We start from the raw sequence: 288,358 nt of genomic DNA on the forward strand, positions 1-288,358 counted from the left end.
CAAGGGTACCCTAGGCAAGCAGAAAAATTACTATTAGGACATGCTACCTTTATTTAATGTCCTCTGTGGAGTCACAAAATAGTTCAGTGAGTCATTGTAATACAGGGTTGCATCCATTGTTCTAATGATGTCTGCATGAGCCCCGACACAATACAAAGGAGCTACTTTTTTACTGCTTATTTACTGTACCATCAGCAATGGCAAGAGAAGAATTGATAACAAGGAATAGTGAGAAATAGGGCAATAAGCCCATAATAGGTTTAGGTAGGTATGGAACAAGGTTTAGGTTTATCCAGCTGTGCTGTCAGAGGAGAGAATGGTTGCTTCTAAGGACAGTTTCTTTTGCAGCCCTCCAATGAAAACACAAGGGCTGAGAAGAGGAATTACACAATCAAGGTAATAAAAGTATTAAGAGACTCCACACAGGAAAATTGGGAGATCTGCGGCCATTTTGTTGGTGCTTATATAAAAGCCTGTTTGTCAAATCTTTCTTTTTAATGATTACTTTCTAGTTCTCAATAAAAAAAATGCTCGGTTATGGTTTACAGACACTGTATCTACACTTGTTACGAGATCCTCCCATTCGTAAACCATTGTAGAAATAATTGCTACAGTGAATAACACATGTATTGTAAATTAGTAAATAACTTTTATTAAAGGATAAGTAAACAGTTTTGTTTGTCACAGTTGTCTCCTTTCACCTCCTGGCAACTTTCCTAATATACCCCAGATGCTGGGAAGAGGCACTTGTACAATGTTCAGGCTGCCCAGGCCAGAATTTTGCAAGAATGACTTCTCTCATCTTGCTTTGGAAATATTCTTTGGACCTGATGTATTAACCTCCTGTGCAGTTCATTTCTGTCCCGATTTATGTCTAAAAGCAATACATTTTCGTCTTTCATGAAAGTTTATTTTACATTTGTAGGCCTGTAATTCTTAGGCATAACTCACCGAAGTATGTCCAATATTTGATAAATTTAATAATAAACTTTAAATAAAAAACACAAAAATCTGTTAAAACAAGAGTACATATACCATATAAATGTAATGATTACTTTGTATTGGATTCAGTACAGCTGTTTTGTATTGAATCCAATACAAAATAATTTGAAATTCCCACCATGCTCCATGCATCGACGTCACTGGGAAAAAGTTTTTTTTTTTTTTTTTTTTTAAACTCTCCAAGACTCCAGAAGGAAGATATACTAGCATTGGTGATCCAACAAAACTGGAGTAGCTCTGGTGCAGGGTTTAAAAATGTTTGGCCAATGATTTAAAGAAATCCATTCCAGGTTTGCTGAATCACCCAGGTTCTCACATGATAATTTATCTTCAGTCTTGGAGAGCTTTAATAAATTGGGCCCATTGTGTAGCAAATGTAAAAAAAAAAAAAAAAAAAAAAGTTGCCCAGTTTTGCAGGTTTTTTTGCTTTTGTACTGTAACACAGGCCTAAAACATTCCAAAAATGTATTCCAATTCTTATTAAACTTTCCTGAACAGTATTGATGAGGCAAACTATACAAGTACATGTGAAGCATTTGATTTACTACAGTGCCAGAACATAAGGGAAGGAATACAGTAATAATTTGAATGGTCTATAAGCATTACATTCTGTCCTGTATCATATGACTGCTAAATCAGAGGGAACACCTGCATGTAGTGTCAATGAGGAAGCTGCTTTTGTGTTTACTGCAGCCCGATGTTGGCCTGTAGCTTGGACAAGGGGACAACGATGCTCTTGCAGCATTTGTAGATGATGGTTTAGGGAAAAATGGCTTTATTATATGGAGTTACAGAACAAGCGTTATTATTAAATAGTATTTATATAGTGCCAACATATTATGCAGCGTTGTACATTAAATAGAGGTTACAAATGACTGACAAATACAGTGACAGGAGGAGAGGGGACCCTGCCCCGAGGAGCTTACAATCTAGGAGGTGGGGGAAGTCGGGCACAATAGGAGTGGAGTAAATGTTCATCTGTCCCTGGCTCCTAGTTGTGCTCTATTGCTCTGCCACCATGGGATGTGTGATGGAGAATAACCTGCTAGCAGTGTAAGCATGGCATACCATTGCTCTGTTCTGCAATCTGGCCATACAAATGCCTCTGGAGCCCATGTATGTGCACACAACATGGCAGCAAACAATCTACAGCTCATCAGAAGCCCGAGGAGAGATCGGTGGTAATGTCTCATAGATGTGTGAGCAGTACTGTACTGATATCCCGACCGGATGAACAGAGCTTCTAATATCATTTCCTGCTGTGCTCCAGTTGTGTAATAAACGGAACAGGATTTCAGGCCTAATAAAAGTTAGATTTGCTGCCAAGTATATGATTAGATAAAAAAAACATAAGGCTTGCGTACTTTTACTAAAAAGGTGACAACCCTGGGGTTATTATAGATTTGTACCTAGATATACATGCTGACTGCTTTATAATTATTTGTACCGGGAAAAGTTTGATTAAAGAGACCGGATATGAGAGGGTTATTGTGTAATGAGGTAAGCGGAAGTACGTATCGGACCACCAGGCTCCGCCCCTAACGCTGAACTAACGCTAAACAGCAGGGGGGCATTAAATAATAACAGACTTTAATACAGAAGCATTCATACTACGTGAAGGAAGTGGCCTATTTTGTTTTTGAGTAAACACCACACTTACAAAGCGGCTCCTGCGTATAGTGCGAAGGAAATACGCAGCTTTGTAAACGAGGCTTTTAGCACGTGATATATCAAAATGAGGCCTAAAGCGCATCACCTGGTCTCAAAGCGAAGCTTGAAACACGTGACATTATTCTGAAAGTGAGAATTGGAACGCATGGCCCGGCAGCAAAGCAAAGGTTGAAACTCGTGACATAAATCCGAAAGCGAGTCTTGGAAACATAGGAATGAAGTACGCAGTTTTTTAGATGAAACTTTTAGCACGTGATATGATCTCACAATGAGGCTTGAAGCGCAAAACCTGGTCTCAAAGTGAGGTTTGAAACGCGTGACATTGATCTAAAAATAAAGTTTGAAACGTGTCACTTTAATTTGATAGTGAGGCTTGGAACACGTGACGTTATCATCTAGCGCGAAAGCGTGACATTGGTTTGAATGTGAGTCTGCAATATATGACACGGGTCTGCCAATGAGTGCGATTGACATGCATCTGAGAGTGAGGCTTGGAACGCATGACTTTGATCTGGAAATGATGCTTGGAACTGGAGCACATGAGGAACTAGGGGAGAGACAGGTAGAAGAGGTGATATGACCTCCCTAGATAAGGTACTACAAGAATGACAATATGTATAACAGGAGACATACTAAATCAGGTTTTCTTTGCTGCCCTGCTGCTGTGGGAGCTGATCATTGCTTGATGACTGCTAACATCTTACTAATTAATGACAGGAAACAATGATGCAAGACAACAGCAAATGTATGGGATGTTGTGAGCATGGATCTGATAAGGGAACAATAATGGGAATGTCTGGACAACATAAATAAAAAAATATATATACTAAAATACTATTTTGTTACATTACACATATTATTAACCACCTGAGCGTTACACTGATGTCTAGATTTCTGTACCAAAAGCGTTACAGGTTTTCATTAAATTTTTTTTTAAATTGTAGACCTGTAACTTACAGAAATATGTCCGAATAGGGGTCTAGTAGATATAATGAATAGAAAAAATGTTTGAAACACACAATCATGTAAAAAAAAAAAATTGCTTTTAATAAAATTAAAGGAAAAACACAAAATTCAGCTTAAACAAGAACACATAAATAAATGAAAAATACTGAAAATGCGATAATTCGGTATAATGTATAGTAATATATTTTTCTAAAACACCTCCCTAGTGTCCGTCACATACCTATAGACAAAACCACATAAATATATTTTCTATTATTTTGTATTGGATTGGATACAGGACTTTGTATTCAATCCAATACAAAATGAGAACAAAATTCAAACTCTCATTATGTATTGGATTGAATACAAATTCCTGTATCCAATCCAATACAAAATACATACTTTGTATTTATTTTTAATTGAAACTCATTCATTCATTTTGTATTGGATTGAATACAAACTCCTGTATCCAATCCAATACAAAATGAATGAATGAGTTTCATTTTCATCGCGCACGCACGCACAAGAACCCGGCCGGCTGTTTTTTTCCTCCGCCGGCCGGCTTCTTGTTTCAGAGATCACCCGGCGCTGGAACGAGAACGACGCGGGACGATCAGTGGGACCAGGTAAGAAGCCGGCCGGCATCTTGTGTTCCGCCGGCCGGCCAGCGGAACACAAGATGCCGGCCGGCTTCTTACCGGTCCCGCTGGTATAGGAGAAGGCACCCGACGCTGGAGAGGGAGATCGACGGACGACGATCGACGGAGGACGACGCTGTAACACGAACACGACGCTGGATGAGCACAGGGGCACCAGGTAAGTGGGTGTTTTAATGTACAGAAAATCTCGGGGTTAACCAAAAGAGCAACTTTTTTTAGCCCGTACCAAGGTCGGGCTTAACGGTCGGGAGGTTAATAAACAGGATTTATATAGTGCCAACATATTACACAGCCCTGTACATTATATAGGGGTAGCTAATGACAGACAGGTACAGACAGTGACACAGGAGGAGAGGACCCTGCCCCGAAGAGCTTACAGCTAATGAGGTGGGAGAAGACATATGGTTTTGAAATGGTAAATCAGATACCAGTGCAGTTTGTAGGTGGATGGAGATCTAGTGCAGTGTGTGAACCTAAAGCAGAACTAACCTGCAACTATCCACCTATCCCCTTTCCATCGCAGGGTGTCACCATCTTCCCTCCTCTCTGCTTTCCGATGAAAATTGGTTATGTTGGGATGGCGAAAATCACTGGAGTGATCACTGAATTCATTCCTGGCATGCTCAATAGAAGCCAAGATTGCTGAGTTTCCTTGAATTCTCTGATAAATTTGACAGCTTGGTGACGGACAGGCAGGTAAGAGCAGTTATTGCAGAAGAGACCCCACCTGTCCTTTTCTGCAATAACCATCTGTTTGATTCACAGAAGTTCAAAGTAGGACCTTAGTTCCATCTTAAATCCTCCATGCACCTTCATAAGGATAGAAATTGATATACAATGTACATCAATATACCATATGAAACAAAATGTAAAATCGTACAATATAAATGTACATCAGACAACATATCCTATTTACTGTCAGTACTAATAATTGCAGTAGTATGCAAAATGCCATGCAAAAATGTCTGGTGTGTAAGTGTTTTCACTCATCAGCTCTGCACCTCTTCTCTGTTCCAGCCCTGCAGCCTCAGAAATCGGCATTGGACCTGGAGCTGCAACGCTGGCTTCCTTTTCTGACCCCTTACATCACTATTGAATCCTGCAGTAATATAGAAAGTCAAATAAGAAATCTGAATTGACATAAAGTGTCATAATCCCATCAGGATTCCTGCTTCTGCCAGAGGGGTGAATATAAGCTGTCTTCTTCTGCTGGGACCACCTGGATAAAACATTTCAAGGGGCTATTGAAACCGAATTTCTGATTGCTGTGAGCATCAGAACATTTTCCTATTAGTGTTGTTTTGTGGGGTATAGGAAACTACACTCCAATACCAGTGGGAAAAAATGTGGCAGGTCTTAGGGCACATCGACCAATGCCCTGATAATACCAATAAAACATTATTATTATTATTATTATTTTTATTATTAATAAATGTATTTATAAAGTGCCCACATGTTACGCAGTGCTGTACATTAAATAGGGGTTCCAAATGACAGACAGACAGATACAGACAGTGACACAGGAGAGGACCCTGACCCAAAGAGTTTACAATCTTAGAGAATGAGGAAATATTACTATTTGGGTATCTAATGGTGCCTGGTAGTAGCTTTGGGTGCTCTTCTTCTTCCCTCCCAAATTCCAGGGTACTGTAATTATTTGGTGCCTGCATTGTAGTATTGTGGCCGTCTAGTAGTTAAAATGGAAATCTAGCAAATACCTTGGTTTTGTACCGAGGGTTAGAACTTTTGGTCTGGATCTCTGTTAAGGAGATTTCTTTTTTTCTGTCCCTCTGTCTGTATTCTTTCTTAGTAACCACAGACCAGAATTTCCCCAATGAGGACACATTCAACACATTCAAAAAAGTCTAAAACTAAAAATAAGTGTTTTGAGTGAAGTTCCAGTTTAAAGTACACTGAGATCATTTTTTTGCAGGGTCTGCTAATTAATGTGGACTTCCATGAATTCCACATAGAATCCAGCAGGCATAGCTTAACCACGCTAGTCAGTGGAAAGCCAACCAATATATATGTGTGAAAGGATCAACTCTAGGATGTCAACTCTGAATGATAATTAGTTTGCTAAAACATTTTTATTTTAAATAAAATTGACCATTTCATCCTTCTTTTCATCTCAGTGCTGCTGTTTCCTGTAGCCTCCTTGCAACCACCTATTGGTCTACATATGTCTCCTCCAGCAATGGTGGCTACAGGGTATGTTTCAGGGTAACTTAGTTAATGGTGACAGCAGCTGACCATACCTGCAAAAATTTTGCTGAAATGGCAAAATGAAGCCTGTGGCAACCCAGCAGTGCAGCTGCAACACAGGTAAAGAATGTTGTCACCATATAAAAGGAGGTGTCTAAACAAAGTTCTTCATAGCAGGGTCCCTAGATAATACTTTATTGAAAGCTGCCTATTTACCATTATTGAAAATTAAAAGAAAAGCCTATGTGGGTTTTTAGCGACTGGGTTTGCAGAATTTTATTGAGAATAAAATCTTAGTAATAAGTATGTAAAATAGGTATGTTTTTTGTTTAGGGTGCACTCTACTATAAATAACTTTGAATTGGTATGTTTTCTTGTTTAGATCAGTGAAGATGTTTTGTCATTTAGTGAAGAATGTGTCTCTCTGGACAAGAAGCAGTGAATTCCATTCCTGTGTGCTCCTGCTGCCTAGAAGATATCTATATGCGAGGACCATTGGGGTGGTTGATGACAAAAGCCATACAAAAGGACGAGCAGCATATTCACAAATTTCCCCCGACTTCCATAGATATAATGGAGTGTATAGTAAAAGGCTTCTGCTTCCATCACATCTACCTTTACTTCCCCTTAACAGGAACATTATCTCTGCAGCCTCACTTGCAGCAGCATCGACTGGACAGGTGACTGGTGACCATGGAGTATATGCCAAAATGGCAGACTCTGCGCCTGTTCACTTGGCTGAAAATGTGCTTATATCATTACAAGAAGTTACAGGAATACCATGGTGGGCCAACATTTTATGCGCAACTGTCATACTCCGAACAGCAGTAACCCTCCCTCTGTCCATCTATCAGATGTATATTTTGGCGAAGGTGCGTAATCTTTGCTTGATTTGCAGCTTATCTCTGCAGTAGTTAAGAAATCTTGCTGGCTAAATATCCTCCAAAATCTGACAGCTCTGCATGTTTCATGATCCTCCACTGAGATCTGTTGTCATCTGATGACTCTTCATCTTCTAAGTCTTGTAGTGACATTGGGAATAGGGGAAGTACCCAGGGGACTTAGACTCCCAGAAATGTTGCCAGCTATTAACTGCTTCAGTAATTGACAGCAGAAGAGTATTCAAAGTTCACTAATTTTCGTTTGAATTTAAGGATTTTTTTTTATATATAGTGTTTCAACCAGGTTTTACCACAGTTACAAGAAAGCTTGTAAAAGAAATGGTCTGCACATAAGATAGCAAACCGTGGTATTTATTCCACCCATAGTTGTGTATCATCAACTTGAATTGTAAAATGTTCTTTTTGTCAGTGGTAGGTGGACAATGAAAGATTGAATATGAATAGGAAAGGTTTTTTACACTAACCTGTAACTCGTCTCATCTTTTACATTAGCTGCCAGGGTATATAAAATAAATGTAGGTGAATTCAGGCAGACAGATGAGGCTGGGTTTGCCCATCCCTCTTAAAAACACCCCTAAAACTTCTGACTTGTCATTATCTTTCTGATCAAGTCCTGATACATAGTATTTTCATGTGAGACAATATATAATGCTAAACAAATGCTTGATTTGTTGTAATGTATGTCTTTCTTCAGCTAGGTGGAAAATTTACAATCGGAGATTGAAAGTTTAGCAAAACGGCTTCGATACGAGGTATCAGTATATGGAAAGCAGCAGGGATGGAGTGACAAAGTTGCAAAGTGAGTTTCTTATGGTTAACCAATTACTGTTAAAGTTCAGGAGAGGAAATGTGCAGGTGAAAGCCATATACACTTGTAGGGTAGTGTAGAAGAGCAACAGGACTCGGGTGTGTAAAGATCCAAACCATGTGCAGTTATTTGGAGGAAGAATCTAGTCATTTATTGAAAGGTAGAGCATGTTACTCTGACACCCCATTAGTACGTCACATAGTAAATGCATTACACAACACACTGACTTTCAATGGAGTGGAGCTGATAAAATAAATATATATATATATATATATATATATATATATAAAAATATAGTGTATGTGTGCGGTGTTCTCCCCAGCCCCTTTTAGCCGGGTGCACCACCCAGCACTTTTTACCAACTGATGTGGTTACTAATGAGTTGGGTCACAACACAGGGGCCACCAACCACCTACAATTTCTTCCCACCCAGCTTAAAAAAAATTCTGGTTTGAGCACTGGTGTGTGTATATATTTATTTTATGAGACAGGATAGGTAGCAGGGTTAGGCTCCCTGATGTGAGCCGCTGTTCTAGGCACAGAAACCAGTCCAGTGACCTCTTCCCAAGCTGAGGTATGTTTATTTGGTGCTCTTCACAATATATACACAGCGCTTTCAAACACAAAGAAAGGAGTAACTTTAAAACAAAACTTTCTATCCAACTTGATAAGTCTAGTGCTTGTCAACCACTTAATTACAGAGTTTCAGTAAAATTTCCAACGCTGACCAGTCTTAGCTTCAGCAGACCTAAGCTTGTCTGCTCCACAGGTTACGGAGCAATGTCTGTGTTCATGCAATTCACCTTTCTGCCTAATTGCAGTCTGAGATAGGCTTATCAGAGGTTCTGTAAGGTATATGATGAAAACCTGGGTAACATATAAACCCCAGACAGGACATTTCTGGTCATTACAGGTTCACTAAGAGACCTACTGTCTTACATATCATAAAAGGGTATATTTCATGAACCCTGAAATCGCAAGAAGACAAATATGTTTTATTATTACATCTATACGTTATTCAGATATTCTTTGCCTATCATCTAGTGCAGGGGTCCTCCTTCGGCCCGCGGGACGAATACGGCCCACAGTTCTGGCTGCCTGCCATCTGCACTCCAGGGAACCCGGTCACGTGACACCACTGTTGCCGAGGTAACGCTGGAGCTGTCGGGCTGAAGCCATCAGGCAGAGAAGGTATGAGCAGAGACTCATTGCTGCCTTCATACATCAGGCTGGTTCTCACTGCAGCACAAATGTACATGATCAATGTACATTCGTAAATAGTATAAACATACTATGCACATTGATCATGTACACATGTGCTGCAGTGTGATCCAGCCGATGTATGAAGGCAGCACTGACTGACAGGTAGCAGACACTGACAAAGTTTTTTTAGGAGCCCTTTTTTAATTAATAAAAAGTGTGGGGTAGTGTTGAGTGTAGGGTAGGGTGTATAAAAAGAAGCAAATTAATGAATTGCTTGAGATTATTCATTTGCATGGAAAATGCAAGATAAACTTGCATTTTCAATACACACAGTGAAAATTCAAATTTATCTGTGCATTTTCCATGCAAAGGAATAATCTCAAGCAATTTTAAAGCCAAAGTAAACGCCACTTTTTTTTTTTAATGATCGGCAAGTGTGCTGTGCATATAGTATTGTTCTTTCGTGTTTTTTATACAATAAATACGTTTTGTGCAGTGTGCATAAGAATCTTCTCCTGTTTTTTTTTCAAACTATAGTACGGCCCCCCGACAGTGTGAGGGACCGTGAACCGGCCCCCTGTTTAAAAAGTTTGAGGACCCCTGATCTAGTGTTTGATTTTTGGGGAAGAACATCTTTTGTTTGTAATAAGCTGGTGTTGATATTGACAGCAAATGACTGCCTGATTTATTCCCTTCGAGTCATAAAATAACCATGCAAACCTTTGGTTAACATGAGTGACAGTCTTAGAACTAATATGTGACTTAGAAATTAATGAAGATTTCAAACTAGGGGAATACAGAAACTCAAAAGTTGCTGAAACCTAATACTTGATTTTCCAATCTCAAGCATTTACAATCTTTACAGAACAATGGCTATAGTGAGAGAGTAAAGCTAGGTACACACGTGCAATAATTGTTGTTAGAAAACGAATGAATATTGATTATGCACGATTATTTTTAAAAGACTGTATTGTGCGCGATTCTGTCAAGGCTGTATTGATACGATCGTTCAAATGTAATCCACCAATAATGTACACATGCTAGATGAGATGGTTTGAACGATGCAGCAATTGACATGTAAAGGAGAAAGTGTACTGCAGAACCATCCACGATCACTGAACAATCGTACACACAATAGATTGCAAACAATCTTCTCCCAATCAGATCCGCCGGGACAGTCGTTCATTTCCAGCGACAATCCTCGTTCGTCGGCGTCATTGTGCACCTTTTTTGTTAATGATTATCGGACGAACAGTCGTTCGTTTTCAACGATAATTATTGCACGTGGGTATGCAGCTTTACTGTTATGGACTAAACTCTGACAAACAGGTATAGAAAGGAGCACCAACCCATTTTGTGAAATCCACAATTTATCATCCAACAGTAAAAATAACAGCTGATTGCAGATTGATTTGGTGCTGTTAGATAATAAATTGTGAACATATCCACCACGGTTTGACATGCCTTTCTATATCTGTTGATGTCCTCTGTGATTGGAGGCTTCCAGCACAGGTATGTAGCATCAAGATAAATTATCTAAAGGATTTCTATCTTTTCTTAGGTATCTGTGCTATGTTGCAGGACCTTTGCAGAAACCTCATATATGTATATTTTCTTTTACTTTAAAAACAGATTTCATTTCAATAAAAACATGAAGAGGATAACAACTGAGCTGTATGTTCGGGATAACTGTCACCCATTTAAAGCCAGTCTGATTATGTGGATCCAGATTCCAATGTGGATATTTATGTCTCTGGCTCTCAGAAATTTCAGCTACTGTATGAATGGGTCCACCACAGGTATTTGTTCCATATTGCATTGTTTTGGACTGTTTATTTTTTTAAGACCTATTGGATATATATAGTGGTGAATGAGATTATTTATGCTTTCTGGATGTTTATATTTATTTTTTAGTCAAATTATTAGGTTTAAAGTATACTTGTAAAAAAAGTGACTGTAGTACAGTAATGCAAGGTAACATATACATGCTTCAATAAATAAAATGTATTTGTTTATTTTAAATTTATCACTGAACTTGAATATCTGTATACTGGTTGAATAAACCCATGGCAAAACCTCTGAGCAAGAAAACTAAGTATCCGATGGACGTTGGGGCATTGTTGCTGGAAAACAATCTTTTGTGATAATTTCCACTGACAGATAATGAAAGAGCGCTGTTGACTTCACTTGCTTAGCATGAGCAATGCAAAGGTTCCTTTTAGTCACAGTCTCATTCAGGAACTTGCTCAAAGTAAGTTGGCAGAGATGTTTTTAAGAGGGGTCTTGAAGATGCTGTTTTTTTTTTTTTTACACTTGTTCTTGTTTCAGAATATTTCCTATTAAGTTCTATTGAAGTTAATAATTGTAAAAGAATCAACATTTATGACTTCAAGCATTATTAACCAGGAATTATCAGTTAAAAATACAAGTAAAACTTGTAGGGGACACTGCACCATACTGATGTTTACTGATCTTTATTTCTAGAATTGTTTTTTCACAAGCAACTGCAGGATGGTGGAGCACTCTGGTTTCCTGATCTTACACTTCCTGATTCTACTTGGATCCTCCCAATATCTTTGGGTGTCATCAACTTGGTGCTTGTAGAGGTACAAATACACACTTATTTTGGAACTTTAGCTTTTATAATGTTTCTGTATATACATGTTAGAAATCCACTCCAATGTTTGTTAACCTTGTTTTTGTGCATAGTGTGTAATTCTCAATGTACAAGATGGTCACTGACTATCTGTATGTCACTGCTGATTAATTTTTTATTCATTTATGGAATCTAGCTTAAATAAGACCGATTTTGGGAGATTCCTAATATTGGCACCTTATTTGGAACTCCTAATTTAATGGTAAAATGGTAGTAAATGTGGGGGTGTACTTGTACGCAAAAAAAAACTTGGAGATCATTGGGGACTGTCTTATGTCTGTCGGTTACTTTACCTGTAAATGGTTTCCCTGTTATCAGCATAAGCATTATAAATCATATACTTTACTCAATAATATTTTTCATATTCTTACAGATGTTTGCCCTTCGTAAGATTGAACTCTCTAGGTTTCAGAGATACTTAACCAACTTTATTCGGGCAGTATCTATCTTGATGATCCCTATCGCAGCCAGTGTTCCTTCAGTAAGTGGCTTACTCAGTGTTATGCCTGTAATTTCAATGTATCCAATAAAGCAGCACACACAGTGCAGGCAAAGGGCACCGCTATTGTCAAGTGACCATGCACCAAGCCTATCAATAAACTTATGGTCCAATGTGTTGCCATGATTTTACTAATCACTGGTGTTATTTAACCAAAGCCACCAGACCTGCCCTACCACTTTGAATCTGATTCGTGGCTACAGAAAGAAAATACAGTTCATAGTAAGAACGCACTGATCCATCAGGACTGTGTTTATGAACTTTGGGCTTGTCTCAGTGACATCAGTTTGTGATCAGTTTGAGATTTTTCAGAATTCTTTGGCTGGTGTAATTGGTCTCAGTTGACCTCCTTCTGATCTGTGTTTGGCCTGTTTCAAGCAGGTTTTGCAATGCTCTAGACTTTAAGAACATACAAACCTACTCAAAGCAAACAAAACACAGACTCTTACCGGTGTAACATAATATGTGCATCAGAAAAATGACACCAATCCATACCATCTGCTGCTTGTGAGACCTTATCTACTGCACATGGGTATATATGTGGTAGCCATTCCAAACACATAATAAACAATATGTATATAACTGGAATGAGTCAGAATTCACAAGGTGAGGTCTTGGGTCTGATCAGGTGAGGCATTTGTTTTCTATATAACCAAGACAGGTTCTGCATAGCAATGGAAAGTGACACCCCTGATCTGCAGGAAGTTGGGACCTCGATCATGATCGTTGCAGACCCTTGGACATATATCCTATGTGCCCAATGCCAGCAGCACCAGTGAAATCTCTGACTAGTGTAAGCCAAGAACATTTTCCCAGAATGTAATAAGCTAATCCTCCTAAGAATAGGCATGTTGTAGCCATGTACTTTAAATACCATTGCCATTACAAAAACCTAAATAAAGGTTCCTTAAATAGGAAGCTTACAGCACCTTTCAGATTTTTGTTTCTCTTGGGAATTTTGATTGCAAAGTCACTTTAAGCCTTCTCTAGCTATCTTTTTTTATTATTTTCATATCATTTACCATTCCTAAAATTCAATGTTTGTTTTTCTGTGATAATCTTTTTTCAGCTTTTGATGACAAAACTCTGCCAGTAATATGCAATATAATTTACAAGCCAGAGAGTTCTGAATGTTCCTAAATATAGCTATTTTAAAGGCACAACTTTAATTAGCCAAATAGGTGGTGAGGAACTAGTGTTCTACCTTTGGCAGGCTTACTTTTCTTTCTATAGCTTGATAAATACATTTTTTGATTGTTTGTTGTTTTGTTTTGCAGAGTATGGCCCTTTACTGGGTGTCCTCCAGCTTTGTAGGCTTAACTCATAATCTGCTGCTAAGATTGCCAACCGTTCGACGCCTCTTCCGGGTTCCACGGAGCAAGGCTGACTCTGACACACCCTACAAAGACATGTTTTCTGCATTTATAACAAAGTACTTTAAAAGAAAATAGTTCATGTATTGTACATAGCCCTTTGTATGTTACAATACAGTTTTAAAATATAGGAAGAAATTATTTATTGTCCTTGTGTTCAATATACGTATATATACATTTTTATATATATATATATATATATATATATATATATATATATATATATATAATCTCCTTTTTATAAGACATAACATTTATCCAGTTTTCATGGCAAAGAATGGAAAATATTTTTAGATGTAATTACCTTTTTTCATGACTGGCACACTCATCCACCATATATACTTTTTTGGGGACTTTTTAGGTACCTAAAAAATATTTTTAAATCCATAAATTTAAAATTTCAAAATGTATTACATTTAAATTAATTTGAAACAAAAACTCATATAATTCATAAAAAAGCAACTTTGACAATTATTACAGAAGATGTATTAGGAGAGAAAGGTGTGTTCCTCTTGGGACATTCAGATAACTAATTCGCCTGTATAAAACCTGAAATGCTGTTATTAAGTCTATAGTCACAGCAGTAAACAAACTGCCTGAAATCACAGAGTACCAGATTTTCATTCGCCATCTGCTTCCCTGCAAAAGGGTGAGAATTATTTATATGTAAGATTTCCTATTTACTGGAGTAAAAAAAAATGGAAATAAATATTTTAGTAGCATATTTACTCCATACTACATGAAAAACGTACAAAAAGAAAAAACATTATTCCCAAAGGAGGCAGTTCACAACCTTCTTATTCATTGGTGCCATACAACTAGAAAAGTTCTCAAAAGTAAATTCTAATATTCTTCCTTTTCTTTCTAAGTAAATTAGTTTTCAGCTGCTAAAAAAAATAGTTGGATGTTTTTGCTGTGCTCCTGTGAATTTTCAGCACAGGAACGTTTTACAAGCATAGCTCTATGTGTCCTTTACCAAAAAAAGCAAAGCCAAAATATTTTGTCACAAAGTCAAGGTAAATACCTGACAGGCAGATTTTTCTACTGATAGAAGAGACTTTTAAGTTTCTTACAGAGTTTTGGTGGTGTGCCCAAAGTATTTTTTTTGTTGGTGGGTGGTGCTTTGTTAAGTGTGCCATAATATTTCCACATCACGGCAAAACCCAGAGCCTGGCAGCAGATTTACTTCACTCCAAAAATTAATAGTTATTTACCCTTAACCAGAGCCTGATAAAAACCATAACACCCCTCATACAGCAAGGGTTAGGTACTAATTTAATCCAAGGGTAGAGGAAATAAATGTGCATTTACCTTTTATTGTGCATTTTAGTGCATTAAAGGCATTTATATTGTAGAAGATGAAGTCCCCAGCACACCATAGTACAAGATTCTTTCTTTATTACTAAAGCACTGTCATCACTTGTTGAAAAGCCAAGGATTTGGGGCCACAGAGGGGTCCCTTACTCAAAGCCATCAGAGAGTATGTTTTTGTAATAAAGCATTTTCTCTTTCCATGAGTTTTATACAGCACCATCCTTGGTTGTCACTTTAAGCTTTCTTCCTCTAATACAAGGTCTGTTCTGCGCACCACCATTTTCTATAACAGACATTGCTTCCTTCTATATTGTAATAGATGTTAATGCACTGTCCAGATATAAATAAACCACAATTTCCAGGTGATAAATTCTGAAAGATTAGTGGGAAAATTAGCTGGACACTTGTGGCCACAAACTCCAGTTGCTGACACAAAGACTTGAGGAATAAATTGCCACAAATCATTCTGTATTGCAATTGTGACATAAAACCTTAAAGTGGTGGGTATGGCCAAATTGTATGAGTGTCCCTAGCTGTGTGGGCTTAACAAAAGTTGACAGTTGGGTGGTGATCAGGCAGGTAAACACCTGCTTGATTGTAGATTTTTCAAGGTGGGACATTCATTTAAAAAAAAAGGGTTATCCACCTTATTTTGCAATACTTACCTGATGCTTAATTTATTCCGATTACCAAATTGTCCATTTGATTAAGAAATTTATTTTTTTTTTTGCTGCAAATGATTTAAAATATTTCTGTCATGCCAATTCCTTATGTAAGTGTAACAACAAAAGATTAAATTTGTCAACACATTACTAGAAAGGGGACAGATTCTTTATCACAGCACTATTTTTTGTAATAATACTCAATAGAAATAAAAACATTCAGACTGTAAAGGTTCCTTTCAGACAGGGTTGTCTAAAGAAAGATTGTCATGGTCCTTATAGTCAACTCTGTCTAAAAGCAGTCATTGTTTGTGATTTATAATGGCAAATGCTCAAATCCTACTTACGTTGTCCCTGTAAAATTACTGTATGTAGATCCCAGAATAATAAGTGTGTGTACTGTTTTGTAAATGATCATTACCCTAATAATTCCACATTTCCACACCATGGACAGACTTCAGTCATTTTCCTAATTACTTCCGTCTAGAATACTTCTAAAAGGTCTAAGAAAAATGTTATACCTTCGGCTAAGTCTCTGTAACTAACAGCACAGCTAATTAAGGGCATCAGACCCTCCACTGTATTGCGGTGAGTGAGTCTCTTTCAGCAGAACATAGCAGATACAATTCAGTCTCTTTGTTGTCCTTCCAGCAACAGGGTCAAGTTTCAGTAAAATGAAAAATCTATTTTCTAACTGGAGACTTTCATCTACCTTAAACTCTAATCATCGCTGCTTTGTAATGAATGTTACATTTCCACATTGTTACTTGATGTCTTTGATGTGACTTTGGCCATTCAAGTTGCTGATCCTTAAAAGACTTGGTCTTCAGATACAGGGCATCCTCTGACGCTTTGACAAGTGTTAAAAGGTAATCCAGTACTAATGTATTAAATACATTACATTTACAACATCAGTTCTACTTTCAGCTATTTCATTGCATTGCACAAAATATAAACCCTTGAATCCACATTACATTTTATTTTATCCCTTATGCAGTTATAAAAACAGTATTGCTGAAATTGTTTTATTCGTATTCAAGTTTTTATCTAGGTCAGCATTTCTCAACCTTTTAACCCCAGAGGAACACTAAAGTCATTTTTACGCTCTCATGGAACCCCTGATAAAATGTATTCATCAGTGGTTGGTAAGATAATGCCCCTTACAGTGGTGAGCAGAATGCCCCTCTTACAGAAAGCTAAAAAGATCATGATGCTGGCAATGGTAAGTGGCATTAGATCCAAAACAATGCCAACATTATTTAATAAGTCACCTACAGCTCAAGGAACCCTTAACAACCTCGGAGGATACCCCATGGCTTCTCCATTCAATGTTGGATCCTCTGCCAATTTGTACTGTTGTTTGTGTTTTGGGAATATTCTTATTTTGTTCTGGAGACCAGTGTGATTGTGAAGGGAAACCTAACATTTTAGAATTGTCTCCAGAATAGGAGATGAGGGGAAATGTAATGGGTACCACTGTGTCACTTGGGGAGATTTCTATTAAATTCCTGTTGTGTTTTTGAGACAGGATGTTATTGGAAATGTCAATATTGTTCCAGAACAACCAATAAAAAAGTTTGTGCCATGCATACTTTTTTAAAGGATACCTAAAGCTCAAACTTTTTTATATATGTGTATGTGTGTATGTCACATTTTAAAAAAGCATGCTTCATACACCTAGTGATATTATCCTTAGTTGGGAGTGATAATCTAGTTGGATATATTTAGGCATTGACAATGTATATACAGTTCTCCATCAGCTGGAAATATAAAAATGAATCACTCAGCTACCAATAGATGGCAGTAGAGAACAAGTTTTACAAATAAAATCCCATTGGCATGCAGTTGTCTGTTATTTTAATAGCAAAGGGATGGAAATACATTTTACATTGTTACTAACCTGTCCAGTGCTATTAAACTTTACAACACTGGAGTACTTTCCAAATACTATTTTATCCAATGCTTTGTTTAAAAAAAGAACTAAGCTGAATTGCCTATTGCCATACTTCTTTAGATAGATAATATTTTGCAGCATGTATATTACTTTTTAATAATGCAGAACAGTGAAAACATTAAAGATGTGTTAAATAAAGTTATAGTAACCTAAACCACCCAGGCAATACAAAGACATTCTCCAAGAGAATGGCTTTTCTTCTTACCAGCTATAACAATTAGCCCTTTTTTAAAGTGTTAGGCACATAAAGAGAAAACATAGAGGCATGTCCAAGTAAATATGTAGTGTGGTCCAATTTAACATGTTTAAACATATAACTGTAAAAATTTTTTATTTAAAGGAGGACATCATGGTGCATTACATTAAAACTCCAATCTTCCATTTTTTTGTCATTGTACATAAAATAGTGATTAGTAAATTAACCTTTACAACCTCCTGGCTTAAAAACAGTTAAAATTGGTACACTGTTTTCAGTGGTCAGCCAACACATACTTACGCAAATATAGCTGCTTCCATATACAATTACCGGTATGTTTAAAGTATATCCTAAAAGAGTCTGTACTGTTTTATTTTTACTTGTTTCCCATTGTTGTGGTTTATATCCAAATGGAAAAATCTGATTAAATCTATTTAGATAAATATTTCTAATAATGCCACTTTAAATACCCCAGTGTTTTTCTGTTATTTCATTTATAAAGTACTAGTGCTATCAGAAGAAAATCTTTTTGTGCTGCATTAAATTTTACACTGTGGATTCCTTTGTTTAATTATGATTTGTTGGAAATTGAATATTGAATGACACATGCTGGCTTGTTTATTTGTATGATTAAAATGAAAATTAGTTAAGAAATGGAAACAGGATTCCTTTGGCCTTTAATATATGATAAGGCTGTGTGAAAGGCTTCTTTGTGGTTGGGTGGAAACAGAAGAACTGGATACTAGGCATTTTTGGGTATTTATCCGAAGCATGAATAACCTATTACTATATAAGATCGTTACTATTTGGTGAGTGACATTCTGTAGCAGAGAGAATAAAGGTAAAGGGTGCTATTTATAAATATCAGCATGGAGCAAAGGAATATACTGTGTGTTTATGTGTGTGTGCGTGTATATATATATATATATAACTTTTGGTATATAACATTTATTGTAAACTGATGCAAATATTTGTGCTTTTCTAATATGTTTTAGAAAAGCACAAATATTTATTTATTGAATACCATAGTAAAAGAACATTAAGATATTTAAAGTGAGCTTTAGGCATTTTTGGAATTTAAGTGTACAAATATGTTTACAAACTATACATAGAAGCAAAGAGCTTTACTTAAAAAAAAAAAAAAAAAAAAGCTGTGGTATGGCTCTGCAACAGTAGTCTAAAGTCAAGAAAAATGCAATAAAAATGAATGGTGAGCATAAAAAAACAGGTTAATCTGACCTACCAAACCTCTTTTATTAAGCAGGGAGAAATCTGGAGGATAACTCTCGGCTTGTTGAAGCAGCAAAAATGTATGAGCTTGCAGTCCTTTATATACCATATAGACGCAAAGTATAACAGAGAGCAGCCTACAATATCTACACTCTATAAAGAGATTTTTTAAAACATTATCACTCATTGATAGCTTACTGTTATCAAATTGATGTTATCATAAATTTCCTTCAAAGCAAATATGTACTATACAAGTCCTGAGATTTATGCCATACAGTACAACTGAGTGGATGACACTACTTTCTCAAGCAGGTAGGAAAATACAGCTCCCATCTCTAAACTGGGCAGTAAGGAAGAACCAAAGAGCTGATGAGTTTTCCAGTTTGCTCTCTCCTATCAGCATCTTCTTTGTAAGCAAATGTGTATGCAGTCCACCCTATTGGTTTCCTATACTATCCATCATCATCAAGTCTATTTGCTGCTCTGCAGGAGACAGACTGAAAGTGTTTAAAATTGAGTCCGAAGTAGGTTTTTCCCCTTTTATAAAGAACATTAAATGGTGTATTAATGATTACAGAGCTGCATCAATTTGTCTTGTTATCTGCCTGCAGTTTAGCTTTGACAAATATGCAGTGCTTTTCCTCTCTTCCTTCCCTTCTTTTTATTACAGTATAGCAGCAGTGTTAACAGACAACAGACTAAAAAACAAAAGTATTTTGGTTCAATAATGTCAAAAGTGCCCGGAACACTGCTAATGCACAATAAAATAGCTCGAGGGAGCAGCTATTAATGTGTGTTTATGTGGCCCCTGTCCTCACCTACATTTCCTAAATTCATGGCATCCATCCCGTCTTTGTTACCATGATGAAATGAAAAGGCTTAAACACCTGCAGAATTTACAAGTCATTCTCAAGTTTTCCAGCACAAACATTTTTTTGTGAGTCATTCTGTTTTAAAGAATAAACTGTCCCAGCAACCGTTTTTTTTGTTACCTTTGTTACTTTTTTTTATTCATCTTTTTGTTCTTTTTGTTACCTTCTTTTATCTTCTATTGATAAACACTTTTTGATAAGTTCAGCAGAGGAGATGGTTCAGGGCTAAGCCTACTGACTATACAGATAAGTGAAACAAAAGTACATTCTTTGTGAATATTAATGACATTGGAGCATTGTGTAACATTAACAAGTGCCTTTTTTTTAAATGTGCTTTTTTTTTTTGTTTTTTGTTTTTTTACTCTTTGTTACCAGTAAGTGTTGATCTCCTGCAGAACTTTGGTGGTGTCGTAATGACATTTCTCCAGAACAACAGTACACCATGCCAACATAATATGTGTTAAATAAACAATTTGCACTGTCCAACAGAGGTCTATGTGACAGGCTTACCATTAGAAAAGTTGGAAAACAGAAACAGAGCTTTGTTCACATGTAACATAAAGTTCTGGAGCAAACAAGTTCATGAACAGTTACCTAGGTATTCTTTTGATAAAAAGCTAGATAGTTAGAAATACTGAAAATTATGTTTGAAATGACAAATACGCTCATCAACCAAAAGTATAAAACCACCAGCCTAATATTGTTTGGACATGCTTGTTCCACCAAAACAACTCTGACCCATCAAGTCATGGACAAGTCATGGTATTTGGAAGTCTGAAGTCAAACTGGCTCTAATGGTCTGCTTTCTTCCCATAGTGTAAGTTGCTTTTATTTTTTCTGCAGGTAAATGATGCACGATCCAAATTGTATGAGAGACGACATGATTCACCAGACAAAGCCACCATTGCTTCATGGTCCACTACTGATGTTCACTTGCCTATTGTATATGTTTTCAGATGTAAACCTAAATTACTGTCTAGAGGCAAGAAGTATGTTATATTACACCAAACACTTTAAAATAAAGAACGGAAATATTGTGTCTCGTTTGTTTTTTAATTAATTTTATTTGACCTAAACACTTACAATATTTCCCTATTTAAACAGACAGACGTTTACTGCTACTTTTGGCTTGGTCCAGCTGTGAATGCTACTGTAGAATGAATCCAGTCCTTCAGTATCACAAGACTGCGGTGCTCTAGAAGCCATTCTTTTGTAGCCACATGGACTCCCTTGGTTGTGTCTCTATTCTAGACAGGCTGCAGCAGTGGTAGGTGAATATCTGTATACCTTTACATGTTAACAGCAAAGTTTTCCTACAATTCCTTTGTTGTAATCTGTTTTTATCCATAACAAGTCAGGTCAGCAGTTCTTGATTCCTTGATGTTCCACATCTTGTTCAACACTTTAACTACCATTTTTATGGCATTTCAAGGCATAAAAATAGTAAGCAAACATCATTAGGATAGAGGTATATACTCTATCTGCTTTAGATAAAAGGGTCAAAATAAAAAAAATTGACCTTTAACAAAAACCGAACTATTGAAAGCTAGCAGAGGAGGTTTAGTGAATTCCAGAGTTGTGGAAATGTCTGCGTCATCTGATGAATACATTAGGTTGTTGCACCTTAGAAAAAAAAGTAGAGGATCAACAGAACAAATGTACATGCCATGCTTTATGTATCATTTTTTCCAGACTTCTAATTTTAAAAAAAGTAATTGTAACTAAGATTTTTAGAAGCATGTCACTTTTAAGCTGGTTCCTTGAAGTTTTGTTAATTTCTTTTCAGTGGAAAGATCAACAAAACTTGTAATTAAACCAATAGTGCCCAAACTTTGCAAATGGGACCCATCATGGGTGGGGCTCAGTTTATATCTGTGAAGAGAAAGTGGTTTGGCATAGAAAGAAATTGGGAGAGACCCTGTTATTGAATCATTACTCTTAACAAAAGAGGGGCATTTAATTAATTTAATGCTATTTATTTACCGGTAATAGAATTCTCTATTGCAGCCTTTCTCAAATGTTTTACCCCTGAGCAACCCTTGAAATTATTTTTCAGGTCTTTTGTAACCTCTGAAAAAAACTATTGATGGTCAGCGGAAAAAATACACTTCTTAAAGATAGCTGGAAAAATGCCGGTGTCTTGCTCCTAACTCTACCAAGTGGCACTAGCCACAACACTATATGGTCACCAACTATTGCATGTGAGGTCAGCCAGCCAAAGATCACTGAACCTCTACCAACCTCCATAGAAACCCTAATACTCCATGGCTGAGAATGACTGTTCTATAGAAATATCATTCATTCCTTTCCCATTTGCTGCATTAAAGGTTACATAGGTAGGTGATGATGTTGTCCCAGTACAGAAAGTATTTAGAACCTCCAATGGTTGAAGAGGACAGTGATCCAGTTGTTCAAATAATTGCTTGCTCCAGGAGCCACACTGCAAGTGAATACAAAATAATTTATAGATAATAAAATAACACTACAAATTTTAACTTGGTGAAAGGGTTTATATATTCTAATTCCACTGTCCAGTTACAGGTTAGAAGGAGGACAATGTCTCAGGTCATGTGGAACCCTAGAAATACTGCAAGGATAATTAAACTGTTCTTTAAACATGTTATCAGACAGTTGTGTTATTCTTTATTAGGTATGGCTGGTGTTGATGTGTTTTACATGATACCTAATTGCCTGTAAAATAGCTAAGGGCTTGCAAAGTGAAAATCTTTCCGTTTTCAAGTTTCTGGTTTAGAAATGTTCACTTTCTCCTGTCCTCTTAGTTGAACATGTGCTGTAGTAAGGAGCCAAGCAGAGGAAATAGTCTGTAGCTAATGTGCATATTCCTCATGCAGCTGTAGAAACAGAACCTTATTTACCTCTAATTGTGCCTTTAGGTCACTCTGCACTCCAGCTAGCCAGATAAAATATTTGGCAGAAGTAAAGTGTCAGCAGAGAAAACATCCATTCTCTTCATCCTAAACTGATCTCTGCAGAGAGAATACAAGGAATAAACCTGACACAAGAGTAGAATCTGGAAAGAAAAAACATTTAGAACTTAGGTGCCTAAAAATGGATGGAGCGCATTTTTATGTGGCAAAGCAAAGTCTGCCAGGACAATTTGGTAGTGTGGTCTTGATTGCCATTGTTTATAGAGACCCAACTTTTCATGTGTCTTTTTTAAAATATTTTAAAAATAGGATTTGAAATTTATGCTTACATAAATATATGGAAAAGAAACACACTTTTTAAATGCATACAGCGTTGCATCACAGTTTGGCTGTGTTTTGGAGACACTTGTAAAGTGCTGTTTAAGGATCTTTAGCACCGGTGTCCTAATTCTTATTGTCCATATTGTTATCCTACCTGCTTTTGTAATGTCATCTGTGCAAAATGCACAATTCCTTTTATTTCACATTATTTTTAGAAGCAGACAGTATGCATGGTTAAGGCATATCCTGTTCAAATAGAAAGCTGTGCATGTCATGGTAAAAACATTGATTTTTCTACTATCCATTCGTCAGGTAGAGCGTTCCTGGTTTGTTTACTTAGCAAATAGAAGCTTACCTTGATACAGCAAAGAAAAAATCTTACAGCTAGGAGCTGAATACAGGCTCCATAAAAAAGTGAAAAAAATTAAAAAAAGACAACAATTTGTTAATAAAGTTATGTTTCCTCCTACACACAATATAAATCATATGTGTAGCTAAACTGTAAGTAAAGCTTCATCTTTTATTTCTTTTTGAGATTGAGTACAAAAGGTTAAACCCTCTTGGATGTCATATTTTGCTGGCCCATTAGGAAAGTTGTCACTAAAACGTGTTCTCTTATCCTATTCCCTGGTAAAACGTTTTTGGGATTTAGCCATATTTTTTTGTGAAAATGACTCCCAGGATCAAAAGAAAAATCAAATACCCCTCGGCAGGCATTACGTGTTTATGTCTGTATTTTGCTAGCGTGCTTTAGGACAATACTACTCTATAATAAACCTGGTCACTCCCCATCAGTGTGGAAGTCAGTACACACAGTGTACACTTTTAATATAAGGTCACTCTCCAATGGAGACCTCTTTTGATCAGTTCAGTACCCAGCAAGGTGAAATCCATCTTTTATCCTCAGTTTCTTATATAACATTGTCTCACATTACATGAAAGATGACATCACAAAAAGCACTGCAAAATTAAGTCCGAGGCCCTACTCTGTTTAACAAGATCTGCATACAACTCTATATAAACCTGCAGGTTATATAGAGTATTCAGGCAGACAATTTGCTAATAACCACAATTCCTATAGTCATATCTCAAATTTCCTACTACATCAGGTGCGTTGGGTGTCTATATATGGGTGCACAGTCCAATATGCTCTAAAGTTAGACCCCGTGCACTTTAAATACTTTGCAATACAAGTGGATGTCACTATGCACACATGTGTCACTGGAGCAGGAGAGCAGGATATTCATAGAATATACTTTTCTGAGTGTGTATAGCCACCATAACAAATTTCTATATCTTTAAAAAGCTTTTCCAATTACAACTCTATATTTTCCTGAAAGATCAGCCACACGACGCCTTAATTATCACATGTGACTATGTATTTGATACTTAAGGAGACCAAGTATGATTTTGTAACTTTTCATTTTGTTGTGGAAAATTAGAACTTCGGGGTTACCTGTATCCTGTATAGGTTGTTAATGTGAAATTGGACACACTTATTAATAAAGTTGAGTTTCACTTGAGTTATTTTAAGTTCAGTAAAAAATAACTTTTCTGAAAATGCCTGCCAAATTGTATATGCATATTGCTGAAATTACATGCACAAGCTTTATTATACAGAATAAAGTATTACCATCATCAGTTTAACAACTCTGGTTTGCTCTGCTAGGCATTGCTAGCAGGAAAAGTGATGGAAAAGTGCCAAACGTGGAATGTCCTTTACATAAACTGTTAATCAGTTGTATGAAATACACTGATTAGTATTATTAAACAGGATTTATATAGCGCCAACATATTACGCAGCGCTGTACATTAAATAGGGGTTGCAAATGACAGACTAATACAGACAGTGACACAGAAGGAGAGGACCCTGCCCCGAAGAGCTTACAATCTATGGTTTTTTACAAATTCTACAAGCTACAAATACCTTCTCCCAGATTTTCCTAAGGTACACTTGTTTGAGTAACCTACTTTAATAACTTATTTTCAGTTAGTTAGTTGAGCTAATGTAAGAAACAGTGCTGGGATGGGATGCTGGGCAATGGATCCCTTTTTTGAACATCCGTAATCTCATCATACCTGCCACCAATCTGAGATACGATTCTTGTCAATGGTTCTTGCCTGATAATCGGCTCGGGGGCGATATCGGACGGTAATCTTGCGTGTGTACAGTGCCTGTCGTCCATCGTCTGAACGACCATCTGGCAAGTCCACGGACAATGAACGACAAGCGATCGTAATGCAAGTGAAGGGGGAGAGAGCGCAGTAGGGTGCCGCTCCGTTGTTCTCCCCCTTCCCTCTGCATAGAGCAGAACGGTGCTGTAAGTAAAAACACTCGTTCATGTATCATGCAGTCCTTAGACGTTGGAAAGGATCCAACAACAATAATTGCACGTGTATATGTAGCTTAAGTGCCAGGATATGAAGATAGACAACCAACTCTCAAAAGTAGAGGGCCTGGCTTTCTTATGATGAGTTTAGAAACAAGGAAAGTATTATGATCACAGTTGAAGACCCCAATAGGAATCTTTGAAGGAGATTTCCCCAAAACATAAAGTAGTTGGAAACAATGAAACAGAGAAACATTTTAGTTTTTAGTAGAATGGGGAGGAGTTACAACTCCTGCAATATTTTTCTTGCTCTGTGTATTTTCCTATCCTGATAAAGACCACATTCTGTTCCTTTATCACCATTACATGGACAGAAAATGAAAAAAAGGCTTCTTAATACAATCACAAGGGGAAATTAAAATGTTACCTCTTCTTCAATGTATTGTAGGATCACCTGTAGCAACGGGTCAAAAGATATCAGAGAGACAGACAGCAGACCTTAAAGTTGCATTTGAAACCAGCCTCCTGCCTGTCTATTTAATAGCCATACACACCAAGCAAAATGGCTCGGCTGAGCAACTAAATACACTCACTGTAGTAGTCCCTCTCTAACTACCCCAAAAGTACAGCAGTTTAAAGCAAAACCACTCCAAGGGAGTCTTTAAATAAAACAAAACATGTTCCACTCACATTACATACTTTCTTGGTGCAAGGCAGAGCTCTGTTCCTCCACAGCTCTGGGAAATTAACTGTGCTGCCCCCTAAACCCCTCCAGCCTGCGTCACAATGGCTGTTCCTCTGCCCTCAGCCTCTCCACTGAGCAGTTCCTCTCTCTCGGACATGGATCCCTCTGTCTCTCTCAACATGGATCCCTCTGGCTCTCTTCTCAGCCTGGATTCCTCTGGCTCTCTTCTCAGCCTGGATCCCTCTTGCTTTCTCCTCAGCCTGGATTGCTATTGCGGATTACTTCCCAGTCAGCCTCTTGCTGAGAACACTTTCTCAGCCCTCTTGCACCTGAGTGCAACTGCATATATTCCCAGTCAGGGTTGGGTTGGGCCAAGCAACCCACCCTTTCACTTCCTTGGCTGGCTCCAGGGCCCTAAAGACCTGGTTTCTTCCTAAAACCTATTAGCAATTACAACTCTCTTTTCCCTGGAACCATTTTACCACTTTCTCTGACACTTTCTACACTTTCTAAGGACACTCTGTCACATATCCCCCTCCTTTGTGCGACCCCATGGGGTTGGACACATTTTCCCCAGACAAATTATTCTGGCTAGGGCGACTGCATTCCTTTTCTAGGCCAACACAAACAAACAACAACAAAAAATGTTCTTTTTAGAGACCCGGTGCTCTGAATCTGTTGTTCCACGGCATGCTTCACTTTTTTGGCAGTCTGTACTTTATTTAAAGGTTTCGTCTCCATTTTGTGAACTTTTCCTTGCGCCCATAGCTTGACAAGCTCCTCAATGGCCTGCAGGACTTCCTTCACTTCTTTTTTGGAGGCGTCTTTCTCGGCTTGCAGACAGTTTAATTGACCTTGCAGGTTATCCTAATCTCGTCCTGTGGAGGCGAGTAGCTCTTCTTGATCCAAAATTTGTTGCTTGAGTTCCTCAACCAGGTGACTCTGCTGATTGATCTCCTCATCCTTATCATCCAGCTGTTTGTACAGTTTAGCAACCTCACGCTGTCTCATATCAGAATCTAATTAATTAGCAGTGGCTTGTCATTGGCCCTCATAGTTTCCACTACAAATGCATCTAGGTTGGCCTTCTCCTTGTCAAACTGCTCTTCAACAAGCACTGTTTCACCTTTGCGCCAGCGAGCACGCTCATTTTCCAAGCAATTGCACTGTAGCTTGCAAAGACGCTGTCTTCTCGTTTTCCTTTTCATATTCTTTCTTTCATTGCTCTGCTATGAGCTCCCTTTTAACACAAACAGTGTTCTTAATGGTCTTCGCTCTTTGACCAAACAGTAGAGTGGACTTTGTTTCTGCCTCCTTGTATGATGATGGTGAGCAGCAAATTACAATAGTGGTCCGACAATTTCCTCCTAAGGAGTCTTGCAAGATTTTGGTCATTTTACTGTCTCGATATGGAATATAGACACTGCCTTCCTTGGTCTTATCAACCACTCCAGTTATACTTTGAATCACCGCATCTTTAACACCAACAACAGCCTCTGATGCCGTAGCTACAATCTTGTCACTTGGCTTTTTCAGTATGCATGCTCTAGGGACACTCAGTCACAGTATCCTAAATTAAAAAAGTTACACTGTAATTTCTATAGAACCCCTTGCAATTTAAAACTGCAGCCCTTAACCGATCCCAGTCTCCCTTCTTCAACTGCCGTGCTGTCAAGCGCTGTCAGAGTTTGATAACTGTTTGTTATACGCATGTGGTGTGGTTCTTCCTCCAGAGAATGAAAAACCAACTATACGGCCAGAAGGGACTTTTCACTCCCAGGAAACAACCAAAATCCACAGCAGCCACATACAAATCCATGCACAAAATGATCCCTATTTATTTGAATAGGAGTGGTTTGAAATGTGCTTGAGCCTGTGGTAAAACGCTGTGGTCAGCTGCAAGTCTGAAATGGCCCTAAGAATGCCAGTATTTATTTTAGAATTCCTATTTTTTTATGGATAATGATGATGTGGATAATGAGTGTGTATTTCTATATGATTTATTGACATGTTTGGCTTGCTGTACCAATAGCTCATGTGAAACTACTGACCCTCAAAGCTTTTCTACATGTCATTCTACAGCCCTGAATGGCTTTGGTTTGTATCTTTTGTAATTCTATCTCTAAATGTGATATATTCATGAGTAAAATGTTAATTTTAGGCCATAAGCTATAAAGAGAAGCTTAATCAAAGATAATAACTTGTCTATTGAAATTGATAGCAAGCACACTGACACCGTGGTGCTTCTTATAAAGCAGGGTGTCTAAATGTTTAAAATGGTTTACAGATTACCTTTAATAAACCATGCGGCAGAATGCTGGAGGGAAATTGTACGGACACTAGAACTGGGAGCTTGTCATAGGTGAAGTGTGTTATGGAATGTTATCTCTTCTAAACCTTTTGAGAATAACAATGTACAGCATTAGTATAGTTCAAAACACCGTACCTTGGCCATTAAAATCCTTTAGCACTAGTTACATTTTTAAATTATTTTACTACACCAGTGTAAGTTTATGGAAATGTATTATCGGAAGTATATGTAGAGAAGTTTGACCCATTGGAAAAGTAGAATTTACCCCTAAAAATGACATGTAGAGAGTCTAACAAGCATGATTACCTTTTTATAATAGAGAAATTATTTTAAAAAGGTGACATTTTGTCCTAAAGCGTGCAAAAATATCACTGTATATAATGTGGTAATGTGCTATTACAGTTAGGTAAATGTTTTCATTCTATTTATTTCTGTGTGTCTTATTTTACTTGTACTATATCAGTAAACTTAGATCAGATAGATAATCGGTGTCCTCACAAATAACATTCAGATGAACAGTACAACATCTGCTCCTTAAATATAGAGGTCTAGAATTTCATACATGGGGCAGACAGACAATTGGTATACCATGGTCAGCAAAATGGGCAAATAAAATACCATTGGACGTTATCCCTTTTCTTTAGATGTAACATTTTACCATCCAGGTTACCCAGTTAAGAGTTAGTTCTCTCTTCTTTCACACCCCTAACTCTCTCTCTCTATGCCTAAGCTATCTGCAGCTATAAGAAGAAGAGAAACTACTCCATCTACTCTATTCCTCCTGCCAATCATTGAGACTTCTGGAGGTGGAGAGAGCTAAATTTGCTCGCTATCCCAATCGAGTGAAAAATGACTTTGCCTCCACTTCTGTCAGTCATCAACAGATAGGCTGAATATTGAACCTGATTGGCCAGTCATGCTGATTAGCCTGTGACTCTTCCCAAGTGAGATTCATGCCATCTATTTGCTGTAGGCAGGAAAAAGTCTTTACTTAGTCTCCCCCAAATAAATGATTACTTACTAGGGGGGGATTGCTACCCTGTAGTAAGTAAGACCTTATGGAACCTAATGTTACTTCACAGTGAATGAGAATTACATAATTACATCATTACATGGTAGATTGTTGCACTTGATGATGCCTGAAAAAAAGATGGGACCAACGCATTGCACCTAAAGTGGATCTTAATAAAAAAAAATGCAAAAATGCCGTTGTTTATTGCAGAAGTAATAATGTCTCTTCTCCAATAAAGCATACCTACCTGCCTGTTCGTACTGATTTCTACATGCACAGCTCAGAGTACAATGCTGGGTGTCTCGGAACACCCCATCTTGCTGGGAATGAATCATGCATGTTGGTTACATCCTTCCACCCTATCCAACAAGATTGCCAAAGATCCCAAACATTGAAGAGGACAGAGTGAAAATGGCAGCACCTGCGACAGATCGAAGACAGGTGAGTATATTTAAAAATTGCAGTAGGGTAGGTAAGTGTATTATATTGCAGAAGGAGTGTTGTCTGTCCCTTCTGCAATCATGTACATGCCTACATGCAAATTCTAAACTTTAGTTCCACTTTAAACTTTATTGTTTTTCAGGAATTTAAAATTCAAAAGTATTTTAAGGGCAAAATCACCGCTGCCTGGAATAAACCAAGTTATTGTTTGCCTGGAAGCATTATTGCAACAGTAAAATGTACCTAGCTGTCACCCTGGTGTGTTTTCTGGGACATCAGCACCCATGGCATGCAGTCACTCTTTTGGAACCAAGTCCTCTATCCCTCTTTTCTTTGTCACACTATACTTATTGTACAACCTGCTAATTAATGCCTTTGCCAATTTTAAAAGACTGTAAAAAAATAGTGTTAGAAAAACACTAATGGCTTAGTCACTTATTTTTGTCATAATCATTTTTTTGGTATACATAACTAGGGGGCATGACTGGGGTGTGCCCTTTGCGTACATATTTTTTGCTCATCCCAGAAAGTTGGAAGGCATGGGCACTAATTGTTCTGGTGCGTGCCAGGAACAAAGTGTGGGTCTGTCTGCCAGTACTAAAGAATTACAGGCCATAATTTGTTTTTGTAATCAATCCCTTCCTGGAAGCACAGTAAAAAGTGCTAAACTATTATTTAACAGTCGTAATTATGCAGGACTCTCAAGTGAAAATCATTTTTATAAGTTATTATTGAACGTAGGAATTTGCTATGGCTAGCCATTTTTTTAAGATCTGCTCGGTTAGCTAAAGTTCAAGAACATTTGAACACGGAATCTCTGCATTTGCCGGTGTATTTATTGTATTCAATGTATTTTTGTTTCTCTGTTATTTTTTTTTCTATTCAGTCACAAATATTTAAGTATAATCAACCCAATCACAAAAATCTCCTATAATCTTTTTAACATTTTGATGTGACCTTATTTTTTTTTGTTTTTATGTACATATTGTGGCATAGCACAGGGTGATATTTCATGGTAACTGGATGCTTACAGGGCAGATTAGAGACAGCAGACTCCAAAAGTCCAAAATAACAGCAGTTTTTAGGTGTTTCAGTGTTTAAGCAAGTGTTACAGCACACTCTCCAGCACTTCACAACAAAACAATAAACAGTAGCCTTGCTGGTCCTCTGGCTACCTCACTTAGGTGCCATCTCTTACTAACACATACACTATATCAGTACTGTTCCACTCACAGTTTTGTAGTGCTGTTTGGCCACTGGCTTTCCTGGAACCCTCTGTCTCTCTCTCAGCCTGGAACCCTCTGGCCCTCTCTCAGCCTGAAATCCACCCTGGCTCTCTCTCAGCCTGGAACACTCTGGCTCTCTCTCAGCCTCTTGCTGATCAAATTCCCCTCGGGGTCTTGCTGATCACTCTCTCCTCTCCCTACACCTAAGTGCAGGTGCATATTTAAACACTCAGGCTCCGATTGGGCCAAGGAACCCACCCTTCCACTCCCTTGGCAGGCTCCAGGGTCCTAAAGAACCAGGTTTCTTCCTAGAAACTTACACAGACCTATCTACTCTCTATTCCCTGGAGCCTTTCTAACACTTTCCCTGACATTCTTAGTGACACTCTGTCACAATATGTACAGTAAATTAACTGACACATACTGTACACTTTCACTTATTATTGACATACAAAACAAACTTGCACACGTTTACAATTACTTAACCTTTCTGACAGTCAATCCTTCATTATAAGCTTGTCTGAAAATGTATATTTTTTATCAATTAGAAAATGCCAGAAACAAGGATGAATTTATTAGAAATGCTTAGCTTTTGTCTTTCCTAGTTTCTCTTTCCCCCGCTCATTAACATGCTAACAAATTGTTGAGTAACACATTTCTGTGTTGTATTACATATCCTAATAAACTTTGTCTGTTGTGTTGTAGGTTCTAATGTACATTGGCCCTGATTCATCAAGAAAGAATGATTTTTTAGGGGAACAGTGACTTTTAATGCAAGCTCGCCAGTGTAAAGCTGCCGGAGATGCGCGGCTCCGGCCGCGAGCTTTTTTAGTTGCTGAATAGCGCAACGGCGTACGATTTCGGATTGAGAATACGAATGCGCGAGCGATCATCCGATTCTGCTTGATAAATTAGAGCCATTGTGAGGAGCTCATGGTGTGCAGTGGAATCAGAGTATACCATTTCAGTACAGAAGTGGAGCCTGGAGAAGACTGGAGGTATGGCTGGAGGTCAGCTTTAAATTAGGAATTTGTTCTGTTCTTGTATTCACCATTTCATACTTCTACAAGGAAAAGGGTTAACTGGGCTCTGGCAATATAAATCAATATTTTCTCTGCATCCTGTGCCCCTTTTATCATTTACATCACTGTCGTTATTTAAAACATCTCAGTGGATTTGGAAGCAATTACCCAGCATTTTCATAGGTTTACTTGTAGTTCAATCTCTGCATGGGTCAAAGACTTCCAGTAACTGTTTTGTATGTTAGATTAGAAAAATCTGTTCAACAAATAATGAAAAAAGGTCAAGTACAAAATCTCAGACGGCACATCTAATGGGTAAAGATATGCCAAATAGTATGCAAACGAGCAGTTGTGGAAAGCAAAAAGTGGCCTTTCATTGCTAAAAAAACTGAGATATTTTTAACGCGTGCATTGATGGAATGATTTGTATGTTGTATGATGGACTACGGAGACACATACCAAAGGGTAAATTTGTCATTGAAATAGCAAGATTGCATGGATATGTTTTACATTACAACTGCTTAAATGCAATTTTAACTCTAAGCAGTCACCAAAGCAGAATTCATTTGGCCATGCTTAGTACAGCTCAAGTTGAATACATAAAAATATTAGTATTTTATATGCAATTACATATTAATAATAATATAATTGAAAAGGATTTATATAGCACCAGCATATTATGCATCGCTGTACATTAAATAGGGGTAGCAAATGACAGACAGACACAGACAGTGACACAGGAGGAGGAGAGGACACCAGTTACATGCCGTTACATATTAGGTACCAACCCCAGGTAATCAGTTTATTCATCACTAGCAAACCTCCTCGGGTGGTGATGTAGACTAGACACCAAGCTGTTTATTATAAACAGGTAATGGTATATGCTCAATTTTAAAGCTACCTGCAATTGACTTTTTTACATTACATGATACCTACAGTATGCATTAACATGTTCACTTAGGTAAGCTTGTGTAAAAGCAATAGATGTATATTACCAAAGGGTGGGAGGGTCTATAATGGTTTTGGATGAATTAGTTTTATGTTTTAAAAAAGTTTTTAAACTATTGTTCCATACATTTTTTTTTTATAGGTGTACAATAAAACATTTAAAGTCAATGTACATGCAAAGTGCTGTTCCTGTGACAACTTTTTGGATTGCCCAAAAATTTCCCTTTCAGAGTCAATGGTATTAAAAATTAAGGTATTGTCCTCCGAGGGGATTCAGACAGCTTAGAAAAACCCTTCTAAATTTTTCTAAACCTTTCTTACTTTATTCAAAACTCAAAACTTTTGGTTTTACATACACTTGCTTTAAAAAGATTTTTAAAGTGAATATCCACATTTCATGGACCATACAGCACTGCTGTATGTATCAAAAATATACTTATATTTGAGCTCCATTTTTATGAGGATACATAAGAGAAATTACTCCAATTAAGATATTAAAAATACTTAGAATGGCAGTAGTTAGGAAACACACAATAAACAAAGTAAAACTGCTTTTTCTTTGCATCTTGATTCTGTGTATTAGTAAAATATATATAGGTTATATTAAAATCTGAATCTGAAGAGAGAGAATGGCTATTTATAATTAACTCAAGAGACTGCAAGTTATCTTAATGACAAAGTCTGTAATAGGCATTGCTGAGCTCTTCGGTGTTGAATAACTTATGGTTTCCTATATTTCACAGCAAACAGGTATGGAATGTATGTCCGGTTTGGCATGTGCACTACATACTAGACGTCTTTCTGTTTCTGAATAGTTAACTTCTCATATGTTTTACTATTTGCTGCATGCCATTGTTATGCACTTTGCAGATGTATATGCTTGGCAAAGGATCCTTCTAGGGATTTTACTAAGTGAGCTGCAAAAAGTCATTTCCTAGCCCAGGACATTGGTTCTCACTATTATTTTGTTGCTAGGAGATATTTGTCTAACACTGTATTGAGGAAGAAATTGCAGCTTTTCCCGGCATTATAAAGTGATAACATTAATGCTCATGAGACAAACCTGATAAAACAAATGACTTGGATAGATGTGAAATTGGAGCATCACAGCCAAGTCAAACATTAAATTACAGTTTTGTGGAATGCCTGCAACAGGTGTCTTAGAAACCTAATACATAAAGAACCTGAAAAACATAAATGTCATTTAAACAAATTCCAACCCAATATAACTTTTTTTTATTTTATTATTGTATTGGAGTCGCGATTCAGATACAATAATGAATATGCCGACTTTTTATCATCTGTTAGCCACCACTTTATAGATATCAGATATACATTACCTCTTTGAAAGTCTTAGGCCACAGTGGGGATCAGTTGAGTTTTTTTTTCAAACACCCCGTTTGCTACTTTTTGAATTCTTTTTTAGATGTATTACAGTACCTCTGTTCTCTACCATTAGATACGTGATCTCCAGGGAACAAATTCTAAGTCTGTCGTAGGGACTACATTCCTTATGGCTGAAGAAATCACAATAACCATGCACACAAAGAAATGTAAAGTCACCGTGGCTCCTCAAGATGGTGTTCTTACCTTTATTGTGAGGGCATTCTCATCAATATTTATCAATATGCACACCAAGATAGATCCTGCACCACACTGCAAATATAATGATTAAATCTCCTTTTTGGCCCATGGCGAAGGAAAACTATTACGAGTCTGACACAAATTTGCATGTGATGTCAAACAAATATTATTTTGCATTTTATGATTTTAAATCATTAAGTATTCTTTGTACTTCAGGTTCTTCTCTGAAGCTGTAGTTGGCAATGGAACATTCACTTTAATGAATATGTAAGTAAGGAGATAGATCTGTGCACTGAAGCAAGACAGCCCTGCTCATCCGTGTGTGAATTTAATAATCCTGTAAAGGTAGTAAAATACATAAAAACAGTAGTGCTAAGATAGTGTAGTATCTGAAAATGGTTTTCTATTTGATTTTCTAAGATGTACAAACTTCTATTCTTGCCATTGGGTGTCACTCTTTGACCTCTACACTGCATTCCTTTCCTAGGACAATGGCGACTGAATTATATGATGCGTTCGGGACAAAGCATTTCGTGTAAGAGAAATAGGAACTTCTTGCCTGCCTTGCACATCTTGGATCAGCAGTTTATTTTGCCAGTAATTATAATACATTAGCCAACTGCAGACTTCATGGATGCGTTTCCTGCATGCTGTTTGCCAGCTAGCCTCATTACCTGTGCTAGGAAAAGCACTTTTGCAAATTTAAGAATATTTTACCATGTGTAATTCAAGCTATAACATTTGCAACTTCAGACAAAAGTCAGTTTTTCTCATTTAGGTGTCTCATGTTGCATTATTTTGTTTAGGATTTGAAGAGCCCGGATATGCCAAAAATGGTGTTTCCGATCTAGAAATAAAAATGTAAAAAAATATGCATACTGAGTAGTGCAAGAAGTGTAGAATATATAGATGGAATCTTTCTGATGTTCGTGCACTGAAGCTTTTCCAACTAAATGATTTGGATCTCTCCAAATGTAACTCATTATAGGATTTTCTATTTTTAGAGAAAGCTGGAACCCTCAATTTAGATGTTCAAAGAGGAGAAACGAGGCAGCAAAAAGACAACTGGAAGGAGATATGAAAAATCAGGAGACTTAATCTAAGATTTAGAGTACAGAGGTCCACACGTGGTTCACACTTCATGTGTGTGTTAGTTATCAGCGGTTTATAGCAGGACAGTTTTATAGTCAGACAAAATTAAAAAATTGACTATACTAACTTTTTGGTATTTATAGCAACATTAGTCTCTTTTCTTTTTTGCGAACTCTTATTAAAGTTCTCCAAGGCTGGAGAGAATACCATTTCTTCAGTGAAGCTGGATGATCCAGCAAACCTGGAATGGATCGAAAAAATTTGCTAACAAATAGCTTGATTTTAGGAAATCCATTCCAGTTTTGCTCAATTACTCAGCTTCACTGATAAAAGTCTATTCTCTCCAGCCTTGGAGAACTTTAATAAATTAGGGTATTTGTATTTAGTTCCTTTTTTTAAATCAACCTCTATCTTTTTTTCATTTGAAAATTTCATTGTTCATAGTTTCTAGTGAAATTCAGGCTTTTCCCCAAGCCTTGAGCTTAAGCACTAGGCATTTTTGAACTCGGTGTAAATTCAAAGATTTCCCTTTAACAGCACCCAGATTTTAGATTTTTTTGCTGCTTTGTTCTGAGAAAAACATCATAACTAATACCTTTTGAGACCCAGTCTGTGTGGACACTATAGCTACTTGCTTACTTGACAAGATCTCCAGGCACTTAAACTCACCAAGAAGGTTAAGAAGTTGAATCCAATGTGGTTCATTCCAACCTGGTGGACAGGTGCAGCTCAACTTTCTAAGAATCAAAGTCAGCTAGGTGTGACTTATTGCAGAAGGTACAGCACCTGTTCCTTCTGCAATAATGAACCTACCTGATAGCATTTTTTAACCAAAACTATAGATCTGCTAAGAAAAGCAGAAGAAGGAACAGTTTGGGGCAATGTAGAGTGTCTGGACAAAATTCCTGCAACTTTGCCATATTTAGACTACATCTATTTTAAACACCTAATGTGATCAACAAAAAGCAGTCAGGAATTACCACAATGTAAACTTACATATACCTATACCTATGATGTGTAACTTACTTACAAAAAAATATCCAGCTGCAGTCAAAACAAATACTTTGCAATGCTAATGTTCATTGAACTTAGTGTCATGGTCGCTGGAAGGCAGGATAGTGGACCCTCTGTGTCACCAGCTTAGTGGGTAGATAGGGGCACAAGGCGCAGAGTCTAAGCAGCTGCCCAGTCTTCACCAGAGCCTCTAGAGGTGAGGGTGTTGTGCAGCGAGCAACTGCCGGGTTGCGGCCCCTGTACACGCAGAGGCAGGTGACTACTAACAAGCAGGAACCAAAATGTAGTGCCAGAGGTAAATCCAAAAGAGTAGTCAAACGAGCCAAAGGTCAGGGCAGGCAGCAAACAAGGGTTATCAGAGGACAGGTAGCAAACAGGAGTTGTCAGGAAACAAGCTGAGGTCGGTACACAAGGGATCTGGAACAGGAGAAACAAACAACAGGAACCTGGAAGCAGAGCCAAAGGAACTCCTTGTATATGCAACTTCCTGTTGCCAGGTCACTTCCTTAAAAAGGGAATGTCAGGTGATGGGCGTGGATCAAGTGAGCCGCAGGCATTAATCCCACCAGCAGAGGGAGTGCTGTTGCTGAGATAATCTCAGATGTTATTCAAATGTTTGCCAGCAGAGGGAGTGCGTCTGCGGAATACCCTGGTTCTCTGAGGCAAGGGAGCAGCTGACGGAAAATCACCTGACTTGGAGCAGGAAGTAAACAGAATGTTGGATCCAGAGGCAGAGATGGTGCCGGCAGCAGGGAGGGTGAGCAAGAAGGAGGCACAGGTGACCTGGTCCTGCGGGGATGTGTGACAAATAATGAGTAAAGTGTATTTGAATGAACTTTAAAAGTCGAACCATGTACAAGAGAATTAGTAAAGAAGTGAACATTATCCTAGCAAAGTGAAAATTCTCCACATAAAAAAAAATTGATCTCAAAGGGCTCTATTTATAAAACAGGGAATCTGACATTCCCTTGAACATTCCCTGGTGGGAATTAATTACTGCCACTAAAACACATGGACCTGGAAGATTCTCAAAAAGGAATGTTTGAGGTAATGTTGGATTCCTTGTTTTATAAGTAGAGCCCAAAGTGTTGCATATAAATCACAGGTCCGCAGCATGGCAACTTTATAAAGCCAACATCTGTACTAAAAGTGATATAGATCTCATTACTAAAAATCATACCATTTGAGTATAGATTTGCTCTTAAAAAACATTTTAAGAACTCTTTACAACAATTAATGTTAAGTGAAACTATCCCTAAGCTTTATCTCCAGGTTGCTAATCGCTAAACTCCCACAGCCCATAACTCTTGAAAACAAAAAAATTATAAAACCTATCTATCATTACTATCACTGTTATATCACCATCAATATTATTAGCCTTAAAAAAGTTTAAGTCAATTCACAAAGATTAACACATGTTATTATTCGTAAAGACTGATAATACCCGGGATATTTAATAGCTGCCTATGGAGGAGCATATGAAAAGGAGCTATTTGAGATGATGATAAAGGACCACGTTACAAGATAAACTATTGATTTATTAGAAAGGCTTTTTACTGCTGAAATGTTAATGTTTATGTCAAAAAATAAAAACTGCTCATCTTGATGACATTTATGTAATGAATTGAACATTTTTAGAAGAAAAAGTATGAGAAAAATAAATCAGCAATGTAATCATTCATCTGTCTTAGTTAATGAAGCTTGAAGTCATGGAATCCTAATTTTTCCACACAACATGATTGTTTAACTGCTAAAAAGCCTCATAAATCTTTATTTTAACTTATAAAGTGTTATTTTATCATTGCTTAGGACAGCTCCCTTTCTTGTCTTCTACTAAAACCTATTGGGTTATCACTACACTAAAGCTAGCTCTATTAAATAATATTAAATAATATTACAGCTATTAGTAGTACAGTAATTTTTGCAAAATGATTTGTTCATATACTGTAAATAATATTAATGTGGTAATAGCACTGGTAAATTATTAAACCCAAACAGAAAAAAAGCTCTTTTATTCAAAGAAATGGCAAAACTTCTATAGTACACATATACATTCTATTCTAAAATAAAAAAGACACCTCTGGATTTACCTCTCTTTGACATCTACAACAAATTTGTATGCTAAACATTGCAAAATAGTTGTGAATTCCATAGCAATGCACAAATTAGTTGGCAATGCCTTTATGTAATTACCAGGTTAATATTCACATCCATATCTGGATAAAAAAAAAACATATATATATACAATATGTAAATACTCACCTGCTAATATCAAACCAAGCATCAGAATGGGGAAGAAGGTGATATAGGTCAGTTGTCCCCAACCTTTTGCAGGTCGCTGACCACTAAATGCACAGACTCCGGATCCCAGAGTGATGCCATAATGCCAGAACCCGCCCACTCCAGAGTGTCCAGAGACACAACCCGCCCACTGCCCTGTGCCTACAATCCCTACAGGGTACACGGTCCGTGGCTCTTGCTGTTGCACCTTCTCTTGACCCCGCCCGGGGGGGCACTGGCCAGAGCCGCAGCCCATTGGTCAGACTAGTGAGCCATGGACTGGGGGTTGGGGACCTCTGATACAGGTGACCATGAATATGGCATAGTTGTAGATGCAAAAATGGCTAGTTTGTGTTTAGAAACTGCTAGGGATAGAGATCTGCTGGGATTTTCATGCAAAACAGAGAATGGTCCAAAGGAAAATATCAATTGAGCAGCTGTTCTTTGGATATAAGTGAATTTTTATTGCAGAGGTCTGAGAAGAATGGACAGACTGGTTTAAACTTTTCTAAAGGTAACAGTAACTCAAATGGCCATTTGTTACAACCAAGATATGCAGAAGAGCCTTTCTGACTGCACATCAAATTGAATTTTAAAGCAGATGGGCAGCAGCAGGAGACCACACAGAGTTCCACTCATGTCAGCTAGGAACAGGCACCTTAGGCTGGGGTTTGCATAGACTTACTTTGGTATCAAAAACATCCTGCCTGGATCATGGATTCAACATGGATCCATCCTGACTTCTATCCTGCCTTGTATGGCTCAGGTTGGTGGTGTAATGGTGTAGCAGATATTTACTTAGTACGCTTCTGGGTCCCTTAGTAACAGATAAATATTTGTTTAAATGCCACAGCCCACATGCTGACCATAACCATATCAAAGTGTACCCATCAGTGTACCATGTTGGAAAGCTCAGATCATCTTAGACTAGTTTTCAAATAGTCTCCACAGTCACCATATCTCAATGCAACAGAGGACCTTTGAGATATGGTGGTAAAAGCCAATTATTAGGGATGTTAAGCAGTTTACTTATGTTGGAGTTCAGCTTTAAACCTTTATGTTTCTCAGTTACATACAATTCCTTACATGGATGCAGTATTTACATTTAAGTAAATTATTTAAGCAATGGTTTCATCCAAATCAAACAATTTTAGATTACAGACTTTAAACATAATACAATGAGTCATTCGTATTAGGAGGTAAATAAATACAGGTTTACTGGGAATCATTTTGTACATAACATTTTTTACATATTTAAACTTAAAATCATTATTTTGTAAACGAAAGCACCTGCAAAGTAAAGCCACATTTCTCTAGCGATAAAGGCTGTTCTATTTATGTATTTTAATTTTCCAATAAGGGTTTCCAAATTGACTATTTGGCATAATACTTTAATTTAAATGCAGTTATTTGTATTTATACAATGTCATATAATATAATAATGATTTTTTTTTAACTTTATTTATTTTCAATCTCCAGCCATAAAACGGTATTAGTAATGGATAGACTAGGAAAAGTTAGAGCCTCAGTTGAGCTGAGTTGAGTTCATGAGTGCTGAGTCCCTGTCAGGGAGATTTTCTTCACTTCCTTTCTTTTTGATGAACGTAAGATAAAGCATGAAGTGAAGATAAATGTCTACTACAAAGATGCAGACATCAAGAAATAAGAATTATACTCTCAAATAATATGTAAACTAGCTAGTATATACCCGGTATTTGAATTTTTTTTTCTTTTTTCCAATCATCTGCCATGCTGAACTAAGTGCTAGACAATGTGCACTGTTCATATAACAGATCCCACATGTGTGTATATATGCAGCATATGTCACCCTACCAAACCAATGAAGGTGACTGAAGGCTTCAAAAGTGAAGATGACTGCTATAATAATGGAGCAATGAGGGACATTGCAGCACATGTGACAAGTTGTGTGGTTGCAGGAGGATAGTTGTGTTTAAAGCTGATTCTGACTGTCAGTTGTTGGAATTTGAGCAATCTGAGTTCCAAACTGACATATACCTGCCAATGACAGGTATAGTAGGGCTCAGACAATTTGGCTGCTGGTCAATGCCTGCTGATATTGTCGAGTGTGCGGATTTATTGAACCAAATCTTGTACATTATGGCAAAAGCCATCAGAGTTAACATCCACTGTAATAGGCATGGTTGGTGACAACGTCTTTTTAAACATTATTATGAGAAAATTAATTAAATAAAATAGGTTGACTGTTATCCTTTTAATGCTACCCACAGTTTAATAATTTAGGGTATTTTTTAGGTATCAGTCAGATTCTTTGCTTCTTTTTCAAATCTAGGCTATAGAAATGAAAGATGTACCATTTGTCTCATACTGCCTATTTCACTATAGCATTTCATCATATAAGGCTTGAACAAGGCTAGGCTTATAGGATGACAATGTCTACCTCCTTCTGAAAATGTTAATTGCCTGACTCGCCTCAATACTTTAGCCACTGACCTGGAACAAGTATGTGGCTACTAAATTTAGCGAAAAGTCCAAACGATTGGCCTGCATATTGTTTCAGATCAGTTACTCAAATTACTGAAGCCCTGTGCTTGGATTTGCATAACTGCCAGGAAACTGGCACTTTTAAAGAAAAGAATACCAGTGACTTACTAAATATTACGGGTTTCCCTAGGAGCTTTTAGTGAACAATAGGGATTCAGCCTTGGAACCGGTAATTGGATAACATATGGATAATGGAGCAAGAAAATTGAATAAATAGTGGATACAGATGGCGATAAAGCAGGACAATAACCAATACAAATTGCAATAAACTTTATGTTGTCCCTGTAGCTTTTAGTACTGATTTCCAAAAATGATGCCACACTATTACTTTCTGCATAACTGGCTGACCCATATAAACATTTTGTTCCTCTATGGCTATATTAAATAGGAACAGATGAGATATGGATAATACTGATTAATTATATGTAAGGGGGAAAAAGAGGATCATAAATCCACCTTGTCTAAGCTTAGAAAGGTGAACTGCTATAGTGAAATAAGCAGTTTGAAACAGATGGTACAGATATCAGACATTCAACAAAACACAAAGGGAAATTTGATGGAAATCATGCAGCCCTTTTTTATGCTATTACTACAATATGGGCTCTGTTTATAAAACAAACAGTTAAAATGTTCAGATTGCTATATTTGCTCTTCTATTTTTGCCTATCTGCTTTATTTAAAAACCTTTTACTGCTGTGCAGATTTCAAATTTCAAAGTCACCGCCAAACAAATTATTAAATGGAAAAGTATCCAGTAAAAGAAGTAGTTTATTATTTACTTGTATGGTAAAACCTCACTGCAGCCACCACTCTGCTAGGTGTTTTAGATAATCCCCATTCATCCCCCTTACCCAGGTGCTTTGGTTTTTCAGTCCAATTCCTTCATCGTTACAGGGCACAGTAGTGACCTAGGGGTCAGCAGATTGAACACCTCTGAAAGTGCCTCACCAAAGTTTCAACCTACTGCACACCATACAGGTAGATTCATTGTAAGTGTTCATGTTGGCAGGCGTGTTTTCACAATTTGTGTTTAGGAATGGATATAGAGAAAACGGGGTGCATATGAAGTGAAGGTGCTCAATGCATTCCAGATCCTTACAACCAATGTTGCAAAATCTTGCATTGCTCTGTGTGGAAGCATTCCATCCCCCTTACCATTCAACAGATTGAATGATAATATACATATTGAAGTTTTTATTGCCTCTCAGGGGTCAGGGTTTGGGGGAATTCCGATCTACTTGGTTTTACTGGAACCCAATGTAGTCTGTCAATGGACTATTTGGTGCTGGTGCAATGGGTTTGTTCTACACCAGTCTCTTCCCTTTAAGGGGTCGGTTTGAACTCTCTTCGAAGTGTCAGATTCTGGATTGTGGGGAAGGGGGCTCTTTTATCTTCCCCCTCCTCTTTGGACTTCTTATTATTGCTCCTCCCTTCCATTTTGATTCTTCATCTGTCTTATCTTATCTTTCCTCATTGTCTTTCCTCAGCCACACTTCCTTATATTTTCTTTGTCCATAATGCCATATAATATAATGATTTTTTTTTACTTTATTTATTTTTAAACTCCAACCATAAAATCTGTATTAGTAATAGATAGACTGGGAAAAGTTAGAGTCTCCGTTGAGTTTGTTGTTCTGTGTCCCTGTTGGGGAGATTTTCTTCACTTCTTCTCTTCTTGATGAAAGTAAGATAAAGCATGAAATGAAGAGAAATGCCTACTATAAAGATGCAGGCAGCAAGAAATAACAATTATACTCCCAATCAATATTTATACTAGCTAGCATATCTGAAATGTTTTTTTCCCAATCATCCCCTGCCATGCTGAACTAAGGTACGTAATGTGCACTGTTCATATAACAGATCCCCCAAGTGTGTACATATGCAGCATATGTCACCCTACCAAGTCAATGAAGGTGGCTGAAGGCTTCAAACATAGAACAAGACCAGGTGAAATGGCAGCAAAAATTATGGGGCGATGAGGGACACTTTAGCACTTGCAGTGCTGGGGCACTTTGGCAGGTAGGGGTGGCAAGATGTGTGGTTGTAGGAGAATTGTTCTGATGGGAGCTGATTCTGATTTGGATCAGACCCATTCCAACCTCTGGTCAGTTGTTGGAATTTGAGCAATCTGAGTTCCAAACTGACATATACTTGCCAATGACAGGTAAAGTAGGGCTCAGCCAATTTGGCTCTGGACAATGCCTGTGTACAGATTTATTGAACCAAATTTTGTACATTGTACATTATGGCAAAAGCCACCAGCTGCACAGTTAACATTAAACATCATTTTAAAAATTTTTATGAGAAAATCATTTGCCTTATCTCATTCTTTTCTCCTTTTCTTCCCATAATTTTCTTTGTCCTCTTAACCCATATTTCTTTTATCCTACTATACAATATATATATTTAAAATGGTATTGCATCCTTTTAATCACACCTACAACTCACACAAATATAGTCTTTGTTGTCTTTTTCATAGGATTGTCTACACGTCAATTGGCTCGGCATGTTTGGTTGACTCTCAGGGAAAAGGTATGTGTGTAGGAGGGGGTGGGGGTCATTTTTCTGTCTAAACTGGTATGAATGGGAAAGTAAAACCCTGTTATGTTATAAAATCTTTAATAGACGGCATTTAAAATAATGCTGTTTAATTGCAATTTAAGTCTTAAAATTATACGATCCCAAAGTAAAAGTTTAAAAAATATGATTCTCTTTGAAGAAGAGATGTTATGTTTACCTATATCCCCAGCTGCACTATAGATATTCAAAAGCTATGATAAATGGAAAGTCCTTTATTCATCCAACACACATCAAGAAGTTTAGGATTTCTGATCCCCCGCCCATTTTTCTAAATCTTTCAACCACCCCCTTTATCAGTACCATTTCCTGGAGTGATGAAGAGAATGGAGGGAGAAACTTGGTGGAAGGCCAGGAATTTACCAATCCTAGAACTTTGTCTAATATAGAACATTTTTCATCACAGCTCTAGAGGACTGGCAATGTGGGTGGCAGGTCAGCTTGACAAAGGTGCAGCAGCTGTAGCCCTCAAATACACCGGAGCAGGTAGCCATTGAGCAATCTCAAAGTCAGGAACAAGCCAAAGGGTCAAGTTGGGAAAGGGGAAACAGGCATAGTCTGGGTCAAGTGAAAATCGGTAACTGGAGAAACAGCAAGCAGTACACAGAAACAGTAAACCTGGAAGGAAGAAAGCTGAAAGGAAAAGGTGTCATAGGAGGTTATGAAGTCATGGGAGACTTTGAGGTCATAAGAGGTGCTGGGATCAATCACCTTGTAGTTGCTAAGGAAGGAGTAATGGGAACTTTTGACATTATATCCAACATGTGGGCACCAAGCAGCATTTTTTTGGATGTCTACACAAGCATAAAGTATGTAAAATGCACAAATAATCTTATGAGGACAATATTGTTACAATTTATATTCTGGCGATAGGCTTTCTTAAAAAGGGAAACATTTATGCAATGATTTGTATTCATTTTTTTGTTTATGTCATGAGGATATACTGTAGTAGTAATAATTGCCAATACCTTAATTAAACTAACTGCAATGGTAAAGGGATAGTCTTTATTATAACCACCTGATCAGTCTTAAGCTGCATACACACATGCAATTATTGTCGTTGGAAAGGATCTTTCACAATCCTTACCAACGACTAAGGACTGCACGATGCATGAATGAGTGCTGTACATACAGCACTGATCTGCTCTATGGAGAGTGGAGGGGGAGAACGATGGAGCGGCACCGTGCTGCGCTCTCTCCCCCTTCCCTTGCATTAAGATCGTTCATCGTCCGTGGTTCTGCCAGGATGGTCATTCGGACGATGGACGACGGGCGCTGTACACACGCCAGATTCTCATTCGATATCGACCCTGAGCCGATTATCGGGCGAGAACCATTGGACGTGTGTACATAGTTATTAGGACAGCTGCGACTAAGCTACCCTATAAATATACAATAGCATTTAAAAATACTGTATTTCACGAGTGGTGAAGCTCCTACTTCAGGAATGCCTGTAGTTGAAAGTATAAGTAGAAGATAAATAAAGTTATCCTGGTATACTAATTTTGAGTCATGGTGTATTTGTAAGTAACTATGTTATTTTTATTCAAATCTACAGCACATTTTACAGTGAATGTAAGAAAAAAAACATCACATTTCATTTATTGTACAGTTTCCATGTCCTTCAAATCACTTTTCCAAATTCTGGACTATAACTTTCCTTGAAATTATGCATTTCTTAAAATATTTTTTTGCTGCTGGTTTAATATTTAAACAGGTGCAGTTCTCTAAACCAGCAACCCCGGACAAACGGAATATATAAATATTAACATGTGCTACTGTGTCACTAATGCATGTATTGGGTGTGATGTTTCAAGCTGTTTAATAGGTTTTACTAGAATTAGTAAAATGACTGCCAGCTCAACCTGCCATGCTAAAGTCATTTACCCCAAGCTGACTGGTGAATCATTACCCAGGCTTTCTTACTTGTGTTTTTGAGTACATCCTCACATTGTATATTTAGTTGCTTAGTAATCACATTCTTCTGCAATTGAAATGATTAACATTTAAATTGTTAGATTTGTATTAAAATTACAGTAAAACACTACCCATAAGCTAAATATAATAACATGCTGGAGTTGGTGTTACTGGTCCACACATTCATTTACAGACTTATTTGAATGGCTTCAGACTGCTTGATGGAGATTGCTCTTTAAATCCTCTTTAATCATATTTTTCAGATGACATTCAAGTTCAGTTACACCATTGGTGTGACTCAAACTTCAGCAGTTTACAGTTTACTGCTAATTGCGGAAATCCAAGCAGACAAACACTGACTTCTGTGTACTTTAACAACTAGCTGATCAATGTTTATGGAGGAAATGTAAACATCAGATTTACCCCTGACAGCCCCAAACCAATGGGAATGCTTGTTACTGTGTACCTTAACAATGGCCTTGCATCAGATGTGGAATAGCAGTTTCTCCGCCAATAAGATTATCTAATGAACAAGTAAAGTTGAAAAATAACACCTGACAAGCTTGCTTCTATTATAAACATATTTTTCACAAAAAAGTAATGATTTACTTGGGAATGTATTGATTATGTTGTTTTATTTATTCATTTATTTTTTAAATATTTTTTATAGAGGTTTAACAATAATTAAGAATGGTACATACAAATTGGAATAACGGTTGCAGTACAGCAAAGCTTTGAATAACAATTAACAGTACATTGGTAATAGTACACAATTAGATTATAAGCAAACAAATGACATCATACACAATAGACTCATAAAACAGAGTTTATTCGACATCTATAGGAGGGTTCCCTACCCAAATACCAGGTGGTGTGACTTCTTGGTTTGTTTTAATAGTTATATGGCAGATAAAAGCTTGCTATTGTTTATTATGTTTATAGTATTCCACCACCATGCCATTTGACTGCCTACGCCATTTTTAAAAAGTTTTAAATAGTCCTACAAAAGTCTGCTAATGTGGAAAAAAAATAACTATAAATGCATGGTCCAGTAATCATTTCTTTCCCTTCCATTCTAGGTTTGTATATTATCTCATGCATTGCAATTATAAGATAGGAAAGCAAAGAAGACGTAAATAGAGGCTGTTGTAATTTAAAATGGATGTGGAAATAATGAAATGTGTCAGGCTTTCCCATTAGCATTAGGACATTTGGCCACACGGGAGTAACAGGAAAATCTAGACAAGGATTCTTTGAGCTGGGATTGTGATCACCTTTTCCAACTTAGTGCTAGGCGTGCCTGGTGTTTTACTTCACTTTTCTTTTTACAATGTCACTATTATAACCAAATTTGACATCCCATGAAAATGGGTTTTAAATGCCTAGGAAGATATTACTGATTGATTGTGTTTTATGTTAACCAACCAAAAAAGTTTTGTAAGGTTGTCTTGTTAAATAAAAGACGCTTTTTATGCTACAGTCTACGGGATACAGGATACCAAAGGGGTCTCCTATCATACAAATGTTTGTTTTTTTTTTTGCCAGCACTATATGGGCAGCATGGTGGCTTTATAGCAATAGAGTCTCAGGTTTGAATCGTTGGCCACAGCACTGTCTGCATGTTGTTTGTATATTTTATATAAGCTTGCATTTAAAGCCTCTTGTTTCCTCCCAAAAACAGATACTGGTAGTTTAATTGACTTCCCCCCAAGTTGGCCTTGCACTATGTTAATAATATTTGACTATGGTAGGGACATAGACTATAAGCTCCTCTGAAAGGAACTTTGGCCCATGGGATGCAAAAATGTTAGGGCTAAAAAAGCTCATTCATGTAGCTATAAATTGGGAGCCCACCTGTTAGTGAAGCTGTGCTGTCAATGAAGTATATACATGTTCATTACAAATGTAATAGAGCTGACACTAACTTCTGTAGCTGCAGGTACTATGGAGCAATTTATCCTAATCTTCACAGCAGAACCACCAAAGCTGTTCCATCAACTGTTCAGCTCCTCCCACCACCACCATTTTGGGCACTTGGGAACAGAGGTAGAAGGATGGTAAGTGGCTGCTTGGAGGGAGAACAGGTGAGTTTGGCTGACTTAGGCAAGGACTTTGCCTATGCCTCTGTTATAAATGGTAAATTGTTTGACAGTGATTGCAGCTACAAAGATCAGGGATGGCTTGTCTTTAATCTAATTTACAGTTTGCTGGGAATCTGTACATATGTTTTTGAATCCCATGGCCTAGCCACAGTCATTTATATTCAGAGACTAAGTCTATAAGTCAGAGATTGAAAAGGTACTGAAGATATTAAATCATAGTGGCAACCACGTAACAGGCTCTTTTTAATGAAGCCAAAAATAACACCCCTAACTTCTTGCAGCACAGGTTTTCCATGAAATATAGCTAGCGAAAAACTTTGGGTCTATATAAACATGTATAGAAAGATCCTACTTACTGTATATTTTGCTTTGGGATAAACAAATCATGCTAATACTGATAACCTCTTAACATCTGCCGATACAAAAGTGATTGAAGGACAACCCAGATAGCTAGCAGAGGGTAAATCTACAAATCTGTAAAATAAATTGAAATATGGTACATACATACGGTAAAAAACATCATTTTATTTTCCTTTTAAAGCCCAGAAATGCCCCAAAAGAATGTTGCTATGCATTGCCCTTAAAGTCATTTACGGTATATTTTCTTTATTTTGTAGGGTCTATTAAACTGTAAAATAAAACAATAAGATACATTGGGTATATTATTACTCCAAATAAATTACTGCTTTGAAAATAATTTAAATGATTTGCATGCGGAACAAAAACCTGAAGTGGACTGGGGAAACATGTGTGAAAGTCATTGTTTTAATGAAATAACCTCTTGCTCTATATGACTGGCGCAGAAGAGGATAAATTAGTGCCATAAAGCGTAGGCCCCAGGCACTGAATGTCCTTCTAAGCTTGTAAAGTTCAAGCTCTATTAACTATTTCACAGCTGGATTTGGCTACTGTCTAATTAGGATCAATACAACAAGGATGAATGCAGCCAATAAAGGGTTACCTAATCCATTGTAATACATTTTGGCTGGCCAATGCTAGAATAAGGCTCCTTACATACAATAAATACCTTTGTAGCATCCATGACAGCACATTAAAAAGTACTTGTACTGGTAAATCATTTGCATTAAGCCCACTTGTTGGAAATCATGCCGAAATGCTTCTTTCAGTCACTTGCTTTTACAAGCTATGTCTTCCACTTTTGTCATGGTGGAAAATATTCCTACGTTAACCTACTGAAACATCAGTGAACTTTGGTGTATAGCACTAATAAACATTTTACCACTAGGTAATGGTGCATAACTTAGGCAAAATGTTCTTAGGTATTTTAGACATAATAGTAAAAATATTTGTAACATTACAGGAAGTCAATGAGTTAATATTAAAGCCCTTTATACATGGTGTTGTTACCAGAATAGTTGAGGCAAGGAAGGGGATGGAATCAGGGGCATTGGTGTTTTTTCTGTAAATCATATCAGCAGGAAAACATTGAGCCTGATTTATTAAAGTTCTCCAAGGCTGGAGAGGATACACTTTCATCAGTGGAGCTGGGTGATCCAGCAAATCTGGAATGGATCTTGTCCAGGATTCAAAACATTTGCTAGTAAATGACTTTGACGAAATCCTTTGCAGGTTTGCTGGATCACTGATGAAAGTGCATCCTCCCCAGCCTTGGAGAGACTTAATAAATCCGGCCCATTGTTTCCTACCTAGCTGGGGAGAGTCTACATTTGAATTTGCATCCTCAGCATCCCACTTTTCGGTCTACAATAGGTGTACAGTATGTCCTGGGTCAAGTGGCACTATATAATATGTAAACTTTCATTATTTCACAAATTCTACTCAGAAAAAAACTATTGTGTATTGTTATTGGGGACAGATAATTGAGACACAATTCAATAAATATGTGTGTGGGGTGTCTCAAAGCTATATGTTATATTGATAAAAAAAAGGAGAAGAAAATGAACTGGGTGGCCAAGAAAGGTATGGAAAGTCAGCAAAGTATAGGTGTATGCCCCCCTTACCATTTCTTGACCATACCAAACTCTGTCCCTTCCTTTAACAATAGGAAATAGTTGAAGGACAGGACCTCATTCCCAAAATTTGTCCCTGAAAAGATTGTGGTGATGTGTTGAAGGGCTTCTTTTGATTGTTAAAACCTGTTTGCAGGGATGTTAGCTTACTGCATGAAAAGTATAGCTAGTGGATAACCTGCAGGGAGCAGGAAATACAATACTCCTGCATTGGCCTTGCATCAGTAAATAATGGAACCCTTGTCTACCCTGTATGACCTGGTCTTAGTAGCATATGGAGATGTGTTGCCACTGGTGAAGTATTGCTGTCTGGGGCATTAAAATGTCCAGAAATACCATGTCTATCAAGAAATATATATGAAAGAAAGTTTTTATGTCTGGAGTTCACCTCAAGTCCAAATATTCTATTTTGTTCAGCATAGGCATCAATTTGAATTTCTGCAAGGTATTTCTTTCTGCTTGTGAACCATTAGGTAGATTTCTTCCTCACTATTCCAAAGCTGTGATACTAAGATAAGGAGTTCAGCTAATAAAAGTTCCCAGCTGATTGTATTGCTCTGAATCAATGAGAAGATTAATCTCCTTAGCAACATTGCCTGCATAATTGTAAACTTGTAAACTTTCTTTCTTTCAAGAAACCAATAACACCAGTGACTGCTGATTTAAGCAGACACTTCACCACTGACCATCAATGTAAACTGTTTCTGATTCACTGTCCTTCAAGGTAATAGGGGACTGTACCACTGACCAGCACTGTCATTTCTCACTCTTGGGAAAGAAGAAACTTTTTTTCTATTTGCTGATTTGTGAAGCCATGATGCAGCTGTATGCACCATGTCATGCACAAAGAGACAGGACCACTAGGGCGCGCTACAGCTTGCAAGGTGGTGGTGTGAGCCCCGAGAAGGGCCAAGGCGGCAGAGTCTAAGCAGTTACCAGGTTTTCTCCAGACCCTCTAGTGGTGAGGATGTTGCGCTGCTGGTTACTGCCAGGTTGCAGTCCTTGGACACACCAAGGTGGTATAAAACACAGTACCAAATCACAAAGCAGAAGGATATTCGTGGAAGGCTGAGGTCAAGACAGGCAGCAAGCAAGAGAGGTCAGGTCACACACCAGGGGTCATTTACCAGGGATCCAGGAGACAGACATCAGAGACATTGTGGACACAGTGAACACAAGAGACACTGGAAGCAACAGGAGGCACAGGTGAGGCAGGGATATCCACAGACAGACTGGAACAACACAGGGAAATTGGCTGGGAACCAACAGACTGGACAACAAGGGGTTAATACTGGAGATGGCCAAAGGAAATGCTGGAATAAGCCACAGGTGAACAGGAACTAGCTCAACAGAACTAGTGGCTCGGTAGTCATGGAGACATGTTGTACGAACACAGAGTGCAGTGTGTGTGCTAGCTAAAAAGCAGGGGATGGTTAAGAGGCTATTTCCTGATTGGCCGGCAAAGCTGATAACGCTTGCTAGCGTAGGCACAGCCAGAGTTAGTACTGCCCGCATGGAGAGACGCTACTGCGCTTTAATGAGGAAGAGGTAAATGTGACACACCCCTTCTGGTAAGGTGCTGGGGTAAGTGGGAAAGGGCAGTATTTTTAAAATGTAGGATTCTTACATATTTATCAAAGTCAGGAGGCATTTAATAACAACATAGGCGTTATAAGAGCTTGAGCAAAATGGTAACATTTTACTACAATAATGTCAGTCACATCCACGTCAATCAGAGAATGACCAATATTGTCCGGCTGAAATTGGCAGGTCTTTATAATGCTCTCTGGAGGGTCTTTGTAGTGTATGACAATCATGACCTTCATGTTCCTGTGCCCCTGACTTACACATATAAAGCAATACAATGTAGTGGTTACAACTTTACATTACATACTGTATATAGTTGTTTTGCAAGACATTGTTTTTTACTGGGCTGTGCTTTTGCTGTTTTAAAAAACCTTCAGCTCAACAAATCATCAGCAATTCAAAGATACAATTTGCATACAAATGCATTCAGTCTTTAATTATACCAGTTTAATTACATCCAAGGCGTTCTTGAAATGTAACTTCATGGAATCAGTGGGCAACCGCCTCAATCCCCCTTGACCTAAATAGTAACCCCGGAACTTATCGCCACATGCAAATACTTGTAGCAACATGACAACATGCTGTGGCTGAATCTCAGCCAGGCCAATCAAGATGGCCAAAGATTGAATCTAGAAAAAAGAGAAATTTGATGATGGTGCCTGCAACAGAATGGGACAGGTGAGTGTAGGAGTATAAAAATTGTGATCAAGCAGGTAGGGTTATTTTTCCAATGTTTTGAGAGGAGAGAGTTTAGTTCCGCTTGTATATATATATATATATATATATATATATATATATATAACTTGTATAAAATATTTTCTCTGAAAAGACAAATGCAAATGTGAAGCACATTTCCTGACTTTCAATAAAAGAAAGAAGGAACAATTATACTTCTACTGTGTCGGTATGGGGAAAAAATAAGACCATTTAGTGCATTGTTGTTTTTTTGTTTTTTTTTAGTAAACATATATTTTTTGATAAATGAAAGCCTCATCTAAAATGACAAGTGTTTAGGTTGCACAAAGTAAGGTATTTTTTTCCTGCAGGGATTCAGATGATTTGAATGGAAAGCACATTTTTCTGTAACTAATTTCAGTAAACCCTGTCGCCAGAGCATTAATTCCAACAACAGAAAAATCATTCTGTAAGATTATTTATATATATATTCAGATTTATACACGTTTTTTAGATGTAAAACATCTGAACACAGCCAAAAACCTCTGCTGGTCTCCCCCCTACCTTTTGTGTAGCTGCTGGGGGAGAAGCAAAGAAAAACACTATACAATGTCACTGGGTCTGCTGACATCAAATCTATAATAAGTCCAAGATGGAACTTGGATGTGATAACAACAAACTAAAATCTTCTGAAACTCTTTAGTATACCTTCTGGATCCTTCACTACATTTCCCAGGTAAGGGAAGGGGTAGGGAAGCTTGGCCAGCATAGAGTGTAATAGAATTATGACACAAAAGGAGAGGGGGTTCTGCTAGGAATTCAACTGCTCTTGAAGTAGTCAACATTGCTAGCATATTTAAAATCAGATTGGAAGTGAAAAAATGAGAAGAATCTTAAAAATGATTTGCTATTATTTGACAAATATTTTCAACTCTGCACCAGATCCATTACAGATTCACCCATGATAGTCTAACTTCTCCAGTCTTGGATGAATGTATTGGAACTCAGAATTTAATGGTCTAGCCTCCAACATATTCACCTTTGATTCATCAGGAGAGCATGTAAAAACAACATCTAAAAATCCAAAAATAAACCAAATATACATTTTCATTTGCTTTTGATACTCCACTCACTAGGAAGGGAGAAAACCTGTCCTAAACGGGATTCCCTGATCAAAATAGGGTCATTTAAGTATAACATACTATTTTATATTAGAATAGCTTTTCTGGAATTTTTTAGGTGGGGGAACTCCATTTGAAATAACTTTCAGGTTTTCAAGGAACCTCTGCTATGATGAATTTATCCACAGCTCACGGTACATGAGCAGGGTATTCAGTGGAAAGAAAGATTCTTACATTGTTGTGCAGTGGGAGGAATGTCATCCTAACATAAAACTAGAAAGAATATGGGTGTCACCTAATCTGAAAGACACAAACTGTTCTTTGCTCAAGGTACCCCTGGCAACCTCTGGAGGAACCCTGGTTGAGAAGCACTGTGTTAGAATATCATATTCCAGTGAGGACCACTTTCTGCCCACTGAAGTGCTGTCATTGGATAGGGTGAGTAATAGTTGAACAAACAAGAAAAGCCCCAGTAAGGTAAAATAATGCGCATTGTTGTAAATTGTTTAAATGGTTTATACTGTATAAAAAATTCCAGTAAAAATAAAATAACATCAGATAACTGCTGTACTGGAGCAAGAATTTTACAAATTTAAATTATGATAGGTTTGTGGTCTGAGTAAAATAAAAACATGTTAATTCTGCCATACAGTGAGCTCCTAACTTTCTGTTCTTGCCCAACAATGCTGGTGTTCCAGCTTATTCTGCTGTCTTGTCTGAGTAGGCTACCTGAGTGGACATGTACCAATGGGCACTTAACCTAAATGACAAACTGGAGCAAATCATTGATTCTGCCTTGATTCTTAACAGCCTTTTCACAATACGGAAGTTTTTGGGAGATGCAGTTCTGGGCATGTCTATATCAATGAAAACTGATTTAGTTGAGCGTCTCCATATCTAAGAACTAAAAACTTGCATGAATGCAGGTCTATTATTGCAGACGACAGGCAATGTCATCTCTGCACTAAAAAAATTCCATACCTGCCTGATATATTTTTAAATACACTCAACTGTCCCTGTTCTGTCATGAGTGCCGCTATGTTCTTCTGCGGCTTTTCTGATTATTGGCCATATTGATTGGCCAGGCAGGGGTGACATACTGGTAAGTACCTCACATATTCAACATATCCTGGCATCATACACTTGTTGAGTTGGGTATGCCTTAAACAAAAAAAAGGCAAACAGGCAGGAAATTATGTTTTATTACAGAATGGACATGGCTCGCAAATTTTCTAAGTGGAACTATGGTTCCACTTTGAAGTAAAATTATACTCATTGGTGGGTGGTAAGTTTCTGCCATAATCAGCAGGTATGCACTTTGATCATGGCAAAGATGAACCTCTGGGCAGTTGCCCTGCAGCAATGGCAGGTTTAGTATCCTATGATCATTGCATCCTCAGAAAGTGTGATATTTGCTCCCAGCTCCTTGATGGACCTCCAAGTGAATGGCAATCCTCTTTGGCCATTAGAAAGGCACTGATGATTTAACTCCTGCCCATGTGCAGACACTTTAATTGTACTGATCCCTCCTTCATGCAGCTGCCCCTGCAAGCATTTTTTTCAAATCAAGTGATGAAATCATAGAGAGTAATAAAAGTTGGAGGAACAAGCCAAAGTAATGCTGAGACATGCTCAAGAGGAGTAGAGAGAGATTTATTGGTAGATTTGGATCATGTCTATACAAATCCTTTACATACATACATAAAATCACAAAAATTTCATATACCCCTTAATATGATAATGTTATTTAATACATTTTTTTCATTCCTAATAAAACCCAAGCTCTTGTGTATCCCTGATGTTTTTTTCACATATGGAGTGACAATTGTGCTCCTGCATTAGATCCCTGTTACACGATGAAGATTACAGTTATGCTGGCACACATTGTACAGGCATGGTTAAATCTACTCTAAGCTTTATACCAAATATGAGGTGAATTTGGTATTTGTCTTTTCCAGAGCTCTGTAGGAGGCGCTTTTTTCCTTAAAAGCAGCTTGTATGGTAAATGTAAGGATTCTTTAAGAAGTTTATATCTGTCATGTATGTGTTTATTTTGCTCCTGTCTGTTTACACCCTGATCCCCACCAAGTCTTTTAACAGCCGCAGAATGTGAATTGGAACTTTTCATCTGTAAGTGTGATGACGGATACACTGAGACTGCAATGCACGCACACACATATCGTGTACACATGCTTTTGCTATCTCAGGAACCTGGTGGTCAAGGCTAGTCCTCACCACAGGTCTAGGTTGTACTTCTAAAGATAAATCCACCACTGTGTATTAATATTTTTAAAAAGGTGAAAAGTTAAGCTATTAGACTTTCTGTACATGCGGTTTCTTGGTTGCAAGGGTGCCAAGGTCAACAGAAACATAGAGTAGAGTTCATGTTTCTGTCTCGTCTGTGGTGAACTGTTGAAATGGTACATGGGTGCAACTTTGCAAGCAAGTAAAGTGCAAAGATGTAAAAATCTTGCCACAGGGATTAGAAAAGCATAAAATATGTACATAGTTTCAATAAATTAAAGTCCACAGTAATATAAAAGACCTATAATAATGCAGTTCTTTGTAAAAAAAAATCGAATTGTTAAACTTTTTTAATAAAGCTGGTTTAACAACCTGAATTTGACCTGCTATCAACTGTTTGACATCCAATCCCCCAAACTCTGGGAGGGGTGGGATTGGGGGCCAATAAAGTATACTGCAAAAAAATGAGCTGAAGGGAGTATGCTGATGGGAGGAAAAAGAAATGGGATTTATTGTCCTTTTGTTATCCGGTCAACAAACTATGGAAATGGACACCACTGGATTTAAAACTGCAAATGGTGTCATCTACCTGACTGGGCTATGTGAACAATATCTATTTCAAGAATAGATGAACAGCCATACTAAACACTAGCAGGGAAAAAAAATTGTAGGTATTTAATCTGTTTTAGCCACCTAATCTTATAGGACAACTTTACTTTTACTAAACTCCCATGAGTGCAGCCTTGGCCATCCCTACACAGTTTTTGCCAGGGGAATTGGCCAGATGGATATAGGTCCTCTACTACTGTACACATGAGCCGTGGCTCCATTCTGGCTGACAATGCTGGTTCTGAAATCCCAAGCATTGTTGTCAGCCCTGTTTGAGAATTTTGCTACAGGACTACAGAATTGAACCTATTCCTGCCATCTCTATCCCTTCACTCTACACACGCAAGCAGCAATAAATTTGGCAAATGGTTATGGGTCCTCTACTATTCTACTTCATGGGTTGTGGCTCCATTCTTTCCTATTAATAAGCCATACTCTTCTGTGCTGCTAAAACAGTCATTCATTATATGTTCAATTTATGGGAACATTCCGCCAAAATATTGAGTTTAGGTGTTTCCAGTAAAGGTTACTGTTAATGCTAAAGCATACAAACTTTTTACACAAATGTGCACTTCTAACCTTAGGGCAAGTTTAGGGACGAACCTGCGGATCACGACGGTTCACCTTTGTAGCTAGGTCCATAGAGAGATTTTTTAAAGGTAGGTGAAGGAAATTGAGTGGCCTGCACAAAGCTCAGACCCTTAACCTTTTTCGATGCTTTTGAGATGATTAGAAGACAAGTCTATTAGTCTAACATCAGTTCCTGACCTTACAAAGACCCTTTAGTTTAGTTGGACACAAATTCCCACAGACATACCTGTTAAATCTTGTGGACAACCTTCCCAAAAGGGTGAAGGCTGTAAACGCAGTAAATGCTATAATAATGCTGAAGAATTAGGTCATTTAGTGTGACTTTCCAAAAAATAACTTTCTGAATGTTGGAAGCCAGTAAGGGGCATGTACCCTTACCCATGCAGAATTAAACAGATTAAGTCCGTAAATAAAATAAATATAAAACCTTACCCTGCAGCAGTGAAATTTACTCCAAAAATTATCATTTGCTGAGATGTCATTTTTTTGTCCGGTGTACTTAATTCTAGCTAGCTGGTTACTACTCCTTGTTTTATTTGAAACATACATGCCAATTGCCAGGCAAGGCAACTGAGAAGAATGCTGGCAGCAGAGTGAGGATATCTTTAGCCATGAGACAATCTGTAAATGCATGACACCATTTGCTGATAACATTCTTTGTGAAAAATCAGATTTAATAATGCTGGCTCCTTTGTTACGCATTTGTATTCATATTTTCTGGAACCCTAAAAGTCTGTATACTATTTTGGGGACTACAAATCATGATCCTTTGATAAATGCTAAATGTTTATAATATGAAACATCCACAAAAACAGATTATGTGGCCCTCATTTGCTGAATTTTTCATAACACCTATTGTCAGTATTATCAAGTGGGTCTTTTAACACTTACAACGTATATACAATTATGTGGTATGAAATGATGTATTTCTGGGTATTAGCTATAGCTACACTTTACTGTCTAGTGTCAGCAGGAACTAGGGCTGGGTTCAACTTTTAGCAATTTGTTCACCTCTTTTTTATTGACAGAAATAGACTTTAGTTTAGCATTAATGCAGCTGAATCACAGCACTTCCAAACAATGACACATTTGTACAGGAAGCATGAGTAATATATGACAATGTGTAACATTACCTGTTTCCAAAAACTCTGTTAATAAGGTAACTTATTAAGATTTTGTGACATTTCCATTCCACTCTAGATGTTTTACAAAACCATATTTCTCAAAAGATCAACATTAGCCCCTCGAAACCCAAGGTATGGTTTAGGATGTTTTATTTTTTACTTTAAAAAATGTAATCAATGTTATCTACGAACAAATCAGTTCTACACTACCTTGAATTAGCAAATTTGGTTACAAATTTGTCCAGAACATCAGTCTAAATGAGCTCATGAGGTTGCAAATTGTTTTAGGGTGATGTGGCCAAGCCTAGCATCCTCTGGCAGCGCAATCAGTATGTTAGCTTACCTTCAATAGATAACTTTAATCTCAGAAGTGGAAACCCAATCAACTAATGCATGTCCAGGATAAAAGGCTGGCTTTCAGACAAGTTCCTTAAGCTACGTACACACTTCCAATTATTATCGTTGGAAAACGAACGACGAACGATCCTGCACGATATCTACGAACGATCGTATAGCACCGATCCTGCACATACAGATAACGACACGATCGTTCGTAGATATTGTACACACAATAGATACGATCGTTTGAGCGATAGAGGAACTATGTGCACGACAGGAAGTGAACGAACGTTCGTTCATTACGCATGCTCAGACCATGGACGATGAACGAACGATCGTACACACGAACGATGGTCAACGATCGTCGTCCAATCCGATCCGCCGGTCCGGTCGTTCGTTTCCAACGACTTTCCTCGTTCGTCGGCGTCGTTGGTTACTTTTTTTACGAACGATTTTTGCCCAATCGATCGTTCGTCGTTCGTTCGTCGTTCATTTTGAACGATAAAAATTGGAAGTGTGTACGCACCTTTACCTGCACTGCTCCAAATGTCTTATCAGAATGAGTGGATGACAAAGAGATACAACTGCCTGTTCACAGCCAATGGTGACCGCTTGACCTTAAATCAAAATTAACTCAGCATAAATCTCATAAATCTCACATTTCTATACTCCCTTGACAGATTACAATCTTTGTCTATGTTGGAGAATACCTTTATTCAAATAAGGCAGAACTAAACCCACGCTACTCCCCTATCCCCATTCCATCACAGGGCGGCACCATCTTCCTTCTTACGATCTTTAGCTATGTTGATTGTCCATGCTTGGATGACACAATTCACATGTGATATAAAAGAAATAAAAACAACCTCAAAAATATGCTGCTGTTTTTATATAAATCTTTTATGTAAAAAATACCTTGTAATCCTACCATTTGCCTATTCAGGAACCAATTTTCTAATCTGTGCTAACAATGCTCTGCAGCCACTGTGGATTTTTTTTCAAATTTGAATGGTGCAACTTTTTTGGGTAAAAAAAAACTGAACTCAGTGTTCATATACTTACAATATGGTATGATATCACTAACAATGGCATATGATTATATATGAACAATAGCATATGATTTACTAAATTATCACATTATATATTATATTGTATACTATTGTAAGTACATATTTTGACTTTATATCATCGTCTTGCAATCCACTGTATATCAATGCATAGACTGGCAGCATTTGCATGCAGTGTGTTGACAATGAGCATGATGATAGCAAAAGGAGCAGCAATTTGATCTGCTTCTGTTCCTTCACTGCTGTATTCCTTTACTGTCACAGTAGTAGCATAGCATTCCTCATATGTAAAGGATTAAATGGCCAAATACAATTGCTATGGCAGGAAAATATACCTCCTATATTTTAGCTGTGTATTTAAATGTATGCCAGGATTTCTGCTTTTAAGCTCTTTTTCTAGTCTCCCACAGGAGTACTGAAGAATCTCAGCATTGTTGGATATGTTCAAGGAAATGAGACCATGAAACCAGTAAAAATTCTTTAAATTGTTGTGAAATATATATGTGTGTTAGGAATCTCAAATTTTTAGGATCTAAACCAGACCAATATTCTTATAAAAAAAAATATATATATATATATAATCTCAAGAGTTTCTTGAAGGTGATTTGGTAAAGATATGTCTAATATAGGTGTCTTATTATTAGGTATTTAAATCAGTTGTCTAGGATAATTCGTGATATTGAAATGTAAAGAGAAAAGTTAGAGCTTAAGTTTTATAATATTTTTTAGGGACATTCTGCTGCTTTGCTGGTTGTTCTAAATGTATATCTTTTACTATTAATTCATACAACTACAATATTTAATATACAGTGCATGCTGTATTATTTCAAGGACATTTTCTTTTATTTATAGCAGTTGCAAATTTAAAGTTCCAACTTCACAAAGAGACAATGTAAGAATTAATTAAAAAATATGTTTTTGAATGAAGTCATTAAAATTTTGGATTGTCTCTGGTAATCAGGGATGGGTTTGAAGACCTTTTAGGAAGTAAAAGCTGCAAAGAGGCAACAGAGACGTAATTCATTCAAGTCAATGCACCTTCAACAGTAGAAAAGCCACTATCCTATTAGCCCAGTAAAGATGTGGGGTTGTATCTTTAGACTAGAATCTATCTATACCCAGCGGGAGGTATTTTGCTACTGGAAATTTAAAACCCCTTTAGTTTTCAGTGACCTCAGGTGACATGGTAGTAGTCTTTGTGAAGAATACATCTGGGCTCCATTAAACCCTTAGGACCTCTTATTACAATGCTGTAAGGCTTTTCCATACATGCGCTATCCTGTGTTTTTAAACAGTACTGATTGCTGTTTTCTCCATAAATTATTTATATCTGTATATAGCCATGTTCTATGTTTTTAAATTAAAAAAAGCAAATTTTTAATAAAAGTTGTCAAAAAAAATACTGTATATGGTACAGCTTTGGGTTAAAGATAATAAAACGTGATTGAACATCAGACATTTTTGAATGTCAATAGTTATTTTTCTTACTGAATACATTTACTCATAATACAAATACAAATCTTTTACTGTAAATTATACGTGCTCTGTTCTAGATTAAATCTATGGAAGAAAATGGCCAGCCTAGATACTGACAAGCAGTAGATTCATAGGTGCCCTATAAAAGCCTGTCATTGATGCTGTCTAATGTCAACCCTCTTAGACTGTTTACTTTCCTCATACACCATGTGGTCTAGATTAGGGAAAGTATTTGGAAACAGTATTTAAACATGGATAACTTCCCCAGGACTTCAGCAAATTTAGTTCTTGTTAAAGATTTATGACACATACATGGAAAACATATCCCATGCTTCCTAATGAGTATTTGTACTGCTCAGAGCTGTAAATGAAGAATTAATGAGAGGAGCAGTCTAAGAAAGCACTAGATGGCGTTAGAAACTTATGTACCATCTTTATATATGCATGCAGAAACCACTATGCTTTGTACAGTTTGTATAAATGTCAAGGTGATCCTAACACAAAGTAGTACAACATGGAAATATATCCTCCAAATTACTTTGTAAGGACAAGCAAATATATTTAGAACGTGAAAAAGTAAATCTTACAACAAAACTAACTTGCTCAAACAACATTCTACCAAATATTATATATATATAAAAAATAATAGATAATAATGGATAAATAGACTTTTCAACTGTATTAGCTAATTGCACGTCTAATTGTCCAATGTGAAAATATTGCATAGTATTTGGCTTCCAGTCATTTATTGCTGTTCTTAGTGGATGTAATATTTCTTTTTGGTGGTACCATATGCAATGTATCACATATATTACATCATTCAATGTATCCTATATATATACCGGATGGGGACACCCTGAAGGTTTGGGTATTTGCACATGTTAAAATAAGTTAGTTTTATGTTTAACTCTTAATTTTAATGAATGTACTTATTTCTGCTTTTTCTGATTGCTCTCATGCACAACTTTGAGCTAAAAAAATAGACTTTTGTAATGGCTGACATGTACATCAGCGGCTAACATTTGCAGAATGGTTAATTGACAACCACAAGATAATAAGCATTTTTTGGGTAGGGCTCGCTACTCTTTCTGTGTCATTATTTGTACTTATGGTTGGACTGGAAAGATAATCACTACGTCCATTTTCTTATTTTTTATACAGGGCTGCATAAGGCTTTATAAAGAAAGGTAATAATATTAAACTATATTACTAACCCCTAGCACCAAGCTAGGCACTTCAGAGCCCCCGTCATTCTTGATGTGTGTTTCCTGCAATGTATATCTTTAGCCCTGGGTTCTTAGTCTTTTTTACTGCTAAGAAAAGCATAGTGAGAGAACTGTTGCAGCATCCTAAATAAAGCATATATCTGATCACTGAGGTGACTGGTGCCAGCACTGTTGAGTAAAAGCTAGTGATAGCTTCCCAGTTGGCTGAGTGACACAAAGAGGACATTCAAGAAACTGCCACAGAGAAACATAAGTTGAATACACAGAGGAAAGGGATTTCCAGAGGCTTGGGAGTGTGGGGCTTTAGACCTGGATGAACTGGTTTCCATAATTTATCTGCTCCTTAATAAAGTGCTTGTTTGTCTGCCACATCTTACACAAAAGTTTTGTGAATTCCCAGCAGGGAGAGGTATCATTTAGGTATGTTATACTATATTGACATAACACTTGTGTTCCTGTTCTTTATTCTGGAATCTTTGGATAACTTATTACTTGATAATATTCAGTGGTTATTAAGCAAAAATAAATAATATATTTAACCCCACATTCAGATCTGCAGCAGGAGCAAACATCTTGCCAGCTGTTAGCTACTTGTACTGCAAAGTTGGCCTGTAAAGAACCGGTGTTAGCAGATTTGACAATATGCAGCTGTGAACAGTACTGAACAGCTTATAGCCACCCTATTCATGACCGGGGTAGAGAAGATGACTTCAGGAACTATGTACTCACCTGTGCTCTATAACTAGTCTCCTTTCACTTCCCCAAAATACCACACAACTTTCCCTTGGATATACAACTGGCCATAGCAGCCTTTTATTCATAAACAGTCTTTATAAAACACAATTTACAACAACTAGAACAGGTTAACCACGTCAGAACAAATTTTCCAAATAACATAATTGTGAGTTAGAGGTCCATGAAAGGGATTACTGCCCAAATCTTGTTCTGAATACATCCAATTTTCTCACTAAGGCACCCAGCCACACTACATGGGCTTAGGGACAAAAATCTCTGTATCCACTATTTACTGCAGCCCCCCATGACAACCTTATGTCAAGTTGGGGCTCTCCTCACCTGGGTAAACTCCATACCTACCATCAACCTCACTTCATGGACCTCCAACCCGCCTTACACTGCTATGACAATACAATATTTCCAACCCAACCACTCCAATATCACCCATGACCCTTTTATAATCCATTTACTTTTCTTTTTTTTTTTTACCCAGAAAGGGTAGGTTGGAAGCTTGCTCCATCTTTCCTCTGAACTGATTCCTGCAGTTCTTTCCCCCTCCCACATCACACCATTAAGACCCCTTCCTTCACCTTCAAATCCCCCTATCCCTGTACACCATTGCTTTCCTCCCCTAACGGCTCTTTTAATCCATTTTATTCCCTGCCATTCCTTCTTACCCTGTCATGCAGCCCTCCCCCCATTACGCTCTCCAGCTAGGGCTCCAGGCTTTACTTTCTCTATGTGACTGCAGCGGATAGACATTACACGTAGTGTCCTCCTGAGCCAGCGGTTCACTGGTGTAAGGATTTGATACCTGCACCACAACCTCACTTCCAGTCTGAACATAGCTTTGGTCTAAATGTAAAATCCCCCTGCTGTAAAAACAACAAATAACTTGCAGCAATTATATGTACTCCTAGATCTCAGACCCTATGTCAAAAAATGACAATGAGGGACTCAAAAAATCTCCAGTTACAACATTAGTTGCCAAGCCTTACATGGTTTCACAAATCATAAGAAAAGAGATGAGGAAAGTTAGGCTTTTAGGCAACAGAACATATGTACTATATAAAACCATAATAACAAACTGGTCTTAACATAGCTCAACTGGACTACTGATAAATACCATGTGTTGAAAAAGTGTTGTTATTGACAGAATAATGATTTCAGGATATTGCTGAGAATTGTAGGAGATTACAGTCATGTGGCTTTCTCAGGGGAGAGTAGAGACTCATACTAGTACTCAACATAGTAGGAAAACAAAAATATTGAAAAAGTATACAAAGACTCTAAATACATAGGAGATTGTTACACATACACAGATTGTAAATATAATAAAGTAGCTAAATCTATAATATTGACTAAATATCTGTAAATATGCATAGTGCTGTGGAACCAAACAATTAAATAACTGTAGGTCCGTGTAATAAGGGTAAATAGTGTGGCATGAGGTGTGTTATAATGATAATTACATAAGATTTTGCACAAATATACAAACGTGTATGTTGAAAAAAGGATGGTGGTTTAAAGTAATCATCAAAAAATAAGGCTTACTTTGATGTCCAATGATGAAATCTGATGCGTGGAGAAGGTAAAAACTAAACTAAAGTAAACTAAATGGCTAATTTAAAGAATAAATAAGTTTTCATATGTGTTAAAACTTTAATGCAATATAAAAATTAGTGTGAATGAACTTTCAGGGTTTTATGTTTAAAGCAGGGATGTAGTACTATCTATGACATGCATATGACATTATGTTTAAAGCAGGGGGCACAGTACTATCTATGACATGCCCGCCCCACTACACCCCTGCCTATGTGTCACTCAAAGGGGAAGAAACTTCCCCCAGAGTGACGTCATGATACCAGACCCCGCCCACTCTCCCAGTGCAGGTCTGAGACTGCGATGGGAGAATGGGCGGGTTGTGTTGAGCGACAACCCGCCCTCCGCGCTGAGCCTGCAATTCCATACGGGAATGGCCGGTGGGCAAACTGGCCAGAGCCGCAGACCGCCAAATAATTATTTGCAAAATAAGAATGGGCACACGTGCCCATTCTCAAAAAAAGTGAGGGTACGGTGTTCCCACCCGTGCCTGCCCTACTACACCTCTGGTTTAAAGGGTTCCCAATAACAGCAAAATGTGTACAGGCTGGATAAAGGCAGAAAAGAAAGGAGAAAAAAGCTCAGTAGGGATAAAAATGATAATCCAATAAAGTTTTTTTTTTTTTTTATTAAGATTGAAAATTGTACACCAACTTAAAGACTTTGGAGGATTCATGGTAATAGCAAAATATCCAAATGTCAAGATTCTTGATCTCTTTGTCAAAGTAGTGTTCTCTTTTCAGTAGAGGTCCAACAAACCACTTGCTGAGTGTACTCCAACCAGCAGGGGGCATATGCTTTGTGAATTGCAGAGAAAAAGCTTTCACTCAGCAGTGGTCAGACCTCCACATGGAGCAGCAGTCCCAACTGGAAATTTTGGTGGTCCACAGGTCTGAGCGGGTTGTGTCTCTGGAGTTTGGGCGGGTTCTTGCATAATGGCGTCACTCTGGTTTCTTCCTCTTGGAGTGACACACGGCTCCCCGCACATGCAAGGTCTGGAGTCTGTAAATTTAGTGGTCCGTGAGCTCCAAAAGGTTGGCAACCACTGACATGGAGAGTAGGTTGGCTGAGGATAAGCTTTCCAACTTACTTCCTTCTAAGAAAAGTGAACTTATTTGGTTCTATTCTTGGATTTTATACATTCTTAAATCTGTAACAGTGGTACCCAGGACCCAAAAACATTAAAAATGTCTTAGCTGTAGCCTATGTAATTATGTTCGTGTGCGACATAGCACATGTTAGTGTAATAATATAGCTGTGCATCCGTGATTGATGTGCTCACATACTAAAGCCTATGCTTTAGCCAAGGACTTTAGCCAAGGTTATTATTATTATTATTATTATTATTATTATTAAACAGGATTTATATAGCGCCAACATATTACGCAGCACTGTACATTAAATAGGGATTGCAAATGACAGACTAATACAGACAGTGATACAGGAGGACAGGACCCTGCCCCGAAGAGCTTACAATCTAGTAGGTGGGGGAATTATTATTAAACCTAATTAAACCTAATTAAGGTTATTTTCAGTTTCTACATTAAGCAAGCTTACAACCTAATTACTGTATATTAAATATAATGGTGGATTTAGAGTGCTGGGAAGTGATATTTGGCAGATAAAGCTGTAAATATATGTAAAACAATCCATATAAATAAATCACTGGAATAAATGGTGGTCTCAACTGCTTACTACTAAACCACTCCCATTCTTTATAAGAGATGCATAAATCCTCTTCTATTGTGTGTTACTTCCACCTCCTAGATTGTAAGCTCTTCGAGGCAGGGTCGTCTCTTCCTCCTGTGTCACTGTCTGTGTCTGTCTGTCATTTGAATCCCCTATTTAATGTATAGTGCTGCTCCAAAGAAATCCTGTTTTATAATAATAATAATAATAATAATAATTGATAAGGGCCCTGGCAAAATGCATTTACATTCACTGTGCTGGACTGCGATGAGCTTTTGAGCTGTTAATTAATGTTAGGGTTAAGTTCAGCAGATGTTAGGGTTAGGGCCAGTATGCTGGAGATGAATCTCTGATTTAAAGCTACTTTACCCCATCCAACACCAACAACACACCATCAGACTGCTGAATAACATAGATGGATCCTTACAAATTTTAACACCTTTGAAGTATTTCTTGTCATGCGGCTGTGTATTTTTTTTATACAAGATGACAAACTGTTTAAAAAAGGAAGAAAATGACTTTCTGAGAAAAAAAAGGGGAGAAATAGTTCAAAATGAAATAAAATATTTACTTTGCCTGCCAAAGTGCTTCTCCTCTGGATTCCAATCTGTTTGCTAAAAGTTACTTTTACTGTTCATTCCCGAACAATAAAAGAATAACAGGTTTTGCAGAAATTTACAAAGTTGGCCATTTTGAGGTCAGCCCTAACATACTGCCAACATCTCTGCCTGCATTTTTAACATCTAATCTTACAATAACACAGCTACTTGATATATTGGTATACTTTAAACCTCAAAGTAAGCTCATGTAAAATCTTAACTCATTTATACTTTTATTTTAAACACTGCTTTCTTATTTAGCTACACTTTGCTAGCATGCTTGGTCACAGGACCATTCCTGGGCACTGGCGTCCCTGTGGAGTAAATTTAGTTAGGGAGCATCTGGGTACAAACAGGTGGCCCCTACGGGGGATTGTGCTATATATGCTTTTCTTTATAAACCCCAATGAAGAATAATTGCCACTGTTCTCTTTCAGGTATCTGGTTTCTCCATTACATCCTTTGGAGAAGAAGCACATGTATGCTGTGGGTTGTAAAATCATTCAGTGCAATGTAGTTCTGCTAGACCTAGTTTTGGCTGGGACTGTTAGAAGTTGCTGATTAATCAGTAGTAGATGAGTTTTTCTATGGGAAGGGAGGAGTGACAATGGAGTGACATTCACTTATTCTTTTTTCCCTCCAACCAAAAGTACCCCACTCTCCCCTGCATTTTATGCATACCTACCTTTATGCTGTAGCCTTCCAAAGTTTTTACTCCCTGGTAGATTTTTTTTTCTCCACCTACCATGCCTGCACATCCCCATCGGCTTCTACAGGCCTATCTTCGGAGGCAAGGATCCATGCGAAAATGGTCCTAGTTCTAAGTAGGGTGTCTTGCAGCAACTCACTCAGGGTTGTTGAACTGTCTTTTTAAAGTTTTATTATAAAAACCAACACCAACACACAGAGGAAGGAGGGTGTGGGTAGAAGAGCATTACAGAATATAGTCCATTTGTTTGCAGTAGTATAAAGTCCCAAACACAGTAGGCATTTTTATACAGATCCAAGGGGAAATAAAATATCCTATGGAGAGTGACATGCACCCTAAAGTCTCAGCTATGCTTTTAAAGCTCCTGCGAGATCTTATCCTTGGGAAACGGCTTCAAGCCTCAACCTAAGCATGTCGTGGCTGCAGAGGGTTCTTCTCTAACTTTCAAATTTCTAATTATTTAATAATCAGAAAGCTACCTGCAGCTTTCTGCCTCACTTAAGAACCAGAAAAGTTGGTGTAGGCCAGGGATGGGGATGAAGGTTGTCATGTGATCTTATTTCAGTAGTGGGACATATAGTTACGTATTTACATAGTAGGTTAGGTTGAAAAAAAGACCATTACGTTCAACCACTAGGGAAATAAATATATCCCAGATATAAAACCCTATAAGACATATGTGATAGGGAAAGATGTGAGAACTACATCTTTTAAAGTTTATTATCCTTTAGACTGGAAGAACTTAAGGCATTTTAGTGCAAAGAAATATGCACTAACTCTAAAGCTCTGCTGAGTTCATGCTTATTACATGTGTTGACTTTGTATCATGTCAGATAGTGTCTGAATGGTAATTACAGTGGTGGATGTACCCATGCTGAACTAACTGGGGCACCCATGAGGGCCCGTGTTCATTGAGGAGGGTCCAGTGCTCTTGTGCAGCAGCACACTTTACACCTTCCTATGTCTGCCCCTGGTAATTAAGATGCTGACACATGTGAAAGGTGCTCCATTGTTTTCAAATTATAGGACAGAAATAAATGCATGAGACATAAGTATTTCAAGCTTAGAAAGAACATGAAGCAATTTGTTATATTTATGATGATGATTTCTGCTCTTTACCACATTTAAACATTTATTGCACTTAACAAAATCAGCTGCAGTTATCTGCACTTTGCTGCCAAAAACAGACCACTAGCTTACTCTTTTTTTTTTGTTTTAAGGACACTCAGCCAGAGAGACTCTGGGGATGAAAAGAAAAGCTAATGCACTGAATTAATGTTACATTATACTGTTCAAGTTACTTCTGGTTGTCAGCACCACAAGAAATGTACCTCTCCTTTTCTGTCTGGCTTCAAGTATCTGATATTCTATTTTTGAGTGCAGCTCAGTGGCTACATTTTCAATTGTTTTTAATGTGATTTATTGACCAGGTAATGCAAATCATAGCAAGGTTCCATCACTACCTCTATCTGTGGATCTATGTAGATCTATTAGATACTAAAGGATATAGAAAAATCTAACCGAATAATTACATTTAATAAAGTGTGGCAGCAAGAAAAGTTATAGGGCTAGTGTTACAGAAGCTAAATATGTACTCCACTTATAGACTGTGTCACATAGCAAAGTCCTGCCTTGCAGGGGGAGGGGGCTGATCCTTCTCTACTAAAATTTCACTTTCACTTACAGGTCCCTCCTAATAACATGTCCTTTGCACTGCTTGCACACTTAGTGGCTATTTCTTCTCCTTCTCCCCACCCCAGCCTGTACAGAAAAAAAAGTAATTGAAGACAAATACATTGCTTGTAAAATCTTAATGTAATGATGTGTTAATGATCACGTAGCTACTCTATGACACCTACCATTGTGTAATCCCAGGATAACAGCTACCAGGGGTAATTCAACTGCTTGGGATATGCTAGGGATGGTGCAAAAAAAAAATCACTGCTGTGAATTTGTCATTGTCAACAACTTTTTTTTTAATAAAGCAGATTATATAAATCTATTGTGCTATAAAAAGGTGCGTAGATTTTTCAAACATGCACTACAAAAAAAAAAACATTATATATAGCACAAACAATACACAGTATTCCATACAGTACATAGATCAACAAGCTAATGTTCTTACAACACTCATAAATGCCTTAGTAGCAAATGGAAACTAAGCCTCAGGCTACCTGTGTGCAGGAGCCATGCAGCCATGACAGGTCCAGGATCTTGTCTTTGCACATCCTAGAAGGTCTCCATCTATGCTTGAGACTCCATTGTTGACTTCTGGGTCCACAGAGATCCTCTTCGGCCATTGCATGGCCACTGATGACAATGTTACATTGTTACGGCAGCTGGCTCTGAATGCAGTGCCACCACATACAGAGCCCAGTTCTACACTACACAGCGCTTGCATTCTGTAGTATGGAGCCAAAACAAGAAGTCATTAGGATCCAGGGCTTTATTTTTGACAAAAGAGACATTGAATGCTTGCTTTGTCAGATAACTCTACCTCCTGGTGTTTTTTTCATTTTGGGTCCACTTTAAGTACCAGAAAAACATACATTAAGTACATACCTAATGTTGCTTCATAACTACCCAAACTGTAACCTGACATCTTTTTATCACTTATAATACATTTATAAAAAAAATCTATATACACGTCGATAACTATGTTACAGCTTTCACATTTACAAGGTAACTGTGAGTTCAACCTAGAGGTCAAGAACTCAAATTCTTTTGTCCTTTAGTTTACTCTGGAATCTTGCTGTAAAGTCTGCAGTCATGGTGTAACGTGCCCCCTGGCAACAGGCCATAATGTGACTATTTTATATGCCCTTGTTAACTCTTTTTAACTGCTTTTTGCTTAGGATATACCTTTGTCATTGAATTAAGTATTTTTAGGGCCTTCCTAAAATCCTTTACCACAAGTGGTCCCCTTTGTTGTAATGTTTATGACTAATTGAAATGTATGGCATTGTAACTTGCCTTCAACACATATCCTGATGAAACATCGGGCTAGGACGCTGTCAATATTGTTGTGCAATATCCAATATTCGCACTTACTACATCACTTTGGTGGTACGTCATTTACATTCATTCCTTTAATAATTTACTGCCCTTATCTAATCAAACATCAAGATGGTTTTCTAGTTTAAACTGCTGTGTAGATCTTGAAGGACTTTAAATGCTAAATGTTTGCTTATATTCTTCAATAATAATAAAACAGTTCAAAGTTCTCATCTGTTAAAGTGCAACCAAAGTGTGCTTGGATAAGGATGGGAAGGGTTAGGGAATCCAGTATTAATCTAATAATTTTTGGTGGAGAATCAACTGGAGGAGTCTCTAGCAAAGAATGTTTGTGGAATGTAGGATTCACTGCTTTATGAAATGAACCCTTGGATCTTTTGTCAAGTTTGTATTAAAGTCTATGACCCCAGTGAGTACGAACTAACTAACTAACTTTCTCTTTGATGTAACCAGGACTCAAATTGAGGGTCAATCCCAAATTTTGAATTTTGAATTCAATTTTGAATTGAATATGAATGAAAAAGGACAACTTATGTACTCTTCTTTTAAATCATTGCTTCCTTGTGAGGATGACTTACCATGTACAACCACTCTAACCCCTTACCATTGTTTTACCACTTACCACACAATAATTTCAATTTAAAAGTTCCCAGATATGCTCACTGTATGATCAGTAAAAGTAAATATCCTTAATGTAACAGAAAAAAAATTACTGGGGTTTATTTCTCTCTGCCCTATTATGTACAGAATGAAAAATAATGTAATTATTTTTATAGGCAACCCCGAAACTTCCAAATTAGTGCACTTGAAACAAGATGATAAAAGAAGAACAAAACAAATGGATTTTATATAACCATTATATGTGCCATTACAGTTCTGCATGTAGTAATAGTTTATGATTTAAATAATGTCACCAATATATGCACCATATCTTTAGGTATTTAGATATTTGATATATCATGTAAAAACAATGTCAAACACAAGGGGGCAGTATGGTAGAAATGATCAGAGCCCTAGCAACCAAATTTATATATATCTTAAAGGAAATAGCTGTAATCACATCATTACTACTTCCTTTTTGGTGAAAGGGCTCTGATTAAGACATAGGGTCAAGGATCTCTTTGTAATTACATTTCTACATGCCAGAAAGTAATAAGATTTCCAGTAAGACATCTGTCTGTAGAAAAATGATTTAAAGATAATGTTGGAGAGACAATGGATATGGACACTTGGTATAATATCACTTTTATTATAGTGTAGTACTAGAATTAAAACATGGCAGACCTTGCACCAGGATTAGCAGTCAGTAAGAGGTTTGCCCATTGTGGTCCAAATCTCATAACTAACAAACACTTACGGCTGTGCTTTATTGCTAGAACAGAAACCCCCACATGGCTTAATGTTTTTGCCAATTCCACCATTTAGCATGATGGATTCCTTATGAAATTCTGCAATACCTTTAACAGTTGATTGCAATAGTTAGAATACCTTTTTCTCACCACCTAAACATAGGCCCATTGGAGGGGGGAAAGGGGTAGGGGGAGTTCAGTGTACTTCCCGTCCTGTTAAGACAATATCCTCTCCTATACTGTGAACATGAACATGTTCCCAACAGAAAAATTTTCCATTTGTTACTGATATGGTAACAACCTAAGCTTTGGATTTTCATTTTGAAAGCAGATAAAAACCCTATGGTAAGCCCAACTTTTTACCACTCAAGATCTTAAAATCACACAAAAAAATGGATAAAATCAGTTAAAGGCCATTCCAGACAGGTAATGCCGTCTACTTTTTCTTATGACTGGACCAGCAACATCTTTCTCTCTTGCAAGTAAAGAGGGATAAACCAAACTGCTGAATTCCTCTTTGCTAAAATTTCAGCAGAAACTCTTGCAGAATGCATAAGGGTTAAAGGGCAGAAAGAATGTTTTTTAGGGGCTGTATGCAAACTACTGTAAAAAAAAAAGCTTGGGGTAACTGGGCACTGCCATGGGAGCAAGTATCAATACAAAATAAATAAAAATACTGTTTTTCAGGCAACTAAAAATACACAGAATCTTTTACCAGCCAGAAAAATAAGGGTAGTGAATTTGTTTCTTATCCCCTTCTTGTACCATACTAGGTTGCATGTCTTTCCTAAATATCAGGGGCTCCAGTAAAGGAACTCAAAAAGCATATGGGGATTTGTTGGGGTTGTGAACCTTTTGTAAAATCTCTCTCTTTAATAAACTTGAAGCAGGAGGTGGGAGGGCCTAGACCAGGGGTGGGCAAACGTTTTAAATTTGACAGAGGGGCGGGGCCGATGGGAGAGTTGGCAGGGCATGATGGTATAACCCTGCCCACTCTCCCATCGCAGATCTGAGCCTGCGATAGGAGAGTGAGTGGGTTGTGTGCAGGGACACAGTTCGCCCACGTTCACGATACAAACGGGGCACCGCCCAGAGCCGCGGAACACACAAAGGGCCAGAGAAACAACCTTATTGGGCCGTATCCAGCCCGCGGGACGTAGTTTCCCATGCCTGGCCTGGACACTGTGAAGTAAAGTCAGCTTTTATAAATTAAAGCACTCCGTGTCTCTCCAGAATGAACAGATGGGTGCAGGCACCAAGGAGTGTATACTACAATAATTGTGTTACCATATTTATTAAATGGAAAGGTTTCTTTATACAGTGTAAATTCATATGTAATACTCTAGGAGCAAACCTGCTTCTTAATAGCAAATACAAAAAGAATGGTGACTAAAAATGTGTCTCCCTAAATTCTTTAGCTCTAGCTGTGTTTCTGAATGTTTTAAAAAAGATATATTTTCAGTTGTAAATGTAAGAGCATCAGTGAACTAAACTAAAGACATAAACTTTATGGAAGGTCAGTAACTATGGAAATCAAAAAGCTGTTTCAATGGAAGCATTATTCCCTCATAAATGAAGTTGAGTACCTATTCACCATAGTTTTTATAAGGTCAAAATCAATTGAGTCAGGTTGAAAGCAATTGAGGATACACAAAGGTGCAAATGAAGTAAAGCTATTAGACTTAATCTAAATACTGTTACACACTAACATATATTTGATAAATCAGCAGAATCATCCATAGGGTACAAACCAAAATCATTTTATGAGTATGTTAGATGAAAGAAATCAATAATATCTTTGGTACATAGAGGAATTGGCCAAGTATCAAGAGCAAAATAACAGAAATTAAGCTTTCAGTGTTTTCTCTGCAGTGGGGATACCAGGCCAAATTTATCATTGCCAGTATTGGTGTGTATAGTGCCAGAATTTATGAATGTATTGGTATAAAAGTTTTATTAACTACATTTTTTATTTTTTTTACTTAGGTTACTTAGTAAATAATAAACTTAATAAAAAGTAAGATTAGTACTGTTAGTCTTGTATTGTACGGGATGACATCAATGAACTGTGGTAGGCAGAAAAGGTAAAATACTTTTTTTGGGGCTGGTGCATGAAAGGAGGAACAGAAATATATTACCTGAGCATTTTTTTCGCAGAGTTAATGTATAATATTTTTGAGTACTATAAATGTATCAGACAAATACAATATTAAGCAAAGGCCACTGCCATCTACAGGTTTCAGTGAACTCTGCAAGCTGAAAATGGTCACAGAGTAGGGATCGATTGTGATTGGTATCTGAATATTAATGAGGACAGAAGATATCACTGACAGCTGGATTTAAAAGCAAACTGTTGAGTGGCAACTGTCAAAAGGATGAGGTTTAATAATGACCTATATCTAATGTGCTTACCTGCTATTTTTGGGAAGTAAGCAAACATTGTAGATATATAGGTTACACAGTTAAACATTCCTGCCCATAACAACTACTAGCCAATGGAAACACTCCCACTGTATTCATTATCAACAGGGCAAAAAGCTGTTAATAGTGCAACTCTGTAAAAAGCTAGACATACAAATTTTTCAGATGGAGAATGGGAAAACATTAACATAAACACTGTCAAAGAATGTGAACATACAAACAAAAAATTTTAAAATACGCACAAGATGGTACAGGATTCCACAAGACTTACATAAAGTACACCCTCAAAACGATTCAAAATATTGGAGATGTAAATCTGAAGTAGATTCATTACTACATATGTGGTGGAGCTGCCCAGATATTCAACCCTTTGGGCTAAAGTTAATAGAATGCCACCAAAAATCACAGGGGAACATATCATTATATCTGCAGCGCAAATTTTGTTACATCACACTTACAGCACACTACAAAACTATAAAAAATCACTTCTATTCCATGTCTTGAACGCGGCAAAGTTGTTAATCTGGAGATTGTGGAAATCAACAACAAGGCCTACCACACGTGATTGGTTCACACAAATTGATTGTATTGCAGAAATGGAGGAAATGATACACTTATCCCGAGACACAATAACAAAATACTATACCACTTGGGCTTCCTGGTGAAACTTTCATGATTCCCAAGAATATCAAATGTTTTCAATGATAATCAATAGATTTTTTTTGTCAATAGATTTCATCAATAAGATTATCAATAGATTTTTTTTTTATGTCAAAGAGTCCAGCTCGTTCTATGATATACGTACCACTTCCTGTTCAATATTTCCCTTCCTTTTCTTATTTTCTTTATCTTCTCCTTTTTCTTTATTCTTCCCCTACCTCGGAAGTTAAACTTCAGTTCCAAGGGTATACAGAGCCTCAAATTTTTAACACACCAACCAACTTTTGGATTTACAATTGTTTACCCTTTATAAGGTTTTTTCATGTTTTTTTGTATGCTTATTTAATCACTTTATATGTGTAGTGCACCTGGGCACACAAACCACAACCAACTCCAGGGTACACTTTTAACAAACTTTATTCCGTAATCCAGGTACAGGCCGAGGTCAAACACAAAAGATCAATCTGATCAGCGAGGTACAAAAGGATGAGGCAGAAGGCACAATCAGGGACAATCAAAGTCAAGGCAGCCAGAGTTCATAATCAGACCGGGTCGCTGCTGGTAATAAGTCCAAGCTGATGACATGACACAAGGGAAGACAACAGAGGTCAAAATGATAATCCAACATAACAACGCACCCATGTGTAAAAAATATGTATGCTCTTGACCTTGGAAGCTGCTATTGTTCCCTTTAGGAGAAAATTTTTCTTGAAGGTTTTCTGAATGGCTGCTCACCAATCATCAGCTCAATAAAATTTGACATCAACTAATACAAATTTTTGACTACACCTTGATGCAAAATAACTTCAATTGCAAGATGTAAGTTTTCTTACAAGTCCAAATCCCCCCTACAACATTTCAGTAGGATTTGTCTTAATAAACTTCCATTTTTTTATTTGAGCTTCAATGCCTGCCAAAAATATCCAAATTTTCCCCTTCTTGGTCTGCAGAAAACGTGCCATTATTAAAAAATCAGCAACAATGTCATTTAACATTTTGGAGGTATGTTTTACAATACCAGAATGTTCAGTGGTAAATAAAGTTTTGTGTCATATCTTTTGTTTTTATCCTCTTAGGGTAGTGATTCCATAATTTAAATGCAGAAATGCAGAATTCATAGTGGACTCGATAACTGCCCACGTATACCAACCAGCTATTTTATTAAGGACATTTGCTTGTTATATCTAATAATGTCTCAGAAACTCACACTTTTTACGCATGTAGACATCCTCAAGATGAGTGGTCCCCATCCTTTCCTACAGCAGGGCCCAGTAACATAGAATAAAATTTTGCCATGGCCTGGTATATGTACATAATACACTTCTCTGCTATTCTCAGCAGCTCTACTTTCTGTCAGTACACTAGCTGAGAATGGCAATGTAAGGAGGGGCACCAGCGCTACTGCTGCAAACATACTGCTGCCGGCGCTCCTGCCTCCTGTCATTTGCAGCCCCCAACTCACCAGTCACAGACAGGCACTGCTCAAGATATACCTGCTGAAGTTCAAACTGAACATCAGAATAGGTTGATTTAGGTTACTTGGCATGTGACATGGCTGTTGGTGCCAGGTGTCAGGTCTAAATATTTAAGAAACTGCTAATCCGCTGGTATTTTCATGCACAAACATCTCTAGGGTTTACAGAGAATGATCTGAAAGCGGAAATAAATCTGATACAACAGCAGAATACTACACAAGGTACGTCAGCTAAGAACAGGCGTCTGAGGGTAAAATACCATGTCACAAAGCTAAGATCATTTAAAACAGTTTTTTTGAACATGACAATAAGTTCACTGTACTCAAATGGCCTCCATAGTCACCAGATCTCCATCCAATACAGCACCTTTGGGATGTGCAGGACTGGGAGATTTGAGTCATGATTGTGCAGCCAACAAAGTTGCAGCAACTGTGTGATGCTATATTGTCAATATGGACACAAAGGATTATGTTCTTAAGGCAATTGGGGTGCAACTAGCAAAGTGTACCTATTAAAATGGCCAGTGAATACATAATAACCTCCCTGGCGATCTGAATAATAGGTATTTTAAATGTCAAAATAGTACATTTAAAAATACTTTTTATCATACAGTAAATTTCCTGCCTGGTCCTGCCTCCCAGCCGCACGGTCCCGTCCTCCAGCCACACGCACGCACTGCCCGGCCAGCATCTGTGTCCCCTGGCCTTGCGCCCCCAAAGTTTACACGGTGGGGTTGCAGATACCAGCCAGCATCTGTTTAGCCAGGCGATGCCAGGCATCACTGGAGGACGCCGCGGGCATGTGGGGACCAGGTAAGACTTGAAATCTCCCTGGCAACTCCACCCCGAGTGTGGCTCGGGGTTACCGCTTTTGGTATGGATAATTCCCCCCGAGCCACACTCGTGATTACTGCTAGGGAGGTTAATATATATACTATATATTGAAAATAAACTATATACTATTTATTGAAAATAAACTATATACTATTTATTGGAAACAAACTATAAATTATAAATTGGAAATCAACTGGAAATAAAGTAAAGGTGAAAACATCTTTCCTTTGTGTAAACACGCTAATACAACCTGCCAGGCTTTGCAAGAAATATATTTTGTTTTTGTGACCATCTTACATTTTGGTTTTATTTTTCCTTTTAAGTGCATTTTCCGTTTTTTGCCTGCTGTCACTGTTGACATTTCATCTACACAGGGAACAACCATAATAAAGGGGATGAAGAGCACTAGAAGCTGAAGAACACAGTACAAATGATAAATTGAAAAGACGGTGGGGGGTAGACAGCCTATCAAATGTAACAAGCAATCAAAGTTAAAGTGAACTTTTACAACTTATCAGCAACTAATGTCAAATCAAGAAGACATTTACTGGCCATAAAGAATTTAGACACAGTAAACGTGAAAATAAAAATTACCAAAAGAGTCCATAAAAGAAAGAATTTAAGAGCAACTCAGTAGAAGTCATACTGAATTACAAACCAATCTATTTCTTGTTAGTTCCTAACAAAATGACTCTTCTCAGCAGGATTTAATCAAAAGGGAGAATAACTTTTACTTTAGTGCTGTGCTCTTGGAAACGCACATATATATACTAGGAATTAACTGCCCTCTTAGTTCAAAATGAGCTGTGAGTCACTTCAGGAGTGTGAGAATCCTGGTAGGTGACATTTTTTCTGAATGTTAGAACAAAGCATTTACATTATTGTACATCCTATCCCTGTATTAAATCATTTTTTACAAATTTGAAAACAAAGTCTTTAGGTTATGTTGTAGCAGCCATTATGTAACCAGTTTAGTACATATTTAAATAATAAAATCTGGACATCTGGACGTATCCCTAAAAATAGAAAACAGCAATTTAAATCCTGTAATTTTTTCAAGTTTGGATGACAACTGAAGAATAAAACCCACTACTATAACCTTGGACACCTTGGGAACATTTGTCTAGATTAAAGTTGTGAGAACCGAGGCAATATTTTAGGGGCCCTAACATAATCATATAGTTTGCTTTTAAGCATGGAGGTAGTGAGCAACATTCTGTTCACACTCTAGAGCTGGAAAAAAAGGTTGTTCAAGGTACTGAACACTTAGATTTCCACTGTGATAAGGGGAAGTAACACAAAAACATTTTCTAACAATGAAAACAGAAAGTGGAGCTTGTAAGTAAGAAAATATTGCTTCCTCAATGTGCTAAAATGACTGCAAATTCTACAAAGAAAATAGTTTTTTCAAATACTTATACATACTGTTAAAACTAATATTTTACTGCTGTACTCTTTTACATGTTCAGTACACACAGTATATTAAACGCCACTAAACAGACTATACATAACAACACTGTACAAAAGCAAACAATGACAAAGAACAAGTGATCAGATGTCATTGCTATTTTTATTTGAGAAACAACTTTTGGTTAGTCACAATAGCTTCATGTTTTTCTCTGTTTATAAATGTTTTCAAAATTCACCAAACTTTTACACAACATTTATAAATACACCCCATCAAGTTTCATTTGTGTTTATGGAGACTTCCATATTTGACTTTTTCTCCTGAAACTGCTAATTACTTGTATCTTACTGAATTAGAGCCTTATAACTGCACCAAATTCATATAACCGTGTTTTTTTTAGGTCACCACTGCTCTAGTCCATTTAGTTGGTACCAAATTTTCTAAATGGGATGTCAGAGCCACACAAAGAACACTGTGATTAGAGTAAAGAGGCAGACATTTTCTGCACTATGCCTTAGTACACATAGATCTGATGACCAAAAAAATAGAGAAAACTAATATCTACTCTTCTAGAAAATTCAATTTCCATCATGCAGATGCAGAGTGGATGACATTAAAGTACATAGAGCATTATCCACTATTTAGACCATGCAAGGGCATCAGTGGGCCTAGTCAAGTTGCACTGGCAGACATGGCACCAGTCTGAAACCTTTTATTAATATGGAAAAATGTGAATAATCATTATTTTCATTGTCTGTGGGTGGCTTTGTGTTGTCCCTAGAATCTCTCATTGTGTTACCTGTGCAAAAATTTGGCCTCGTATTAGTGCTTTCTGGGGAACTGACCAGGAACAGGTACAGTAGTTCTGCCATCAAAATGACTTTTCTGACCTGCATGCTTGTTCAAGGTCAATGACAGTGAAAGTATTAAAGCTAAATATAGCCAGGCGATGAGCGTTTATAGTGGGGGCCAGCCATGATCGTCCCCAGTCCTGGCTTCATTTAAGTCTCCATGAATACCAAGCCTTATATCAATTACATTAGGAAACAAATTTTTTGTTGACTTTACTTTTTAAGCTTATTTACACTAAAATAGGTATGCTGATTCTGAAAGTGCAGTTAGTTTTCTTCTATCACATCAGGTTTTTTCTCTACAGCTTATAATATTGCGATTACTGTAGCGTGGATTTGTATAGGCTATTCTTTTACACTCAAGACAGTGTGGTCAGAGGTTGTACGCTGCTCTTTGTAGTGAATAAACAAAATTTATACTTCTACTTACACACGTATTTCCTTTCTTTCAGATCATCTCTGGCTCTGCTGTTTCTCGTTGTAAGTGCCAATACAACCCTGATTCATTTTGTCATATCTGTGGCAGTTTCACCATTCCCAGTCAAAGAGCGAACATCAACACATTTGTGAAGCAAAGCCTAAACTTAGAGATCAAGATTAGTCTTGGGCCTCTCATAAGGTGTGCAAATAGTGTGTCGGGGGACTACAGATGTGCACAAAGGGAACACGTGATAAGATGCCATTCGGTAAACCTATGATTTGGTGAGAGCCAGGAGTTCTTTTCAGTGACTGTTACTTTTGTATAGTGAAAACTTCAGGATATAACAAGAAAAATAAATGTAACAGAGTATCCTAATCTACCATCAGCTATACGCTCAGTGGCTCATTCAGATGAAATCCCAGTGCCAGTTTTTACTACACTACCCTCCCTTGAAGAACATGATTATGGTGATGAAGTAGGTGACAACAATGATGACCTGGTTTAATGGAGGAATTGAGAATTCCAATGTATAACTCAATTGATTGGCGACTATTCATCGATAGCTCAAAACGGAGCTTAAAGTCAGTCCTCCTTCACAGTGGCCAAATATTTGGGTCAGTCCCAATTGTCCATTCAGTTTCTATTTGTGAAGAATATGCAGACATAAGGAGAGACAATGGCCCTAATTCATCAAGCAGAATCGGACGCTCGCTCGCGCATTCGTATTCGCGATCCGAAATCGTACGCCGTAGCGCAAATCAAGCAACTGAAAAAGCTCGCGGCCGGACCCCCGCATCTCCGGCAGCTTTACACTGGCGAGCTTGCATTAAAAGTCACTGTTCCCCTAAAAAATCATTGTTTCTAATGGCACACATATTACCCTTAGCCCTAAAAAAAAATGTTTGCGCTGTTTAAATGTTTTAAACATTTATGTGCCCTAAGAAAACAGCATATTTTTAAATCACTTATTTTTTTCCTGTTAGGCAAGAGTTCACGGAGTTCAACTCCTCTACATAGGCGCCTATATAAAAGCTTCCGATGCCTGATCGGAGAAGCCGCTCGCGGCGAATGACCGCGCGCGAAGCCATCGGACTAGACCTTAATTGGCAGATTTGCGACCCCTATTGCTTATTATTATGAAGGCAGGAATCCGGCTGGCGGTGAGGAGGTGAGTGGTCGAGCGCACTCGACTCCGGACCGTGGGAAACCTCGCTCGCCGGTCGCGCGTACGTTCGCGCTTCCAGCGAGCGTGGATTTCATTGATGATTCAGGGCCATTGAGTTGTTGCAATATCATCAACACAATTGGGTCATCTGTGTTGACCTTAAAATGGCATTGTTCCTTCTTGGCCAGCAACGCGGATACACCAAGTATCCCTGTTATCTGTGCATGTGGGACAGCAGAGCTCATGAGAGGCATTGGGTGGAAAGGAATTGGCCTACAAGATCTGCCCTAAAACCAGGTGATCCAAACATTCTACATGAGCCACCTAAAATATTATATGAGCCACAAAGAATATTATATTCCTAGCTCCTGCACATGAAACTGGGTCTGATTAAGCAGTTTGTTAAAGTTTTGCCAACTGAAGGAGACTGTTTTAAGTACTTCATTTTGACATTTCCTAGCCTGTCATTTGAAAAAATAAAAACCGGTGTGTTTGATGGTCCACAGATTCGGCAGCTCATCAAAGATGAACATTTCATCAGGACAATGTCAGAAGTTGAAAAGAATGCTTGGTTATCATTCAAAGCCATTGTCAAGGGCTTTCTTGGAAACACAGAAGCAAATATTTACACAGAAATTGTCCAGAAACTCTTGGAGAGCTACAAAATGCTTGGTTGCAATATGAGCATCAAGGTGCATTTTCTGCATAGCCATCTTTCTAACTTCCTGAAAAACCTTGGTGCAGTCAGTGATGAGCAGGGTGAACGATTCCACCAATTGAAGGTCATGGAAGGATGGTATCAGGGTAGATGGGATGTACATATGATGGCTTACTATTGTTGGAGCATCTGGCGGTATTGTCCTAACACTGAACACTCCAGTAAATGTTATAAGCGTAAATTTTTCTTTAACCGCTTACCCGATAATTTTCAAATGTTTTACTGTAAAAAAAATATCATAGAGTAACAATAAATCCTTTGTATGAACAAAAGAAATTTAAATAAACAGTACATTCAAGTTATTATTTCATTCGTTTTTCATTGTTTGTAAAATTTGTATGTTTTTTGACAAAAATGGATGGTACCCTGTATTGTAAAAACTGGATGTGATAGCAAAAAACTGGGGTCATTTCTAGATTCACCACCCAAAAAATAGTAAAAAACAAGTGTAGGATCTAACTCAACAAAAAATGCATTCCCCAGTGATCTATTTTCCATCCAACTCTGGAGCTACAAATAGGCTAAAATTATACTGTTAAATTTTACTCCAGTAAGCTAATAATTCAATATAGTCAGTATATGCTATGGCATTTCATGGCTAAAATTTAGGGTTTAAATATACATTATCAATAAAGCATTTTATATCTACCCACACACTTTGTGCATTCTGTTCATGTACTTTTGAAAAATGGCAACCTTTATAGAAAAGTATTCATTTACGTCATTACGTCTGTGAAACCAGTCTTATCTTTGTGCTTCCACTAACTTCTAAATAAGCTTTGACAGCCTGTCACTTCTTTCATGTACAAAGATTAACATGAGTCCCTGTGGGCTCCAGCCTACTGGAAGACGTTTAAAAGGCTGAGTTAGACTAGTCTGCTTCTGGAAAATCCACTTATGTTGCTTTTATTGCTACTCACATTATAGCAAAATCTTAAACTGATATGTCAGTATAAGTATAAAAATATGACAAAAGCCATTAAAGGTGCATAGTACCTTACATGAAACATGGACTAATTTTTATGTAAACCTTAGGTGAATGTTTTCTAATGGTTTGTGATACAATACAACTATGTAGTGGCTCTGTCTTGTACAGAGCCTTCATATCTGCATCATATAAAAGCCAGGCCATCAACAGGCTTGGAGAGAAAAGAAATTTAAGGATTAGCTGAATTGCTAGCATATGTAAATGGAAACACTTGGAGGAAATGGGGCTCTTCAAGTTCTATTCAAAGCAATGAGTAATCATATCTGGCTTCAGATGAACATTTCTTTACAATTCAACGGGATATTCTATTCACTTATCTTGTAGCACTGTTAATTTACATGTTATGTGCCTATGCATCTAATTTTATTTTACAGATATTTTCCAAACTCTGGCAGTCAAGGTATGTGCCTTTCTGTCTGTACTAGCTGAAAGCAGCTTAGTTTAAGAGTGGACAGCTACACTATACCAAATCTCCAGAGTGGCCCAATCACCATATATATATAGATATATATATAAATATATATTTATTTATATATATATAGATATATATACAGTATATATATATATATATATATATATAAAAGGAATATAAAATAAGAAAAATAACAACTTGGTATAAGTCCTGCTTTGACCAAAAAATTTTGCTTGGTATACAGCCTTTGCTTGGTATACAACTTGTATGGGTCAAAATGAACCATAACACCGCACACTACCCTTATTTACCTCTCTCGAGACAAAGCCACGACTGCCCACGTGCGTCAGTACGCCAGTTGCTACAATTCAGTGAACAACCCGCACTATAACTCTCTGTGAATTACATAACATCTCCTCCTCCTCCCTTCCCAGCACCATCCTAGTAGGCACTCAACTCTTCTCAGCAAGGTAAAGTGAGGTTACATTTTTATTTATTTCATCTAATTGCTTTTGTATTTATGTATTTTAGTATTAGGCAGTGTTTAAATTATTCTATACAACCCCTTCAATGTATAATATGCCAATAACAATAGGATTTTTTTTTTCATGGGAACAGAATAATCATTTTCCTTTTATTTCTTAAGGGAAAAATTGGTTTGGTATAAGTCCAAGGATCTGGAATGAATTAAGGACTTATACCAAGGTACCACTGTATTTGTTAAGGCCATGGTATGAACTATTCTACCCCTTAAAATGAAATCAAACTCAGTATAGTAACTTTCTTCATATAGAAATACGTGTAAATTACCTTTGCTGCTCATGCATGGCATCAAGCTCATCCAAAACCTTTCCCTTGCTTTGATATGCAATGGGCCTGATTTATTAAAGCTCTTAAAAACCGGAGAAGATAGACTATTATGGGAAAACTTGAGTGATCAAGCAAATCTGGACTGGAACTGACTCAGGATTGAAAGCATTTGCTGTCTAATAACACATTTTGTTTTGGAAATCCATTCCGGGTTTGCTAGATCATGAAAGTTTTCCCATGATTGTCTATCTTCTCCAGCCTTGGGGAGCTTTATTAAATCAGACCCAAAGTGTTTGTACCTGGTAATGCACATTGTGCCTTTCAATATCAGCACAACCCTTGTGAGAAGATCTGCAAGCCATTTTTCCAAGGTGACATTCTCCAAAACCTTTTTCATAGATGATTTAGCTTTGTTCTATGTGTATCTTGAAACCCCATGTTACTGGTAATGTTTACCGATGGTGATGTGACTGGGGAGGTATGGTATCTGTGAAGAGTAAAATGATAAAGAAAAGATGTAAATACCCTAAATGGCACCAGCTTCTGTGGCAAGGGGGGTAAGGAAGTCTACAACAGAGAAGTTAAAATGCTACAAAGACAGGAGGGACAGAAAGCACTTGCTGATCAAAGGAAGTAGGTTTAATTTTGCTTTAACCCCAAGTGTAATGTGATGCTCTCTTAATATTAGTGCCCTTTACACTGAGAGATGGCTTCAAGAACAGTGCCAGCATTTTTTCTTCCACTATGTATAGTCAGTATTACCTTACAATATTTAGACTATTATTGTCCTGTTTTAAAATATTCATAGCAGAACAAACATGTTGGTGGTTCAGTCAATGAGCTACAGTAAATATACTTTTGGGCAATACCCAAACAATGTGATATATGTATGGCATCATTTGTCAGTTTTGTACATTTTTGTACTTTTTATTCAAAGTTTGTACTTTATTTGAAAGTGCCCACTTTGTCTTTATGTGGTACTCACAACCTCCAGAATCATTGTTAAGTAGAATATAAATGGGAGCATGTTTACACCTATGCATGTTTTTAAACACACAATATATGTGTACAGGTGTGCAATTTTGTTAAGGGTGCTATTTCACATTGACTGTGGTGACATGCATTGGAGTTTAAAAATTCAGTAAAAGGGGATTAAAGCAAGTCTTCACCCACATTTCTAGCTGCTTGCATAGGTAAATACACTTAGTTTCAAGTAACAGTTTACAACTATGTTTTTCAATGGCAGTAATTGATTCTCCACCAGGAAATTTCTCAGTGAAAGTCAGAGTCAATTCATTTTAAATAGATCCCTTAAAAATGGTTTACACTGTAATGCTCATATTAGTAAATGTCATTGAGATGCATTTTAAGCATTGCAATACATTTTTTAAACAAAAACTTTGCTTACTTTACTATGTTTCAATTATTTGATGCAATGTACTATGATGCAGCAAAACGCAGCCTGCCTATTATTTTTCTGCACACATGAACACATTGGTGTTAGCTGACACAATAAAGAACAAGACTTTCTTCATGCATTGGAACTGCATTGACCAATGAAGCCCAAGGCAAAGTGGTGTGATCAAGTGTCAAAGTGAGTTTTAGGCAAACACCTGCTGTTTGTTTACATAAGAGGTTTGGAAGCTGCCAAGATCTGCTTTCATAAAAAAAGCTGAGATATCAGAGTAATATGAAAATAAATGTCTTCCCAATGCTAATAAATACTGAATAGGGCTTGTTTTAAAGTACTTTTACTGCTTGTTCAGAATATATAAATACTTTAGTGCATGATCTAAGCCCAGGTGCACCTTTAAGTGACTCTAAAATGTAAACTTTATTTTTGGTTTTGGATAGAGTAAGGGATAAGATAAGATGTTTCTGTCAAGTTTAATTTGCTCTGTTTTCTACAGAGAAGAATCATTTTATCTTTTTTTTTCCTGGTGATCATTATCTCTCAGACATAAACAAAATGAGAAATTCAACATTTTAATATAATGTTATTACCAGAACAGGAATATAGGGGAAAGTATTCAATAGAAACACCCACTCTCAACAAAAATTTAAACAATAAAGTTTATCTTAAAAACTTGAGAATAAGAAATTTAGAGGGTTCTAGCTCCACATGCATCACTCTCAACAATCACTGGGAACCCTATGTTTAAACCAGGCATGGACAGTAAGCCTAGCTTTGGTTGGAGGATTGTCCATGATCTCTATAGGCTGTATAATTTTATATTCCAAGTGCATTTAACTACTTTAAAATGGAATACAAGATACCTAGTTCTGAGATTTTCAGATACTTTCAAACTAAACATTTTGTTTCTGCTAACATTCGTCTATTGACTACACCCAATACCCTCACAATTGTTTTGCATATTTGTTTGCGGGAACCACATACTATAGGATTCATTTCTACCCTTCATGATCTTTTACTGATCAAACAGAAACCATCACCCTTGCCATATGTACACCTTTGTGAAATTGATTTGGGCCTAACTTAGGGTCAAGATGATTGGTTTCAAATCTGGGACACAGTGGCCCATTGTAGTGTAAACGCGTCAGCCATTGAAACCAATTATAAATTATTAATGCGCGTACATGGTGCCACACCGCTTGCAAAAAAATATCATCTCCCAGGCAGATGTTTTCAAGGGTGTTCCACAAGCAGAACCCTCATACACATATGGTGTGAATGCCCCAAGATTAGGAGATACTGGATAGGGGTTAACCAACGTGACGTATACAGTGCTTGGACAGTCAATCTCAAACAAAAAGCCCCACTCAGCTTACAACCGGCGCAATGTACTTCTACACAACTTAAACTATTGAACACCAATAGCGGTTGGATAGCTGTTGACTATTTAGTGAACCACGCTAAAAGTTCCTTATTTCAACATGATTCTATTTCACTTAAAGTATGTCACTTGTGTATGGACCATGCAGTGGGTCCCTTTATACCATCGTTTTCCCTACCTTGTGTACCTTGGTTTTTCTTCTTCTGTATTTCTTTTTTCTCTTATCTTTGTTGTGTATAAATTGGTTGATGAATCAGTATGAGTTCACAAACTTCTTTTTAGATTCTCAATACTTTTGTTCACATTGTTGACATTGTCTTGAAATGAACTGTGACACTTTGTTATTTCTATTGTTTTTTTAAAAACGCAGAAGTTGACCTCTTATGTATGTACATGTTCTTTTTCTTTCAAAAGTTAATAAAAATTTTGGAAACAAAAAAAATTGGAAACATGAAAAGAAAGATGAAAAAACTGAGGTAGCCTTGATACAGCTAGCTATTAGTCCAGATCTTTGTAAATGTATACATACATACAATTTCATAATATTTCAGTTTTTCAATTCATGCCATATGGTTGACCTTCTCAATCTATTCCTTAACTGATGGAGCTACTGAGAATGTCCATTGACAATCAACTTCCTTAGATTAAAACAATGTTTTAACAATTGCTAATTATATGAACGTATAGTACTGTGTGACCCTACAAATATCCCAAAAAAACATGATTTCCATTAAACATATTTCCAGCTTAAAAATTATATCCCACTATAATAATTGGATCAATATTGAAACAATTTTGGGTATCTCCATAACAAATTATTTGAGTTGCCATGTTTAGAGCCACACCTGGTACAAATGATCATATCTCTCCATCCTAATGTAAAATGCCTTTGGGTTACCCAATAAAGCTTGTGTATTTATATTGTTAATATATAATAATTATTGTGAGAGAATAAGAAGGGCTAAACATTGTATTTGGGTACATACAGGCAAATATATGACTTCTATTCAACTTCAAATCGGAAAAAAACATTCTAAAGTGAATTGAAAACTTAAATGAACATCTAAACATTTGCTGCCAAGAGATTTTTCATGTTGTATCATGTGCACAAAGAATCTTTCACATACAAGCTCTTTCTGACTTTCTCCAAGAAAGTGATATGTTGAAAAGGGCAGAAGGTTGCATACATGTGTACAATGTTTTACAGCATCTGACTAATCAATTCTTCAATCACAAATCGCCCAGTCAGATTCCCCAAAACATGTGTACAACATTTTGCCCTTCCAATGTGAGAAGGGCAAAAAAGTCATGAAATTGATCAAATCGATTGTCTAAGTGCAGAATTGGCAGCAGATCTGCTATCATCCATATGTTATCAGCCTAACTCACCATTGTGTCTCTGTTAATCTCCCTATGACTTCACACTATTTTTAATTTTTAAATAAAAACTATAAATATTTGATTCAAATCTTTAGATTTTGAGATTAAGCTTTTTCCATGAAGAAGCAAATACTAAGTCTCTAATAACCTGAGTAGGTATAAATTTTAGTACCTATAGTCAGTTGTGTATTAATAGTATAGCTGAGCTGCAGGTACTGATAAAGTACCCTGCTTGGAAGAAAAAAAATCTACCTGCAACTTTTTAAAAGAATATTTAAAGATTAAAAGTTTATAGTATAGTTTTCTAGTTTAGGATCTCTATCTAATTTTATGTTATTTTACTGGGGGGTAAATGTCTGGAAGTTAAATGAGCCACTGGTCCAATGCCTTCACTTTCCAGTGAACCTGTGTAGTTTATCCACAATGGAGTTGATTTACTAAAGATGTTTAAGCTGTTAACTTAGTCATGTGACTTATCACCCTTAAGGTCTTTGTCCCAATTTATAGAAAAAGACATTTTTATTGATTGTTTAGGATATAGTTGGAATATTTGTTATTTCCGGTAAGAGGCCTAGGGAACCCTATCTGCTACTTATTAATACCATATGAGTTATTAAAAAATGTAAAACTGACTTATAGTCAGCAAAATCACTAAGATATATAAATGGCTTATAATGTCAGGGGGCCTGTCACTAAGCAAGAAAGCTAGGGGCTCTCTCATCCACAGGTATACAAATATGGTAAGTAACAACAGGGTTTTCTAACTATAACATCACATATTAGAGCCATAGGTCTTTAAAGGATCTTCACACGGAGGGAGGTGTACAACATGTGTTAACTGGGTGCCCTGCATTAACTTGCTTACATATAGACACCCTACTGTCAATGTGACAGTTATGTCAAATAAAAAATAACTTTAAAATTGTTAAGAAGTGCCGTGTCAAGCATTCCCATGTAACAAGAGTTTAATTTTGTGAATGTGTGGCACATTCAGTGCTAAAGTGATGAATATCCTGCAGCCTTTCCTATTAGTGAGAAATACATTCATGGTAAAAAAATCAGGGCCATCTTTAAAGCAAATATTGGTAGGAACCTACCATTTAAATACATTATAAATTATTTCCTAAATTGTGATCAATTTCTACTTGAGATTGTTTTTATTTTTATCTTTTAGATGTTCTTTAGTTATCAAAATTGACATATCTGACATCATACAAAATGTGTATTGTGGGAATTTTTGGTAAAATGTTGAAATGGTGAAATTCTTTCCCCCTAACTTAGTTACTCTCTTTTTTACTATGTGATGACATGGATGTGGCTGATAGCTTTTAGTGAACAGTAAATCCCAATTCGTGGACATCCCCACATTCCCCATTTCCCTCACTTTTTTCCCTATTTCTTGCTCTTTTTTTTATTTCCTTAAATCTTTCTGACTATAATACGTCCGAAAAACATGCTGAACATAAATGCCAAATCTAACAATTTTGGAAGAATGGATGGTTGCTCTTGTATAAGCTGCCTTATGTATTTTTTCCACCCAGCTCCCACAATGTATGAATTCCAGAAATGTTTTAAAAATACTATTATTAATACTAATTGTAAAGCCATGTAAAAAGTTGGTTAGGTTTAATTGTTTCTGGTAGGCCCCTGATAAGGATTTTCCTGCCTCTACCCTAATTGTCAAGATCCTCTATGTGGCGACGCATCGCAACAAGTTGTGTTGAGTGTTGGCCAGTAATAGTGCGTGGTTCTTGGATATCAGTGTCTCTACTGGCACAAGCTTGTTCCAGATTAGCAGTCTAGCGGCAACAGAGCAGATACAGTTAGGTCCATAAATATTTGGACAGAGACAACTTTTTTCTAATTTTGGTTCTGTACATTACCACAATTATTTTAAATTAAACAACTCAGATGCAGTTGAACTGCAGACTTTCAACTTTAATTCAGTGGGTTGAACAAAAAGATTGCATAAAAATGTTAGGAACTAAAGCCTTTTTTTTTTACACAATCACTTCATTTCAGGGGCTTAAAAGTAATTGGACAATTGACTCAAAGGCTATTTCATGGGCTGGTGTGGGCAATTCCTTCATTATGTCATTATCAATTAAGCAGATAAAAGGCCTGGAGTTGATTTGGGGGGGGGGTGCTTATATGTGGAAGATTTTGCTGTTAAGAGAAAACATGCGGTCAAAGGAGCTTTCCAGAGAAACCCCTTCACAACAGCCAACCAAGTGAACAACACTGTCCAGGAAGTAGGCGTATCGATATCCAAGTCTACCATAAAGAGAAGACTGCATGAAAGTAAATACAGAGGGTGCACTGCAAGGTACAAACCACTCATAAGCCTCAAGAATAGAAAGGCTGGATTGGACTTTGCTAAAAAAAAATCTAAAAAGCCAGCACAGTTCTGGAAAAACATTCTTTGGACAGATGAAATCAAGATCAACCTTTACCAGAATGAGGGCAAGAAAAAAGTATGGAGAAGGCGTGGAACAGCTCATGATCCAAAGCATAGCACATCATCTGTAAAACATGGCGGAGGCAGTGTGATGGCTTGGGCGTGCATGGCTGCCAGTGGCACTGGGACACTAGTGTTTATCCATGATGTGACACAGGACAGAAGCAGCCAAATGAATTGAGGTGTTCAGAGACATACTGTCTGCTCAAATCCTGCTAAATGCAGTCACATTGATTGGGAGGCGTTTCATAATACAGATGGACAATGACCCAAAACATACAGCCAAAGCAACCCAGGAGTTTATTAAAGCAAAGAAGTGGAATATTCTTGAATGGCCAAGTCAGTCACCTGATCTGAACCCAATCGAGCATGCATTTCACTTGTTGAAGACTAAACTTTGGACAGAAAGGCCCACAAACAAACAAACAGCAACTGAAAGCCGCTGCAGTAAAGGCCTGGCAGAGCATTAAAAAGGAGGAAACCCAGCATCTGGTGATGTCCATGAGTTCAAGACTACAGGCTGTCATTGCCAGCAAAGGGTTTTTAACCAAGTATTACAAATGAACATTTTATTTTTAACTTTTTAATTTGACCAATTACTTTTGAGCCCCTGAAATGAAGCGGTTGTGTTAAAAATAAGGCTTTAGTTTGTCACATTTTTATGCAATATTTTTGTTCAACCCACTGAATTAAAGCTGAAAGTCTGCAGTTCAACTGCATCTGAGTTCTTTCATTTAAAATTAATTGAAGTAATGTACAGAACTAAAATTAGAAAAAAGTTGTCTCTGTCCGATATTTATAGACCTAACTGTAGCATCTTTTAAATCAGAGATAGCTGCTGTTAAGGTATTTTTAATATCAGAAGCCAAGGTTTGATGGTCTGTGCTTTGAGGCAGTTGACTCATATATGGTTCAGCAGGCAAGAAGGCAGGTAAGAGCACTTGGGTATCTCCTGTATCACAGTCCTGGGTTGATGGGGACCCCAGACTGTCTTGTGATGAAGATCTGAACATTTCAGGTTATGCCTCGGTTGAGAATTTGGATTTTTTCCACAAGGTTGTTGTCAGCCAATTTTTCTCAAGTTCCCCTGGGGTGTCTATGCCCCTTTTTAGTGTGTCATCATGGCAACCCTTAAGCCGGTATAACAATGCATTAAAATAAGTATGAGAGCTCTACCGTACACTACCAAAATGTAGGAAATTATGTCCAGTAAATTCTTAGCTTTCACAAAATGTCCTTTCCATTTAGGAGTAGATACTATAAATTTGCTGCTTTGTGTAGTAAAAAAAAAAGATTTTTGAGCAGTCTCCTATAATTTCATACAAGAACTGAAAATGTTCCTTGTAAACCCACTCTGTGGGTAAAAGTTGCACAGAAGTTTTAATTGAAGAAAACTGTGTTATATCTACTCAACAGGCTTCACTAACTGGCATATAGTAAATATAGTTGGACTCACCAGCCTCAATCCTAGTATATTGGGTAATATGTTGAGACAGATTATACATAATCTGCGTACTGGTCAGGAAAACCGCAGTTTGTGCAGCCAGCTGCTCATTTTTAGTGGATTGAATCTGTGCTCCGCGGACAGCTTCAAATTTTTTGATTTTCTCTCACTTTTAGCCCTAGTGATAATGGTTATCAGAGCAAACAGAGGATTGGATCTCCTTTGCAAGGACATAGTTAAGAAAACAAACCCTACAGAGTTGATGAACACATTCTAAGCCTGCCTCTAACAAAACCTAAATTAGTATTGGTTTTAAATACATTTTATTTTTTGAACTTGTGTATCTAAGATTTATCATATTGCCTATTTTTTCAGACTATACATTTTTTTTTACGGTCTTTAAAACAAAATTACCAAAGAAGTGCATACCTTCTTTAGAGGAACACAAGGATCACAAACTGAAAAACATACAGTACCAAGATAAAACATGTCATGGCATCCCCTAGTTCACATAAGAACCATGTTTATTAGCAGATAAGGTTTAGGTGTAAAGTAAAAAATAATGAGCACAAAGAGAGTAAACATCTTTTCAAGAGGACGATGTATCTGATTTAGGTGTAGTCTATGATTGAGATGAGATGAGACACATCTGCAGTGAAAAATGTCCCTCAGGGTGATCAAAAAAAATTGTTGTAAATTTTAGCATCAAGATTGGCTAAACAACGTAGGATCAAAGTAAAATCATTAGCTATGATGCTCTCACAATCTGTACGAAAAATAAAACCAAATACGTAACATGTTCTGCTGACAAGAACGGTCAGGGAAAATAAAAAGTCAAAGGTCAGCAAACAAAGCAAAGTCATCAGGGTCAGGGATCAGACTTAGGTTAACCCAAAGCTGGTGTTGTATAACAGGGCATTTAGCAAAAGTGATGGTGGTGCCCTGATCAACATTGTAGGAAATCTAATTTCAAAAAAATGTTTGCAATAGCCCAACTAAGTGGATCAACTCCACTTTTCTACACTATTATGTAATATTTTTTGTTGGCATTTATAAAGAAGCAACAATCTGATTAACACTCTATAAACTCAGCCTTATGGAGATCAGTAGATGCATCATCGGATCTGATTGCCACTATTAAAATATGCCAGCATAAGTATTGTAAGATAATACTATAAATACATGCCAATAAAAAGTATGATCACCAGTTCATGTATAAACTAATGATCATTCATGAAAGTTCGTCTGATTGCCTTGTTTATGGAGATGATAACAATAGTGCTGTTAATTTTTTAAAAGTGGGCACTTTTTAGGCTGTGATAGGGACTAAAATGTGCTGTAATTGCTTCCTAAACTTATCACAGCACCTAGCTTTATGCATACAACGCTAGGTAACACCCAAATGTAACAATTAGCCTTTATGAATAAAAAGACAGAAATCCCATGAATAGGTGTGTGTGTGGGGGGGATGGATGGTCCGGTTGGGGATGAAAGAACTAGATGACACTTGGGATGTCCTTTAGCAAGGAAATAAGGTTGCCTTAAAAAGGATTATTTAAAATAATCCTTTCTGTTATATGATAATTGTATAAAGAACTATGAACTATGTGACCACCTTGTGTTCCAGTAGTTTATACCTAGCAAAATGCCGTCATTGCTTTTTAAGATTTCTTCAATCTTTGCTCTACCAGAGACAACAACTATGTCAGTTTATTGCATGCAAGATCTTTCTTTAGTAACCATTGTATTTTACAGCTCCGTTTTCCTGTTTTTCAGTCATCAAGGTCCTCACAAATTTTGTATCTGAAAGTTAAAGACCCACAAATGATATAGCGAATTACTGTTACAAAACAAAAAAAAAGGTGAATAGTACAAATAAGGTATGGAATCAAGCTAGAAGTACAAAAAAGTCTATTAGTGTGTAAAAAATAAGAGTGCTCAAATCCTTGAGGGACTGTGGAAGCTAAAAGGTGTAAAAAGGCTGAAGAAAAGACAAAAAACAATGGAAACACCTAAAAGGCACAATATATATGAGATGAAAGGGACAGAGTAAAGTACATGCAAGTTATTAACAACAAACACTCTCCTTAGTAAATTAATTCCAATAAACCATTTTTTCAAACATGTATGCAAGCCAGGAATTACAGCTTTACGTATTGCATATTTGCAAGGCACCTATGATCCAGAAAATATTACACAGGTCCACCCCAACAGGTTCCATAATATTTTCACCACAGGTTTCCTTTATGTCTATCTTCAGGCTCCAGGCTCTCTTTTCCCTACCCCTACCCAATTGGCCTCCCGGTGAATCTAGAGACCCTTCCTGGCAGTATTTTGTGTCTTTGTGTGTGGACACAGAAGTCTGGGCTACATGATGGGACTGAGATATTAAAGCTTTTTATGACTGATGAAGATAGACCATTGTGGGAGAACCTGGGTGAATCAGAGATCCTGGACTGGGTTTCTTGAAAATAATTTGCTATTAGTTGGCAAATGTTTTTAAAACATGACTAGATCTATTTCAGGTTTGCTGGATTACCCAAGTTTCCCCATGATAGTCTAACTTCTCCAATCTTGGAGAGCTTTAATAAATCAGGCCCATTGAGTTAGCCCCTCTCCAATCTCTGCCCAGTAGTGGGCAGTTCTGAATTCAGCAAGCAGCACTTATGTAAAAAACTGCTCCAATGCTGAATTCTATAATATTATCAGTGCACAGCAATGTGTTTAGGGGAGGGTCCATAACACTCAAAAACCTACATCCTTTTCTTCATCTTCCATGCAGGTCATTATTCAGCTTGGGCAATTTAGCATGCCTTGTGGAAAAGAAGGGGTAATAAAAGCAACACCTTTGAATCGAAGGTAGGTATCATTGTAAGAGCTGCAAAACAATCCTCCTGGGGCCATTAAAAAATAAACTCAAACAGTTCAGATTTACAATTTAGTAAACTTCTGCTTCCTGAATGCACAGGAGGCATCAAGACAATAGGAAATGCCATTTTGCTCACTAATTGTTTAATTATTAGTTAATTGCTTCTCCTATTTCACATTTTATATTTATCCACTTAACCCAATAATTGCAAACGTGATTTACAGCTTTGTTTTTACAGCTGTCCCTGTTAATTTAAATCTTTAATTAAACAAAAGAAAACACTTTCTGGTCATTTAGCACAAGAAAAATTGAGAAATGAATTATATATTATTGTTTGACATTTAAACCCACTTGCATGATTGCATTAACAGTATTACAAAGTCATTTAATGCTTTCACTCACTCTGTTGATTTATTTTACAATCACTTTGCTGTAATTTCTGTAAATGTTGCATTTTATTTAACTTTATGCTGAAGTACATCTTAGCACATTTATCCACTGATTGTGGCTTTCTGTATTTTATTTAACCTCTTTTCTGTTTCTTTCCTTTAATTGAGTTACAATTATACACATTTATAACGCCTTATGTCTGCTATTTACCTTTGCAAATTGAATGTACTTTGTATTTAAGACAGTACTTTGTATTTAAGTAGCTAACATCCTGTCTATTTTTTCAAGTACAGTTATTTTCTTTATCTTTACCTACGGGATTTTTGTAGTTTATTTCAAACTAAGTTATTGTTTATTTATAACTTTGAACAATGTACTTAGTTAATACATCTGGGTCTGTTTATAAAGCAGTGAATTTGACATTCACCAAATATCCTTTTGTGGACAGTCATGCACTGCCATTGCAAATATATATTCGGAAGAGTCGATAAAACATAGACCAGGAAGATTCTCCACTAAGGAACCATTGTCATTTGCATAAAATATAATATTTCTGTGAAAGGTCTCACTAATTTAGGTCATAGTATATCTAGAAGTAGCTATATATTACTGTGCAGCCACTTCCAGTCTACATGCACACATGAACTCATGCACATTCATAATTTTGCATATTTGGTGTTTTTCAGGACAAGTTTCATGCCTTGTGTGTTAAAATGATCACTTGGAGTCCCCACAAAAAACAATATGAGGGGCTAACAACAGAGGAGCACAGTTATCCACTCATAAAACTTAGCAATTAGTACTCCATTATATAGCAGATGGTACAAAGCAATACTACCAAGTGCACATAACTCAAAAGTTGAAAAGAGCCAGCACTTTTTAATGATCCAAATGTTGCATTTATTTCAAGCACATCAGGATACAAGATCATTATCCACATGGATGGCATCATTTTTTACGCTTTAAATAAATGTAATTTTCATTAAGCTTAGTGAATGTGGTGAAATATAATTTTGCAAAGAATGCCCAATCACCTGCAAACAAATGTAAAAAACAAGAAACAAAAGCATTTTGATAGATGGTAAAATCAGCCGAGCTTATCTCATTCACCAGGTAAGGTAAAATATTTTTTTGCAAAGGTAAAAATCCCTTTGCTAAGAGAACAATCCATTTAATGTAGTAAATCAACAGTTACCTCAACATGTGATAGATATTTAACGTTACCAAAAACATACACAGTGTGATCTGTTTATAAAGAAGTGAATCTGACATTCACTGAAACATGCCATGGTAGAAAGTCTTTCACATCCGTTTGTTTCAATGGCAGTAATTGATTCTCCACCTAGGAATGTTTTAGTGAATGTCAGATTCGTTGTTTTTTACACAGGCCCCAATCTGTATATAAATCTTATTCATAATGTTGCAACAAATGCTGAGTTATGGGCCACAACAATTATTAATAAAGCAAAAAAAAATCACTTGCAGATGATTTATATCTTTAGTGACCTATAAGGCTGTGTTTATAGGTTAGAGCTTTATGTTTGTATGTATTTTATGTAATAAATAAGTCTCCCATATATCTGTAGCCCATTTTTAGACACAGAAGGTATATTTTGCATAGCTGTCTCAAATTCAAATTCTGGATGTACAACCCAGGGCGGTATATGTTATGTCCACTAGATGTCCCTCTATTTGCCAATTGCCGCTTTTCTCTCATGTATTTGTAAATAGCTGTTGCCTGTCAATAATCAGAGAGTTATCTTACAGATAAGCACTTCCTGTCCCTGTTAGCTGCCTCAGAAATCCCATACTGGAGGACTCAGAAAGTTTTTTTTCAAGAAAGTGTTCCAGAAAGTGCAGACAGAAGGGAGACATGGCCTGACCCTGGGTAATGCTTTCTGTGATGGATTTCTATCGGACCAAAAGGAAAGTCTGACAGGCATTTTGCATTTGTTGTTGTGCTGTGAATGTATCTAAGACCATGTGACATAAATATTTTTGTCTCACTGTCACTATCCTATGCACCATACTGAATAGTTACAGGCTGTGTATGTATTGTGCGTCACCTTGTATCTCCTCTCACCATTAGGTGAACCCATTTATTAGAATGTATATACATGTATATTGTTACACTAACAAGAGTCAGTTCAGGGCTAATTAAACAGTGAGTACAGAGTAGAGTCTGGTCAGGCCCTGGCCTAAAGGTAAGTGGAGGCCTAGTTGTGGTGGCTGATTAGAACACCATTGGGAACTGAATGGCAGATATGTTGACACTTTGGCCCTGATTTAGATAAGCTCTCCAAGACTAGAGAGGATACGCTTTTATCAGTAACCTGGAATGGGTTTCTTCTATTAGCAAATGTTTTCAATCCTGGACCAGATCCATTCCAGGTTTGTGGGATCACCCAGCTTCACTGATGAAAGTGTATCCTTGGAGAGCTTTAACCTCCCTAGCGGTCAAATTCTTTCCACATTTCCATGCAAAAAGCGGTACAAATTTTTGCATGGAAATTCATTTTTCATTGTAGTCTGTAATTCCTAGGCATACCTCACTGATATTTAATAAATTTATTAATAAACTTTAAATAACAAAACACAAAAATCTGTTTAAAAAAATATTTAATGTAATGTAACTGTGTAGTAGCATATTTAATATATAAAGATTTCTTTGTATTGGACTCAATACAGCTATTTTGTATTGAATCCAATACAAAATTATTTGAATTTCCCGCCGATCCTCACGCCCGCACCGACGCATGTACCAACGTCACCCCGAAACCCCGTAGATTTCGTCTCTGCACTTCGCGGCTGGAGATTGGAGGAGCAGGACGTGTCACCAGGACCTATGGGGACCAGCAGGATGCTGGGGGACAGCGACGCAAGGTAAGTGGGTTTTTTTTTAGTTAAAAGCGAGGGAGGTTAATATATCAGACCCAAAGTCTCTGTGTCACACTACTGATTTCTTTGGTAACAAACTACTTTTCAAGCTTATGAAGTGCGCATCATAAGATCTCCCTATCACCACTGACTCGGCTTGGACTGAGAACACATCTGTGATCATCCTCAGGGGCCCCTGCAACTGTGTCCTGCTGTGAATATTGCTTTGCTCCCAAATACTATATTAGATAACATTTACATGACTGGTTCATTTCTCATGAAGGCAAATTCTTCTGTTCCCACAAGCCCTATCCTGGGTGGAAGCATTGCCAAAATATTTATCCAACCCACACTTCCACTAAGCCTCTGGTTCCCTGTTACCTTCAGGTTAATCATTGTAGCTTGTTTGGAGTGCACCATTTCCCATATTACCCCCAAAACACAAAACAAGGATACATACAGTATAATTAACCTTTAAGTTCCCAGTTTAAAACTTGCAAACAGTATTATTATTGCGCTGTCCCTTCTTCAATAAAACATTCTTACCTGCCTTTTCTTAATCTTTTTTTTCCAGGTACACTGAGCTACCCATGGATAGCTCAGTATACGATGCTTGAATATGCCGGCTATCCGTGGCGGATTCAATATCCTTCCTGGCCCGATGAAGATGGCAACGCCAATGATGAAATGATGACAGGTAAGATGAAATGATGACAGGTAAATAAAAAATTGCGACCAGGCATGTGTTTTTATTGTATGGCAGAAGGACACCTATTCCTTCTGCAATAAGACTGGCCTATTTGCAATTTTTAAGGTTTAGTTTCATGTGAAAGTGTCAGGAAATCTAAAAAAATTTCCCCCATGAAAGCTCCCCACAAATATAAAAAAATACCTAGTGATTGTGGCACTAACATAGAATGTCTTTTCTGGTGGCAACACACTGCAGGCTAATCTTCCCTCTACAGTTAGCTACCCATATAATTAAAGCAGAATTAAGGTAATATAAAGAAAATACATTTTGAAGCTGAGCCCTGTCCACAGATTGGACCATACAAAAAAGAGGACAGTGTTGACACTGTACAAATCCAAATAACAAAGATGACAGCAATCAGGATTCTTTGAAAATTCCTATATTGTGGTTGGTAAGGAAGCACAGTAAGGAGATTTTCAAAGAACTGTGAGTGTTGATATCTTTGTTTTTTACAATATGTGATCTGACACAACAAAAAAATTGAATTAAAAAGGCTATTGCTGTGATATAAGGATAAAATGCTTAGTGTGATTAATATTTACAACCAGCAGTGTGGCTAGAGGTATGTAGATGGGATTACATACCCTTTAAATAGGAAAGCTGAACAAGGCTTAGTCAAAGCTACCTCTAGTTGCTAACCTACAAATCTCTTTATTTACAATGTCAAAGTCACATCTGAATTACTGTAAAAGAAATCACTGCAGTAATTGCACATAAATATGACCACTAGAAATGCCCAGTATTTTTTCCCCATAAACAAAAAAAGATAAGCTATGGAAAAACAACCAAATGTTCTTTTTTTTCTTCTAGCATGATGCAAAAGCATAATTATTTGGTTGGTTAAATATATATGTCATTGTTTGTTTTCTGTTGCTCAGATTTAAATAACCACTACAGAGAAAGCAGAACAGACTGTCAAGTGATATCAAGACAAAACATTCCTTTTTCAGTATATTTGTATATTTGAACTGGACAAACCAGTAATTATGATAATAAAGAGTACACATTGTAAGTAAAATTAGTTGCTGACATGCAAATTCTAATTATTGTGTCAGGTATAAACTTCATATAATAAAGCAATATAAAAGTGCATTGTTTTAATGCATTTTTGCTATGCATACAGAAAAACTTCATGTAAACACTATTGTATAGCAAAATTTAGACTTCAGACTTTCTGTATAAACAATGAACTAGGCATTATGCTGTAACACATGGGGTTGATTTATGAAAAGCAGAGAATGCTTAGTAATCATATTAAGTAGGGTGAAGGCATATTTGCTTAAAAATTATGTACAGGACAAATTAAAAAAAAAGATTTTTTGTTAGCATGTGATCAGATGATGAAGCAAGTACAGATTCACTTTATTTACTGTGCTAAATGAATTTTCACTTTGCAAAGCAAACATGAAATATTTTTGCAAATCTACCCTAAGAATCTATACTAGGGTTTTACCATAAAGTTTTACTATGAGCGTAAAATAAGTTAAGGAGGTTTAGCCAATTATACTGTAATAATCATCTTCTTCATGTTACCAGCCTAAAGACATCTGAAAAAGTGTTTTTTTAAAACAAGGCACAATATAAATGCTGGAGAGAGTTTCCCCAGGGGTGACGTGCAGGTGAAGTGTCACCATTCTAGACTTATAAATGAAAGTTAAATTTTCTATTTAAAAAATGTAGGTAATATTTTCCCAAATCATCAGTCTTATGTTTAAAAGCCTTATAGAGGGATTTAGGTTCTACAACAAACTAATATTACAATAATCGATGGCTAGTGGAAAAGTTTATATAATTTCCAAGAGTTGGACGCTTTTTTCATGACCGCAACAGTTAATTACAGATCCACATTCAAAACTTGTGAGCAGTCAGGAATTCTTTTTTGCAGAAGTGATGTTCCTTTTGCAATAAAACATTCTTACCTGCCTGTTTACAATCTTTTTCCAGGTACAGCTGCATATTTGTAGCAGTAAAATACACGTGTTTGTAGCAGTAAAATACATATGTGCAAAATTTGTTCTTGGAAGTAGCTTGGATTTTTTTTTTCTGGGGGCAACACTCTGTAGGGTGATCTTCCCTCTGCAGTGTTGCCACTGTATTAAGCTGAATAAAGTGTATGCAAAGATAAAGAATTCTTGAATAATGTTCATACAAAGAAGTCCTTAATAAAGTTTATATAAAGAAAAAAAACACAATTGTGTCTGCGTCTGAATTGGCAACAGTGAAACGTAAGGGAAAGAATTGGTCTAGTGATGGATAACTGCAGTTTCTGAGTTACTTACTATGGGTTTCCGAGTTGTCTACCATGAGGAAATAATGATTAGCAATATGCGGTTTGTAAGTATGCAGAGGCTGCTGTTTTGACTAAGTGGGCAAAATTTAATAAAGCTCTTCAAGGCTTGAGAGAATACACTTTCATCAGTAAAGCTGGGTGATCCAGCAAACCTGGAATGGATCTGGACCAGGATTACAAACATTTGCTAACAAATAGCAAATGACAATTAAGAAATCCATTCTAGGTTTGCAGGATCACCCAGCTTCACTAATTGCCGTTTTTCAATTCCAGCTTTGGAGAGCCTTAATAAATCAGCCTGATTTAGCCTCAGATGCTTACCATCTATAAAGATTGATCTATGAGACTTTGGCCATAGTTAGTACTGGATGTTCCATTTGGGATTTCTTTCAGATTTCCATTAAGAATATTACATTTGTATTGGTATTTCTGAGGTTGACATATTCTGTGATATGTGATATTCTCTCCCATGTCATCATCTTATTCCCTCATATCTTAAAGTTTGTTTGAATATTTGACCTTTTGCATATAAATCATTTCAATACCACCACCTTGACCTGAACATTACATGCACCGATTTTCAGAGGATGTGATATTGATGTTTTCTCTTTGAACTCTTTAGAGAAAGTGAAAGTTTGTCATAACCTAAATAGTTTGGGTAAACATTGTTTAAATTATTTTGGAAGTGCTTCACTGGGTAGATATCCCAATGATTTATAGGATGGCCTAAATAATACAAACCCTTAATGATCACCATTGGAATACCATAGCTGATATTCCTGGAGGAAAATCTAGGTTGTTAAATACTGTGTTTCCTTGAAAATAAAACCTACCTCGAAAATAAACCCTAGCATGATTTTTCAGGATGCTCGTACTATAAGCCCTACTCCAAAAATAGGCCCTACGTACTATGCCATGGAGATGAGAGGTAAACGCCTATTGAAATGTAAACAGATGAACAGGAAATACTTTTTTGACCCATAGACAAGATGAGTGCAAACAGAAAGAGCTATTTTGTTGAGTACAAGAAAGGATTTTTTAAATTGTGGGGAACTCCCAGGGCAAAAATCTTATGGCTTTCTGCAAAGAGAATAAGTTGGATATCCGAATGGTCCAAAGGTGGTGAGCAGAGTATGATAACATTCAACAAATGGGCAAGGAAAATGTTAAGAAGTCCAAATGTGGATCAGGTCGGTAAACCATTATTTCCTGAGTTGGAAGACATGATCTGTGAATGGATTGCTGACAGGAGAGCAAATGCTTTAGTGGTGCGCGGGGCTGATATTCAAGCATTTGCCCTTACAATAGCACCATAGTTAGAAATATCCCCAGAAGAATTCAAAGCATCAGAACACTGGCTGGATGGCTTCCTTCACAGATTTGAACTCTAAGAAGATCAACAACATGTTCAAGCTGGAAGATGCTGACATTATTAAACATGCATTTGCATTCAAGTACTTTGCTGATGGCATCAACTTTTCTAAATGCCAACTTTCCAACATGATTACTATTGATGAAACTGCAGTGTATATGGGCTCAGGAGCCCAAACTACGTTTGATCAGCGAACAAGCTTGGTGCACAAGTGGGTTGATTTTAATGCTGACATTTGGTTTAATGCTGACATTTTTTTGTGACCAGGCGGCTAAACAGGTCTGCCAATCTAGAATTCTGCCAGCACACACCATGCAAAAGACATGAAGAACTTCCTTGCAGAGAGAAGAATTAATCAAATAGTGATTCCTACAAGGATGACTGCCATTTAAGGACAATTTGTGCATGAAAATGAATGACTACATTGAAAATAGAATGGAGAGAAATCAGCGTAGAAACTTTGTGAAACCTAGACTGCAAGAGGTCATGATTTGGGTGAAGAATTCATGGGATAAAATCGCTGCCAGTTGGGTTGCCAATGCATTACGAGCAGGCTACATGGACGAGGTGCTTATTTAGGGAAAGTACTGTTGCTAGATATGAAAGATTGGGGCCACTGATTCTAAAGGAAATTGAGTTGCAAGAAATTCAGGATGGAATTCAAAGCTTGGAGAGTCATGATGATGTTCTAGAAGAAGATGACATGACAACTGTATTTTTTTTTTGTTCATGAATAAATGAACCAGTAAATTGTTGTGTATGAAAAAATATGGTAAGAAGATGACATTATCACTGTATTTGAATAAATAAGGATTTTTGTTCATGAATACTGGTGAATACTGTAGATTGTTGTACAAATAAGACATGCCCCTGAAAAATTAGCCTTACCGCGTCTTTTGGAGCAAAAATGAATATAAAACCCTGTCTTATTTTCGGGGAAACATGGTATCGTGGAGAAGAGGGCGTCACTAGAATGCAACTTAGTTAAATATGAAAGTCATCCCATAATTTAAAAGTAAATTTTGGTATTTACAACATACTAGCTAATCTCTGACCTACTAACAATCACATAAGTAAATAAACTGGTTTAGATTTTACAAATATGGACATCAGAAAGGACTTGTGTGCAATTTAGGCAGTTTGGTCATATTTCAAGTTAGGGACCCCTTGGTCTAAGTGTGCCAATGAATGGACTATTACCAAATCTTCCTAGTGAGAGACCTATCTGAATATTTCCAGTTGAAAATTGAAAGGACTGGCAAAAAGATTTTCACCTCTTCACCTCTGCAGCTTCTTTCTCCCGCCACCCCTCATCCTCAAAAAACGTGTGCAAGAATATATTGGGGGGCGGGGGTGGTAATATAAACATAAATTTTTTTGAGCAAGCCATGAAAACTTATGTAAAGCTTAGAGCACACTAGACCTACTATTACAGTACCATTACCCTATTTGCCAAATTTTTAGGATAATAAACGTCCTTGAATGTCAACGGCAGCATTTTTTTTAAGACAGTGCATGGAAAACTTAGAATCTTAGTCAATTTGATACTACTGTCTGTATCTTCCCTTCCTGGCAATACCTGTACCCCTTATGCTTATCTAAGTGTAACAGGGACAGGAAGTAAAAAAAAATCATAGTGGACTCACAGACAGGAACAGAAACCTTTAAAAAGTTGAAAGCCCTCTTTTAGGTTCTTTAGGACTACAAAACATTTTGGTTGGAGTTATGTTTTAAATAGCACATATAATCATACAAGTTTGTATATTAGAGCAAAATGAGTGTCAAGTAAGGACAAAAAAAGAAAAGGAGCCTGAACAAGATATGATAGAGAATCTGTCTGTCCAAAAAGCCAGTTTTAGTAAGGAAGATACAGCCATTATCTCAGAAATCATAATTACACAGACTGCTCTTTACCAAGATGATGGAGCAATAAAAAGCTCAAGGTAGATTTTAGAATGTACTGAATAATTTTATCCAATCTGACTTTTAATCAATGAAATCAGATGCACAAATATTTCCTGATATATTTAAAATCAGGGCTTAAACTGTATACTTTTATTTCCATAGGGTCATGAAAGTTGTGTTCTAATAGAATGCACTGTATCCCAGCAGTTAGTTGATGATTTGCATCTGTGGATTTTTTTCACACAGGAGGAGGGGGAGGTTGACGTGTTCGTGGGGGAGGTGTCTGCCAGGCCCGTATTAGATCTTTGGGAGGCTGCAGGGGGAAAGCAGACAGCTCTCTGAGCAATAGAGTCACACATTGACTCTCTCCCTCTCCCTCCTCCTCTTCCTCTTGCAGGCTTTGCTTTCTTTTGCTCTTTTACATTTAGATCTTCTTGTAGTTGCTGCTTTAACTGTAAAGTTTACAGTTAGTAAACACCTTTATATACCTTACCTCCCTTTTTTATCCTGAGCAGAGTTTTTTTTTTTACTTTTTATTTGGGCACATATTAGCAGGCTAAAAAGTTCTGACTGCCTGCTTTTCTCTCTGTCTGATCTAAGGAGCTAGAATACCTTAGGCTCTTCTCATCTTTTATAGTAACGTTCAGACTGGAAAGAATTTTGGTTAAATTACTAATAATTAATTTTCCCTCTTCATTAATACCAAATCTTAGTTTGACAAGTCTTGTCTACCTTTCAAGACCTGCTTTAGAAGTACCCTACGACACTCCCATTGAAACGTCCCGACCTAGAGACTGGTCCTCAGGGACCTGAGTGCCTATATTCCAGAAGCAAGCAACAATAAGAGAAGAAAAGTACTTTTTGTTTCATCCAGATGTGCTTCTGAGGAAATCTCTTTAGATCTATTCCTTAAAGCACCTTTCTTTTTTTTTTTTGTGAATACATTTTTGTGGAGGATTAGCTGTAGACATTACCGGACTCGTGATGGTTTTTCTGTCACTTTGGTTTACAGTAGCTGTGGCTCTGATAGACTGCAAGACTTCAGCTGAACAAGTAAGTGAAATTTCATTGTGACATTTTTCTTTATTCAACTTTTTATTAAGTAACAATTTAGTGATTATTTGTCATATGTGACTAATTTATCCAAAAATTGTGAAGAACTTTTTTAAAGATACTACCGTCAAATGCTAAGTTTTTAATGTAGCATAATTGTAAAATTGAATTGGAGCTTGTGTAGATAAGTTTTATTTCTGAACGCAACGATTGCACAAGGAACATTGCGCTTTTTGAATGCATATGTTCAGACAAACATATGCATTTATTAGGACTTCAGCTACTAGTATCAGCACAGGTGGAACGGTGCAGAGACACGTTTGAAGATTGAGAATAGATCCAGCTACATTTATAAAAGTGCCAAGTGGTCATCCACATTATAAAAATTAAGCTAAACCTAAATCCCTACTAACTGTCTGATTAAAATGGATTCAAAATTCAAGTCAGATGCTAAAAATTAAGGCCTATCTACCTAAGCTTGTAAAGTCATTGATATGTTGCACGTAGCATGTAGCTACCAAAGACTTTTTTTTTTGTCTTTTGCTTAAAAGTTTGCAAGTCACCATCAATGAAACTGTATTTTTATATTTATGAATATTGGGCTTATCTCAGAAATAATCATTTCCTAGCAGATGATAGAAATCTCAGCAAAAAGTGCAGGTTGGTCATGTTTAAGTATAACGGAGAGTAGCTGCTACACGTGTCAGAACTAAGATTTAGTCTACTTGACAGATCCTGGCTAAAGGCTCCCCCTACCTGACAAGTTCAGCTTCACATAGTTTGACGTTCTTTGCACTTTATTAGGCTGTATGCAACGCAGAGCAATTTTTTCTTTTAATTGTGCTCCATCTGAAACTGGTAATTTAGTCAAAGCATTGTAGATGCTGGAGAGTTAGATGACCTAACAGTTCCTTAGATCTCTTGGTAACTTCACTGGTGAGAACTCTGCACTTGAGGCTTCCCAGGTCCGCACACCTGCTGTGATCATTATGAGGGATTCCTGCTTTACCAGTTGACCTTTTAATTTTTAAGAAAACAGAATGTGCTGGATAATGCTAAAAAGTGAGGACACTTAAAACTTTTTAGGTGAACAAAAACAGAATTGAACATTAAAGCTGGGAAATTGTTCTGTGTTGCAGCATCTAAGACATATAAGAAGTCAGGGGCTGACTAATAGGCTCTGCCTATAACTTAAATGTCATGTTTGGGTGGACTGACCCTTTAACTAGAAAGAAAAAATGACAGTGCAAGTGGTTTGTACATGGTACTATTTACTGTAAGTTTGGTAAATTGGTGTCTGGCTTTGTTCCCAGCTAGTTACACTGTTAGAAAATGTATTCATGAATTACCAGGATGTGATTGATTTTTCCACCAGAGGTCTGAGGGAACCACCGGAATAGTTAATTAATTTTAGGGCCTTTGGCTACTGAATTTGTTGGCTCAGCCTCAGTGATGTATTGAATGGCGTAGTCATTACTAGAATTTCTTGGGTTGACCTATCTATGTTAAACACATTATGAAAGCCCATGGACTATAGGTGGTAAGACAGATGTTTATTGAGCTAGGAAAAACCCACCAGTAAACTTAAAAGTTGCCTGGAGCAATTTTGGTTTTCTGCGTAGCACAGAGCATGCAGTGTGCTGTTAACCGTGAACTGTCCACACAGTTAAATAAAACTAATGCTCTCTGTCTTTTCTTTTCAGGCTGGCAATGAAGGAAACACCCGAATAGGTAAGAGCATCAGATGACATGGAACATTTGTGATTTTTTTTTTTTACATGGAATGCATGTATACTATCAAACTAAGGGCAGTTACTGACTTTACTCCTGCATTTTCAGGGTAATGAATTATTTTGTGTTTTTGCCAATGTACAGCAAAACAAAAGGTTCACGTTATTTCAAACATCATGTTGATGTCTGAGCTACATGTCACTGGTTGGGCCAGTGCTGTCACATAAATGGAAGTACCTACCTTGAAGTATTGGGTATTTCATACGGCTTCAGGCACTAAAAGGCACAGAAGCAATGGAAAGTTAGTGTATATTCCAAGAGATGGGAAAAGGGAACCCAAATGGGCAAAGCACAGGTCTGTTTAAACTCCGAGGCTGCCAAGAAATTAGTGTTTCAAAATGTGATGATCAATGGCAGCCTCAATACTTCTCTCTTACATCATTACATTGTATATTTGGCAAACACATTTTAATATTGGGAAAGCTGTTACTGGAACAAAAGTCCCTATTGGATGATTTTCCCTTCCCATCCAGTCTGGTGACAACTAGAGATGAGGTCTGAGTTCGTCTGAAACTTCCCGTCCTCTTTTTCAATTACCTTTGCATGAAATTTAGAGCAGAGAAAATTTAAAGGGTTGGCAGGGTAAAATCACAGCTGCAGGCTGTTATGTTTTTAGTGGGTTTATCACTGGGTTCAGCAAACGTTGCAGGACGTTTGCACAACTTAGAACAAACTGAACCAGAGCACATTCACCCATTTCTGTTAACAACTATGAAGTGTAGTATTTCCCATTGCTTTTTGCCACATTGACAAAGGTGATTAAGCAAAAAGAAAGTGGGAACATAGACAGAAACAACAGACCTACAAGGGTTGCCAAATGTGTCCAAAAATGATGTTAGATTATATGACATGGCAAACTAGCGAGAATCAGCTAAAAAGCTCTCCTAATATTTCCTTTATGGATTACTTGACCAATAACTAAACAAATGTGATGCCATCTGACCTTAAGCTTATAACATTATGAATATTCTTTCAATTCTGCCTTGATATTCTTATGGACAAAATACAAGTTGGTTTATCATCTATTAGCTTGAGACAAAGCAGTAGTCAGATCATTGTTTAATGTATCCAACAGTCTTTTAATTTGCATCACCAGCCATATTTCCAGATTGTGTTAGCATTAGATTACTGCAGATTTGACACATCACATAGTTTAAATACTATTTTGAAAGTCTGTTTTGTGGTTACTTTAAATTTAACCAGTCTACCAGAGTGATCTTTTTAGAGGATTGATGGCTCAGGAATGTCTGGTAATGGTTCTTTTTGCTGAATAATGAGTTTAAAATTATTGCTAAAATTGTAAAGCAAGCTCTTTGCAATTTCCCACTACAATATTGCCACTGGGTGGCATTATTTCACTAGGTGTATATAACAAATATTTCTTAGATATTTTTAAATCTAGGCATCTTTGCCTTTTTTTGTAAAACAGAAAAAAATATCTGAGCTAGAATACCGAACATATTTATACATACACAGAGAAGATGTGTAAAATACTTAATAATCTCATTATGATATCCATTCCAGTTTTAGCATTTATTATAAAGCATTTCTTATGAACATTTTAGAAGTAACACTGTGCATGTTGAGTTTTTTTGTTGATTTGTTTTTTAATTTTGTTTATTTATTACTGTATTATATTAGCAGTCTATAAGAAAACAGTCCTTTTTAAGGAGACCCTGTCAGCTTGCACCTTGAACGACAAACTAACTAAACTAACACCCCCAGTGGGTAGTCACTAGGTCTTAACAATGTCTTGTAGGGGAGGGTGACCAGAGCTTTCAAGGTCTTAGCCTCATCCCTTCTGTGTCCCAACCAAAAGGGGAAGCTTAGAAGGCAAATTGAAAACAATATAGATTCAAAGCTGATTGTCCAGTAAGATTGTAATTTCCATGGTTAGCTTTACATAGCTTTAAATAGCATTGCAAAAATGATGGCACAAACAAACACAAACTCATCTGGAGTGACACAATCAGTACCTAGTTACACAACCAGAAACATGTCCACAGGGACACAATCATTACTAGTGATGCAACCAGAAACATGTATGTAGATACACAATCAGTACTATAGTTAAACAACTAGAAACATTTTAATTTACCATCTTCAGTTTGTTTCTCTTTGGAAAAAAAATTCAGGAGGAAGGTGGGGTTAGACTCTGTAAGCCTCTGCAGGCCTATAAATAACAGTACTCAAAAAACACAAAGTGTCACCCTGGACAATGGTCAATGGGGCCTAGTGAGAAATCAGGCCCTGGTGTTAACATTTAAATAACATGTAAGCATCAAACACTGAGTTAGGTCTTTTGATAGTATACTGCATCTCTGCATCACTAGATCTCTTGCAATATACTGATCATCTTATGAAGTCTCTGAAACAGATATATAGTACCTCTGTGCTTCCAGTATTAAGGAAAACATGTAATACAACAAGGCTCTCCCATGTAGTATCTAATAGTATACAAACATATGTATCCCTATTGTAGCATCTAAAGCATAATGCTTTTGTTCTTTGAACGCATGTATGGCAATACATAAAATAACAGTACCAACCTATACAATCCTAACAATACCCTCACTATAACCCTAACATTAACCCACATTGTAATCCTAACACTAACCGTCACTAAAAATTAAATTGAACTTTCCCTAACAATGACAGTAAGCCCACTATTGCCATCCTTATAACTCTAACTATATTCCACATAGCTAAAACATTAGTTTTGGAGTAAATAACAATGCTAATCTTATTACAATGGAACCTGACAAAGGTTGGGATATATTAGGCAGCAAGTGAACAGTTAGTTTGTCAAGGAAGCTTCATATTGGAAGTTTATATTGGAACCAAGAAAATGGGAATGCGTAATGATAAAAGCAAGCAAGCAAGTTTTGGGAATAGCCTTCATAATTCTTCAGAGACACGGGGCCTGATTTTTGAAAGCTCTACAAGACTGGAGAAGATACACTTTCATCAGTGAACCCGGGGGATCCAGCAAACCTGGAATGGATCTTGCCCAGGATTGAAAACATTTGCTAACAAAGAGCAAATCACCTTTAAGACATTCATTCTAGGTTTGCTGGATCACCCAGCTTCACTGGCTATATACTCTGTAGCCTTGGAGAGCTTTAATACATCAGGCCCACTGTAGCATAAAATGTTGACAAAGTGAGTCTGAAATTCAGAAAACCCAGTGCATTGCAGCTTCCTAAATATGGGTCTGCAAAGCCGTGTACCAGCCTGACTGTTTATGCTGACCCCTTTTCACTTCTGATAGCACCTACAAATTATTTTTGAGATTCAGAAATGAACCAAGGGGCAATGGAAGAGGGTAGCCTGGTCTGATGAATCACGTTTTGTTTCATGTGAATGGCTATGTTTGTGCATTGTTTACTTTGGGAAGAGATGGCAGCAGGGTGCACTGCTGGGAGAAGGCAATGTTAATAAAAGGGTCCATTGCTAATGTTGTGCTAGATACCACAACACACCTTAAATGGTCTTGTGATGTCCATACCCCCCAAAAATGGCAGGTGGCTTTAATGTTTTGGCTTACGCTGATCCACTAACCCTGTCTTAATAACCCTTCACACTAACTAACACACTCTCACTATAAAAAAGAACCTTAATTTAAAACAACCTTTACCCAAACCCAAACATTAGCCCTCACTGTAACTCTAATAATATCTTTAACACTATGCTTTCCTGTAACCTTAATGTTATCCCTGCCTGTAACCCTATATCAAACCTTCACAATAACCTTCCCTGTGACCTTAACAGTAAACCTTACACTAACTCTAACTATAACACATACCCTCACTGTAACCCCAACTTGCTCCTCTGTAAACCATGCAATACCCCTCACACTAACTTTTCCTATAACACTAATACCAAAATCTTCCTGTAATCCCAAAACTAATGAAAAATTGCAATTTGGTATGTAGGAATTACTGGTCCTCCTATTGGAGTTGGTGTTGAGCTACCTACATGTACTTGTTTAGTACAAAACTAATGTTACATTCAACCCAACCCTCACACTAACCCCTCTCCCCTATATTATTAACCCTGCTTGTAATCCTAACAATAGCCCTCACATTAACACTTCCTATAACACTAACCTTTTACACTATCCCTCCCTGTAACCCCTAACATGAATCCTCACACTTACATTCTCTGTAGCTCTTATACTAACCAGGGCTTTAATTTTACCTGGTAACCCTAATTCCCGCATAACTCCAACATTAACCCCCTAACTATTTCTCGATGCAACACCTCACACCACCCTTCCCTATGAACCTGACACTCATTTGACCTCATTGAAACTCCAACAGTAGCCCTTCCTGCAACTGTAACATTAATCCTTCAATCAACCCTTCTCTTTAACCCTAACACCGAAACTCAAACTAATCCTTCCTGAAAACCCTAACGCCAACCTTTCATGTAACCTTCCTGTAATGTTAACCCTTTCTATAACATTAAATCTCACAATAACTCTTCCTATAACTCTTATCTTCACACTAACTTTATGCATTCTTTTCATACTCAACTCTTCTTTGTGGAAGGATTCCATATCCACAAAAATTTAGTTTTATTTAATTTTGTAACATTTTTAAGGTTAGTAGGATGCATTGTAGTGTTCCGACATGTATCTGGCACCACCTTGCAGTTTCTGTACATAATGAACTAAAGAACATACACCAGAGCAATTACAGTATAACCTTTTTCCTTATTTAATCAAATCAAATAAAGATGGAATTTACAATTTGAATTCCTTCTGGTCTGGATGTATACATGTGTCCTATTGTTAATAACTAAACAAAAAGGTTCCTTTGAATGTTGTTAGTTACCAAAAAGGACTTGGCAAGTAAATAGCCCTCAAACTGCCTTGCAAATAGAAAAGACTGTGGCATTTTGCCTAGTTGACCATATAGAAAATACATTAAAAAAAATGAGGTTGCACGAGGTAAAAGTTGCATGTTTGGCTGCTAATAGACTTTACATACAAACTGAAGAAATAAAAAGTTTATAGAGACTTCATTTAGATTTCCGCTGTTAAATTTTAAGAAGTATGCGTCTGGTTTAAAATATAGATGTATGTATGCAGTGCAGTTTTCCTAATTAGTCAGTCCATCCAAAACTGATATTTCAGACTTTGGTATGTGCCAGAGACAGAACCCCCCCCCCCATAGTTTAATAGGTGGATGTAAAACTTTTTTTTTGTGTTAGCGTTTTTGTTTTTTATGTTTGTGTTTTTTTTGTGTGTAAAGGATGAAGAATGGCGAACACATTTCTGAAAATTGTAAGACAGACTAATATTTTTTCGTGAAAACTGTGCAAAAAGTTAAATCATTCTGCTTTGGTGGACAGGATTTATTGTGGCCCTTTGGTGATCAAAGTTTCAGTGCTGTGGTCTATCAGCTCTACTATTTATTCCCAGAGGATGTCAGCAACTAACTGACACTTTTGAATATTTCCAAAATGGGTAGGTAGAAATGAGATTGGCTAATAGTTGGCACCACTGTGTTTAGTGTGAGATTGGTAGTGCTTGGTGTTAGTTAACATTAGTTTAATGTTAGGGTAATACATGCTGGTTTAACGTTTATGGGTTACATTTTACAGGGTTAGGTTGAGGGGTGAATGTATTACTGCCAATCAAAATTTGAGGTTAAGGTTAGGGGTCAGAGCATATGAAGCACTTTTTTAGTTATTGGTGCTAAAAGCCCTATGTTGAACATTTCTTATGTCAGACAATGTGCCTAAATAGGAGCATTTGCCTAGCCCAACTTCCCTATAGTGGTGAGTCCTAAAAAAAAAAAAAACCTTTTTTTACTTGTGGAAAAAATGCTATGGATAAAGATTTTTGTTGGACCATTGTCTTTGCTCTTTTGGTTTTTGTGGATCAGATTAACCACCTGGCCGTTACACTGATGTCTAGATTTCTGTACCAAAAGCGGTACACTGTTTTTCATGATTTTTTTTTTTAAATTGTAGACCTGTAAGTTACAAAAATATGTCCGAACAGGGTTCTAGTAGATATCATGAATATAAAAAAAAGTTTGAAACACACAATCATGTAAAAAAAAAAAAAAATGTACTTTTATTTTTATTTCATGTTTTGTGGTGTTTTTGTACTGTAAAAACCATTTAAAAGCAGATTACATTGTGCTGCTGCTGCTGCTGCTTGCAAAGCACAATGCATTGTGCTTCACATCTCACTGCAGATGCCAGCAGCAATAGCAATTTTTTTATTGCTGCTGGAGGAGCTGCGGGGACCGGGTAAGTATTTTCTTTCAGTTGTAATCCGATTGTCATACAATGTATGACAATCGGATTGCAATATAACGTTTGTTTATATTTTTAACCACCTGGTGAGAAAAGTTCGGGTTTAACACTTTTTGCAAGTGTTTTTAGCCCGAACTATGTCGGGTTTAACGGCCAGGTGGTTAACTTAAAGAATAACTGCAATTTAATAAACAGTGCTGGTAGATAATATATTCTGTGTGAACACAAACTAAACTAACCCACCCAGCTCTTCCACAAAATCATAATTACTGAAATTCAAAAGCTCAAGGTTGATTGCAGTCCTGGCTGCATCTGGGCTTGACAGACCCATAGGCCCTGATTTATTAAAGTTCTCCCAGGCTGGAGAGAATACACTTTCAGAAGTGAAGCTGGGTGATCCATAAATCATGGAATGGATTGTTAAAAATCATTTGCTATTTGCTAGCAAATGTTTTGAATCCTGGACCAGATCCATTTCAGGTTTGCTGGATCACCCAGCTTCACTTCTGAAAGTGTATTCTTTCCAGCCTTGGAGAGCTTTCATAAATCAGGGCCATAGACTTTATGGGGCTGGTAGAGAAATCAATCAGTCAGCCATGTAGAAGTTTATGGGATGTAAGGCATGTAAAGCGTTGTAAGGTTGTGCAGGCATGGCCAGTCCAAGTTTTGGTAAGCATAAATTTGTAGGGGACATGGTGGCTTTGTTTAGCTAAGGAGAAGGGGGCAAACAAAATAACTACACTGCATATAAAAGCATGGTTATCCTGTATTAAGCATAGGCAGGGCAAAACCAATGGCTCACTTTAATGCCCTTTTCTCTAACAACACACTCACCATTTTTCTTTCCCATCACCCCATTTAACCACCTGGAACAATAAAAGAAAAGTCTGTCCAAGTTAATTCTCCATGTCACAACTTACAAATAGGAAGCAAATATCTCCGAATCCCCATTTGACAGAGCTAAATCAGTCAGCAAGCACCAGCACTATTACATGCTTTTCAATACCTTTAGGAAGTGAGTATTTCCTTCTCTTCCAGTGGCTGAATGCAAATAAAGAAAATAAAGGACTAAGAGGTGAGTTAAAGCAAACCTCTTGTTTTGCCTTAACAGTGCACTAAAACGGGTACCGACCTTGAAAAATTGCATTTATCGGCACTGCGATTCTTATCCTTCCTTCATTGCTTGGTTAGTTAACAACCTAGCAGGATCATACTAGAGACAGGGTTGATGAGTAAAGGTTCAAGAATATTGATTACTACACTCACAACTCTAAACGTAGACCAATAATGATAGCTACTATATTTCTACCTGAATTTTTTTTAGCATTTAGATTAATACATTTATTGAAAAAATACAGATTTCTTAACTTTGTATGCTAATTAGTAGTATATTTACTGGTTAGTGTGTGTTTGTGTACAGGAAAAGTGAAGGCAGTATTAGCAAACTACGTTTATGTAGAGCCCTGTGTCCAAACATCCTAGAGCGTTAAGTACACATCAAAAGGTAAAAACAAGCTGACCACCATTGGGAAATGCCAATCTAAACAAAGGTCCCTGTGCATAAACTGTGCTCACAAGATATCATTGGAAAGCTGTTCAGTCTAAAAACATGGCTCCAGTGAAGTTTGAGCGTGCCAACAGACTGAAACATTCGAGACCATTTTCTACTTGCAGAGCAGTTAGATTGCATGCAAAAAAGACTTAATATTCTGTCTATCAACATGAGTCAGCAAGAAGAGAATTTACTGTTTTTTTTTTTTAAACAAATTGTACTACCAAAATGAAAAATGAACTTGAGAAAGCTCTAGGATTTGATAGGCTTACCATTATTTTGGAAGAAAGGCATACACATGATATCAAGTGATAGGTTTCCCAGTAGGAAAGGTTTTTTTTATTACAACTGACTTTACTTGGAATCAAACAGTAGCTTGTCTGTTCTTACTTAATCTGGTATTTTAGATCCTCAGGAATAAGGAGTGCATGCTGTTCCAAAAGGCCATTGAGAATATAAGATTTATTATTGACCTTCTAATGATCATATTCGAAAAAACCTTGAAGACTTATGACTGAGAACTAAATGTAGTTAAATTTAGAGCTACCGAGTCAGAACATAAAACCTTTGATTTTATGATATACCAGTTTTTTTAGAATACACTAATTATGTGTTTTCCATATTGATTAAAGAAATGCAACATACATACTGCCGATATAAGTGATCTTTATAAAGCCAGTGTCTGCTTTTTAAATTTCTACAGTGCATGTTTTTGGTGACTACTGAGGTAGTCAGCCAAAGACACCCAGCAAGCCCCCTTACCAAGGCACATTTGACACTGGGTTGTGTTCTATATGCTACTCTCCAAGCCAGGGAGTGAGAGCTCCAATCCTCAAGTACAGCCCAGGCCAATAGCATTTATGAAAAGCATAGGGTACCTGGCCAGTAAACTCGATTTATCCAAGAGCAATGTGCAGAAAATTTGAAAAGAAATTAAATGGATTCCCTTTTATTATGGATTCTTCATGGAGTATCGGGTTTGCAGGAGACAACACCTATGCATTTGATGTGCACAACATTCACAACAGTTCTGCGGGGAATGTACCGTGTTTCCCCGAAAATAAGACACTGTCTTATATTTTTTTTGGCTCCCAAAAACACACTAGGTCTTATTTTCAGGGGATGTCTTATTTTTCCATGAAGAAGACTACAGTACACATTTATTGTTGAAAGTCACTCATGATCACTCATGTTCCATTGATTGTCCCCTTCTGATCACTCATGTGCCGTTCATATTCCCCTTCTGATCACTCATGTGCCGTTCAAATTCCCCTTCTGATCACTCTATGCCATTGACTGTCCCCTTCTGATCACTATGAAATGACTGTCCCCTTCTGATCACTATGAAATGATTGTCCCCTTCTGATCACTCTATGCCAATGACTGTCCCCTTCTGATCACTATGAAATGACTGTCCCCTTCTGATCACTATGAAATGATTGTCCCCTTCTGATCACTTACCCGTAATTAAGTGCAGGGATCTCCGTTAGGGCAGGGATCATGGTATATGTAGAACATAGTAGTACTGTTTGACCTGGATTCATTTATATAAACACTAAACACAAATTTAATATTAGGATGAAATTCACAATCATGAACTAAGTGAGTTTTAGGCTCACATGTAATTAGTACCAGGACTGTCCGACAATAGTTGTGTTTCTACGCACTTGGTTTTAATCCTTTAGCAGAGGAGCATTTTATTATAGGTAGTAGGAGCCTTGTTTAAAAGAAATCAATCAGAGCGCAACAAGTAGATGATTTGTGATTGGTTGCAAGGGGTTTCTGCTTATTCCATATTGTCAGTATTCTTAATGTTTTGCTAGAATTTAAACTGTGACAATTTTTAATGTTTCATATCTATTAGAGAGTGGCCCTCCCAGTTCATATGTGCACCCACAGGGTTTATTCACTTTCAAAGAGAAAAACCAAATTCCTCTCATGCCTTAGCGATACATTTGTCTTCTATGATGGGTGCTGTGCTGACTGCAAGAAGGCCAGTAAGCACCACATGTCCCTATCCATTTATTGAGAAATATATTTTCAACATAGAAAGGTGGAGTGGGGGAAATAGAAATCTTTATTTTATCTGGCTTTATATGGGCATGTTTATAGTGGAATCTTAGGCAAACAGCTAATAACACATTAAAACATGAGCACATTTCATAACATTTTTTCATTACATTTATTTTTGTGATTTTCACACCTCAGTCATATCTGTTGGTGAAGAACTTGGTTTTCAGTGCCTCATTACTCTATTTTATTTATTAATGAAAGAACCTACTTACATTGTAGTTATGTATGCCCTTTAGTTGCCTAAACCCCTGTCTCTTTAGCTTCCAGTGCCTTAAAGCTTTCGACAGCAATGTGCAGAGCAGTATAACATTGTTGCTTACAGTGTGCAATAATTCACAAAGTCTGGTATCCTAGAGTTAAAGACATGCAGGACCTTATTAAGAAATTTAGAAACCCAGGTCCAGATTTCATTTGTTGGGCCCCCATGTCCCTCCACCAGCTACACCTACACCATAATCATAACACATTGGTAGAGGTAGGAGCAGTAAAATCACTGTGCTCCTTCCTTCTGCTCAATGCTATAGAAGCCACAGCCAATTAGGGCCACCGCGGTGCTGTGCTGGAACACACTGCAGTCTGCAAACAGAGATGCAAGTGTTTACACATGTATGCAGGTTTATGGTCCAATTGTACCCCTACAAATTAATCCTTTCAAATTGTGCATTAATTTACACAACTATGGTAAGTGTTCCAGGGGTTCATATGAGTTTAACTCAAAATGAATGTCCATGCGTTGCACTGCAGTGCGTGCATTACCATGCAGTGTAATAGCATATAATGTTCAGTACTGTATGTGCTTTCTACATGTTACTGTGTAGGAATAAAGGCATTGGCTCCTATTTATCCTCTTGTTTGTTTTATTTAGTGAATGTCTGTCTGTCTGTCTGTCTCTCTCTAAAAATGCTGTGCCTTTCATGCTTTGGAACAGTGGTGATCAACCCATTTGATGTAAGGCATACTACAGAAGACATATAAGACCACATATGTGTTACATGTATGGTTTGAGACTGAGGACATGTTACAAGAAACTGAAATGATGACCTATCAGACAGAACCAATATATTTCCAATACTGTTCCTAGTAAGCACCCAGGCAAGGAAAATAATAAATACTGGTTGTTGGGGCAAAGCATTTCACAGTAGTACTAAAGGGCCTCATGCTTCCCTCCTAAAGCAGATTGGATCCAGGAACTCCAGATTGGCATTGTATACTTCTATTAGGTCTAATCACCCAACACACAGACCTTTTTTCATCATTGATTGGCCCAATTTCAGACATTTTCAAATAAATGTCTTTAGTAATTGATTTTAATACATACAGTAAGTAGACTAAATTACATTTTTATATTTGCTTGGAGTGTTGCTTAATGCTACCGAGGGTGTTTCTTACTTCCTGAGAATGGAAAACCACTTGAATTAGCATGGCTATTTTTATATCAACAAGATTAAAAACAGATGGAGTGGACCCTGACCTAAAAAAAATCCTATTCAGTATTAACTAATTAATAGTCTTTCCTAGAACACTCTGTTTTTTTCTGTGCAATTTCATCCAGCTGTATTTATCAAAATAGGTGAATAGATATTTCACATCTTGTATCACAAAATACCACAATATACATAAGCTGCTATTACAGATGGTAAATAGTCATGGGTCATATAGATTGCTGTACACTGTGCTTCTCTTTTAATCAAAGACATCCATGATTCATTATTAGTGGCTCTTCCACAATTTATAATTGGAAACATATTTTTGCTTCTGCTTCTGGGATGAGTGATGCCATCCAATGACTTTCTGAAATTACTTCTATCTCACAGCATGTTAAAAGCTGGTAACTTAACACTAACCTAGTGCTTCCTATTTTGCGATAAAAAATAATTGTTTGCTGAAGCCATTGGTTAGGGATTTGTGAAGGAGTGTCACACAAATTGGACAGGGTAGTGGTCGCTGATAATCTAAAGCTGTTCAGGCATTTTTGAAGAGGACAAAACCTCTCATGTCACCTACATAATAGCAAAATATATTAAAGCAAAAGTAAACAGCCCTAAGTTTTGGTCTCCCCAGGGGCTGTGCAAGTGTGCATAGCAGACTTGCACATTATGGTACACTTAGAATTGTACAAGTCTGCCATAGTTATTAAAGCTCTCCAAGGCTGGAGAGGATACACTTTCATTAGTGAAGCTGGTTGATCCAGCAAACTTGGAATGGATCTGGTCCAGGATTTAAAATATTTGCTAGCCAATGACTTTGAAGAAATCCATTCCAGTTTTGCTTGATCACTCAGCTTTACTGATAAAAGTGTATCCTCTTCAGCCTTGGGAGAGCTTTAATAAATCAGGCCCAATAGCTGACATGTCACCCTATATAGTAATACACTAGACCTAAAAGTGGTTTATAATTAAAGTTATCCTGGAAAATGAAAAAACTTAATTGGGACCGAAGTAAAAACAATACCTTAGTGAACATCTAGAAATGTTATTTATACATAAACAGTACTCTAAAACATCCACCTTTTCTGTGCTTAGTTTTATAGTGGTACATCTTCAGTTTAGGATCCTAGGCACTGCTGCCAATGACTGCTATCCTCACTGGAGTTCAGATTTTACATGTCTTTAAAAAAATGACCCTCCTCACATATAAATAGAGAACAAAGAAAAGTTCAGTACTGGGAAAAGATCAGCTGCAGGAAGACCACAGAGAATACTGCTAACTAGTCCTTCTTCCTCTGCCTGCCCTTTTTGTGGGCAGCGCTTTCACAGTGTGCAGCTTAAAATTACAGTGTATAGGCATCAGAGAAGTATATTGGGGGATGGATGTGACTGGTCTGCTTCAGGTGGACTCTCTCTGCAAGAGGTCACTCATGTAGAATTAACATTGTTATTTTTGGCAACTCACAGGGTGAAAGTCAGTAGCAGGAACTGAGCTGTCTGAGACAACTTGAATAAACACAGAGACAAATGTGCTAGCACCAGGATTTCTTCTGAAATGGACCAACAGTTCCAGAAGTAGATGCTGACCCTAGATGATTCTTGAACAAAGATAGATCTGTCCTTCAGGAAGATAAAAACATTGACAGCTTTGTTGATAGAAATAGGAGTTAAAACATAAATGAAATTGTTTAATTTTATTAAGCATAAATTCAATAATTAATAAAAAAACCCTCTTTTTATTAAGAAGGCCAAGCTACAGAAAAAAAGTTCATGCTCAATTTGAAGCGGCTGGCCAGTTTCCCTTTATATATAAAACTCTAAATGTGCAGTTGCAGAATAAATTATTATAAATTCTAGTTAGTTTGCCACTTACACAATTAAATTTTAAATTGAACACGGCAGAGTCTAATAGTAATCAGGTGTATAAGTGACTATAACAAATGTATGGAAGCAAAGTGGTGCACAGATCTGTTTCATGTATCAATAGTGCTTGTACACAGCACTACAGATATTTCCTTATCCCAGAATTCAGCTATTGACAGGGTCAATAAATGCCACAGTAAGTTTCCTATCAGTCCTGCATTACAGTAGAAACCATGGGCCCAATTTTTTAAAGCTCTCCAAGGCTGGGGAATATACACTTTCATCAGCGAAGCTGATCATTTGCTAGCAAATATTTTAAATCCTGGACCAGATCCATTCCGGGTTTGCTGGATCACCCAGCTTCACTGATGAAAGTGTATATTCCCCAGCCTTGGAGAGCTTTATTAAATCAGGCCCTATGTCTGTACAAGAGGATGCATAATTTGCAGTCACAGGAACTAGGTGGGGAGAAATTGTAGGACCTCCTAACTGTGTGGATAGGTACACAGTTACAGACAAGCCCACCTACACAGAGGGTTTTTTATTTTTGTAAAGTTAATTTTCAAAAAAAATACTTAGAATTTACCCTAATAAATGCAATTTGATTTTGGGTTTAGGTAGGCTTTAAGGTATTAAAGAGATAATGAATTTTATCATTATAATTGCATATTAAAGTAGGGGGAAAGTAAATTGGAATAAGTGGAATGGTTATTTTAAAGCAGGAAACACATTATCAAGCAGTAATGTATAACTAGAGAAAAAGTTCAATTATCAAACAAGATGTATGCAGATTAAAACCTTTGTAATGTTTGAATGTTTTTGTAAAATGTGTCTTTTGTAATGTTTTAACTTTTATGTATAACTATATTTGTAGTGTAAATTTAGGATTGATATGAGCGCCTGAATTGTCTTGAAAATAGATGGTTTTCATATAAATTTCGTAGCGTAATCCGGATACCTAATCCTGCAGAGATTGCAGTATCTGAATAGGTTCATTATAATTCCATATGTCATACTTTCTCACTTTTTTCACATTCATTTTTATGTTTGATGTAACCTGGTATAACCTCTTACAGAGTCAAATGAGGCTTTCTGATATGGGAGGATTTCAAATATTTATCGGGTATACATTTAACAGTGATTAGAATGAAAAAAAAATGTGTTTTACAGCCTATTTACTGTACATTTTTTTTGTATTAATGCAAAGCATGGCAATACGTGTACCATGGTGTAGTATAGAATATATAGTATAAGATAATTGTTTCAAATGGCACCTCAATAAACTAATACAAAAACAGGCAAATGGCATGGGTCTTTGGGAAAAAAATGAGTGAGGTATGATTATGGCTGCATGTTTGATGATCTCTTTACATTCAAAAAGAAAACATTTTGGTTTAATTCTTCCGATAACCAGCCTGTTTAATTACCCTACTACTATTTGATATCTATTTATTTAATATCTGCTAAAATCAGGCCAAGAAAGGCTATGTAGTTGTTTTAAGGTTTTTGGATTTTAGCAACACATACAATCATTTTCAAATATTATAATGATGTAAACCCAAATAGCATAAAAATATTGCAGTGTAGTGTTTGTTTTTTAAGCCAGTCAGTGGGTTCTATAATATAACACTGGAAATAAATGTCAAAACATTTAAGAAGGACAAGGAATGGTAAAAACTTCCAACATTCTCATTGTAGATTAACCTTTTACACTGTATATACTAACAACTATGCACTGCATTGACCAAACTAATTGTATGTACAATCAATTAATTATTAAAGTAGTCTCTTACCCTGCATTGATATTGATGAAAAAAGAACATGTGTTTAAACTCCTTATACTTATTCTTGCTGAAACCTCACACAGGTCCAAAAACTCTCTACCTGACCCCATAAGACATTGTTGGTGTTTGATAGATCATCACTTAGCACCCAAAGCTTATTAGTGGAAGAAAGCAAGAGTTTCAACTTCACTTGCCTTTACAGTTTCCTGCCTTTAAATGCCATTATAATAACTATTCCATACAATAGTGTTTTTTTTGCTTTACGTATAATAACTGTAGCTAATACTTTTCATTTTTGTATGTTTTTACTTTTGTGATATAATTAAATGTTTGAATAAAAAAGAATACTTCTTTTCTCAGATTTAGGCAGAATACTAGGAGAGTATGAACTGGTAACACCAGTAAGCACAGACGCAGAGGGACACCATGTTTCTAATGTTGTGTCTATAAGTCACAAAGGGAGATTAAAGAGAGACACATCACACAGCCGTCAACCTCTCTACTTCAATGTCACAGCATTTGGAAGAGAATTCCATCTCAAATTAAAGCCAAATACTAGACTTATTGCCCCAGGGGCCGTTGTGGAGTGGCATGATGATGACCCTATGAACCCTGAAAATAGAAGCCATGTTGGAAATACAACTTATGCTGCAAATAACACAGAGGAAATCTGGAAGAAAGAGCCACTGTGGACTAATTGTGCTTATGTTGGGGAAATAGCAGATATCCCTGGAGCGTCTGTTGCTTTAAGCAACTGTGATGGTCTGGTAAGATTGACTTTACAATTTATTTTCAACTATTTGCTTTTATTGTGTGATGCTTCATCCAAAAGCCAATGTGTCATGCAACAAAAGTCTAAAAAGATGATAAATAGGCACAGCAAAAGTAAACATTTATGCTGATTTATGTATTACATGGGGAAATGGCTTTCTTTACATATAATCTTTAACCCCCCTGGGGGTAATTCTGAGTGTGTACCATTTTGACATTTAAAAATACTAAAATAATCATACCACCAGGGAGGTTAAAGCAGTAAATATCTGTTAAGAAAATATAAGTCCATTCTTGATAGATAATCTTAACTGGATTAGAATAAATTCTATAAGTCACGTGATATATATGTAATATTTTTATGATTAATCAGGAGGGTGATTTGTGTATGATAAGCTTTTATGGACAATCTACTCCATAAGTTCCAATTGAATGCAGAACCTAAGGCTATGTACACACGTCAGATGATTCTCGTCCAATTATCTTTTCAGGGCTTGTATCGAACGAGAATCTGACGTGTGTACGTTGTTCGTCTGTCGTTCATGAATTGGACAGGGCAGACCCATGAACAGCGAACAGTCGTAATAGAAGTGAAGGGGAGGGAGCGCAGCAGGGGTGCGCTCACCCCTCTTCATAGAGCAGAATGGCGCTGTTTGTACAGCACTCGTTCATGCATCTTTCAGTCTTTTGTCGTGGATTGTGAAAGATCCTTTCCAACAACAAAAATCTAATGTGTGTATGTAGCCAAAGTCCACAACACTTACCTCTTCTTCAGCCAGCATCCTCCTTGCCTCTGACATCTTAGCCTGGTCTTCTTGTTCGTTCAGATCTTTGTACATCTTCATTGGTTTGCCATAGGGGAATGTAACCGATATGCATCAAGGCATGCTAAAATCTTCTTAAAAGTCTTGCACTGGAAATGCCTAGAATGCACCACTTTATTTCTTGACAGTAAGTGCCAACTTGGAGATCATTCCTGCCCATAGTCACCCTTTTAATTGCACATGTTTTGGAATGGTGTTCACTCTATCTAGATGCAGATTTAGCAGATCAGGCCCACTGTGTATTGTGAAATAATTGGCCAAGGGATAGCTCAGAATTTGGTTTCACTAAAGACTGTTTAACACACTGTCTTTTTGGCAGATAGAAAGAAATATGTATAGAACTGGAAATATTTTAATAGTTTGGTAAAGATCCAGAAAACAGAGATACATGCTGAGTGTATGAAGGCAATGATTTAGAGGAGCTGTAAGTAACATGGAGGCCCTGCTATCCTATCCAGCAAGAAATGAATAACTATGGAATGTATGAACTTTACACAACAAATATGCACTGCAGTAGTCTTGGTCTACTGATAAGCAGTTGTCACTGTAAATTTTTATGAAGCAGTCTTATAAACAATGTATTCAGTAGTGTTTTAGTTGGGTATATATATATATATATATATATATATATATATATATATATATATATATATATATATATATATATATATATAAAACAATTAAAACTCCTGCCATGTATTTTTCTCTGGAGATACACAAGGAAGCGAGGCATCCCCTTTAAACATCTTCTCATACTGAAGGTGTAAGATAAATTACTGTGTGGCTGTAAACCTATTAATCACTTTTAGTGTGCAGCAAAATGCCCCAACACTCAACTCCACTTTTTCAATGCACATTACTTGAACTCCTCACCTGCAGGTCCTGGAATACCCGGAAACCGGAATAGCCAAAAAATTGCCCTTGTGTATAGTAAGCACAGAAGCTTTCTAGATTAAACAATCCCAATTTTGAGGTCTGGTTTAAGAGTACATTGTGAGGAAATCGGGCAAAGATTTTTATTCAGGTTTGCTAAGGTAGAAGGCAGAGGGGGATCATGGTTCTAATACTCCCCAGATATTTCATGAAATAGATCTGTCTTCTCTCTCCTGTGTTATTAGTTAGATTGTCAGTCAAGTTTAGTAAAATAAAAATGTTAAAAATAATATATAATAGTAAAAAAATCTAAATCTAAAAGCACAACTTCCCAAGCAAACACATACAAACACAAACAAGCTTGTACATGCATGTTTATATGTGTATATAAAAGAGGGAAGCACAACAAAGTTTGAGTATTGCATTGCATGTCTGATTATTGGGAATACCTCTAGTGCCAATATTTAGGGTAACTCTAACATGATGAAGTGTGAAGGTTTTTCAAGCATCATCTATGGACAGTTTTGAGTATCGTAGTTTATCTATGCTAAAATATTATTTGGTATCTAATTGCCTAATGTAGTCCTGTCTTTTACATTTATCAACATTAATGTGACCTACTGTCATATTTTTTCTCCCAAGTTCTCAGAATTTCATACCTTAAGTATATGTTTTAGTGTGTGCAAACAATGCTGGTAGGGAAGCAGTTAAAGTATAAACCCTAAAAAAAGACCTCCTTATTTGCTCCCTTGTGATCCATTGAATATATACTAATAAAAACATTTTGTTAAATTTCTTTGATATGTTCAAAAAAACACCTGTTGACTTTTTAGGAAGTCTATAGCTGTCCTGTGCACAGTTTTATTGTTATCTCAAGGAGCCTAATCAACCCTTTCAGTACTTACCTTGGACTTCAATTAGTTCCTATGTTTTGGAGATGAAGATAGCCAATTATAAGTAGCAAAAGATAAATGAGTGAGACTAACAACATTGACAAAATATTCACAAAATTACTTATTTTAAACAGGTACATTTCTGTCAGTTCCGCAGGTATTTTTCTGTATTATTTCTCTGCTGTCATTTCCTCTCAAGCTTCCAACCCATGCAGCCTCTTCTCAACAATTGATTCCCTCCTAAACCCCACACCTGCTCCCCCACAACTACCTTCTCTGCCCAGGGTATTGCCACCTATTTTAGAGATAAAATTAACAAAATCAGACATGATGTCTCTGCTTACAGGGGCCACTCCAACCATATCCACCCCTTCCTCCTGTAAATCATCACTGGCCTCCCTCAGCCCTGTTACTGTCTCCTCTCTTCTGTCATCATCTCCATCTAGTACCTGTCTGCTTGACCCAATTCCCTCTGATCTACTCCATACCCATTCCTCAATCCTGGCCCCCGCCCTAACTGAACTATTCAACCTTTCCCTCTTTACTGGTATCTACCCCTCCGCTTTCAAACATGCCATTATTCTCCCTATTCTGACTAGACCCCTCCCTACCTTCTAGCTACTGTCCTATCTCCTATCTCCTTATCTCCTCTAGCTACTGTCCTTCTCCCATTTGTTTCCAAACTTCTTGAGCGCCTTGTCTACAAAAGATTCACCGATTACCTGAGCACCAACTCTCTCCTTGACCCTCTCCAGTCTGGCTTTCGAGCCACCGATTCCACCGAAACAGCCCTTGCTAAATTGGCCAATGACCTCATCAGAGATAAGTCTCAAGGCAATGTTTCCCCCTCTCCTTCTTCTTGATCTTTCCTCTGCTGTTGACACTGTTGATCACCCCCTTCTAATACAAATCATGCGCTCCATTGGTATCAGTGACACTGCTCTCTCTTGATTTGCTTCCTACCTGTCTGACCATTCCTTTCAAGTTTCTTTCAATTGTAATTCCTTCTCTCCTACTCTCCTCCCTGTTCCCCAAGGGTCAGTCCTCATATCCTCCTTTGGCTTACAGTACCATCTGTATGCTGATGACACTCAAATCTATCTGTCCACCCCTGACCTGTCTCCCTCAGTCCTGGATAAGGTCTCATGCTGCCTGTAAGTTTTAACTCATCATCCCCCCCCCTCAAATTTCCCCCTGACATATTCCTAACTGTTAACAACACTGTTATTCGTCCCTCCCCTCAGGCACGTTGTCTTGGCGCCACCTTTGATTCTGCCCTCTCATTTACCCCCCATATTCAGAACATTTCCAGGTCCTGACACATTCACCTGTGCAACATCTCCAAAAATCTACTCCTACCTATCCCCAGAGACCACCAAACTCCTTGTACACGCTCTTATCTCTCGTCTGGACAACATCCTTCTCTATGGTATTCCACTAACCCGACTCTCTCCTCTACAATCTATTATGAATGCTGCAGCCAGACTTATCCATCCTTCCCACCTCCCTTCTGCTGCATCTCTTTACAGTTCTCTTCATTGGCTTCCATTTCACCTTGCTCACTTGTTCTTCCCCCTTACATCTTTATAGAACAGAATGGCTCTGTATGTACCATGCTCATCCATTCATCTTTCAGTTGTTTGTTGCTGGAAACGATCATAAACGATCATTTCCAACTACAGTAATCGAGCATGTGTATGCAGTTCTTTGCCTCCCATTAAATAGTTAAAATTATTTCCTGACTTCTTTTGCAAGCTACATACAAGGGGGTGCTGAGACGTTCCTGGCTTTGCCCAGAAAGAAGAGAGCCAGAGTTATGAAATAACACATTTATTCAACATATTCCCCACTGGGACTGATGCACTTGGTACAGGGTAGTTGCAGCTTTTCTAGACTGTTCAAATAAAAGTCCTTTGGTTGGGCCGCAAACCAGCTCTCAGCAGCATCTTTGACATCAGAAATGTCCTCAAAACGTTGCCCCTTCAGGTGTTTCTTCAAGTTCAGGAACAGATAATCCGAATAATAGTCCGAAGGGGCCAGGTCAGGTGAGTAGGGGGGATGGTGGACCAATTGGAAACCCAGGGTGTTCAATTTGGCAGCCACAAGGTTGGACGTGTGCGTAGGTGCATTGTCCTGCAAAATGAAGGATCCCTTTGGTCAACTTTGGCACAACGTTTCATCTTAATTGCCATCTTCAGCTGGTCCAGGAGGTTAGCATAATAATGTTCAGTGATACTAGAGCTCGGAGGTAGGTAGTCCACCTACAGAATACCGCCTTTGTCTCAGATAACGGACGCTATTAATTTTTTGGCTGATTTCTCGGTTCAGAACTTCTTCGGCCGCGGGGGCGCGCTGTGGCGCCATTCCTTTGACCGTTCCTTGGTTTCAGGATCATAGATGTGGAGCCAGGTTTCATCCTCAGTCACTAACCTAGCCAAAAAGTCCTGTGCAGCGTCAAAATGGACCAAAACGGCTTTGGAGGCTTCAACTTTTTCCTTCTTCTGATCACTGTTTAAACATTTCGGCACCTACTTCGCTGAAAGCTTGCACATGTCTAGGATAGTGGTGATAACAAACCCAACATGCTCCCGTGAGATGTCAAGTATCTGGGCAATCTTTTTTTGTGGATATTCGCCAATCCTCAATAATCAGCTCATGGACCGCATCGCAGGTTGCCAGGTCAGTTGAGGTTGGCGGGCGCCCACTGCGGGGCTTATCTTCAACGGTGAAATGCCCAGTCTTGAAATGAGATATCCAGGTTTTGATAGTGCTGTAGGAAAGGCACTTCTCCCCCAGTGTTTGTGACATCTCAGTGTAAATGTCCTTTGCTGACTTTCCATGGAGAAACAAAAACTTCATGACGGCCCGTAACTCCAACGACGTGAAACTTGCTTGTGCCTCTGCCATCACAGCTTCTCACTAAAAGTTTTAAGAATCGCAAGGGCCTGATATTTGCACAGGTACATACTAAGATATTAGGCTGTCATATGCCCCCAAACTAATTTTTCTATTTCATTTGGAAGCAGGCAAAGCCAGGAACTTCTCAGCACCCCCTTGAATATATCCCTACAATTCTAGACCTGTTTACAAAAAATGTAAAAAACATCTTTTTTTTAACCCATAAACCAACCCAAAGACTGAAATATTATCTACACTTTTACCCTATAAGCAGTATAATGTGCAGTTACATTCTCATATTTCGGTAAAGCACACTGCATCATATTCATCACTGTGCTAGTTTTAGCTTCCTAAGCAATGGTTCCTTAGCAATTTTCCATACTTTTCTTAGTAAAAGTTACTTTTTCCGCTGAAGCTGTCCATTTTTCATAAGTACAGAGTTCTGGCTGGCCCTTAAGATTGCAAAAATATTATACTTGAAAATGTTAAAGTGTGATCAGTGTTTTTTCCACCGGAGTCAAACATGAGTCCTTTAAATCACAAAAATTACACTGTTTGGCTGAAATGTTTCAGGATAAATTCAGATTGAGGTCACTGCCAGGTATACTGAAAAACACTTTGGCCTGCAACTCTGTGCCACACTAAACAGTATTTCTGCAGAACAGCAGGAATGGGCGGGTATTTACAGTGGTAACTCAGTGGTCTACCAGGGTAAACATTTTGAAATCCCAGATACACACTGCTTGCAAGCCACATGCCCTACAAATACTAATTCAATCAGTTGTGCAGAGCAAAAACAACAGCAACTATTTTGTGTTCATGTAGTTACAGTAGAAACTCCCTTTCCCAGGAGACCACATCTAAAAACATATTGGAAGCTGACCTTTGTCAATGGACCGCTTAAAGAAGACTTTAATGGAAAGCTTACTAGCTTTCTGTAGTTAATGAAAGTCATTACTATTTAAATGTCTGACTCATTTTGCTTTGGATTTATACTGGCCTATATAATTATATGTGATGTCTCCAAAAATGCGTTAAAATTAAATTTATACCTCTATGAACAGATTGTTGGAAGAAACTGATATAGATCTGGGTAGCTCAAAATTTTTGGGTAGTCTGTGTTGTGGTATATAAAAACACATTTCTCCTTATGAATTTTAAAATGCTCTGTGAAGGGAAGCTTTTTGAGATGAATACTCTTTTGCCAAAACTGGGTCTCTATTTTTCCAGAGCAGAGTTTCTAAGCTCTAACCAATCCATGGGTCATGGTGCATGTAAAAGTATTTTTTTATAATTTGGGGGAACACAAATGTGTGGGGAACTTAGGAAGGAATCACTTTAAACACTCTTTTAGGAGTAAGTAAATTGAGAGTTTTTACATCCCTAAAAATTACGCGAGAATCAGGAGACTTTGGCAAAGCGTTACTATTTTCGCATTGAAGTCGGCTGGAAAGCTAACTTTATGGGATTTTGGTGGTTTTTAAAGATGCAATGAGCTCCTGAGGGTTACAGAAGGTTTTTTCAACTATTCTAGACCTGTATTTGGGCTGCAATAATCTAATTATTCTACAACTTTTTCCACAGAAAGAAAAGTAAAACATTAAAACAATGTAAAAAATCAAAAGGGGAATGTATACAAAATGCAAAAAATAGGAATATTAAATAAAAGAAACTAAAGTAACTTAAATGTATCCTCTAAATATATACCCTCTAAATAAGGTAAAATAAAATCTTTTTTTTTTCAAAACAAATTTCACCAAAGCAGCTCAGTGAGTGAAATTGAGAGTTTGTTTTTTGAAATGTTAGAGGCAGGCAATTTGTTATCTGCTACTAGGCTATGCAGTCGCTTGACTCTATATAAACCTTGGTTTATTATTATACACGTGCAGCTTTGGTTTCTGGTTAATAGGATCTATATTTTTTATGTTTTGAAAGTTGGTATGTCTTTTATGCCCAATATAAATGGTTCAGAACAATAAAAAATGTGATCCATATATGTTAAAGATATTTTATTTGTATGGACAAATGTAAATTGAAGCTTGAGAAAAAAGTTGGCTTAATACAACCTGGAACCTGTCAAAGTAAACTAGATTCCTCCAGGGAATATGGAACAAGTTCAAACATGCAAAAAGTGCTTGATGATTGACTTTCTTATCTCAGCTACTACAGTTCAAAACCATATCCCCTGTTGTCCAACACAAGATGAAAGACATATCACAGTCATATTGCTGAGTTATAGTTTTGGCAAGGGCTGAGGTGGTTTTCATGTTTTTGCACATCCAAATAATGTAATTGCGCTCTTGTTCTTTTACAGCTTGTAAGCTCTTAAAAGCAGAACTATACTAAAAAAAAACTACTTACCTTTACTACAGCAGAGCCCCTGATCCCTCCACATGTCTCCTCAATTTGGTCCCACTCTGGCTTTTAAATCTTCCTTCGCCCCAGCGCTCTCAGCCATCTTCTTTTTTCTTCTTCCATCTTCTGACCGATTTGACATTGGGCAGGGGCACTTTTCAGTGCCTGCATGCCCGATCTTCAGTGTGCACAAAAGGAGCAGCTCAAGGCTCTGCACTCCTATTCAGTACTTACTACCACAGTGATAAAGACAGAAGAGGTGGGCTTCACCATTTTTTTTTTACATTTTGGAAAAAAAAAGATAATTTTTGCTAATTTTTGGTGATAGGTCCGCTTTAGGTGTTTTTCCCTTTTACAATGTAACTTAGATAAGAAGTGATAACAGCTCTCTGATGTTCATCTTCTATTTTCAAATTCCTTACATCTTTAACTTGTACAATGTAAATACTAATATATTTGGTATTTTACTATCTGTAAAAGTAGGCTTTGCCAAAACTATAACTGAAAATTTCTCTGCTGCTCATAGCAACAATATACTATATGCAATTACCTTTTATATCTTGCTGTTCTGAAAATGTTTTAAAACACTTTTCAGGGTTGGTATGTAAAATTAATTCTTTATCACTTTTTCATTCTCTCACTTTGAAGTTTATTGGTTTCAAACGACCAATCATGTTCAGTTATTTCCCTTCTGTTAATTTCTTTATTTGGCATTCACCTATTTAATCCCTATTAATGATCTTCTATTGTGAAACTGTATATAGAGTATTAAACAATGGTACCTTAGGTTTGATGAAGATTTTTCTGAAGTGTGAAAACTCAGATATATAACAGGTTTGAGTATTATGACAAAACACCTTGATGTTTGCAGACTTGGTAATGAAAAATTTAAAGGAGAAACCTCTTGTGGACTTATTTCAACAAAGTATACTATAGAAGAATACTTTACCCTTTTTACTGTTCCATGAATAAGTGTCAATCTTGATCATAGAAAGAGGAATTTTTTATTGACCTGTCACAGTGCCACAGGGAGGGGTGGTGGACCCTCTGTGTCACCAGCCCAGTTGGCTGAGACGTGCACAGGGCGCACTCCAAGCAACAGCCCGGTCTTTTCCGGAGCCTCTAGAGGTGAGGATGTTACCCTGCAAGCTGTTGCAAGGTTGCGGTCCCATTGTACACAGAGGCTGGTGACTGCTGATAGACAGGGACAAAGCGTGGTGCCGGAACGAGAGACTGGAACAGGGTCAGACAAGCCAGAGGTCAGGGCAGGTGGCAAACAGGTGAAGTCGGGAATAGCCAAAGGTCAGGGCAGGCAGCAATTGAGAGTAGTCAAAAGAGCAGAGTTGTTGCAGGCAACAGTGAAGTGCCAGGTGGGTGACGCTGAAGAGGGCACAGATCCCCTGGTCCTGTGGGGATCTGTGACATGACTAAAGACATATTTTAATATTTGCACTAGCACATCATTTTCTAATTGTTGTTGAACAGTTTTAAGTCAACTTTAGTAGTCCATTTTTTTCTCATAAGTATTTAAAATAAATGTATTACCTTATTGGCCTGAAAATCAACTTTTAAACAGACGTGTGTGAGTCTTTGGTTACTTACTAGTTGCCATTTTGGGAAGTAGATTTTTGGAGAGACAGGGCTCTAGCAGTTAAGAGATCCTTGGACCTTAGATTCCTCAAGCCCAAAACAATTCAATTATAACTATTCAAGTTTTAATATTCTGATTTTTTAAATTACTTGTAATGTACTGCTCTTAAGGTTTCTCTTTCATTTAAGCTATGGTATATCTAGTAGTAATTAGTCCCATTAACCTGGACTTACTCAGTAATACTGAGAACATTCTATAGCAGTGCCTTGAACAAGATTTTAGACATCCTCATCATTGCAAGTCCAATAAATGGCTCCAGTTACTACTGGATATGCTCCTAACCTTACAAAAACAAATTCAACTAAATCCGACTAACTACTACTAGATGTGCAGTGTGCAGAGCTGATGCCCTCCTCTTTTTAAAAAAGCCAACCTTAGTGACCAATGCATGATTGTAATAAAGATAGATCTAGCCATGAATCAAATTTATTCTTTTTGCACAGATGGACTGGAAGTACAACATAGTATTTTATAGTAAGTCTTGTTTTCACCCCTGCATATGTACTTTTATAATGTAAGTGCAGAGGTGACCTTTCCATTGAAGTTTGTTATCCTATGCCAGTGCTATTTATACATGTTAATCTGGCCATACATTGAATCTGACTCTTAGTTCATTGCTTGTCGTCTAAAACACACAGATGCATGATGTTACCTGCGGCATCTATTATTATACTATTATATATTCTTTTGTCTAAAAGGGATTCTGGTCTTTTCTGTCATTTTTAAGCATGTGTTACATACATATTGTAAAAACTCTAAATGTTTCGAGAAAATCATTATATACAATTACTAATCAAGATTTCACCACAATTGGACTGGATACTTTTTTTGAATAATGTATTCCTTACCCTCCTTATTTTCTTCTGAATTTTCCAGTTACCTTGTGTTTTGTGTTGATGAGATATAATGTTGTTTGTTTTTATTTCTAGTACATCATATGGCATCCACCTGGATTGTTTAGGATTATTATTTTTAATTGCATTCGAAAATAATGAAAACTAGGTATGTGAGCCATATTAAATTAATGGCTGATTAACTACCATCAAGATTGAGCCAACTCTTGCAATTCTTGTAGACCGACAGTCTCCAAAATATATGTTTTTTTTTAGTAGTAGTTTCATAGTTTTTGTCACACTGATACATTTTGTTGTTGGCCTTCATTCTCTGTTGAAGCTTTGCCAGCGTTATGGATTTTTGGAAGAAATCTTCTTTAATAATGTTCCCCAAATAATTGAAATTTGTATATTAGGGCTTTGAGTGTGTGTTCAGGATGAATTTGTTCTAGAATCAGTTTGTCTTCTTGGCTGTGCACTGCTGTGCATGTGATATGGGATATCATTACAATTTTGTTTTAGATACTTAGTTGCCTTTGATAATCTCTAAAGGTGCGTACACACTTCCAATTTTTATCGTTCAAAATGAACGACGAACGAACGACGAACGATCGATTGGGCAAAAATCGTTCTTAAAAAAAGTAACCAACGACGCCGACGAACGAGGAAAGTCGTTGGAAACGAACGACCGGACCGGCGGATCGGATTGGACGACGATCGTTGACCATCGTTCGTGTGTACGATCGTTCGTTGATCGTCCATGGTCTGAGCATGCGTAATGAATGAACGTTCGTTCACTTCCTGTCGTGCACATAGTTCCTCTATCGCTCAAACGATCGTATCTATTGTGTGTACAATATCTACGAACGATCGTGTCGTTATCTCTATGTGCAGGATCGGTGCTATACGATCGTTTGTAGATATCGTGCAGGATCGTTCGTCGTTCGTTTTCCAACGATAATAATTAGAAGTGTGTACGTAGCTTAACTCTTTGCAACTCTTTCAAGTGTTAGTCTGTTTTTCTTGGTTCAGAGAGATTTTCCTGTTGATTTTTGCTACTAGGAAGCAGATATTGTCTACAACTCCATAATCTTCATTGTCAATTTTTATGTATGCTTTTCCTAAATGTCCCCATCTTTTGTCATAAAAAAACTTGAATCAAACACAATGGTGTCATTCTACATCAAAGTTTGATGATTTTTCTTTTCCTGATTTAAAAAAAAACAGATATATGATTTTGTAATGCATCTTGTTCATGGGATGTTCAGCATAAAATATTTGTATTAAAAAACATTTGTTTATGATCTTGACACCCAGGAAACCATCACACAATTAAAATTAATTACAATTAATAAAAAGATGTGATGACATATTTCAGTGTTTCTCAACCTTTTGCAAATACTAAAATTGCTATATCCACACAGTACATTAGTGTGGTGGTCAGTAGGAAGATTGCCTCCTACAAAGCTGGCCAATGGAAAGAATGTCACCTTTACAGATAGCCAAAAAGATAATTGATGCCAGTTAAATTGAGGCATGAACTGCTCATTGCTCAGGAAACCCCTAGCAATCTCTGGAGGAACCCTAGAGTTCCACAGAATCCTGGTTGAGAAACACTGGTGTATTATGTCAACCATATATTGAAAGAAAAAAAAAAGAAAAAAAGACAATAATGAGTTTAAATACTCTGTCCTTTATGGGATAATTCCTAAAACAATGAAGCATTTTGATTCCTTAGCGTTAAGTCAACACATTTTTTATATTACAGTGATTATTTCTAGGGAAACCTGTCACTAATTAGTGCATAGGCAGTTCTGAGACTGATGTATAGAGTTGCCAAAGTAATATGGTCTGGCATTCTTGTAGGTTGTAAAAGAAAAAAAAAAAAACTAACAATGTAATTTTCATTTCAATGAGACGTTAATCTCCTAAAATAATCTCTTTTTAAAAAATAAATTACACTTTTCTTGCCAAAAACCATACCAGCTCAGTACTTCATTAAAATGTACTTATGACTCTTATTGCTTGTGTTCTTTTTTTTTTTTTGAAGATTTTGCATAGCATCAAACCCATAAAAAGAACTAAATGCATGCACATTTTGTCCTTTACTCAGATAGCCAAGTAAGCACATTTCATAAACTCCACTTTTAACCCCAATAATATATTGTGAAAGTTCACATCTTAGCAGAACATTATTGTTCTCTTAGCAGCTTGTAACACATTTCTTTACTAGTTAAAATTTAATAGGTTGACAAAACAGCATTTATAATATCTGTTGTGTTTTAGCTGTTCTGAGTTCCATCATTTAAAACATGGAAAGTAAATATTTGTATTTAGAGGTAACTGTGGCAATTCTGAGAGTAAACTTTTTTGAATTTAGTATTTTTAGGTTTATAAGTTTTTAATATAACATTTTTGCTTGTGGTTAGGTAGAAACAGATAAATCCTAACAAGAAGGTATTTAACTTGATAAAAACAATTGCAATGCTCTTTTCTATGAAGATCTGCTGATCTTATGTAGTTTCTTCTTCATTCTATTGGACAAACAATTTGAAGTTAATACTTAAATTAGGTACTAACCTTAATTTAATGACATTTATTTTGTTAATGACTGTGTATCACCAGCTCTGGTATTTTTATGGCAAGTTTGTTGATAGTGACAACAGTGGAACATATCAGCCTAAAGTGGCATAATATGACCATTTTCATCTGATGGCCGCTGTTGTCATTAAAATAAAACCCGCGGGCCACAATGCAAACAAACAATAAAGAAGTATGTTTAAAACTGGAATAGTTTTAATTCAAAATGAAATTAAATTGAAATGTGTCCGTTTACCGACCGTAATGTACATGTACCAAATAAAGGAAATGACAAGAATTTCTGCACTCACTATTTGATGCTCATTTTATTAATGAAAGATACAAAACTAAAGCATTCATACAGTGCTGGCCAGTCACATATTGCTTCTTGTTCACCATTCCTGTACCAAAGAGCAGAAAGTACACCATACAATGCGTCCTGTCACTTATAGGGGCTGCTAACCATCTTTGTACCCCAAAATCTCTGCAATGGATACTTCCAGAGAAATGCAGTTCATGTGACAAATAGCCAAGGGGTACATGTTCTTACTACTACATCTTCAGGGCCCTACATCTCCCAGTTCCTGAGAAATTAGGGTTCACAGAAGGGAAGTGGCCAGCTATGTGTGACAGGGTAGCATGGTATGATAGATATAGTTTTTGTATTTGTGATGGTGCCGTAGTGATGAAATTTAGGGGTTAGCCACAGGAGTCCCCCACTTGCAGTTACATTTTCCTTTTATTACAGAGAAATTGGGGATTGTAGAGAGTAAGGGGATAGAGAGTAAGTGACCAGCTATGTGTGACAAGGTAGCATGATATGATAGGTATAGCATTTTATTTGGGGGAGGGGGGACAAAAGGCATTTCCTACTGGCTCCCACATTTCCAGTGGCCAACATTCCTCTGTTCCAGGGAAATTGAGGGTCACAGAAGGTAAGTAGCCAGCTATGTGTAACAGGAACCCCACCAGCAGCTCAGTCCCTTGCAATGCAGCATCTGCAGATTTGACTCCAGGTGGCAGTGAGCGGTACTGAGCATATCCCCCTAGGCAGGGTTCCATGGCATGAGGAAGGGGGTAACCGCAACGCAACCTCATCGCCAGTCTGAACGCAGTCTTCAAGTTTAATGAACAAGCAAGTATATATTTGAGGCACCACAGGACAGAGCGAATTGACAGTACCCTAATGCTCATTGTCATTGAAGTGGGATCCGGGGGTCCCTAACATGTAAACCCAATTTGGGAACCCAGGTCTTGAAATAGCCCCCCCCATAATGTGAAAATATCCCTGATTGTTTAATTAGGATTTCATGCTTGTGACCCTGTATCTGGCAACTTGTTATGTTTAGGAGGCTAAAATTTGGTTTAGTAACAGCTCATGTTTCTATGACAATCAGTAAAGTAGATATGAAGGATATACAAGGAATTTACAGTACATGAGGATAATGACAGCAGCATGGACACAGACACAGCTCTCATGCTGGGATTATCTCATAGTATAAAGCGGGTTGGGAACAGCCACAGCTGATTGGAAGGTCAGAACGAGCAGAGAGAACAGAGAGGAAATCATCAGAATTTTTTTGACACACAGTGAGGTATACAATGTATTCAAGAGTATTACCACATAATATACAAATACATTTTTATATTACAACAAATATATTTTACAAACTGCTTTTTTACAATCAAAAGGCAGTGTTAATTGTAAACCACATTTATTGTGGTGAAGTCTGCCTACACTATACAATGTTTTCTCCTGTTATTGAACTGTAGCCCAGTTCATGGGCCTGCAAGAGTAGAAATGCATTTGAAAGAAATAACATGCTAACCAATGCGTTTCGTCGTTTTGGCTTCCTCAGGGGAGGATTGAGACATTTGACTGGGACTAAGTTAAAAAAAATAATAATAGAAATACTAATAATAGATTATTTCTTCTCTTGTATTTAGTATTTCAGGTGATGATCAGGCAGGTAAGGATGCTCATTGCAGAAGGGACATCCTTTGTCATCACCTAGGCGATGGAGAATGAATGGGAGCGCAAAGCCTCCTGGGATACCTACGTCAGGCATCCCGAGAGGCTCTTGGGGGCTCCTTCTGCGCATGCCCGAGCATCTCGGGCATTCGCAAAAGGAGCCTATTCGCGCAAAGAGAAAAATTTGCTAATCTCACACATGAGCAGTGAGCAGCAAGTTTTTTTCCATCCCACGTCACCGGATCTCGTGCCTGGGCTGGGTGGCATAGGATGAAGAACCAGGAAGAAAAGGAGAAGATGCGGGACCCGATGCCAGACACCCCCGGATTGATTTGACTGCCTTGTGGGATTGAAGATAAGTGTATTTTTTTAGGCACTTATGTTAATAAAAGATGAAGATTTAAAAACATGGTGATGAGATGAGATTTTAGTAACTGGGTTTACCTTTATTTTACTTCTACGTGAATGTGTAATTGTATCTAAAGCCTTAAAAAGCCCAGCATAAGCATGGTCAGTTCAAAATAACTACTGCTTTCCTGTGAAAATAAACTTGAATGATGAATCCCGTTTGCTGATACCTAACATCCATATGTGCAGACTTTCTGAATTGATTTTATTTCTTTGTTGGAAATACTTGGGGACTGTATCCAGTAGTGTTGAGCATGTGTTGATGTTAAAAGTTTGAGATGCATCTGAGATTATTCAAAGTTCATTAGCAGGGACTTTGATCTACTGACCTGCATCTGACCTGCTTTGAGTCAGTTTTGTATTCCCACAGATTTTTATGGGAATGCAAAACTCATGTGACGCATACAAAAACATATCAGCATGGTTGGATCAGTGGATAGCACTCTCACCTCTGCAGGACTATGTCCCAGATTTTTCTTGGCCAGTACTCTATCTGCAAGGCGTTTGTGTGTCCTACCTGTGTTTGCGTGGGTTTCCTCTGGGTACTCTGGCTTCCTCCCACTTTCCAAAAACAGGCAGTTACATTGATTGGCTTCCCCTGAAAATTAGCATTCTACTGTGTTAATGACACATGACTATGGTAGGGATAATAATAAACTTTTGTGCTGCCTTAAAAACTTGCTTCAGCTAGGTCCATATGCCTACTCCTTTTAGGTAACTGGTCATGTTTCCTGCTCTCAGTGTTGGGACTCTTATTACAGCTCCATAGAGCCCCATAAAAGAAATATCTGCAAAAAGAGGGAGAGAGCAACATAACTAAATGTGTTTGTACATACAAAAAAAGGCACATCTAATTGAAAATTAGATTCTCAGGAAGAGTTTCCTATGAAGTTGTTTAGTGTTCCGCTGTGCTGGATCACTATGATTGACTGCTAATGGGAGCTATTGTAGTCCTTGCAGCACAGTGCCTCTGTCACCATTAACAGTCACTAGTTATTGTACCAAATGACAATTAGTGAGCATCTGTAAAAGGTTTAATATGCTGTGAATGAAATCTGGAGCTGGGATGTTCTGAAATGATCCAATAAGTAAGATATACAGCACGGTACACTGCATCTGCTTTGTTTACATATGAAATGTAATTCCCTCTTCTTTGCATTGGATAATAACAGTAATTGTAAGGCATCTGTGTTTCTGTGCTGAGGGAAACCTGGGCTGCAGACAAAAACTCCTCCAGCCTCTTCATTCATATACAGCTTGTCAAGCTTCTGAGAAAAGTGAGCAGAGGAATTTCTGTCTGCCCCACAAATTAACCCCTCACACACGATGGTTATCCTCTACAAAGAAGAAGACTGTGCAGGTTTTATTATGTATAAACAAGCAGGAGCAATTGCAGCACACACAGTTATACAGCACACAGGTTCAGACTGCAAACTCCAAATACCATCTCAAATGTGCTATGTATGCTTCCCACAGTGACACCTCTCCCACAGTGACTGCAGGACACTCTTTTTGGAACCCTGTGATGAGTTCTCAGAAGAGAAATATTTCTGAAGAACAAAGCTAAAAATTTCTACTGGGATGTGCTTTCTAAAGGATAAAGGAGCTATGGGCAGTATTTTGGATGTGGCTGGAAAGACTATTTTTTTTCCATTTAAAGCAGAAGTAAACCCAAAACTAACTCAAAAGAAAAAAATCACACTTAATCCCATTCAATCCCGCAGATCAGTCTATCCGTCGGGAAGTTTCTTCCATCGGGTCCCGCGTCGTCCCGGTATCTGCCTTTGGCCTGGCACAGAGGGAGCACCAGGCGCCCCTATCTTCTCTCTTCTTCGTAACTCGATCTCACATTGCACAGGAGCAAGATCAGGTGACGTAGATGCGCAATGAGATCAGCAATATTTTCCCCTTTTGATGAAAGGGCTCCTTCTACGCATGCCCGAGAAGGAGCAGCCAAGAGTCTCCCAGGATGAGTGAGGTAGGTATCCCGGGAGGCTCTGCGCTCCCATCCATTCTTGATCGCCTAGGCCAGGGGTCTGCAACCTGCGGCTCAGGAGCCGCATGCGGCTCTTCAGCCTCCTTGTTGTGGCTCCCTTCGGCTGCCGCGGGGAGATCTCCGATGGGGGATCCCCTTCCTCCCAAGACACTGCGGAGGAGGGGGAGTAACTGCGGAGTAACTTAGGTTACTTAAGAAGGAGGCCTAGGAGCCCGAGTCCTAGGCAATAGTAGGTTTGGGCTGTACATATGTGCAAATCCAAAGCAGACAATGAAATTACTATTGTGAGAACATACTGACTGAGCTGAACGAAGAGGTAGGGGGAATAGTCCTTACTATTTGTGCATTATACAAAAGCTCCATCCAATGCTTTGTGCGATTACTTCCACTATTGCAATGATTTATTATAATTTGATTATAACTACTTTTATGAAAACCTTTTTTAATACAGACATGGAAGAAGTCTGATCTCAGAGCTTGTTTCTAGTTAGTGACTCACAAGGCAATGAAGCTAGAATGTTAATAAGACAAGCAAGGCAACTAGTCATGGCAATCCTTATATTTCCCTCATGACAGGTTTCTTTAAAGGACAACATATCTCGTTTTTTAAAACTCAGAACAATTTATGCGTAAACAGGAAGACAGTGTTGAAGTACATCTTGATCTATTGGCACAATAATAATTTACATTCTCTGTTTTTCCGCTCATCTCCCTCCAGCACCACACTATGGAATGTATTCGGAATCTATGATTAATAATTATGTAGAGCCAGGAAAATGCATTCATTTTCAGTGTCAGGACACTGTTACATATACGCTAAAGCATTGCTGATCTGATATTCATAAGTATGCATCAATTAATAATTATTATGTCTGATATTCCGTCTATTTCAGACAGTATAAATATTAACTAATTAAATATTTTCATTAAAAAAATCTGTAGTATACCAGGGAAACAGAAAGGTTTTTTGGTATGAAAGAAATGGAGTCACAGAGGGCCTCTTGTGTGAAAAATGTTCCAAGGGAAAAGTATTCTTGTCATATGTAGAACCAATCATATACTTTATCACGCTAATGGCATCCCCCTAGCAGCTTGCACAGCTCTCATTTACCAGCTCCTGACCTTCATTCAGTCATCTCAGGCTCTTGTCTGCTCTACTGGTGGCTCCTCTGCACTTCCCCTGTGTCCCCCCCGTCCTCTCAAATAGAATGGCAAAGACACAACCTTTTATTTGAAGATTAATAGGAGATCTCAGTTATACGCCGTTCTGTCTGAAGCATACACCTGAGACTTGCCATTTCCTTTATTCATGCAGAGAAGTAAGCAATAGTGGAGCAGACATATCATGAAAAGCTCCATAGCCGAAAAGAAGATAAGACTTGATTTATGAAATCTCTGAAAGACTGGAGAAGATAGACTATCATTGGGGGACCTGGGTGATCCAGCACACCTGGAATGAATATCCTAAAATTCACTTGCTATTGGTCAATCTCCTGGACCAGAATCATTTTAGGTTCGCTGGATCATCCATGCTCTCCCATGATAGTCTATAAGCTATGCACCTTCATGTGTGGACACATGGTTTCAACTGTATTAGTTGAAACTTTTTTTGTGTCACATCTCAATGATCTCACTGAACTAACTGGGTAAATTCAGAACTGAGAGTAATCAGCTGTAATGCATTATGCAGTTACATTTGACCCATGAAACAGATATTTTGTTAGCTACTTTGCCACTGTATAATACTTGTATTTACTGATTATCATTAATGGTGATTGCAATTGCTGTGTTCGGTTTTAAGTTTCATTGGATGGTAAAGTCGTTACAAACCCAGATATTACATTGTAAAAACACTATTGGCATCATCACTGGTCTGCACCAAAAAAAGAGCTATGGTGGGGGGAGGGGAGAGGGAACTAGCAGAACCTCACTCTATGGCGTGTCTCCAAAAAAACTACAGAGCTGGAGATACAAGATTTATCACTATAAGAGAGAGGGTTGCAGTGACTGTTTTTACTGGAAGGAACTCCTGCACAAATTGCAAAGTACAGGAATTGTTCAATTAGCTAAATCACTGTACATATGGTAAGGAAATACAAAAAGGACACCACATTGCAACTAACGATATGCTTCCCTCTTGTATTTAGATGAAATTTGCTTTGCCTGATGTACTTTAATAATCTCTTCCATACTGTCAAAATATATTATACAAGCGAGGATGTAGATGACCTGCTAACTACAGATGGAAGGTCAATAAGTGACCTCAGATGTTTTTGAAGCATGTAAAAGAATACTCTCATTTAGACTCTAGATGTCTATTATACTGGTCAGCAAAGCTGTAAGGCCAGAAATATATCTGCTTCAGGACAGATTGATATACAGATTTTGTGCAAATCCCTAAAAGATATGAGTTTTAATCATCCCAGTTTTAATCATCCCTATTCATGTAGTAGATTCAGGTTAGGGGTGAGGTTTAGGTCAGAAAGTGCCTGCTGCTTTTTAAATGCTGACAATAAGTTTTAGGTACCAACGGATTACACATTTAGTAAACATTTTTGTACTTATTTTTTACTTTTAAACAATTATAACCATGCCAAGTTTCAAACAATGAAAACTAACATCCTGTATGTATATGACAATATTTTGTTTCCCCCCTCCTATTGTGGGCTACTTCCAACCCCCCTTAGATTGTAAGCTCTTCTGGGCAGGGTCCTCTCCTCCTCCTGTGTCATTGTCTGTAACTGTTATTTGCAACCCCTATTTATTGTACAGCGCTGCGTAATATGTTGGCACTATAAAAATACTGTTTAATAATGTTATTAATAATAATTATATCGAAGATAAGAAAGGAATTCCTTACCATTAACAAGGTTAATTTTTAAATTAGAAACAGGGAGAAATAAAGATAAAGTAGTGGTGATGGTGTTTGGGCTGTTACTGGTTATTTTACATTGGGCAGATTTTTTGAAGACACCGGCTCCTTAAAGTATATTTCAGATGTTTGCTGTCTCTTAACACTTTATTCTACTTTATGTTTTAGTTAAATAATTCATTTAGTAATTGACACTTGATAGACTGCCATTCTCAAACATTTCTAGATAAAAATCTATGTCTCAGCATAGCATATCTGAAGAACCTTACATTAAACAATATTCTTGTCCACCAAATTTTAGGTGAAAATTTGGAACAGATACTGCACATGAACTTGGACATTGTATTGTTAGTTTCCTTGACCACCGCAATAGTTTACAGCAAAAGTGTATAAAGTGATGGAGCCATTACTCACATTACTCATTATTCATGTTAACTCAAGAGGACTCCAGCAATATATTTTTAGATTTACTTGTAGATTATAGCTCTACAGCTATGAATCCAAATATTACTGGTACAATAAACAATAGGATATCTGCCCATGATTACTGATCAATTTGATAAATGCATCCAGAAATTTGTGCACAATAACTAAATAGGACATGTATGAGGTGATATACAGGATTTTTATATAGCTTGGGTAGACTAACCTTTATCCTACATTTTAGGCAAGGTAATGACTTATTTACAGTAAAGTTTCAAACTTAGACATTTGGCTTTAGAGTGTCTTACACCAAAATGTTATTTGTCAATGAATACATGCAGTGGAATTTATTGGCTATGCTTTTAATTTGTCTAATTGTTTCACAGACCTTTCCAGCAAGCTATTCTCATTCTACATGGGTGTATAAGAATAGGAGTCAAAGTCTTTGTATAGCATCATTGTGTCCCAAACATTGTATGTACAATGTGGGTGTTCTGTGATTTGTTTTCCCATCATGCAGAATCATGCCAATTGTAACTTTGCTTTATGTGTCCTCCCCCCATTACAAGACCAGGTCACAGCATCATGTCACTTGTAAAACAAGAAAAATGCACATTCTATAATACCCTTAGTAGTAACTGCTCTTTACTACAAAGTTTATACTGGACTGAAATTGTCTCAATAACTTTTTTTAAAGTAACTAGATATGTAAATCGTTATCGTTTGTACATGGTGTTTTGTTTAGGAATAGCTCAGTAGTGAACCATTCACAACCCATCATTTTTTATTATTTTTAAATATTAGGTTTTTGAAACACATAAATGCTTTACGAAATATAAACATACGGAGTAAATAGTACAATCTTTTATCATCCGCCTCACTCCAGCGATACCTAAAATAACTTACTTGGGCTTTGCTTTCTTCAAAGACCCTCCAGGTTATTTGGCGTTGACTTAAATATTTTCAGTATACTGGTAATTATTCAAAGACGTGAACTCAAAAATGTGGGGAAAGATAGAATTGTTCCCAGCAAAATTGGGCGACAGCTCCACTTGTGTCCCTACATCTACAAGCTCCTAAACCCACATAAGGAACTTGTGCTCATGTGTATCATAGCCTGTGCCTCTAACAACCTGCCAGGGTCTTTAAGTACGTTTTTGTACTATACATGGTTAAAAACTCCAGCCTCACCCCCTTCCCCCCAAGTCTTTCAATGCAAAGGCAGCTGCTAGTGCTCATAGGAGACACTTCATCTGTGGAAGTTAGTGTTTAGGAGCCTTATTAAGTGGTTTTGATTTTTTTTTATCCCCCACCCTGGGTTATGTGATCGTGCATCATCAATCAGCGTCATCAGCATTTTCACAGAAGAAGGCTGAGCAGAAGGCAACATTTCAGGAAGCAACAAACTTCTTTATAGTCAGCTGCAGTGGAAGAGCCTCTATCTCTACACACAGTTTCCTCTTCCTAAAAACTATGACATCAGGGCTGTCCATTAACATTGGCTTTTTTACTGGGTAGAGAACTTGGATAGAAGCATGTACATGAAGTTTGGGTAGTTAGTAAGGACTAGGGTTGGAGAAGAAAGACAGGAACGGATGGCAAGATCTATTATGCCACATAAAACATGGCTGCTTTTTCACATATAGCGGCCATTCTAGATTTAATGAATTCATGCTGACACAGCTAACGGCACTTGGTAGATTGACAATCCAGTACAAGTTACAAAATATTTATATTTCACGTTAAAAGCAATTTTAGGGCTATTTTTTTTTATAAAAACACCTTTAGCGTGTTTAACATGACAAGACACTGGGCCTGTTCCTTCATGTTGATTGTTAGAACTGCTGGGTGTCAGTGTTGACAAGGATCCAGATGTAAGTCCAGGGCCTGCATTGACCAGCTTTAGGGTTTTTTCTTCTGCTTTTCTTGGGCTTACCGAAACCCAAACTCCTGCTGGGCGAGGCCCTGATCATTAGGCAGACAGGCCCCACTAGATCTCAGTTACTTTCCCATGGCAGGCTCTCCTCTCTACATTCCTGAGTTCCCAGATATTTATCCCCTTTCCCAGGACACTCCTTAATGAGCACCAGTCCCCATGACTGGTTTCGGAATAAATATCTCCCATTCAGAAATGGTTCTCTCCTCTACCATAAAGCCTTCCAGGCAACAGATGGGGCCATCCAATTACTAAGCAAGTCATAATTTGTATTGTCATCATAATACACACCAATAAAATTATAACTTTTTTATTATTCTCGAAAGGGACACCCCATCTTTTAGGGTCAATACATATAAATACATAATGATAACACAATCTAGCCTTGCAACATCTCTGACTAAATACAAAAAAGTCAATCCTACATTCCCATTGATCTCTAACAGTTTTTATCTGCATCTAGTCTTTTTTTAATCACATTACCTATTAAAACCAGACTTTTGGGCATGGTTGTGTGAGCTAGCTCAGTGTCTAGAAAGGGAAAACAGTTTATATTTTGAGTTACACGGTTCAATGTTCGAACAATATCAACTCAATAATTTTATTGAGTTGATTGAGCAATGATGCTTTTGGCAGTAAAGCCTCTGTAACATCTGACAGGTGTCAGGTAAATGAGAAGAAAGGTTATACATAGTGCAGGTCCCTCCCACAGGCTGAGCTTTTCCAGATGTATACAGCTAAGTTGACTACATTTTCAAGAGTTTATTTTAGTGTTTTGTTGACCAAGCCAGTGAAGAAAATTAAGTGTTCCATGATACCAAACGAAATTGGCTTCTTCTGATGATTAGATATTGTTTCCAGCTGTCATTGTCTTGTACAATCTGCAGTCCAACATGGTCCCCATATTTCCTGCATTCCCAAACAAGAGTTGATGTGGAAGACAGAATGCAATTATGTTTTAGGAATGGTGAAAATGTAAAAGTGTTTGTACTTAGTAGTATACATTTTGCAAACAGCTGTTGTTTCATCGGCTATCTATCTTACAGTGTTGTCAAATAAAACATCTGTTGGATGTAATCATAATTGTTTCCTTTAACTGTGTAAATCTTTTAATCATGGTTTGGTGCTGTATCCTATCTTTTGCACTGGGATGTCATAAAATAGCTTTTGTAACTTTGACATCCAAGTCCAAAACAGACTGGTATGGAAGAAGTGGAAAAAACACATTTTCCTTCACTCATTTTATTGTAGTGCGGATTAGCAGATACCCCGATTGTTTGTTACAAGTGGTAAACATTCCCAACTTTTGTAGGTTGTTGAGTATTTGAAGAACTGGGGAGAGGTTAAGGCATAAGTCGATCCAAAAAATGCTACAAAATAATCACTGCCTTATAAATGCTGATAAATATGTTTAGAAACACTTTTTTTAGATTTCCATAGAAAGCCTTTAGAAAAATGCATTCACTGTATTTTATCACTATGAGTTGTATTGTGCAACATTTAAAAGAAATAAAGGCATACCTAAATCACCTCACATACCTGCACCCCTGCTTTGCCATAGGTAAAATAAGTTAGGCGTATAGCAGTTAGTTTTACACTTCTGTATGAACTATTTGAATTTCTGTTGATAGGTACCAGCCTGTACCCTTGATCTCCTGTAAATATGGGCCTGACCTTGCTATTCAGAATTGCCCTACTGCCACCCTACTGCCCTACCGTTTTACATTGCTATATATTTTTGGTCTCTTAAATCATGTGGTAAAACCCCTGCCTGTACTGCTTTATTATAGTACATTTTGGTACATTAGTAAACAGCCAGTTGCTAAACAATCAGATTCTGCTTTAACATCTGCGGTCAATTAATTCTTAATGGGAGTTGCAAGTGGATCATTTTAGACCTGCTAGAACAGGGACTGTTTTTGCAAACTACTAACCAATGTCTATTTGCAGATTAAACTGAAATAAATTAGATTGGTATACTGTGCCTTTATGTAGACCAAGCTAATTGTAAAAGACAACAAATCAAAACAGTTCAACAGGTATATGCTGCAAGTGTTGCTAAGTCTGTACACTGCTTCTTAACACTTTGTACAGCTTTAAAGCAACCCAGGCATGCTATCCTAATTATAATTTGCTAATCTTCATTCTTATGGCCATAATCAGCAACAAACATAAAAAAAAACTGTTCCCAAATAAAAGAACAAATATATATGTGGCAACTTGTATTTGTAATATACAATGTGAATTACACTGTCTGTGTTGTGCTATCATCCATACTCCATAAAGTCTGTTGGTTATTTTAACTATACATGCATGTATCTTTATTCCTCTAATCGGAGAGGATAAAATTCCACACACCTACATGACATCCCTGCAATTTCTAGCAAATAAATAACTCCATGCTATTTAAACATTTGCACTTTTGAATCATTGCACTCCTGTTCCCTTTGCTCCCTTCATGCACCTCCAGACCATGGAGCTCCAATTTCAGATACATTTGACTACTTCACTGAATGAACACGCTACATCAAAAAGTCATTACTGAATATGTCCTCTGTACATAGCTTGTTCAGAATGCACTTTCAAATTCAGCATAAGCTTAGCAGTCAATAAGAACTTTGATTCAAATTACAAGGATTAACCTGTGAAGAGATTGACTATTTCAGTACCTGTTTATGTCGGAAAAATCGACAGTATTTCCCTGTGCACTAACGTGGGAAGAAAGGGATTTACTGTTCAGTGTATGAGTGAGTGAGTACAAGTACCAATTTTATAGAAGTTTAAATACAGTTATTGCATTCGTGATAGTATGAGGCAGAATTTTTCTGAACTTTGACATGAGTTAAGGAACATCCATGTAGTACAATCTTAAGTGTGTCAACATAATCTACTATTTATTGTAGGTCGACTGGTAAAATTTACAGTTGCAAACATACAGGGAGCATGTTGCAACCAGGGAATATGTTAATCCTTTTTACCATTGTTTGGAAACACCCCAAATGTTTTAGCATCCACGTGTATCATCTAATATGACTATAGACCAGCCTTTCTCAACCTTTTTAATATGGGCGAACCCTTGAAATAACTTTCATGTCTTTTGGAGCCTCAGCTATAATTACTATTTTCACAGCTCACAGTACATTAGCCTGGTGGTCATTAGAAAGAATGCCTCTTACATTGCTGGTTAGTTGGAAGAATGTCACCATTACCCTTATCACCTTTTAGGCAACCGAAAAAATCATTGGTGTCAGGTGAACTGACTTAAGAGGCACAGACTGCTCATTGCTCAAGGAACCCCTAGCAACCTCTGAAGAAACCCTGGGGTATCACGGAATCCTGGTTGAGAAACTCTGCTATAGCCTGTCAACGACAGATGATAAATGAGTAATCAGATGTTTTTCTTACCAGCTATTTGTGATCCCAGTGTGGCAAACATACAGAGGTATTATGGTACAGTTGTATTAAATTGTGACAAATATTTGCACTATTAGACAGGGCTACAGTCATTGCACTCCTGACTGCTCAAATCCCAATCACCATCTATATCAATGCAAAACTGAAGAAATACAAATTGTGTGAAGACAAATTGATTGCAAGATTCAGTTATCAACACTGCATAATATTTCACTAAACATAAAAAACTTTCATAAGTTATAGCTACTAAAGGGTCTGTGTTGACGTGCTTTTGATTGCGGCAGAATTGTTTCTTTAAAATTACATAAAAATGCAAATGCCATTTAAAGTAGGTCAAATGCAGGTCAGAATGAGGCCAGCTGCAGGTCAAATGAACCGGTCACTTTAATCTGAATAGTCTAAAACGCTTTTCAAACTGACGTCAAATACAATATACATTTGTAGATCGAAACAAACCCAAAATCATCTACAGAGGACAAAAAAAGAATGTAAAAACTGGTCTCAAGGTCAATCGACCCATATTTTACAAGTTTAATTATTATTTCCACATACTATTTTTGTCAATAGGTAATCCCATTTTATTTTGCAATTTACATAACATTAATACATAAAAGGTACAAATCTACTAATAAAATCTTGCCCATGAACAGACATGTCCTTATCACATTATTAGTTTTTTATGTTATGCCGTGCTATATGGTGTGCCAATAGCTCATTTTTAGCCCCCGGTATGAAGCCTATGCAATTATCACAAAGGATGTGGGAATGATGTTTAAATATCAGGATAGATTTACTAAAGAAGGAGTTTAGGCTGTTTAGTTTGCAAAGTGAATTATCACCTTACTGTGACTGTGGGACTGTGCTAAGAATACCCCATTATGTACCAGGAAATGTGTAAATTATTTTTTTTGCGCATGATTGGATGGTTGAAGTCAACACTCAACTTCACATCATTAACTAAGGTAAGTGGAAATGTCCCTAAATAATGATAATTCACTTTGCTAAGTGAACAGACAATATATCTTTAGTACAATTAACCTCATTCATAAATAACTTTTATTTAAAAAGCGCCATCATAAAACGGGCTGCAGAAGGCAAGCCTGCTTGTCATCCATCCAAATGACCCTGTCCAATTGAGCTTATTGTCTAAGGGGTGGGTGTAATATACATTATATCTTATAAAACATCCTGTATAATCTTTGCATCAGATGTAGAGAAAATGGTCCTTTCATAATATTGTAACATAATATGTAAATACATTACACCATTTCAGTAGTTGAAGCCATTATACAAAAAAGATTATCGATCATTATTATCCATCCATCTTTTCTTGTAAAAGGTTTTTTTTTAAAAAATAAATCTTTGAACAGTATTGTGTTTGCTTTTCACTATACATACATTAGGTTCTTGTTCAGCCTTTGCATCCTGTGTATGTGAGCAGTCTATATCATGTGATTGATAATAGTTTTTGTATTTGAGAGCAGATTGAACATGATTGTATTATTTCCAAAACATAGTTTCTGGACATTTCAATTTCAGTAAAAAATAATCCAGGAATGTTAGACTATATGCATTTGTAATAAAGAGAAACTATAATGACTTTATTCAAAGCTTGTTTTACAAGCAAATATAAAATTTTCTTCGGGTCCACAATTTATTCTAACTCCCATTCTCTTAACCAATCAGAATCTGACTGAGATAGGATTAATGAGAGTTAATAGGAGTTACATAGAAGAAGAAACTTGGGTAAGCTGCAAATTGTTTCTTCATTACAGATCAAATCAAGTTGAATGTTATTAACTACTACTAGCTACTTCTCCAAAGGGAGGAAAATTCCCAGTTGCCACCAGTACACAAGGTGACACTTGGTCATCTGGACAAATAAAGAGAATCTCAACAATAAAAACATGATGCAGGTCCTAACCATTCACCCCTTTAAAACCAGGTTGGTTTATACATCCAATAAATTGTTACTCCCAAAAAGTAGGCTTTTTATTTTTACAATGTGGCTTTTTTTAGTCTGATGTTAAACTGATCTTCTTACCAGTTTACTTTATGGAGGAGGTTTTGATTTTTTTGTAAAGTACAAACCAGCAGAATGCTATACCTTGAAACATGCACAGACTTGTTCCTAAGCACTGTTAAATGATACAAATGAATTCAGTTGTTTTGTGAATTATTACATGGATGCTGTCTTTTAAACTAAACAAACAACCAATATACAACCTTTGCAAACAATCATTAACCCCCTAACCGCTAAGCCCGTAATTTCTCGCACTAAATATTTTTGCTCTTTTGGATAACCCCGTATTTTTTCGCCTACACTAAAATCCCCACTTACCTGGTCCCGCTGTGCTAATCCAGCGTCGGTTCCGTGTTCCAGCGTCGGGTCCATGTTCCAGCGTCGTCCTCCAGCGTCGGGTGTCCCTCTCCTTAAAAGAAAAAGCCGGCCGGCTTAGAGGAGAAAGCCAGCTGGCTTTCTTTTCTAAGCCAGCCGGCTTCCTCTCCCTCCTCTCCCTGTCCCTATCCCTGTGCCTGTCACTGTCCAGCGTCGATCGCTGGACAAAAAAAAAAAAAAAAATACTCACCTTCTCCCTCCGCTCCTCCGGACACGTCTGTCTTCTTCGGTGTCCAGCCGGCGAGTGCAGAGACGATCACCGGGGTTTCCCGGTGACGTCGCTGCGTGCGTCGGCGCGGGAGGGAGGCGGGGCGGCAAATTCAAAATTTTGCATTGAGTTACTTTGTATTGAACTCAATACAAAAAAGCTGTATTGAGTTCAATACAAAGAAATCCTTATATAATATATATATAATTGTATTATATATATATTATATAAGCTACTGTACATTACATTTTACACTTTTTTTTTTTTTAACTTTTTTTTAGTTTTTTTTAAAGATTTTTTTTTTTATGTTTTTTTTATGTTTTATAAAAAAAAAATTTAATTATTAAATTTATAAAATTTTGGACATATTTTGGTGAGTTATGCGGTAATTCGGTGAATTAGAGCCTACAATCCAAAATAAATTTCCATGCAAAAAATGTAACACTTTTTGCATGGAAGTTTGGAAAGAATTAGAATACCCGGCATTTGCGTACGCGTCCCTCGGCGATTCCTGGTGATGTGCGTGCGTGCGCCCGTCGATGAGGGTCGTAGCGGAAAATTCAAATTTTTTGTATTGGATTTAATACAAAGTCCTGTATCCAATCCAATACAAAATAATAGAAAATATATTTATGTGGTTTTGTCTATAGGTATGTGACGGACACTAGGGAGGTGTTTTAGAAAAATATATTACTATACATTATACCGAATTATCGCATTTTCAGTATTTTTCATTTATTTATGTGTTCTTGTTTAAGCTGATTTTTGTGTTTTTCCTTTAATTTTATTAAAGGTTTTTTTTTTTTTTTTACATGATTGTGTGTTTCAAACATTTTTTATATTCATGATATCTACTAGAACCCTATTCGGACATATTTCTGTAAGTTACAGGTCTACAATTTAAAAAAAAAAATTTCATGAAAACCTGTGACGCTTTTGGAACAGAAATCTAGAAATCAGTGTAACGCTCAGGTGGTTAAGGAACAATCAAAAATTGCATGGAAGCACTATTTTAAGCCATTATAACCACGATTGAGGTCAGTGGTGTTTGTTGCAAACACCCTGACTACCAATTTTAAAGTGATTATCACTTTTGAAGTGTAGAATATGCCACATATGCCACTTAAAATATGGTAATCGGCTGCTGTATCCAAGTAAATGGAGTTACTAATTGCCCCTTTAGTGTAACAGTACAGTGATCAAAGCATTGATCACCATACAAAAGCTGAACGCTCTTATACAAAGACCACAGGTTATGAATAGATTTGGGAAGAATTACTTTTTCTGTCAAGCTTTTATAGCGGTCCATTACCTGTTTAAAGTGCCTCACGTTCGGTCCCTGTGGCAACCCATGATGATGGAACAAAAATACTATTGGAGCAGTTCCCATCTGATCATAAAGATACAAGCAATAGTAATAACCCGACCAAACTATTAACACATTTTGTATCTGTGGGGGGAAGAGAAGAAGAGGAGGGAGGGAAAGCCAGGCTTTACCAGGGCAACTAGAGGTACATTTAAAAACATAATTTAAAAGATTAAGAACTGTGTCTCTATAAATGAATCCTAGGCCAACATATAACCACTAGTTTCGCAGAAAATAGCAATATTGTTTAGTATCATACTAGGTTAGCGATGGTGGTAAGGTGTCCCACCTGATGCGTTTTGTCCGAACCGGGCTTCCTCAGGGGTAAGGGGAGACTCTAGAATTTATAATAATATACAGTATTAACAGTCCATATATATGCATTGACTGAAGGTTAGACTGATGTTTACAATGAATCAATAAAGAAAAAAGGAAAAAAGAAACTAAACATGACTTACCTAGTAATATTGCTGGGGCTTTTTACTGCATTAAGAGCCTTGTGATACTGAATTGCTACTTGTAAGTGATTTGATAGTGAGACGGATATAAATTTGGACGTACTGCTGGTGTTTCCAGATGTCCGAGTGGAATGAACAGTGTGATAGAAGCTTGAAATGTTTATTCCAGGACTTTCAAATGCACAATGGTTATGACATCTCTGTCTGTCTTAGTAGAAGTAAATGACAGCAGGGGAAGATAAATTGTTGTCTTCTCGTATGGAGTATTTTCGTTGTGGTATGTGGGTGAGTTGCGGGCAGCCGTCCCTTTTAAAATGTGTCAGGTGGGACACCTTACCGCCATGCCTAACCTAGTTTGATACTAAACTATATTGCTATTTTCTGCGAAACTGGTGGTTATATGTTAGCCCAGGATTCTTTTATAGAGACACAACTCTTAATCTTTTAAACTATGTTGTTGGAACAATACCATTTTGTGTTTTTAAATTTAACTCTGGTTACCCTTCAAAAGCCTGGCTTTCCTTCCCTCCTCTTCTTTTCTTCCTCCCGAAGATACACGATATGTCACAGGTCGGGCAAATAGGAGTCCACTCCTATTTGATTATCCATTGGGGCTTTCCTTTGGGGTGGAACAAACTAACTAAAAAACTATTAACACTTTAACATGTTATTGAAAATAGGTGTTTTTTGCAGTCTATGTTCCCTGTGGACAGATTTCTCATAATGTCTTACCATGCCAGGAAGTAAGAAGCAAAGTTCACAGTGATGTCTCGGACCAAAAGATTGACACAAAACTGGCCCAAAGCTGAAAAAATATAGATTCCTAAAAGTCAGATGCACTTTTTTTATACTGTATATGTTACCTGATTGTGATTTCAGATGTGGTTGTTAGAGAAAAATATAGAATCATGGTTAATATCTGATCTAGATCTCCCAAATATTCTCAAACCAAGCTGCTTAGGCTTCTAGTTTGTATTTTTTTTGGCTGTACCTTTTGTATCTGGTGCATTTATATTGTCTGTTCTCTGCTATACTGTGTGTTTCTGGTATGCAGCACTAGTTTTGATTAGTAGGGTTTAATGTTGTTCAGGTAGACATTTCTAAACTTACCCTTATTTGTAAGGATGGTTCCTCCTTGTCTGTCTTATCTCATTGTTTCTCCCTTTGGTCTAATTATAGACCTTTATAAGAATGATTACATTAGTTAATAAGATAAAAAAGGCCACTCTCCCATATCTGCTCCACTACCTACCAGTGTGGCCATGCACCACTTGCATTTTAGTGCTCGGAATATCCTGGACACGTGGCAAGGGGCAGACCAATTATGGAAGCAACCAATGTGGACCTGGTGAGCAGACAAAATGAACATCAGGGGAAGCTACTTCATGATGAATTTAGGTTCTCATCATTGGTGCAGAAGGGTTGTAGCCCTTTTCTTGGATTCCTGGACTTTGTCAAAAGGGGTAAAAAGAGCACCTGGGAATATTGCATACCACCAATCTTGTGAGAAGGTGCCCTGGCATTGGGAGGTTTGAATCGGAGAGGGTAGAAACTTGGAGGAAAGTGTGTATAGTGACTTTTTTTCCTTTTACTTCAGAGTTTTAGAAAGGAGGGGCATATATACATGATAGTCTTTGCTTTTTTGGTACAAGGTCTGATTTATAGCCAATCTGTGCTTGTATGCCAAAGAGTTGTGGCAAAGATTTGTGCTACTGTCCATGTATGGGTAAGTAACAGGTTTACTTTTATTCCCCTCTTTTCCCAACAACAAATACTTGCCCTTCCTATATCCTCCTGCCAATCTATTAAGCCTCCAGGAATGCAGCAACTAATTTCATGTATATCATTGAATGTGATATTGTTGGTTCTTGGCTGTTGGCCTAGTCACATGTGAAGACCCCTGCACTTTCAGCAACACAGGCCTTTGCTTTGCTCAATATGATGTAGGAGCAATGTGGTCAAAGTGCAAATTTACTAAAACTTTTAGGGGGTTATTTGTCAAGTGGTACAAAACTCCTCACCAGACAAATAACAACAATTCTACACTAATAAATGTTAAGATGGACCTGATTTAATAAATCTTTTCAAGACTGGAGAAGATAGACTATCATATGAGAACCTGGGTGATCCAGTAAACTTGGTATGGATTTCTTAAAAATAATTTGCTTTTAGTTAGCAAATGCTTTAAATCCTGGACTCGAAGAATATTTTCAGTCCTGTGCAAGATCCATTTCAGGCTTGCAGGTACTTCCACGATTGTCTATCTTCTTCAGTCTTAAAGAGCTTTAATAAATCTGGCTCATTCTGTTCCCCACTTTTTGATAAACAGGCCCCATTGTCTTTCATTGATTACTAAACACTTACCAAGCTGTATCTCTGTAACTAATTTCACTGGCCAAGGAAATAATTGATATCCCCACTCTAACAGATATTTAAAAGAATTCTGTCTGGTATGTAGCAGTTGTACTTATAGATTTATGCAGTTATAGAGGTCATCAAGTGCATGAAAGAGGAACATACTTGTGTAGTCTAGACTTTACATATGGAGACTCATTTTATTTAATCAAAGACATCACATAACAAATGCGGATGTCCACACTGACTTCAGGATCAACAACTTCTGACTGGGGCTGTCCGGTGAATAATGCCAACCCTTTCTTTAAAAAAAAAAAAACATTGCATACAAAAACCCGGGAAATATTCACCTTACTAGGCTGGGAAGAATGCACATATTTTCAGGAATTTTCCTCCCATCTGCTACTGTTCTCTTACTTTTCATAACTCCCTCCTTTTTTTTTTTCTTAAATTTGGACAATTGCAGGTGGTTGATAAAGTCCAAGCCTGCCATTACCTAAATAGAAGTCCCACTGAAAGGATCAAGAGCTCTGTGTTTCATCAATTTAATATCCCTGCATTAACGCCAGCCAAGCAGACACAGAGCACATGCCAAGAGAAACATATGGGACTCAGCTGAAGGGGGGCCAGTTTTTAGAGACAGCTCTGTAGTCTAAACTTCTTAAGGAGTTGGTATAAGCGTGCTTTCATTCAAAAGGTGTTGCTTCGTCTAAAAACACAAATTCAGCTCAAACACTACTACCTTTCACCCTCCCTGTTAGCTTAAGGTGTATTTAGTTCAATGGTTGTGTGATGCCTGCGTCACAGATACCTGTAGCTCAGTTTTTTTTGCTTGCTCAAACTTATATATTTACAGTATGTTAAAAAATGTGAGGACTGCCTGTGCTGACCTTTCTATGAAAATGCCGCAAAAAATATAGGAAAACCTTAACAATGAACTTCTTTTTTTTTTTTTATGTTTCCTCTTTGGTTAGTTAAATTCTTATTAAAGAGCATTTTGTTATATCTGTTCTATATGTGCAAAAAAAACCTAATTATCCTACTAAACATACAGTGAGCTGTACTGTGTGGAGCAGGTCAGAAAATTGGGGCAGCATTGCAGCACAGGATAGCAAAGCGCTAACTCTTTCTGGTGCTGTTAAGTAAACCCATAGCCAGTGAAGGTGAAGCACAGGTTTAGTTAGGTTAGGTTCACACGCTCAGTAATTGTTGCTGGAAACGATAATTAAAGATAATTTCCAGCAACAATTATTGAACATGTACAGACAGGGCTGTTCTGTTCTACAGGGATTGAAGGAGGGAGGATGAGTGGGAGGCACTCAACTGCATCCGCCCCATTAGGAAACAATAGCAGTCGTTCAACCTTGGTTGTTTTGTGATCGCCATTAAACATCTGTACAGATGTTAAAGGATTTTAAATGTCAGAGTCAATGCCAAAATGAAGGATATACCAAACTGAAATGAAACTAGTTCTGAAAAGTAATAGACAATAAACTCTGAGGACACCAAAAGTTAACTGAAAATAAGAAAATAGATGCATAAACTTCATTGTCCATATATATATATATATATATATATATATATATATATATATATTTATATATAAATAAATATATATATATATATATATACATACATAAAAGCCATGTATTATTATTTGGTAACAAATGTTAGTTTCCTGTAAATGCAAATAAAAAAGTGACATTGTTCTAACAAGGAACAAAAATACAGAACTGAAATATATGCACCTAACACTGCAGCCTGATAATTAATGTAAATTCAATTTCACCCCAAGTTACTTTACTGTCTCTGTATAATTTTTTAATACTTATAAGAAGATCACTGAATGCCAAGCCTGAATGGCTGCTAATACTGCCTAAGATAGTGCTGGTGCTGCTGTATTTGGATTTGCAAAATAGCTCAAACTACTTACCCAAATCAACTTTAAGTAATTGTAATATTAACACTGCATCACAAAAAACAAATATTGTCTGTTCTTTGTCTAATCCATGTGTTCTATACTAAATCAAGTGTGCTGAATCTAAATCTACAGTTCAATCCTAAATTAATTACGGGTATAGACACGATTAGCTACATTCTCTCGTTCCGCAGTTACTATGTAATCTCTATGCATACTAACTTTTGCCTCATAGTTCCATGACATTACAAAAGCGTAGTTTTATGTTGCAACAACATATACAAATACACAATATTCACCTGAGTCCTTGTTCAACACACATGTACACTTCAGAAGTGTTTCAGGCACTTGCTTTTGCGTTTGTGGCTCTCCGATTTCTCCCGTTGCAGAAATCAGCAGTAGTCGCCCATCATGTTGGGGTTACACCGGCCTTGATATCTTGTTTCCATAACAGAAATGTCCTGGTGGAACCTCTCCCATTGTACATCACTCACATCACCCAAATGTTGTGAGAAGAAGTCCAGATGGGAATGTAAGAAATTAATTTTAGGTGACATTGGGCAGCCAAGTTGATGGTATGCTGTTAGCATGTTGTTCATGAGTTCAGCATGGATTTCAGCTCACTGGTTGCACAGAAAGTTTTGTGCACCTAGCACAAATGAATCCCAAGCAGCAAGTTCAAGTGGGTTGAGTTTGTTTCTGAATGTGGCATCACGCATCAAATTGTGGACTTGGGGACCAACAAAAATGTCTGCTTTCAGTTTAGCATCTGTTATAACTTTTCCAAGCTTGTCCTTCAGATATTGAAAAGCCATACTATCACGATTAGTGAGCACGGACAAAGTTTTTTATTAATCCAAGTTTAAAATGAAGTGGCGGAAGGTAAACTTTCTGTGGATCAATGAGTGATTTATGCTTCACGTTGTACTGGCCAACAGTGTGTTCAGGTCTGGGTGGCCATTCTTTCACTTTGTAATGGTTGCTGTCATCACAACTGTTCCACAGGCACAGAAAGCACATATATTTTGTATATCCCAATTGCAGGCCAAAAAGGAGTGCCACCACCTTCAGGTTACCACAAGCGTTTCACTTGTGATCTGAATAGTTAATCAATTTCAAAATTACCTCCATGGATTCGTATGTCTCTTTCATTCCTTCGGCATGAGCAAGAGTAAGAAGTTTTTTCGTTACCTTTATGCAGCAATACAGCTTTCAAACTTGCTTTCCTCGAGTTTCCACTGCTCTGGTATGTATTCGCAACCTAACTCCATCGACAGACCACTTATGTTGGTACAGAAGCAAATGTCGTTTTCCAGCTTTAATAACCTGCAAACTTTGTGTGACGATCACAAAACTGTGAAGTTGTTTCTTTTTGTAGCAAATTCCACTTCTTTAATCTGGAGGCAAACCGTTCAGACTTCTTTTTTGACAAAGACAGGTCCCCTACTAGATCATCTAAATCTGATTGGCTTATAAAATGTGGCTTACCCTCTTCAAATTGGGGTTCTTACCATTCATTAACATCGACATCATCCTCCTGTTTCTCATCCAACATGTCACTGTCAGTAACAACAGATGTAGGAGTGACTGGCATTGGATTCTCTGCATCGTGGCAGATTCACAATCAGGATAGACAATTTTTGACTTAGTCTTCTTCAAAAACCCAGCAATTTTACTCATACAGAATTACCAGTCCAAGTGATGGGTATTTGGCTCAAGGCAAACCATAGGCACAGCAAAAGGCATTTTATTCCTTTTCCCATTCAAAAATTGTGTGTCAGGCCAATGCAACACACTTGACAGCAGATATGAGGTGCCCAGCTTTTATCCTGATCTCCAATTTAACATCCAAAGTAATACTTGTCAGCAAATCTCACCCTCTTGGTTAGGTTCTTGCGTTGATCACACGGGATATATTTGCCACAAATATAGCAAAAATTGTACGGTTTATAACATAGCTATGTCTATTAATCTTTAGCTCAAAACAGACTCACTATGGCCTAGCTGTACTATTCAATAAGATGGTTTTGTACCTTATATATACCTGTTATATACCTATTTCTGACATCAGCTCACTGATTTGCTCAGACATGCCCAGCCGCTGCTGGAACATGCATGCCACCAGGGGACGTGATTCAGCTGAGGCAGCAGCAGGCATAGTGGTAGCTGCAACTGTTATAATGCTCCCATGTAAAAATACATTACCCTATTACCGACCATTTGAACAGCTATAGCACGCCTATAACTTAAAATCTACGTACGTGATAGACAAATTATTTCAGATTTGGAATCAGCACACTCGATATCATGTAAATCACATGTGTTTTTCCCAGTAGCAAAATCGTTGTTGTGCAGTGTAATTAATGAATGTTTTTCTTTTTTGTAAATACATAGTTACATTAATTGCTATTTACTTTTGTTTGAAGTACAGTAATAAATACAGATAAATACTGCAGAAGTAGAAGGGATGTTGTGAAGTAGAAACTGAAGTTTCATTTGCTTATATTATGCTTAACCCGCCCCCTGATTCAATCAGCATTGCTAATGAAATTAATAAATAAAACATTTCTGTTTTCATTACTGACCTTATTTTAGACACAAGTAGATCATCTCTATGATTTTGTGCTTCTCTATGCAATGAGGGCAGATCATGACTGGTAGGAGAAGCCATCAGGATACTGTACATAGCTTTCTAAATACTGTACAGGAAGCTGTGGTAATGCCAACATGTGATTCCAAGCTTAAATCATTGAAGGAGCTGAAATCCAAAAAATGAAGTGTGTGGACCAGGGTTAGAAAGCCTTTATTCTTGTTTTGGTGTGGTTTCCAGCAGACCCATTAGAATTAATGATACTTCAATTAAAGCACATTAAAAACATATTGCAACAAGCAAAAGATAAATAAAATGAATGATTCTCTAGTGCACGTGTTACAAATATATATACAGGTTTTCAGACACTTCATGTGCACTAATAATATTCAATATCTGCACACCAAGTAAGTAACATATGTTATATTATTAACTGATGATAATATCTTATTAGTTTTATAAGGCAGTCTATTAAAAAACAATCCATAGGCTTCTCCAAATTACTGGTGCCTTTCACACAATGGTTTGGCTACATTCATTTTTAAAAATAGACAGACCTTAAAGCGTACCTAAACTCAGAAATTACACAATCCTTTTATGTAAGGTAAAAATTCTGCTTTTATGTAAGGTAAAAATTCTGTTTTTTTTTTTAAATCTAACAAACTTTTTTTTTTAAAAAAAAAAAGGGTGCAGCACTGCCCCCTAATTCTCGATGGCCTAGGCGATCGAGAATGAATGGAAGCGCAAAGCCTCCCAGGATACCTGCGTAACGCATCCCGGGAGGCTCTTGGGTGTTCCTGGCACCTCGGGCATGCGCAGGAGTCTTTTTGCGAAAAGACAAAAATTTGCATGCTTTTTTTATCCTACGTCACCAGATCTCGCACCTGGGTCTGGTGATGTGGGATGAAGAACCAGGAAGAAGAGTAAAAGACAGCGACGCCCGGAGCGCCAGCTCGGGGACGGGTGCCGGGACGACACGGGACCGGATACAAGACACCGGTTGGATCAGACTGCCCTGTAAGATTGATGGTAAGTGTATTTTTTTTAAGCACTTCTTCAGTTAAGTTCCTCTTTAAGAAACTAGCATCTTGCATAATGCATGTGAAACTCTTAGCATATAAATATTTGGCACATTCTGGTTCAATAGACATTTCAAAAATTGACTTTTTTTTCCTTTGCTGCATAGCATTTTGTCCACGTGTTATCCTAATAAGTCAAAAATAAATGGAAAATGGGTTTTGCAGACAATGGTTTTAGTGAGCCAAAGTAAGACATCAGTTTGTTAGCATAGCAACTCAAAGGAATGGTTTATTTAGTATATTAGAAGAAACTCTTTGGCATACCATGCCATGACTCTTGCCAGCCTGATATTAGCGCACAGGAGTGGGAAGATGACCATGATACAGCGGCTTCTTCCAGACTAAAGCCTCTAAGGTTCACTTGGTTCAGCCTCTGGAACTTCTAAAGAAAAATGACATACTGTAGTAGCCACAGATAGACAAGTTACATAACATCTAAGAAATGTGTTACCAATAAAATAAAGAAAATGATAGAAACAGATGACTTTATTATTTCAATGAAGCCTTAGTCATACATCTGGGCTACTTTACCTGAAAGAAACTTTCAGAGAGCGAAACATGTGGATTGGCAATGAAGTACAGTAAAATGGAATAAACAGCCTTTAAAAGTAACTTGTAGAAATATGGTGCCTTCTATTCTTGACTTTTTTTTTCTTGCTTCTCTACTTAGTGAGCCAATAGTCCAGTCTTCAGGTCAAGGGTTATGACACCGCTGTCTATACACTTATTTTGGTATAAATATCATAGTACATTAGGGATACAGATCACATCTTCAGAACCTGTTATTTAAATATAAGTTGGCTTATCATTATCTTATATTTTTATTAAAAAAATATATGTAGTTTTGGGGCCAACACCACTTGATCAAGCCAGATGCATGACTAATGATCCTGTTCTAGAATATTTATATTACATGCAGAATTTTATTTTACATTCCTATTTATTCTTTTACATTGTTTTCTCTATTTTAAGGCTGGAATGATTCGCACAAATGAAGATGAATTTTTCATTGAACCTCTAGAAAAGGGTAAACATAAAGATGAAGAAGATGGCAGAATACATGTAATATACAAAAGATCAACTGCAAAGAAAGTTTTGCCTGAAGACATCCCAAACAGATCTGGTCAGTCCCAATTTATACTGTTGGTGAAACTTTGAAACCATTTTTGTATGGTGTGTTAGTGCATATGGTTTACATTTTAATACTGAAGATTGTATAATGCATATTGTTCTTTTATGGAACAGGTGTGAATGGTACCACAGCCTATATACAGCAATGTGAACTGAATTTTGATTTACTTGCCATTCTATTTCCAAACTTAACTCTTGGATAACAGCTAAATATATAAAGTTGCAATGCACATCTGAACTGTTTTGTACGCCAGTAGATTTGTGATTTTGTTTAGCTTTTTTTGTGGTTTATACAATTCTGCCGGACACAACAGCAAGAAAGATGTCATCAACAAAAATTATATTACTATTATAACACAACTTGTACAAATTCTCCTATAAGTAATTTGTGAGTGGTCATGTGATTGTATCTACGTATCTACACGTATCTACTGCAGGGGGTTTGGTTCAATTCATAGCATTTCTGACCAGTGGCAGTGATTATCTTCATTAAGTCAACCAGTCTTTTAATGGGAATTGCAACTATTTATCAGACCTGAAAAGTAAATGGAATTTGGAATTCCATTTTTCCAGAACTGGTTAGGCATCCATGCAACTACCTGGATTGCTTCTCTTCACTGTGCAGAGGCCAAAATGCAGAATGAGTTTGCAGGTGAAATTAAAATTGGCACTTTTCTGGCAGTAAAGTCAAAGCACCTGGAGCACCCCAGGTGTTGTTGTTGGACTGCATTTATATAATATAAATAAAGGAATGAAAATGAAAAAAATGTATGGTGAATACTTTTTTACATTTCAAAAACAGTTATTAGAATACACTCTATTTCATGATAGTGCCTTTTTAAGCCAGCGTGGTACTTTGAATTAGTTTTTCTATGTGAATCCATCTAGTGTTACTTTTACTATGTACTATGAGTTGTGGATATAGTAAAAATAGTAGGGGTTCCTCAAGACCTGAAGGTTATTTCAAGGGTTTAAAGAAACATGCACCTATATACCGGTACATTTCTTTATCTTAAACAGGCCACATTCCTAACATTCATAGGAAAAGATATGCAATGAAAGACATCAATTTTAAGCGGGACTTTTAAAGCCAGTACCATCAATATATTACAAAAATAACAAAATTTTAATAATAATAAACATTAAAAACAAACATCATTTAAAATACATAAAACACAATAAAATTGTGGGTGTATATAATGACCTCCCCTTACAGAATACCCCCAAAGGGTTTAAATTCTGTATTAGTTCTTGACACGTTTTGTGGAAAAAAAACACTTCTTCAGGAAAAAGGAGAGGAGAAGTCTGATGTTTGTACTTCCAGCAGCCCTCTTATTTAAAATTGTTGGAGGTGGTTATGGCGGCAATGGTATATTCAAATCCCGTTTAGCTAATTAGTGAGTAATCTCTAATTTTCAGTATAAATCACAATGATCCTAAGTTTCATGTCCTTCAGTCTTCAAACAGATATACGAACATGCAGCCCAATAACACAACCATGTTCCTATTCCATCGGCTTCCCTTGCAAGTATGTCAGCCAAGGGTTTCAAGGGTTCCCCAATTTTAAAATGGTAGAAAAAGTCTGCTATTTTAGTGATATTTTAGTGAAGCAGTAAAAAATTACCTTCCACTTTCCTTTAATAAATCAGTGCAGAATTTGTTCAGGTTCTCATGAATTACTTCTCATTGCACAAGCCTTTTGACCTTTCAACAGCTTTACCAAATAACATGTGATAGGGCTTATGTATAAAAACATTAACAATATATAAAGATATTGCTACAAATTTCTGTGCTTTCTGCTGTCCTCTTGCTTAATGACACCAACCCAGTATGATGTATAACTGATTGCTAGGACAAACTTTGTGCTGGCTTTTTTTATCAGCAATGACAAACTGTATAAGATGTTTTTTTTTTAAGTGTACTAAGAACTAAGTTGTATTTTTTAGGCCTGTGAGATGTAACGTCTGAGTAAAGTACCTTATGTCTGAATAGAGATTTAATCATTACCTCTTAACAACGTAAAGGCCAGTAAGTGAGTCTTTATCGGGTTGCATGAAGGAAGCATGCTTGTCTATATGATGTGGTTGTCATGACGCTGGGTGGCAGTGTCTTTGTCACAGGTGGGAAAATGCAGAAGTGAAGGATGATTGGAGTGTTGCTCCTGGTTGCTTGGGAATGCATATCTAAGAGCTGGACCTGACACAATAGAACATCTAATGAGCCACTTCTGTCTAGGATCACACAGCGATTTAAACGAATGGCCCTCTGGTGATCTGAAAAGAATATTGAAGGCTTTATATATTCATGGAGTGGTTTGGTCATTTAGGGAAAAACTGAATGAATAACACTACACAACAGTCAAAGTGTTACTGACTAATATGTATGTTCAGTTATATTCTTTCTACAATATGTATATATATGTTCATGTACATATGTTATAACACTAATTGTTTACATACATATTTCGTATATCCATAATATTTACATCTTTTAGATCAGTTTTCCATGCTTCATGAGAACCACACTTTATGTACTTTTTATACACCATCAATAGAACAGAAATGGCTGGTCCCAACTTCACCCTTTGTAGACTAATGTTTAAGGTAATCGGAGAAATACCAAAATAGCATTGTTGCTCACCTTCTTAAAAATGTAAGTTCATTGGTGTTACCCAAAACTAATGACTCGAAAACCTTCTTACTTCCCCCTGGGGGTGCGTCATGGAGCCACCCTGGACTCGAGTGAGTTAGGCAGGCTTGCAGTTTTTCAGGTCATCTATCACTGGAAGAAGATGATTTATAAAGACACATACACACATAAAGACCTCAGATTACAAAGTGATCAGGAAAGTGTTGGGGAGCCTGCCTATTACAAATGACAGCTTTCGTAATATCTACCCAAATGATAAAGCAGACCAACGTTCAGGTTCACTTTAAGGTAAAAGAAATGAGAATTTTATTGTAGATTACCATTACTAAAATCAGCAAATACAGTTTCCTAATGCAAAAAATAGACTCTGCTTAGCTTTGCTGCTTGTGGAACTTTGAGTTTTCTTCCCATACCTTGAGAACAGATATTACATGTGCCATGTGTAACACTATTACTGTCACAAACAACTAAATAGATACAATGCTCATCCAGTCAGAAAAGCAGAATAACGTAACAATTGGAAAATGGTCAAATATCAAACAATAACTGAAATGAAGGCTTTGTCCTTCTGTATTAAAACATCACATCTAAATGTGTAGACAAGTAGCCCATTTCCCCTTCCTACACAACAGGGACAAATGGAAAGACAAGTGATCACTCTTTTGCTCTGAGAGCGCGGCTAGACAATAGTTTTTATTGAATGCCTTGTAAGTGGCTGTGTTGGTCATTTGAAGTTTTCAAAAGAAACCCCTGTGTGGTGGCTGGTCCTGTTCCTTTTCTTCTTCACAGCCTTTTGCTGCAAATCTTGTTTAAGTGTCATTCATGTATAGGTCAGTCTGAATATCTTTTTATTATGATGAGACCTGCCTGTGTGCTTCTCTTTCCTGTGGGAAATCAGCTTGATGAAAAATGTTCCGAACAGTCAATTTGCCCTAAATGTTAGGCTTATTTAGTAAGCAGTGTTGATATAAAAAGTGCAGTGCCTGTTCCACTCTGACCTTAGTAAGCTGAAATCTGAATGCCTAACATGGGTTACTGTTTTTATATTTTGTCACTGCTGTTTCCACTGTTGTAAAGCCTGGATGATTAGGTCAAATTCAAATATATGTTTATTTGTTTTAGGCAGGTAAATAGTAATGATTACATGAATAGTTCATATTGACATGTCCAGACAGCAGGAGTTAAGGGATCTTTTTAACATGTTTTCACTGCTTTTATGAAAAAGGCCTCCTATTTTCATTGCTCAACACAATAAAATGTGGAAGTTGTCTCCAAAACAGTTTTTTGATAACCTTTGTTTTCAGTTCTCCCCCACCACTGGTGATAACACAATAACTCACAAACTTCAGGTATTTTGTGTCTGTGCTTCTGAAATGATTGCTTTACGCTTTATGTTTAGACGCAGTCTGTGTGAGAAAAATACCATGACAGCAGAATAGTAAACTTTAGCAAGGGCAGGGATTTTTCAGCTCTTAGCACTGCCTCTCACACACAGTATCAGGGCATAGGTATACTGATCTTGCCTGCAGACCACCCTTAAAGGATGCCACATATGACTAAATGATTGAACAGAAATCAAATATCCAAAAGTGGACCAGGATAATACCGATGGGGAATGACTCTTTCCTTCCATTTCTCTGCACCCAAAAATGACCAGTTATCTCTTTATTAGGACTTTACAAAATTGTTGGCATAATTTCACACCTAAGAAACTATCTTTCATCCTCTAACAACAACAGAAATTACATTAAATTAGATGTGGATGTCCAATTTATTTATTTTCATTCAGTTTATTATATTTTGCTGCATTATGTATCATACACTCTAGTTATATTCTATTGAAAAAAATACATGTGCCAGTAGGAATATAGCTTGCCAATGCTTCTATTAGAATAATAGAATATTATTGGCATGATCTTCAGAGCACACTCCTCCGTAAAGCATGTGCTGGACTGAGTAGTAGCATACTTGTGATTGCCATAACACCATACACGTAAATTTGTGTCAAGCAGCCAGTTTTAGAATATTTTTTTGCTCTTGAGATTTGCAAACCTTTTGCTTTTTTATTAACTTTCTTTCAGGCCAATTTTCCTGTTATCCTAATACCTTTTGCTGATTCTGTATTATAATTCATACCTTTATTTGTGTTCATAGTGGAATTTTATTTTTGCATGGAAGGATCATGATCACAATGTGTACTGCGATTTTTAGTTTTACTAAACTGAAACCCTCAGCGTAGCTCTGGGTAGCAGCAAGGGAGTGACCTCTTCCCACTTCTCACCCTCATGTATTGTCCCAGTGACATTTTTACCAGACAGGAAGTTTTATTGCGGTCTGTGTCCCTGTTGGATACTTTTTCCCACTCCCTGTCTGGTGAAACTATTGTCACTGTGACAAAAAATGAGGACATATCTACTATGGGCTTGCAGTAAAAAGTCCTATGAAAATATTGTCTGTACCTCATTCTATCTTCTGTCTAGAACTGAAGTGCTTAGATTTCACCAGAAAACTATCTGCCATGGCTGCTAGTCAGTGCTAATGATAAGTATATTTTTTGCAAACTAACACAATTTAGGAGACCATTCAGTATCTCTATTTATCACTTTGTTCAGTACATGTCTATTACTGTACTGAAGATCACCCTAAATAAGTAGAAGTGTTAAGCTGCCTATAAAGCTACATAGACTTATTTATGTTTCAAATACATTGTGTAATATCTTTTAATTTAAATTGTAACTGCTGTTATAAAGTAAATGGGTTGTTATACTGTTTTTATGTATATCCGAAGATTCTACAATCTGTTTATATGAACAGAGAACGCAGAGGATGCATAAGACAAGTTCTTCTTCTTCCAACACTACAGTCCTCAGACTTTAGCTTGCTTTACAATATTGCAAGAGCTTGCATGTTTTAATATCATGGCAGCAACATAGTGGCCAAAAAAGTCCTTAATACCTAAAGCCCAGCTCCTCTAAAAGGTACATGTTAATGGTATATAGTTGTGTGAAAAGTACACCCAGTAAAATACGTGCATTGTGTATTGATAAAAGTGATATACCTGTATCACTGTATAAATAGCACATACAATTGGCATGGTGTATTTATTGTCATTAATTAAATCAATGCAGACTGGAAAAAGTAAATACACCCCTACATTCATCACCACTTTAAATTTGTTAAAATATAATGAGAATCTGACGATAAGAATCAGTTTATACAGGTTTAAACCTCAGATGTCCTGGTTGTACTATTTTCTTTACTTCGCTTGTGGCCCTCAGAAAACAGTTTGTGATGGCCTTTGAGTCTGGCAAGAGATTTAAAAAGATCATTAAAATAAAATATAGTAACTAAAATAAAATTTTCAAATGACAGCTAATTTGTTCAGGACTGATCAGCTGAGCAAACCATTTACTGTTAAAAAAAAAGTCTGTAATTATGGATCCTGCTGGAAATTCTTTTGAAGAGACAATTTAACCCGCGTTAGAAGAAAAAGGCATTTGCTGTCAAAAAGGAGGAAAAATGAGATAAAATCAGCAAGACTATGGTTTGCCACAGACCATGGTCTGATTAAAGAAAAAAATAGTTTGGCTATATTAGCATTAAACATTTTTGGCACAAACAGAAAACAGAATTTCAGGAGAAGAACCTTATACCAACTGTTTTGGTTTGTTGTGCCCTGCTGCTTCGGGACCTGAGCAGATTGCATTAATCAAGTCCACTAGAAAATGTGCATCATACCAGTGTGCTTAATAAAAATTTGAAGCAGCCCCACTGGCTCGGATTTATTAAAGCTTTCCAAGGCTGGAAATGATACACTTTCATCAGTGATGCTTAGTGATCCAGCAAACCTGGAATGGATTTCCTAAAAGTAATTTGCTACTCGTTAGCAAATGTTTTCAATTCTGGACTAGATCCATTCCAGGTTTGTTGGATCACCCAGTTTCACTGATGGAAGTGTATTTTCTCCAGCCTTGGAAAGCTTTAATAAATCAGGGCCACTGTCTGTAAGTCAATGTTGAATCCTATTGAAATGTTACATGTTCTGGGATTGAAAAAGGAAGGTCATGCAAGGAAACCAACAAACTTGTAGGCAAGGTCAAAAGCAATGTAACCGTAAGTAATACAAAAAGTCTACAATAATTGATTTCATCTAAAATGGGAAATATCAGCCAAAGGTAAACTTACTTTTTTATATTACACCATTACAACTGTTGATTACATGGCTGAAAAGAAAACGTTTCCTTGTACAAGTAAACCACATTTATTTGTACGAGCTATTTAAATGAACATTTTATATTTTCCGTGGTTAAACATGTTATGCTTTATGCCACCATTGTCTGTAGATTGATACTTTAGATATGGAGCCTGTGCTGTGGTGCGATTTACTGGGTAGATTTCTGTTAGTGCTGCTAGGGTTTCACAACGGAAAGAATTAAAAAGACTGTTTTATTCAGTCTTCATTTATCATCTGTATATGTTCTTCACATCTGCTTTGCAGGTTCACGTGGAATTGCTTATAGCTATTACAATGGCATGCTACATGGACATGTGGGTGAATCCTGTTGGTCACAGGCAGAATAGTTGTGCCCCTAATGTTGCATCATGATTGTAAATCAGTTGTACATTTTGTTATAATACAATCAATACTTTATTCGTCAAATATGTTAAATATATATTCAGAAAGAAACAAATTTTCATTTGGTTATTGTAAAGTATATTTTAATATGTATTCTTCTGCTAAGCACCTAGTTAGGACTGCTAGCTGTAAAAGTTCTAATAGTATTAGGTTGTTTATCATATTCCTAATGGGTGTCCTTATTGGTACAAATAATACACACCTATAAATAACATCTATTTGTGGACTTAAATCTGTGTTCCTGCCCTTAACATGTTCTGCAGAAGTGTGCCTGGACTGGATTGTTAATATCCTTGCTGCTGGCTTTGAGTGGAATAAAGTCTTCAGTTGTAGGTCCAGGTTGTACCTAGTTGCCAGCCCTCACTAACTTTTTGACTATCTACAGGACTTTTTATCTGAGCTGGCTTATGCTAAAGGAAATCTATTTCAATGTATCTGCTACAGTCATGTGAATACATAAGTACAGGTAATTTGAAACAATTTTTAAGAAACCTGCAGATAGACTATCATGGGAGAACCTGGGAGATCAAGCAAATCTGGAATGGATTTTTTCATACTCATTTGGTATTAGTTGCTAAATGTTTTTAATCCTGGATGCAATCGGTTTCAAGTTTGCTGGATCACCCAGGTTCTCCCATGACAGTCTTATCTTGGTGAGCTTTAATAAATCGGACCCTGAATAGCAGTAGAGCAAATATGCATATCTTCTTCATAAAAGTGGTAATAGAGGCCAAAGGAAGATATTTATTTGCTAAGAGTGGTATTACTAGATATTGAAAGTCCTGAGAACTAAACCTTAAGATATTCAAACAGAGATGAGTGTTGGCAAAGAGAAGGTAAGATTGATAAATTCATAAAGCACCTTATCTTTAGAAAGAACAAGAGATCCGTGTGTCTCGAATAGTATGAGAACAAAAGATTTGCAGCTGCAGAATGGATGATAGCATATGATTGAGTGGTTGTGGGGAGCTAGTTCTTAGGCAGTAATACCATTTTCTTTGGGGAGTTATAGAAGCTCAGATGCAGCATAAATTAAATATTTGTAAAGATGTGAGATTAATGTTGAAATACTATATTAATTGCATAATAGAAGAACTCTGAAACAGTTATAAGTACTGTTCCTGAGCATCCTTCTTCTTTTCTGTGCTTTTTTACATTGCAACATTTGCTGTTTTCTCTTTAGATGAATTCATTAGATTGATATCAAGTAAACATTTTACCCTTGGTTAGGTCCACTCTTAAATATATCCCATTTTATCCACGTAGATTTCCAGTAACCAGCTTTTATGTGAATATCTAGATACATATTCTTAGCAAACTGTTTCACAACAGTATGAGAAAGGTCAAAAATAGTGACGTTTTAATTTTTAAAAATGGAATCATTATTGCAACTTTAACAATGCAGATTTTTTTTTCTTTGGGGGAGGGGGGGGCTATACTGAAAAAAGAATGTCTTAAAGTGCTTTCACCTTGTGACCTGTGAATCATGGATTAGTCAGAAAGAGAGTTCTGAATGTTTAGACTATCTTCTAAGATAATAGTTTAAGAAGCATGAAGCAAGTTTAAGAAGTGATGTTACTGTTACAATGGGTTCAGGTGTTTTAGCTGAACCACAGAACCACATATTTGCCTTTGTGGCCAGAATGACATACTAGCCCACTGGATGAAGATGCTACATATTTCAATTCACTTAACCGATGCAAATGTTCCTGTAGGGCAGGGTGTAGGGGCTTTGAAAAGTGATACACATTAAACAAATATTATAGGGATGTAAAGGGAAGCTTTTATGTCAGTTCTTGGTGACCATCACAGATTCATCTAATGTGGCTCAAGTAGAACTTTAACAGTGTTAACCAATAATTATAAAGTAACATTACCAGTGAAGCTCCAACTCTGACACTGCATAGACTGTACTGGTGTAACAGGACTGAGCCTAGAATAAATGTAAGGCAGCCACTAATTTGTAATAAATTAAACCATGTATAACTCAATTTATATTATCCAATAATGAGGGCTGATATTGGCTATAGTATTGCAAAGACTACAGGTTTCACACCTGTTGTGTATTTGCATTGACAACACTCCTAATGACATCCTATATGTCAAACTGTGAACAATGAGTTTGTTCTACTAAGATAAAACCTGCTGAGGCCCTTCACCATTGGTGGTATGTGCCAACCTAAAGCTACGTACACACTTCCAATGCTTCTCGCCCGATAATCGTCTCAGGGCCGATATTGGACGAGAATCTGAAGTGTGTACAGCGCGCATCGTTGTCTGAATGACCGTCCTGGCGGATCCACGGAATGAACGAGGAACCAACGTAATGCAAGGGAAAGGGGAGAGCACACAGCGAGGTGCCGCTCCATCGCTCTTCCCCTCCCCTCTGCATAGAACAGAACAGTGCTTTATGTACAGCATCGTTCATGCATCATGGAGTGCTTAGTCATTGGAAAGGATCGTGAAAGATCCTTTCCAACAACTATAATTGCAAGTGTGTATGCGGCTTAAGAGTGTGGGCAATTTACTGAAAATTTAAACTTCATTAGTTCTTAGGTTGTCTAAGTTTTCTTGTATCTTGAAATCACTGTTGGAACCATTAAAAAGAGAACGACGAGACACTAAAACATATTTGTGCACTGTTGTGATACTGCTGCTATAGAGATGAAGCTATTTGATACAGACTTAGCCTGAGATTTGTGGTTTTGTTATGTGTGTCTTTTATGCCAAAACATACACAGTTGCACTGTTCTGATTTTAACTTGATCATAAGTGTTCATCTTCTAATCCATACTAGGTTTGATTGGTTTCCAACAGCTTGCAATTCAAGCATGCTGGGGAAAGAATAGCAATAGTACTGTTTCCAAATAAAACTTGTATTTAAGCTATGCAAATAATTTTAAGTGGAGTTGCCCAGACATTTTGTTTTAGATTCAGTTGGGTGTAGCAAGTGTATAACCGCTTTATTTCTTTTAAATTCTTACTGGCAAGAGAAAAAAAGAATGTGCGGCAGGGATTGGCAGCCAATGTGTCAGTATGCTTTTATTGGTTACAGTAATGAACATCCCTAAAATATAGGTGTGGCTTAAGGTATGTCCAGAAACAGAGAGTTGAAAATAACCCTAAAGCATTATTATCTCTTTTTTTTATTTTCTGTTTCCTCTTCATGCTTCACATTTGTGATATGGTTTGGGTGTGTATATTTTTTTTCCATACTATTCTATATTTAGTAAGTAAGGGGATTACCTTTGATAATAGTTCCATAGTATACAACATCAACTGACCAACAGTAAGGGCATATTCAGATCTGCTTCCCCTGGAAGCCTACTCTGCACAGCTTCAAGGATCCTTTTTAAGCCGAAAAACAATTGCGTTTGCAAAGTTATGTGAGGTTATAGTGAGTGGGAACCACCATAACCCCCGCTGTTACTGTGCTGTCACCAGCACTTCTCCTGCATGTTAAAAAATGCAAGGCTCTGTTAGCATAAAATGCGCACCTTCTGCTCATTGCAATTCCAACCCTTGCTGTGCCAATGCTTTTTTCACTAGGGTTAACATCACTCACCAATAAAATGTTGCTCTTGTTGTTACTACTGTGCCTCCAACTCGATTTTGGGGAAGGAGAGGGGGTATTCATGATAACTGTCTCATGCTTGAGCAACAGGGGTGCCACTCCTGTGTTACCCATTCATGCTGCCTGCAGACCCCAACTACCCTATGGCATCTGCCTGTATGCGGATATCATCCAGCATCTTCTCCAATGTGGCCAACAACTTTGGCAGCAAAAAAAGTACTTTAGTTTTAACAAATTATACACTGCCTCAACTCTGCACTTCTCCACTATATACCTATTTTTTTATTTATCATGTAATTACTTTTTAAACACAATTTAAACACAATTTTTAATTGTAACTTTTCCTGAAAAAGAAATTATTTCGTAGACATAAATCTTTGTTAGACGGTATAACAGCCAATTTAGTGACCCAGAATATTTTTGCTGGGATTTTGAGGTTTACATTTACTAAATAGAATTGATTGTGAATTCTTCTTTGTTACCCCAAAATAAATATATATATATATCTGTTATAATATATGAATTTTTGTATGTAAACTCCTACTTTCTTTGCTGTATTCTTTGTAAGTTCATTAGTCATTTCCAAAACAACCTTTAGCTGTCATTGCCATAATACAGTAGCAGTCAATTTATCTCGGTAAGCTTTCTAGGATTATAGTGGATGTCCTGCACACTTCCAGGATAGATTGGCTGGCTGGGCTTATTCCAGCTAGAAGCTTTTTCTCTGCTAAAACAAGGTCAATTGATATTTACAACTAAATATATATATACACGTGATGTTCTTAGAGTGTGCAAAAGTCTTTTCCCAGTTTAGGTTTCATGTGCATAACTTTGACTTGTTTGTTGATCAGCTAAAGTTTAATTACTATACAGCAATATTAGTAAAAGCCTATATATCATGTATAGAATATATCAAGATTCAAGTATCAATACACATGCCTCTTATGTTTATACAATATTTTATAATCTTATATCTATTTCATTTTTTTTTAACTCATCCCAGAACTCAGTTTTTAATTTAAAGATAAGTCAGCATCTAACATATCATTGGTTTCTGATACCTAGATCCTAGTGATATGTTTTGGCACCAATATTTCAGATTGAGACAAGCAGTGACCCCAGTGTCTAAGTTTATTTGAGGCAGTGCTGCATGTAAAGTCAGGTCCTATACTGCAAGATGTATGTGCTATGGAGTGTAGGCAAGAAAAAAAAGCCCCCATAAGCCAGGGAAAAGTTTATTTTGGTTAAAGAGAACTTGCTACCTCCTGCTACAATTCATGGCTACTCTAAAAAATCTCTAAATTCAATGCAGCAACAAAATAAGAAGAATACATATGTTGGACATACAGTAAATAAAATACCCATGCAAGTGATAACAATATGTACTCAGTGAAAATACACTACACTTTCTATTAACTGCTGTGTGAAGATTTTTCAGTGAATAATTATGTGGTAGCTTGTTGCATACTTGACCCGTTAGCATAGTTAACATAGTACAAGAACCATGGACATGCATTAGGTCAAAGATCAAGTAAACAGAAGACTGCCATTATGGTGTTTTAGTGACCTTGGCTTTGAAACTGTGTATTTGTAGTGCCAAAAGTATCATAATCACATAATCATAAAAAATCTAAAAGCTCTTGTATATCATTGCTTTAGGTTGCAAGAAACTGCTGCTGACGTACTTATGGAAGATTGACGTGCATATCACTTAAAATATTCAGCATAGATGTGTGCATTCATGTTAAAGCATTCTTTTTTTTTCAAACAAATTCATTTTCTATATTATGGCAGAATTATGTTTATGGATAAAATGCTAAAACTCTGTAGCTATTCAATGCAAAATATACCTATATTTTAGTCATAGGCAATACTTCTTTAAAATAATCCAATAAACCACAAAATGCTGTGCAAGGTTTAAAGAACATAAAATTATTGGTGTTGAAATAATTATACTTGTTTGGAAGTGGTTATAGGTGCACGGTGCAGGGGCCCAAAGCATCCATTCAAAAGCCACCCTTTGCTCTTTTCAACTGATTTCTATGGGAAATACTCAAAAATATTCTCATTAAGCAATGGTGATGAACACATGACTCTTTGGGTGACCTGTAGTTCTGTAATAGAAAAGAACATTCTTATAAATGTGCCTTTTATGCCATATCTTCCTTTAAGCATTACATTTTTCTGTTTAAATAGAGTGGGGAAGGATTAAAACATTTGTCAGGTTCTTGATAGGTTGTAAAGATTGCTATTTATGTCCCCACATGGTAGTTGTACCATCAATTTATGTCATGGTGACCATTGAACCCTTTAGCTCTAGAAAGACTCCTAGATTTTGCATGAACTGGAATACAGGTAGTCCCCGAGTTAAGGACATCCGACATACAGACGCCTCCTAGATACGAATGGGGCTTCCCTGCTTGCTCCTGTGCAGGGCGAAGGCTTGAAAGGGGGTAGGGGGGTGGTTTGCATGACTTGCAAAAGAAATCTTTTGCTAAACACAGCTGAGGTTGTGGGTGATCTTAAGGACTGAGCTCTTTCTGCAGCCTCTTGTAACTCTGTTATGACCAAGTCAAACTCTGTTTATTTTTTAACACAGCTTGCTCCAGAAGTTAATGGATGTCTAGGCTCCATAAAGATTTTGTTTTTGCTTTGTTTGTTAACTCACAGTGAGAATTTATACAGTGACATACAGTGACTGACACTACACTACCTAATATGTTGAGACAAACATCTGTCCTAATTGCATTTATTAAAATAATGTACCTGTTCTGACTTACATAAAAATTCAAATTAAAAACAGACCTACAGTCCCTATCTTGTATGTAACCCGGGGACTACCTGTGTTCATGAAATCTAACTGGGGCATCAATGTGACTAAATTATACTATCCCAATCGAACTTTACTTTTTAAGCTTGCTGATGTGAATTTACTAAGTTTATTCAATTGCCATATATTGCTTCAAATATTTTTAGTGATATCATGGAATATAAAATGAGATATATATAAAAGCTGAATTAGTCTCTGTTTTGATGCGCTGTTTAAGAAAGTCTCCCGTACAGCTCCTGCCAAATGCATTTTTACTAGAATGATTCTTCTATTTAAAGGGATGTTCATGACATTTTTACACTCTATTCCCAGGGCATGCTGTGTTGTGTCACCAACTTCACCCCTTGTAAAACAGTTTTTAGAACATGAGCTAGTGTGTGAAATTGCCACCTATGTGCTATTATACTGTTCTTCTAAAACATAACTTAAGTCTGTGGTATTTGGTTACATTTTGTGAATCAGTCACCACTTTAATTTTGAATACAACATAAAGAAAGTTCAGTTGATTTTAATATGAGAACGTTAAGGCCACTTTCCTATTTGAAGTATGAACTTTAGAGAATGCATACTTGTTCATGATCATGCCATACTGCAGTTGTGTAAGACAATAAGTAATTGTGATTATGTGGCTGAAAATGCAATAGTATTGCTAAAGCTGTAATGTGTTGACAAATTTGTAAATAAAAAGCCCTACTCCAGTGGTCAACCAAGCCCTGTACACCTAAAGCTGAACTCTAGCCTAACTGATTGCTTTGACCATCCATAAAGGAATTCCTTTTGTCCTGTACACTGGTAGTCTTTCTTTCTTCAGTGCTGTGTAACAAGCAGAACAGTGCTTAAAAGTCTTCTTTTAGTCCTTTGCCTCATTTTTGGCCAAGTGGACTTAAAGCATCATCTAGTTCTTTATCTACATCCATGCTGCACTTTGCTTCTCTGCTCTTTAAAGCGTACTCAAACTCAGAAATTTCACTTTACTTAAAAAGCTTGAAAACCCTTTTATGTAAAGTAAAAATTCTGTTGTTTTTTTTTTTTTAATGGAACACACTTTTTTTTAAAAAAAAGGGTGCAGCACCGCCCCCTAATAATGAATTAGCGTGCAAAGCCTCTTGGGATACCTACGTCACTAATACCCGGGAGGCTGTTGGCCTTTTCGTGCAAAGAGAAAAATTTGCCGATTTTCCCATCCTACGTCACCCGATCTTGCGCCTGGGTTGGGTGACATAGAATGAAGAACTGGAAGAAGAGACGAAGATGGCCAGGACAACCTGGAACCTAATGCAAGACACCCCGGATAGATCAGACTGCCCTGCAAGATTGAAGGTAAGTTTTTTTTTTTGGCAGTTTTTAGTTTAGTTCCTCTTTAAGCTATTATTAGATTGCATAATAATAATAAATATAGTTAATCTATTATTATAAACCTTATATGCCATTTAATATGCATCAGCATTGCCTTGTTTGTTCAGTTTAAAATTATATCATTTGAAAAATGACTAGGGTACACAAAAATGGGTGTCAGTTGCGCCTAAAAAGAGTCTGATAGGTTGCTAGTAGTTGCTCAAGTTCTTTGATATTTTTTGCTCGCTATGCCTGGATTTCACTTCTGCACCACTGAAATTTTTAAAAATCAAAGTGTAGCTGTTCTGGTAAGTTATAATTCTTCCATGGCATAGACTATGGCAATAAATGTAGCAAGTATCAATAATATATCTATAAATTCCAAATATCTATACCCATGACAGCATTCTATTATGCTTGTCATTTTGTTTAAAATATCTATTTATATTTACATTACAGATTTGTCCAGCCTTGATAATTTGGACAGTGTGTACAGCAGTGTGGAGCGACAAGTGAACGAGACTCTTAGAAGACGCAGGCACACAACTGACAATGATTACAACATAGAGGTGCTGCTTGGGGTAGATGACTCCGTTGTCAGGTTCCATGGCAAAGAGCATGTTCAGAACTACCTCCTTACTCTCATGAACATTGTGAGTACAACTATGACAAGTACTGCTCTGTGGTGTCTGTAATAATGTTATTTTATCCTGGATAATGCAGGATATCACAATATAACTGATTTATACTTTGTTGAATTTTCATGCAAAACATTCATATATATTTTTTTTCACATCTACCTAAACAACCTACTGCACAACATAAATGCAGATGATACTATTGTTTGTGCAGTTTATGGCCCCAAAAACTGTTCTATGGGGCATATTGATTAAAGCTCTAGATCAGGGGTGCCCACGCTTTTTTGGCTTGTGAGCTACTTTTAAAATGACCAAGTCAAAATGATCTACCAACAATAAAAACTTGAACTTAAAAACTCCTGTGCGCGGTAGAGTTTATTTTGAAAGGCAGGGCCCGCGATCTTCTCGCGTTGCCTTTGCAATCTACCGGTAGATCATGATCCACCTGTTAGGCACCCCTGTTCTAGATCAGGGTTCGGCAAAGTTTTATGGCCACTAGGCCGTTTATGGGGTGGGCAGAGCACACTAGGCCGGACCTGCCATGATGGCTCCGCCCACCACCAGGGAACGCCCCTGAAGTGAAATCCCTCCCCTCCCTATGCATTGCGGAGGAGAGGGATTTACCTTCAGGGAGCTTTTCCTATTTGCTGCGCCAGCGGAAGTATCAACGCTGGCCGCGGTAAATAGGGGAGCAACTGCAAGGGGTCAGCACCGGGACACAAAGTGATAAATAAAGATGGTAAAAAGATAGGGAGAAATTGTTATTTGTCAGAATAACTAGCAATGTCAGCCTTTATAAAAACTAAATTTTTTAAAAATATTATGTCTGCAACCTTGCTTCACTATCTTTAGGGGAAGCCAGCCTCAGCTGAGTCCTTCATGCAGTCCAGGTTTTAAATGGCTACAACCAGAAAACCATTCCAGGTGTGCTGGATCACCCAGCTTCACTGATGAAAGAGATTTAATAAATCAGGCCCAGGTTAAGCACAAGATGTCCTGGTTCCTAATATCTAAAAAAAATGAGGAGCATACGCAATGATTCATTGATCATTACTTCATTGATCATAAAAATCCCAAAGCCTAATATACCGTGTTTAGATCTACAAAGCTTGTTTAGAACTTATTAAAGTTCATGTATCTGGGTAGCAGGGCAGGATCTTAGTTCCAGCTCCACAAAACTATAGGACGTACTTACAAGGATTCCATAACACAGGCTCCCCCTGTAGACCATAGGCATTTGATTTCCATAAAGGTTGAGAAAGAATTTGTAAACAACTTGCTGCAACTACAAAGTAAAAACACATCTTAAGAATACTTAGGCCTAATTATATATGTTTTAGGACACTTACTAATGAAAATTTGCCCGTTAACCACCAGAAAGACTTTCCCCTGCTACGCTGTTTAAAAATGCATGCTTTTTCTGTGCCATTAAATACATAATTCTTGTTTATTCCTTAAATGTTTTCATGGATTGGTTTACTGTGGTTACTATATAAAAGCTCATTGCCATTTAGATGCTCATTGTTCTATTGGCCTGGCCCAAGCACTGGAGGAAGTGTTTTGTTCAAATAAGGTGGATAAGTGCAGCACTATAATAAGCATGAGCTCCTGGACTATTGAAATGAACCTAAATAGATGGCCGTTCCATTCATTTCAATGACCAGAAGTTCTGTGTGTGTACATTGCAGCCAAGGTTTTCCATTTACATTTCTAACCAAACACTACCAAGTGCTGCACAGGCCAAGGCAGTGAAAAATGTAAGCACCTAAAGTCTGTATGGAAAATATTCGGATGGGGAGGCTATTCCTGAGACTTAACCCAAAGTTAATACTCGAATTAATATGTATAATAAATGATATGTAGAAAAGTACTGTTAATTCTCCCATATCCTGTATGTGTAAGAAAACAATTTAGGACAAAACGATGAACCCCTTTTGATGTGGTTAAACTGTCTTAGTCATAGTTGTTAATAATGGATTGCTCTGTAACATTGTTTTTCTTCCATTAACCCGCAGCTTATATCCACTTTGGGAAATCCTGAAGTGTATCCCATTACTTTTGTTCCAGCTTCGGTTTCTATATTTCCAGTTACTTTTTCAGGCAGACTGTTATTTTGCCAGTGGAAATGTTTCTATTGAAATTATTTTTATGATTTCTGAGTTCTAGAGGAATAAAAAGGGATGTCTTCAACTGCTTTTACATATTCAGAAATGGAAAAGTTGCATAGACTGAGCTGCCATCCTGCCAAAAGGATGCCCTAGTTTCCTATTTCAGAAAAAAAAATAATTTTTCATCATGGGTATGGATACTCTTTTTTAAATTCACACCCTAGACGATTTTTTTGGGGGGGATTTAACTCTGACAGTTATTCATTTGTATATGTGCTCTTTTTGGGATTATTTAATTTGTTTTGTGCTGTGGTTGGATTTTCACTTTAAAGTGACTTGTAAAACATTATACATCATCTGATCTATTTCACTACAGCTTGCTACCGCATGTCAACATTTGCTTTATGTGCCATATATGAAAACAGGTATTTGTGCCTGAATAGGAAAAGTCCTAATGCCTTCTGATACCCCACTATGCCCCCTGCATGGTGTACTCATCAATCCACACTCCCTTGCCCCTCCCTACACCATCTAATGTTATAATAAAGTTTGGCTTCCTGGGCATGGTATGGGGCATGTGACCATCTATAGGTCACAACAGTAAGTCCTGATTGGTCAATTTTAGGGCCCAAATTCTATTACATATATTAGGGCAATGACATTACCTACATAAGCTCTGTCAAAAGAGGTTAATGGGTGTATTCCGGAAGTGTGGACTTAACAAGGATTTATTAAGTTTACCATACAGGTGGGTTGGCTATTAAAAGGCACTTTTCCCTAAAAAGGGTGCAAGTGAGAGAGTTTTTTACCTCAATACAGGCACTGACTGTGTACATAAACAGCAGTGTTACAAAACCAAAGTTTGTTTTGTCTTAAATATTACATTAGAGTCTTTTCAAGCATTGTTTTGATTATGGGCTTGATTTACTTAAGTGTAAAGTGAGGATTCATGCACTATTGTGAATCTGTGTTTTGAGCACACATATAATTAGTAATTAATAATAAAAAATAACAAGTAAAAAAAAAGCAAGTAACTTTTTCTTGTAAATTCCTTTGAAAATATTGGATTTATCTATTTTCCAAATTTCTCCAAACAAGTTCTTAAGAGAAACCCTAGCATTTATGAACAGGGAAATTAGTGAATTAATCTCTTATCTACATTTACCATCAATGCATGGGGTCAATTGTTCACTATATATTAGGGGTCACTTCTATAATGAGCACTAGAAGGCAACATGGTTTTTACTCTCTGCAGAAATTTCTGTTATTATTTGTTTAATTAAAAAAAAATGTTACTAAAAATAGTAACATTTGTTTTTAGTAGAACATTTCTGCCCTGCATGTCAATTGCAATAGGATCTCTAAATTCATTCTATTGACATTTTTTTGTAGACCTATTCATTGTGTTAATGTACCGTGAGCTGTGAAAATATTCATTTTTAGTAAGGGGTTTCCTAAGATCAAAAAAAAAAAAGGTTTTGGGATAGTCTGGTTTTAAATTTACGAACAAATTTTACATTTAGCTAATATTTGCTAAACTATATGTGATGTTTACATACTCCTTTCAATTTAGCTTTACCTCCATAATTTTGTAATTATATCTTCTGTAGGTTAATGAAATTTATCATGATGACTCCATTGGTGCTCACATTAATGTAGTCCTGGTCCGGATGATTATGTTGGGTTACGCAAAGGTAAGAAAGATAAATAAATCCAGTATGAGCCATTTAGACTGTACCTAAACACATAGGTCTTTATAAAGATGGTGGTACAATAGCTCACTAAAATTTAGGGCTACCTTCAAACATCAGGTGGAGTTCAAATGTGTAGCCATAATCTAACTGCATGAAGTGTCCCACTTATGGGTGTCCATGGAGAATAAATAAGATTTAGTACTTACAATAAAATGTTGGCTCAATAACTACCACCACAACAACTAGAACAGCTTTGTGCCTGGAAACATGCCAACTGACAGGAGCCACCTAGAAACCACTGTTCCCACTGCTTTCCTGAATAGGCTCTTAACTAAAAATATAAATATTCTTACATAGTTATTATACTTACATTACATTTAGGGAGCTTAGGCAAGTTACCATACATCTACCAAGCTTTCAGGGAATACTTGTTACTGGAATATTTGCTAAAGTCTGGGTCTGCATGTACACTAAAGGCATGGAAAATATCAACAAATGTATGAAAATGCAAAAGATCTTTGTTAATATGCTGAATATGACTACCATATTGTTCTTTAAATCATAGTGCAACATTGCTTAATACACAGTTTTTAGTGTACCAACTTGCTTCTTTTATTTTTTTTTTTAGTCAATCAGTTTGATCGAAAGAGGAAACCCAGCAAGAAGTCTTGACAATGTCTGTCGATGGGCATACCAGCAGCAAAAATCTGATCCCAACCATTCTGAACACCACGATCACGCCATTTTTTTGACAAGACAAGATTTTGGCCCTGCTGGAATGCAAGGTAATGCCACGGATTCTTGCAACAATTGCCAATATGTGTGAATTGTCCTGTAGGAGGATGTTTCCTTAGTCCAAATGTAACAAAGAAGGCCATAAATGCTTTCAGGCTTAGGAAGGAGGAGGACTGGGCCCTTCTCAAGTTCTATACTTTGTTGAAGGTCACCACAGGGCATGGAATCATCTGCATGGGCAAAGAGTAACTCAATAGACCCCCCCTTTGGTTTAAATAGCTGGTTGCAGTTGTGAATAGTGTCGTCATATGTCGTATTATTGTATTATAAATGATTTGTAAAGGAATAAAGACTTTTACTACTATTATGTTTTTGTTATACAAGGCTATGCTCCAGTGACTGGAATGTGTCATCCTGTAAGAAGCTGCACACTGAACCATGAGGATGGTTTCTCTTCTGCCTTTGTGGTTGCCCATGAAACTGGCCATGTGTAAGTAAAACTTTAAATGTAAAAAAACTTAAATCTAAATATTTTCTCCCTTCTTAAAATTATAGTATCTGAGTAGATTTAAGATACGAATACCCTAGTTTGAATTAATAATTTGATAATTTAGTCATAAAAGCTACCTTATATTTTTTTAATTGCCAGTGTACAATGTCAAAATCACGTTTCCCAAAGATATAGTATAATCATTACCTTCAGAGATAGATATGCTCTTATCCTTTAGAAAATATGTTATATATCTAAGATGGAATTCATAGGAATTGGTGACTGTAGATGAGCAAATGACCTGACATCTTTAGAGGTCACAAATACATTCAAAGATTACAAATAGCAGATATCTATGTGAAATGAGTATCCCATACAACACTGATATGACTTAAGAGTTTATTGCAATGATATAGACTAGAAAAACTTTGGCTTGGATGATTGTGCTTATGCAAAATATATTAGGGAGCAAATCCATTCCGTTATATTACCTTTCCTGCATGTGTAAAATAAAAATTACTTACAAGGTTGACATAGTCATCTTGTATTTAAAATTTAGTTGTGAATGTCCTCCCGAGATTCTGTGTTCTAATGATTGTTTAGGCATAATATCATAATATTAAAAAAATTAGTATTATTAGAATAGTAATAATAAAAGAAAGTTGTAGTCATATTTCTCCTATGAACTACATAGCTTTTTTTTGGTAAGATACTCCAGCTGAACAAATTCATTTTCAACAGTATGACTTTAGTAATCTGATTTATCTGTCATTTCAATGGGTTTACAGATTATCATTGCAGTTAGCATTTTTATTAAAGGAAAATTTAGGCAAGATAAAATGCCAGGAGGTAAATTATCTTTTTGGTAGAAGTGACCCTGTTTGAAGCTTCTGCCAAAAACTAGCCAAGGGAGAAGATTTCAGCAGAAGCAACATCAGTGCTGATGGAGTGCAAACCTAGAGGTAATACTCCTAATAGGCAGGTATGCACATTTTTACAAAGCAATAGCCTACTACAATTTTAATAAATCTAAACGTGATATAGTGTTACACCTCTGCATTTGCTTTTAGTGGTGAATGCTACTACAATATCAATGAGCTACCTCCAACAATGTTTGTTTATACATCCAGTTTAGGTATGGAGCATGATGGGCAAGGTAATCGATGTGGAGATGAAACAAGCATGGGCAGTGTCATGGCTCCTTTGGTGCAAGCAGCATTTCATCGCTACCACTGGTCAAGATGCAGTGGTCAAGAGCTAAAGAGACATATACAGTAAGTTGTTTATTTAGTAGTTATGGCAGGGGCTCTTTTGTGTGAACCCGTTTTGTCTTCTTAGTACACAAATATACAATTTATAGTTCATGACCCGTTCAGAATATTCCTCATTCTTTCTCATTTTTCCATCTCAATGATCCTATTTTGTTTCCATCAACTCCGATCCCCCTCCCCTGCCTTTTTCTCACTCCTTCTTCATGTACACTTTGCAAAATATCACAAGACCTTTAAGACTTTAATCTCCATATCTCACCTTGCCAATGTTTACAGATGAATTCTGGTTCTACAGAGCCTCCATAAAATCTAGCAAGCCTGAGGTGTAGAGGAAACCAATGCAGCCGCAAAGCTGAACAGGAAAATAGGGGTTTACCTTCTTTGTTTTACAGGGTTTTTCAGGCAGAGCTGAATCCCTAGAGTGACCAAACAAAATAATACATTTTACATATAATAATACCTAAAATGAGTAAATACAATTTGTAATCAAAATGTTTTGCTTGTAGTAATAAATTGATTACCAATTATATTTGTATGTTTTTCAGTTTGTATGATTGTCTTCTGGATGACCCATTTGAGCACGACTGGCCGAAACTTCCAGACCTCCCGGGAATTAACTATTCCATGGATGAACAGTGCCGCTTTGACTTTGGTGTGGGCTACAAAATGTGCACAGCTGTACGCTATACATATGTTACATGTGTGGTTTATATATTTATTTTTTGAAAGCTGTTTCTGTTAAAAGCACTTTTGGTTATTTAGAGTTAATGATATGTGTTTTTTTATTTTTTCAGTTCCGTACATTTGACCCCTGCAAACAATTGTGGTGTAGCCACCCAGATAACCCATACTTTTGTAAGACCAAGAAAGGTCCTCCTCTTGATGGGACAGAATGTGCTCCTGGAAAAGTAAGTTACTATTGGTATGATGAATATGTGGGTAAATTAAATTCAACCTTTTTAATGTCATTATTTATATTATTTATGCTTTTGCATTGATTGTTTTTTTAATGATAAACATGAAGTGCAATTGAATCCATTACTTGAAAATGACAGTCTATGTTTACAACTATACTTACACTTGCAGTTCTCATGCGAGCATTTAGCTCCATTGCATAGGTCTTTAAAGTTAACAGTGGTTTCTAATGACTATACTGCAGGAACATCACAAAACATCAGTGTTACAAAGATAACCATCATTTTACTCAAATACTTCTCCTATTCCCTTCATTCCAAACAAAGGCCGCCACAGCTATGCTCAAGGCAACACTTGAAACTAGAAAATGATTTTGGTCAGAATTGTCTTCCTATTTCTTCAAGTAAATATGAATTGATAGAAGAAGATCTTTGTATGCTAACCTTCTAGCCAAAAATATTCAGTTTCTTTCGGACCTGCATTGTAAAACTGCACGACTGACAGCTCCTTGGAGCCTAGCAAATTGCTGGTCTTCCGAATGCTATGGCTCACCCGGATCTAAAATCTCCCTCTGTGTGTTAAACATAATTATTTGTACACATTTTAGAATTGTAATTAGAATTTTTGTACTCTAATAATATCCTGAATTTAAATGAAAGAAACTGAAAATGTTACTTTTACTGTAATGTCAGAGAGACAATGGAAAGCTCTTTAAAGTTTTTATTACACATTTGAGCCAATAAGTAAGGTAAAATTAGGGTGGTTAAAGGTGGTTTTCAAGGATGCAGGGCTAGAGAAAACTATTTCCAATATATAGTGGGATGGATTTATCTGCATGGGATGGAGGGGAAATCATATGAAAGGCAGAGTAAAAAAAACTTTCCCCTCCCCTGGCCCTGTGTTACCATGCTGTAGGGTCTGGTGCAGGAGCTGCTTTTTCATTAGGTACACCTGCGACTTTGGTTTGCTGCAATTTGAACTTACTTCTGGAAATGTTAGCTGTTTGGTTGTTATTGTTATGTTTTCCTACTAGCTTTATTGTAATTGACTTTATGTCGATAACCTAGAAAAATTATACAGATCAGGCTGTTTGCAGAAAAGCCAAAAGTTCATATCTTTATATTTTTTATGGGTCATTCATTCAAAAGGAGTGATTGCACTGATGCAAGGAGATGAGCATTACAGTCTAGCAACTAGCACTTTCAGGAGAGGTCAACAATGCCTCTGTGCTTTGGTGGATTGACCCTGAAAGCTCAAGGCAATGATGCAGGCTACTGACTAAGCTCTGCTCTCTTGCATTATTCTGCGAGTCCAGTCGGAGAACAGAGTCTTGAAGCACTGCGCTCACAGGAACTGGGTTGAATGATGCTGAGTGTTAGTGTTGGTGTTCGAATTCGGGTTGCCCTTATATTCAACCCAAAAATGGCTGTTCAAATTCGGGTAGACCTGACCCGAAAAAAAAAGAGCTTTGACAGTAAAAATTCGGATAAAAAAATGTGAAAAAATAAAAATAGTTATAGTAATTGTTACTTTATTGAGTGTTTGTGTTTATTTACCTAATTTTTTCTGTTTTACAGGTTATCCTACAATGACATATCTCTTAAGCTGCGTACACACGTGCAATTTTTGTCGTTGTAAAGGATCTTTCACGATTGTCGATCTTGCCGATTATCGGCCGAGAAAAATCTGACGTGTGTACGCAGCTTTACTCTGTAACACACTTTCCAGCACAGTAATAATATGATACATTTGTTACATTTTTCTTTTATCCACTGCCAGAAAAATGTATGAAATGTATCATACTACTGTGCGTGTTACAGAGTAAGAGATACTTGCCAAGCATCTTCTCAATGATTGCAGCAGAGTCTGCAATTATTGAAAAGAGTGTGCGATCCCCAGGGCACTACAGGTTAATTAACCTGTAGTGCCCTGGGGATCGTGGTGGAACTGCAGAGTTCATCTGCAGTTCAGTTCCCACGGTCACATGACCGTGGGAACTTTGCGGTCACAGCTGTGACTTCAGGCGTTCCCCGGGGCACTATAGGTTAATTAACCTGTAGTCTCCGGGAGATCGTAGTGGAATTGCAGGTGATCCCCGGGCACTAGGGGTTGAATGGGGACAATTTTCCCCATTCATCACATCTAGTGTCCTGTGTCCTTGGATAGAGAAACTCTATCCAAGACCACATACTACTAGCAACAGCAATCAGGATCGCTGTTGCAGTCCTGTAGTATGTGTTCCTGGATAGAATTTCTCTATCCAAGAACTCAGGAATAGCTGTTGAATGGAATGGTGAGATATTTGACCAACACTACTGAGTGTCATTTACCTGGAAGAGAAGCAGGGCAGCTTTGTTTAATTAGGAAGTCTGTGAAAAACAGATTCAGAGAGGAGGTGGGTATATCAGCTGCTTTTCTCCCTCAAGCTAAATTCATTACCCTATTTTAAATGAAACACTGTAATTATCATTATTGTTCAAACAAATCATTTTATTTGTATCAGTAACATGTGGAATGAAAAATACTTGATACAAAATTGTGTCCTTTGCCCAGTCACTAAATCTCACTCACAGTGGCTGGCCTCCAGACCAGTATAGGTTGGCCACTTTATATATAGTTCTTTGCATTCCAGTAACAATGTTAAAATATATTCCTTTTTGGCTCAGCTGCTGTTAGTGTCATTCCACATAAGCAACCACTTTTCAGATACCATCCTAAAATAACAAACTTTTAACTAAAATGACATAGTGATGGTGGCTTTAGCAGCACATTTCACCTGCCAAATACAGACTCCTGCTGCTTTATTGGAGTTTTTTCCTGCCAATATTAGATGGTATTTTTATTGCTATTAATTATGTGGATATTCATATTTTTACAAGGATTAATTATATGACATCTTACAATTTTATTAGAATTTTTACATGGATTTCCATATTGGCTAAAACGAAGCTGGTAACTGTTTGGTTTATTGATTTTGCAGGCTTTCATTTTACAGTTTACAAGTAAATGGTATAGCACACCCATGCTTTTAAATCATTTAAGGGTACCTGGCAGCACAATTTGGACTATGCTCTGCTTTCTAGAATAGTAAAATACTTTCAGTGGGGTATACCAGCACCTAGTAAGGACTACAAATCTGAACATAAGACCACACAAATTTGAAAAACAAAAAAGCGTTTTTTTTAAAAAGTGTTGCAGACATTTAGGAGTCTTAAGCAAACACAAACCTCCACAAGTGTCTGATTGTAAAACTTGCAGGCCCTCTTGACCGCTATACTTATCTGTTTATGTATTAAAACTTTCTATTAATAATATTTTTGACACACGCATAGAAAGTGTTTTTGTATATTGATAACTGTTGACATATGCATATATTGCATCATATTTATGTGTTATGTTCTTTATTTAGTGGTGCTACAAGGGTCACTGTATGTGGAGAACCACTAACCAAGTCAAACAAGATGGCAACTGGGGAGCATGGTCAAAATTTGGATCCTGTTCAAGAACGTGTGGTATCGGAGTCCGATTTAGAACACGTCAGTGCAATAATCCAATGTAAGGATATTTGTGTAATGTATGTGTTTAAAACTTGACATTAACATGTTTTTTAAGGATGCTTCCATAGTTTATTGTTTATCCCTTTTGCAACATTTCCATTGGTTACACTTCAGATACTATATAATATTTCATATATTGAGTTTTGGGTCTCCAACTGTGCATAATTTGACAGCTTGCTAGTTTTAATTACATTAGATGGTATTCAAAATGCAATTGCATTTTTAGTATTTCAAGTACTTTACTAGTATTTCAAGTACTTTTTTTGCTAATTTGATTATAACTGAACTAATCAGTTTCACCTTTTCCTTTTATGCCACTTTATAAATGCAGCTTGTGCACAAGCAATGTTATTTTCAACATAAAATCAACCAATAAATTAATTCACATATTCTTTTGTACATATTTAAATTTGCACAGATTAATTAGGTATGAAATAAATTAGCCTGCAAGTACACACAGTAAATATGGTAATTCATTCAGAGCTATTAATTAATATAAAGCTAACGCCTCATGCCTAGATTTTTACATCCTCATACAGGCATTGAAGGTAAGATTATATAATTGAGTTTTGTAATTGCATTTTTGAAACTAGGATCTTGAACTTTTCAATGTGGGAATTTTTCTGCAGCAGAGATAAAAGTAAATGTGGCTGCCACATTTCTCAAATGTTTCAGTATGCACAATTCTCATTATTGCATAAATGATTAAACAATTTAATTAAAAATCCTTATGATCATTTTGGAAGTGATTTACTAAATCATATTGCAACTAATAAGCTAAAACAAAAGAAAAGGAGAAGAAATATACTAATATGGTACTACTGGTAATGGTACAGATACTACATTTCACCTATCCACCTGATTGTACAGTGATAATCAGTGTGCATAGTTGGTTTATTTTGTGCATTGAACTAAATAATATTGTTTTGTACCCCTGTTTCTGTTAGGTAGGCCCCAGAATGTGGCATGTGTATGTGCCAGTCTAAATGGCATGTCCAAAATTCGTGTACACTCGCCATAGAAAAAAGAAAACATAAGTACAGGATATTTATCACTGGAATATCTTTTCCAAGTGCCACTGACTGCCTCCCTTGAAAATGGCACCTGAATGTCTTCAGTACCTTTAAATTCAGATTACCATGAGCAAACATGCAACCGGTACAGTTAGAGTAAAATCAGAAATCCTGATCTGCATACCTTTTCCAGTTCTGTAACTCAAAAAGCAATAGAAAAAAACAAGATCAGAACAGAAATTTAGCAGCTAGTATGTACAGTGTTTACATATTCATAACAATCAGTGAAAGAAGTTTAAAACATTCCTTCCTTGACATCTGTAGCTGCCTTTAATGTGAATGTAAAGTCCAGCCAAATGTTTGTGTATTGTTTTGTATTGTGATAAAACTAAGCCTTTTGAGGCTTTTCTTTGCCCTCTTTATCCTATGTGATGTCACTTCCTGTCCTTAACATGCCACAGGAAATCAGAGGAAATCACTACAAAGTGAATTACATTTGTATCCCAGAGGTTTGTCCTCAGAACAGGTGTCCCTATTAGAGAATTGTCCAGCATCTGTTGTTCAGATGGCAACTAAAATATTTAAAAAACAAGGAATCTAAAATTGTTTGAGGGAATGTTTGATTCTTTGTTTTATAAAAACAGTCCTAAATGTCAAGTTTTCCCTTTCTATTTCAGTGACAATGGTTGCCTGGACAAATAAAGGGGGTAGTTCTCCCCAGCGGGTACACAGAGACCAATAAAATTGGGCATAATCCTAACTTCCATTATCTAAAAATGTTTTAATTTACATACACTTGACGTTATTCCTGCTCAAAGATCCTGAAATATCACAACAGACTAGATAAGGGTTATAATTGGCTTCTTACAGAATAGGAACACCAACTGTGTTCCAACATTAGGAAAACAGCTAAAATTTCAGTGGACTTTGAAAACAAATTTCTCTCCATGCTAACAGATACAAGAATGAATTGGGGCTTGTAATAAGGTGTTTTCTGGTTTGTCAGAATATGTAAATACTTTAGTATGTGTAGTCTTGACACAGGTTCACTGTAAATCGAGACTCCTCTGACTTCTACAATTCTTCAAGCAAATGTTAACAACACTTAGAAATTAATAAACTATGGTTAGGGTAAAAATGTGGTTGTAGTTTATTTCAAGAAAAGCATGTTTTTTTTTACAAAATGTTGCTGCATTCCTATGTTTTGTAATTGTTAATATTACTCAATATATTTTGGATAATGTTCTTTGTTTTTTTTTAGGCCAGTGAATGGTGGCCAAGACTGCATTGGATTGAACTATGAGTATCAGTTGTGTAACACTGATGAATGTCCTAAGCACTTTGAAGACTTTAGAGCACAGCAATGTCAGCAGAAGAACTCCCACTTTGAATTTCAGAATCTAAAACATAATTGGCTTCCATATGAACATCCTGATAGTAAGCTAATATGTTTTGTTTTTTAAACATTTATCTCTATTACTGGATGTTTGTATAAGTTTAAAAAAATATATATTTGCAAAACATTACTGGTGTGGGTTATAATAGTAATATAGGATTTGTAGCAAAATGGATTAACACAGGATATATCACTTAGCTTAGTGATTGAGGCAAAGCTCTTGCTTCAACCATCCAATCATGGTGTAAGGCCCTGGTCTGGCACCAGTGCTCACCAGACATCAGTTCCCCGAACTATTTCACACTCTTAACCTTTAGTAAGTCCCCGCTCAGCCTTGTTACACTAGTTATGCTGTCCCAGCACATAGTTGCCATCAGGACTTGTACGCAAAGGATGGTGTCTGGGCAAGAACTTACAGAGGATCAGGAGCCCACAAAAAATACAGTACAGGAGATTCCAACAGAGACAAGTCCAGAATACAGAGTCAGAAGTCATACACAGGTAATCCCCTTGTTGCTGTGAATGACATGGCCAGAGACAATAAACAGGTTGTGATACAGCGGTGGGGTTCGGATCAGTCAGATAAGCATCACTTAATACCTGGGCAATTTATTTTGGATTTCATTGCATGTGATTGAGTATTTTTTACTACCTATTTTACTTAAAGGATATGAACAGAATTACACTATAACAATCGATTGCAAACCAAAAATGTTTAAGCCATTGTGTAATATGTGTGTGTGTTTTAGGTGTTCCTTCTCTTTTATGAGCTGCTCTCTGCATTAAAAATCTACTCAAATAGTTAAACAAATCTTCTAAACATTAAGCTAGTAAGCTCATTTGGACAAAGTTGGTCTGAAAATTCAAAGTATGATAATATTTGTTTAGTTATACCATAGACTTATAAAACAAAGCTAAGTTAGTATTACAAATAGATTTTAATGGGAGAATGGAGGGAGTTAACCTTTTACATAGCTGAGTTTATCTAATTATCTGTTTTTGGGGAGTATAACTGAAGTATTACTTATTAACTACAAAGTATAACTACATATTATTTGTCCTATTTAGTGAATTAATGATTTGCAGAACTTGGAAAGAATCCAACTATGCCATTTTTCCCATGCTGTTGAAACTGAGCTTTTAATTTAAGTTTATATGATGACTATGTTATAAAATCTGTACTTCCAAGAATCTCTCTTGGGGATTTTCACTTCAAGATCCCTACACTTTTTTATCTGTTCAGTAAGCAATAGTAGGTGACCTTATTATTATGGTATGATAGACTGATACCCTTATTATTGTTATGTTAGATGTTATATTTATCATTTCCAATGCACACACACAAGAAGAAACGAAACTTCTAGAAGGGGACAAAATTTAAAATTTAAAATAGACTATTGGAAAGAAGAATTGTCAAAAAACAAGAGAAGAATCAATCTGGACTAATATCAACATAAGTGCAAATAGCTGCACTGGGAATAATAGTAAGAATAGTTAGCCATAGATGATTCAAAAAGAAGAATCGATTAAGTGTCAAAATTCTCTAAAGACCCTAACAGCACAGTACACATCAGTGGAATCTTTGTTAGTATAGCCTAATGGCAAAAGCTTATTGACTCTGAATAGTGTTTGTAATAACATGTCTTAACAGGTAAAGTACCTTTGTATTTTCCATAAACATTTTTAGAGTAGAGATTCAGATTATTAATTAAATTGGTTCACATTAGGTGCATTACCTAATTGTCATCAATCAGAATTTACTGGGCTGAAGTCAGACCAGTGCATATTGGATAATTGTTAGTATTGCACTTGGAAAGAACTATTAAGAACTACTACTGTCTGATGTGTTTGTGGTTTTAAAATCAAATTTTGGCAATTCATTTTTTTATCAACCTTTTGTTTAAAAAGACATATATCTATGTCTATGTATTTGAAAATCCTCTATGCTATTTTTTTAAATAATCTGTTCATATCTTGCAGCCAATAAAAGATGCCAACTCTATTGCCAGTCCAAACAAACGGGAGATATTGCATCAATGAAGCAGCTTGCACATGATGGGACCCGCTGCTCCTACAAGGACCCATATAGCATATGTGTGAGAGGAGAATGTGTAGTAAGTTTTCCTACATTTCTTTATTTAGATTGGACTTGTATTAAAATATTCAGAAAGCTGTTTCAGATATTACCTTCATATGTGGTTAATGATACCAGTTCTTTTACTATTGTGTGATGTTAGTTTCCATTCCTTCTCCCTGGTGAATTGAATTGAATCTTTGGCGATGTTACTTGCCATACATCTCAGGAAAGAAAATGTCCGGCGTTGGTATTAATAATGAATGTGTTTGTTTACAGTTCACAAGACATTAGGACAATTATGTCATAAAGACCAGAACAGGAATGTGTGTCTTGTCTTCTTTATACATTAGAAAATTGACCTTTTGTCAGAGTGAATGAAACATGAAAGTGACACAGTCTCCAGGTTTTATGTTGGTGGTTGGGTGAATATTCAGTTATGGAATTTGTTTTGAACTTGCTCATCACTATTTACAACAATTCATAACCAAGAGGTTTGTTTGAGGTGTATACTGGGAATCAGCAAACATTCTCTGCAGGTAATTCTCTATATGACCGATTCTCTTTTTACTGAATGTCAGATTCACAGTTTTATTAAAATTGTTGTTAATTGTTGTTTTCCTTACTTTCCCCTATTCTGTTTCTAAAAAACCATTTGCTTACCTTTTTATTTAAATATTATTAAAAAAAATTCAGATCACTGGGAGAATATTCTTTCTTGATGACAGCTAACAAATGTTAAACAGTGAATATGCATGAACATCAGTTGATAATAGATATAAATTAAGCCAGTTCCATAACACAATCTACTTCATAGGTGATAAACCAATCTCCAAAATGTTGGATTTGTAAATTAGTAATGGTACCTCTATCCCTTTCAGTGTATCATGATATATTAGCAATTCTGTTTGGCTTACACTTTTCTGTATTTCAGAAAGTTGGCTGTGACAAGGAAATTGGATCTAATAAAGTGGAAGATAAGTGTGGGGTGTGTGGAGGAGATAATTCTCATTGCAGAACTGTGAAGGGAACATTTACAAGAACACCAAAGAAGACAGGTACAGTCCAGACTTGTATAACGTTTACTATATTGCTAAGATGTTGTCTGACTGATATGATAAAACAAGTCATTGGTCAACAAAAAAAGGAAACTCGGTTGGCTGTAAAAGAAAATCAAAGTTACTTTTCATCAACGTCTGCATTGACAGCAAAGAAAATAGCTTTCTTGTACTTTAACATTCAGCATAACTCCAAAAGAGACTGCATTTGCATCCTATTTTGGTAAATATAATACTTGAAAGAATACAAATTGCCTTTGCTGCTTTTCGTCAGCATGCACTTTACATGACTTCTACCATGATCAGAGCAATGTTTGGTTATGTCAAATGTCAATACATATTTGCAATACATGCACTTTTGGCCATGTTTAGTCTGTTTAAAACACGGCAAGTACAGTAAAATGCGGTCTTCCAGAAAACCATTGGGATCCTAGATTCCTATATTGAATAAAAATCTCTGCCTTTGCAGCAATGGAATCCCAGGTGGTTGTCATCTGTGCTTGATTTGTTACTTGTTTTCTGACAGGATCCTCTGTTGTTTTTCTGTACTTTCAGCATTTATATAGGGACATTGGGAAATGTGCATTTATTGAAGAGATGTACTGACTTTATTCACCTGATTTATTTCAGATCTTGTGGACTTTTTTACAATATTTTTGTTGTAATGCTAAAACATTGTTGTACCCCTGTTAATCCAGGAAGTTGCAGCGTTATATTTGTGCTGGCAATACAGTCATTAAACAGTTTAATGGCCTCTTTCAACAGGGAAACAATTAAGCAAGCGGTGCCAAAAAGAAATCAAGTTACTGGAAAATGAAATTTGCAAGTATCCTCTAATAACTTACATTATTTCATTGACTCTTACTCTAATAAAGAATACACACACAGTTAAGTTCTAAATACATTTGTAATAGGTCTTTTCAAAAATGCTAAAGGCATTCAGACTGCATGCTAATGCATTCAAAATGCCATGGAGATATGTATCAAATTATGGAGCTTGGGCTAATTTAGGAATTAGTGGTTTTCAATGCTATGTTCTCTATTTTAAATGTAGGTTATTAAGGTGGTGTGGTCAGAAATCAGGTTTGAGTTAGGATCATGTGGGTGGAATATGCTGCTTGCTAATCGTTTGTCATCTTTTTTAGTTAAGTAGACCTTGCGTTTACTAAACAATGCCACCCAGCTCACAGTTCTGAAAGTGCAGCTTTAGATCCACACAAACATAATGCCTGAAAAGAGAAACAATAATATACTTTTACAACCATGTTGGTTCCTCAGGCTGCTTCCAACTATACGGGGACAGAAATGTGCTTAAATGCACATATCAGTCATTGCTGTCTGACTCGTAAAAGCTGTCTCAGTATAAGATAGACCGTCATGTGCCTTTCTTTTATACAATAGCATTCAGGTTTAGGAAATTGGTGCAGGTGGTTTTTGGCACCCTGCTCTAAAACCTACCTAACACTAACTGTAACCTAACATTAACCATTACACTAGCATTTCCTGTATCCCCAGTACTAGCCCCCATTAACCCTTCCTGTAACTCTAACACCCACCTACTTACTAATTATAATAAATGTGTGGGTATTGCTGAGATCCAGATGTGCAAACACTGTCAATAAACTGAGTCTTGTAATCACAATATTCCTTTACATTCATGCCTAAGTATTCACAGTACATACATTTCAATCCCAAATCCAAGGCAAAATAATGTAGTTGGTGTCTAGTTTATCTAAAATATTTTTTTTATTTAGCATTTAGTATATGGTTTTTCAGTGGTCATTTTTATATTAGCTGTAATTAAAACATAGAGTAATGGGACAGTAGAGCAGACCAGGATCAATAAACTTTACAGCCATTCCCACATGGCTAAAAAGCTTAGAATATTAACCTATTAACCTTGGGGTCTTACCTACTGCATTGAATGTTACTAGGTAAAGACCAACAAAGGTTGCAGATAGTAAAATGCCCTACAAACCCCCTGCCAAGATTAAAGGTAACCTTCCATAAAGACTGTATATATCCTGCTAAGAAGTGAACCCTCCCCTACTGCATCCAAAATAAAAAATGAGTAAAGTTAAACTACACCTAAATAAAATTCACACTGTTTCTTTTTTGTGACTTGCCTGACTGTTTACCTGTATGAAAGAGCCTTTGATGAACAAAAAATATTTGAGATTTGATACATATCCCCATATATATGCAATGCCTTCTAGCATTTCCAACATTATTAATTTATAAAAATATAGAGCAGTCAATGAAAGAAGTGTTTTTTTTCCAATGGACTAATTTAAAATGGTCTATTTAGGGAAAACAAGAGGAGCATTCACATTACCTAAGGGAGCACGAAACATCTCCCTTACTGAATCAAGAGGGTCAAAAAATACAGTTGGTAAGTGGCATCACAGACTGCAGAAAGTTTGTGATGAAGACTGTACATGCCAGTAGATCCTAGCAAGCTTCTCTGCAGAGGAGACAAAACCCTTTTTTAATAGGACAAAGAGCAAAAGTGCAAGTATCCAGGTCAAAAACCATCTTACGCTGGTCAGACTTTAATACTGGTGTAAGTGGATTGGTTGGTACATTCAACTGCACATCATTGCTGTTTGTAAATGTATTATTAAATAAAGGACAGTGTTTTATTTTCTTATGTTTATGGTATTGTTAAAAACACAATAATTTAATATATTGTATACTGATCTACAATTATCATCAAAGTCCTTATCATAGCATAAGAAAAAAAAAATGTTTTGTCTCTGTTATTTTTCCATATAGTTATGGAAAAAAACAAATGGCATTATATTTTCCTTAGGGAAAATTAAGTTATTAACATGCAATTTTGCAACTAATCATAACTTATTCTTTTTTAGCTCCAGGAGATTCCAGTTTATTTGGCTTTATATAATACTATACTAACCTGTGCTGTTTTTGTTTTGTTTCCCTCTGCTTGAACACAACGCATATGTAGGATATCTTAAGATGTTTGACATCCCCCCTGGTGCTAGACATGTGTTTATCCAAGAAGACGAGGCTTCCCCTCATATTCTTGGTAAGTGTTTTTACTTGGGGAGACTGGCCCGGTTCCTAACACAAAAAAGAAAATAATGCAGAGCAGTTAAGGTGAACCCGCTTAGCAGCAGCCATGATGGCCGCTGACACATAACTCTGCTTTGCACAGACCAGTAGCAAATGTATTTCCATACATTTGCTCACCCATTCTAAACGTTTAAAGCTTGAGCTACTGAAGAAGATAACTTGGTAATTTGTATAACAGTAGTTGATTGCAAGTATTCTATATCTGTGTTTAAATGGTCATTGCATTGAAAACATTGTACTATTTAAAAACCTAACTTGCTGGTGTACCATGAGTCTATTTTAGCAAGACAGTTAACATCATCAGTTCCCACCTGCCCTCATTTTTCTACATTTCATACAATTCAGGCACTCAGACCTGGAAACTTAGATTAAAGAATTTTCATTGAAGACTTAAAGAAATGTACAGTATGTTGGATTATTTCAAATTGACAACATCTTCTCAGAACTTAAAGATAACATTTAGATTGAAAACAGAACTTTTTGGTTATTTTCTTTGTATACCAGTTGAATAAATAACTAGCCAGCCCCACTCTTGTCTAAATATACCCAGCATATGTATTTTTACTTTACTGTTGATCTCTTATCAGTATTTTTTTGTATAAGTTATTCAGTAATTCAAATTGAAACAACTCCTGAACTCATCTGCTTAGGAGTCTTAGGAGTCTGTAATAAGTACCAGTCACTGCTGCTATCTCTACTTGTGCAGGATCACTGATCTTGTATCCTGTTTTTTGCAGGCAGTTTGTAGTTTAAGGACTTACTGAGTCCCACCTACATCTCCGCTCTTTGCTCAGGGAATGTGCAGCACAGTAATAATATCCTGGTTTTATGTCACTGCTACTTTTGCTCACTTACAACGTGTAATTGGTGCTATTTGAGATGACAAAGAATTCACAAATAAAAAGGCTTTAAAGGCAAATGTAAATAAAAAAATTAACCTGTGTTCCACTTTAGGATTGTAAGTATTAGATGAACCCAATACTTTCAAAGCAGGGTATATTTACTCCTTCAAATATACCCTGCCTTTAATTCAAATAAACTATCAAAAACTGTTCAGTAAGACTGCAGTATATCAACCTTAACAGCAGCATTGTAAAGGTACTTTTTGGGTTTAAAAGAGTATTTAGTGGGAAGTGGAATTACTGTATATCTTTTCTAGATATTGAGGAATATATTTAGGTGAAAATATTTTTGCCTTGAATTTGGGAGGGACAGAACCCACTGTCAAGTTTTACTTATATCCAGGGCTTGTTTAAAGATGATTTCCCTCACCTTCTGCCATGCTGACAACAGTGTCACCGAATAAGAAGTAGAGATTAGTCTACAACAGGGACACGGACAGAAATAAAAGACTGAAAGAAGTTCTAGGCTGTCCCTTCTCTACTTTAAAAAGGAATTACTTTTTCTTACCTACTTACTAGTAAAATAATGGGGGTTAATTTATTAGTGCTTAGACCATATACTTAGTGAAATGAGTTATCACCTTATAGGAAAAACTTAAATTTTCTTTGTAAATGTTGGGGAAATATACTTTGCAAAGTATACCCAATTTTCTGCAAACAAATAAAAAATATAAACAAAATATGATTTTGCTTTGAAGTTACCTTGATGTTTGACATCAGCAAAGCCTTATTTACTACCAAAGCCTTACCTTATTTACTACGTTAAGTGACAATGGGCTTGCAGGGTTAAAAAATGTTTTTTGCCAAGTAGGCAGACTATTATCCTTTATAGGTATCATTCACCAGATTGTCAAATAGATTGACACATTGTCACATTGGCTTCATAACATATAGAAAAATAGCATAGTACAAAACTGCCAGTTCTTCCCAAAATACTAGTTGTCAGGTTATCAAGCTTTCAATACATTAGTCACTGACAAATATGCAGATGCACTTTTTCAATTTGCATGTGTCTTCAGGGCCAATCATTCAGAAAGGCCATGTACACACTTGTGTGCACTGTATGCATCTTGACATTCATTTATAATGGCACCCCAACATGCATCAAGACCAAAACAAACACATCAGAACATCAGTGCAATAAAACCACATTTTAGTATGATAAAAATAATATTAAAATAAATATAATATATTTATATACAAATATATTAATTAAAAAAAAAAAAAGGAAAGGAAAGGTAAGCGGGTCATAGTGGCTACCCTATGGTAGATTATTAGAAATGTGTGGCACATGTAATGCACAAGTTAGTGTAAAGGTGTCCAAAAACTTATTGGGTTAGTATAAAAGCCAGAGGCGAGATCCCCTTTATTCATTACAGGTTTGCTTTATTCACAGTTTTTTTCCTACGCTATATTACTAAGCATTAGCAGTGCTGTACATAGTCATGATGATGATCTGCTCTGGCAGGGGTTCAGTTTGATTGTCCTTGGGCCTGGATTTACATCCCTGTCACATGTCTAAAGATTTGAAACCAAATTCTGTATGTGCCCCATAAAACTGACAGACATTTATCATTGCCAGCAATAGACACATTCTAATGACATTTTGGCAATACACAATAACTCTCTAATATCACTCAGATATTGCCAACAAAATACTTGCTATTCTACAAATACTCAGATACTCCAGTGCCAGACACCCCAGTGCTATGGACATTCCAGGGCCAGTTATATTCTAGTGCCAGTCAGTAAGTAGTAGAAGAATCGTCATTCATAATCTTTTATCAATTTATCAAAATTAATACTAGCGTACCTGCTGAGCCTTTTAATTAACTTTGTTATCATTATGTCATCAGCATATTGAGAACATATAGGAATGACAAAATGGTGCCAATCAAAGAGAATTGTCACTACAATGTTTTATCTAAACTACACTAATTATTCTTGAAGGCTTATTTCAACTATGTTTGCAGGACTGTAAAAGAAAAAACAATTGAGACTTAATCAGGCCACAAATATGGCCATAAAATCCTCTTCTCCTGCCACCTACTATCAAACCTTGCAGAAGTGGGAGGAGTTAAAAGTGTAAAGCTCCCATAGCCCAAAGGGATCATGAGAAGGGGGGCACAGAGGTGCTTGATAGCTGCCTCTGCCCCCACTGGTGGCTCTAGGCATGTGATTACCAAAATTGATTGACCTAAAAGACAGAAAAAAACTACAAACATCTTGTACATAATGATTAAAACAAATTTTGCAAATCAAAGTGTCATGTTAATGACACCCATGCACATTGCTTGAAGTCTTGCTCATACTGCCTTTAAAGAACTGTATGTATAGGAAAAGATCATTGAGTTGCTTGCTTTTCCCACAGTACTGATGACTTTTTGACACAATGACATTTTTATGTTATGTTTTGGAATTACTGGAAGAGTAAAAATGTTCACAGAATTACAAAAAGTCAAAACCAAAACCAGATGGAACCAGATATTACTGTACATTTTGTTATAATGTAAATAACAGTGTCATTGCGAAACATAAAAAAAGTCCAGTGCTGGAGACTAGAATGTACTATGGCTTTTTTCAAATAGGCATCACATTCCGTGTAAGGTCTACTGTGTTCTTAGTATGTCAAAAGACAACAAAATTAGATTCAGGAGTACAGAACAGAAAGTGCTGCACTTAGCCATAAAACTTCAAGGTTTGTTCTTTCAGAACAGGCAGAAAGAGAAAACTGACTGCTATGGACAACAGTTGTGCTTTATTCCCTATATGATACAGTGGCTAGATAGTTCTTTTCTTTAACCACTAAGGGCCTTTTTGCCCTAGATCTCTTTGTAGTCTACCTTAACATTTTTACAGCATTTTGTTTGGGAGAGATTGGGCTGTCATTTAGTAGTAGAAAATCTTTTTTCAGTAATTTGTTTGCAATGCTTTCATCATTTGTGCAGCTCTATATATTTACCCCAAAATATAACTAAGTCCACTGTTTAAAAGAATATCACAGTACAACGTTTATGTAACATGTAAATATGTGGAATCATAAAGCCCTTCAACCTTAGAAGAGCTTTATTGTCCTTTTGGCTCTACTTTTTCATTTAAATCATCCAATGTAATTGTTGGGACATATGAATTCATTTTATTTACATTTAATATTTTTAAAAAATATATATTTCTTTTAAAACATAATTTAAAAAAAATATTCTTCACACTTTTATCGTTTAGGATGCTCTGAATATGGGCAAACTTATTCTAGACTTCAGTGTAATGGGAACCAAACACAGACCCCCATGCGGTGGAGACCAAATGCAGACCCCAAGGCAGCTGTTATTCATGTTGTCACATCTGCTACAACATGTAACCAATAGAAGCACTCCATTTATCATTCACTTTTACTGCTGTTTTTAAATTAGCACCTGGGACTCAGGAGGGTAAAGATACATATACCAATGGAAATATGTAGGCTGCCAATTCTGACCTTTTCTGCTGCAATTGCTAGTTACCTGAGTGACACACTGATCCAAAAACTTTCTGAGTTTCCTCAAGATCATAAACCAGTAACAAGGATACAGATCAGAAGTTGACTTCACTTTGATTTTTTTGGTCCGTGACTCGCTAAATAATACTGAGATGCACTGCCAGTTAACTAGTTTACACTAATTTAAGATCCAAAATCTATATCGTGTCTCTTCAAAATAGTTCTTAAAGATACATTTTAAGTATATGCAGGTTTGAAACACTGGTATTTTGGGACATTTTGCCAGGATCTTATCTTAAATTGCCAGGGCATTTTTTTTACCACCAGTTGCTATATAGCGTGATGTATAGCCTTCTTCAAAGGACCATACTTGTGTACTTTAATGCATTTTAGTGATTTTTTTTTTGGTTTTAATTCATTTTTATTGGACATACAAATAATAAACAAATACAATAGTAAGCTGGCAATAAATAGAATGATGATAGCAGAGTTCAAGTACATATACTCACAGCAGTCATAAAGGACCACATTGACCACATTGATACCACGAAACCAGGTCAACAAAGAAACGAAGGGGTGAGGGGGAGGGAGGCAGGTCTCCAAGTCAGCTAATATAGTCTACTGGTGTAATTTGTCAATAGCATATCTATAGCTATACAGACAGCAATTAATGGTCCCATCCCATAGGCATATAGTATTCAATCCACGGTATACATATCCTCTGAAATTTAGGTAAAGAATCAGTTAGTAAGGTACTCATCTTTTCATTCAATAAGAACCAGGACATTTTATTTTTAACCTGCTTTAGCATGGGAACTGCTGATCACCAGGCCTTGGCTAGCACCATTTTGGCTGAAGTAAACAGGTAGGTCAACAATTTAAATTGAATATTGTTGCAGACCGATGGCTTCAAGTTCAAAAAAACCTCCACAGGACGCTTAGGAAACGAGCGGCCCACAATAGTGTATGCCATTTGGTATACCCGTGTCCAGAATCTTTTATCCTTGGAGCACTCCCACCAAATATTATGTAAAATTCCCGCTGTTTTACAGCCCCCAAAGCAGGGATGTCAAACTAAAACACACAGAGGGCCGAAATCCAAAACTTAGGACTAAATCAGGGGTAGCTGGTGAGAATTTTCTCCTTCTCACCAGATACAAAACCTTCCCACACAGAAACAAAGAGGTGCCGCCCAACACTCAATCAGCTCACTTGTCGGGCTTTTGCCTTTGCCTTTGCGATCGCCTGTGATGTGTGAGAGGGGGCCGGGGAGGGGCAGAGATCTCTTACTTGTCGCATAGACACAAGTGATGCCGAGACTAAAATTCCCGGCATTACTTGCATCTATGCAACAGAACAACGAAGCGGGGCCAGGCAGTAATGTGAGTGATTCTGGGAATTGTAGTAGCGGCATCACTGCTACAATATGTAGTAGCAGGCAGGCCAGATGCAATTCACCTTCCCTGGGGGTCCAAAGAAAAAGGACCCGCAGGCCAGAGTTTGACACCCCTGCCCGAGAGCAAGCAGGTTTAAACTTGTCCAATCAAGATGGTACCATGTACCACCGCAACATCGATTTGTAATTGGCTGCACTTTAATGTATTTTAAAGCTGTGATAACAAGAAAACTTCCTTTAATAGCTTAGCCCCCTTTTTTAAAATGCACCAAAAATGCATGTAAATACATGATAACATGTCAATTTGACTCACCCTAAAAACTGCAACAAAAAATGAGGAAATTGCAAATGCATAGATCTGAACAAGCCTCCAAGTGCTGTGGACCTTACTGGAATTTTAGCTTCCTACAGATTAGACTGGTTTGTGTACCAATTTCAGGAGTTTTAATTGATCTTGCCTTTTAGACTTTTAGGCAGCAAAGATACATTTTCTTTAAGTCAAGTCTGAGCTGGAAAAAAAGTCATCAAACCTGCACCATCCAGATAAAGACAAATCTATAAAGTGAAGTTTATGACACCAAGGTAAAAAAAAATTCCATATTGATTTTCAAAGACAATTCGATTACATTCCCCAGTATTTATCCAGGCAATGCACAGAACAAAGCCAGCATCAAATCGTTGTGTGTTGGTAATGTGCATGTTAAAATAAATACATTAGGGTTTATTATAATAAACAAGGCTGTAAGATAAATGATTGTGACAGAGTATTTTTCTCTTATACTTTCCTATAAGTAAACCTTACTGCCACTGATTTATAGTTATCCATAACTATTTCATTTGGTGTATCTCATAGCAGTTGACTGAATTTGCTCTAATAGTTAAAAATTTGTTATTACAAATTTGCTATTGTGGGTGACTGTTAAACTAGCATATGGTGCTTGTTAAATGTGCACTTATTTGTGCAATTCTGGGAATATTTGTTGCAGGGCTTTATTGGTTCCTGGTAGTGCTGCAGGGTACGGTAGCCATTACTGCTTCAATAAATAGATATTGCTTTGCTTTTGCTTGTAGCAAGATAAAAGATTTATTTACAGATACTTAGATTTCATCCTGTCTTTGTCAGGAAATAGTAATCAGTAGAACTCCTTTTTTCTCCACCAGGCCAGAAGCTTGTGTGAACCTCACTGTAACTTTACTGCACTTAACCTTAACCAACTGCATGTCAAACTCTACAGATGCCTGCATAGTAGATAAAGAGGGGTATAATTTATTCTGTGTAACTTTTAGTGAAAAACAATGTACAAATGTAACACTCTCCCGTATAATTTCACAGTGAAATAGTATGTAATTATTAAAAACATATAACTAACATTTAACTGAATAAAATATTCAAAGATCTAATACTGAATAATGTATTTAGTTTGAGGCCTACTTTGCCAGCTAATAATTTTATTACCGCCGGGAATACTGTTACTTCCTATAGTTAAAAATTGTGATATTCTGCAAATTACTGTGGTACATTTTAGTTATTCTTTACATTTCCTTCATCATCTCTATATATAAAGGATAGTTAAAGGTTGCCATTAATGTAAAGAAAGGACTGAAATTATTGTGTCATTTATAGAGATTATTTGTTAGTATCTGTCAGATGTAAAGTATTGTACTGCTCCAATGTATCTTTCTAAAACTGATAAAAGAGTGGTGCAAACTTAATACCACAAGCATTTTATTAGAGGGAATCCGTGTGAGAGGCCTCCGATGGAAGTTTCCATTCCCTGAAATTTGGCCTGAGTATTAGTTCTTTGGAGTAGTGGCATCATTTGCAGTAATAGTTCAATAACATTTGGTCCAGGAATTAGGGAATGTCAACTTCTATCTTATTATACAGATATGTTGCTTACAAAACTACTGATACTGAGCAGGATGATCTTTTAAAATATTATGCATCAGCAAAATGTAAAGCAGAACATTGCATACACTATGTGGTGTTATCTAAATATACATGCTTACAAAATATGTAAACAGGATCCTGTCAGAGTATAATAATGATTCAGTCCTAATGCATGTGGCTAACAGGTCATTTTAAAGTTCCATGACTCTTCTAGCTCTAATGTTTCTAAGGCATCTGAGGACACACTGCTCTGTGCCAGCTTACTTTGACTGCAACTTTCCTAACTGAAGAGATGGTAGCCAAAGTACAGCTTGTTAAACTGACCGACTCTTTTGCTGATCTGTAAAAGAAATAAGGAGATAATTGTTAAGATACTCTGCTGCCCTCAAGAGGTACTCGTATGAGAACCCCTTCTAAAGTTTATATAAAATACTATTTCACATTTCCACAGCTCTGTAAAGTGCCATTTCGTGCCATTTCTAAATGCAGAGGTTTAGCCTCTTTCTCTCTAGCAGCTAAAAGGGTCCATTGACTCCTGAAATACATTGGAAAAATAACTGTTTGCAAAATCAAAAATTACAAAAATCATGCACAACCATGCATGTACTATGCATTGGATTACAAACAAACAAAAAAAACATCATGCATTCACAAGTAATCTCAAACTGCATTGCTTGGTGTGCTGGAGTCATTAAACTCTCAGTATATGCTTCTTTAAATTCATTTTCATTCATCACTTCATTCAAGTTCCTAGAAGCTGCTGATGAACATTGGTTATGTTACTTTGCCAGGACACCCTGATTCTTCTCCATAATTGGGAGTACATTTTTACTCCCCTTCTCTCCCCATTTATTTGCCCAGCTAAATCTGTGAATCTCAGCCAGGTTTTAAATCAAAAATACTTGTATTTAAATGAATAGCTTTGTGTGATCTATACATTGAAAAGGTGTGCCTATGATCTCAAACTATATAGTTTTAATAAACTATTTATTACAGGTTATTAAAAAAAATAACAGTTGCAAAATCAAAGCTGCTAACAACCTTAGGATATTCAAAGTATAAATAATTCATCACTATTCACTAAATTCTCTCTTTAATACCTAGTTGTGGTCTTTTCACTATGTGTAAAATATGTGCATTATTTGAAGAAAAACAAGATACCTTTTCTGTAGCAAACTTAGCAGTACAATGGCATCAAAGTTTTTTTTCTCCTATTCATCCTATCTTTTTGGATTTACCCTAAGCTTGAGCAGCCTATGCTTTATTATCTGTAGACTTCAGTTCTATATTATTTGCGGGATATAAAATATATTTCCTAAGCTAGAAATAAATATGCAATTTCTGTCTACCTAAAACATTTATATTCAGAACAAAGCTATTGTATATAGTGAAAAGAAAAGCAAATTATGCATTCCTTACTTAAAGCCCACAGATAGCCACCCCCTCACTGAAGGAATCAGCACAAGAGTAGTTGTACATGTTGTAAAAATACATAAATTAAAAAAAAATCACAAAGAGCTATAATGGTTTTTGCATTGGTCTATCATTGTTAAACGTAGGTGTATTATTACAGCATGTCGTAAATAGGATGTAATAATAATTGTTTTTTTTTTTTTTCGTTTTTGTTTTTTAAGCCATTAAAAATCAGGCTACAGGACATTACATTCTGAATGGAAAAGGTGAAGAGGCTAAGTCGCGATCTTTTATAGATCTTGGTGTGGAATGGGAGTACATCATTGAAGATGATATTGAAACTATACACACAGATGGACCTTTGCATGATGCTATTGTAGTTTTGGTAAGGAATATTTGCACATAAGGAAACGTTACAGTGATACAAACCTATAAACATGAACCATTTATTTGCTACAAACTGCTTCTGTTCAAGCAGAAAAACAGAATTTTAGGATGTATGCTAGTCAAGCCAACAATTCCCCCCACCCACTATAAACCTTCCCCTTTGCATTTAGAAACAACATACAGTACATTAAAAACACAAGTTACATTTAAAACCAAATTATTGTGCCAACTACGTTATTCCGATATCTCTATCAATCACCTTTGCAACATCAGCTGGGGAAATGAGTAAAATGGTACCCACACACTGCACTGCAGTGAGATGTTCTATTACTCTGGGCATACCCCGAAGAGGCATTGTAATTGCGAGGAAAATGCTTTGTTTGATTTATGTGTATAGCTAAGTGTGGTCTGTCTCTTTTGTTGATGCCCCAAGCTTTGCTTCTACCCACTACTTGTAAATAAATATAAGTACCACTATAGGGAACCCAGGAGGAATACTGTATTTTTTTCTGTATGTATGTTTCTGATGTTGAATTCCCTTATCTGGATTACACTTATGACGTGCAATCAAAAGAGTATAAGAAATGGAGGTGTCTTTGTATAAAGCAAGAAAACAAACTAAAGTAGGATGAAAAAGTTAAAAAATGGCCACATACAGATAAAAAGAAAGCAGCTGAGTAGGGAGAAATGAAAAGCTGCTTATAGCTGTGTAAGATAAAGCAAAACAGGTTTTGTAGAGATTAGCAAAGCAGGAACATACCTAGCAAGGCAGAAATAAATCAGGAAGTAGTACAGGGTGTAATATATGATGTGTGATTAAACAGAGCACATGTGAGAAAACTGATAATCTGTATTTTAATGTCATAACTGTAATTTACAGCGGTGTCTTTTTTGAATATTTAAAAGCCACATTCACAAAGAGACATCTTTTTCATATATACACGTGAATGCTAGTTTTTTGCAAACCTTGTTACTGCTGAAACCTTTAAAAAGAAACTGTCAAAGAACTAAATGCTGGTCTTGGAAGCCTTTGATGGAAGCAACCATTCTACAACTCAAAAGCTGCACAATAGATTTTGCTGAAAGAAATAAGGAAAGGATTAATGACTGCTTCCATTGGAAGCCTCTATGAACTAAGCTTTGTGACAGAATGCCTTTAATATAATTATGTACAAAATACAGTGTAATGCAAACACTCTTAAACTGCAAGTTAGGATAGTAATTGCACACATACCTGCAAACGGGTCTTTTGGGTTCCCGGATAGCTGCCGTGCAGGCATAGACCTCTTGCCCTTATCTTGGCCTTGTCCGGCTGCACATTGGACATTCCTTCCCTTTTCTATATTTATGTAAGAAACAACATCTCTGTCCTCTTCTGCTTTCCTATTTGACAGACAGTTGCATTAATCAAAACAAATACCAAGTGGCTTATAAAAGAGAGATGAGATTACAGTGAGGGTAAACTACCCTATACAATGCCTGCTTCCCAGCAAAGAACATAAGTGTTTCCCTCTGAAGAACTTCCTGTTATGTGTTATAATAATAGCTTTGCTTCCCAGAATTGGTAACACAGCTGTCCCTATCACCCAATAATGCTAAGGAAGTACATTTGAATTTATATTGCTGTGCAAAATGTTCTTCAACACATTCCAAAACTACTCAATGAGGTTAAGGTATGGTGTCCAATCCTATGTAAAAATGATGTCTCATGCTCCTTAAACCACTCTTTCACAATTTGAGTTTGATGAAAGTTGTCTTGGAATTTGCCTGTGACGCCAGGGACAAAAAATGCATTGTTGAAAAACTGGGTATTAAATATAGTGAGCTGACATCATTTGTTGGGCACATATTGTTGCTGGACCTACACTTGACCAAACAAAGAAACCCCGGATCATAACTCGCTTGGTGACTTTTTTTGGCCAGGTAGTGTTGGTAACAAAAAAATAACCCAGATTTTTAAGTGTGCATGTATGCATTTTTATCAGCTTGCAACTTCAGGGTGATTGTTTATTCAAAATATACTTCCTAGTAGGCTATGTACACATGTTAGATAACTATAAACAGTTGTGCTCATCTCGGGTCAGAATCTGACAGCAGTCTTCCAACTTCGTTCATGGATCCACAATACAAGTCAAGGGAGGAGAGTGTAATCGCTCTATAAAACAGAATGGACGCTGTGTGTACAGCACTTGTTCATTCATCAATCACTCTCCGTCACTGGAAATGATCATGAAAGATTGTTTCAAGGGACAAAAAATGTATGTGTGTATGCTGCCTTAACTGGGAACCTGATGGTAAATTTTACCAGGCAGGTTACATTTTTACAAGCAATGTGAGTATGTTGTGTTCTAGTAAATGTCATATTCAACTTTTTATGGTTACTTATTTGATTGGATTTGATTAGCCTACATAATGACAGATTTATGTAAATATAGACAATTTACACAGAAAGGACATATTTAGATTAAGGTATAGAATGAGCTTAGCAAGAGATTTGTTAAGAAAACTGGGAATCAAGGAGTAAACATGAAATAACTGAATACCTCCACATTTAAAAACACAAAAGCTTTCACTGAGATCAAGGCTCAAACAATATCAAAGGCAATGATATAGGATAAACAAAAAATGGTGTGCCTTGCAGTCTTTATGTACAGAATACATTCTATAGTTTACCAGCTATGTTAAGTACTTTGTTTATAATTAGACATTTTGCACTTATCACCCTTTTAAGTGGTTTAGTAAGTTCAAATGATGAATCTAGAGGACATGTTTTATCTGTTTGTTATTACCAAGAGCAATTTTGTACATTAAATAGATTGTATGCATTTGTATCGCTTTGCATACCAAAAGGCCAAGGTGTAATTACTTCAGTAAGGCTACTGCTAAAACAATAGCATAGGATTTTTATACTTTTGTTTTTTGTTGTACGTGCTAAAGAAGCAAATTCACATAAAAAACACTATCTGGTAGCACTCTTCTGATTTATTTTACTTTTATTGACTGCCGCCTCTGTCTAAAAAAACAAATTAAAAGATCTAATGAACCATTTCTTGGAGCTCATTAGCAGCCAACACCATATAAATTTCAGCAAGACCCAAAACCCCAGAAATATTCATGGGGAAAGTTCATTTGGCTGGCAGGATCATTTGAAGGTAGAGGTGTTTTGTATTCTCCATGCACAATGTCCTGATTTCCATGTACTATCAGAATACCGTATTTCAAAATGTTATGATATGGTTACCTAACACTTGATCTGTGTTGTGCTTTGCAAAGGTGATACCCCAGGAGAATGACACAAAGTCCGGCTTAACTTATAAATACATAATTCATGAGGACTCCTTGCCATCCATAAACAATAATAACGTGCTGCAGGAAGAACTTGATACCTATGAGTGGGCTTTGAAGAGCTGGTCTCAGTGCTCAAAACCTTGTGGTGGAGGTAAGAATTTTACAGAAAGCTTGAGTTTTAGGCAAGCATCAAATTATGTTAAAACTTTGTAACACACAAAGAATAATTATGATTTGAGGGAGCATATTTAATACCATTTCATTGTATTGTTGAAATGTATCATCTGTCTTCACAATTTCAGGTTGATTTCTTAAAGCCTAAAGTGTAAAGAATTGGATAGTATAGGAAATTATTAAAAGCCCTTTATTGGCTGTTTGCTTTCTAGGGAGATATCTTCAGGCTTCCTGTCTTGTAGATGGAACAGAAAGTGGGATTAAGTCTCTCCAAAGTGAAGAAATTACCATTTTAGCTGTCATAAACGATTTGTACTCATTTAAATATTTCCCCTTACTTTTTGTTCTAGTGACAGCTGTAACATTTTGAGTTTTCTAACACTTTCTGTCCCAGAGTTAATGGCCACTAGAATGAATATAGGGGTGAATCTCCCTAACAGGGACAGCATATAAAATTGGTAGAGGGTCTAAGATTTCCCCACTCTATGTAAAACTTACACATGATAGATAGTTATTAGATAAATTAATGATCAGACACATTATTGGATAATTATTAAAAAAAAGTGTCTAACAACATCAAAAGATGATGATTCATAGTATTATTCTAGCTGCAATGAGCAATTCATCTGAGCAAATTTGTTTTGACAATTATCTGTTAATTTGTGTATAATGTGTAGATGTTGTTAGTCAACAAATAATCATACATACAACCATGCATGCTCTGGAAGTGACGTAATGATAATGGGCTTTCAACTTTCATTTACAGTTAATATAGTAGTCTGCCAGATCACCTGAGTGATCGCGTCTCACATGTAGAATTAAGGCTTTGTATGTGGCGTCCTTTGCAAATGTCCATTCATCAAAGATCATTTGTTGGTAATGAAATTTATTGAGCAAATGTGTGTAAATCCAAGCATGTGACTGGACATGACTTTTAAAAAGCAAATGCTCTGCTATGTAATGCCATTTTCTAATCACAGTTATTTACTGGTAAAATACAGTAAATATATTATAGAATTAGGGTTGCTAAAGGGGTTCAAGTTGTTTACTTGGCAAAGTAATTTTCAATTAGCTTAGTGAATTAGATTAATGTCTGCTGACTGCAACCATCCAATTAGGTTCAAGCCAAAATGTTTTTTTTTACTATTTTTTTAATTTCCTTCAAAATAATTGTATAATTGTGAATTTTCACTACATTCACTAAGCTAAGTCAATTATCATTCAGAGCTATAATACACTTTGCTAAGTGAACAGCCTGAACTCCTATAGTAAATAGGAAACAGGATAAATAAAATCCCTTTGGATTGAGTGTATCCTTTGATAAGCATATAGGTACTTCATTGAAAATGCTAGAATATAACAATATATGTTATAGCAAGAGGAAAGTTTTCCCGTTTTCCAACAGCAAACATTTGTTTTCTTTTATTGCCTTGAAGGTTTCCAGTATACAAAATATGGCTGCCGAAGGAAAAGTGATAACAAAATGGTTCATCGTAGCTTCTGTGAAGCCAACAAAAAGCCAAAACCTATCCGCCGGATGTGCAATCTTCAGGAGTGTACACAGCCAGTGTAAGTATTCCTTCTGTCTGGCATTAGCTTTTCTATATAAGAAATTTTTGTATGATTAAAAAGGGTTTTATTTACCCATGCCATAAAAGTAGCTGCATACATGTTTCCCGGACTTATACATGAATGTTTTTAGTGAAAAGTAAAAAGTTAGGCACATAAAAAGACCTAATTGAGTTGCTAGGTTTTTATTCATTTTTATTTGGTTTATTAATAAACACAGCTAGTGTAACGCTGTCCATAAACATAATACTTAATTAGAATAACTGTGTACCGAAATTTGTAAGTTATAATTTACTTAAGCCTGTGTTCAAAAATCTTGTTATGTATATGGCCAGTACTTTAGCTTTAATACTCACTTTCCTTGGGTTTTTCATAGACATGGGCTTCATTTATAGTAAAATGAAGTGTGCTCTTTAGTGTTTCTGAATTGATTTGACTTACATTTAAGTTGCTTTAAAGTTGTTTGCCTGCCTCAAGCTGCTTTGTTTTTACATCTTGTACTGGGGAAAGAGCAGCTCAGATGCAAACATGCATCATACACCTACAACCTTCTTAGTAGGATTGCACTAGGAAGCAATCCAGCTCTGACATGGTGCACATGTGCTTTTAGGAGGAGGCAGCAGATTCACTTTTCAGTCCATCCAGTCAGCAGGCTTGTTCTTGAAGTTGTGCTACTGCAAAGGAGTTCAAGGACCTGTCACTTCTTTCTCTTTTTTTTACAAAGGCTAGGTACACATGTGCAAAAATTATTGTTTGAAAACAAACGATCAACGACTAATCATGATTATTTTGATACGATCGTTCAAATATAATCCACCAATAATGTACACACTAGATACAATCGTTCGAACAATGCAGGAAGTGACATGTTTCCAGCGACAAATATTGCACATGTGTACGCAGCCTAAGAGGTGTATGTTAATGATCAAACCCGCTGCAGTACACACAGTCCTGCAGCTCCCTTCCAAACTCTTCTGGTACAGTTAAAGCCCATGCTGGTCTGACAGGCAAAGCTCCATTACCTCCTGCTGAAACTTGCCTGCTTCTCACTGTACATTCTTATTGGCCTATTTCCCAGAACTCTATACCTACAGCAGCTTTGGTTTTTGTTCCTCATGACAGAGTCTGTTAAGGTAAAATAAATACTATTTTCAAATTTATGATTTCACCTTCCCAAGTGCAATATGAAATTTATTATGGAGAGCTGTGATTTCCATAATCATATTAGATTTACATGTTCTGTACTTGTATAGATAAAGGCTTGGTAAAACATAAATATTATACCTGAAACTATTATTTGAAAGAAGTAGAAAGCAATGCATTCATTCTCCAATAAAATGTATCTACTTTTGTTCATATCACTAATACTCCTGTTGTATTTCTTACAGCTGGGTAGCTGACGACTGGGAACACTGTACAAAAAGCTGTGGAAGTTCTGGCTATCAGATTCGTGTTGTACGATGCATTCAACCCCTTCATGATGGCACAAATCGATCAATTCACAGCAAGTATTGTAGCGGAGAACGTCCAGAGAGCCGACGAGCATGCAACCGGAATCCCTGTCCAGCGCAGTGGAAGACAGGTGCCTGGTCTGAGGTCAGTGTCACAACATGTCCACAAATTTTGTTGTACAAATACCGAACTAATCACAGTGATTTCATTAGGTAGGTAATTCTGGAGTGAAGACATCTCAACTGTTCACATAACAGTGTGTGTAATGTGAGGAGTATGTTATTGTTATCATTTAATATGAATTTGGTAAGTATATGGAGGGACAAAGCCACATATGTGATTATATACCCCCAAATCACTGTTACAACTACCTTAGGAGTAAAGTGTTCAACCAACTCTAGACCTCAAAGTTACATTTATTCTATGTTATTTCCCACTTTCTCATTGAAGAGAAGGGTGAATAAAGATAAATAGGAGCATAAGCATTCGCTGGTATTTTAGGTGCAGAATTATTCCTTATCTTCATTGTACCGTATGGTAAGGGAGCAAAAGTATCCTAAGATAGCTGTCAATTTCTCATTGTAAAAAAACAAATAAAAAATGCCTTAAATTCATGCCCATTTAAATAAAGCTAACATTTCATATCTACGTAAAATCTAGTGCAGGAAAGAACAGTCTTAATCCTTGAGGGTATCTACAAAGTTTTAGCTTTTGGAACTAACCAGGCAGTTTTGATTGTGCTGCTTGGGATTTTTTTGTGGCTATATCTAAAAAATCTGGCCTTTTACCAGCCCCTGAGGCTGAATGCTATGAAGGCCTGCAGACTGATTAAATATCAAACAAAGCCAAACAGTCATTTCTCTGCCATTTCCTGAACTTGTTTATATTTACTAATAGCAAAATGACCCAAGGGCTGCATTTTTATTGAGTGTGGTATTACGATATATTATTTCAGCAATAGATAAAAATTGAAAAATACTTCAATAGACCACTGAACAAACAACCCAAAAAGGAAGAAAACTTAGAGATTGAATCTACACATAATTAGTCATTACTAGGACAATCAGTCAATGTCACTTGATTAGTGCCATGCTCTCTAAAGTGGGGAAGGAATACATTTGCCAGCCAGTACAAAATTTACAGTTACTGAACTGTGCTATTGATGACTCAGGTAATCATAAACTATTTGCACTTAATCATAGGATCAACAGCTAATCTAAATACACTTTTTTGGAGGAATGGTAAACAATTAAGTATAAAGTGTGCCTAAATGCATTTTTTTATTTCACAGTATAGATGGAGACACATTTCTCCATATGTATCCCATTGTAGATATTTTTATTCACTTCTTGTCTTTTAGACTAAACAGAAAGCAAGATAATTTATTTCCAATATAAGGACAATCCCAATAAGGCTAACCATTCACTGGTTGGTGGGTGCATGACTAGTGTAAAGTATCAATATCTCTTTATTATCAGTTGTTTACCGATGAGCACCCATGGACCAGCAGATTCTCTTATACCTGACAGCCAGCAAGAACAATGGCAAACAGCAACCACTTGTTAGTAGAAGCTGTGGGGGTGCTCCGATTGGCTTACTCGTAGGTGAATATACATCAAACAAAGCACAGGCAATTATTATTAATAAACAGGATTTATATAGCACCAACATGTTACGCAGTGCTGTACATTAAATAGAGGTTGCAAATGACAGACAAATACGGACACAGGAGGAGGAGAAGACCCTGCTCCAAAGAGCTTACAATCTAGGAGATCACAATAAATGTACTAATAATATAGTGAATAAATATTGATCATCATATGTATTAGAGTAGTATAAGCCAATATTTTGGAAATCTTTGGTATAAATGAACTTTGGAGTGCACTTCATCCTTTTCCCATAGTACACATTATATCAAATTTTACCAGCATTAGGACAGTCCCTGACACTGGCCAAATGCATCAAACAGCAGCAAATTGTCTCATCTCACAGTCCACTGCTTTAGCCCCATTTCTAAACAAAACATCAAAGATAAAAGCTACTATCTATCCCGGTTTTCCTTGTGGTACATTCATTCTGATTGACATCCCATGCATTTGTGTTTCAGGAATTAACAGCACTCTACCACTATTCATTTTGGTGTGCCATGTTGCTGAAATGCGTGCATGCATAATTTTATGTTCATTTTCTGTGTAAATAGTGTAAATAGGCCCTTTAAAGATCTCTGCAAGAGCAGCTAGCTCCAGTATTTCTCTTGAAAAAAAAAAAGGAAATTAAAATAATTATTTTTATCCTCAAAACATTTTCTCTGTTTCAGTCAAATCTGTCCTATTGTAGTGCAGAGGTGGATATAGTATTTATTTATTTTGTAGTCCACAAATGTCATTAGGGGAAAATGCAGCCCCATCTGATTTTCTTTTTTGTTTAAGGAGGTTTCAGTAGAATTTTTCACCATGGGTACTAAATAATTATTTTTGGATAGCACCAATTAATGTCACACCTTGCACAACCATTGACTGTCTAGACAACATATAAAGCCAGAAGTCTGATGTATATTACTGCATGCTGCTGTTAAATATATACATTTTATAGAGAAACAAATATGTGTGTAACACATATCTATCCAGAAAGTAAAATCACCTGTAAAGCAGACCTGATGGCCTAGGTAGTGCTACTTTTCTCTAGTTTAATTTGTTTGGATATGGTAAAACAACAATTAGTGTTATGTACATAATGTTCTATCTTGGTTTCAAACAAATAAAGGAAACTGCAGCAGATATGTGATTAATATTGCAGAATTAAAGAGTAAACAAGGCAGTATAATACCACAGTACAATACTTACAGATGTGAGGTTCACAGTTTATTATTACCGTTACTGATCTCAGCTCTGATCTTTTCTAATGCAGTGCTCCGTGACCTGTGGTGAAGGTATTGAAGTGAGACAAGTTCTGTGTCGTTCAGGTGATCAATGCGATGGAGAGAAACCAGAATCTGTAAGGGAATGCAAGCTAGCGCCTTGTAATGGTATGTATTGCTTTTCACAGTTCAACACATTCTTTACAAGAACTGAATTGATAAAGCTGGCGAGCAGAATCACAAAGCCTGTAAAGCCAAAAGCTCAGGGTAGATTTTTCTTTCAGTTCTAAGGAAGTTCATTTGATGTTATTTTTTCCTTGTACCCTTATGTTAAGAATGGATGTACAAATGTGCTTTATAAAGGCATTGAGTCTGAGAGATAAAAACTATGAGTACTAGAGTTAAAAAACAAGATGATACTGATTAAACTTAGTCTGGCATGAATGCTACTAAAGATAAAGAGCTACAGTATAATGGGATACACTTTCCTAAAACCTTTTAAGGATGGAAATAGTCAAACACAAAAGTTAAAATCCTATTGTACATATCAGAAAGAGGTAGACCTACACGTCCTGGTATGACTCTACACACCCCTGCAGTCTGTTTTCCAATTCATTGAATGCACCTGGTGCATGTGTGCCAAATGGATTGTACCTTTTTACCATGAAGAAACCCTTGAACTAACTTTCAGGTCTTTAGGAACCCATACAATAAATACTATATCTACAGCTCACAGTATATTAGCATAGTGGTCAATGGGAAGAATGCCTCTTACATTGTTGGCCAGTGGAAAGAATGTCATGCTTACAGATAGCCAAAGATAATTGGTGTCAGCTCAACTAACCTGAGAGGCAAAAACTGTTCATTGCTCATTGAACCCCTAACACCTTCTGGAGGAATCCTAGTGTATAAACAGTGACAAATACAAATACTTTTAATGGGCTATTTATTCATTTGTATCTTGTTAATTTTGGTTTTAGTTCTGCCTATTATATATTCCTTATGTTTAGGACTAATTTTTGTTACATGCCCTGGCGTGGGTGCACTGTTGTAGTACAGGTGTGGGCAAACTTTTATGGCCACTAGGTCATTTCAGGGGTGGGCGGGAGCACACTAGGACCAGACTAATGGCTCCGCCCACCCACAGGGAACGCACCCTGAAGTGAAATCCTTCTCCTCCGTATGTATTGCAGGCATTTTCTTTCAGGTAGCTTTCCCTATTTACGGCGGTGGTAGAAATATCAATGTCGGCCGCGGTAAATAGGGGAGAAACAGCAAGAAGGCGGCACCGGAGCTCCAGCGGCTCCGGTAGTTCCTAACGCCCCCTGGCAGATCTGGCCAGCAACCCGCGACTCCGGAGCTGCGCGGCCAGCATTAGGCAAGATCGACCAGGGGGCGTTAGACCGGAACGAACTACCGGCTAGGCCGTATCTGGCCTAAAGCCTGGAGTTTGCTGACCCCTGTTGTAGTAAATCAGGTTAGTTGCTTACTGTTGCTTAAGTCGAAGGACTACTATTATATATTTTTCTAAACCAGCCATCATTTCATTGATTTATGTATATTTGCCATTCTACCACTTGAATTTCTGTCTTTCCAGCAATGGCCAGAAAATGTTAAAAATTGCTGTACATCAAACTACCACTAGATGGCAAACTTTTGTTATTATTAAATCCATCTGTAAATTCATGGCATGGTTGAACAAGAACATTATTATTATTATTATTATTAAACAGGATTTATATAGCGCCAACATATTACATGAGGATTTTAATTTAGTTTAGCACATTGTTCACTAATATTGTGAGATTTAAAGGTTTAGCCAGTTTAAAAATGTTAATAAATATATTATATAATATATAAATTTTATATATTATTATCACTTTTAGTTGCATGTCATTTCTCTGGTTTTGCTCACTGAGAATGACAATACTGAGCTATGCCTGTACAATGTCTATTTAACTCTCCCCCAAGAGTGCAACTACATTTACTTGCTAAACTATATTATATTTTTTAGATTAGGTTTGGATTTATTTTAAAGTGAACCTTTATAACCTTCAAACATGTAAAAATGGTAGCAGTAGCAGATGATATCATCTCTGTCTACTAACATCTGCAAGGAACAGTGACAAAAGCCATACAGACAAAAACGCAGCTCCCAATTTTAACTGGATCCCATGGGCAGACTTGAGCTTAATTTTTGTTCTGTGGTCATTTCTGATAAGTTGTTTAGAAGCCAAGTAATTCATATATGGCAGTACTTTCTTTAAATGCTGGCAAAGGATTTCCACCCTTTGCATAACATGTTTCTTACAAGAATAACAGTCTAAAAAACTGTCTATAAGACTGAATAACTGTATAAAAAACAAATCAACACTTCGATATTCCTTAGAAACCATTCCTGGTCCCTGTCTGTATTCATTGATTCCTCTGAGTGACCTCATGTTACCTATGTTACTACTGTGTTCTGTAGTAATATTTATGGTAATGGGAGGAACCACTAAAGCAAAATGGAGTGTCAAGAAATTAGCGCTCCTGGTAGTAATATTTCCAGGGAGTCTTCAGGCATTCATTTCTCTTTCTGCAAAAACTGACAACAATGGAAGTCATTATTTATTATCTTCTCTGCAGGAAACACTTTTATTCACAGTTTGATTTTATTAGTACAGTATAGTACATGCAAATGAGTAGAATTAATTGTTATACTGCATCTAAAGCTGCATATGCACTCTAGATTTTTGTCTTTGGAAAAATGAGCGCTGTACATACAACGCTGTTCTGTTCTATGGAGAGGGGAACAAGTGAATAGCACCCCACTGCACCCTTCTCCCTTCAGGATCGATGTTGGATGGCTGCTGTACACATGTTAAATTCTCGTCCGAGACAAGCCCTTTCGGCCTATTGGCCAGTTTCGGCCAAGAATCATCTGTCGTGTGTACATAGTCTAACAATCATTGCAGTCAAAAAGAGTACAAAAATAATTGATCATGTTTTACAATATTTTATAGCTGAAGTAAAAGTAAACAATGGGTCTAATTCATCAAAATGTATTGGGTCTCATTCTATGTTGGCGCCACCAATAAATAAGTTTTTACCTTTGCAAAATTGTAAAATAAAAGTCAGAAACTAGTCGGCTTATAAACTACCTCAGACAGTTCCTTAAACATTTGTAAATGAGACCTATTGTAAGTTCTAAACTACCAGTACGGCTCTGAGTTTGTTTGCTCTTGTTTACTAGTACAGCTGAGACCTTCTGTGGTGCCCATGACAGTTTTAGCGATTATCCGGATGGAAAGCAACTAAGATACAGTGAAAATGGGAAGTAACAATGGGTTCAGCTCTTCGTACTTTTGCTTCACACCTCATCTTCTTTAGCCATATTTAGCTAGTTGTTTTAGTCTTAAGTTTTGATTGCAGTACACTGCACCTCACATGATACATGCATTAGCATTAGACATTGCATGGAAAGCAATGACTGACATTCTTACAAAGCGATGCAAATCACTGCTACATACATTTCTGTCCATTTTGGTGTCCTGCCCCATTCATTGTAATGAATAGGGTCAACATAACAACGCACACCCTGCAGGTGACTATAAATTGATGGGCAGCAACAGTGATTTTCAAGGCTGATGTTATAATAATAATAATACATAACATTCTATTATGTATAATTTATTTTTAATATATATATTAAATTTAATATATATATATATAACATGGCATAAGCCGGTTACACAGACCTAGGCACCAAAACCAACTATTAATAAATATTCAAGATTATATAAATAGGCCTGATACCAACACCTAGACAGAACTGTTTGACATTTATGTTATTATGTAACAGTTAATGAGCTGGAAGATACTGCTCCCTGCTATGTTAGTTTTAAATATATTTTCTGAAAACTGTATAACACATACTTATTTATTGATGTAATCCAAACTCTTACATCAGTCCAAATTATTTTCAATTCAGAAGTGTCACTAAGGGCTTGGCCACTGGGTTTTTTTTTTTTGTTACTAGAGGATCTGTCAAATGAGGTCTTTCACTGGGGAGGTCTGGTACTAGGGAATCTGCCACTGAGGGGTTTCTGATCTACCACTAGGTGGCTCACTTGCAGTCTATATCTCTTTAATTAAAATGCTGTGCCCAAACCCTTTGAGGTCTGTTAAGGAAGATAATTAGCCATGGCTTTGATTCTCCCGGTTAGATGGGGAATTTTAGGCTTGAACCATTGAGCTCTGTAAGCAACATGTTTGATAAAAGCAGATAAAGATAACCTAATACATGTGAAGGAGCTCAGACCTCAATCTACAATACAACATTTTTGTGCAGTATTTTACATTTACCTGTTAGGGAAAGACAGCTTTTAAAATTTCATTTTATTTATTTTTAACTTTAATGAAAATGTTCAAACCACTATATAATGTTGTAACTCTTGGTAAACTGTCATTCTGAAGCTATTCCCTGACATCTGCTGGGCATGATCTAAGACTGACAACAATGCAACCCATGCAGGAAATTGTAGTTTTTAGATTTTTAATTATTTATAGGTACACAGATCAATTCCCACTAGCTGAAAGATTTAAGTGGAAACAGCACTTGCCAACCATTAAGAAGAAATTTAATAGACATTTATAAAAAGCCTCTAATGAGCTCCAAGGTAAGTGCACACAGTTCATTCAGCTGTGAATATGATATTAGATTTATATTATTTTTGATTTTCTGGAAAATGAAATTCTTTACAAATATAGGTTTAGAGCATTACAATTTGCAGAAATCCATCAGTTACATAATTGAATAAGGTTCCTTGAGGGCAGACAGTGATGTACAAGATCTTTGTACTGTATAGAGCTGCATAATTTGTAGCCAAAAGCAAGCAGTGTCACTATGATGACTTATATTTCTAGTGACATATTGTATAGCAAAGGTTATTTTTCCTTTAAAAAGTCTGCATCTGCACTCTAGCTAAAATTCCTGTTAGCTCACAAAATGGTAATTTCTGTATTATATGATGAGAAAACATATTTGTGTAATGATGCATTATAAATAATAATTAGTAATAGTAGGTGAGTGTGATTAGTAAATATTAATCGGTTTTACTAATGTCCTGAATGGAAGATTTCCCCTGACTACCTGTCCCATGTACATCTTTTTACAGGACAGGAGTTGAAGAAAACTCCAACAGAAACATGTTTTTTTTTATTAGACAGGGATGCTGGAAGCCCTTTAAGCTTGTTATTATTGTTGATTTCCCTGTTTCCCTGTGAAGAGTAAAAAAGCACAGGATAGCAGTAACACTCTGACAGGATTTCTCATCCTTCTGCACTCTATCCAAAACTAAAATAAAATCTATATATAATTATATATAGAAATGGTTTAAAAAAATTCAAACTCATTGTGTTAGGATACGCTTATCGGGCCTGCAATTCCGTGCTGTGCGCCACCGCAGTTTCCCACACTGCCTGTTTTGTCCAGCCATGTCACTTGCAGCAGCAAGGACAAAAAAAAATAGAAGCATCTCAGGGTTCTCCCCAGGCCCTTTTAGCTGGGTGCACCACCCGGTACTTTTCAGCACCCACCCGGCTGTTTTTGGGTGGTTACTAAAGAGTTTGGTCACAATACAGGGGCTGCTACCCACCTAAAATTTCTTCCCACCCGGCTTTAAAAAATTTCTGGGTTGAGCACTGCATCCTTTAGCAAGGCAGCCTGAGATGTACTACCCCTGCACACTCTGAGGCTGGGAACAGCAAAAGGGGATTTTAGGAGGTTAGTCCCTAACTCAATCTTGGGGTGCCATTGGCTGGTAGGGCTTTATACCTTCTCTGCACTATTCAGGTGGACTGTGTGAGTGAGCTCTGCTGGAGACACAGACAGTCGGTCTGTGAGGGAGCTCGGCTGAGAGACTCAGAAAGTCGGTCTGGGTGAGTGAGCTCAAAGTGAGTAGAAGGTTGCTGAAAGCTTGGTTTTGAGCTGACAGGGAGAAGCCCTCCAGCTGATAGACAGGGACGTCTGATGCATAGTAAGTGCAGGACAGGCAAGGTTTTCTTTTGCTGTTTTGTTATTTTATCTGCAATATTCAATAAACCTGGCTGCAAGCCAGCTTAAAGCTGATACCTCGGTGTGTGATCTGGGTTGGATGAACCAGACAAGTGTCCTTTGACCCTAGCAAAGGCGATCCTGAGCGTAACCCCTCACAATATATACATACTATATATGTTATATTACCAGTTCAGTGTTCTCCCCGGGCCCTTTTAACTGGGTGCACCACCCGGCACTTATTAGCAACCACCCGGCTGTTTTTGAGTGGTTACTGATAAGTTGGGTCAGAATACAGGGGCTGCCACCCCTGGGTTGAGTACTGCCAGTTGAACAATTGAAAAGCACATAAAACAACAGTTCAACCTACATACAGCAGTTTCAAAAGATATCAGACCCCCTTCACTTTTTTTTAATTTTGTTATGTTGCAGCCTGGCGCTACAATTGTGTACATGTGTATTTTTTTCTGCACTTAGTATCACATAATGACAACATTAAAACAGAAACTTAAACAATTTTGTAAATTTATTAAAAAAGAAAAAACTGACACATTTAAAATTATTTAGGGGAATGCATTGCTTTACCACAATTATACCTATCACATATGTTAACTTTTTACAGCAAGTAATACTTTATAAATAGCAACCTTTTAAAGTATGCATATCTAAATAAAGAAACTTTTTGAATTGATTTGCTGATACTTCCTAAATCTAAATAGTTGCAAAAAAATGTATACAGTAGAAGAATAGACAATGGCATTTCCCAGCTTCATAGTCTGTTTAGTTTCCCTCCAATTCAAGAATATATCCACAATGTACATGCAATGCAACTCATGTTTAAAATGTTATGTTTTGTAGTTTTGAAGACCCATGGCCTACATACTCTTCTTACAGAACATGCACACAGTTCATTTTTTAGATGCTTCAAAGTCTCTTCTTGTTCTTCTACTTGTACACTATTTTAGTTCCGTTAGCTAGAAATGTTTGTTGTCTAGTTCCTACTTTTCTAAGATACGATGTATACCCTTTTACTGCTGGGATTCTACCTTGGACATAAATTTCCCATCAAAGATGAATGAAAAGCAAATAGGGTCCTTGACAAAGTAGTCAACTTGACCACCCTAAAAATATTTATAATATTGTGGATGTGTAATTAAGAATCATTTGCCCTCTTTGTATTTGAAATTCTACAGTGTTAAAACTTTTAAATAGGTTTAGTGTGAGTAAACTGGTCTGCTAACTCAAATTCACATTGATATGACATTGGACTATAAGCTCTCCAAGAGAGAGTTGGTGTTATACAAATGTAGGAAATAAATAAACAGGAATTTTGACTGGTAGCAAAAAGGTAGCTGGGTTACTTGTGACCCTTATATTTATTTATGAAACTTAAAGAATGGTGATTGCTATCACAATAATGAACAGCATGCAAAGTAAGGTGAAATAGTTTATCAGGTACTGAAAGATTCCTTGCTTTTTAGGCAGCTTTCATTTGTCAAATGCACCACCACGTCTCATGCAACCACTTACTACTTACTGATAAGCTAGTCAGAAATGTACTATTTTACACTTCATTTAGACATTTGTTGGGAAAACTATGCGTCAGTATGAATCAAAATTTTCTTTTTACATTGCCAACCCATCCTTGCAGGATGACTATCATTGCACCCTATGCCAAAGCACACCAAAACTGCAGCATGCAGGAATTCAGGAGCATACAAGAGAACATATTTTTGAACCAAAACTGAAACTGTACAGGTCCATTCCGAAAAGGGAATAACTCAACAATGCTTAGAACAAATAAACAAATAAAGCAAAATGTTCAGTAGCACAATACTGTTGATTAATTAACTAATTAATTTTAAAAAGGTAGAATTGCTCTTTATCTCTGCTTAGTTACAGTGCCCAGCTACTTATTAATTTAATATATGCTGTTCCCAGTTATGTTCAGTTTGGAAATTTTCTGACTTGTTTCTATTGCCTATTGATCTTGTTTCACCACCTTTACCATCAAACAGTCTTCTCACCTTATTTGATGGCCTTTCCTTACAGTTCATATAGTTATGTAATCATGCCTTGCAACTAACCTGAAAGTCCTGGCACTGCCAAAATGCATACAACAGTATCAGAACATTCTAGTTGAACGCATATTACATTGATATAGATAATATATAAATATATATAAAATGAACCACAGAAAAAGTACTCTATGATTTTCATTTCATTCTGGGTTAATAGTCATAAGCATCACTATCATGGTAATTGTGTACCACCTCTTAAACCCCCAGACGCTTAGTTACCTTTCTTGGGTGCCTTGTCTTTATTCTGTACTTGGTTTAGTGTATTTACCTAAAAACAATTTGTTTTATATGTTTAAATTGCACTGTACCTAATCATTTATGTTTTTGTTGATTATTTTCAGATGAACCATGCCTAGGTGATAAATCCATATTCTGCCAAATGGAGGTACTTGCACGATACTGTTCAATACCAGGCTACAACAAGCTCTGCTGTGAATCCTGCAGTAAACGTAGCACCCAGTCGCCTCCTGCGTTCCTCACAGAGGCAGCGGAAACTGAGGATGAACTTTCATTTGATCCCAGTGCATCAAGAGCAGGAATGATGCCCACATCTTTATCATCTGACAATGAAGAAACTGGATCTGAAGCTAGAAGCCTTTTAACCATTCTTTCTTCCATAGAAAGCAATGCAGATCTTGGCCTAGTGTCCCAAACAGAGAATCAAGCAAAGACATCGGATACAGCATTAAGAAGATCACATCTAGCAGCAAGTAAGACTTTTAAGCTTGTTGCTGTTCCTCCTTCAGCAGCAACTCACAACAGCAACATCCATGCACATAAATTACCAGCAGCAGGTGCTAACCTCAGCTCAACAGGTGCTCTTTCTTCAGTAAAAACCCTAAAGAGAAATGATAAGCCTCAAGAGAGGAGACGTTCTTCACAGTCCTCCTCAATAGAAAGATGAACTTAAATTTTTAAGGACTGGAGCAAAAGGACACATTGGTGCTTTCTGCTTTAAAAAGTGCAAAGTGCTGGTTCACTTACTCATTGTCCATTTCCAACTGTTCTTTGCTTTGAATTGTAACTTGAAATTATCATAGGAAAAAACACCAAAGATTCCCAGCCACAATTTGCTGAATATTCCGGTCCACTAATGGGTTCATTCACTGGCCCATGAACCATAAATCAGTTTAGTGTTCTTGTTCCTTTAAAGGCAAGTGACACTTCTTTCCAGCTCCAAAGAGCAATTTACTCAGCTGTTATGTAGATATTTGAATGTTGCAAAGTCAGTATTATTTTTCATTTTGTTTCTGAATATGTATTGTTTACTGGTTTTGTGTTTTGTTTTCGGTGCTATATGCCTGTCAGTACAATCTGCCTTATGTACATTCCACGAGGTGAATCTCTTCCACAAATCCTAATTCAGTGTTTTTTATTTTTTTTTTTCATTTTGTTTTTGCAACATGTTGACCTGACCAAAGTATTTCCTAATTTCTTGGGTGTGTATCATTTACAAACTCTTCAGGTGCATGTCTTTTAAATCCTTTAAAACTTTACTTACTATTACTGTACCTTTGTTATCAACATCCTCACGTAGGTATTGGTTTATATATTACTGGAAAAAAGGAAGGAAAATACAAATATTAACTAAGAGAAGTTAGTGGGCACATCTCTCAGAATTTTAAAGCCATTCCCTAAATGCAAGACCAACTTCCTACTTATCTAGAGCATACCCAGAGTCAACCACATATACATTTATGTTTTAGCAAATGTACATCATTTATCAATCATTGCTTTCTTGTTGTGGTGCAAAGGCCTGTCCCACCAAATAGCAAAGGCTTGGAAGATAGTTAGAAGAGATTAATTTACCAAGAAGAATTTGTTCCATCTTCTATTTGGAAGATGCAAGTGAAACAGTAGTATTTTGTAGGATGAACTCTAAAAGACAACTTTTTTATTCAGAGGAAGTTAAGAGAAGTAGAATAGCATTACTAATGAAATGACATAATTCAAATTTCTTTCTATGGAAAGGAGCCTTGAGCTACAAGCAACAAACAAGTACCAAGCATTTAGTTAATGTACCTTTTTTTCCTAAAAGGAATCATTTTTTCCTATGCCATCTAATCATTTTTTTTCACCTCACCTTTCACAACCACAATGCTTCTGACTGCAATAATATGTTTGCAACATGGTCTCCATGATCATCTTTTCACCATTTACACCAGTCTCGCTCTCTCATGTAGCTGTAAAGTACTTGTATATAGAATATAAAAGTGAAGATATTTATTAAAAGGTGATTTTCTTGATAGATTTTATTTACTGAATATTTACAGTTATAGCATTTGCATAGTTTTCTTGCACGACAGTCCTTGCAAATATAGATCATAAGCTAAACCTGAAACTACTGCATAAAATATGGCGCTAAAAACCAATCATTTGATGAATCAATTTCACGTAAAATTAACTAGTTAAATTTGACAAACAAGTTCTCTTAAAAGAATTGTCCATTATAACACCAAAAACGTTACGCATCAGTGATGTGTATAATTAGGCTTAGAAATCAAGTGTAAGAATTTGAAGATTAGATAACGCAACGAAACAAAGTCAATTTTAAACATACCTGTAACTAGATTTTAGAACTTAAGTGTGGGTTTTTCCACATAATGTATTGTGCATAAGCTAACCCCAAAGTTATGACTTGACATCTTGAAAGGCTTCATATTACACCACTGTAAAGTTTTCAAGTGTCAGAACTTTAGTCTAGATCAGTAATAAGACAACCCCTGAACAAAGACAATTAGGTTTATAACTGCCAAGACAAAAATGTATTAAAAATGTTTTTCTTCATACTCTATTATTGTCTGGATGTAGATATTCATTATGCTGTATGTCGCTTTTTATCATATATTTCTTACAGAGCTAATTTTGTGACCCTTTTTAAGTGTACACTACTGATGCTGTTTATTGTATTGGGGAGCACTTAGCAATAAAAAAGCTTTAATATAGTGTACTTTGTCTGGCTCGGTTTTGCTTCCATGATGAGTATTTAATGGATAGCCAATATTGAACATATTTGTAATTATATTGTAACAAAGAGGCTGCTTGGTTGACATTGTTGCCAATGTATTGTCTACTTATAGTTCTTCATCCATCTCTTGAAACACATTACTTAAATATATCTGGACGGTAATGCACACTATAACACCAATTTTAAGACTGGCCAGAAGACCAGTTACCAATCAAATTTACATAATATGGAGCCGTGCATGTTATGAGAAAGGAAGTAGTTAGTAGGTCATTGGAAGAGCAAATAGAGCTGATGGGGTTGTATTTTTCTACCAGGTCAGAAAGGTAGGTGGGTCAGGAACTGTGGAGGGATTTTAAGGCAAAGCACAGCAGTTTGAATTTGTTTCCAAGGTGAAATGGAAGCCAATGGAGAGAACTGCAAAGAGGTAGCAGAAGAGGAGCAGTGGGAATGATAAATAAGTCTGGCTGCAGCATTCATATTAGATTGTAGAGGAGAGAGTCCATTAAGGAATACCAGAGAGGAGGATGTTACAGTAGTCCAGAGAAGAGGTGATGAGAGCGTGTACAAAGAATTTGGTGTTCCCTGGGGAAAGGTAGATGAAAGTGACAGAACCTTGAAATGTTCTGTATATCGGGGGTACATCAGAGGGCAGAATAGAAGATGAAAACATTGTCCAGGACTGTGAGAGACAATTCCAGGGTGGACAGATAGATTTGAAAGGAGTGGTCAGACAGGTAGGAACAGTGCATGAACAAGCTTTTGTAGATGTTTGGTGTGATTTTTGTGCTGAGTTGGAGGTTAGCAGGACAGGGGTAGCGGAAGTTGGCAACTTTATCCAGAGCCAAAGAAAGAGTGTGGCAGCATTATCAGGAATGTTGTTTTAAAGAGAGAGTGCAGTAGCAGACTCAGAGTCTGATGAGGAAAGCCAAGTTTCAGTGGGGCCAAGAAGTTTAGAGACTTACAGAGGAGAAAGTCGTGGATTGAGGATAGTTTATTGCCAACAGATCTCCATAGACTGCCAAAGAAAGGAGGTAGGAACTTATGGGTTGTGTGAATAGTAATGGGGTTAGGAGGAGGGAGTATCTTGCTGAAAGTGTAGGGAAGAGAGAGGTTGTGGGGGGGAACAAGGTTGCGTGAGATTTCACCAACCGGTAGCAGTAGAGAAAAAAGGTGCAAGAGTACAGAGAAAGCAGGAGAGTGAAGGAGCAGTCAGACAAGAAGTTAACAGACTGGGGAGGAGGAGAGGGAATAGAACCAGCAAAACGAGTACAGGGTGAATGATGCATTGTACCAGATGATGGTAAATCACAGGAGTACATTAGACAAATTACTTTTAGGAAATCTATTCCAGGTTTGCTAGATCACTCAGATTCACTGATAAAAGTGTATCATCTCCAGCCTTGGAGAGTGTTAATAAATAAGACCCATTGCTTCTTACCATTAAAAACGCACTTATCCCACTTTCATTTTCTTTTTTACTTTAGTAACACAATTTAGCAATTTCACTGATGTTTCATAACATAACAGTCTCATCATTCAATTCATTAAGAAATTAAATACCATTGTGCAGTTAAAATGCATAACAAGGATCCTGGGAAATTGCTTTATAACAGAATCTCTTCCAGGTATGTGCATTTATAGTCAAGACAAATTGACTAATAATATAGAAATTCTAGGTAATGCTCAGAATAACCAGTCCTTCTTGAGAAATGAATGTGCTTGTCTACAGATCGAAGTGGTAATGTGCAATAGCATCTCTCTCAAATAACAAAAAACTTCAGCTACCTATATATATATAACACCAACAAAAGCAGGTATGTGGTAATTAAACAAAATGATGTTTTGTTATTAAATGCAGCTATGGTAAGTACATCATATTGATTTGGCAGCCTCTAAATGTCTCCTGTATATCAGTCAAAAAAAAAGAAAAAAAAAGGGTCAGGGTGTGGCTTGGATGCGGGCCAGGTAAGACATGTGTTTGCTCGTTCCTCGGGTGGGTTCCACTAATCCGCTGGATTCCTGCAGCATTGACCCGTGACATACGATCCAGGATTGGCAAGAAGGGCCCTAAAGAACAGTCCTCCTTGGCAGTGGCCACGTCGAGGAAGGACGGCTAACAGCTACTACTATATATAAGCCGGCGAGTGGCAAGATGCCCCCTGCCACGCAACACCCAGCATACATGCTCACTGGGGGTAAGGGAAGAGAGGAGAACTCTCCCCCATGAAGGGAGGACTAACCAGACAGCCCTGCTAATCTTGACTCCCCCCTCTGACCACAGGATCCACAACCAGCACCTGTCACACAGGATAGTGTTGCACTCACCCCCACTGGCTCCAATATGCGGCCTCAGGCACCCCCCCCCCCCCCTTCTCTCCACTTCATTCAGAGGTAAGTAATCCCTCCTCTCCATTACTGCTCAAAAGCCACCCCAGTCCATCAGATAGGCATCCCAGGCATCCATGGGCTCAGAACACTTTGAAAGTGCGCTTCCTTTTTCATCAGAGCAATATTTTGATGATTTTATGCAACGTTTGACAGGTACCGTGCACTCTGAACTTTTGGACCTGAAACGTGATCTCGGAGTTAGACTGGAGAAAATGGGGAAAGAAACGGCTGAACTTAGGGACCATATCTCACAACACGCTGCAACACTAAACGCCCATTCAGCACCTGATCGAACATCAGGATGATCTTGATAACCGCAGTAAGAGAAACAACATCAGGATATGGGGACTACCTTGAGTCTGTGAAGCTCAAAGATCTACTATGTGCAGTTTCTGCCCTTTTCAAAACGCTCATGCACTGGCCACCAGAAACCCCTGTAGAAATAAACCGTATACACTGTGCTTTGGGTCCCAAAAGCTCAGACCCAAACCTCCCATGGAACTTAACATGAAGGCTACACTACTATCGCATGAAAGAAGCCATTATGGTCCTGGCAAGGGATAGTGATGGGGTTATCTTCAATGGCACCTCAGTGGACACTCTGGATATGAGGCAAACGCTCCGACCAGCAATGGAAGCCCTCCCTGCAAACAACATCCACTACAGATGGGGCTTTCATTTTACCATTCTACATGCGGAGATGGAGTCTCAACTGTCATTAGCCAACTGTTGGATCTTCCATCGGTCAACCTCCAGATGTGGCGTGACCTCTCTCCGGTTCCTGGTCCAGGTGACCCACCCTGGCAACTCTTGAAGCGGAAGCCACCCATCCATGAGCCACAATGACTTTCAGGTCTGGTATTTAAAACCTCACCCTGCTTTACCCCACGTGGGCCCCCTATTAAAGTGGAACACTATCCCTCCACCTGTGGACAGCAAGGCATTATTACCACTACTATACTTGCCGTAGCGACAAACCCTTCTATACCCTCCCAACACAGAGCCTTTCCCGACCCCTGACTTTATTTGAAAGACTATGTGTGGAGAAGGGTACAGCTAGACATACCTTCTCAGAATTGTACTGGATTCTACATGCTCTGCCCTCCGGGGTCTCCCCCACATAATTGAGGACATGGGAGGAAGAACTGAGAATTACTCTGAACCCCAAAGGGCCCAAGTTGTGCTGCTCACCCAAAAGTTATTTATTTGCAGTAAATTACAGGAATTAGGTTACTAGGATAATGTCAGGCTGGTATAGGGTCCCAACACGTTTACACAAGTATTATCGGCCTCATACGACAGATGTTAGTGATGTGACCTAGATAGGGGCTCATTTCACCATATCTTCTGGACATGCCCAAAAGTTAGATTGTTCTGGAACTGCCTTTTTCTTCTCCATCACAATTATAGACCCCAAAAGGCCTATCATAAACATAACGGTATGCATCGCAATCAAACATATGGTTAATGCAGCCAGGGCCTTTGTGGCACTATTATTGAGACAGTTGAACCCACTGCCATTGGACTGTGGTTTTATAAGATTTATGAGATTATGCCTATAGAAGACCCATGTCCCTGCGTGGTACAGAAGAGAAGTTGCCCAACTCTTGGTTTTACTGGTACAATTCTAGGATTCCTCAGAATATAGAGATAACATACTTTTGGACACCAGTCCTTAAATATAAGCATTTAACTTAACAAAACCCTTAGTATCCTTGGTGTTGGAGTGCACAACATGAATTGTAAAAAATCAGCACTTATGCATAATCCATTTTAAATGATGGGTTCAATATGACTTTTGGTGAGCCCTAATGGGGGTTGCCTTTGAAATGTCAATGCAGACAAATCTAGCAGGATGACTCCAGCTGTGGTTTGGATCCAAGGAACTGGAAGTAAAGATAACACCTCCTTGAACAGGAAGATCACACCATACCACGTGTGAGGTATGGGGGTTGTGCATTGAAGCATCTACTCCAAAGACTTCTCCAATCAGACTGCCTGGTGTATAAACATACCTGCTATCTGATGGCCCCCAATGCAACAGTGACACCTATTGGAGAATATCAGTGGGCACCTATGAGCAGTGTATTTCCGGAAGTGGGAGGACACCCAAGTAAGGGGTGGAAGCATGGATGTGGCTGGATGTGGCCAGGGTCCTGGAGATGTATAAGAAGGGACAATTAGTAGTCAATTAATAGTTTAGTGCAGTGTTTCTCAACCTTTTTAACAGGGGAAACCCTTTGGTGGAAATAACTTTCAAGTCTTTAGTGGTCCCCTGTTATAATTATTATATCTACATTTTACAGGGTTCATTTTAGTTAAAAAAAGAGAATGTTCAATTGTCAAGATAAATTGGTCTGTTTCTTCGTGAGAATTCCAGGTGTGTTGAAAGCCTTCTCAGGCCGCACAGTGGTTGCAGGGCTAGTCAGAAGCTTTAGCACATACTATGCAAGCTCCAGACAGTGGTCCAACCTAGACATCCAAAAGTCCTCACCTCTGAGAGTGCCTGCATCAGTGCCAGACCCAATGAAGTTTCCAAACATGTTGTTCAGGCATTGCCTATGAGTGCTGCCTGCTGGCAGCTGTGGTTTAAAAAAAGAATTAAAGTGGTGCAGACTGCCACCACTGCTTTCAAGGATCACAGGATCAGAAAAATGTTGGTCATCAGAGCGGATCCTGCCACCACCTGGAGGGATAAAATATCCCCCATGAAGTGTGCCCTATTTCTTCATCTTTATTGCCAGCACCCTTCTCCTTTTATTCCTTCATTGCTTCCTGCTTCCTCACAGAGATGGAGGTGGTAGGTAAATGATCTTGCTGGCCATAGGATGGCAACAAGTACTTTCTTTTGTTTTCATCTCTCCAGTGCTAATCTATGACACCACTTAGTGTGTGCTCCGGAAGGAACATCGTGGTATCGTGCCAATACCCTCTGCCTTGTTACGACTCACCATTATGGTTACCCCCAAAAAAGTTCCAATTACTGTGTGTATCCTAACTGATTGACATGGTGAAAAGAACCACAAATACTACAAATACCCAAAACTGATCCTTGTTGCATATTCCACCGGGCACTAATTGATATCATGTTACTGCTGGCCTGTAGGATTGCTCTAAATGCCCACATACACAGAGGATATACTATTATACTAATATTTTTAGATGCATTAGAAACATTCTTTGTCAAAGAATATCTTATAAACCCAATAAGCTTTCTTCCCAAATTATATTTAAAACTATGATCCCAAGTTATAAAAAAAGGGTCTCAAGATAAGAAACTATCAAAAACATGTATTTTATGGGTACCCACTACTACCTTTTGTAGTACCTTTACTTCACACATTTCACAATGAATGCCAAGGCTGCTTCTTCAGAAAAATAAAGAATACATGTGCTATAATAATACATTGAAACACTTCTAAGAAACATTCTTATATATATATATATATAAATTGTAATAGACCACTGGGGGTTGCTCATGGTAACAGGATGCTTACAGGACAGATTAGGGGCAGCAGACTGGAAAAGTCCAAAAAAACAGCAGTTTTTATTTGTTTAAGCAAGTGTTACAGCACACTCTCCAGCACTTCACAACAAAACAATAAACAGTAGCCCGGCTGGGCCTCTGGCTACCTCACTTAGGTGCCCTCTCTTCCTAACACTTACACTATATCAGTACTGTTAACTCACAACTTTGTAGTACTGTTTGGCCGCTGGCTTTCCTGGAATCCACTCTCTTCAGCCTGGAACCCTCTGGCTCTCTCTCAGCCTGGAACCCTCTGGCTCTCTCTTCAGCCTGGAATCCACTCTGGCTCTCTCTTCAGCCTGGATTCCACTCTGTCTCTCTCTCTCTCTCTCTCAGCATGGAACCCTCTGGCTCTCTCTCTATCCTAGCCTGGAACCCTCTGGCTTTTCCTCGGCTTGGAAACCTCTGGCTCTTCCTTGGCCTGGAAGCCTCTGGCTCTTCCTCAGCCTGGAACCCTCCGGCTCTTCCTCAGCCTGGAACCCTCCGGCTCCAGCTTTCTCAACCTCTTGATGATCAATTCCTTTCTTCCTTGCACCTGAGTGCAGGTGCATTAAACCCAAATCAGGATTGGGTTGGGCTAAGAAACCCATCCTTTCACTCCCTTGGCTGGCTCCAGGGCCCTAAAGTCCCTGGGTTTTCTTCTAAAAAGCTATCCAAACACACTCTTTCCTCAAAGCCTTTTCTACACTGGTTTGACACTTTTGGGACACACCAGCTGTCATTAACCCCCCCCCCCCCCCCATCTGTTCGACCCCGTGGGATTGGACACATATTCCCCCATAAAATTTGTCCAGGATGGGGTGACTGCATTCCTTTTCTTGGTCAAACAAAACAAACAAACCAACAACAAAACAACTTTCTTTTTAGAGACCCGGTGCTCTAGTAAACTTTAACTTCTCTCTGCAAAGCATCTTTTCTTAAATCAGTTCTCCAGATTTTCAAAAGTCTTTTGTTTTCTCCATATTTTTATTTATTCAGATCTTGTTTTATCTTTACTCCTTGGTAGAGTAAGGGCATAATGGTCATAGAAGACTGTATCACAATAGGGACAGTGAACTTTGGCCACCTTCTCAGTATGCTTTTGCCGTATCTGCATTTTCATGGTTCCACCCTGTGTAAAGCGAACATGACAAATGTAGCATTCATATAGCTTTTCCCCAGAGTTCTTACGTGCCTCTGCATGGGATGATCAATATTTGAGTGTCTGGGACAAGTATAGTTGCAGAGCTCACATTGGCAAGTTTTATTTACACATTCCTTTTTATTTTTTGTTGGTTTTGGATTGTTTCCCATCACGTTTCCAGCCTTCACATCGACTGATGTAGCAACACCTTCCTCTCCATGCCCCTGAGCCTCCTGTTCAGCTGGCAACACAGGGACATCTTCTCCAAACTGCATTTCACTTAACTTAATAAACTTTTCCCGCACCTCTTTGAGACAGAGACCTTTTTATGGGCTCCAGATTCTAATACAGGGACATCTTTAAACGCCACCTCAGGATCACATTCTTTAATATGGACTTTAGTAAGAGGAGGTAACTTTTCCCGAGATCACACAGGCCCACATTCATCAGCCTGCTCCTCAGTTAACACATGAGCATTATTCCACTGGGATACTTTCTGCAGTCTGCAGTTCCTCCAAATTCCTTGCTGCCAGCTGCTGCACAGCCACAGTCAGCACTTTTCGATGCTCCACTAAAGCCCAAGAGACCTCTGCCAGTTGTGCCACCAACAAACGATTGGTCTCTTGCTGTGCATTATAACTTTCTCTTTGAGCAGCATTAGCAATCTTCAGCTGCTTCAGGACCTCCTCCATGTTGCTACCACTCGATACACCAGCCCTTTAAATGTACTGCTGCAATCTTTGCTGCTTAATTTGCCCGCATCCTCCACCAAATTGTAATAGATCACTGGGGGTTGCTCATGATAACGGGATGCTTACAGGGCAGAGTAGAGGCAGCAGACTCCAAAAGTCCAAAATACCAGCAGTTTTTATTTGTTTAGGCAAGTGTTACAGCACACTCTCCAGCACTTCACAACAAAACAATAAACAGTAGCCCGGCTGGGCCTAACCGCCAACAGGGTTGAGGGGGGGGGGGGTTTGTTTCAAATAGAAAAACAGCAAAAATAAAGCCTGGCCACTTGGCCACTAACTCACTGTTAGTCCCCTTAACTAGCAATCCAGCCCAACCTAGTGCTGTGCAGGACTCTAAGGCCCTAACCATACATCTTTTGCAACAAAGTCGGTGTCTTTACTCACAGTTCCAAGTTCCCAGTTCCCAGTTCCCAGTTCCCCTTGGACCTCCTCCCAGCTTACCAGACCAACCAAGACAGAGCCACAGGAATAAGCAGACTGGGAGTTTATATCCCCAGCCTAATTTACAGGATGTATTTCAGGTCAAAAGGAAAACTGTCTGACTAAACAGAAAAAAACTCTGCATATAACCTGTACCTGGGGCAAATGTACCTGTCATTCTGGATGAAACCCTGTGATTTATTTGGCCAGCTGTTACAATATATATATATATATATATATATATATATATATGTATACATATACCAGGGCCATAATTATATATATATACCGGGGCCATAAATTATCACAATAGTTGAAAGGTTAAAATACCAAAAAACGTGTGACCCAGCATCATGGAAATACCAACAGGTAAGTATTGAACACAAGACACAGGTAGGTATAATGCACCCAAAAATGAAATATATTAAGAATGAATAATTGATTAACCTCTATTAATCTGACACAGGACCTACAAAAAGTCAAGATACATCATTGCACCAACAAGTTGAAGATATGTACCAGACAAGGTACATATGTGAATTTGCCCTGCCAAAGACCACCCTGCAAGTTAGTAACATTGTCCTACACCCTTCATACCTATTTCAATGTCCATCCAAAATCTCTAGGTCCTCATTTGCTAAGTGGTTAAGTAAACAACTAGGACTATGCATTAGGACTAACCCATGTTTAGCTGGATTTCATTGTATACAGTCCCTGATTTAAGTCTCATTTCATTGTATACAGCCCCTGATTAAAATCTTTCCACATAATACCAGGGAAAAAAAAACACAGGCCAAAGAAAAAAATAACATCAAAAAGGCAAAATAAGTGAAACAAATTTAAAGATTCAAACCTGCAGATATCACTGTAGGCTGCAGAGTTTCAATGCACTTATAAATCCTATGATCACACACTATTGTTTTGTGGTCTTACAGTACTAAAAGCAGTAATGCATTCTATTTAAAACTTTCAGAATGTGACAGTATAACATAATCAACTCACGTACTTAGCATATTTTGGTACGTAATCTTGTGTAGACTAATTGTTAATAAGTTGTGTAGTTGTTATTTATGTGATGTACAATTCTTGTAATGAACCTGAAAAAGGATTACTGCAGGAGCTAATATTTAGTATGTATATGTGTCTGTGTGCCGATCAGTGGAGGACTAAGAAGTATTTGGGAGGCATTCACAGCCAACTGGTCCTTTCATAGCAGAAACGATTTCCTGTGGGCTCAGTGTCAATGTATGCCATAGTGTCACAAGGTGAACATTAGCTGGGGTCATATAGAACGGTGTACACCCAATCACATTGGGATCGTAAGGAAAGGTCTGCAAATGAAGAAAGTACTATATGAATTAACACGGGTGGGTGGTGTTTCATATTATCTACTAATCTAAATGAAATACAAAAAAATTCCATTGCATAATCACTAAATCCTATAATTCAGCCTACATTCACAAGTAAGCACAGCACATTTCACAGTTTACCGTCTGTAGTTCTAGTTGCATAACATCTCTGGGTCACAAAATAAGTAGATGCCGGAAGATCTCACATCTGGGCATAGAGCAGAAAGTTATATAATGCACAGCATCTGTAAATGACGGCCTATGATGCCCTTTTTTAGGTCTGAATGGTGACGCAAATCCACTCAGGACCACCTACCTAATATATTTTCCTACATGGAGGGAAATAACTAGTCCCCCTCCAGTGTCAATTTTTCCAGTAAAAAGCAGAACATGTGAACCAAGTTACCCACGCTGTCACGGAACCTGCATCACAATGGCCTCTAGTTGTTCTTAAGGAGAATGTGTGAACCCACGTAACATTAAATATTATTGTATTTTGCTAATACAAACATGTTTTCAGTCAACAAATAATACTTTATTACCATTATTTTATGTTATTTGTACACCAGGTGTTTCGGTACCAAAGATTAAATGGCCTTTCCATTAGCGTGGGAGGCTAGGAACACCAATTACAGATAATGTCCCACAGGAATGTATTATGTTCAACTTTTTTTCCAAGACTTTCTTGGAAATTACTTTCTAATTCCAGCAACTGGAGGTTTTCAAACACTGTACTATAATTTTGCTTTTATTTATGCAATTATATACATTGTTTCCTCTACAATCCTCTAAAAAAAAAACTTCATTTTGAGCCATTCCTAAAGGGTGGATTTTCATAGTTTTGGTGAGTTTTAAATTTATTGATATTGACATTTTTTATGTGGCTTCTATTTAACTAATTTAATATTCAAGAGCAGCAAAAGAGGTTACAATATATTTGAATTTGGTAATTAGCTTTTTTAAAAGTTTTTTAGATTTTGTATTTTTTAAAGACTAATAGATTTTGTAATTGTAGAGTTGTAAAATTGTTTGGGGTATATTTAAAAAAAAAGTGAAGAACAACAAAAAAAAAAAAACTTTTATAATGCCATAATAAATGTGTGAATAGTCTTTTTTGCCTGGTAATCTGCATCCCACAAGTGGAGAGTAGAGGTACTATAGTGGCAATAAAAAGTTCCATTCACTTACATAGGTACATAGTAAATCAGGTTGAAAAAAGTTCAAGAAATCAAGTTCAACTACTAGGCAAATAAACATATCCCAGATATAAAACCCTATTGACAAAGTTGGTCCAGAGGAAGGCAAAAAACCCTGGTAGAATTTGCTGCAACAGGGGAAAAATTCCTTTCTCATTCCATGAGGCAATCTGATGTTCTCTGGATCAAAACTCTCTGTTATCTTTACTTTAACCTGTTATCTTTACCTCTAACCCAGCTATATTCTGTTCTTTTAGAAAAGTATCCAGCTTTCTCTTAAAGCAGTCTATAGTAGTTCCTGTAATATCTCCTGAGGGAGCCTATTCCACATTTTCACAGACCGTACAGTGAAGAATCCCTTTCTTGTCCAGAGCCTAAACTTCTTTTCCTACAGACGCAGAGTGGCCTCTTGTCCTCTGTAATGATCTTAAGGTGAACAGTTGGGGATATTTATAAATTTATACAGGGTGATCATATCCCCCTAAATGTCTATGGTATGCTGTGCAATCTGACTGCCATCCCCATTCTGTGTGCAATGCTGTGCATTTTAGATGAATTTATTGCACAAATTTGAATCTGGCCATAGCACTGTTCCCCTATCCATTTGTCCTAGTTTAGTGTTAATTGATTTTATTGCCCTGCCAATCCCCTCCCCTGCCCAGGTTCAACTGATATCCAAAATTCCCTGTTGCTCGCATCAGTCCATCTATATTCAGGGCCCAAAGCACTTCTATATAAACATAGGGCTAGGTCACTTGCCCAAATCTTTAACCACCTGAGCGTTACACTGATTTTTAGATTTCTGTTCCAAAAGCGTCACAGGTTTTCATGAAATTTTTTTTTTTAAATTGTGGATTTTAGTGTAGGCGAAAAAATACGGGCTTAACCAAAAGAGCCAAAATATTTAGTGCGAGAAATTACGGGCTTAGCGGTTAGGGGGTTAATGCCAAATTATAAGTGCTTTGAGAATTAATCCAGGGAAAAGAACCAGGAATTGGAACAGAATTGGACATACCATTACACTCTGCTACTCCCACCCCATACCTCTGGACTGAACCATCATTGCGCCACCTGAACACCTACACTACCTCTGCTGCTGCCATCCTGAACTGTTTTTTTCACCAAGCTTCTCCCTGACTGATTGCTATACCACTCCTGGAACTCAACAAGATGACAAGCTTCACTACAACCCATATTACAGGAGCTGCTCACATGGACTTCTGTCTGCTGCACTGCATTATGTACTCCTATGACTCACAATTACCTGTTATTATGCATTGCTCACCCTGCACTCTCTTTGCTTGCTCTCTTCCCCCCCCCCCCCCCCCCAGTCTGTTAACCCCTTCTCTGTTTGCTCCTTTACTCTCCTGCTTTCTCTGCCTGTACTTCTGCACCTATTTTCTCTTTTACTACTTATTGGTAACGTCTCATCCAACCCTGGTCCCCCTCACAGCTTCTCCCTTCCCTACCCTCTCACCAACATTCACCCCCCTCCTAACCTTATTACTTTCCCCACTACCTATAAGTTCCCCCTTTCTCTGGCAGTCTATGGAATGCCAGATCCATTGGCAATATTTTAACCTACTCTCCCCCCTGTTGGTGTCCCCCAAGGGTCAGTCCTTGCACCGGTCCTCTTTTCTCTGTACACCTCCTCTCTCGGTAGTCGCCAGTGTAAAGCTGCCGGAGATGCGCGGCTCCGGCCGCGATCTTTTTCAGTTGCTGAATAGCGCGATCGCGTACGATTTCGGATCGCGAATACGAATGCGCGACCGATAATCCGATTCTGCTTGATGAATCAGGGGCACTGTCTCTATCTCTGCAGTGTATTCCTCTTTTAATACAAGAAAGTACTTTACTAGTTTTAGATATTGCAGCTTGGCATTGCATTTTATTTTTAAGTTTATGATCTACCAGAACCCCCAGATCCTTTTCCATTTTTGACCCCCCCTAAATTCCCCCTAGACAGTATGAAGCATGCATGTTGTTAACCCCCAAGTGCATAACTTTACATTTCTCAATACTAAAGGTCGTTTGCCACATGGCTGCCCAAACAGTACATCCAGGTCTGCTTGTAGATTATAGACATCCTGTATGGACTTAATTCCATTACATAGTTTGGTGTCATCTGCAAACACAGAAATGGTACTTTTAATCCAAAACTCTATATCATTTATAAAGATGTTAAATAGTAAAGGTCCCAACACTGAACCCTTGGGTACACCACTAATAAACTCAGACTAGCAGAGTATGCAAACAGTATGCCTGTTTGTCTGCAAAGTCATTGGACATTTACCAGCAATGTTATCTGCCCAGTCATTAGACATTTACCACTACTGTTTATTTGCAAGTCATTGGACATTTATCACTGTCCTTTCTGCAAAAAAACTAAAGAGACATTTACCCCTATTAACTAATACATGTGTGTGTGTGATCTCCCGGTTAATCACCATCAAGATTCCCTCAAACCATGCTCTCATTTCTGAAGGCTAACACAGATCCCTTTCCATTTAGGTGCAAACCATCTCTGGCATATAGTTTGTACCCCAATGAAAGTCAGCCTAGTGCTCTAAGAACCCAAATCATTCCTTTTACACCAGGAATTAAGCCATGCGTTTAGCTGTCTAAGCTCCCTCTGCCTTTCCTGTGTTACACATGGCACAGGCAATATTCCAGGGAACATAACCTTGGAGGTCCTTTTCTTCAACTTGAAACTTAGTTCTAAATCATAGATTCCCCCATGACACCCAATTGTCTACGCCTTCCTGTATTGCCTTCCCCAACCCTACTAGATGGCCTGCTCTACTGGCTGTTAGGGGTAGCAGTAACATCTATGGTAACAACTGGGTCTGCCACCTGTACATCTTCACATAGCTTTGCAAATTTGTTGAGGTGCTCAATCACAGGGCTGGCCTTCCTTTTCTGGGAGCCCCTACCACTTCCTCTAACTACAGTAACCCAACTTCCTACTTGTTCATCCTGATTAACCTCTCCACCCTACACATCTATGCCACTGACTACCCGCTCAGTAAGCAGGAGACCCCTCTCAAGGTGATCCAGTGATTTCAGTAATTCAATGTGCTTCCCCAGATCTCCAATGTGAGATTCCAGAAGGGTGAATTGCTCACATCTGTCACAGCGGTGTTCTATTCTATCCACCTAGGATCTGTTGCTCTATTTGTGGATAAATATGGAAGACTGTGCACTGAAAAAATCAGGGCCCATTTAGATTAAGGTAGCAATAGATAACAATAGTGTTATGTTGTACATCAGCGTGTGTTGCATTAGGACAGTTCATTAAAAAATTGGAAGGCTGCCAATACACCCAAAATGTCATAAAAAAGCACAAGATTCCTTTTTTCTAACACACTACTGTGATGTTGCTGTGTGCATTACTTTGGTGATTTGAAGTGCCTTTAAAAATTAATAGTACCAGAACATATGTTCCGTGAGTAACCATGTGTTGCGATAACTACTTTTGCTATCACAATTCAAAGATCCAGATCTACATCTACAATTCCAGATGTACATGGGCCCACAACTACTGCTTTCTAAGGAAGAGAACCGCTACAAATGTTCCAACAGATCATTTGATCCTCTTGAGGCCTATGATGTTTCCCACTTTCTAAATGTCAAATGCTATTTGGCAATCTAAATTGTATACAGGGGTCTGACCTACCAAAGCTCTCCAAGACTGGAGAGGACAGACTATCATGGGAGAACCTGGGTGATGCAGCAAACCTATATTGAACTTCTTAAAAATGATTTTCTATTAGTTGGCTAATATTTTCAAACCTGGACTAGACCCATCTCTGGTTTGCTGGATCACCCAGGTCCTCTCATGATAGTCTATCCTCTCCAGTATTGGTGAGCTTAATTAAATCAGACACAATGTATCCACTAGCATCAAAGTCTGCTTTTCCTGGGGATTTGTTCCAACCCAATGAAGATGTCAACCAATTTGCACACAGAAATGAAAATCTGACAGCTAGCTCCAAGACTGTTCTACTTAAATTTTGGCTAGAAATAGGCTTTTAGACTTTTCATACTCTATGATTAGGTAGTAGAGTGATGATTAGGGAGACAGTCCCAGAATTACCTTTAAAAATATTTTAGGAATGGCAACTTTTGTATTTTTATCCTTTAGGGTTACTATATGATCTCAGCTACATAGCAAGTGAATATTTGTTAGTATGTCAGACCTGAATGCCATTTGAACTGTGAGAAAAAAAGAAAAAAACCCAGGCGCTTTGCATTATTAATAATTAGGAAGCAAATCCAGAACATTTCAGACGATTGTGTGACTTTCTGTTCCAGCATGACAGTCTCCCTGTACACAAACTAGCTCCCCAGCATCATAAAAAAAATATTGTATAAGTATCTGAGCAGCCTGCACAGAGCCATTTTCAAACATATTGAACATTTTGTGATGAAATGATAATTACAAGCCAGGTCTTCTAATTCAACATTAGTGCCCGAATCTACAAATTATCATTTTGCTTAATGAGCACAAATTCCTAAAGATGTACCTGCAAAATCTTAAGGAAAGCTATCCAGGACAATAGAGTTTAGAGTTTTATATTTGCCATGGGGACAAATTCATGGGCAGTGTTTTGGAAAAGCTCATTTAGTATAGGCGTAATGGTCATATGTCCAAACACTGAAAATACTGTACAAGGAGGAAACAGTGTTTTTATTTTGATCATTTTACTATCATGGCATGGTAGGCTCAGAGGCTAGCACTCTTGCCTTTGAAGCAGTGGAAAACTAGATTCATATCCTGGCCATAGCACCACCTGCATAGAGTTTGTATTTTCTCAAGTTAAAGAAAACTCTATTTTCCTCCCACATCTCAAAAACACAGTTACAGTCAAAAGTTACACTCAAAAACATACATTACAGTGACTATGTAATTTGTAAAATACTGCGTAATATGTCAGTGCTATACAAATACAAAAAGTTAATGATAATAATAGCTATAAAATACAAAATATGGAATACAGTTTGCATTTTAAGCCTATATTTGGGTATTACAATATTTTATTATTTTTTTAAAGTAAATATCCATGTTGTTTTATACTCACCTTAGTCCGCCATCCATGTCCCTTCTCACTGCTGCTTCAGGGACTCACCACTTGATCATCAATCACTGCAATACATTGTTTGCATCTTCCAAAAATTATCATAACATTTTAGCTTTCTCAGGACCCCGTTACTGGATAGACTCGACATATTACCCAGCTAGTAATGGTTACATCCAAAGTCCCTCGTTCTTTGCAGAAAAGAAGATAAAATCTTCATGGGACTACTAGTTTTACGTAAATATTTGGAGTATTTCCATAGGGTTATTTTTTAAATTTAAGACAGAGATGAGGGTGGTAGGTATATGAAGTATCATTCCAAATGCCCAAAGTTCAGCTTTAAACTTAATTGAAAGTGTAAACAACAGTCTTTATTTGTTAATGTATTAGTGGAAAGAAAATAGGAAATATCTACAACTAAGTACTGTAAAATAAAATCCTCTAGCAATTTATGTAGGGGATTAGAAAACGAAACCACAGTGTATCATTTAATTGGATTTTTGCAAAAATTGTTCATTGTTCACATCCTAAAATGAATCTTGTAATATCTATGGTTTGCAATTTTTCATTAAGAAAAATTATTTAATGACTTCAGTTCTTAATAGGCATAATGTACTGCACAGATGGAACAATGCCAGACATTGCAATATTCTTCACAGATGATGAAGCAATTTGTAAAACAGCAGGCTGGCTGTCAGTCAAAAATTCTATCTTGTGTTGAAAAATGAACGGTGATCATGTTAAAAAAGCAGCTCTTCTACTGGCTTCCAGTATCTACTGCTAAAACTTAGGCTCACTGAGTTAGACACTAGGATTCCTGACATTCTGCCATAAAGGGGTAAGAACAAGCTGTCAATTTGGGACTTAATAAGTAATAAAACTTTATTATTCAGTTAGCGGAAACAATATTGTGCATTCAGTGTGCATGTGTTGCTTGTCCTGAAACTTTTTTACTGCAGACAGCTTCTTTAAGGGGCAAACATCAGTCACAGCCTTCTATCCTAAACCTAATCCTGATCTGATGACTTGCTTTGACATGACAAAAGCCGCCCCCTATATGCATGTTAATAATATCATTTAATTACATTCCCCCTTGATATCAGCAAATATACTGTTTATATAAAAGAACATATTAAATTCAATATACTCCTAAAATATATTTATATTATAGTTTTAAAATGGTTGTTTTTTTATGAAGATCATTGCTTTAAATTCAACAGGCTATGACTACAAAATTGACTTTACATGCACTTTAAGTCTAAAGAAAGACAAGAAAAGACAGTCTCTTTAAAGTTAACACTCTTAATTCCAAATGCACGCTGCTCCTGGATTTTATTTTAATCTTTGTTCAATATAAAATGAAACAATATAATATGTCATGTGTTGTTGTTCATCGGAGGTTGTATTTACCTAATTTATAGATGGGTAAAATAGATGGGTAAAATTGACACATTTATTTTCACAAAAGTTTGCAAATTTAGCAAAACATAGTTGACAACTCTTTAAGTTTATTCTATTAAAGTCTGGGAACATAGAATTGCCACCAAAAAAATTGTGGGAAAGGGGTTAAGAAGGGCTTGGTAACATTCCCCAGTGAAAAAATGCATGTAGTTTTTCCTTGACTTTTTGAGTTAAAGTAAAGCCCCAGAGAATCTTAACTCTTAACAAAAACTGTGGGGGGAGTCAGTGACCTGTCCCATGTAAAAAAAAAATATATATATAAAAAAACGTTGTTCTAAAACATGTAAAATATATTGACATGAATTTAGTTTGTGTAAATATATCTACAATCATGTGAGGTGTTAATCTATTAGAAGCTGTGTACGAAATTGGCAAGCAGAGGACAAAGGACCAGTCATTAGTACTACCTGTAAGTTTCCTAAAGCTAATCTTTTTCCATTACCGGGCTGCTATCTTTGTGGAGCAATATGGCTTTGCATCGTTATGTCAAACTTTTTCCCTAATGAGTGGAGATCTGTTAGTAGTGACAGAATATTAAAGAAGCAGCAGGAAGGGTTCACAAAGCATAATACATTGAATAAATAAAGCAGAAGCAGGAAGGTGCATGCAGTGCTGATTCGTCTCTAGCAAGCAGCACAGTAGCAACACTGCCAAATTTCACCCCAAATGTCCAGAAACTAGCAGTTAGTGCTTTAAAGTTCACAATTCAGATGTACAGTTATGAGGCTGTAGGCACATGAGTGCCCAGACACCCTCACATATCAGGACATGCACTGATATTGTTTCGGGGGAACTTTAGAATAAAGTTAGAATATTCAAAGCACTGCCTAGGCACAAATTATGTTTCTAGATCTTCCCTGTAAAAAGTAAATCTGCACTTTTTAGGTTCAGTTCTACTTTCAATCCCAGAGGTAGGGATTCCTATGGACTGCTTTCTTATAATCTTAGAGTTCAGGTTTTAGGCCAAATAAGTAAACAAATCTAAAGTATAACCATACTTATTCAACTATACCAATATTTATGAGGTTTTTAAGGACATTAGGTTTGGTATTTTTTTAGTATTTTTTTATAAACAGTTTGAAAGCTCGTATTTATTCATAATATCATATTTCATTGTCTAAAGCAGATATAGAACATGTAAGTATCTGAAGTGATAATGGTAATCATGATGTTGATAAACTGACATCACTACTCGATGTAGAATGTCTTCCGGTGACATGAAGTGCACTGTTTTTCTGACTTGTCAATTGCTGGAAGTGCCATGAGTCATCATCATAGTTATGAAAGAATTGTGAGTTATTTTATGTGAGTCAGTCAAGTTCCTATTGTGCATAATCAAATATTGTACGTTTGCCATGAATATATATCTGATGTCATTATAGTAAATGTACATAGTGAACCACTAATATATACAAATGTCTTGTTTAGCATGCAATATTGTAATACCATATATTCATTTATTTATATTTATGAAAATGTTACATATTTTTAGGAAATGTTTTCTTTGAAAACATATTTAAAAACAGTGCAGTTTTAAAAAACACATTAATACAGTTAACTAAAAGAAAAATTGCAAAAAGCACAACTAAAACTTTAAAGCTGGCCTCTGGAAACATAAAAACTCTACACTTGCAGTAGGTGCCCTTTCCCACTGCATTTTTCTAGGTGATAATGAGTAAAGTGATACACATATGGTATTTCCTGTGACAGGTCTACTAAAACCTCCTACCTTAGCTGCCCAACTGCAGGTTGCAGGTTTTGGATGTCCTCTGTACAATGCAGGACTAACAGTCCTGCAATATATGGAAAAATGCAGAGGACACATCCATAGCCTAATGTTCTGCTATTCAAAATAATTTCTTGAACACTCACTTTCTCTGCACTGTCCACTCTCAACCCTCTGCACCCCAACATTAAACCCAAGCCAAGCCAAATGCCTTTTACTACTTGTATTTACTCCTTAACTAAAAATGTCATCGTTGAAAGACTGCTGCAGCCCACTCTTCTTGTCCCTGGCTCTCTGCCACCTCCACTAAGCCAGGGTGCCTGCACCAGGGGTGGAATCAAAGGTTGTGTTCAGAGGGACAACCTGCCCACCACCCTGAGCCTAAATTCAGTATGGAAGACATGGTCCTTGGCTCTGGCCAGTCCACCCCCCCAGTGGGGTCCTTCTCCTGACCTCGCAGGGGTCGGACTGGCCAGAGCCATGGACCACCAAAGAATTATTTGTAAAAAATAGAGTGCCCACTCCTGAAAAAAGTGGGGGCACGGTGTTCCTACCCATGCCCTCCCCACCAAACCCTTGGCCTGCACACTTTCAAACAGTCTCTTCCTTCAGCTGCTGCTACTATAAGAATAAAAGACAACTGAAAGAGATGACAGATTTCTCCAGCCATGATCTCCTCACTGCTATCCCAAATCCTAAATATACTATGCAATCCATACACTTTAGCTTGTGAACTCCCTTTACAACACAATTTCCCCCACCTACTCAAGCACCCAGTCCCCACTCCTTAAATCTAAACCAGCTCCTCTCATGCAATTTAGCAAGCCACCCCAGCATCCCCGCCTTGCTCTCACCACCCACCATAACTAAATAGTATTCTGTCCCCACTTCTGTAACATGCATTCTCTCTTCATGTACTGAACATGCTTTCCCCCTTTCCACATTACACATCATGCAGACATTATTCCTCGACCCCGACTCTCAAAACCTATCACTTCTGTAGCCCTTCTTTCACCACTACATCCACTACACCTGCATCCCCCTGCCAGCAAACACTGTACCTGCAATACATCTTTTTTCAGCACTCACGATGCATGTATGGCTGTAAACTGGTTGTTCAGGCTAATTTTTAAAAATACTTTAGCATGCTACCTACAATCAATTTAGTGAGTCCTTCTATCAATACAATCTTTTGGCTAACATATAATTCCAGTCCAGAATTCATGGGAATCTCTTTATCAGGGGTGTGCAAATCCTATCCTTGGGGGCTAGGATCCAAACACATTTTTAGCATTTTTCTAACATAAAGCATTATATTTAGTAAGGTGTGGTTTACAATGATTTAAAAAAGGCTTTTTATATGAAAGCCCTTGCCTGAGAATAAACATAATGTTAAAATCACCCAATCTCTTAAATTTAGACATCAAACTTATGGCTAAAATAATTGCTACCCACCTCAAATCATTCCTTGGCACGCTTATACACAACGACCAGATGAGCTTTATCCCACTCAGGCAGGCAGGTGACAATATTAGAAGAGTAACACATCCTATCAACCTCATGCCTGACAGGGGCACTCCAGGCTTCCTGCTCACTCTGGATGTACAGAAAGCCTTTACCAGCTATACAACAAGCTACCACCCCCTGATACAAACTCTGACCTCTCTCCTGCAATCCTGGTCAGACCGCCTGCTTTCCTGGTTCGGACATATTGCAGTGGTTAAAATGACCTGGCTCCGCAAACTACTGTATTAATTCTGTACCCTCCCAGTGACAGTTTCACTGGTTGTACTACGCAGCCTACAAGCTAAAATGGATGACTTTATTTGGCGTAGGATCAGGCCTAGAGTCTCCAGAGGGACCATGTATACTCATAGATAGTCGGGTGGGCTGGGAGTTCACAACCACAAAAATACTAAGCAGCGGCGCAAATTAGCCAACAGACAGCTCTTTATGCCATTGATTGTCTTTGAATTTGTATACCATCTGTTATCCCTGACAGGAATCCGCACCTGGGATAGGCTATGCACAGCAGGTGAAATCCCACTCAAGGAACACTATTGCTATAGGCAACTTCACCACTGGATAGCCCCCTCAATAAGAGGAGTGCGCTGCCCTATTATACTCACCTCCTTTGAGTCTGTCTGCTTGTGGGCACCCATATCGTCAGGCCTCATTTCCATGCTATACCGCCAGCTTTTAGCCCTTCCATCCTTGCAGGTGGGAATCAGACCTGGATCACACTATACCAGGTGAGGACTAGAAGGACATTTGGATGTCTTTCTCTTCATGTTCCATTAATGTGACGGCCACTTAATCTGTACACAAAGTGTTGCTTCGCTGGTATCTCATCCCCTTCAAATTGGCTCATATGCGTCACTCACAATCTGGTCTGGTGGTCCTCCCCTAAGCTCTCTGCTTTCTGACGGTTAAGATACTGATTGGCAGAAGCTCTGACACAAAAGGTGCTACAACCTGATCCTTGGCAGGCCATACTGCATCCCCCAGATATGTCCTTTTGTCTCTCTAAATGGAAGTTGCTCTAATTTGTGTTTATGGTGGCTAAACAAATGCTTGCAAAAGCCTGGAGAACTCCTCAGGTGACATACGGGTACGTAGAATCCAGACTGGGAACTCTGGATTACATACCGCCATCCTAGCCTTTCACTAGAGGTGCTGACAAGATCATGACCACACACCCAGACACAGATTTGGTGCCCCGGATTTCAACTGTCTCTTGAGCCTTCTCCCCTCCCTCCATCCAGTATTTGTTCTTTTTCTAGTCATGTCTTTTTCATCCTCTCGTGTTTGTTCCTCTTGTCACTGCTGTATTCACATGATTGGATCGGCCCCGACCTTGCCACACCCTAGTTTGATCGATGTACAATTTATCCTGATGGACGCTCCTTCACATGGATTGTTGTGGACTTTGCCATTGGACTATCGGGGGTGATGCCCTGGTCGACCCATCACCTTCTCGTTACCCCTTGATCCCCATGTTTGTTGATCCTCTTCTCTACCTATTGTTATACATACTTTAATCTGTATTTGTGATGACTGTTAAACTAATAAAAACCACTAAAAAAATCCTTGCCTGTGTGTGGTTTTCTAGGACACCCTGCACTACATCAATTAACAGCAATGCAATGGGGATGATATGGATCTTTACTGATAATAGTGTTCAAAGATGAAAAGTGGCCCATTGTTTCAAATGACCATCTTTTGTCCTAGTCATTTAACCCCCAAATGTGTTTCCTTATATGTGTCACCCTCCTCATGTCATTTACTTGCAAGTTAAATGTGTATGTATAGTATAGAAAGGTGAAATGACCTTATATGGTGAATATGTCATATATTCACCTTGACAAATAAATAAATATTCAATACCATATAAAGTATTTAGCACTGGCCTGAGAGCTGTCTTCCTGTGGATGCCTTAAATAGCTTTGCCTGCTTTCATACATTACATTATGAATTATAACTGAGAAAAGATAAGCCTTTTTTTCTGATGTATTCTTCCAAATTCCAGATCACCAACAGGGATTTTGTAACAATTTTTAAAAGCTTTTTTTTTTCTTTTCTATTTTAGTACTATGTTCTTTTCTCTTCTATGTTGTATTACTTACGATTTGTATACCAGGAAGTCTGAAACAAAACTAAAACGCTACCTAGGGATGATAGATTTTGAAGGCTATGTCGTCTTTGTTATTTAATGGCAAACAGAAAATGACCAACAGAAAATTGTGGCCTCCAAACTCTTCTATGTTCTTTGTAATTGTCATTGTACTGAAAATACCTCAAAAGAAATTATTTTTATAATATATGTATTGATATATTTTATAGCAGTGTTTGAAATGGAAAGGTAATTACAGCACTGTTCTCTGTATGGTATAGGGGAATTTGAACCCGAATAGGTCCTAATGCTGAAGAAATTCTTCTAAGGGAGTTCTTTATAGATCAAACATTCACTCAAGAACACTTAAACTCTTTATCACTTGCCTCCTACTAAATTCTTTTAAGCAAGAAGATGGAATTCACTATACTTAGCAACAAAAATAGATAGATAAAAGGACCTGGTCCAGTGTCAGTACTTACCCGATGCCTATCCCCCAAACTATCCCTGCATTAATATCTATAGCAAGCTTTAAGAAGCTAGCTTGTGCAATCTCAGCGCATGATTGCCCTCAGAACCTCTATGCGCAATGAATGGCATTTGGGAACAAGGACTGACAGGGGACCAGGAGCCCACAAGGGCAGGACAGATGTCACAATGAGAGGTCAGATAGTCCAGGACCGGTAACCAGATGACGCAGTACAGGTGAACCCAGCAAAGACAAGAACAGGAAACGAGGTCAGGGGTCATACACAGGTAGCCAAATACGGTAGGGTATCCAAAGGGTAAAGACAATAGAGAGTTGGGGGTCACAGGAAAAGATTTGTTCAGACAGCAAACAATTATTTGGTTAGAAAACAGAGTAGGCAACAGTTGAAAATCGCAGCACCAACAGGTCTGACAAGCTTAACACCACTAAGAGGCAACTACTGACTGGAGCTCGAGAAGCTTCATAGGATTAGCAGCCCAAAAGCAGAACAGGGACATGGCTAGAAAATAATCTGCTCATTGGCCGCAGCTCATACTTTCTAATCCCCTCTAGCTTTGTACTGAGTACCAGTGCATACTACTAATGGGAACTGGGGATGCTGCAAGCTGCCAAGCAGAGGAAGGACAACACGCTGCTCAATTCAATGAGGGTGGAGGAACACTTTTTGTGGTAATTTAAATACAAAAAGCATTATATAAAATTGAAATGCAATATATTTTAAGTCTCATATATTATCAAAGAATAGGAACTTTTCCAACATACCTTGGGAGCACCATTAATTCAAATGTGCATTATAACCCTTTCCATTCAAATGAAAGCAATGAACTGAAAAGCTGAGACCAAATAATCATCTAATCATAATACACGCTTTTTTTATTTATAAAATACAGAGACGACAGAACATTATGGGGTCATCTGGTTCAATGTAGATATAGGAATAATGGAAACTATTTTCTTTGTGACATAAAGCCCCCTGAAGATAAAGCAAAGAATTAAACCACTTAGCACTCAGGATGTGAGAAACAAGTTCAGTCACGAAATAAAGATAACCTTTTATTAACAAACCTTTTCTGATATCATAAATAAAATATTCAAAAGTTTTTAGAAAATGTATTTGTGGCAACTGTACTTGTAACTTGTATTGTACAGCTTAGAATGTGAAGCAGGTATGGCGTTGGACTGTCATACCGTAATGATTTATCTTGCCACATGCATTGTGCTAGAAACTTTAAATTATTTGAAATTCTATTCCTTGAACAAAAACGCAGTCCAATCCAATATACACAAGTAGATTTCAAAGCCCTGATGAAGTGAAACTACCCTTAACCCCAGAAATTCCCAGGCCAATTTATCCTATGTCGTTAAAAAGATTATTATCCTTTTTTGACCATAAAATTAATGGTTCAGTTACTTTTTTTTCTTATTTTTGCAACTAAAAAAATGAACCATAGGATGCATAAAAGGAATGCAGCATTATGGTAATGCAACAATTTACTCATGTTTCATGTAGTAGGTAATCTGACAGAGTCAAAATAACTAGTGATATATGAGATATATATACCCATATACTCCCATATATTCTGCAGGCTTCATAGTCTCTTACATACAGAAGGTCTAATGTAAAAAAAAAAAATCTCAGTAGTAAGAGGTTTCTCACAGGTATCATACAGACAAAATTTTGTTATGTAAGTATTAAAATTTATGTTAAAGTTACAGTTTAGCTGGTAATACTAAAAGCAAAGAGCAAGTGTCACAGATGCAGGACTAGAACAGTGTCCTCATTAGCATGCGCTACCTTGGATCCTTAGCCAGCAAACTTCTCTGACTAATAACTCTTTTGTTTTTAGACTACATCTACTTCCTGGTATGCACCATGTGAATCCATGATAAATTTCCTTAAAGGACAAGAATCTTTAACAGATATGCTCCATCTGCTTGTGGAAGTGGCAACTATCTTCCTGTAGTACACCCTCTGGTGGGGGTATTGGTACCTACTTGTCACATGAACTGCCCAGTTACATGGTTTTCCCTATTTAAAGCGCAACTCAAAACAAAAAAAACTAACTTACTTTTACTTTCACCGATTTGTCGATCCTTCATCGGGTCCCATGCTGTCCTGAAATCCACGTTCATCAAGGAAGCTCAAGGCACCACCATTTTCTTTCCCTTTCTTCTTCCACCTCTTTCCTCACACTGTGGAGACGCGAGATTGGGTGAGGTAGCCTGCGGTAGATGGGGAAAAAGAGAATGCCAATCTCACTGCGTATGCTTAAGATTTTTTCACATTAAATAAAAGCTCCTGCTGCGCATGCCTAACATCGGTCATGTGCAGAATGAGCAACCAGAAGCCTCCTGGGATGCATGGCATATGTATCCCAGGAGGGCTCTGTGCTCCCATTCTGTCTTTATCACTGCAGTGACTGCAGAAGTGGAGGGGTCTTTACCCTTTTTTTAAAAAGGGTTTTAATCTCCCCCCCAAAAAAAAAAAATAAAGAAGATAATTTTTATCTTACATAAAAGGTTTGTCTATCCATAAATATTATTAATAAAAAATGTTTTTTTACATCTGCTTTAAGAAAGTGACAGACAACAGGCTGTTACTTAAACAATGAGATTTTTACCGTCTTTGTTCTCCAGACTCCAATGTATTATACTCCAATATCTGTAGCAGGAATGGCGGGGCTTTCTGATTATTCCACTGCAGAGCCACTTGAGAGTTAATCTTTTTAGCAAGTCAAATATAAAAAAATGGAATACTGAACACGTGTGTTATGGATGTACAGGTGGATTTGTATAAACTGTCTGGTCTGTGCCCTTCTGGTCTGTGAACATCTTGGTTGAAGTGAAGCAGGGTGATCCAGCAAACTTGGAATGGATCAAGGATTCAAAACATTTGCTAGCAAACAGCAAGGATCACCCAGGCTCACAGATGAAAGTGTATACTTTCCAGCCTTGGAGAGCTTTAATAAATCAGGCCCTTTGTGTCCTCCTTCCCACACTAGGTTGGGGTGGGAGTGACCTGATAAGAAGAAAGTTATTGCTGGTATGCCCCCATGGGTCATGAGAAAGAAATCAACTGATAATATACAAAATATATTATCATACTAGCAAATGTTATGTTTATCTAGAAAAAAAACTGAAGCCTCTGTACATACCGGTAATGAACTATAAAGAACAAGTTTACTATTGGATTGCCAAGGACCAAAGCTCAAAATTAGGCAACAGCCATGGTAGGCAAAATCTGGAACTTGCAATAAATCTAAAGGTGCGTACACACTTCCAATTTTTATCGTTCCAATCGAACGACGAACGATCGATTGGGCAAAAAATCGTTGGTAAAAAAGTAACCAACGACGCCGACGAACGAGGAAAGTCGCTGGAAACGAACGACCGGACCGACGGATCGGATTGGACGACGATCGTTGAACATCGTTCGTGTGTACGGTCGTTCGTTGATCGTCCATGTTCAGAGCATGCGTGATGAACGAACGTCCGTTCACTTTACTGTCGTGCACATAGTTCCTCTGTCGCTCAAACGATCGTATCTATTGTGTGTACAATATCTATGAACGATCGTGTCGTTAACTCTATGTGCAGGATCGGTGCTATACGATCGTTCGTATATATCGTGCATGAACGTTCGTCGTTCGTTTTCCAACGATAATAATTGGAAGTGTGTATGTAGCTTAAGTCATTGCAATAAACCTAAGGTGATCATGGTAGCTAATACCAGACTGCTGAAGGAGCATGAACAAGATCTGTAAGAGGAGACAAGAGAACAGCTGGAACTTTGATACAAAGCAACTTCACTTAGCAACCTGACAGCACTAACAGGAGGGGAAAAACATGTAACAAGAGAAACTTGTGAAAGAATAAAAAGTATATTGATAACAGCCTTAGCAAACTATTGGTATTTTTATTTTTAATAATTCCGACTAGTAAGTTCAAGTTTAATGCTGCTGATGTCATGCAGCCTTTATATTTCTTGTCCCTGCAAGCTATATGTGTTTTCTGTTGGCTACAATTATATTGTCACAGGATTCTACATGTTTTTTTTGCTGCCTTCCTTACCCACTGGTTGGACTATTTAATTCCTAGTAATATCACATTTTTTACAGGTCCTGAAGAGCTTCTGGACCAATAGCCAAACATGGCAGGAAGGTAGGGGTGGGCCATTAATTGACTAATGAAAGCACTACTACTATGGCACTTAATTACATTAGTAATTACTAATTAATAACTAATTAGTTAGTTACATTGTTAGAAAGAAATCATAATTCCATCAAGTTCAACCGCTAGGGAAATAAACATATTCTAGATGAAAACCCTATAGACATAGCTGATCCAGAGGAAGGCAAAAAAACCCCAAAAACTCTTGTACAATTTGCTCCAACAGGGGAAACAAATTCCTTTCTGATCCAGTAAGGCAATAGAATGTTCCCTGGATCAACAGTCTCTGTTATCTTTACATTAAAACTTTAATACCCAGTTAGACCACCTTGGTCTTTCATGAATCAATGCTTACTATAACATATTACTTTCTAGCGGAAACTCCTCTATGTGGTTCTTTATCAAACTCTCTAGCACCTTTACAACTAAAGAATAAACTTACTGGCTTGTAGTTAATTGGTAATGACCTTGATTCCTTTTTTGAAGATAGGAACCACATTGGTCTTACGTCAATCCAATTGTACCATGCCAGTGATTAAAGAGTCTCTTAAAATTAGGAACAATGGCTTTGAAATAACTGAGCTCTGCTCTTTGAGGACATGCAGATGTAATCCATTAGGTCCTGATGCTTGTCTACATTGAATATAAATGTATGTGCATGTTCTCTCTTTGTTTTCCTGGGTTTCCTCCTACATTCCAAAAACATGCACCCAGGTTAGTTGGCTTCACCCCAAAATTGACCTGTGGTAATGATATGACTATGGTAGGGACATTAGATTGTAGGCTCTTTGATGTGGAGTCAGTGACATGGGGTTTGTAAAGTGCTGTGTAACATGTCAGCACTATATGAATACAAGATAATATTATGTGCAGACACTTGTCAGTGCACAGTGCACTGGACTTTCTTTATACCTCCTTAAATCCTATATCTTCCACTACAATCTTCTTCAACCCAGTACCTTCACAACAAAAGCTTTGCAGAGGAATGGGCAAGTCTTCTTTCATGTCTCAAACGTTTGATTTTCCCCACTAGAAAATCTATGTGGAGCCAAACATGAATATAATTTTTGCTGCATATTAATGGAGAACTAACACAGTAAAACTTTGCAAGTTATGCAAGCATTAAATCAATTATCAGGTTTAATGTACAATTACCCAAACATATTTTGCCCACATAAACCAAAATAACAACAATTGATTGCTCACAAAAACTCCCATAGACAGGTTCCCTACAGCCTCCTGCCATTCTTAATTATATCCAATGATTTAAAAATATCAGTCCTAAGCTCCTAGTCATATGTGACAAGTTTAGTAAAATTTGGGCAGGGTCTGTACAGTATATACATGTGACCAGGTAGAAAAGCTTATCCTCCAACCACTCCATTTGCTGAGGGACTGTCCTGAGATTCCATGGACTGACCCTCTGGTGCTGGATTCTAGAGCAACTTTTTTTTGTGCTGTTGTTAGGGAATATTTTAGGCAGCTGTACTCTTGGTCAAGGGAATGTGCTAGATTAGCTTCTTTCTTGCCTGCTGCAAAAGGTATTTTAGACTTTTGTTCCAATTTCAGGGCACTCTGCCCACTTTTACTCACAAAACTAGTCTCATGGCTCTCTGACACTCTCTCCAAAGTTGCTGATATACCAGACAAAGTGTGGGGGACCTTCTTCCAGCTCAAAGGCATCAGCCTTTCTGTCTGAGCCACACTTGGCCTCAGGCTGCAAATCTCCCCAGTCTAAAAAAAGGAAGGAGGAGGTCTTGAAAAAGGAAGGAGTGTCTGGCCCACCCATTCCTTCCAGGATATTTGGGCCTGGATCCCAAATAAAAAAATTCTACAAATATGTAGCAAAACAATTACTTCAGGTCACCCTACAAGGGGCAATGAGTTGGTAGAGTAGAGGCTGCCTGGCTCTTTGCTACTGGGTGTCATCGGGTCACAGCCCTTAGAGTCACCCTACTTTAGAGGGAAAGATGAAACCGCCGAGGTGGAGACAAGTGGCAAGTGAACATAGTCTTGAACCTAGCAAAGGGTCAGGGCAGGAGGCAGGCAAACATAGTTGTGGTCGAGGAACAGGTTCGGGCAGCCCAAAGACATGTGAGACCAGGAAGTGCTGCATGCTCTGTCAAGAGTTGGAGTGAGTGCTGTCCTTGGCAGCTTGACAGGGTAGACAGACGTAGGATGCCACAGGATGGTTGAGCGCGTGATTAAGAACAAATGTTATTAGGTATCAATATACTGTTAGTAGGCCACCCCTCGGTTACCTCAGGTTTACAGCTGGCAGACACCACTCCCACATGAATCTTCTGCTCAAGCTGTCCACACCAGAGCCCTTTCTGAATCATTTCTTGCTGCCAAGTTAGAATAAACCAGAGGACATCATTGGGAGTTTACAAGGAACTTCTTTAATAATGAATAAATGTGAACATTTGAGACATATGTTGTGACACTTTCAGCTTACTAAAATGAAACAAACTCAACTGAGCAAGGTTATAGCTTCCATAGCATTAGATAGCTTTAATATCTTTCATTCCCAGCCATGCTTGTAAATCCTCTGGGGGCATGGGGGATATGTTAGTGGCCAGGAGGAATTTCACAGAGCTAATGAAATGCTTCAACAGGAATTTTTAACCATTTGAAAGTTATATAGCAGACAAGTCACATAATATATAACAATCAAAACAGCAACAAATTCACCTAAACCTAATTTAAAGTTCCTTTACTGTCATCTAATACCCTCTCACCCTCTTCTAATTGGCATCCACTCTCAATCTATAAGCCCCACAACAATCTGGAGACTAAGAGCTAAGAGGCCCGAGGCCAATTTACCTAACCAGCTTCCTAACACATACACTATATCACTACTGTTAACTCACAACCTTTTAGTACTGTTTGGCCAGTGGCTTTCCTGAAACCCTCTGGCTCTCTCTCCGCCTGGAACCCTCAGGCTCTCTCTCTCTGCCTGGAACCCTCAGGCTCTCTCTCTGCCTGGAACCCTCTGGCTCTCTCTTCAGCCTGGAACACTCAGGCTCCCTCTTAAGCATGGAACACTCTGGCTCTCTTCAACCTGGAACACTCGTCTTTCTCTTCAGCCAGGAACACTATGGCTCTCTCTCACCCTGGAACACTCTGGCTCTCTCTCAGCTCTCAGCCTGGAACACACTCTCACTTCCCTCAGCCTCTTGCTGATCAATTCCCTCAGCCTCTTGTACCTGAGTACAGGTGGATATAACCCAAACTCTGATTTGGGTTGGGCCAAGGAACCCACCCTTCACTTCCCTTGGCCGGCTCCAGGGCCCTAAAGAACCAGGTTTCTTTTCTAAAACCTATACAAACATAATCACTTTCATTTCCTTGAAGCCTTTAATGCACTTTCCCTGCCATTTTTGGGACACTCTGTCACAGTGCCAAAACAGCAATTTAACCTGAATACTGAGGTTTTAGTTTAGAAAAAAACAACTCATACATTACCATCTTCTCTTAAAAAAAATAAAATAACAGATGCAAGCAGCTTTTTATTGAAAGGTAAAAGTTTGCATTTGGCATGCTGATTTGTTTTCAATCACATGCCAATCATCTAGGCTAAATGCCATCACCACAATGCAGAATTATCGCCTTATTATCGCCTCAATTTATTTCCGTAACTAAGACAGTGTCACTAAGGCAGAAAATGATCACCATCTTCCTAGTAGGGTGCAGACAGAAATAAAAATTAATATTAACAATAAATATTATTTACATCTTCCATTAAAGGAATGCAGGGAGATTTACTAAATGCATACCAATTGCAAAGCAATGCAGCACATTGCAAACAACTTTTTTAAAGCACTGTGGACAGCAGCACACAGTTACAAGGTTTCCATTACATTCAACAGACACTTACCTTTTACCACAAGCTTTGTATTCACCTGGTCCTAGCTGGATATAGCAGACTGGTACTCTTTTCCCTGGGCTGTGTAGCTCTGTTCAGTATCTTTAGCCTAATTCATACTGTAATTCCCACAACTAGGTAAAACTAGATGTCCCCCTATCCCATCCCTAACTTTCCACTCTCCCTCTGTACTTTCACCCTTTCAATGTTGGATCAAGACACATTAGCTTCAACACACATCAGCTGCCTCTCCTCCCTACAGCCTGGTATTCTGAGGGTTAACAGATGACTCCAGAGAAGGGAACTTCCGCAGCCAGCAGGGGCTGACTGAGAGACTATAGCACAGCCAATGGGAGGCCAGCGAGGTGGGGAGCACGTGCCCACAAACCACGAGTGCCATAGGTTCACCACCACTGTTGTAGACCAATACAGAAAATAAATTGACTTACAGTGAACCAAAATGGCTGCTACTGACGGGAGACCTAAAAGCATAAATAAGGCAGCCATCTATATATAGTTTGTCAGCCAGTGCCCAGTTGAAATTACTGCAAGAACAATAGCAAATACACAAATGGTATTTCCCCCTTAATTTCCTTTAATACAAACATTTTTCATAGTTGGGGCAATTTAGGACAGCCTATGTAGTTTGGATTGCAATGGCTGTATGGATATGTTAAAGCTAAATCCAAGGAAACTTACCGTATTTTTCGGACCATTAGACGCTCCGGACTATAGGACGCACCAGGTTTTCCGCACGGGAAAACAAGAAAAAAAAAAATTCATTTGATTTCCCCTGAGATCCAGCGTGCGGCACTTGTGCCCGCCCATGAAGGCGGCGCCGATCGGCATTCATCAAATCAATCGGCGCTGCCTTCATGGGCGGGCACAAGTGCCGCACGCTGGGACACAGGGGAACACAGAGGAGGAACACAGACACTGGCTGCTGTCAGCCTCTGTCAGTTTTCCTCCTGTGTGCCCTAATTCTGCTTTATCCCGACCTCCTACACATCACAAAGCATGTTCAGTGACTAGCAAAGCAAGAATATTGTATGGGGGAACAGAATGGAGTGGGCACTCCCAAAGTGTAACCGAGGGAAAAAAATCATTCTGGGAACTGGAAACATCCCTGGCTATGTGGCAGATGTGAAATAGATAAAGGTAGAAGGTAAAAATTCTCAAAATGTACTCACTTTGCTCTTGGGACAGAGTAGAAAGCTTTTGGAGGAGGAACAGAGGAGGAACACAGAGGAGGAACACAGACACTGGCTGCTGTCAGCCTCTGTCTGTTTTCCTCCTGTGTTCCCCTGTGTTCCAGCGTGGGGCACTTGTGCCCGCCCACGAAGGCGGCGCCTATTGATTTGATGAATGCTGATCGGCGCCGCCTTCGTGGGCAGGCACAAGTGCCCCACGCTGGAACACAGGGGAACACAGGAGGAAAACAGACAGAGGCTGACAGCAGCCAGTGTCTGTGTTCCTCCTCTGTGTTCCCCTGTGTTCCAGCGTGCACTTGGTACAGCATAGTTGCAGCTTTTCTAGACCATTCAAATAAAGGTCCTTTGGTTGGGGAGTAAACCAGCACTCAGCAGCACCTTTGACGTCAGAAATGTCCTCAAAATGTTGCCCCTTTAGGTGTTTCTTCAGATTCGGAAACAGATAATAGTCGGAAGGGGCCAGGTCAGATGAGTAGGGGGGATGGTGGACCAATTGGAAACCCAGGGTGTTCAATTTGGCAGCCACAACGTTGGACGTGTGCGCAGGTGCATCGTCCTGCAAAAAAAAGGTCCCATTGGTCAATTTTCCACAGCTTTCGTCCTAATTGCCTTCTTCAGCAGGTCCAGAAGGTTAGCATAATACTGTCCGGTGATACTAGAGCCCTGAGGTAGGTAATCCACGAACAGAATACCGTGTTTGTCCCAGAAAACAGACGCCATTACTTTCCGATTTTGGGGTTCGGAAATTCTTCAGCCACATGGACCCACTGTGGCACCATTATTTTGACTGTTCCTTTGTTTCAGGATCATAGATGTGGAGCCAGGTTTCATCCTTAGTCACTAACCTAGCCAAAAAGTCCTGTGCAGCTTTAAAATGGACCAAAATGGCTTTGGATGCTTCAACTTGTTCCTTCTTCTGATCACTGCTCAAACATTGAAACACTGAAAGCTTGCGCGTGTCTAGGACAGTGGTGATAACAAACCCAACACACTTCCGTGAAATGTCAAGTATCTGGGCTATCTTTTTTGAGGATTTTCAGTCCTCAATAATCAGCTCATAGACAGCATCGCAGGTTGCCGGGTCAGTTGAGGTTGGGGGCGCTCACTGCGAAGCTCATCTTCAACGGTGAAATGCCCAGTCTTGAAACGAGATATCCAGGTTTTGATAGTGCTGTAGGAAAGGCACTTCTCCCCCAGTGTTTGTGACATCTCAGTGTGAATGTCCTTTGCTGACTTTCCATGGAGAAACAAAAACTTCATGACGGCCCGTAACTCCGACGTGAAACTTGCTTGTGCCTCTGCCATCACAGCTTCTAACTAAAAGAGAAAACAGTTTTAAGAATCGCAATGACCTGATATTTGCACAGTTACATACTAAGATATTGGGCTGTCATATGCCCACACTCATTTTACTATTTCATCTAGAAGGGGGCAAAGCCAGGAATTTCTCAGCACCCCCTCGTAATAGCCCTTAGCTTCAACATTTCAAAATATTTCTTCTATGGTTTAGCACTCACAAGGATATCACAAACAAATGACCATAAGATATCTTTTCAAAGACCTTTGTATATCACTAGGGATAATCTTATGAAACAGACATCGGCACTGCACAAATTACACAATTGGCAACTGAAAACCCAGGAGACAAAGTAATTTCACATATTCACCTTTTTAGTGTGAAAGTTCTTTAAGAAACAGCCTGACATTTAGCAAGAACATCACCAAAATAAACCTCTTTGATTCTTTTAACACAGGTTATTTTTAGAGACTTCAAGCAAAGAACCCCAGTCCTGAACATCCTTTTCCAGAGGTACATGGAATTGTCCTAGAATATGTTGGTCAAAGAATTAAGAAATAACCTAACATTATTATAAGTCTGACATATGTTGATAAACCAGATTTACTAGATAAGCACACAACTATAATTTATTATGAATCTGTACTTTACAAAACAACAGATTCATTCTGTTGACCATGTGCCACCCTTGTATACATTCACTATGTGTGTATAAATTAATTCCACTGATTTATTGTACTTCTGGGTAAGTGGGATTTTTTGACTCCCTCACCTTTTTCCACAGGGTGACTTACGAACCAATTGTAAGCATCACGTAGTTTCATGTAGGTTCAGGTGGAAATTCTTAAAAACTGTTTAACCTCCAAATATTCTCGGAATTTTCAGTGATTTCCTCCTCACATAGAAGGTAAAGAGGAACAGTTAGTTAATTTACACAAGAGTTGACTTTGATATAAGATATGTTTAAATAAAAATTGTTGATGTAAAGTACAATGATTTGGGGTTGCTCATAACAGTATATACAAGGTACAGCCGTACATTTGATATTGATGTACAGAAGATGATTACTGTTTCAAAAAATATATTTATCCATGATGTCTATAGCATTGAAGTCATTGCTGCAGTTGTATTTTATTCTGTGCATTATGTAATTGATTCTTTTAGACAACAAATAAGAGTTTTTTTAAGACACATTTGATACATAAAATATTTCACTTTTTAATAACCCGTTTTAATGATCTCACCAGATAATAACACTGATAATGTATGTGAGCCTTGTCTGCATTTTGCCAGTTTTATTTCATTGCAGGTTATACAGCTGTTTTTTCCAGATATGGGGAAACAGAATGAACCTTGTTATGAAAAATGCAACTTACCTAAATTTATATAGTGCCAACATATTACGCAGGGCTGTACATTAAATAGGGGGTTGCAAATGACAGACAGTGACACAGGGGGAGCAGAGGACCCTGCCCTGAAAAGCTTAATTTTCCAATCTTGGTTCAAGCCTTTTCAGTGCAGCTGGGAAAATGGGGGCCAAGTAAAAAGATTGACGGCTCAGGGTTGCAGGCTTCCAGCTTATGTTACCCAGTGCTTGAAGATACTTTGTCAGTGGCAAATCACAGCAGAAGAGATCAAGAACCTTCCTAGGAAGCTTCGGGAGCAGAGGATCCTTGCTTCTGTCTTTGGGGTGTCACTGACCTTAAAGGATTGTCTAGGCTCAGTACTGAGGGAGGGTTTGCGTTTAAATAATTTGGAAAGAATTCCTTAATGTTTAGGGATTCAGCCTGGCTCACATTCCAATGCAGACTATAGGTTGGGGGAGTGTGGGAGAACTGCCCCCTAGAGGACAGAGTTTGTCTGAGGGTGGAATGCTCAGGGTCTGTAGAAACCATTGATCATTTTCTTCTCCAGTGTCCCTTTAACATAGAGTTCTATAAAAAGGTGAGGAGGGCCCTAGGTACTCCTTTCCTGTGGTTTCCAGGGCTGCATGCATAGGGGGAAATAAACGTTTCTTGATCTTTGGGAATAATGCAGGTGAGGGGAGTTTTTGAGATATTGTTCAGTTTGGCTACCCAAATGTGCTGATATATTCAATTTATGTATTTCCATTGTTTTTTTTACCTATTTATATTTTATATTTATATTTAAAAGATTTCAACAATAAACAAAAAGTACACTGATAGTGTACAACATAAATGTCACCATCTCTTTTTCTGAAAATCAGATTAAAAACATCATGTTATTAAAGTGACAAATGATCCATGGTGGTGTTTAATAAAATGCCTAACCAATAAAAGTTAATTAAGTGCAGCAATGAAAAAGTCATAGACAACAGCATATTGTAAGGCACAGACACAGAGTTGTAATATATTAAACAAATGGAAAGTCAAGCTTTATTGTCCAATTAGGAATTTACTTTGGGCTGTTTTCCTGCTATAGTTTGCTAAAGTTCAATGTATTACAAAGAATTGCCATTATACCAAGAATGCTAATTTTTTGTATAGCAGTCATGTCCTTCAGCTTCCTTCAGTAAAGTGTGCACAAATAGGAAAAAAGGGACAGATCATTTTCACAATAATATAGGCAGAACCTGGACGTAGATCCTTATGGCAGAATAACCAGGTATTCTTTTAAAGAAAGCTGCAGATCTAAAATAACTGAGAATAACTTATGAAATGACAACAGCACGTAAAGCTTACAAATGATTTTAGTGATTGGATTTAGACTTCTACTTTAAATACAAATATAATTGTAACATCTTTTTCCTCTAGATGGCACTAAAGACTCCTATGACTTTCATTTTTCTGTAATTCAGTTTTTCCCAGTAGTCAATGTTTTTTACTTCTGTCAAATGCTTTTGTTACACCACACATGCCCTGCAATTAAAAAGCATTTATTAAACCAATATCCACAGTTTATTTGACATGTATTCTGGAAATTGTTTCTGCATTAGCAACAATACAAGAAGGAAGCACTTAAAGTAATTTAGACTTTAAAGCTAAATTGGTATTTGTGTAAACCTAATTCTTTGTTTAGAGACTTAATTGTTCTTTAACTGTGCAGATATTTGGGAAGACAACTTCAATTATTAAATAAATCTCTTTCATGCAAGGTATTTAAAGGTAATGCCTTCTCTTCCTCAAACAACTGGAGATGGACAACTTATTTAGGAATGATATAAAGCTATGTCTAATTAGATGTGCTGTTACTTCTCCAGAGTCCTATCCTATTTTCAACTGCTCTATTGGGACTCCCACCCATGAGCTAAACTTTGGCCAGTTGTCCAAGTTAACATGTGGGTTTATGCATTATATTGATTTAGGAATGTGGAGCAGAAACATTAAATAACTATAGCCAAAGAGGAAATGTACAGGCAGTCCCCGAGTTAAGGATATCCGACATATGGAAGACTCCTAGATATGATCAGGCTTACCTGCTCGTTCATGTTCCGGACTGAGACCTGATAGGGGGGGAGGGGGTGGTTTACATGACTTGCAAAAGAAATCTTTTGCTAAACACAGCTGAGACTGAGCTTTTATGCAACCTTTTGTAACTCTTTAATGACCAAGACAAACTCTGCACTCTGCACAAACGCTCAAAGCACAGCTTGCGCCAGAAGTTTTTTTTTTCCCTTGCTTTGTTTGTGATTAACTCACAGTGAGGATTTTATACAGTAACTGACACCATGCTGCCTAATAATATGTTGAGACAAAAATTTTTCCTAATTGCATATGTTGGAATAATGTACCTGTTCCGACTTACATACAAATTCAACTTAAGAACAAACCTACAGTCCCTTTCTCGTATGTAACCCAGGGACTACCTGTACATCTATTGGTAAAACAAGCATGTATGTAGACATATATAGTTTACAAGCAAAATAATGTATTTACATACCTGCCAAGCTCTGAATCGGAGGTATAGGAATGCAACCAAGGAAATTAATCTAAGGACTAGCATCTGCATTCAAAAAATATTTACAAGCTTTAAATACTAGTTACCTATTGCAGTAACCTGCAAAACCTAGGCATAGTTTATCTAACTCTCTGAGCAGAGTAAATTCTGATTGGTTGATCAAGAATATTACACTCACTTAAAATGTGGAGTACTTTGGTAAAAAAAAATGTAAATGTCTTTGGTTGGTATATTAGAATGAAGTAGGCTTTACTAGTGAGAGTATTTTAATTTAATAATTACTTCTGTCTTGAGTACAATTTAAATATGTCATGGAATGGAATGAAAAGTAGTTTCAATGTATCTAAAATAAGGTATAGCATTAAATGCCATAGTGGTCATAATTACAAATTATATTTCTAAAATTGCACAGTTGTGTTGCTGCAGCCTAACATATTTGTTTGGAAGAGATAAGACGGTTATCTAACTTTATCACTAAATAGGAGGAGGATCTGGGCATGTCTTTTATGGATCAACAAAAAGGCATGATACTACAATTTGGCTATAAAGCAGCAATCAGTAATACATATCGGGATAAGTTACAAACCTCTGACCCACTGGTACAGAACGCCCACTAAACTTGCAAAGATCTACCCCCACACTGATGATAGGTGTTAAGACTTACCTAAATAAGGTGGCCAATAAGGCTTGGAATACCTGAACTAAACTACCATATGTGTTGCAAAAAGCTCACGACACAATGAACCCTCATTTTCTGTTTCTGTGTCAAATCACTTGGCATTTAACAAGCACACACTAAAAATTTCAGGCTATCATGGATCGTTTGTTGTAATGTGTTTCAATATAAACCAGTTTTAACCTCTGACTTATTCGACAAGATGATTTTGTTGTTCCTGACCAATTAGTTCAACATATAAATTCAACATTTAATTGCTTGAGGTGGAGCATTTAGTTCTCTGGCTACTTTTTTCCTCATTTTGCTTCAAGAAAGCATGTATACGAGATATAGTCTATATCTATTAGAACCTTTATAGAGAATAGAGTTATTGCTAAATCTTGTAATTTTCATTGTAGTATTGGACTCTCTCCATCATAAATTCCTGATGAAGCAGAATTAAATCCGCAAAACCTGTTGAAAGAAAATGGGAGGATGTACACTCCTATGAAACGTGCTTAGACGTTTTGTCTAAAGAGCGGAAACCGTTGAGACATTTAGCAACCTCATCACGTGGAGAAACATCTGTTTCTTTTTATTTTTTTGTTGCTTTTGTGTTTGTTAAATATTTAGTGTAAATGTATGTGTTTTTAAAGAAATTTTGTACTTAAAAAAATTGATGATTTTAAACTTTAACCTTAACCCTAAAATCCTACATAATTTTATTTTTGTGTTTGGCCGTTATCTGGGATGTGGCAATAAAAAACTAGATGAATCTGAAAGAATTGAAAAGGTAGACAGTTGCATGTGACTGGGCACCATCATCACGCACACAACCACTTTGAGTGTACAAATATTCCCAGCATTATTAACCTTTGTTTCAAAAGACCCATTTGGTTCACCATTGTCCTGATATTCACCTTTTGTTGTCAGCCATTGCAAGGTAGGCATCTGGATGACATGGTAGCTGACCCGATGTTCATTTCATTGGCAATGCTCCATAGGTAAATAACCTATCCTATCATCCTTTAATAATGAAGACTTTCATTCCCCTACTGCTTAAAGGGCTGGAAAACCAGGGTCAATTTGTGTATGCCCCTCAACTAACCAATGTGTCTGATACCCAATGTCTTCAGGAAGCCCAAAGACTGCTGTAGGATACCAGTGGGGGAAAAAGATGGTTAGACAGTTTAGAAAACTATTATTAAATCAGACCCTTGTTCTGCTTCCTACTCTGAGCTATCCCAATTTGATGCTGGTATTTCAGCCAGAGGAATTGTGTATGCACCTTTGACCACCTAGCCTAAAAATATTGGGGTGGTTGGTGATTTGAATTGTTATTCACAAAAAAATTGCTAAATGGGATATTAAACTGCAAATTAAAATGTTGTGATTAAAATACAGCAAAAATAGTAGTAGGTTAAAACAAACAAAAAATATTAAATTATTTGAATAACCATTTTATTCAAATCTTAACAACATCTTCAGTTCACGGAAACTGATTATTAATTTAATATTTTTTATCTTATGCAATTTTTTCCTCTAAAACACTGACATGCAGTATGGAATTTAAAATGAGCTTGCAAAGTCTGATACTGGATCAGTCATCAAGAATTAGCACTTGACCAAGGTAAAAAGCAGTGAAAAAAACACAGTTGTTTCAAGGAGCATTAACCTTTAAGCGTATTTCTAATAATGAACAAGTTCAAAGAACACAAAGAACACAAAGTGTTATGTTAGTACACAAAGACTTCTTTTGAAAAAACACAGAACCATACTAAACATTATTAAATGTCCAAATGTCATTGCTGGAGTCTATAAACATCATTTATCAATCATAACAATTTCCATTCTACCGTCCTTGATGCGTTTCACCACAAGGGCTTCATCAGAAGGACAAACTCTAGTAGGTACATCAATTTCTTTGTATCCTTTAACAAAATAGGCATATATATGTTTCAGACTTTCTTGTGACAAGTTTATTTATGAAAGCCTTTAATAGATAGCATCGCACTAACCTAATTTTTGTATTAAACATAAAATGCCTCCATCCAAGTACAGAATTATTAAATCCAAGCAACAGATTATTTGTTTGAGCTGATATGACCTTAGAAATCAAACCTGATTGGTATGAGTTTATTTCCTGATGTTCCCAAGATGTTGTCAGCAGTCTATTTTACCTAGAAGTTCATTAATGATATATTAGTACTGAGTGACTCTTTATTCATGATGAAAATACATTTTCTATGTTTATGCAAAGTTAATCATGTGAAAAACTTCATTGATTGATGAAACTATAAATGAATTAATTAGATCTCCAATATAAATGAATACAAATATTATTCCTAATTTGATATAGTCCTATTTAAAAAATGATCATGATTAACTCCATCCAATTTATTAAATTACTCATTTGATAGTAGATAACTAGTAAGCCAGTAACTGACTAAAATGTATCTGATTTGAATGATTTTAACTTGATTTGATTGCATTTCATAAATAGATAAATAACATGATCAGCTGTGAAAATAATTCAAATATTGCAATATCCACTATCATGAAAAAGACTGTAGGGGATTGCCTTTTTCTATCTGCTAGCTGAGTTGTAACTTTGTAAATTGCAAATAAAGTTGTTGAAGTGTTTCCTGCCCCTGATAGTGGCCTTAGAAACCCCACCAGGATATAAGGAAGTACAGGGGCAGAGATGAGAACATGTGCTCAGCCAGAGTAGGTGCCTGCATCCCTTCCAGAACACACTGACTGCTGTGTCTGTGTGTAGTGCAGTAATATATTATTACCCTCTGTATTCATGGGGTATATGTGATATCTGTTATCAAAGATTATTCCCTCTGTATTAATGGGGTATATGTGATATCTGTTATCAGAGATTATTACCCTCTGTAATATTTGGGTATATGTGATATCTGTTATCAGAGATTATTACCCTCTGTATTAATGGTGTATATGTGATATCTGTTATCAGAGTTTTTTTCCCTCTGTATTAATGGGGTAAATGTGATATCTGTTATCAGAGATCGCTTTGGGAAATCCCTACTGTCAGTGTATCAGCTACATTACACAAATATATATTGGCCCTGCCCCTTCAGTTATCTTTGCTGATCTGCACCCTCTGTCTAGTTACATCCAGCATAGGTTAGGTATCCGACGGCCCATAGGTAGCAGAGGTCCGGTTGCATTGGCAGATTAGTGTGATTGCTAGGGTCTAAGTGGTAGTGCAGATAGATTGTTCCTGAACTCCAGAGACTTTGCCTGCGAATCCTGCAATCCAGGATCACAGCACACACAGTCCAATTGTCAGTTGCAGAATCTTGCTGCTTTTTCCAGGATCATCTCATCAGCACATCTTTGTTACCATCAACTCCAGAGGCCTCTGCAACTCATCCTGACACTGATCATTACTGGAGGTATATATACCCGGGTATATCTGTGCACAGTTACCCTCAGGACTCTGCTATGTGCTTGATAAGTGTACTCATGATGTTTATTGATTGTAAGTATTGTTATTACTGTTTTGAGATATAAAGCTTCCAAATACTCTAACCTGTGTGTTCATTTAGCTGCAATGGGTAATGTTGTATGCTGGGTGTAGTGGTTCCTCGGGTGCTATTTTATATTACTGTTATTATTTCTGGTTAATGTCCCAGGAACGGAGCCCCTCTGCTGACCCTGTCCTGGGTGGAGGCACTGCCAACTTTATTAGTATCCTCACCCCTCCACATAGCAAAGGCCCAGGATCCTCTCTGTTATCCACAGGTTAGCGCCATAGCCTGGTTTGTGAGGGTCATTTACATGCTCCCCCTCTTTCCCCAGGTCATGCCTTGTCAGCTCTAGTATTTGTGCTGGTATGCTGAGTGGTTTATTCACTATAATTACAGCCAGTCCCGTGCCCCACATGGCACTGTAGCGCCCCTTGATGTTTGTTTTCGGGTGAAGACATGGAACATGTGGGACTCCTATCAGAGAAGGACTTGCTTGAGTCCCGCACTGATGACTTCGCCCACCTTACTGGTCACCCTGGAAGGGGAATCCCTACCCTCTGCAGTGACTATGGAAGGAAGGGGATCTACCCCCCGTCTGCAGGAACTGCCGCGCCAAAAGAGGTGTCCCCTGTGCTAACAAGGGTGTACAAGCGGCTGTATATATTAGCCCCAATGTCTGGATGCATTTGTTAGGGATCGTACACCCACTACTTTTCATTTGCATGCAAATACAAACACTGGTCAACCTAAAGAGACCACACCATCCCATGATGGTAGTTGCCTTTTATACTGTATCATAAATTAAATACTGTGAACTCATCATTGGCTTATGCAGTGCGGACAAGCAATCGAAGGCCTCCATTTACATGGAAAATTTTTTGGAAAAATAATGATAATTAAATGAAAAATAAACTCAAAAAAAAAAAGAAAAAGAAAAAAAAAAGGGGGGGGGGGCTTTTCTATTCTCTTTTTCTTTACCTGCCTTCCCCACTCTTTCCTCACAAGAAGGATTTAAACAGTATCATTTCATTTAAACCCGGGAATGATGTTGGTTTTAGTTTGTATATCCATTTACTTTCCCTCTGTATGAGAATTGTGTCTATATCTCCACCTCTCAAATCTCTTTTGACCATTTCTAAAGCTAAAAATCTAATTTCATCTTCATTAAAATTAGGTTTAAAACCCATGTGGTGACTCAAGGATGTAGTGAGTTTGCCATTTTTTATATTGTAAATATGTTCATATATCCTTTTTTTAAATTTAAGCTTTGTTTTACATACATAATAGCAATTGCAACTGCATATTGGCAAATAAATCTCTCATTCTGTATCACATGTAACCAAGTTGCAACCTAGAAAGTTCACACCATTTGGAAGAGTAAACCTTGTATCCTGCAATTGATTGATCCACTTACATTCCTTACATCTCCCACAATTTTTGGTTCCCTTTAAATCTTTTTTTGGGGGTTCAAAGTTACTTTCAACCAATCTGTCTTTTAATGAAGGGGCCCTTCCATATGTAATTGAAGGATAGGTTCCAATTCATTTAATGATCTTGGAATCTTCCAGAAATTTAGGACAATATTTTTGCTATGTTTGTTGGATTTTGTCATGATCTCCTGTAAAGTTTGTTATAATTCTAGTTACTGAAGATTCCTGTTTTTCTTTTTTTCCAAAGATCATATGTCATCTATCCATTTTTTCACTTTTTGATCCCTTCAATAGCCTATGGCTATAGCCCCTTAACAATAATCTATCTCTTAATTCTTTGTATTGGGTTTCAAAAATCCTCAATATTTGTACAGTTTATTTTTATTGTCATGTATTGAGAATATAGAATACTTCCTTTCAGAGAATCGGTATGTGGATTTTTTGCCGACAGTATGCTATTACCGGCTGTTTATTTTCTATATACTTTGGCACTTATTGGTCCTTCCTTATTTAATGTCAAATCAAGGTCTAAGAAAGCAATATTAGTAGTACTAAAGTTCACAGTGAATTTTAAATTATATAAAATACTCTGAAATTTGTCTATAAATTCATATAGTAGTTTTTCATTTCCTATCTATATGATGAGTACATGGCGAAGGTATATCTCGAGCGTCTCGTCACTAAATACCTCTCTTTCCCAACCCCCCAGGCACAGGTTAGCATAGCATGGGGCACATTTTGTCCCTATTGCTACTCCCTGTACCTGGAGGTATAGCTCTTGATCAAAGACAAAGATGTTTCTTGTCAATATGTATCTCAATAAATGAACAATAAATTCATTTTGTTTCCATGTCCTGATATCCTGTTCATCCAAAAATGTTTTTATAGTTTCCAAGCCTTTTTTATGAGGAATGCAGAGATATAAACTTTCCACATCAATTGCTACTAACAAAGCACTAGAAGGGACTTTGAGATCTTTTAATAATTTAAGAAAGTCTAAGGTATCTTTTAGGTAGGAAGGGAGGCGTTATACATGATTTCTTAGATAATTATCTATTAATAATCTGTCTTTTTGTGATATGCTGCCCATTCCTGACATCCCGGGTCTGCCTGGGGGTCTCTAATGTTTTTATGTATTTTAGGAAGACTATAAAATGTTGGAAATTTAGGATGACTTATATAAAGAACATCATACACTCTTTTATTTATGATACTTATATGTTTTTGAAATTACCGCATAGTATTGGTCATAATATTGTTTTATTTGAATTGCAATAATTTCTTGATACCATTCTCAATTTTTCAAAAATTTTTGGCACATAGTTTTGTATTGTACAGTTCCATTTTAACTACATTCCCTACTTTATCAGCTGCTTTGATGACTAAGTTTTGATTTTCTTTTATTTATTTTTTTATTGGCTTTGCTGTTATTCATGTTATCTTCTTTCCCTTATTTTTTGTTCATTTGTTCTATTTCTAAGCTAACAGCTTTTAAAAATGCCCACAGCATTGAATTCCTTTGTAGGTCAGGAAAATTCTTTGAGTGAAAATGCCCTCAAAAATTTGGCTTTGAATAGATATGACACTTTTATCCCCAGTATCAAATTGGGTTTTTGTAATGTTCCAATTTTCTTTTAAGAGTTGCTTTAAATACTCTAAAATCATTATTGTCATAATCTTCAAACATTTGGTATCTCCATAAACAGATTCTTGTTGTTTATTTTTCATAAATTCAACTTTATAATAAAGCTTTCTAACAAATAAATGCAAACCCTTATTAGTTTGAATTTATCACTTGAGCTGTGGGGCAAAAATTAAGGCCTTAACATAATACTTCTTCCTGCATGGGTGTTAATTGATGTTGGGATATATAAATTATTTTAAATTTTTACACAGATTTGCATTGGCCTTTTGAGGGAATTGTTCCATGTTTCTATTTTTGACCATATTCTGTGTTTTGGCTGTGCCTAAAAAAAGTGGTTTTAGATATGGCACCCTGAGATTCAGATCCAACCGAATCCCTGGGTGTATTAGTGTTAGATGTTTCCTTTTCACTTCTCTCTGTGTTCTGCGGTGTGGTTCCATCTTCTTCCTTTTTGTTGTGTGTGTGAGTTTAGAGTGAATTGGAAAGTTTTCTGGTGGTGAATTTGGTGTCGTGTGTGTTGGTACTTTTATTCTTTTTTTACCAGTTGTGGATCGAGAACTGTGTGAAATGTCTGATGTTGATGAAAGGTTGTCCGATTCTATCTCTTCTCTCCTCTCTAAGGGAATTTTTGCTTGTAAATTTAAACATTTTTCATTCTATTTTTCAATTGTTAGGCAAAGAGGGCTTTTTGGACCATATTGCTTCACGTGCTTCAAATTGAAAGGATTGCCTATTTGTTCCTATGATTTCTGATGTCATGGGCTTGGATACAAGGAACATTCATGGAGGATATTGCTTCTGGTTAAAAGAAGGAATCCACTCACCATCAGGTGTGTTAGAATGAGTATGCAACTCAGCTGGACAACTAATTCACAACCAGTTTGGACAACAAGTGGAAGTGTGTTTGTATACAATAGTGCTAAGATCAGGCACCACAGCGCAATGACAACAAACCTGTAACACAACTACAAATGAACACAGGAGTTGTGTGGGGACAAATCAACATGAGTGCAAATGTCAGACTATTAAAAAAAACAAAAAAACAAAGAAATAAAAACCATGGCAATTTATTCAGAAAAGGAATATGTACATAATACATTAAAATACTTTTATGTGACAATGGGACAAAGGCAACGAGGGGGCTCAAGTAGCAGTTTGGAGTGGAAACCATGCAGACATTTGTATTTAATACTTGTGGAAAAAATGACAAAACATTGCTAAAGAATTGCTAAACAACTGGCTTTATAAACCAGGCACAAAAACATTGCAGCAACAGACGAAACTAACAATAATGAGGATTACAAAAAATCACATCAATGCATAACATCCAAGGAAACTTAACTCCCCACAAACCAATCTAGTTCAAATAGTACTAATGAAAATGCATATATATTTCTATACATTTCTATACATTTAAATGTGTTTTGACATACACACACAAGTGAAATCACTAAATGTTCCTTAATACATGTATTATAACATGTATTATAACATGTTTGCCTATAATCCTTTACTAAAATATTTTTTTTCTCTAAACCCAAACTAGAAAAACATTTTAATCAGGTCACAAATGTTTGTTCACATATTTTTTTACAGTCATACTATTGTGTGATGACATGTTAGAAAGTGCTACCTAATATAAATCCAGCTTGATAGAAATTAGTTTGCAGTGTTGCAATCAAAAGAAAAAGTATCAAAACAACAAGTGCAACAAATGTAACTATAAATAAAGCAAGATTGTGAATGTGTAGAATGTAACATAAAAAAGTAGCACATACACAAAAAAGACATCAAGCATTACCGATGCAAACTGACACGTAAAATGGACTGGAGATGCACACAGAACAGGGCGCAGGTGTGCGCTAATCAATTGCTATCACCACACCATTGAGTTTAACATCTTTTCCTGAGTCACGCAGCTGAAAATTAGTCGCCCTAATTGGTGTATTTGAGATCTTTGCTCATTTTTGCAGGAAACCGGCAGGCGAGTTAACTGACTCATGGTAATAGAGCTTGCCTACCGGCAGGTAAGTCTATTTTATTGATAAATCGGCCTGATTTATTCATTGGGTTTATGTTCTCTTCTATATATTTCATTAAATATTCAATGTGCCAATGTAATACAGATTTTCTTTTTCAAATGCCTCTTAATTTGATTTCCAATAAATTAAATAGGAACCCTCAGCTTATAAAATTCTTCTGTCCCAAGTGCCAAGTTCATTTTAGGCTTATCCAGTATTCTGCGTCAATGCTTGTTTTTGGCATCAACTGTTAAAATTCACAGCATTGAATTAGACAGGCTTCTAAATTAGGATTTACAGGTGTAAAACTGATACTGAATCTTACACTTTACATTCAAAATAACAGCTATGATCTTGTTAAAATAATGGTTTTGATTGAAAAGGTAAAATTTGTCAGTAGGTATGTGTGGGAAATGTCATTGAATTTTTGGGGGTAATTTTCAGTCCACTTATAACTCAATTTAGGCTTTGAAAGACTCTTTTTACTGACTTCATGTGTGACATTTTTCTGTGAGATTGGCTTTATTGTTCTACTGCTTTTTAAGGTAGATTTTATTAAAACTTTATTATGGAGTGTTAGAATCCCACACACAGCTCTGGCAGGTTGGTGGACCTAAAAATTCTCTGAAGGAGTTCTCAAAATATATAAGGCCCTGTTAGGAAAATCTATCAAGCAGCATGTGCCAAAAACAGAAATCTTTGGCACCTGGAGGTTCCAATAGATTGAAGTGGATCTATAGGCAAAATATAAACATATATAGAACACAACCTGTTACTAGCCATCCTGTAACATAATTTTAACTGTTTTTTTTTGTCAGAAGATGTGCATTTCTCTACTTCTTTTACTATGGTGACAGCATTTTATTTCTTTGTGACTTCACTGCAGTATCATCACCCTGTGGATAGCCTTCGTCCACACTTTTAAAGCAGTTATAGCTGAAGGATTGTAGAAAAAAAGGTTTAAACCATAGGATTAAAAACTAAGAAACCCTGCCAGTGTATGGTTTGTCAAAACCCTGTAATTGGCAATTTAGGTAGACAGCTTGGCTTGTTATAGGAAGTGGGAATCTAATGGTTCTGCTGGCAGGATTACCAAGCAATTAAACTTTGTTACAGAAGGAACTAAAACTAAAACCACAGTGTCTATGCTTTACTTGTTTTAATCCTCTAAACACTATTAGTAAAAAAGCCTAATTCCAGCTTTGTCTTTTTTAACTGTTGTATGAACTAATTACCTGTAATAACCATGCTTTACTTTATTTATTTTACTGTACACTGCAGTGAATTTCATATAGTGTATTAGAAAGCTGCAGAAAGTCAGAAAAAGCCCATTTTATTTCCTAGTTAGTCCACCACATGCACATTACTAAGGGTGATAAAAAAGCAAGACATTTTTTACATTTTACAAACTTCTCCTATTACCCAGCCCACTGCTTGCATAGTAATATGTTACTTAAGACATGTAAAATCTGCATTTGTTTTTAGATTTTGCTGTAGTGCAGAGGACTGGAGGATCCAATGGACTGTCACTTATTCTAAACTTGAGTGGAGGTATTGAAAGAGAGTTTGTACTATGGTTAGATGCTGTCAACTTATGAAGCCCCACCCTTTAACTTACATGCATTAGGACACCTAGAAGTGTTTATCAATAGGATTACATTTGCAGTAGCAGTTGTAGAGCTAACCTATTGCTTGGCTGAAGGCTGGTGAGAGGAAAACTTAGATACGGTGCTGTGAGGTTTCCAGGAAGCTATGTTTGGCACCTGAATCCTTGTCTTTTATCAGCTATGACTTGACTGAAGCTGTTTTGCTTTGAACATGTTGTGTGAAAAAAAGTTGAAAAGAAAAAAAAACAGCAATAAGGTAGCTGGATACAGTCAAATAAACCATAAACATTACATTTCCTGTTACTGTAAATCCTCCATTAATTTTGTTGATCCTTGTTGTTCCAATCCTTGCATGTGCAGCTCATTATATTTAGAAAATAAGATTGTCAGGTAGGTATGTTAATTGCCTAGGGAAAGTCACCTTCTGCAAACTATCTTCCTCTGTCTAAGACTACCTAGCACTAATGTTCATGGGGTGAAATTGCTGCAGTGATTTTATTAGGGAATAAAACATTGCTGTCATCCTATTGCAGAGAATTAATAATATATATCTACGGATAAGATTGACAGCCAATAACATTAGCTATGATTTACTAAAAGCCTAAAAAAGTTACATTGTCTTTCCTATTTTATCTTTATCTATTTGAAAATAAAGATGTTGGCTTTGGGAAATGTGATGTGAATTAGTTTCAGACCCTATTAAAGACTATAATGAGCACCTTTTGATGCCTGCTAATAGTACATTTAGTTAAACTTATTTGTAAATACTAACATATATTCTTATGGCTTAGTCTACACGGACTGTTTCCCCAGCATTTAATCTTAGGCTTTTTAAAGCCCATGTTTGAAGTCCCCATGCATTCCCATGGGCTAATCTACACCAGGACGTTTCCTTCAGGCATGTTTGTAAACATTATCCTAAATGTTGCTTGCAACGTTTAAAAAATTGAAACGCCGGATAAACGCTAGAAAACGCAGGAAAATACATGAAAACACTTGAACTCAATGGAGGCTTTTTCAAATGAAAGCTTTTATGAAAGCTTCCATTGAAAACAATGGGGGCTATTATAAATGTTTTTAGCAGGACTTTGGACTCTAGAAGCCCCTTTAATAAGGTGACTCCCAGATCTCCACCACCTCACCCTGGGGAATGAGTACAGGGATACATAAAACCCCTTACTCATTCCCTGAAAGGGTTAAAATATGTGTAAAAAAAAAAAAAATGGACGAGGCTTTAATGTTAAACTATTTTATTAAATGTGTGTGTGTTTGTGCAACTAAACTTTTTTTTACAGGTTATCCCAATGACAGGATGATTTCCAGGGTTGCAATGAGCACAGCCCTGGGAAACCTCCTGACAGTGAGGCATCGCAGGGCACTAGGGGTTAAATGAGGACAAGCCTCTCCATTCACCCCTAGTGTTCTGTGATTGCTGAGGTTTTACGTTTCTAAGCCATTCAGCACTAGACATGAATGGGGAGACTTGTGCCCATTCATCTCTAGGGCTCTGTGATTGGCTGAGAAATAGGAAACCCAGATGACAGCTCAAGCATCATCAGGATTTCCCTTTCCTCAGCCAATCAGGGAGCAGAGCAGTCAGCGGAGCTCTGCTATGCTGACAGCTCTGCTCCCCTGATTGCTCCTGCAGCCCTAGAGGAGCTGTGACATGTGTTCGGTATATGTAACACATGTCACAGCTCCACTAGGGCTGCGGGACTAATGCTGCTTCCTTATGCAATATATATTATTCAAGGTTAAACAGAACATTTGTTATTCAGTTACATTTTACAAGAACCAAGTAAATGTATCTACCGTATTTGAATTGTTGCAGCTTCTAATACACAATGTGAAAAGCTGACTGTGCACAATGAATTGAGAGTAAGAGTAAGCAATTTTAGTACAGGGGAGGAGCCCGTACAACTAAAAATAGTTCCCTTATTAGGGATCACTAAAGAATCAATCTCTAATAAAGGACAATTTCTAGGGTAGATTTCTGTTTCAATTGTTTTAAGAGAGCAAGTAGACAGGATATTGGCAGTGAGTTTGTAATACTAGGATGGATAGCCACCTGGCCTGGGGCACCTCATTGTTTTGAACTAGCCTCTTTAACCTAATGTTTGAAAACTGGATGAACACATATTTATTTTAAAGCTTTTAACATTTTATCTCACTCCTCTGAACACACCTTGACAAAAAGATACATTTATGTAACAGTAAAACACATTCATACAGCATCCAGCATAATGAAGGTCATGTCTGCTTTACACTTGGCTAAAAATATGGCTTTGTATCCTGTTACCTTAGGCGAGCTCTCTGTTAGAGTTAACAAATCTAAAATTCCAGATGGTATATAAGATATACATACTTGGAATTGTTAACACATTCTTATGTGCAAAGCACTGTAAAGGCAGTGGAAAATTGCTGTCAGATTTTGATACCTTGTACCTTGTCAGAGTTTGCTACTTTCAATGCTAACATTCCATAATGCTGTCCTAACTACTCTTCTTGGTGCCTACCCTTAACCCCTTTCTTTATGGAGTTTAACCATTAGCCTCACTACCTCCACCAACACCCCTTACCTCCTCTAGGCCCATATGACACCTAACCTTAACCTCCTTTCCTGGTGCCTAAACGTAAACCTCTGGCATAGTACCTAATCCTACCATAGTCTAATGTACCCAACTCCTAACAAACCCCCCAGGTTTCACACCTTATAGGTAGCAAATTTTGATAGGTATACCCTGTTGCACCATCCAATGGTATGCTTTAAGTGCTCTCCTATTCTGTGTTATATGTCTTTTATTAAACTAACATTCCAACCCTTCTTGTTGTTGAAGCTGTAATTGTCTGTATGTTTAGAGCCTTGTAGCTGCAAGAAACATAAAAGATCCAAAGATATCAGGATATCAGCATTGGCCCAACACATTGCAATGGTATCCTAGGCCTTATGCCCAGGGAACTTAAATACAGTGGTATCTTGGTATAAGTCGTTAATCCGTTCCAGATCCTTAGACTTATACCAAACAAGTTTTTCTTATAAGAAATAGAAGGAAAATGATTATTTCCGTTCCCATTAAAAAAATCCTACTGGTATTGGCATATTATACATTGATGGGGCTGTATGAAATAATTTAAACACTGCTTAATACTAAAATACATAAATACAAAAGCAATTAGATGAAATAAATGAACATGTAACCTCCCTTTACCTTGCTGAGAAGAGTGGAGTGCCTACTAGGATGGTGCTGGGAAGGGAGGAGGAGGAGATGTTATGTAATTCACAGAGAGTTATAGCGCGGGTTGTTCACTGAATGGTAGCAACTGGCGTACTGATGCTCGTGAGCAGTTGTGGCTTTGTCTCAAGAGAGGTAAATAAGGGTAGCCCGCGATGTTATGACTCATTTTGACCCATACAAGTTCTAGCGCAAAGGTTGTATACCAAGAAATGGTTGTATACCAAGCAAAATTTTCATGGCCAAACAGGACTTATACCAAATTGGACTTATAACAAAGCGGACTTATATCGAGTTACCACTGTATTTTCCTTTCCATTTTGCAAGTACATACCACTAGGGGTGGACATATGAAGGGGCAGCATGTGCAGCAGCACAAGGGACCCCAGACAGTCCTCAGCCAGCAGAGACTCCTGAAGCAACTTGCACGGTCCTTGCCTGCAAGCCCACCTGGTGCAAGCTCCCAGTTCAGGCTGTATACTGAGGGCACATGCTGACAGCTGTCAACTGAGAGTAGGCTTGCAGGCAAGGACTTTGCAAGCTGCTGCAGAGCGTCTGTTGGCTAAAAACTGCATGCTGTTTGAATCCTTCACACGTAGATCTGCACGTAAACTTCAGCTTTAGTCGGGAAGTGAGAAAAGGTAGAGTGACATGGCAGTGCTATGTTACAGAAAAGTGTATACCACAAAAGCTCTATTTCATAATGGCATCTTGTCACTAAAACATGCTTTTGATAGTCAAATTATAAGTATATATGCTTTATTGTTAAAAAGATTGTGTATTGCACTAAATATCTTTATTGGCAAAAATATGGTAAAATAAAGAACATGATTTAGTGAAGAAAAGCATCTTGGTAAACAAAGGATGGTATGTCAGAAGGTCTTTATTTAAGGCTATATGGTTATGAGGTTAAGTATATTACTGGGCCACACTGACACAAGTATCTAATAGCATAACCTGAAGAAAAAGAACCTTGATTTAGAAATAACTTCCAGCTGCAGAAAAGTGACTTAGTGTACAGAGGACCCATTGTGCGTTATAAAGGTATAAAGCATTATATTACTTACAGTTGGAATCTTTTTGCCTTGTTTAGAGCAGCCTGCCCTGGTACTGTGCACTTTCCTGCATGTATATATTCTAAATATTATCTGTACCTACATGATTATGATGATGGAAAAAATCCATCCAAGCATTGTGTCATATTTTAAAATAACGTGTTAAATAAATAGAAATTGAAGGTGAACAAGACAATCTTCTTCCATTATTGATTACAAGCATGGGTCCATAACTGTCTACTTTATAGTCCATGTGTCACTTTTCAATCAAATTCAATTTCAGTCAAATTCAAATGCATTTTATCATACAGCCTGATGTATTGAAATGGCATTTTCTGTCAAAGAAGCATATACATTATGAAAAAAGCACAGAGTCTCTTAGCAGCAACATGAAAACCTGGTAAATTAAGTCTAAAGCTTTAGGACAGAAGAATCAATCTTTGTTGTAAAATCCACTGATATATTTTTTCCATTTGAATAAGATTTGTGAAGGCATTTGATGTGATAGCTTCTTATAAAGCTTCTTCTTCAACAAAATAAAAACATTGCCTGAAATATATATTTGTTATAATTTTGTAATATAAACATTTTTGTTCTAATTTGCATAGATGCAAAGTTTTTTTTAATTGTAGTATTTACATTAATGTAAACACAGTAATTAATTAATATGTAATATATGGGCTAATATTTTAACATGTATTTTCAGTCACTTTAAATTTACAGCATTTGTTGAAATAATACATGGTAATCGAGCAATAAATGTCTTTTTTCATGCAATTCCTGTTTTATTGTCCATTTGTATGTCCTAATTGATCTCCTGCACGGCCATCCTGTTATACAGGTTTCCGTTGATTACAAGTGGCCATTTTAACATACATTATGCAGGTATGGTTTGCTGGTATGAGCACCCAGAAAACCAACGCCGAGAAATGCAAAGCAGCCATTGCTGGAGTGCATGCATACAGATGTAAACAGGTTGTGGTTGCAAATAAGATGTAGGAGAAGAAAGGAATTTGACATAGCAAAGATTAAAAAAAGGCAATTTATTTTTACTACTAAAAATTGAGTTTTTTATGATATACACTTTTTGATAGAAAACTGTGTTTAGATTTATATTCAATAATTTTGTTATGTAATTTTCACAACTCAGATGCTCTTCCATATTTTGCATTATTTTTAAAGATTTAAATACATATAAATATTTGTAAATGAACAATTAGAGTGAGTCTTGTACATGGATCAGCCTCATTCAAATCCCCTGCTTAACAACCATTGGGATATTGGCGCTGATTTATCAATGAAATGCGCGTACGCTGGACACGCGTCCCATGCGCCGGTCAGCAAGCTCTATTACCATGAGTCGGGCCCGAGTTCTAGTGAGCTCGCATTTGTTGCACTTGTTGTTTTGATACTTTTTCTTTTGGTTGCAACACGGCAAACTAATTTCTATCGAGCCGGATATATACTAAGTAGCACTATCAAACATGTCATCACACAATAGTATGACTGTAAAAAATATGTGAACAAACATTTGTGACCTGATTAAAATTTCATTCTAGTTTGACTTTAGAGAAATCAAATATTTTAGTAAAGGGTTATAGGCAAACATGTTATAATACATGTATTAAGGAACATTTAGTGATTTTACTTATGTGTCTATGTCAAAACACATTTAAATGTATACAAATACATATGCATTTTCATTAGTACTATTTTACCTGGAATGTTTTGTTTTTTTTTGGGGGGGGGGGGGGTTAATTAAGTAGGTTTGCTTGGATGGTATGCATTGATATGATTTTTTGTAATCCTCATTAATATTTTTATCTGTTGCTGCAATGTTTTTGTGCCTGTTATGTAATGCCAGTTACTGTATTTTAGCATTTCTTCAGCAATCTTTTGTCATTTTTTTCACAAGTATTGAGTACAAATGTCTGCATGGCTTCCACTCCAAACTGCTACTTGACCCCCCTTGTTGCCTTTGTCGCATTGTCACTAATTGGTATTTGAATGTATAATGTACATAGTCCTTTTCTGAAAAAATAGTCATGGTTTTTATTTCTTTTTTTTAATAGTCTGACATTTGCACTCATGTTGATTTGCCGCCCCACAACTCCTCTGTTCATTTGTAGTTGTGTTATCGGTTTGTTGCCATTGTGCTGTGCTGCCTGATCATAGCACTATTGTATACAAACACACTTCCACTTGCTTTCCAAACTGATTCTAACAAACCTTATGGTAATGGAAGGAGGTCCAGTTGGTGAAAATTGGCTGTGTTTTTTTTTGCAATTGGACAATTCATAATCATTTATTAATACAACCCTTTAGATTTGTACACCAGTAAACAGGTATTCAATTAAAAGTATTTTCTATATGTTTATATATATATATATATGTATATTTAGATAGATATATAATTATATAGTACAACTCGGGTTATTTCTCAGCTAATAAAAATGTTTGAAACATTTGAACAGCCCAAACATTTTTATTTAACTCTAAGATGTGTGCCATTAGAAAGATTTATTTTTTCTAATGGCACACAAGGAACAGTGACTTTTAATGCCAGATCGCCATTGTCAAACTGCCGGAGATGCGCGTCTCCAGCAGCGAGATCATTTCAGATGATAACTTCCGTGCGAATATGCCAGCACCGGAAATGTGGTTGATAACTCGATCGAAGGCCTCCGATTTTGGATCGGGAATACAAATGCGCGAACAAGCTTCCAATTTTGCTTGGTGAATCAGCCTGCCCGTTTTAATCAATTAAATTAAAAGGGAATTATTAGGCATATATTTAAAGTAAGTGCATTTTATTTGATAGTTACAGTAGCCCTATTATTAACATAGACCTACTATGCTAAATACATTTAAAAGTTCATAAATCAGAAAAACCTGTTACAGTTATTACTTCTACAGTGTTTCCAGAGTCACACGGGTATCAAACTGTATACATAGCTTGTCTCAAGTACCCGATGAGTTTCGCCCTTAGGTTTCCTCAGGGGATGTTTGAGACCAAAATACTGGTAATACTAAACAACCAACAATAGAATACAGTAAGTCACAAATCAAAACAAAAAATGATAAATAAATAAATAGAATGATATTTTTGTATAAGTTTACATGTAGAGTATTCAAAAGTTACACTTCAATTCATGTAGTGTAATATATTGATTACATGAGTTCAGCAATAGGCAACAATCAAATATAGCTGAAGTGATATATAATTGAATATTAACAAACAAGGGCACAAAACATAGTCATAAAAATAAATAAAGTTTTCCCTTACGTAAAGAACAGGTAGTAACTGAAGTAAGAAGTAGGAGGGGGGTATCTTTATTTCGGTATCCCGATGATGACAAACAAGGATCTAAAAAAATTGGTGAAGAAGATCACTGTTCAGTAAATTGAATCATGGTGGGGAATAAATTGTTTAATTTTCATGAATTAGAATACTTACATTGAAACTATAGGGCTGTAAATCGGTAGATATAATACCACCAACTTCGATTCTATATAAGAATATATGCAGTTGTTCAAAAGTTTAAAGGACATCAATGCTTACTAACCCATATTGCAATATATCATGAAGGGAGAAGAGTGCTGTACTATCTATCAATTTGGGTATCTGTTATAAAAAAAATAGAATGTAAAGAAAATATATATAACGATGAGCAAATCTCTATATATGTGACAATTACTTTGGTGTTAGAAACATAAAAAGACACTTACTATGAAACAATTGTATAGAGTGTATACAATTGAAGAGGGTCAAAAAATGTATAATCTGATTATAGGAAGGTTACATTGTAGTATCTGGAGGAAATTATGTAAGATCTTAGAATGTCCACATTCCACTAAAGGTTGAAAAAAAAATTGTTCCACTATTAGTCACTTAGGTAGCATACTTGGATAAAGATCTGATTGAAAGATAAAAAAAGAACACCACAGGATGGGGGGATCCCCAAGCATGTTATTTAGGGTTTTTATGTATTTTTTGTTTTAAAAGACCCACTTACCACCATGCAATTGCTTGTGTTGGTACATCCCATAGCTTCCCATGTCCTTTTTTTGCCAAAATTTCAATGGGCAGATTTGGCAAACATTGGGGCAGTTTTGAGGAACCCAGATAGTTTTGTCTAATGTTTTTTTCTAATTTCTAGGATTTTTTGGGCCATAGACATGCAAAGAAGCATTTCCATAAAAATATATGGTACAAAACCATACAACTATTTCTAATTCTGATTTTTCATTAAACTGAAAAAAAACAAACACTTTTTTACTATGCTAAACAAACAGTTAGACTAATTAATTTTTGAAGACCAGCTAGATTCTTGGAGAGGCTAGATTTCCTTCCACTTTCCTATTTTGAACTTTTTAAGATGGAGCCAATGACGTTTGCCCCAGTCATAAGACACATATCTTCATGGTCTAAGAGAATTTTTCACAGTGTTTCTTTCTCTTTTTTGATTCAATTTAAAAACCTAAAACTTAAATTGATCTAAAAAAAATTCTACAGTGTGACCAAATCAGATAAATGAACATTTTGTAACAATTGGTAAACAGCTGATGGGCTTGGCCCAAAAATTTTACCTCTAAATAAGTGGAATACAGAAATACCATTAGTATTCACAAAATATGAAAAAAGTGTAATGACAACCTGCCTTGAGAAACCAAAACCCCTATATGCACCCTACAGTCAAAATTTTAATAATGGAACTCAATATTGTAAAATTTAAAGTAGCAGATTGTTTTACGTCTTTCTAAATTGGTTGGTGGATTTTAGACCCTTCTACATTTCACACATACTGCTATGTAAATACTGCTGCTTCTAAGTGGATTACCAAGCATTGGCCACATTTACCAGTCAAGGGGACATAAGATTTATAACAAATCACAACTTAATTCACACATCAAATCCAACAACCCCCCTGTTTCTCTTCTAACTAATTCAGTACTTTATTTTATGTGGCTTTCAGATATTTCATCAAAAAGGCCATATGAAGATTATTATTCTTTTTCATCACTGTAGCTTGACATAATTTTATAAATTTATATCTTAAGACCTGGGAAAAGAAACTTCAAAGAGCTTTGCTTTATATACTTGTTCAGACACTAGGTAGTCAGACATTCTGCTGTTATGTCTGCATACCCAGGATAGATTGAATAAACTGGTTCATGCTCTATTGTAATGATCTAAAATATGCTTAAAGTTAACCATATGGTGATTATTTAACAATATCTCTATTAGCAATTACCCAGCAGGAAAAAGTAATTCACAGTCAAATCAGAAGTCTGATTGTTCTAACCTCTTTCTCTCTAAAGTTAACCTGACATAAAATAAATGTAAGATTAAAAAGATTTCATACATTTCTGTAACAGGTTCTCAATGTTCTGTTTTCTGCCCCAGTGTGATGTTTCCCTGTTGTATTAAATGAACAACATAGTAAGATTAATCAGAACTTTGTGAAGTGTCCAATAACGTTACTACCTCAAAGGTAATCATCAGAAGAACAGTGAATTTATAATATTTTATTACTCTTGACTAAGGGCCTGTTCCTATTGTGATGTGATAATAATGCCCCAACACATTTTGTTAATGGCATCCCAAATGCACCTTACCAAACACAGCTGAGTTACCATCTGAATGCAATGGCATATGGCAATACACACTAAAACACCTGTACTGGGATTGGCATACACAATTCAGCGTTGGTTGCCAGCATTCCCAGCACATCCTGGCTTCCCTGGTGTTTGCCGACACTTAATGATTTTCTACGAGCCTGTGCAGGAGATACCATATCCTGGTATTGCCAAAGCTCACAAAAAGGAAGAGAAGAAGGAACAAGATTGTGGCACCCTGTAACAGAACATGGACAGGTTTTTGTAATATGGTTTATATTCAGCATTTTCTTTGTGCTTATTTTGCTTTTAAATTTGAACACAGGGGGGTCCACATATTGTGGTGAATCATCCAGGTTCATGTGCTTTAATGGCAGTAATTGGTTCTCCACCAGGGAACGTTTCAGTGAATGTCAGATTAAAGGCTTCATAAATATACTCCATGGTGCTTGTTTTACATTTTTTACAGTTCTATTTTACAGGATACATATTTGTCTGAAATCTGTAAGAATTATTTAGTGCTTTCAGGTATGTTCTCAGGATCAATGTTTTAATTTATATTTGCCCAGTTTCTTGTTTTATTATAACATGTTTTGTATGCAATGTTTTTTTTTCTTTTTTTATTGTTATATTTGATTTCTAAAGGGTCTTCTCCAACTGTTTTACTTGTTCAGATGAAAGGTAAACTTAGTGTAATGTACAGAGCATTGCTGCAATTTTATCACAAGATGAGACATTTACTATTTGTTTTTTTGTTCTTGCTATACACTTTTAACTAAAAAAGTCTATACATGCCCTACTTCCCCTGACAGAAGATTCTGTATGTTGAAAAAATGACTTTTTCTGATATGCAGAATGACACTATATAATAAAAAAAAACTTTATTTTTACATTTATTTTCTGTAGGATTAGAACTATACTGTATTCATATTCACTAAGCACATTTGAAAAACTAACAGAGAAAAAAGGTGACAAGATTGAATCTGATTTCTTTGCTTGCGTATTTTATATATTGTTTGAACAAGTACGTTTTGGGCATTTGACAATGTTCCCAGAATCAGCTTGCTTTTTTTTTAAGATGTAGAGCCAACATTAAATGTCTGATAGCTAGGTAATGGAAAGATAAATAACCCTTATGACTCTTGCTGTATTTTCTGTAGTTTTCAAACATCTTGCCAATAAATTGAATCTGGGTTGTTACTAAGTTTTCTATGTTCAAAGCAAGACTGACTGCCATTTCTGTGAAAGATAACAAATTACTTATTCTAGTAACATTCTTCTGTGACAAAGGCAATGCAGGGTGTAGGAGAGTGCTTTCTGGTATCATATCTGGTCATTTTATTCTTCCTTTGTCCACTTCAGTTGTTAAGATAAAGGAAGTCTAAGTTGTAAGGACTATACTGGATAACAGATAAAGTGGTGTAAATTACAAACTGTTGTTCAAATCCATTTGAACAGGATGAATCATGAGGGCTGCAATCAGAATAAAATGTTGATGTCTACACAATAAAGAAATGTGTCTTGGAACTGCCTGTACCTAAGTTAGAAAAAAATTTGCATTTTGTCAGTGAGCTGATAAAAGGTGGAAAGGAAAATGTGAGTTCAAAAAAGGTGGAAAGGAAATGGGGTGAAGGAAGAAAAGGGAGGAGAGTGAACAGTGAGGAAGAAAGGTAAATGAGAAAAGAAAAAAAGAGGAAAACAAGAAAAAAGAGAAATAAAGAAGACAGAAACAGGAGAAAAGTAATAGGAAAAAAGGGGAATGTAGTCAAGAAAAGTTTCCCCCCTTTCTGCAAATGCTGAAAAACCATTGTCAAAGATTATGTTGCCATCCCTGGATGTCAAGTGGTTGAAAATGGGTGTCTAAAAGTGGTTAATCATGTGGCTGACAAATGCCCATTTGAACTTTTGGTAGTTGTATATTTAATTGTATATTTTATAGAGGCATATAGGTCACACTAAAAAGAGGAAACCTGAGGAGGAAGGATGAACAGAGGGATTTTTTCCGAAAGAGAGACAGTCCCTTCAAATAGGGGACAGTTTAAAGCTATGAATCAGCTTTCAGAAATCATCAATACAGTACTGAATAAAAAGCGCTAAAAATTACTTATTCATTATTTTACTAATTAGGATTGCTACTGTTCATTGTTTTCCAATTTTAGCCAGTC

General features: G+C 37.2%; 2 protein-coding genes across 7 annotated transcripts; both read left to right on the forward strand.

The window, feature by feature from the left end:
* The first annotated feature begins 3,115 nt into the window (after window positions 1–3,115).
* Window positions 3,116–18,709, forward strand: COX18 (cytochrome c oxidase assembly factor COX18). 5 transcript variants are annotated; one of them, XM_072405351.1, is made up of 8 exons: window positions 3,116–3,267; window positions 5,295–5,544; window positions 6,865–7,354; window positions 8,083–8,183; window positions 11,028–11,194; window positions 11,880–12,001; window positions 12,425–12,532; window positions 13,828–18,709. In XM_072405351.1, exons 3-8 carry the CDS (start codon window positions 6,875–6,877, stop codon window positions 13,999–14,001), a joined length of 1,152 nt encoding a protein of 383 aa, XP_072261452.1. In that variant the 5' UTR covers window positions 3,116–3,267; window positions 5,295–5,544; window positions 6,865–6,874; the 3' UTR covers window positions 14,002–18,709. The 5 variants fall into 5 exon arrangements, with proteins under 5 accessions (XP_072261452.1, XP_072261449.1, XP_072261453.1 ...); XM_072405348.1 differs by having other exon boundaries at window positions 5,295–5,462; XM_072405349.1 differs by having other exon boundaries at window positions 3,181–3,244; window positions 5,295–5,462.
* A 78,734-nt stretch (window positions 18,710–97,443) lies between these two features.
* Window positions 97,444–227,820, forward strand: ADAMTS3 (ADAM metallopeptidase with thrombospondin type 1 motif 3). 2 transcript variants are annotated; one of them, XM_072405353.1, is made up of 25 exons: window positions 97,444–97,558; window positions 99,122–99,244; window positions 105,878–105,918; window positions 107,622–107,649; window positions 123,042–123,448; window positions 162,725–162,875; window positions 178,367–178,560; window positions 182,264–182,347; window positions 182,976–183,132; window positions 183,467–183,572; window positions 184,703–184,846; window positions 185,389–185,521; window positions 185,638–185,751; window positions 189,168–189,313; window positions 191,590–191,765; window positions 193,705–193,838; window positions 194,733–194,856; window positions 197,165–197,248; window positions 197,825–197,905; window positions 207,251–207,414; window positions 210,690–210,855; window positions 212,315–212,447; window positions 213,836–214,043; window positions 216,807–216,924; window positions 225,216–227,820. In XM_072405353.1, exons 2-25 carry the CDS (start codon window positions 99,157–99,159, stop codon window positions 225,776–225,778), a joined length of 3,744 nt encoding a protein of 1,247 aa, XP_072261454.1. In that variant the 5' UTR covers window positions 97,444–97,558; window positions 99,122–99,156; the 3' UTR covers window positions 225,779–227,820. The 2 variants fall into 2 exon arrangements, with proteins under 2 accessions (XP_072261454.1, XP_072261455.1); XM_072405354.1 differs by lacking the exon at window positions 197,165–197,248.
* Window positions 227,821–288,358: the final 60,538 nt, after the last annotated feature.

Source organism: Pyxicephalus adspersus, chromosome 3, assembly GCF_032062135.1.
Source record: "Pyxicephalus adspersus chromosome 3, UCB_Pads_2.0, whole genome shotgun sequence".
NCBI classification, from domain to species: Eukaryota; Metazoa; Chordata; class Amphibia; order Anura; family Pyxicephalidae; genus Pyxicephalus; species Pyxicephalus adspersus.

What these genes read in the sequence shown, in the direction of transcription:
- ADAMTS3 (XM_072405353.1), top strand. Translation starts at nt 99,157, where the DNA reads ATGCTTGAATATGCCGGCTATCCGTGGCGGATTCAATATCCTTCCTGG. An exon ending in CAATGATGAAATGATGACAG is followed by an intron (nt 99,245 to 105,877) that starts GTAAGATGAAAT and finishes TTTGGTTTACAG; the next exon opens with TAGCTGTGGCTCTGATAGAC. An exon ending in GCCCATGAAACTGGCCATGT is followed by an intron (nt 183,573 to 184,702) that starts GTAAGTAAAACT and finishes TTATACATCCAG; the next exon opens with TTTAGGTATGGAGCATGATG.
- COX18 (XM_072405351.1), top strand. Translation starts at nt 6,875, where the DNA reads ATGTTTTGTCATTTAGTGAAGAATGTGTCTCTCTGGACAAGAAGCAGT. An exon ending in AGATGTATATTTTGGCGAAG is followed by an intron (nt 7,355 to 8,082) that starts GTGCGTAATCTT and finishes TTCTTCAGCTAG; the next exon opens with GTGGAAAATTTACAATCGGA. An exon ending in TGGAGTGACAAAGTTGCAAA is followed by an intron (nt 8,184 to 11,027) that starts GTGAGTTTCTTA and finishes CTTTAAAAACAG; the next exon opens with ATTTCATTTCAATAAAAACA.